The 243,793-nt window shown below is 38.8% G+C and overlaps 2 protein-coding genes across 3 annotated transcripts; both read left to right on the forward strand.

Moving 5' to 3' along the window:
* Positions 1 to 20,210: 20,210 nt before the first annotated feature.
* On the forward strand, positions 20,211 to 144,925 carry PPP1R12A (protein phosphatase 1 regulatory subunit 12A). 2 transcript variants are annotated; one of them, XM_084528040.1, is made up of 25 exons: positions 20,212 to 20,569; positions 64,619 to 64,749; positions 83,180 to 83,298; positions 92,693 to 92,852; positions 94,818 to 94,962; positions 97,932 to 98,006; positions 98,434 to 98,522; positions 98,665 to 98,822; positions 103,076 to 103,203; positions 106,608 to 106,823; positions 107,606 to 107,700; positions 111,074 to 111,196; positions 113,058 to 113,219; positions 113,664 to 113,840; positions 117,635 to 117,725; positions 119,500 to 119,697; positions 119,876 to 120,044; positions 122,043 to 122,161; positions 122,886 to 122,951; positions 129,149 to 129,165; positions 129,784 to 129,925; positions 130,613 to 130,717; positions 131,635 to 131,682; positions 136,064 to 136,114; positions 142,769 to 144,925. In XM_084528040.1, exons 1-25 carry the CDS (start codon positions 20,333 to 20,335, stop codon positions 142,853 to 142,855), a joined length of 3,108 nt encoding a protein of 1,035 aa, XP_084384166.1. In that variant the 5' UTR covers positions 20,212 to 20,332; the 3' UTR covers positions 142,856 to 144,925. The 2 variants fall into 2 exon arrangements, 1 of the variants encoding a protein (XP_084384166.1); XR_014695559.1 differs by lacking the exons at positions 130,613 to 130,717; positions 131,635 to 131,682; positions 136,064 to 136,114; positions 142,769 to 144,925 and adding an exon at positions 106,129 to 106,245 and having other exon boundaries at positions 20,211 to 20,569; positions 122,886 to 129,165; positions 129,784 to 129,904.
* Positions 144,926 to 158,140: 13,215 nt separating this feature from the next.
* Positions 158,141 to 239,733, forward strand: PAWR (pro-apoptotic WT1 regulator). The gene is made up of 7 exons (XM_084528109.1): positions 158,141 to 158,171; positions 158,332 to 158,986; positions 197,231 to 197,359; positions 219,497 to 219,531; positions 229,133 to 229,280; positions 230,636 to 230,740; positions 234,885 to 239,733. The coding sequence occupies exons 2-7, from the start codon at positions 158,489 to 158,491 to the stop codon at positions 234,969 to 234,971; spliced, it is 1,002 nt and encodes a 333-aa protein (XP_084384235.1). The 5' UTR covers positions 158,141 to 158,171; positions 158,332 to 158,488; the 3' UTR covers positions 234,972 to 239,733.
* The last annotated feature ends 4,060 nt before the right edge of the window (positions 239,734 to 243,793 follow it).

A 243,793-nucleotide genomic window follows, 5' to 3' on the forward strand; every position in this document is an offset into this window, starting at 1 on the left:
TGTGTGTCCACATCCCTTCTCCTTCCCTACATCCTATCTATCTTCCTGTTTTTTCTGTTCCATACATTTATCTTATGATACATTTATTTATGTAGGTTGAACAATCTTTTTACTTTCTGTTGATGTCAACTGAAAAAAAAAATCTAAATAGATGGATACCCTTGGAAAACAAAACTTTAGAAATGGATAAGATAGAAGGGATTTTAAATCCTAAATATACAAAGTATCCATAGAGCCTTTATATAATATCAGAAGCAGGTATTTTTTAGGCACCAATACGGAAAAATTGTTATTCCTTTCATTTCTTAGAGTTTGTTGCTGCACTAATCATGTACCAAAACATTGCTCATTCATTCATTCAGGAATGAATTTTGTTTGTGTTTTATGATTTTAAAATAACAAAGACTAATTTATTTTCATCTACATCCACTCTAAATTTGATTCCTCCCCTTTGATTAACTCTGACTTATCTATTCATTTCATCGGTCCTTAACATATGGCTTACAGTGAAGCACTGTCTTTAACCTTTCAAAAAACTCTTCTTGTTTTGATTCAGTATAAGGATGGGCAGACATGGTCCATAAAGAATAGAGCTCAGTAAAATGTCCTGGGGATCACAGGATGGCACTGAGCATGCAGGCAGGACTTCTGGGCAGCCCCAGCAGCCATGGGCTGCTGCCCCTTTGCCCCCTGGCAGAAAGGTGGTGTCCAGATCTAATGGTGCAGCCCGAGCTCACATCTTCTGTTGCTGCAGACAGAAGGCTGAATGATCAGTGGCTTCATCTCTCAAGCAAGACACTGACCTAGGGTTTCAGGGGATATTTTGGAAAGAATAGGGGAATAACCCCAATGCCTCGGCCAACATCCCAGTCTTTAGCAGAAGTAGTATTAAAACAGAGTGTGATTAATGCTAAGTGCATAATGGCTGCCACATTTGCCTCTACAAGCAGAAGGTGTCCTGCAAATGGGCTTTTTCTTTTTTTTTTCTTTTTTTTTTTTTTTGTTAAAAGTCATAAACTTTGCTTAACTGCAGGACAAGCATTGTAAAGTATGTTGGTATTCTAATGTTTTACAAAGATCATCTTGAGTTACGAATGTTTCTGCTGCAATTTTAAATTGATATAATTTAAATGCTTTCAGAAGACTTCAATTCCTCTTAAAGATGGCATTTTGTGGTCTGAGTGTATTCTCTTCAGACTAGCACCACTGCTCTGATATCTCTGTAAAGACAGAATAGTGCTTACTGTTTAAAGACAGGAATTTTGAACTAAATAAAGAGCTCTCCTGTTTTCTGTTTTCTGTTGCTCTTGACATTTGCTGTAGCTAATGCTGTAGGAATATAAGTGACTGACATTAGGTTGACTTAAAGAATTATAATCTCCCTCAAAATATGTGTTTAAAAATCACTGGTTTTGCTACCATGTTCTTAAGCACATTTGAGCTCAGACTGGCTCCATTTCCATTCTGATCACATATGCTTCAGACTCGGCACATACAAAAAAATCTCAAGCCATATAAAAATTAACATTAGGTGGTGAAGCTGGACTGCACCTGCCACTTGGGACAGTCATTGGCAGCTTAAGAAGTCTTTGCCAGGGAGAAGAACACTCCCTGAGCAATGTACCTCTATTGTGGGAATTACCTCTCTAAGAAGTAGGAAATGAATCATTAAAATGGCAGAAACTCACGCTTCTAAAATGTAGGAAGTACAAAGGTGAAACACATCCACTTCAGGAACACAACCTTCGCTCTGCCCTGAGGCCTACCAGGCCAACGCTGCGTGTATGAGCAAGCTGCAGATGCAGATACACTTTGGAGAGAAACCATATGAATACTGCAGGAAAGTACTTGTTTTAACACTTCTCTTCACTATGGCAGAGCACAGGTTCTCAGACACACGGCAGCTACGCATAGTTGGCCTATTTTCAAGTATTCAGGGCCATGTCAGCAGGAGGATGTTTACCTGCTGGTGTCCCTTTTGGCACGCAGCTGGCAGCACAGCAGTTTGGGTGGATGGGGTCAGCACCCGGGGCTTTTGCTGGGGTTGGCCTTCCCAGTGCAACGTGTCCCACAGCCCCTCAGCACACTGCCTGCTGCGGCACCGCCCGGTGAGATGGCTCAGCAGTGTCCTGGGACTCCAGAAACCCTTCTTCAGGGCTGTGGGCCTTGTGGTGGAAAGTTCCTGGCCTATATTCCCTCTAATCTTCTCTTCTTGTGCCTATTGTTTATATCTTCTCTGTAATATATGTAATCTTTTTCCTGCTACAATTCATTCTCTTGCTTAACTTGCATAGAAATACAGATGGTAAACCAGTCAATATATGGTTTTGAATATGAGACACAGAGCATCAATTTGGTTTGCATTTGTTTGTTTGTTTTTGCTGTTTGTTGTTTTTTTGGGTGGGGAAGGGGGAGCATTGTTGTTTTGGTTTGGTTTTGATTTGCAGAATTTCATCAGTTACTAAAATACCTGGTTGTAGAGCAGTGAGAATAACTGGGGTGGACAATAAATTAGATCCTGAATGCTATGAGCATCAAAATAATGTCTACATTTGGTAAAGGAAAGCTACAGAGCTTGTGAAACAAGTAATGAGAGGTGAGGCTAAACTGTTGTACAAGTGTTGATGATCACCTGGAGGAGAGGGGCTATGGAAGACAGCTCTCTTGGAGATTTCAGCTCCAGCCCTCCAACATCCACTGAATGATGAGAGATTTTTTTGAGGAAAAAGAGACAACACTTGCACTGCTGAAGGCTACAGTATGTGTTTTAACAGCTATGTGGAATCTGAAAGATCCAAGGCTGCAAAGCTACTGAGTATGCCTTGCTGCATCTTATCGTGACCATTGGCAATAGAGGGAAAATAACAAAGGAACACAATGCAATTTCCTCCCAGTCTGAGCTTTAGAGAGAAATAATATAAACACTTTGCCACCCACAGCATCTTCTCTACTTTGCCAATGAAAAGAAAGAGCTAACTTGCCACAGTTGAGAAAATGTTACTAGATCATCAGGGACATATCATATTAGTGTGAACACAGCTGGTCAGGGAGGCCTATGTTCAGAGAGGATTTTTTTATAGTCTTTTTGCAAGTTCTAACTCCATCTTCCCAGACTGCCATATTAACATTGGTGTTGCTGCCAGACTAACAGCTTTCTGAGGAAACAACTATTTTCCTGTTCATCATGGATATAAAAAAGAATATGAGCATCACCCGAGCATTTTGCATTGCCACACAAAATGACTGTTTAACACGTATTTAAAGACTGATGCTGGAAATGCCTCAGAATTTGATTGTCTAAGTAAGACAAAAATGTTTTGTTCTGATGTTTGAATGTTGCATTTCAGAGAATATTTGTAAAGTAGGAAGGAAAATGTTACCAGAAAAGGGGGTAGGGACAGAAGTACATTTGCTGATTAAGAACTGCCAGACACAAAGGTAATTATCAGAGCAGACAGTAGAGATGCACACCTGAAGGAGGCCTTAAGGGCATACTTTGACAGTATGTCAGAATCAGAGGAATATCTGCTTTGTGCTAAGTTGCTAAGTTGCTAAGTTGTGTTGTGGTAGTTGGCTTGCATATAGACTTGTAGTGTTGATTTTAAATGAATATGTCAGTTTTGAAAGACAAATTAAATCATGATCCACATAGGAAATAATAATAAATGGAGATGCTTCTATGAAGATTTAAACTATGAGAAAGAGAGTTCAAGGTGCTGACCTTTCTTATATGAATCACATATTAGCGTATAATTCCCCTTAATGCACACTGTGGTCAAGTGAAAGACCTAGTTTGGCCATAATATATTACCGTGAGGCAGAAGATGGCTGTAACCTAGACCACAAAACCATCCATAAAGTACAGTAGTTCCTGCAAGTATGTCTCAGGTTCTTCTGCATCCTAATACATTCTTTTGGTATCTGAAGGGCTGCAAAACATCTTGTCTACTTGCTGAACCGCCTTCTGGATCTCCTGCCTTCTCTTAAAAAGATACTCAGTCCACTCCTTAGTGTCCAATGTGCTAGCCTCCACACTCTTAAATTTAATAAAAAAGAGACCATGTCCTCTTTTTTTCTTTTTTCTTCTGATTAAGTTCCCATACTAGCTGTTCAAGTATAGAACAGAACACTGAGAATTATCTGATGAGAAACATGTAAATGAGAAAAACCTTCCAACTTTTCCATAACAATATTCTTAGAATTATTTAATGTGATTTAGGTTGCTCATTCAGGACAGCTCAACAAATCCCAGTGAAACGAATATGTGAAGGACATGACCAGTGGACTGATGGATGTTGATAGTGATGAGATAACTGATAATACTTGTGATTCTGGCTGATATTTTGCTTGTCAGGATGCCAAAGCCATACTAGAATAAGCTGAAATGGGCTGTGTTTGTTCTGTGGGATATCTCACAGTGATAATTCTGCCAGAGTTTCATCTTTACTCTTGGGGTTGTTCTGCAGCCAATCTCATAACCAATTCTTCTCTACATAGACTGAGAAATTGAGGGCTCCTTCCACAAGAAAGTCAAGGAACTAGGCTTTGAATTGAGTTTTTCTTTTAGATCTGCACCAAGTCATACCTCTGTGCTTTAGAGGTGGAAGTACCAGGGAAGAGATATATATAAACACACTGGGTAATATAATGGAGGGATAGGAGGGCTTTGAGATGTAATTACTGTGACTTCAGGCCACAGAGTTCAAGACTGTAACTGTGGGAACATAGGCATTGCTGGCAGAGGACTGCTTCCACTGAGGATTAATGCAGCATCCAGGGATACACTAATGGAAAAGGATCAAAAGTGAATATACATCAGCTAGTTTTATTTGATAAGCATACATTTGAGATTTTAACAACCAGATTTCACATTGCAATGTGGAAGTAAGTGCCAAAACAGGGGTGGTTCTACTGATAAAATCATGGTGGCTCAACCTTGGCTACCTATATTTAACAGTAATAACTTTGGATTTGCTAAATGTTAATAGTCTTCATCATTATTCTGAAGACATCTTCTAAAATATGCCAATCTTTACTCATCACTGTATCACAGAAACTATCGTTATGCATGCAGACAGGCTGCTGACAATCGTATTGACAAGATCTCTTTCTGCTTCTACTGCTTGCAGTCTACAGCCTACACTCTGGTATATTAATTTCATCTATCAGGAAATCTGTTTTCATATCTTAGGTTCTATAGCCACTGCTCAGGATCTCCTTCCACAGCTCAAGTCAGAGAGAATTTTTTCCTTGCCTTTCTTTAAGTCCCTGAATGCCTGGGAGCCATTCTGGTTTATGAAACAAGAAAAGGCAGAATATAGCTCATGTCCCTGTTTAGCAGAGTGGCCAGGCTGGAAGACTCAGCATCAGAGGGATGAGTCGAAAGAGTGATTATGTCTGGCTTTCAGGGTAAATACAAAGTCCACACTAATTATCAGTGAAGACAAGGCAACTAAAAAGCAGTTCTTGCATTCTTCTCTAATTTGAGTCTCCATCATCCAATAGAACCAGACTGAATACCACAAATCCATCTGGAATAGTTGCTAAAATTTAAATCTGTAGGAGCCAGCTCAAATAATGGCTTTCTTTCTTTCTTTCTTTCTTTCTTTCTTTCTTTCTTTCTTTCTTTCTTTCTTTCTTTCTTTCTTTCTTTCTTTCTTTCTTTCTTTCTTATTATTTTATTTTCCTTAATCTTTGCTTATTGTGAAACAGCAATTGCTGAATCACTTTGAGTCACTATTGCTATAACTCTATGGAACCAACTGAGGCTTCTCTGCACTAATGGCATATACAATACCTCTTCAGTGCTAGTTTCTTTTTAAGTATCTCATTTTTAGCCGATGACTTGATCCTTAACAGACGCCTCTGAAACACGTGTCATCTTTGGAGTGCTGGAAAGGCTTTATTACACCAAGGACAACAAAAATCCTTCAGTAGCTGCCTGTTAAAGAGAAATATCCAAATCTCTGCAGTGAGCAAGCATCCCCATGCAGTACAGCATATTTCAGTCTAAAGCAGGATCTTTCTATTCTACTATGTACTATGCATTTGGATATTTACAGATTTAGGACACTGACTTCCAGCAAAACCAGCATTTCTCCTACCACACCCCCCCAAACACATATTATCTATAGTAAGTGTGGAGTAGAAAACTAGACTGTGATTCATTTTACAACATTCCCAGTACTTCTGAACAGTTCCTAAATTATATTTATCATATGGATGTTGTTTGTAAATACTTTTTGCCAGTCTGAGTTATCTTAGTTCACACTTGATTTTCTAAAACTTCATAAAGTGTATATACGGTATACTACTAACTCAAATTATTTTAAAATTAACCTTTTTGTGTGTCTTCCATTCTTCCATTTTACTTTTGTTACTATTCATTAGAAGTTCTCAGTAAATTGCCTTTTTTTTTTTTTTTTTTTTTTTTAACAGAGCTTTTGAGTTAATATATTATAACCTGAATTTTCAAGTCTCTTCCCAAGAACTTGATAGACATGTTAGCTTCAGCAAAGCAGCTATCAAATATTACAGAGGCTGAACAAAGACCATTTTTATTATTTACATTGAAATGTTAAAGTTACAGGAAAATAACTTTTATTAGTAGCCAAGTTAAATAACATATTTTAAATCATTCATCACTATGGCATTAACGTATACTTTTGCTGCCAGGCCTCTTCATTCTGAGCTGGAAGAATCTATTTAAAGTGAGCTGAAATTAAATGCTCTCATTGTCAGACTGAAAAGTTCATGCCTTGGGACAGCGGCAAATTGTTCTCGAAACACTAAAAATGTAAGAAGACTAAGGGTGATTTATTAGGAGCATATTTAATGAAATACAAGCTTTTAGACTAATATTGTTCACATATGCACAGTAGCTTCTGTAATGTCATCTTGCTTTAAAAAAAAATTAAAAAAAAAATGAAAGCAAGCATCTATCTTCAGTTCTTTATATGAAAAGTAAATTCGTCTTCCTGCATATAAGACCCACAATAGCTGGCTTATATCCACAAAACACAGTCAAATATCACATATCAAAATAAAGTGAAAAATGCAATGTTCCAGTTGTTTTCCACGGTTCTAAATGGAAGTGTTAGCAGTGCTGAAATGGCAGTGATGTCGTTCATCACCCAGACGTGCACTAATGTGATTTGTATTTTAATTAAGGGCAGCAGTACTGATCCTGTGGACAACCTGGCCATTGTTTTGCAGTGCAGCAGGAACAGTCTCAGTAAGCAGTCTTCAGAACTGTATCTACAGCAGTGTTTCTGTTGAGAATAGCAGTGAAGTTTTGAAGTCATCATCCCCACTTACTATAAGCTTGTTTGTTTTGCAGAGTGGTTTTGGTGCATACAAAATATCTTCTCTCTGGGGGAAATGAAAGAGTAATCTTCACTTCAAAAGTGTATCTACTTTGCTCCAAGCCTAATTAGGGCATAAGGACTATGAACCACATCTGTGATAGGGACCAACCACAATACAAACCTAGAAATAGTTCAAACATCACAGTAAATCTGATCTGAGGTATAATGCCCATACATAAAACATACAAATGTAGAACTTGGAGCCAGCCATCTCCAGCTGCTGATCTGCTGCTGTTGCACTGAGTTACTTAGTAATGTAGACGTGATCGTGACACTAACATCTAGCAATGCACAAAGCATACTGAAGCCTACAAATAACATTTAGAATAGAACAGATTAGTTGGAAGGGACCTAGTAGTGTGGAGCTGACTACTGAGTACTGAGCAGGGATTCAGGTTCTGTGTCAACACACATTTCCAAAACAGATCTACAAAGCATGGATCAACAGTGAAAGCTGTGAACAATTGCTTCTTACAGGTTCTGTGGGGTAAGTTTCACTTTGGATTCTGCTTCCTTTGCTCATCTAAGCTGCATACATTCAATGAGAGTCTTTACAGGCTGAGATGGAATTGAAACAGCTCAATTCCCTGTCCAGCCATTTACAGGCATGCAAATAAAATGTAACAGAACTCAATCCTTTCAGTCCACTTTGCACTCACGTTTTGCTCATTTAAATGAGTGCGCAGTGGGGGATCTTAACACTGACAAACTTCAGTTACCCATCTTCGGAGAGCAATCTTCTTTTATTCTGTAGTTACCTGAAAGACAAAGATCCTTCCAGAGGACAACCCTGATCAGCTAACTTAGATAACTGAACTCAGGCAATGGAAACACACCCTAAGGCATAGCAATATAACCTATTGGCAATTGAATTAGGACCTCTAGAACGTAACAATGCATTAAAATAGTGAATAAATGTATTTTAATGCATTAAAAATGATGGGAAAAAAGTGATTATTATATAGCATGGATTTTTTTTAAATGTGGTTATTTCATGAGAAACCCATGTGATTCTTAAATCTGATGCACTTACCTTGTGGAACCAGAGGAAAATAATCCTAAAGCTTTATAAAAATTTACTTTTTAAACTACCTGCTAAACAGCAAACAGAAGAGCGCCTGCTTCAAAAAGTAAAGCTCCCAAACCATTCAGCTAGAGCAAGGATAATACAAAACTGCAGTTTGTTTACCAGAACACAATAAACTCATCCAAAGAACATGGCACTGGAAACCTTATGTTTGAGTTGGATAAGTTGGATACATAGCCTAAACATAATATAAGGGATAATATTGCCTTTTTAATTTCCTATTTAATATCAAAGAATTTTTATTTTATTTTTTTCCCCCGGGATAAACTGTCAACAAATCCAGAAGAAAATTCTGTTTGAGGAAGGTATTTGACAGAAATAAGCAAATGTGGATAGTTCAGCATGCTGGCTAATTTTTTTTACTTTAGCTTTCTCATTTACATTTACAGTTATGTAAGAACATCCCACCCTGAAAATCCTATCTCATTGCTGAGTAATTAGTCTTACTAATAGTTTGCAAGTCTAAGGGTAAGCTGGGAATGAACTGGTGCAGTGCCTAAATGGTAAAGGCCAAAAGCTTTTTGTTTTTGAAGGACCAAAAACTGGCATCATGTCAAATGGCATTTTGGCAGAAGCCCAACTTCTCGCACTTGCATGTAATCTTCACTGTTTTCCAGCTAGAAGCAGATGCACCAAGCAAAAAAGGCTCTTATCCAGTTCTGTTGCACTGCACAAGAGCAATGGGCAACATGGACAGAATTGTTGGTGTATCCCTTTGGTTAGATTAATCTAAATATCATAATTTATATAGCATTAACCTATATAAGCATTCATCTCATTCTATGATTCTGTGATTCCAATATTCATGTTCATGCCAATCATTTCACAGACACTGAAAAGATGTGCATGCCTCTGCATCAAAATACTTTATTGTACTGACTGACACACATGCCAGAAAGCTAACCTATCTTCTTGCACCATCATCAGCCCTACAGGTACTGAAATACCCAGTTCCACTGTTTATTGCAGCCTTTCATTCCCTAGAAAATTAAGGCTCCTGCTTACATTGAAGTAGAGTCCTTAATAATTACATGCTTACCTAGCACATATAGATATAAATATATGCATATCTAGTAGGCCTTATAGGTCGCAGAGGGACTGATTACATGATTGCACCTCATTATATTGATTAATATTGCATGGAAACAAATGCTTCACAAATTTCCTTACAATCCTTCTCTAACTTTGCTAGAATTAATAAATGCAGTCCCTTCTAGGTATGACTATGCAACAGCTAGCTAAGGAAGACTCATCCCTCAAGAGGCCAGTCATTGTGTGCCATGCCCTCAGGAGGTGGACATGGCTTCCAAAACAGCTGTTACAGCCAGCAGACAGATGTCCTTAGATGTCAGTAGATAGGTGTGTGCACAAATGATTTCCCCGGAATAAGCACAGAGGCTTGAACTCTGTTCTCTGCCTTGCCTCTAGGCCTGGTCTATGTTGTTGTCTTTGGTTTCGCAGTTCAGGACCCAGCTCACGCCTGCTGCCTGCATAGTCATAGTTCTGGCCTGAGCTATCTGTCCTTGTTCCTGCTCCATGTGCTCTGTCGCCTGGCGCTCACATTAAGACCTGCACTTCTGCTGCCCTGACTGCATCTGAAGTTTGGCTGTGTTCTTGTCAAAGTGCATACAAACTCCCTGGCTTCTTGCTGCCAAACCCTACCTCTGACCATATTCTTGCCTTGCTCTGTTAGGCTAATGAGTATTATATGTCTCTGGTTCTTGATTTCAGATTGCCTTAATTACATCACCTGGCTCCTGCCTCCACCCAGACTTCAGCCCGGGGCCTCACTATGAGGCGTGCAACACCCTTGTCCCGTCACAACAGTCTACACGGACAGGTGCAGGCAGACAGCAGCTTGTTCCACTACAGCTCCAAGCCGGGCAGAAACAAGCTAACTCTGGTCTGGAAGCTCTATACCCACAGAGCCTGAAAGGAAGAGCATGTTTATTTCCAGACAAGACACACCGCCAGCATGGAGCACAGAAAAAAAAATGAAACCATCTCTGCCTATACTTGTTCAATTATATATATAAACCTATAAAAACCTGTAGTAACTGATACTAACTTTTAGGGCACAGAGTAAATGTAAATGCTGAATAGAGACAGAATGTATAGATGTCTCAGTGTTTGCCCAGATGTTGAGCGGCATCCTTCATGACACATAGGGAGATAGAAATCTTCTGTGTGGGACAGAGGCGAAAGCAGAAAGATCTCTACTAAACTTGTCTCATCTCATCTAAAAGCTGTTCTTAGCTTACCTGAAAACACTGTCTATGTTCACTGTGCAACTCAGCTGAAGCATAGAAATTGTGTTTCAAAACATTTGGGTAAGATGTAGGAGCTACAGGGTAAGGGAAGACAGTTCTCTCGGTGTCCCATTCTTTGGATTGCTTTTTGCTGTTTTGAGCATTTGTTTTCATTTTGAGAATGGGAGAAGCATTTTCAGCCCCAAATCAAATCTTTGACCTGAAGTACTAAAATTTGAAGTTCAGGCCTCCATCCAATACATTCACACTAGCTGTTGGTTTCATCCTGTGTAACTTCCACATCAACAGATGAAACCTCAACAGGGTCAGAGTACACCACAAAAATGTGCTTGAGCTACTTTAAAACTAACCAGTGCAGCTCCTGGTAGCAGCATGCTTGGGTTGCATAAAGCTCAGTGGAAACTAGTGTCGGCTACTGCCTGTTTGATTTAGGCTACCGGACTTCTGCAGCTTAGGCTGAGCTCCATGCTGCTATAGCTTGTACCCATGCCAGGTAACGCAAGCCTAACAAACGTTCCTGTATTCTGGAAGCAATAAAGCAAATGTTGGATCTAAACAGTGCACATTTCAGGGCAGTTTTAAAAGCTATGAAGCATTTATTGACTTCCAAATCATTTCCAATGCCCTAGTGGTTCAATGGGGCTGCTCACAAGGGCTGTACAATGTGAGCAACAGTGGCAGGATCTGACCATAAACACTTTCAGGCATGTGATAGAGACAGACTTTTGTGCCTTTGTTTCTAGGTAACTGCGTGTTTTTGTTTAACTATGTTTTGATTATGGTATGGAGCTCATTTAGCACTGTATGGGCAAATGGCATTCTTTATGTTATATTTAGTTTTATCTCTCTATGTGTGAGGACCATGTAGTGTAATTGTTGCTTTGAGGCCTGATTTTCATCTCCTTATCAAAGCCGAAGTGCAAAGCTGTGGGAATGTTATATAATAAGGGAATGCAACTCCCAATCTGCCATAATATGCCTAATCTGAATAAACAGCCGGGCTGTAAATTGTCTGTGTGGTGTATAACCCCACAATAAGTTAACATATAATTAAATTTCAGATTTTGGAACCTATACTTATACTGGAAATCATTTACTTGTATAAGTAGCTGCAGTGGGTTTCAGTGGGACATTAGTGGCAGCTTGTATAAACTCACTGAAAAGAGCAGAAGTTCCCAAATCTAGCCTTGACCAATTTAAATAGATATAAACTAAGGCATCTGTACTTTCGCTAGCTGGAGCAAGCATCTAACGTGACCTATATATGTATCATCTATGAAATTACTATATTTCTAGAATACATTTATATTAAATCTGCATATATTTTTGGTGTAAAATATTAAGAAATACATTTTTCAGTGTGCTTATGCTGCTGCAGAGAAGTGTGAGTGTAATATGATGGTGATGATATTGCGGGATGTGGTTGCAGGATATTCCCATTTTGTGCAGGGAACTGCCTGATGACTCTTTGAAAGTGAAGATGTTCCTAAATATGTGATACAGAAAAGCAGGGACAGATTATGAATTTTTGATATGGATTAGTTATTTTTTACAGGAAGCAGACATCAGAAAGGTACTTTAAGCTATTATTTTTTACAGTCATTCCTTTTCTATAGTATTTGCCCGTCTTCTCCAATCTTATCTAAATGCAAAATGATGAGAGAGTATGGCAGACCCTTCTCATTTTGCAGTAATTGTTTGACATTTATTTTCCTGGGAGTGACACTGCGGTTTTAGCAAGATCCTAAGATTTAATATTACACCTATTTTTAAAATTATACATAAAAATAAGTTTTTGAAATATGAGAACCCACAAAACTGTAGCACAGACATTTTATCAAAGAAATAAGTGTATTGTTTTCTAAAACATAAAGTATTTGTGGGTTTTCTGAGCACTCCTTGCTCAATCAAAAGCCCCACTGCAAAAGAAGCTGTAGCACTGGGGGCTTTACCTGCAGCTTTTATATCTTTATTAAGGCTTTAACTTAAATGTTTTAAACCTTAAATTGTGAGGACTGGGAGTGGAAAGAATCTAATTACTGTGATCAACATACTTTATTCAGCTCCTGAGGTTTAAATACAAAATGAGGTCAGGAATGGAAAATTAAGAACTTGGAGTTATTTATTCCATGTAAAATCAAGACTGAGATGCAGAGCGAGAAATGTTCTAACTTCTTGTTAGTTATTCTGCCCATTAGGACACAGTCATAAAGAAATAATTAAAATGTTAATAATCAAAAGAGTTAAAACAATTTAACTTTAAAATCATATCAGTAAACTGTAATTAATCACACAATTAGAAAGTTCATTGTATTCCTATTAATCTGGCTTAAATAGTAGCAATTCATAATACATAATTATCTATCTGTCTTAAAATAAGCATAATGCAAAACTTTCAGAGGACCAGCCTTTACTTTCTTGAGTTCCATCAGAAGGAGAGAGCAACAAAATGCACATAAATAAAAACACAAATCAAGGAATACTTAATGCAACCTGGAGCCAGGTGTCTGATCTTAGCAATCTCAGAGCTTTAGATCTGACTTAGTACTTGAAGTAAAAGTACCCTATGACTCTTTCCTAGTTATAAAAAAGTAGCTGCACCAGTAGTGCTCACAGGGAAGTGACCGGGACACAAACACACCTGGGAGGAAGGGGCAGGAGGACATGGGAGATGAACCTCGGAATCGCCTGTCTCTGTCTCTGGGGTGAATCTCGGCTGGGGTCCTGGCTTTCTGTTGCTGTACTCCCACGACTGAGAGTTCAGTTTAAAATGAAGACTGTCAAGAATGAGAACATTAGTTTTATCATTTAATATGAAAATTTTCTAGCCCTCCACTCATCGTGTTTGTACAAAATCCTATTTGGCAGCTCTCAGAAGGAAACAGGAAGCGAAGCCCTCCCACGTACAGCACCTCCACTGAGAAGACATAATGCTGGGTGAAAGAACTGACTCGCCTGTGCTCTCTCGCCTTACTCCAGCTTGCAGATTTACTTTACACAAGACAAAACCTAGGACTAAAGAACACCAAACCAAACCAAACAAAAACAAAAACAAACAAACAAAACCCTTCCCAGGAAAAATAACAAAGTTCACAGCTAGAACTGTGGGTTATATTTCATGTGATGGTCGAGCCTACTGAATGTCTCCCTGCTTCTGAGAAGAGCAGCTCTGTCTTTCCCCAGTCCTGGCCACAAACTCACATCTTTTCTGGAAAGCTTCTGTGACTCTTTTACAAGTCTATTCAATTTTCTAGAGCATCTGGAAACTAACCAAGCCAAAAAGTAAAAAGTCTGCCAGTGTTGACCGCTCACTGTGGTGTCAAATGAACGCCAAAGCCTGTGGAAAGGCTGGAAACAGTGTCTGTGCCTCTGGGAGTAGGGAGAGGGCAATACAAAGGGTGAAGGACTGGCCCTTGTCCTGGCAGTAACTTGCCTGGATGCCTCAGCTAATTGGAGAAACTTAGCCTCAGTCTCTAAAGAAGAGACTGAGAAAATGCTGGGAAGAGATGCTTTCTCTTTCAGCAAATAGAAGTCTGTGTCATAAATCCAGAATGTCTAGGAAAGTAATAAATTTTGGACAAGATCTAGAGGTTATGACTTTTTTCTCTTCTTATACTAAGTGACTAAATAATGTTTTGGTGGGAAGAAGCTGGTTTTGAGTTACTTCAAGCATCTGCTAGAGAAAAATATTGTTATGGGTCCCATCTCAATCAGGCCTTTGAAGTTACCATGATGACTGAATGGGGGAGTTGCAGGCCAGCAATCCATTTTGGAAATAGGTAAGAAAATTAATTTTATCAGATGGGAGTTGAAAATCATAAACCTGTTGAACAGGAAGACATATTAAAAGGTTTGGAAGCACGCTTCTCTGTATTCACAATATTGAAGTTAAAGCTTCTGGAGTACCTTAGTGTTACATTAATGGTTGCCACAGATTAATGTTGTCTCAGATTAATTGTCACAGTTAAGTCACCCTTCTTTTAAACTGACAGGATAAAGCAAGTCAATTTCATTGTAAACTCATGCTAAGGAACAATAGGAGGTCACCACAGGAGTCACTTGATGACTTAGGATGAAGTCTGATTAGTGAAGCTGTAGCCTGAGGAGTTACCTACAGAAGTAACTCTACATAGCAAACACAGGGCTAATAATAAACAAAGGGGGAAAAAACAATAGTGGAAGTGTTTATTAGGACACTGAACTACTAGAAAAAGTGACTTCTGAGAAGAAAACCACTTTTGCTCTCTGTTGTATTTAGAGAAAAAAGTTATTATGAATATTCTTATAGTTATCATGAATATTCTTATAGTTATTATGAATATCCTTGTAAAAAAGCATCACAGTACTATCAGCCACTTCTCTTTTAAAGAAAAGCAATTGATTTTCCTTTTAATGGCTTCCTGAAGAAGCCAAAGGGCGACATTTTTATTTTTGTCACTGATATAGGTGTGTTACTTATGTTACTACATTGCTAAGACTAGTCATGATGTGAGTGCGCAGTTATGTCATATGCTCTGCTGGCTCACAAAAATAGAGCCTGTAGGCACCATGACCAGCAGGGCATACTCATAGATGCCCAAAATCCAAGCCAAGCCAATTTTGCCCAAACTGAGATTTTAGTATTTTTAAACCTACAGTTTGAGAAAGGACACTTTCACATACCAAGACGAGTATCTAAAAAGGAAAGTCACATGCCTTCCAGTAGCACAAAGGCAGAAATCTAAGTGTCGCAACTGTCAATAACCCTTTAGTGTATGTATATTTGCATTGTGAGAAGCTAGACTTGGATGTCTTTCATTTCTCTTTATCCAAAGCGTCCTCCTGCAGCCCTGAAGTACGTTTCTCAGCTGTGATATGTTCAGAATGCAGCTCCCAGGGAACATCTTGCATGCATTTCAGAGTGACAGGTCATTCCCTTCCCCCAAGTATTTAAATTGTGCATTTCAGTGTCACGCTCCTTGACTCAAACCGCACAGAACAGTGGAAAAGAAACATGTTGCCAGCTTACCAGAGATTGGTAAAAGCAGACGTACATGTAAGATTATGTGGCATTTTTTACATTAGAATAAAGCTAAGGTACTTGTTCTCAACAGCACAAGGCCAAAATGGACAATTGTCACAGCACTGTCTAACAAGAGGTCTGCACTTACATATGTGCAGAATTCCCAGGACTGCAGGGACCACAAAGAAATGGAGTGCCTCTATTTCTGTTAAACAAAATACAGTTCAATCTTGATATTTTTCATGCAGTGACAAGGCAAAACTTAAATACAACTGAAAGTAAGAATGGTTTTCTAAAGTCGATTTTATAAATAAGCATATTTCCCCATTTCTAAAGGGCATGGTGTTACTCTTTACTAACCAAAACAACTATTTTTAGCTTAACCCATACACTATTGAAATTGTCAGTAGAGTGCATGCCAGTTTAACAGATGGGTACAAGTAGAAGAATGTCAGAGAATCTGTATGTGAATCAAGTTTAAATGTTAGCTTGCATTGCCATCCAAGAATATTAAGATGGCAATCTGTATAAAGCTTACTGAAGATGCTGGGAGAATACACCATTGCAAATCTGATTCAGAACTGCACAGCCTATAAATACGTGCCTAGGTTGCTATGGTAGTTTTAGTTCTGGTTTTGGTGACTCAGGATTATGCAGCATTAAAAACTAAACCACCTTGAAATATGACATTTCTGGGAAGAACCTTAGTCTGAACTGAAAGAAACCAAAGAATGAGAAGTCTGCCTCTTACATAACTCACTTCAAAACTTTGATAGCACTTTGTGCATACTCTTTCTATCTCTTTTTTTCTGGATAAAGAATGGATGAGAGTTTTCACTGTTACTTGTGTGGGTTTGTCACACAATCAGAGAAGAGAATACAACATATTTATAGAAATGAATACGACTATCAAAAAATATGAAAGAAATATCTTATTCTTATGATAAGTATCTCTATTATGGCCTTTTCATGATGAAAAAGGCTTCTATATTTTCTTATCCCATTTCTCATTTTAAAATCTGTTATTCTTTATAAAATTCTGGAAGAATTATCAGGAAGTTTTATGTCAATATATACAGTATTTGTCACTGTCCCTTCAAATTATTCATTTTTTCCAGAGCTGGAGTTGATGAAATTAACTTTGATATATTAGTTTTCTTCACTGGGGAGAGAAAAACATTAGGACAAAATTTTTAGAAGCCACAATGTGTCTGTTGCTGTTTGAGATGAAAGACAATTCAACAATTATCCTTAGGAGGTCAGAAGAAAAATTCTACATCCCAGAAGCTGACTATTTCGGGCAGTGCAAAAACTTCATCTGTGTACTTCTGTTGTACAGAAGACTGCAGGAATTAGCTTTGAACAATGCCTGTAATTCTTTTAAGAGAAAATGGAAAACCAGAAAACACACTGATAAAAATCCAAGTGTTAAATCACTTTGTTGATCATTTGAAGCCTGTCATTAAACTAACTGCAAATATATACATGCATAGATGCCATCTCTGCAAGTATTTACACAGTTATCTCAAGAGAAAGGTATGCCTAGTGAATTCAGTGTTACTATTCATATGTGGAAAATTATACATTCAATCACTTTTAGTGCTATGTATATACATACAAAGGATTTTACAGAAAATAGTCTGCTAGGGACATATCAAAACAGCTTGGTAAAACTAGGTCTACTTGGTGTACCCTTATGTTGGACACAGATCATGTGCCTAAAATGGTGACTCTTATCAGCACACTGATATTGTCGTAAACACACACACACACTTACACAGTGATCTAATGCCATTTTGTGACATTGTTTTGTAATCAAACCAACCAGTAATGCCTGTTTCAGGGAAAATTTTATACTCAATATTAACATGGTCTTCAAAGTGAGCCTTAATATACAGGGTTTGGGCCCGGACTCTGTACAGATGAATTTCACTAGATTTCTGCAGAAAGTATTTGTCTGTACCTTGTCTATACCTCTATACCTTTGTCTATACAAGTACCTTTCTACAGAATATGTCTATATTCTGTAGAATATAGACATATATGTCTATATGTCTATACAAGTACTTTTCTACAGAAAGGTACTTGTCTATATTTATCTCAATTGTATGTGTTCATCTTAATTAGTACTGAATTAGAAGCTGTAGAGGGTCTCATCTCCTCTCGGGTATTCTGATTTTACACTGATAACAAATGACATCAAACTGGTATGACTGAATATGGCCCAGTATGCCTTTACTATTGGAAATATAAGCTTTTATGAAATTATAAGCTTATATGAAAAAGGAAAAATAAGGAAGAAAAATAAGAACATGCGTTAAGAATTATTATTATTTTTCTTATCATTCTTGGTCTGAAGTGTGGCTAAATTTTGTTGGATACAGAAAATGGGGACAATTGTAGAGATGAATGAATGTACATGAGTGACAGCTATATACTTTTTTATTTAAGAAAGATCATATGCTTTGCTAAATCACATTCAAGGTACAATTAAAATAATTTACTACAGAGCACACAGGTATCTGGGAAAGGCACATATACCCCATATACACAGAATATCTGAATTTAAACCAGCTGCACGGATGAATCATACATTGCTTGTGGGGTGTGTTAAAAGGCTCAAACATGACATAACTCCCAAATAATGAGGTACAACCAAAAAAGAAAAGAAAATGAAAAAGTCAAGAAAAAATGAAGTCAAAAATGTAGAATATCCCAATAGCTGCAGTGTAAGAAAAGATATTTGTCAAAGTTCTCTGTGAAGCTGGACATAAATCCGTGAAAAATGCCCTGGAGAAAGGAATCAAGAGGAAGTTATTAGATATGGTCTTTAAAAGCAGACTGTATGTTACTTAAGAACAGAAAAGGACATCCTTTCTGAGCTGGAAAACCTCTGCATTTCCCTAGCAAGTCAAGGACAGTGAGCTTAAGGAGCTCCTTAGGACCCATGACCAGAAAGAAAAAGCTGAGCTTGAGGAAAAAATTCAAGGAGTGGGCACAGGAGCCCAGATGGAAACCTAAAAAAACGCTCCCTACCAATGAAATTCCTGAGATGGCATTTCAAGTAAATACCTATCAGTTTGCCTAGAATTACTTTGCTGTCAGTAAAGCACTTGATTCTTGAGTTAAATCCTTGCTGAAATCAGTGTACTACATTCTTCAGGTATGTGGTTTCTCTGAAGAGCCAAATTTTCAGACAGCTGATTGAGCTGGTTCAGAGGGAAAGAGTTCTGCAGGGCACTGGGGAGGGTACACCCACAATACTGGAGACACCTGGGGACAGAGGACGTTCATTCGTTTTTGTGGGAAGGTACTTTCCTTACAGAATGTCATTGGATTGAGAGTCTGTCTCCAGGGAAGGATGCCCAAGAGGACAAGACCACAGTATGCAGCTGGATGCCGCACAGATCCTCTCCTTTGCCACAAGTCAGGAGTTGCAGCCAAGCTGCAGGCTGGTAACTGTGCATGTTGGGCACCACTCAATTACCCGTGTGAGTAAAAAACATTACAAAGACAACTTCTGAAGGGGATTATGCACAATCAGGTCCAGGAACCTAAACTGTATGTTTGAGTAGACACATGGGTCATCAATGGGAATGTATTAATTAGATGCCAAGTCATTGTTCATCCACCTATTTAGACTGCAAGACTTTCTTAGGCAAATCTCTTGTCTTGCCTACCAGGTACTGTCTTTCAAACACCCACAATTGTGTTGCTCCTGCAAATTTTCGGTGGGCTGCATGTCACACACCACTGTGGGAGCAATACCACTGAAACAGTTGCAGTTGATAATCTGCTGTGAAGAGCACCAGTGAGAACACACTGCTAAAGGTACGTAACCTGAACCATCACTTCTTGTGCAATGCCACTGACATTCTTATGGATAAAAACGGAAATAAGAAGGCAGAGCGGGCTCTGTGGCCGCCCACCGTAACGAAAGAAGGAGACATTATAATTAAGGAAAGAACAAACCATGCAAAATTCGAAGAGCGTGAGGTTTTGGTGACCCTTTCAAGCTATACTTTGCTTCCTGTAATTACTTGAAATTAAAACTTTATTTTTTTGTTCCCAGTGAGATTAAAACCACGTTTTATCCCCAGAGATGCCTCAATTTAAGCGAAAACGTGTATTGTTTATGGGCAGGAAAACAAACACGCTGTGCACGGGGAAGGGCGCTAACTGCACTGCATGGCTCGCTTCCTGGAAGCTGTGTGTCTTGAGGAAGTACACTTTAGGGTCTGCACCTTCAAATGGGGCGTGTGTGTGTGTTCTAACTCGTGTAACACCACCAGAAGAGGGGGGCTCTAGGCCCGTTCCTCCCCACCCCCGGCCATGACGCCACTGGCCGCGCCCCGCGCGCTCCCCTCCCCTTCTCCTCCTCTCCCCCGCCCTGCCCCGGCGCTGAAATCTCGCGGGATTATGCTAAGGAGGCCGGCGGCGCCGCCCCGCCCCTCCCCTCCGGCTCCCTCCCGCTCCGCGCCCTCCGGCTGGGTGGGTGCGCGAGCGAGCGAGGGCGAGCGCGGGCCGCGGTGCGCTGTGGGATCGTGGCGGTATAAAGCCTATCCGCCGCGCCGCGACCGCCAAGGGGGCCCGGCGGGAGCGGGGCATGAAGATGGCGGACGCCAAGCAGAAGCGGAACGAGCAGCTCAAGCGCTGGATCGGCTCCGAGACCGACCTGGAGCCGCCCGTGGTGAAGCGCAAGAAGACCAAGGTGAAGTTCGACGACGGCGCCGTCTTCCTGGCCGCCTGCTCCAGCGGCGACACGGAGGAGGTGCTGCGGCTGCTGGAGCGCGGCGCCGACATCAACTACGCCAATGTGGACGGGCTCACGGCGCTCCACCAGGTCCGTGCGGGCGGGGGGGGGGGGAGACACGGGGCAGGGGGCAGCGGCCGGGCCCTCCCGAGGCTGGAGAACAGGGGACGGGGCAGGTGCCCCCCCCGGGGGGCCGCAGCGCTGGGGCGGCCTCCCCCGAGGGGGTCTCGCCCCCCTTCCCCTCCCCTTCTTCCTATGGGGCCGGGGTCCCGGGGGCGGCTTCCTGCTGTAACCGTGCCGGGAGGGCTCCTGCCCGTAGCCATGGCTCCTGCCGCAGTGTGGGAGCCGAGCGGGGCTGCGGGGCTGCTCGGGCCGTTCGCTGGGAGCAGCCCGAAGGAATCCGGATGGCTTTGTTCTGCCGTGGGGCTGCGGCGAGGGGAGGGGGGGGAAATAAAAAGGAGGGGGGGTGCGGGGCGTGGGGGGCGCTGCCCGGAGGGAACTCGCGCTCGGGGCAGAGGGGGGGGGGAATGGAAGGGAAACTGGCTGTGAAGTTTCCTCAAAATGGATGCTTTGTGCATGTTGAAGTTCATAGCAGTCTGATTGGAATCTCAAAACGTTAGCCAAATAAGGAAAGGCTGTGGCAATCCGGAGATAATGCGGGTTTGCCTGAATAGTTTTTCTTTCTCTAGAAGGCCAAGAGCTTCGACGCGATATTACGTTCACTGGATGTCCAAAAAGCAAAAAAAACATAGTCTTTGACAGGCTGGCTTCTTGTTCCTGAGTTTAGCAGTTGTTCACTTTTTTCAAGCAAAAGGAGAACGGATGAGATGTAGGTTGATCGAGCAGAAACCTTCCCCAAACGGTTAGGTGAGGACACGGTTATGTCGTGCTTTTCTCAAAAATTAGGTGGCGAATTCAGTGCATCTTATCCACCCCATACTGATTTTTTGAGGATGTGAATTTCTCCAAGCGTTAGCTGCCCCACAGTAATGAAGTAAGAAAGGACAGAGCCAAATTCTGAACATAAGATGTAATTTTCTACTACTTTCTGCCCTGTTTCCTGTATGTAAGTCATCTCTCATTTGGCTGTGGAAAGGGCTGGTTTACTTTCAGTTGTGAACTGAACTGGAAGAATGACTGCATGTTGTGGTTAACTCTGTCACAATGTTACTGCAGCAGGCTTACCTGACTCCAGGCTACTCTGTCGCTTTCAGAGTGTGTTGCTTTTTTTTTTTTGTATTTATTCTTTTTGAATCAAGTTATGATTGCTTTGTGCATGGGGGGAGCTCTGTATTGGAAGTCATTCCTTAACTGGTTAGGTCGATGGGTCTGCGAGTTACTGTGGGCCGGTGATTGGTAGGGAAGGATGACGTTTGGTTTAACTCCCTGAGACGAATGGTGCTGCTTTTCTCCATGGCATTTAGATAGTGTTTTCAAAATGTTTGACGCTGTGGGCTGCAAAGCTTGCAGCAAAATTTCTCGGGAGTTATTCTGCCATTCTTTCTACCTGTAGTCAGTTTGCAGTTGGGAAGGGTGAAGTCTAAGAGAACAGAGGTAAAGATTTACATCGCTGTTAAAACTCTTGCTCACTCTCCTGCTCTTAGTGATACCAAAGAGCCTTTTCTGGTCTTATGATATTAAACACAAATAAGAAGATCAGTTGTGAAACGATAATCCTCTTGAGGCAGTCCAGGCATCTTATGTTTTTTTAAAAAAGGTGTGGAGGGGGGCGGACATAACAACAAATCCTTGCCCGCAACCGTTTTGTTATGGTTTCACTTTATTATCATCAATATGTTTTCTCTAGTATGCCATATAAAAGGTGCAAATCGTACATTATGCAGCCTATAGCATTGATTCATTTAATCAGATTTGGCTGCAGAATGGAACAAAGCTTTATCTGTTCCCAAAGGAAACTCTTCGCAACTACTCAGTCAGAACTGTCAGGAAGAGTGACAAATGTCAATAATGTTGAAGTCTGTTGTGTTTAAGACTGCCATGGCTGCTGTTGCATTGTTGTTAGTTTTTTTTGTTTGTCAGATTCCCTGTAGGTTTTACTGCTTCACAGGAATAAACTTGTCCACAAAGACAAAGTGACTCTACCTTGTTTGGGTAGGTTTTTGTCTTGCGTTTAACTTTTCTTCTGCAATTATTAAGAACAAACGCGTGTCTGACAGTATATGAAATGTTTAATTCTCTTCCTATTTGGCCTTTGTTTTTTCCCCAGTTATATATAACAGTTATAGGAAAAGGCCTAAGCTGTGTAGTTTTTGTTTTTTTTCCCACACCCCGGGTGGTTGGAAATACTGAGGGGGAAGTACTATTAATCCTGAAATTCTGGTGAGCTTCAGATCTTGTCTTTAATGGAGCATCAAGCTTTGCTACTGAGGTAATTAGCTGAACTTCCCATTTCAGTGGGGTAAGATGTCATTACCTTCAGAAAGCTCTGTGTAGAATTATTTTTCTTACTGTGCATGGTGGGGGGAAAAATACAATTGGGTTGGTTTTGCTCAGAGGAGGAAGAGGGAGGGTATATGCAGGCATCTCTCATCAATGTTAGTGAGTGATTTCATTTTATTTCACTGCAGACTTGAGTGCATTATAGCTGAGGGCATATCAATTAAGTTGCTTTGAGTTAAGTCTTGAACTGTGGAAAAATCCTGTTGTTAGATAGTGATTTTTATTCCTGTATATAATGTTGGATTTGGACGTTGTTTTCTTTAAGAACTTGTTTCAGCATACATCCAGCTTAGGCCTTCAGCAAAAAAAAAGACAAAAGTGGATATGCAATTAATCCATCTATGGGAGGATGTACATAGTGTAGCATATTGCAGCAGGATATTTTTATGCATCCTGTTGCAGTATCTTAAGTTATATACATATTATGTGTGTGAGACCAGAAAACCTTTATAAATTTATAAGGTCTAACTTGAAATCAGAGGTCTGTTCGATTAACTTGGAGGCTAAGTTGATGATGTTGTTAAATAGTGCATTCCCAGACAGCTGTCACACAGGCTGAGATGCAGCGTACAGATAGTGCAGCTTGTCTTATCTGCAGTAACAATTGGACTGGAGAAAAACAGGGCCCAGAGGTGAGCTGTGGCCTCCCAGATTAATGGCTGCTGCAGAGAGGGGAAAAGTGGCATATTCTGAAATAAGAAAAGACTTTGTTTTTCAGTGAAACCTTATGGGGCATACTTACCAAAAGGGGGATTCAATTCTGTACTGTTTAAAGCAAAGCACCTATCCTTCCTCGGGGTTTGCATGCTCTTCCCTTGCCCTCCACGCAAGGGGAAGCGTTTGGCTCGCCCCGGCTGGGACTTGCTGCTGAGTGACTGCAAGTGGCTGGCCTAAAAGCTGCACAGAGCTTCGTACAGGAAAGAGGAGCCCACCCTTTCTGGGCAGCAGCGTGGGAAGGCTGCGTGTGCTGGGGAGGGGCTGGGATGTGCCCGGGTTCCTGGAAGGCCGCGCTTCCTGCACGTGCAGCTCCCTGGGGAGCGCAGGCCTGCTCTGCAGAGTGAGTACCTGCGTGCTCCTGATACAGCAGGCAGCTGGGATCAGGCCTTGACAACTCGTGTGGCTTTCTTCTCAGCTGCCTTCTTCCTTTGAGGCTTCACAGATCTAGGAGGTGGTGGCTTGCTGTTTGCACTCCTTCCGTCTGCGTGAGGGAGGCGGGTGCTGCAGTCTCGTGCCACTACAGAGCGTAGAAGATGTCTCTCAGGCCTGGTCGGTGCTCTGCTTGGGGAGCACAAGGACAGGGTTTTGGCTATTGGTGCGTAGGGGGCATTGTGTTCTCCAGGTGTTGTCACTGCTGAAGGCTGAACAGCAAGAGAAGTTCCTAATGCATAATGAAGAGCGTGTGCACCTTTTGTTTCAGGACAAGGAGAGTTTAATTAAGCAAAGTCTCCCAAAGGCTGTTCCCTCTTTCTGTTGCAAAATTTCAGTGTTTTTCTGTAACTCTTCGAGTACTAAGTGTACATATAAAGCAGGTTAAATAGTCAACTTTATAATTTTACAACAGTTTAGAGGCCTGATTAGTATGCAGGGTTGAATAGAAACTCTTATTGATGCCACTGCTATAGTGCTTTGCATTGGTCCATCAGTAGTAGAGGAGATGCTGAGAAACTATTCACAAGTGATCCAAACTATTCACTGTTACCACTGACCTACTATATCCTGTGAGTCCTGTGCTTGGGTTTTATTTTGTGAGTAAGAAGTAGCTTCCTTGAAGGAAGCTTCCTGGTAGTTTATAGGAAAAATTCTGTCAGGATTCCTGGCGGTATCGTCACAGTACCTGACGTGGTAAAGGGTATCATTACAGTAGGCATCAATGTCATCTTTGTTATGACATCCTTTCAAACAGAAGGTGAAAAAGGGACATAAATTTGACCAGCACTGGATCTCTCTGCCTTAGGTCTGGATGGAGGGTATTAAGGCTGCACTGCCGGAATCCTTTTTGACAAATGATAACACAGGTCATGTATTTGAGCTGGGGCCACAGCATGCAGAGCACGTCAAGTCATAAGAGCAAAGAACAGGTTGCTGCAGTCTTAAATCTCCAGGGTGTTTGCATCATAGCAGCAGCACCCATCATCCAAGGATAAGGAAGGTATAGAAATAGCTCAAAGCTATCTTAGTAACCTCCCAGCTATGACTTCTGCACTGCTTCTTTCGGGGAGTGGAAATACTGCTGTGTATGGTAAACCTGTTCATTTTTTTGAGATTATCAAGTAGGAGAACTTCCTTTTGCACAGAAAGGCTTTGTGCATGGTGATGAACCTGATGTCTAAACCTCCCCCTCTCTGGAGGGGGAACAGCTTCCCACCCACGCAGCCCCCAGAAGCTCTTGTAGATGATACACAAGTGAGAATTTTGGAGTCATTTGTTGAGCTTGTATTATGTTATCCTGACTTGTTTAATTCTCGAGCTGTACAACAAAGCATAGCAAAAAATGAGTCCTGAAATAAGTGTAATTTTGACTTCACTTGGTGATTAGACTACAGAGGCATATTTGTTTAAAATCCCCTTTGTAATTGGAGTCGGTTCTTGTGTGGGCCATAGATCTGTCTCTCCATAGTTACAGTAGCTAGGTTCAGATTCTACAATATGTACTTGTTAGCTTTCTAATGATCATGTCATCTAAGTTTTTTTTTTTACCCTTCGAAATGGAGGCAAGAGGAGAGAAAAGATGTAATTCTTCATAATATACTTTATAGTAGTGGAAATTTTAAATGCTGCTTTTGAAGTAATTGTTACTTCTGTAATACCAAGCAGAAAATCAGTGGCAATCTTCCTGCCTTTTTAGGTTTGTTATCTCCAAGTGTCTCTTGGTCTCTTTAAACTCTGTCAAGTCTAAACCCAGGGTTTTCATTTCTGGTTTTGTAACAGTTTTCATCACTATGGGTAATATGCATAAATAGAAAATTCAAATGAACTCTAGCGCATAGTAATGAAGCGTTTAAAGCAGATTTCCTTGTTTGACATTTATTGAGTCATGTACGAAGAGTTCTGCGTTCAGTGTAAGGACACGTTCAGATGATAAGGCTTTAGTGTTTGCTGACACTGATGCTCAGGAACAACTTCTGCTGGTCTCTAGCTGTGAATTTCACTGTGGCATTAATAGTGCCTTTACACTCAAGCTTTATCCATGGTTTTGTGTGCATTCTGGCATATGTTCAGTATCTTAGAACATTCTTTTCATGATAAATCATCAAAAGCAGCTTTTAAGAGTAGATAATAAGTGCAATTATAAGTGTGAATAAAACTGATGTGAGCATGCTTGGTTTGAGGCCTTCTTGATCTTGGCATCATAGTAGCAAGCTTCTCGATTACCATTTGGTTGCTGCTTACCAAATTACTAATTTTCAATTTATTAGCTAGATCTGAGGTTAGCAGACAGAACTAGCCAGTGTAGATCATTAGCAGCTCCTCAGTTGTAAGTCTTAAGTCACATCTCTGTATTCCAGGCTTAAGGGTACATGCTAAACTTAAGATGGAACAGATGGCTTGACAGGCTCTTGGCCAGTCCTGTACTTGTTTATGCCTTTATGCATGCTTGCACTCACTCTCTCTCATCTTACTTGGGCTAGTAAGATAGTCACTGCAATTCTCTCAAAAACCAAGCTTCAATTTATCCCCAAATTCAAATACATTTGATGTACAAGTGTGGTGGTATTTCTGGATGACTATAGCATGAGTACATACTTCTGGGACTTGTTGCAACCAAGAAATTGGGAGCTCTACCTCATTACTGCCATACTACCAATGCATACTATATGCCATGTAGAAAGCGCAGCATATGAGAACACTTACGTAACAACTACTACATCAGTTCTTAACAATTTATCTATCTTTATTGATCTGGATGACCACAGGAGTGTAAACTGGGATGCAGCTGCAAGGCTATTGAGCTGCTGGTGAGCTGGGCAGCTCCTGATGCTGCTGGGTGGGTGGAGACATTCCAAGCTGCTTTACTTTCCTATACGCATTCCTGAAATGACAGTCAATGGAAAGCATGGCATAAGAGTGGCGGCATTCCTCAGCTGTTTCCTTTCTAGTAGCTTCAAGAGGATAAGGATAGAATAAGAAGACAAAAGATGATCAGGGTACTTGTAGGGTGAAGTACTTGAGGATTTTTTTTTTTTTCATGCTTTGGTTTGACAAGACCTGGTACCTGGCTTCTGTTTTCTGCTAGAGCACTAATTCAACCACTGTGCTTATCCTGCAAATGTTGTTTTTGTGAATCAGTAGTCAAAGATTCGATTAACAGTGCGATGAAGTTTTTGAACAAGATTGTTTCCTTTTTTTGCATGAACTGTGTTAGCACTTAGCCCATTGACATCCACTGATCTAGTGGAAGGTGACCCTGCCCATGGCATGGAGTTGGAACTGGGTGATCTTAAATGTCCCTTCCAACCCAAGTTATTCTGTGATACAATTCTATGAATATGTTTCTTAGAGTAATGGCTTCCAAAGGTCTGCTACTCTAAATGAAGAGTGAAGTTGAGTTTAAGATGGTGAAACACCCCCTGGGGGGAAAAAACAAAAAAACTTGACCAGCCAATACAGTCTTATTTTGGGCCCAAGCGTGGAAGTATCAATAGGTTTGTTCTCAAGGTTGCAAGTAAATGATTCTGGTATGAGTGTAACTTCACACAAACATCAGCTTTACGTTTTGTCTAAAACCAGCATAAAACCATCTATTATAATACCAAAATATCTGTAAGCAATGGTTGTTAGAGACAGTTCCAGCTTTAAAACTTTCTGTCAGGGCCAAGTTTCATGGATTATTTTCTTAAAGTCAGTCTGAAATATGCTTCTATTTATTTTTCCTAGGTTATGGTTGTAATGCATGGTCTTGAGTGCAAATTGAGGCAGTTTGCTTTGAAGCAATCAGTTGGCCAGCCAGGAGTGGTTACAACTCAAGTTTTAATTCTGGGGGTGTTTGTTTGCTTTTGCTGTTGTTGTTTTTATTGTCCTGATCGTGATCCTGGAAGAGGAAGCCAAGCATCTTCTATACACACTTGAGTGTTTGATTTTTTTCTACATCAGGAAACTGTATACAAGTCTTAGCCTTGTGTTGTGGCTCTGAAATGCTTGTGTGATTTATTTACCTGTTAGTTTTTTGGATTCTTACACAAAATGGCTAAGATAAACTAGCAACACAAAAACTGTTCATTATCAGATTTTGCTTCAAACTTACAGGAAGGACTTGCCTAACATTTTTTTTCTTAAAACTTCATACTTGAATTGAGTACCTTTCCAAGGCAAAACAAGTGTCTTCATTTGGCAACAAAGGTGAACTCTGACTGTTCATGTACACTGCTGTACGTGTGGTCAGTGCTACCTTCTGAAATACTTAAAAGTGGATGAAGCCTATGCTGACAAGCTGCATTCCTCTGTCAAATTTGGGATCCTTGTGGGCCCCTTTGGAAACCAAAATACCATCTAGGACTTCTGGCTCTGAAATGTTTGGCTTAATGTCCTGAAACTTGCTACAGCATTCTTGGTTTAAAACCTATACTTCCATTGTTGAAGTGAATTGTTATTTTTAGTTACAGTGGATATCAGGCCAACTTTTAACAAAAGCTTTGTTTATAAATATATGCAATTATGCTTGAATGAGTAGGGTTAATTACATGAGTAACCTTAATGAAATCAGGGAGAGTTTTTAAAAGTACCTGCCCGTTCTCTCATCCAAATGCCAGAACTAAAACAACCCAAAGCTATTGGTAGCATCTTCTTGATTGGTCTGCATTTCGACTGCCTTCCCTGTGATGGTTCTATAAACTGTAAGTAACCCTGATTATTGCTGTTACAGGTGTAGCTTTACTTAATCTAGTTAGCAAAGCAAGTTCAAAAGTTGTTTGCTTTTTTAAATCTCAGTACATGTCTTTTTTTTGGAGATGTTTCCAAATCAGTCTGGCGTGGTATTTCAGGTGTCTAATTTGTTGAGAATTGCCTTAGGTTTTACTCAGTAAAGAGTGAGATCAGAATGGTAGTATTGTGCCTCTCATCTAAACTGGGACTCCTGTTGTTAAGTTGCTTCCATCAAACCGTATAAAACAATGTTTTTAGGAAGATTACTAAACTTAACTACTCTACCTTGTTCAGCAACTGGAATTATTTTAGGCCCTAATGATAATTCCTTTTTTTTTGTTCACAAGGACTGTGCTCTTTGTCTGGCACTCTGTGGAAAATAGCTCAATGCTTTCTTTTTGTAAGAACAATCTGTGTGTAACATCAGTTTCTTTGGCTACTTCCTGCTTCTAGAATAAGATATTTTTTTCTTGTTATTATATAAATAATTCCAGGTGTAAATATAACAAATGTAAAACTAGGAGGAAAAACCTAAAATCATTTGTAGGTCATAATAGTTTGTGGAAAGAAAGATCTCCAAGGAGCTGCGGTTGGGATCCAGGAAGAGGCTGTCCTGAGAAATTCGTGCTTTGGCAATGCATACAGGTGCTGGATACAGCTGTAGGTACTGATGTGAAGCATGGAAACACAAGCAACCTCTCACAGTTTTTGTGTAGGAATTCCTGTTAAGAAGAGGTAGTACTTGCTTTTCTGGTTCTGGCTGCTGAAAATCGGATGAGAGATCTGGGGGAATTTTACCCTTTCCCTAATTTGCTCTTGAGCGTTGTTCTTGAATTAGATTATCCTGGTGCTAACCTCAGTATGTAGCTGTCTTTCACTTAAAATTAGTAATTCCTGACTAATTCCTTGCTAATGGGCTAGCTTTGCACTAATGAATAGCAAAGATAATCGCATTTCATAAGGCTGAGTTTGGAGTCAATGTGCTGTTCTGGTGTCTATGTGGTATTAAAGACCTCAGTCTTATGATGAGGTTACATTAAATAAATATGGACCAGAAGTTTTTCCCGTGTCCCCCCATAGGGGGAATTAAGTTTCACATGGTGCTAATTGTAGCTGGTTTGCAACCATTAACTAGGAAAAATATTTAGTGTCAGATACCCTGTTTACAGGGTAGTGCAGTAGATGTTAGGCTATTTCTGTTTCTTTATGTAAGAATTAGCATGTTAAATGTAGCTCGTTCCTTTTTCATGAGGGAGAACATGCAAGATAAGTTATTTATGTCACTGGAAGGGAAACCCCATTTCAATCCAGCTGTCCCTTTGCCTTTTTTGTCACAATTAATCTGTGGCAGCTTGAGATGCTGCCTTTTATACTTGCAAAAACAAAACCACCTTAGATATGTTGAGTGGACTTTAGCAGTTCTTAAACAGATTTTCCCTCTCAGTCCCTGGAGCCAAATTATACTGTATTGATAGCTCTACACATATATGTATAGTACACTCCATATAGGATGGAGATAAAGTTTGGAGAAGGATAGATAGAAAATAAGCACTGTAGGCTTTGCGTGCCAGGTGATTGTGTGGTACTGTCTTAACATGCCTGAGAAGGACTGCTTGATTTATCTTCTTGCTAGTTACAGGTTAGCTAGTATTCAGGTTTAGTTTGTTGGTTTTGGTTTTGTTTAAGGCTAGAGGCTCCCGTGAAGTATTTGAATGTCATATTACCTTCAGTAAGAACTTCATGCTCAAACATGTCATTTCCCTTCTCCCTGCAAGAAAAACTACCACCCTGAACAAGCTTTACTGAAGACTAGTAAAAATATCAGATATAGTTTTGAGTGTAAGGCAGTGCTTTGGTAAAATGGCTACTGGAGTTCTGGCTTCTTAATCAGCATTTTTGGTTCACAATTCATGAAAGTAATGCAAAGTGTGAAACATAATTAGCAGCTACCACACTCATGACCTGGTTATATTTGTTACAATGATTGTAGTACTACAACTGGTCAAGTAATGGGCTTATTTTGTATCTACCAATTGAAGTTTAGTATATATGAAGTCAGGGTCGTGTTGAAGAGGATACAGTGTTTGTCAGTCCCTTATGCAAAGAGCCATTAGATAAAACTGATTTTTCAGAACATTCCGAATTCTGCCTAAGATTATAGGTTTCTCTACTGAAATTCACTAATCCTACTGGTACAGTTACCTACTGGTAACTGAGTGTTTCTTGATGCTAGTACAATTGTCCCTTCTGTCACCAAGGCAGGAATGCTGCAGTAAGCTGGGAAGATGCTCATTTCCTTGGTCAGTGCAACAGAGGAAAGCAATTGCATCTCAAAATGAGGAAGGTGTGCTGGGTGAAGTTCTGTAGTTTATTCATAGTGAATGTAAGAAACCTACTTGTGAGAATTGATGTTACTGTAGCTTTTTGGAGCTTGACTTAGCAGATCCTCTGGCATAAGGAACGTGGAAATGGGCAAGTCCTCCTGGATGCGTGTGGGGCAGTTCCTGAGGGAAAGTCAGGTGCTGGGTGTCAACCTCAGTTTGGGTTTTGGTAAAGTTTTCATAAGTCGAAGAGCCTACTAAAACAAAGTACTAGATTGATGAAGATGGTGGTTTTTAAAAGTTCTTTTGATGCTATTAACTGTTCAGTATTCTTTTAGAGGATGTGATCTGTCATGTCAGGTGTAAATGCTGGATTAAAGCACAAATTGGGAAGTTCTGGTGTGGAAAGGCTTATATGATAGTCTAACCAGACATGTTTTTCTATTTAAGCTTTTTGCAAAATACTGCATATACCTAAATGTGGCTAAATGTAGAGGTGTGCAAGCTATGGGGGATTCCAGTAAAAGTCCTACCAACAGGACTTAAAAGTAACTTTCTAATAAGAAGTTTTGTTGACTTCAGAGTCACAGAGTCATCAGTGACATAGTTTATCATCAACTACACAGATATGACTCAAGTGTTTGCTTAAAAGAGCTGATGTGTAATTTCCCCTCTGTTGGAGTTCCTCCAGGGACTTTGTCTCTGTAGCTGTTAGCTTGTTACTGTACACAAAGGTAAGCATTTACTCATGGCTGCCTTTGGTGTCTTAATTTGTCCCCTCTTGGATTTTGAGGATTTTCAACTCTTCTCTAATTATCTGCAGAAAATAATATTAGATAAGAAAATTCTCTCATTTAACTTTTTTCCCTGTTTTGCCTTGTCATGTTCCACTATTGTTGATAATGTATTAGATAACATGCATGTGCTTTACATTCTGTTAATAAGTGGAAGGTGTTTGTTTATACAGAGTTTAAAAACATAATAGCACGTTTCACTAACTTGGACTGTTGTGTGGCAGCTTCAACTGTAAATACTGTTTGGGTAGTAAAACCCTTTAAACATTAAGCCAGAACCTTCTTTTTTTTTTTTTTTTAAATAAGTGGCCTAAAATTTAGCTTCAAATATTCATTGAAGCTCACACGATAGACTGTAAAACTGCATTTCACTTAATGAGTAGTAAACTGCTATTTTTATATACTCTTGTAACTTACTTGTAGCTACCTGTGATTCATGAGTCCCGTACTACATCCTGCAGTTGCATAAGCTGCTCTTGGAAGAAGTCCTTCAAACTAGACAAAGGTGGGCACAGAGCAAGAGAGGGTAGAGAATATTAATTACCCCGATCATAAGATAAAACAATGTCAGAGATGCAATTTCTTTTTTTTTTAATCCAGATAAACTGCTCCTTTTTCTCTTTTCCTGTCTCCTTGTGTTGTGGAACCTGGATCTTGACACATGAGAAGTTATGAGGCAACAAAAACAGCTAGTGATGTCTACTGAGTATTGGCTGTGCTTTTGAGGTATAAAACCAAACTCAATTCAAGTCTGCATCTGCATAGCATTGGGCAAGGAGCTGGTGCTTATTGAAACACAACATGTGCCCTACTGTGTTTTCTTGCTCCAAGAAAGGTCTGTTGCTGCTTTGTTTACTTCCTTTGGTGATATCAGCAACTGATACATACAACTGAGACTCAGGATATGACTTGACTTCAAGAGGATACCCAAGATCATGACTTAGGCTCTACTTGCTTTCACTGTAAGTTTCTCTAGCGTGTTTTTGACTTAGCTTAATGCACAGAGTGACAAAATGTGAGGAAAGGGATGTGAACCACTTATAAAGTCACATGCATGAACCAAAGAACTTGATGAACTCTTGCTTTTGTCGTTGTCTTTGTGTAGATCATGAAATGCCTCTGATGCTTTCAGGGAGTCTTGATTCACTGAGAATATTGATGACTCTGGTAGGCTGGTTGCTGCCTTAATCTCAAATACTTCTGGGTGAAGGCCAATTTTAGTAAGGCTCTGGCTTTAACGATCACATGTAAATCTCTTTAAATTCTTACAAGATGCAGATAATCTGCCTGCTTTGGTACAGCATGGTGTTTTGGCTTTTCCATGGCTTCTTTGTTTTCTGAATACAAGCCTTGAAGTTCCAGATACTTGTGACTGTTTTATCAGCTGGCAGAGCATGACTCCATGAGAAAACAGTGCTTGGAAAAAAGCTTAGCCACTCTGGTGAACATTGCCAAAAGTGGTCGGTCTCTTGGAAGAAAACAATTTCCCCTCTCTCCTAAAACACTTCAGTCCTACAAAAATAATATTGTGGCCAACTTAGAAGATGTTGAATGAAGGGAACTTCTTGCTTATAAGATCATGCTGACACATGAAAGGTGAGCAGCAGGCTGTTGGTAGCCTGTTGGAATAACTGAGGAAGGACAATTTGTCTGACCCATCTGCTTTAGAGGGGGTGGGAGGGATGAGAACAACCCTTGATTTGTAAAATTGCACCTTTGGGTTGGCATGATGTCAAACTGAGAACTATAATTAGGCAGCAAGTTATTGGCCAAAGAGACTGCTCAATCATGCCAGAAGAATCCTTTCTTGAGCCAGCAAGACATACATTTCTGCAGCTGATCCAGTAGTTCTGGCTACTTTCCTATCTTGTTTTTGAATGTGTATTCTCAGGCATGTTTATCTTGAGGCTTTTGACTAGTTATCAGCTACTGCTGTTCCTTTGGCTCTCACAGCTCATGTCCACAAAAGCAAGAATCAAAGGGGAGTGCTGCATCTTGCTGAATGAGACAGCAAAACGTCAGATTGGACTGATTATGGTGAATGCTATAGAAGTTAAAATACGAAGTGAAGCTCAATGGAAACCTGTTGCAGAAGATGCTGTAGCTAGTAGCAACTACGGAGAACAAAAGTTACATTTGGTGTCCTTTACAAGAAATTAAGAGGTGCTAGATAAGAACAAACTAGTAATGCTTTGGTTACTTACCTAGTTTTAAAGTTGTTTGGAGTATGAGTTTCTAATTGATCTCTTCTGGCTAGAGAATTTTTAATTTCTAAGCCAAAGAATGGTAGCATATATATGGTGGTTATGGTGTGTATGGCTTTTCTTCCCTCCCACTTCAAATGCAAGCTGCATGCATGGCTAGTAATTCTTAACATTCAGAGTGGCTTTTTGTAGCTATTAGGAGGAGACACTTCCACATCGTGTAGTTTTTCAACTGCTGTGGCATTGCAAGTACAGGATTGAATAGGCAGGTGTATGCTAGAGCCTCTGGATTGTGAAGTGGTTGCAATATCTCCATGTTGTTAGTAAACCTTAATACTGTTTTTACTAATATTTTTGGCTGCCTTGATTACCCAACAGTACAGGTGCTTAGCTGGTTGGTAACACTTCTCAGCTGTAAAACAAATAGTTAAAATTCTGGCTTTATGTCTCTGAATCTTGTATCTTTAATGTAATAAATGTTGACAACATTCTTCTTAAGCTTGGGGCTTCAAGTGACCATGTTAACAGTAACTTTTTCTGTTTAGAAGAGCATTCAAATTATCAAGCTTTAACTTTGTCCTAAATTTGTGCTGGGTTCTACCATGACTTTGATATACATGCCACTTAAATGAAAGAATTGTGATTTTTTTTGCATTGTTTTAACTACTGGCATAATATGAAAGAATTATAACACTCTGTACTTCTACTAAAGGTGATAAGCCAGGAATCTTCTGAGTTCTTCTAAACCCAAGAGTTTGGGAAGGGGAGAGAGAGATGTTCTGTGTTTGCTAATCAGCAAACATATGTTGAGTTGTACATCTTATTGAATTTGAAGATAGAGGAGAAGTCTTTGGATGTTGTGAAATCAAGATGTTTATTCACCAGTACTTTTACATGGGATTGTTAGTTTTTTTAACTTCATCCAGCACTACTTCTAAAACTGCCAGAAGCAGATGTGACGTTGTCCAGTAGTAGCAGAATCTCTAGTAAAACTTAGTACTACTGCTTCAGCTGATGAAGATCTAGTACACTTGCTTTGAAGTTTGTTTTTGTGCATGTACCAGTACAAGCAGATCCATCAGGTTGTAACCAACTGTGATGTGTAATCAAGGATAGCTGGATTGCTTTGACCTCCTTCAAGTTGGTCTCCTAAAATGGAAATTATTCATTTTGCAGTTGGAAATCGGAGCCAAGCAGCTGTGAATTCCAGGAGACAAATACTGAGGCAAATTCATAACATTACTCGTGTTCAACAACGGCAGTTGATTCCATCATTTGCTACTGCTTCCTTCTGTATCTTAAAGATCTCTTCCATGAAGCGAGATAGTAGTTGTATGAGGACACTGCCTAATATTTAAAGTTTTGTTTTTTAAAAGTCATTTTTCATAATTCCTTCTCTCCCTAACTATTTTTACTCCTTTTCTTCCCCTAGATACCAAGCCCTCATTATCCGCCCTCACCCTTCACCTCTGTGGCTGCTGTTTCGGGGAACTTTTTTATTTCTTAGCCTTTAATCATCTTTTTCAGACTGACTGGCATGAAACTGGAATAGTTTGACAGCTTTGTGTGCACGTGTTTTCCTATGCATGCAGTGGTGACTGGTGACCTGCAGTCTGAGAGGCTGGTATGGAACTCCTGAACAGAAAGGACTATTATAAAAACATGTGAGAAGCAGCATATTTATGAACGCTGCTTCCATGAGTCTGTGCTCCACTGTAATTCAGTCTAAATGGTCTTGCCTAGATGGAAGACTTACTGCCTTTTTTCTTTAATTTCCAAAGCTGAGACAAAAAAAGAGAACCTGGATGAAATTGTGCTACCACTGTTGGTAGTGGTCTGTGCTGTTCTCAGGGAACTATTGAGTTAAACTTACAAAACCATCTGAGGTTAGTCCTATGGGAAAGCTTGCTGGATGTTTCAGGTTTTGGTGGAGGCTTGCTGCTAGTACTACTTCAGGTTTTGTTTTTTGATGACTCTGACTTCTAAGCAAAAGTAGAGCTGGGAAGATATTCAAGCATACTACCAAATGGGTATGCTTACATGTTCCCAAATGTCCTACGTAAATTAGAAGAAAAATGATGCAACCTGTAACTGCAATCTGTCAAACCTTGTAGCTGTGTTCCGACCTTGCCTTTAAAGATAGAAGGCTCTTGAAGTTGTGCCTTGGGATTGAAAAAAAACAGAACTAATATAATGGCATGTGCAGGATAGCTGGGATCTTTCCCAATAGGCAGGTCAGGCTAGTAACTAATTTTGATAGAAAGTGCTGTTTTGGAGGATTACTGAGAAGCTGAAAGATGAAGCAGAGCTGTGGCTTGCTCAAAATTTCTTTTGAAGGGGGAATGTTTTCTGCTGGGCCTCGTCAACAAGGAGCTGCCCTTGTGTGGGTTTCTCGATTCAGCTCAAGGAGTAGGTACTGTGAATGTGATACTGCCTTCTCTTATGAGGTGGGCTGTTTTTAATGCAAAGCATCTTTAGGACCCCCCCCCCCCCCCCCCACTTTTGAGTACCTAGTGGAAGGCTGTACTCTTCAGTGCTTTTACCATTCAAGTATCTGGAGGGTATTTGCTTACTCTGGGTATTCTTAGGTGCAGTAAAAATGGGAGGAGGGCTGTCTGTTTATCTCAGAAGTTACCTTTTAATCTTTATATATTTTTTTTACTTTAAGGAGGTCCAAGGAGTTCCAGCTTCCGCAGGTCCCTGGCTGTGGGACACAAATATGTGGAGGCTAGGTATTTGCTGCAGTAGGGTACTGGTTGTTCTGTTTCCTGCTGTATTCTGGGTGGCCTCTTGTTTTCTCAAGGTTACAAAAAGCAGTAAGATTGTCTTCTCGTAACTATGTACTTGCAGTAGACAGTTATAGACCGCTAGTTGGTATTTTACTGACCTCTGTAGCTTGTGGTGCAATGTGTCCTGTTCAAGCAAGACCAAGCAAGGGGGCTCTCTCTAGTCTGAGTGCGAGTATGTGGGTGTCACCCCGTTGAGAAGGGCGTGTCTCCACTTAGCCTGTTCACAAGCCCAGGAGTCTGTTTCTTTGGCAGCTAGGTAGGTATCTTCCCACTGGGTAGAACTTGCACTCATTAAGTGGTCATAGTTCCTGAAAAGCATGGTGTAGGAAGTGCAGAATGGAGGAACTAGAAGAAAGGAGGAACAGCAACAGTGTATGGAATGAAAGGTGTCATGTGAGAAGAACAATAAATCTCATTACACCAAAGCATTCTTTGTTCTGCAAAGCAACAGTGTAAAATCCAGTCCTTCACTTCTCAGTTCTGTGTAAGTGAGTATTAAATTCATAAATGGGTTATCCTGCAGCATCGTTCTAGATATTCCAGGAGACTATGCCTTAGATTGTCTTTTTGATTATTCAAGGCTGAGGCTTAATTTTTTCAAAAGAAAGATTGTGGCTTTTGACTTCTGTCTAGAAAATGACAACTGTGTAAATAGGTTTAAAAAATAATCGTAAATAGTTTAAATCAATAAATAAATAAATGAGGTCTCTGACTTGATGAGAAATCAGTTTGAACAGCAGTATCTTTTTAATTAAAACATAGTTTAGCCTGTCTGTGCTGAATAGTCATTCTTAGAAGTGGATGCAGAAATTCAGATGCCCTAGATAGTTTGTCCGCAGTATTGTTTATGGAGTTCAAGACCTTTGGTGTGCTAATAATAATCATCCTCTTTTTTCTGTTCCATTTTGGAGACACTCTTGTTCTTGCTATACTTGAACAGACTTCTGGATTTTGAGGCAGGAAGCCTTTTCCAGAAAACTTGAATAGCCCCATGAATGTGGATATATTTCATCCACATCCTGATCCTGGTCCATGGCTGTAACTCCTTGGTGTTACAGTGATACCGACACCAGGAAGCTATGTTAACTATTAAATCGTTCTTAGCCCGTGATCTGCCTGACATACAGAGTGAGCAGAAGTTCCTAATGACAGTGACTTCACTTCTGCTGGACTCTGTACAGACCTCTGAAGACATGGCTCCTGCTCTACGGTTCTCTATAATAGAAGACATCTGGAGTGGATTAATATAATCAAATATGAAAAAAAATGCAAGCTAGTATAATTTTATGTCAGATTCAAGTTGAAGGAAAACAATTTTTTGACTTATACTATTAAATGTGGGTTGTACTTACTTTGTATCTCTACCTGCAAATTGTGGGGAAGTGTAATAAGCATAAGTTGTCTGCTGTTCAAGTACTGCTGTTTGGTTTTGTTTTTGTTTTTTTTTTGTACTTGATGAATTGAAACTGAGTAGTTGGGTAGGTGTAGCAAGACTGCCTTAAGGAATAATTATAAGTTTAAAATGTATTTTCTGTGAAAACTAGCATAAATTCTCACAACTGTATGAAGTTATCAGATGCTGTAAACTTTTTTTTTGTAATGGTGTTTTCTTATGCTTAATGCAATAGCTATTAAAGAAAAAATACCATTTTGCTGTTCAGAAGTCTTATTTGTAGTACTACGAAGCAGCAGATCATGCAGTCTGTAGTCTTTATTTAGCTTCATTTATGTAAAGCCAAGATCCTAAGTAAGAAATTAAAACTGTTGAGTTGATCACCTTTTAGCCACTGTGATGGTATGATTTTACCTGGTGATGAAACAATGTTGGGTCTCAAACATCCATCCACAAGGTGGTAAAATTGTTACTATGAATTACTTGAAGGAACTGTTTAAATTTGTATTTCAAGTGTTGTACAGAAATCTTTTTTAAAGTACATAGCCATACTGGTTACTTCAGGCTCATTTTAATTGCTAATTTTGGCAAATTTTATCTTGCTTTTAACCATAATTTTGAAGATGTGATGTTCTGAACATGCTTAGACTGAAAGCATCCAATAAAAACAAAGTAGCTTGCAGTAATGGAAAAAATGACTCAGTACGAGTTGGAAACAGAAATTAGCTAAAAGGCAAATACGCAGTAATCCTTACAACAGAAGCGCTTCATAAACTGTTCTCAGACATGTAGGTTGTAGATCAGTTTATTCTCTGTCCAGTTCCCCAACTACTTCAGTAAGGGTTCCTGTATCACTTTTACCAAAACTTCCCAGTTTTGCTGAGAAGGTTTCACACTTTGATATTCTAGAAGTGGTCAATTGCTGCTTTATTTCAAGCAAGTGCCGTCAGCTGAGATTAAAGCACAATTTAACAGAGGAAACTCATGCTGCACACTTCACAACATCACTTGAAGAATAAGGACAGGGTGAGTGTGCTCATCTTCCACTTGCTGTGTCATGAAGCACGTGCTTAGGAGTGATGAGGAGGTTGCTGATGGGATGAGAGCTATCGCCTGTTCAGTTTCTCAGGTTCTGTGCCTATGTGCTAGGGTTTTGAGATGGAGATCAAATAAATCTCAGATGAGAAAATATGCTTTCCTTCAGAGCAAGACAAATCATGTAGTGTAGTTCTGCCTTTAACCTTCCTTTAGACCTCTCAGTTCAAGACCTCAAGTACAGGTTAATTTTAAATCTTAAGCATTAATAGAGAAGATTGCTGTAATTAAGGATTCATTACTTCATAGTTGAGTGAGGTTAGTTCATAGACATTTTTCCCAAAGAACAGCATTAATCAAATCAACAGTAACATGCTTGTTTCCGTGGATTCCTGTCTAACTGTACCTTTGCCTGAACTAAAAGTACCTACTAGAATATTCTGCTTTAACTACATAGAGCATGACACAGCTGAATATTACTATGCTGCTGTGCACGTAGCAGGTATCTGCCAAAGCAATACCTGGAACTTGTGTTGTAACGTGTGTTGCAATTAGGTAGACATTTATTTTATAGACACTTTGTTTGTTATTCCTTAAAGTTACTCCTTAAACACACTTGTAACATGGGAACTTAGAGAAGCAAGCTCCTCTTTTTATGGTATACTCATGAGTTTCAAAAGGAAACTGGTTTGGCTACCTGGTTTCCCGAGAGGAAGTGAAAATTAAGCACAACTTACTCTTAAAGCTTCATAATCACTTTCTTAGTGTGATAATTTTCAGTCTTACACTGCTTTTACCTTCCCACATCCAATCTGTGATGTTGGCTTCTGCTGTGTGAAAGATGTCTATATAATAAAGGTGTCTCAAGGCCCAAGCATGCATAGGCACACTCTGCAGATAGCATTAGCTTTCAGCGTAAGAACAGTGAGGCTCCAGAGCAAGGGCTTTGTGTTAACTTGGCCAGTGCCTACAAAGGTGAAGTCTAGCAGTGTTTTTAGTCTTATTAGAGATAAGTCTACGGTCATGAATGTGATGGCTTAAGCCACCAGGAGAATTATTAGAATTCATCCTCTTTGTCTTGTCCCATGATAAAACTGGTTCAAATTACACTTAGAATCCCAGAATCATTAAGGTTGGAAAAGACCTCCAAGATCATCTGGTCCAACCATCCCCGTACCACCAATGTCACCCACTAAACCGTGTCTCTGAGCATGACACCCAACCTTTCCTTGAACACCCCCAGGGATGGCGACTCCACCACCTCCCTGGACAACCTGTCCCAATGCCTATTTCTGAGAAGAAATGTCTCATAATTTCCAGCCTGAACCTCCCCTGGTGCAACTTAAGGCCATTCCCTGTAGTCCTATCACTAGTTACCTGCGAGAAGAGGCTGATCCCCAGCTCCCCACACCTTCCTTTCAGGTAGTTGTAGAGAGCAGGAAGGTCTTCCCTGAGCCTCCTCTTCTCCAGACTAAACAACCTCAGTTCCCTCAGCTGCTCCTCATAGGACTTGTGTTCCAGGCCCTTCATGTCATTAGTCTAAGAACAATGTTACTCCAAGTGTGACAGCTTCATCCAAAAACCTCAATTATCGGTACTTGTTTGAGACAATGATTAATTTGTTGGGAACTCTTTACAGGCTCCTGCTGCATTCAGGAGGGAACATAGACCCAAAAACTGAATCTTGCATCTGCACCTGGAAGTGCTTTCCGTAGCTTTAAAAAAAATCATCCATAAGGTTTGCTCAGCCAGGGCTAAACTACAGCAATTTCTTGGTAGAATTGGAGCACTCTTTTGTCAATGCTCACATGTAAATTCATACATTCTAGTTTCTTGATTCTTCAAAGCTATAGGTATAATTTTAATGTAGCTCGTGGTAGTAACTTCCCAGTTTGCAAATGCATTATTTTCCCCATCTCTAAATGCAGTAAACAACTCTTATCTAAGCCCACTTTGCATCTGCTTTAACTAAATACATTGCTTAGTGAAGGGAACCATCTATGGTAATACTTAAACCTGTTTTACTGCAGACAGTATCAAAGTGTTGTTTTATCTTTTTTTCTTTTTCTTTCTTTTTTTTTTTTTTTTTTTGGTCTGGTCTGTTCCGTAAGTATGCACACTGCTTAGTGTGGTTAAACTCAAACCTCTAGAACAGGAAGGTGGTAGAGTGCCTTCTGTCTCACCACTCACTGTTTTTGCTTTTGTCCTCTTCGTGTGAGAACTTTGAGTGACCCAACACAGCTCCATTTCTTCATTCACCATCTCATTAATAAGGGTGCCATCACTGGTGTCCCAGGTGACCTGTTGCTTTTCATTAGGGCTGTGAAGAGAGAATTAATTCTTACAACCATCTTAAGTCAGTCTGTTCTTCTGAAACTCTACGCCTACATTGATTTTAGTGCAAATATGTACACATTATTGTATTGATGAATATTCAACAGTGTCATGTTGTACAAAGATACAGGGAATGATCGCGAAGTTACTGAAAGCTTCGTGGTCAGAAGATTGTTGAGTTGGGTTTGGATTCAACTAGCCTGAATCTAAATCCTTCTTCACTGTGACCTCAGAAAGTGGCGGTTGCATTCTGCAACATCATCTTTCACAACCGTCCTCTCCAGTTGTGCGAGATGTGCCTTCGCAAGATCCGTGAGGATGAGGAAGGAGTGCCCCAGCATGTGATCGAGATCGGGTTTTGAAAGAGGAGTGCATATTACTCTTTGTCACCTTACAAGGCCTAAGACATTCTAGATTGTCACTCATTAAACTAACAAGGGTGTATGCTTTTGTTTTGCCCTGACCTGAATTTCCATTCTTTTCCTAAGTGATCATGAAGACTGCTGGCCTAAATTCTGCTGGTAGGCGGTTGCCCTCTTCTCAGTTCCTAGGCAGCGGGAGGGGAAAGGGGTGAGATACTCACCGATTCACTCATTCTGTGATTGTAAAATCTGAAGCCAGTGGCTGCTGGTGACAGGACAAGGAGGTCCAGAGTGCCCGTGCAGCATCAGCTACTGTCTGTGTAGAACCTCCCTCCTTGTACACCAGACTGTAACTTAGGACATTTAAGTACTTAGCTGCTTCATCAACCTGTACGGTCTAAGGCATTCATTGTTCCTATGAGAATGAAGTAGTCTATGGACTAGACTGACTGGGAAAGATAAAATCTCACATGCTATCTCATTTTCCTCTTCCGCTTGCTTGCTACCACATTGCAGGGGACTTTGACCTTCCATGGTCATAGCGTTCAGATGGCTGCAGCACGCTACGGTTGTGCTGTGGTTTTCAGTTAAACCTAATTCAGTGTAACAAGGGTGAGTCCTCAGCTGAACAGGAAGTATTTTCTGTGCCTTTCCTAAGGCCAACAGCATTTGAACGCTATACTACCGCAATGTTAACATGTTACTATATATCAAATATATAGTTAAAATATATTATGTATAAAAAGTGCAGGACTTTTTGAGAATACCTTTGATGGGTTCTGGAAGTGTCTCCATACTGCATGCAGTACTTCCAGACAAGTGTTTGTGATCCCAGCTGCCCCTGAGGATACCCTGTCTGAGGTGCTCACAGAAACTGAATGAGAGCACACTTCCTCAGATGAAACTTGTAAGGAGAGTCCGTGTATCTCGAGCTGCAAGGGTATGTGGATTTTTGAGTCCAAGGCCACATAAAACATGCTTTTAGCAAATTAATATCCTACAGAGCAGGAATGCAGTTGTAGCTACTGTAGTTATCTGAAGTACCTTTTTCTGAACTATGTGCATTTACTTTAGGTAGGTTGGGATGTGGATACACTGAATTTCAGTGCTGTCATTATTATAGACTAAATGCCTAGTTAAGCACAGTACTTTTTGGCAGCCCCTGTAGGTTTCTGCGCTCATTTACTCTACGGAGAGAAGTTTGTCTGCTTGGCAAATCACGTGGTAGACAAGTTAGCAATAGGAATGCAGTAATTCCCAAAACACTGGTATTAAGAACTAATTGAGCAGTCCATGAAATTACTGCTTAGGACAACCCAATGATAAGACATGGAGAAATGGAGTCATAGCTCTCCTCGGTGGATGAAATTGTATAAATCTAAAAACTTTAAACCTCCTTAAGTGATCTTTTTAATTTGGGGGAGCCCTAGCCAAGTGAATTCTAGACTTGCACAGAAAAGGCTCTGATTCCTTGTGTGGCACATAGGTTTCAAAGGTGGTTAGCTTTGTGGCGAAATTTAACAGCAGACTGAAATTTCATCTTACACAGAAATGCAGTTGGCATCTCTCCACTTCATGTCTGTATTTATACCGTGGTCACATACATACTTAAAGTTCCGTAATAAAAGTGATTATGGGTCCTGTTTGGCTACACGCTACTTCTTCTGCTACTTTTTCTAACTGGGGGTATTGCCTATCCTGCTCATTACATAAATCTTAGTGACTATGAGATTTTAGGCTGTCTTTAACATCATACTTACTGTTTTGTGAGGCAAAACTGAGAAATAAAAGTTGGTAGAGATCTGACCCAGAAATTTTTCACTGCGTTCATTTCTCTGTCTTTACTGGTCCAGGATAACCTTAGTTTCTTAGCTGAACTTCAGTACTGAACATAGTAAGTGTGAAATGGTGCGATGTGGTTAGTTACTCTTCACTTATACACAGAAACTCCCAAGTTCATCCAGGAAAAGAAAAGTGGAACATCTGGATTCAACCGATTTTTCAGATTTTTCTTAGTAACTCAGCCCTTCATCTGGAATAGAAAAGGCATCTACAGGAGATATATATGTATATGTTTGTTTAGTTTGATAGGAAAAATATCTAAACAGAAATTTCTGTAGTAGGCATCATTTTATATTTAGTGACTATGAAAAGACACCCCAACAACATCACCCGTCCCTGAAAGGTGTCCCTGTTTTTAAATAAATTTCTTAAGGGAATAGAGACTAGTGGATTTCTGCATCTTGCTACTTTTCTGTTCTATCCCAGATCTTGAGGACTGTTCCTTTAAATTACCTTTTTGTTTTGTCGGCCCATCCCATTTGGAATCTGTTTATTTGCATTGTAGGAAAACAAAACAAAACAAAACAAAAAAAAACAAGAACAAAAAAACAAACTCATGTACTTACAATATTTAGAGGCCTGTCCTTAAAATTCTCAATGAGGAGAGAGTTGTTCACGTTTATAAATTATGGCTGTTGTATTCTGGTTATGGATGCAAGCATAAATCAGCATTGTAGTTAGAATAGGTTTATCCTTCTGTGAGTGCTTTTGCTTTTCCAAATCAGAACCCTGTCTTTTGGCAGTCACCTTAACGAAAAATGCGAGGTACAGATTATTTAAAATTCAGACATTGAGGTAAGCAGTAACATAGTCTTCCTCTTTTCCTCAGAAAATTAGAAAGAAAAATCAGGAGGATCCATGGGGATGTGTAATTTAAAATAAACATTTGAAGTTTACTTTAGTTTTTGGCCCAGGAATTGCTCTATGTAGGGGTGCTGTGGTGCTGTGATAGAGTGGTGAGGCGTTAGAGCAGGTGGTGGTTGTGTGCTGATAGCTAAATTTTCTAGTGTGCATATGGGAAAAACTCAGATAGTTTTGTAGACAATGGAATGAGAATGGTTAAATTGAACCCCCTGTATTTTTATGAAGGATATATGAAGTTGAGTGCACTACCTGACATTTTGCATATTCTTTGATGTGATTGAAATAGTAGCTAAGAGGTTGGTGACATAGTTATTCAGTTTGTAAACAGTTGGATTGTGGCAGAGGGAATCCCCAAACAGCTGTGGATAGCATAAGCTGTATGCAATGGAAGAAACATTTAAATTTGGGGTAATTAATAGAATCGTTGCTGACTGACACTGCTTAGTATTTATGCATGTTGCTTAACTGAACATATCTCATTCCCATGATGGACGGCATGACGATAATCTAAAATTTCCCATCTCCAGTAGGAGAAGGGAGTTTTTAGATGGATAGTACTGTACTGGAAGTACCAACTCCCAACGTCATGCCACGCAAGCCTGTGTCATACAGTCAGTTGGTCACCAGTCCATATAGTAATAAGGAAGCAGGGCTGGTTTCAAAAAGTGCTGAATATTCTTTTTAATAAAACTAGAGAGGTTAGTCTCGATGCTAGGTTATGGAGGATGTTCTGTGAACTGCAAGAAGGCAGCTAGGCTTGTCAGCAGCTGGCATTTATTGGAAGGAATAGTTTTGTTTAGATTGTATTAAACTACAGGCGCATTTTTTGTCCTTATGAGCCAACCGACTTTGTGTTTATTGAAGAATTATTTTCTAGTCCCAGTTATAGCAGATGCAAATGTCCTAGTTAATTTACCAGCGCGGGTTGTCTGCTGTACAGAATACTGTGAGGTTTGGGCATTTGTTCGCCACATTGTACAACATACTGGCAAAATTAAGTTCTCATAAAGCATTCATCCATATTGTGAAATTCTATACCTAAAAAGAAAAAAAATCCCCCAACTTTTAATAAATACAAAAAGTAAGTGAAAATGGGATACAAGAGGAGTGGCAGAGTTTTCTGCTAATTTTGATACCGTGTTAGAAGTGTTGCTTCCCAACATCTGAGTGCTTGATTCCTTCGAAAATAATATATCCTAGACTTCCGAAGACCCAGTTGTCATGCAGGCACACAGCTCTAAGGCTTTTTGTATTCCTGTGTTTGTCTGCCCTAACTCTAAAGTCCTCATGTATTTCTTTACCGTCCCTTCTTTGAGATTCTCAACATTTTCCTTGCATTGACTCAAAAGATTCCCTTCCCTTCCCTTCCCTTCCCTTCCCTTCCCTTCCCTTCCCTTCCCTTCCCTTCCCTTCCCTTCCCTTCCCTTCCCTTCCCTTCCCTTCCCTTCCCTTCCCTTCCCTTCCCTTCCCTTCCCTTCCCTTCCCTTCCCTTCCCTTCCCTTCCCTTCCCTTCCCTTCCCTTCCCTTCCCTTCCCTTCCCTTCCCTTCCCTTCCCTTCCCTTCCCTTCCCTTCCCTTCCCTTCCCTTCCCTTCCCCGCAGCCTGTCTCTCACCCCCCGCCTGTTCAAGAATGGTGCTTTCTCCAGTTCTCCCTGCCCTTTCTCTGTAGACTCTGTATTACCATCTCCTTATAAGCCCTTGCTTGTTAGAGTTATTCTCGTTGGAATCTAGGCTACAAATAATCTTTCCATGCAGCAAGTTGCTGCCTCTGATAAATGCGGGCTGCAGCCAGCGGTTGGCAGGGAGATTCGTTCGCTGTTAGCCCCCTAAATTGTGAATTAGGCTCTTCTGGCACTTCTTGTTTGCACCAAAATCAGCGATGTTGTGCTTATTAATGCTGCCTGCAATTTTGAAATTGATCTGGGCTAATACTGCCAGAAGAAATGCGTTCAGATGAATGTTATGCTGTGGATTCTTCTGGAAGGCTATTTACATAAACTCGGCTAAAGCAGAAGTAACGCTATATACCTACGATTTAATCCTGAAGTATCTTTTAAAAATGTAGGGCAAGCGTTCGCATTAACCATGACATACAGGCTAAAAAGACGGTATGGATCTGATTTGTGTAAGCATTTTCCATGGGAATCCCAGTGCCTTATATGGTCAACTCGCTTTGTAGTGTTTCAGGGAAACGAAGGCAGCCATCCAACAAAAAAAACACAGCCCAGCTGGCTTTGGCTTTGTCCATAATACCCTCTTTCTTGGCCTCCTTCAGTAGCACAGTAGCTAATTATTAAAACTAAAAGTGTGGCAAGAGCCTATGTAGCCAGTGGAAGAAATTCCTTTTGTGGCAGTGGCTGTATACCGAAGATTTAACGCTATTTTAATAAAGACTGGTAATGCATTGATAGTCCCGCTTTGTTGCGTGCTGAACTTTTGCTCTCAGATAAGCTGTTGTGCCTTCACCCCAGCTTGCTGTAAACTGGTGATAGGTAATTTCTTCTAGCTGTTACAAACAAAGGTAGGCGACCCAATTCGGCATCCCTTTTTTCCATGCGTTTGACCTGTTTGTTAGTTGCCTGAATAGATGCTAATGCTTCAAATAAGCGTTTGTGCAGGTTTGCATATGAAGCTATTGCTTCAGAGAGATCTGGTTCAGGTTCCTCTGGAAAAAGCATCCGAGTATGGTGGCACCACTCATTGAAAATGACTGTGTTTGCAGTGAGGTGTGAGCTACCCTGTATTTACTCGCAAGTATTAGGGCGCACGTAGGCTTTGCTGTAATTCTTCTGTGGTAACTTACATACCTATACTTTAGAAAACCCTCCTGAATGAGAGACTGCACATAATCACATCTCTTTCTCCAGATACGCAGAATCCTGTTTTACAAGAAGCGTAATAAATTGAAGATGCAAGAGTGTCAGCACCTCAATTTGGAATATTAATGAAACGACGACGTGTGCTATCACAGAGGGGAAAAACGGGGCACTTTATTACTTACCTCCTGAGATGAGGAGATCGAGCTGTGAAAGTATTACAGTATTCACTTGACTTATAGTGAAGAGTGTTTTTTTTTTTTTATATCCAGGCTGCCTAAGGCCTTTAGGACTCTTTCAGTTAATCACATAGTTCCAGTGCCTGATTTGTGTTAAAAGGAAAGGCCAATCTACTGAGCTCAGTAATAAGTCATCTCTGCTTCTGCTGATACGGGGCATTCCAATCAGCTTTCAAAAAGCAGCTTTTGTTTTTTAATGGCTTTTGGTCCCGGCTCTCACTGGCTTGGTATAATGACTTCTACTCCTTGTCCTAGGAGAAGGGTTGAACAGCTGCTTGCTGCTTGCTGTCTCTGTATAATTCATGATTTGTAGCCATCTATTACATGGTCATTGAAGAAATCTTGTTCGGGGCTGAAGAGGCCTGGCCTATTGAGTTCTTTTCATGGCAGATAGTCCATGCCTTTGATCAACAACATGGGTCTCTGCAAAGGCTGTTCTCTTACTATTTGTTAATTCTTATTAGTAGTTAACTACTAGTAGTTAAGAACTGTAAGGAAGGATGATACTGCCTTTTTTCTTACGCTAGTCAGTGTTGGGTTTGCCACCACAACAAGATGTTCTGGCAGTTGTAGCTGCAGAATGACAGCTGGATGTTTTTATACTTAATGAGGCTGAGAGAAGCAAAGAGAAAGTCTTGCTGGATGGATACATGTTTTTAATATTCCAGCATGATGGAGAGTATTAGTATTTTTTGGAAGATTTTTTTTTTTCCAAATATTTTTAGATCCACCAGAGGAGAACAGTGCTTCAGAGAAAAACTGATATCCAAGAGAATTTACCAAGACCTAAAGAGACTGTAGCACTGTACAGTGATATATTTAAGTTACTTTTGAATATGATAGTTCAGATCACAGAAGCAGTACAGATGTCAGGTTGCTATAGACTTCCAAAATTCTTCTAGAGATACACTGGTACTATCTGTGCTGTGACCACTTTGCCTTCAGTGGCACAGAGGAAGAAGCCATCAGATGGAGACACAGCGTAGGGATGTACAAGTGAGTCACAAGAGTGGAGGCAAAAGGGAGCTGTCAGATGTGGGCTGGCTGTCAACATGAACCAAGAGTTGGGAAAATTAAATGGTGATGTGGAAAAGGAAGCAGGAAAGAACGGATGGTACCTGGAGCACTGAAATAATGGAACTTGGGTGGTGGTGTACTGGATATCAGGTAGTTAAGTTAATGCTACTTGTGAAATATCTGCTTGGACTTAAACACATTAATCTCTTAATGCTCTAATTTATTGTCATCATACCTGGCTTATAGAACCTGTATGGAGGATTTGCTCTTGGGATAATTCAGACCAACTGATTAAAGATGCTGTTGTGTGAGAAACTTCTGCTTTATCAGTGGGGGAAAAAAAAAGAAAATGGTATATGGAGTAGGAGACTGCAGGAAGGCTTGTAGAAACGATGTACTTGTGTGCCTGTGAATATAACAAAAGGAAATGTCTTCAAACATATGAGGTGGTTTATATCCTAAAATCTCTGTTCAGTGCTATTTCAAAGTGTATGGTTGAAGCAGGGGATACTATTTATGATGACCTTTCTGTCTGTTTGCCATCTGTAAAATGGTAACATACTTTTGTGCCAGAGATTTTACAAAAATACTGCTTATGTACCTAAATGGAGATAAGCGCTGGTATGCAGAAGAGCCCATGAGAAAATGACTTCTGTCTGGAACAAGATCTGAGTAGCACAGGCCAAACACTCAACAGTGAAGAAAAATCCAAAGTTTTGAATAGCTTCACATTAAGGAAGCACTGATAATCTCATGGACTGAATGAAGCAAGATCCTTTGGCCACAGGGAAGTAGTGGTCACGTAGGACTGTGCATGGGTCATGCTTGTGGGGCCAGTTGATTGGGCTTAGGCAGCATTAATTAAAGCATTTCCTACTCCTGGAGTATTTGGCTGGTTGGCCTTATTATTGCTTATATATAGGTCTGTGCATAAACGATATTTAATATAAGTCCTTAGAGAAGCATAAAGCTTAAGCACGTTTTGGCTAATTTAATGTTGTAAATTAAGTGGCAGAACAGCTTTCCCCTCCAGGAATTCTTGTGGAGATGTGCACCACGGAGGAGAAAAAGCAAGCTCCAGGCAGCAGAGGTAGTCAGTCCCCTGGCACGTCAGGGGCAAGTTTCAGTTTTCTGATTAACACGGAGGCAGTTTCTTGCTGTGTGCTTTGAGGTATTTGGAGCGTAGGCCTGAGCCAGATGGCTTGATAGCTCCTGAGGCTGAATTGAGGACCCAGCCTAAAAACAGTTTGTGTAGCAGGAGCTGTTGGTTTGCAGCAGGAGTGGTGGATGATGGAATAGCAGAGGAAGCCAGGTGGGCCTTTGTCAGCTTGTCTGGATGGGAGGCTTGCAAGTCGGCCCTGTCTGAGCCTGTCCTGCCCTTGCTGCCGCTCTGTCCCCACTGTCCCCAAGCTCTGCAGCACAGGGGCTTTCCCTGTTCTCAGGCAGCTTTCTCCATATAATCAAATCTGTGTCATTCTTTGCATTTCTCCCCCCTTTTTACTTTAGCTCTTGTTCTCATGTATTTGCAAGAGAAATGCAGTCAGTGAAGTCAGTCCCATTTCTTTGACTAAACTTGAAGCAAATGTGCTTTTAAACCAGGCTTTCATTTTTGTGCTCTTTGATAATTATAATCTTTAACAAGCAGCCTGATGTACAAGAAGCAGACTTCAGAGCGTTTATGATTAATTTTGTGATGATGTGCACGCTGCCAGGGTCAGGTAAACAGTGGACTCGGGGGTCCTAGTTAGGACCTAATCATCTCTCTCAAGCCAACAAAGTGCTGGTAAAGGGAAGGGCGGCGTGTTCTGTGTCCCAAATTTAGAGGTGTCAGTGGTCTCTCAGAAGTCAGCAGTCAGCACAGATGACTTACTACATAATCTGACATGTAGACTTTTAACCTTTTCTCCAAAATTGGTCACGAGAATGAGCAGTCAGAGGTGGCTGCGGCTCCAGGTGCAACTGAGGTCATAGGCTAACTGCCTTGAAAAGGGCGTGCTCTTGCTTCTTCCTCCCACCTTGCTGTTTCCTTTCCTGTTGTTGTGTTTGTTGTGTGTTTTTTTTTAGTGGGTGGGGGAGGAGAAAGGGTTGTTTCTGCCATGTTGGTGAGCTCAATTGGCTAATGGAGAGGCTGACAAATGCTTCTGGGAGTGTGCGGTTGAGAATGAGGAGGGAGCCTGGGACCTCCCTGTTTGTCAACAGTGAGCTCTTGCAGGATCGTGCCCTGGGTGGATAGCATTTGTTAGCTCCAAGAGGTTAGGGTTTGCTAGTTTTATAACACTACCTCCTGCAGAGAACAGAATATTGCTTAAAACTCATCTTGAAACACAGAGAAGAAAAATTTTCAATAGGAATGATATTTTATACGTACTTTGAAACTCTGTCATCTGCTGAAGGGCAGAGATGCTAATGCAGAATTTCCACGTGAGGGCTTAGTTATTATCAGCTGGGATGCCATTTTTGGATAACTACCTAAAACCGAATGTAGCAGGGGAAGAAGATCCTACAAGCTCAATTAGAATAATTTTATGAAGTTCTTGCTTTTGTCAGTATTTCTCTACAATAACTTTTACCAATGTTATCTTTTACTAACTTCTTAATAGTGACATCATGTGTTGTTAAAGGCACAGGAAGAAATACCTGCATGTCCCTGTGACTCAGGTGAAAGCTTCCTGCAAAGTGACATCATTGCTGAAGGAGTGAGTAGAAGTACTGTGCCCGTTTTAAGACGCCCTTTGATTTTCTAGCAATTTTCTTCAGTGCCTTTTCTCCTTGAAACTGATGTCTGTGCTTCCAAAGCCTGGCACGTGGGACTGAGCAGGCAGAGGCAAACCGCCTGACCACGTGTATGGATCTTTGAATTCCTTGTGCTGGTTGGTGAGGACCTAAGGCTCTGCAGATGGGGAAAATAAAGCTGTGTCCTTTCCCTGTTCCTAAGCTCTTCCCCAGGCATTTGGTACTGCACAAATAGAACGTGTTGGTGGGGGGGGAAGAGAGAGTAGTTGTTTGCTACTCCCCTCCCCACATCTCTCTCCTTAAATAGGAAGATCTCTGAAGGAAGTGTGGTGGAGTTGTCAGAGAATTCGGGGATGGCAGGCGCTACTTCTCCAGGCAGTACATGTCACACAAAATAGGCAGTGACAACAGCTGTGACCTGGAGAGTCCTTAAGTCCTGCCACGTGAGGTGCTGCAGACGTACTGCACAAGCAAGCGGTGGCAGCGGTGGCTGTGGAGCAGCACACAAACAGCTGCCCGGCATGAGGTGGTGTCAGCAGTGGGGCACACGCACCAACTGGGAGAAAAAGAAGCTGCTTTCTTAACATACTGACCAAAGGTTGGAATATTCGTAGTATCCTGCCTTTCTTAATACAGTTACCAAAAGTCAGTACGTGGTTTTTCCTCCTGCATCAGAATATGCACGGAGCTGAAGAAGGGTTTGCTTTTCCCACTTGCGCTGTTAGTAGATGCACAATAACACTGGGTGCAGATGCAGTCTAAAGAACTGCTTCTCAGAAACACCCCCTTTCTGCTGGCTTTTCATGCATTGTGTGCCAAAACCATGCAGTTAGGTTCTGCTGCTTGCTGTGGTGAGGGGCTACAATGGCTAAAAAAATTGAGGCATCTGTTTAATTCCAATTTGTGGGACATGCTTAAAGGTGTCCTCTGACAGGGAAGCCTCTTCGGGTTCAGCACCTCAGGTGTCTTTGCTGCATGAACACTAATGAGCTTTCCTGAACATCCATGAACAGAGACAGTTTTCCTGTGTGGGGTCAGCTTTCACCTGGCAAGGCTACAGGTTTAAAAAGCCTCAGTGGACCCAAGCTGGTTCAAAATTATGTCTGCTGGTGCCCCAGGTTTTAGGAATGTCAGTTGGGGTCCTTCAGTGGTGGTCAAGTCCAGCTGTGTGGTGCCAAAAAGCAGTGGTAGCATTGGTGAAGCTAAGCAAGCCTTTGAAGCAGTGTAAGCAATGGCATGGTAATAAGCCTAATGGACGTCAGTTATCTTGAAAAATCATGCTGATTTTTTTGGTTTTGTTTCTAATTCTTCTATCTAGTATGGCTGACAGGCTAACTCGTTTATCCATCCATGTTCCTGCTTTGTGGTGCTGGTGCAGTGTAACAGTCCTTTGCTGTGTCCCAGGTATTTCAAGATCTGTTTAAATAAGTATCAGCAGACTTGAAGCTGCCCTAAGTTCTTGAATAGTGGCTAGAGAGCTGCCTAAGCATGCTTGTGATTCATATTACCAAGGCCTATTGAGGTACACGGTTATTTGTGGGTTTTTAGCATTTATTTTTTTTTTTACTAGTAGAATGGTAGGTATATAATCATCATTATGCAATACAAATTAAACTTTTTGCTTCTTTCAAAACATGAAATAGAGACATTTGTTGACCAATTCTCTCACCCCGTATCATTCACATATATGCCCTACATCACTGGTAGGTTTTCCCCCATTATTAATACACTTACAAAATGGCTCAGTATTTCTGTCCCTGCCAGCTGTTTTTTTGTTGATGTTCATAGCTCTTCTTTCCAAATTTCTGCTGCCAATTGCTTGCAATTTATATTGATTTATACCCTTTTAATTTTTATAGTGATTTTCACATTTTTGTTATTTTTTTATTTTAATTGCTGCCGTTGCTTGGCTGTATTGGCACTAGTGTACTTTCCTCATAAATTGCTCTTTCTTGTAGAATAATGGCTTCTCATCCATGTGATACACATTAAAAACAGAAAAGGAAAAAAAGGAGTCTCTTCTTCCTCTTTTGAGGTGTCATGTATGTATATATCTGGTGGTGTCTCCTTTTGCAGGTGGGTTAATCTTTAAATTTAGATTATTTCACATGTGGACTGTTGTCTTCCTGTCCATTTTTTAGTGTCATTGAGACGTAGGTGGTTTCCTAGGCACTCGTGTTTACCTGCAGTTTGTTCATTAATGTCACAACGAGTTTATAGTGGGGCAAGTGTACCAAGGTACTTCCTCTTCCTCTACACCTGAGGCAGTCAGATGTCAAAGTTGGTGCTTCTGTCGTGCTTTCTTGGGAGAGGGGAGGTTCACAAAGTGGATGTAGTGTTAAGTTTGTGGCAGGAGATGAGTCATTATATATCATCTGCTAAGAAGCACCCCAGGCTGTTTTCCCGTGCCGGTTACGGCTTTGGGCAGATACGGGTTGGAGGAGGACGGCGGATCCTGCCGGGCTGGGGGGAGCACACAGGGGCGAGTGTGGAGCTTCGACCTTGTTGCAGTCAGGGAAGATCTGCGCAGTAGGTTGCATGATGGGGCTGGCCTATTGAAATTAGGGTATTAAGTTACACTGTGGCAAAAATGCCTTTTTTAGAAGTTGCAAACCATATCTGTGTGGATGAACAGCTGCATAACTAGCCTTTGAAAGAAACAGAGATGAGTGTTGAATGCACTTTTTCGTTATTCTTAATAAAGATTATAGTACATTTGATACTCATCTCCTTATTTGCTTATACAAACATTTTTGTTAACTATACTAAAACATTGCGATGTATTTCATGTAAGCTATTTTAGAAGATTGTTTAGCAAATTTAGCTGCGGCACAGCACGAGAACACCCTTATTTAACTTCGAACAGATTCCTGGAGTGCCTAGTCTGACTTGAATTTTGGCTTCAGGTGTAGTTTGAGTTGATCTTATCCATGCAGAGGATTAGAGTCTAGGTGATGTTTGTCTGTTGGAAGTACCTTACCTTTTGGGGATCACAACAATGTTTTTTTCAGCCGATTAATTTAGAAAAAAGGCTTTGGGCAGGCTGTTCAAAATGATGCTGAGTGTCTATATACAATATGGAAAATGAAATTACCTGACCACAAATTTATCAATTTGACAGTTAACGTTGTCTGTGCCTGTGGTGCTCCCAAGTAATACCTTCAGTCTTTCAACAGATGAGAAATGCAGACCAAGTCCCAGTTTACTGAGGTATTACAATGAACATATATATTTCTCAAGTCAGAAATTAATTGGGCTATTCTAAAAATGTAGTTATGTATAAATGAGTGTGTACGACAGCCAGTGTATTCTGTAAGGGAAAACAGAAGAGCTGCTGCTTGTTTTTTCTTATTGTAGTTGAAATGGGTATGCATTACAGATGAGTGTAAAACGTACTGTGCTGTCTTTAGGTATTTAAAATGCTGCCAGAATCTAGAGGTTTATTGGCACGTGGGTGCTGGCATGCTTTGGGGCTAGGGCTGCCCTGAGCAGCTCTTACACCTGACAAAGACTCTTACCTGGTACCTGCTGATGTTGAGGGGACAAGATGTGGAAGGCTTGTCATCGTGTTATTGCCTGAACAAAGTCTCTGTGAAAAACTACAGTTTTCAGAAAGATCAGCTTCTTACTGTAGTAAGTTTGCCAAAAAAACTTTCGGATAACTTCACTAAAACTCCATTTTTTTTTTGTTACTTCAACAGTCCTTGCTTTTCTGCTAGAATTTTAGCAACACTCGGGGTGCTCTGCTTTCATTTGGCACCAGCTGACTTGCAGCCTGAGTCAAATTCAGGACTTAGAAGTGTTTTTGAAGAACAGAAAACTCTAATTTATTCAGCTTATTCAATGCTTTAGAAGTTTGATCATAAATTGAAAAAATTACCGGGATTAATATTGTAGAAAGATAGCTTTTCTTTTGCCAGTCTGGGATTAGAAATTAGGCGTGGCAATATATTCTTTCCCTAAAAATAGGAATGATGAGAAACAATTAGTTACGCTTCCTATTTATATGCAGTGCTAGCTTTGTTTAATGAGTTTTACATGCAAAAGCAGTTTTGATAAACTTTAATATATTTGACACATTTAAGATAATTTTAAGCAATCCAAAATGCCACTTTTACTCACTTCTCATTTAATTCTTGTTTTCATCCAGGTGCAAAGTGATTACTTTATTTCTTTATTTATGCATAAAATATATATAAATCTCACTGGAGAGGGTGCTTGTTTTATATATTATGCTAAATCAGATTATAGAAATTAGTTCTTTATTTACATAGATTTCTCTAAGAGGGGCGGGGCTGAACAATACCAGTTAAGCCAGCTTATTAAAAATATGGTTTTGCTTCTAGTATTTCATATAAAGATGGGGACAAAACCACATGTGGCAGATGTTAACTGGAGGAAGCATGCATAGATGCCAGTTGTATTCTCAAATTTGAGTGTCTTACTGCCTTTTTGTACCTGTAATCATGGTTTCTTCTGTTAAAGGGGCAAGAAAGTGAGCATGAATGTTTACCTTGGTATGCCCAATCAACATCTGAGCATGTTTTTTTTATTTTCCATCGTGAGATGTAGACTTATTGCTTTTATGAAATTTCATGCAGCTTCTATTCTACTCAGTTGTGTCACTTCACTTTGCTAAAAGTAGAAAGCAATGAAAAACCCACTGAGGTCCTGCAGAAGCAAAAGATCTAGATGCCAGGTGGCCTATGGATCATGGCCGTAGCTCCTAAAGGCAGTCAGTTTTGCTTCCTTTCTGTCTTTTCACCACACTGAAGAACTCGGAGCTTTATGGAGGTGATAGTTAGACACAACGGTAACATGGGAAACTTGGCACATGTGGCTTAACTTAGATCCAAGAAACACGAAAGCGAACAAACCTGTTTATTTATAAAAATGGATTCTTCTAGCAAGTTTTCTTGATGCCTTTTTGTTTTGCTAGATGATTAATTTGGTTAAGAAAGTGTATTAGAGGGTATCAGAATGCGAGGCATTTTAAACTGAAAAGCTGCTTTGGCACGTGAGCTCGTTTAGTTGCCAGTATGCTAAAAGAAGATTATCTTTACTGGTGAAAAATTGAAGAATTTGAAATATGATTGGCATATTCTTAAATTTGTCTGGAACATAAATAAATACACTATGTGACTCAGCCTTTTCCTTCTCAAATTTAATGTTTACAGATTGTGTTACCAGATTTCTATCATGAGAGCTAACACTATCTGCCAAGACAATAACAATAAATGCTTAATAAAAACAGAGCTGCACAGTGGCACTGTATTCTTACAGTGTGGGATTTTTGTTAAATTCTAATTCAAGAAACATATTTTAAACCTAATAAAGGCTTCTTCTGTACCTGTCAGGAGGTGGGTGTGGAGTGCTGTGGTGTGTGTGCCACACGGAGCACAGTGCATCAGCCAACATTGTTGAAATGGTCCCAGAAAGCAAACTGCAAAGCCAGGGGTCATAAGAGTGGGAAGGCTACCTGCGTGGTGGCTTTCTGTTCAGGCAGCAATTTCTATTGCCTGAAAGTCACTTCGGGGTTGAACTCCCAGCTTCTGACACTCACAGATTTGGTGCTGCTGAATGAATGCTTTCACCAACGTGTATAACAAATGAGCATCTGTCATACGTAATTTGTACATACAAATACCTAAGCCTTTAGGGTTCAGTCGCACATCACATTAGCTGTAATACCATACTGTCAGTTAGATCTTCATTGCTCCGTTTCTGTCAGTGAACTCATGCTTTTTCACCTGCACTGTGATTATAAAGCTGATAATAAGTCTGAATCTATTTCTAAAAGCAAATGTTGTCCTGCAGAACATACTGGTTTTATTTTTAAATTGAAAGAAATGAGAAGGAACAGTACCATTTGGAACCAAGGGAGAGCCTGATTTGGGTGAAGTTTAGGCAAAGGTTGTTTCATAGTCTCCTTTGTATCCTGTATCGTCACCAGGTTAATTTCAAAATACCGAGCCAGGAGACAAAAGTGCTTTCAGCCAAATATATCTGCTGGAGTATCAGTATCTCCTCTAAAACAATTTTAGAAGCTAGCATTTTTTCCATGACATCTCATTTCCATGTTTGTTCATTTATTTTGTCATGCCTTTTTCTTTTTTTGGTTGTTGTTGTTGGCAAGTTGTCTTGAGGTTTTTCTTTGGGTTGAAATACATGAATGTCAATAAAGCTTAATATGTTTAGAATGGTATTAGCATGGTAGTTTTTACTGATAATCTCTACTGTGAGAATTTCAAGTGTCCTTGAAAACAGATTTGCATGCGGCTGAAACAAGAAAACAAACAGTTATTTGAAAGAAGATTTGCATGTAATATTAGGCGGCCAGTATTTTATTTATTTTTTGAACAAAAATAGGAAAACCCTGATCCATAGCTAGTGGGATTCCTAGCAGGAATGGAAGTAACTCTGGTTATAGCAGATAACAAGTTGCGGCCAACTCTCCCGTTCCCCTTACTTATCTCAGCAGGAGGCTAGAGGACAAGAATAATTGCATCTCTATCTACTTGAAACACACTACCACCACCCGAATATATGTATTCTATTACAGTTCAGATTAAGAACCACGTGTAAGCATCCAATAGGTTTTAAATAGTGGGAAATCCCTATGAAATTAATTTTGTGACATGTAGATTGTGTCAGTCAGCCACAGATTTTAGTGTTTTTCGTGAATTGTACCCTTCATTAAATTATAGGTATATGCTAACTGTAAACTGCAAACTGGCAAACCTGCAGTGCAAGTAATTTGTATAGTAATTCAGAGAAAATGGGGCAAAACTGTAGTCAGTATAGAAATGACAGTATGTTCTTACTGGATATTTGCCCTAAGCAGTGATCAGTTTTACATAGCTCCTGGTATGTGCACCTCTTTGAATGCACGTATAATCTAAGTGAGCGTCTGTTGGGATATGCTCTTGCATATGACAGGGTGTTTACATGAAGTGGAATTAATACCTACAGAAGTTTGCATTCTGGAGTGATTTGTCTGTTTTTGTCAATGCTTGACAGTTATACAGCATTTGATTTAAGTAATGATGCTTAATGGATGCTTTGTTTCAATAGTCTCTGCATGCCTTCCCCATAAGACATGAATGGACACGAAAGATTGCATCAGCCTCAATTAATGTTTTCTCCTTGAGAGAGTGTCTTCTCCACCTGCTTTTGCAGGTGTCTGGAAGGACCCTCATTTTCTACAGTTAGAAGCGAAAGGTTTCCAAGAAATTTCTCCTGAGAATAGTTTGCTGCTCTGCAGTGGGTTAAATGGGTTTGCTAATGAAATTTGTGCCAAAATTGACTCATATTCTGGGGTGAGGAAAATACAAACAATTAATTTCAAACTGCCAAAACTTCAGAAGCAATGCTTTTTAAATGGTTTCTTGGGTTATTTAATATGGCAACTATCATTTTAACAAGTTTGTATGTATCAGCCCTCCAGGATTTAAAGTAGTAGGCCTTTGTTAACTGAAAATAACAGATGCATCATGCACACATGCACAAAAGTTCAACAAAATAAGGCTAGTGTTGCCAAAAAAATATATTATTATTAATCAAGAATACTTGCAGGTAAACTCTTCCGTTTTTACTAGTAAACACAATTAAAAATAAAATACGTAATCGTAAAAACTGTGTTTTGTCAGTATGTGGAGATATCCGGTATTATCCCAGCTTACTGAAAAATATAAGCTATAACTTGTGGGTTGGCTAAGTGAACGCTGGAAAGATTATACTTAATTTCATAATTGAGCAACACTTGTCATCCTTAATAGTAGATTAGTGCCTGAAGTTCTGTTACAACACCAAACCTGCCCTGTTTCTTACCGTACATGTGAACAGCAACAGCAGCCCTTCTACCCTGTGTGTATTGTATTTTGTTAGAAAGAATAGCCAGCAAGTGTAAAATGCCTGCATTTAGAGCGATTCCTTAAATAAGTGCAATAATCAGTAATAATTTATGACCTAATTTGCTGGTCATTCTTATTACCCTTTATGCTGGAAGTATTCCCAAATATTCAGTGAGCGTTAGGACATTGTCATTACTAATATTGGGCTCTTCAGCTGTTATGGTTTGAACAAAAACATTGAATTAATGACCCACAGCTAAATTTCAAGTACAAAAAAAGTATTCCTCCTTTGTTTTTATGGTTATAACTGCCAGGTTACCTCAAAGCACTAGCTGGAGAGTTAGATACAACTTATGATTTCATTTCATGCATCTTAATGCTGCTTCACTTTTTTATGCTGTGTTCTTAATTAACATGAAGCATAAATATGTGACCTGCCAAAGGTGGGAAGTGTTACTCAAGCTTGCTTTGTATCTTTTCACCAAATTTCTTCTTGTACCTTCACAGTTAGTGGCTTATTGAAAGAAAAAAATAAAATTAAGAATTGCAATGTGGAAGCTAATTCTTTTATTTCCCAAGGAGAGCTGAAGACGAATAGAAGATGCTCATAAACAGCGTGACTAGCGAACCTTCATTTCCTCTGTCTACCAAAACCCTTTCCTCACAGTGGCAAAAATCAAAAAACGAGTGGTAGAAATTCTGGTTGAAATTGAGAAGTGTGTTCTTAGAAAAGTGTCGGTTTGAAACAAGCCTTGACACCGGGCTTTTAATGGGTGAAATTTCACAGTAAAGCAAAGTCTTGTTTCTCTGGTAGTGGAATTAGGGCGTGAAGATGAATTTCAGAGTGCGCCTTCTCTGAATATACAAAGTGTTTTAATATAATCAGAACGAATCATGCAGTTTTAATCCAATAAAGATAATAGTTTATTACAGTCCTTTTCTTATTTTATTTAATTTTAAATTCTAATCGCCTTTCTGATACACTCGAGATCCAGTTCAGCAAAGTATGTTAGCCCCATGGTCCAGGTGTGGTGTGCAACCAGCAGCTGAGGGGGAAGATCAGGAGCCTCTTCTGAGCATCTCTACTGCTGGATGTGGATGCTCTCCCCTAATTTAATTCTTGGGTATATTAACAAAGACGTTAACATCCTGCTTAGTTGCAATGGACTCATTGGACTTGGTTCACTAGGTAAATCAAGGGAAGGGATAACTATTCTACAGGCCGTTGCATGAGGTCTTTCTTCTGTTTCCTGCATTTCCACGGGAATTCAAAGTGTTTGGCTTGTTTAGACCTTTATGTCTCTATATTGCTCTGTGTTGACGGTTTCTGAATCCTGTCCATACTAAGGGCAAATGAAGAGGAATGAAGTGTGCTTTGCTGCATGGATGTGAGACAGAGGTGGTCTCTCTAGCTGATTGCTTGTCTCTTTCCCTACAAGATTTCTGTGGGTTTTCTTTTCTTTAAAAGCACACTTGTTTTCTCGTTGCTGTGGGGAAGGAGCCCTGTCTACTGAATCCTTAGAGTGGTTGCTCACTGAGGGGCCGGACACCCCAGATACCTCTTTTAAAGCTATCTATTTTTAAGATTACAGACTAACTTACAGCTACCCTTCACCTCTGTCCTTAACACCTGATAGTAAGGAGAGCCAGCCCGAGCACGTGCCGCTTGCATTGGGATATGAAGTCATGTTGGAAACAGCTAAAATCCAGCGTGTTCAGTGGGCCTCTGGTTATTCCCTATTGAGTGGTCAGGAAGTATTTCTAGGAGAAGTCCAAAACATGGGCACCTTGTTGCAGGGACGAGCCGGACCTACCTGGGTGCGTTTGCCAGAGAGCAGCGAGCTGTTGCTCTTTGCCGGTCCGTGGTCCAGCTCTTGTTCGTCTGGGGGTCCGCTGGCTAATTCCCGTCAGGTTTGGCTTGGGAAACGCCACGTTTCTGCCCGATTTGGGGTGAGGAAGCGAGGCAGCGTGGGGAGCGGGGAGGAGGCGGCAGCGCTCTGGCCCCATTGCATGTCAGCAGAACTCCTCTTAATTGCAAGTGGCCTGTTTGTGGCTTTTTCTGTTTTAATGATATTCAGGTTACGGCCTCCTGAGGTTTAGAAGGGCAGACTTTTCTGAGGCTGTTGCTTTAAGTTTATCGTGCGGCTCTGAAAAGCTTTCCTTTTGGGGTTGAGATGTCAGTCTCTAACAATAGAGGCTCTCCTGGCACTTGATAAATACTGCTTTTAGAAGTGACTGGGAAGATAACACAACGACAATCGGAGTAGAAATGGAAAAACAATGAGATAAAATTTCCTTTATACCATTTGTTTCTCGGCATTCATCAAAGTTGTCTTTCATATGGCAAGTGATGAGGGCTCTTGGGTCCCTCAAACACCTCTGGTGCTATGAAAGGGAAAAAGGGGACAAGGGGAAATAGGGCACACTCTATCCTCGTTCTTCAGCAATGAGATCAATTACAAATTACATTTGCTTTTCTTCACCTTAAAATAGATAATAGCCTTCTTGGATGTCTCAGTGGGTTTCTGATACAGATTTCCAGGTACAAGATTTACTTTCAAGTAATCTTTGTTTAAAGAGTCTCAAAGGCGATGGATTTTTAAATTACACAACCGTCTGCCATTTCATCAACTTCAGCTTCTGTGGCTCCTGTTGTCCACTAACAAAATTGTTCTAACTGTTTCTCAGATTGTATAATCGGGTGTGAGAAACGTGATTTAAACTTCACAGATGTTCACAGATCACCAGCAGTGCCCATTTGCACATACAAGTAAATTCTTTTATTATCTTAATAGCTCTTCTTCTCTCATCCCAACATATATAATCTTGCTGATTGTTTATCTTTGCTTGTCATGGGTGTGCAATCTGTGATAATACATTAGAAGGGGATCTGAGCTCTGCTGGTTCTTGCCATATATGGCACAATAAACTGCCCAAATTTGGTCAAATATTTTTAGCCACTTAGTCATATGTCTTTTAATGTGCTGCATATGTAAGCTTTTGATTCACTTAGCAACAGTATTTTTATGAGTATGTCTTGCCAGTTTTTCTTACGTATAATTGAAAAACGGGCAAGGTTTGTTCTGTGATAGGTTGTGTCACTAACAGATGGCCTGGCTTTTTTTTAATTGTGCTAATCAATTTTAAGATACCCTTTTCATATATTATGCATTTGGAGGGTCGGAACATACATGAGCATGTAGCATACCGGAATGTAGTATTAAAAGTCCTCAGGAAATTCTAAGTTTTTCTGATAAAAGCATATTTTGCATATGATTACCTGGTGGATATTATAATATACGTAGGATATCAGTGGTCAGGCATATGGTATTTTTGCCAGAGAAACTAGGTGTATTGCATGTGTGAAACATGGTTGGGTTACTGCTTCTGTTAAGTGTAAACATCAGTGTTTCTTGAATTTCTTCTCTTCCTGAACTGTTACGACATCTTGCCTTTAGTTCCTTTCCCTCTAAGTAACAAAACGATTTGCAAAGAGAGGCAATTATTTTTTTAAGAGCTTGTTATTACCATGTAAACGTTGTACACTGATGGTAAGTGGGAGAAATGGAAGACAGTATGCTAGAGGAACCGGTAGTCTTTATTGTTGGAGTAGCTTAGTACATCAGTTATTAAAAGAATTGCTGATTATAGGGATGGAAATGGCTAAAAAGATGATTTCTAAAATCCTTTAAGAAGGCACTTTTCTAGAATACCTGGAAAGGTAGGAAGGGGACTCAGGTTTATGTTATGTTTATACACACAAGTGTATTTTTGTTTTTAATTGAAGAACAAATAAAGCAAGCTGTCTACTGCAGTCTAGTTACAGCCCAGCTGAAAGTGCATGGATGAACAAGTCCAGATGAGGCTGGTTGTTAAAACAGTTCTGTGTTGCATTCTAAACAAAGCCTTAAAGTTCATACCCTGCTACAGCAAATGGGGTCAAAGAGGGATAATTCCTTGCTGTTTTTGCTGGGCTGATTAAACAGGCCAGCAATACACTGTAACTGTTTCCTCAGCACTACAGAATGGAGGAAAGCTTCAGGATTCATCTTGGAAAGCACAGATGATTAAATAAGGAACTTTGTGGGTTCTGCAATAGTACAACAATATATAATTTTCAGTATTTGTTTCTGTAGAACTGTTCTAAAAAGTAAAATTTACACCTTAGCTGCATTTTTATTAGAGGAATAATTCTCTAGAAGGATTTAGGAGCCTGGCAATAGCAGTTCCCATTTCAGCCTTCTGGTTTTGTAGTATTGTTGATTTATTAAGCTAAAAAAAATTAATGCCAGTCTTGTGGGGTCTAGCTGTTTTGAGTCCTTGCCGTCCTGAAATGCAGAGGGACTTTTCTCTGTGTTGCTCTGCCCTTTTAAGGGCAGCAGTATGGAAGTTGGCAAGAAAACACACTGAGCACCCTGTGAGAAAAATACTCAAACACAGAGAAGAAAGACAAAATAGCAGCCAGGCGATGGGGATCTGGAGAGCGGCAGTAGGTCTGCATCCGTGCAGCACTGCTGCCTTGGTAATTAGGATATGTGCACAGAAGATGGTAGTATGTGCACAAACGATAGTATTTTTACCATGCGCTGAAGTGATACTCAAGTAAGTTCATAAATACAGTGATTAATAGGCTGTTGCAAGATGTATGGTGGTATAGAGCACGCTGCAGTAGAAAACAGCAGGGTATTGCTGAAGTGCGGCCTCACATCCCCTTGCACGCTCCTTAGTCTCCTCTATGTCGTAATTAAAACCATGTTATGATATTGTTTTCAAAACTGCTCCCCATCTCTTGGTTACAACAATTCTGCTCCATGGCATGGTGATCCTGTTGGCAATTGTAGCATCCAGTTGGTTAGCTGGACTTGGGATGGAGCTAGGGTCTGGGGGCTTTACAAGGGGAACCCCTTTGTGCAGGAGAATAAGGTTGTACTGGTGGCTGTAAATGGGTTTTCAGAAAAATAGAGCAAATTTACCTGAGGAAATCATAATTATTGTTTTTTTTAAACTCTGAATTCTTTTGTTTAAGGATTTTTTGATGAATCTGTGACAACTATTGCTTTTTTCTCAAAATATTCCTGTCTTGCTGTCAAATCCCAACAAATAAACCTCACTCCTGCATCATACCTGAAAATACTTATTTTTATCCTAAGTATGTTACTTAAACATGTGTATTATTGTAGAACAGCTTTAATATGAACTTCTTTCTTTCTTTTTTTTTTTTACAGGCTTGTATAGATGATAACGTAGATATGGTGAAGTTTCTGGTGGAAAATGGAGCAAATATTAATCAACCAGATAATGAAGGCTGGATACCTCTACATGCAGCTGCTTCCTGTGGATATCTTGATATAGCAGAGTAAGGCTTTTTCTTCTATATTTGAAATACCTGTATTTTGGTATTTTGCTAATATATTGTTGGAGGGGTATGAGAAGCAAATAGCATTCATAAATTGTCTTTTTGGTTGCCCCTGGGACATGCAGTCAGAGAGAATGCTTTTATATTGCATTTTATTGTGTTTTGGTTATGAAGTGTACCGTGTGTATAGCTATTTGTGCATTGCATAAGATGTACACATTTAAGACTGTTCACGACTGTCACACGATTTATCAGAAATATTTTTCTTTTTTAGAAATGTTGCTATGGGGAGAAAGTTCAAATTTAGATTATATTTGTAGTCTGAAATATTACCCCAAGATAAGTCTACATACAGGAGATTGATAGTGCAATTATATTTGCAGTCTTGAAATTTCTGTTTTTCAGGTGTGGTGTGAACTGGGGATATCTGCTATGGACATAAACCAAAATCTTACAGTTGAAGTTAGATGCCTGTTATTAGTTAAAGTTTCTTTGATGCTGAATTCTATGAGTGATTTTTGTATTATCTTTTAAGCCTGTGGAGGGCCTTTGAAGATGCACGAAAATCCATTTTTTCGAGAAGTTTTATGTCGTAACCTGTACCAATTGATCTGAGAAAATGGGTGGCATATTTTGTTCAAAACGATGTTCTTGCAGTAAAGAGAGTAGCAGCACCTTTCCAAAGACCCTTCAGAAATACATAGACTTCACTAATTCTGCTAAACATTGTGTGATGTCTGACCCGGTGTAAGACTCAGATGAAATAAGTATAAGGTAGGGTTCTATCAAGCAGTAATGCTAGAGGACTACTTACAGTGGCAAAAGATGGAAATTTTTAGTTTAGGGGCTGGTTGATTGGTGTTCTGTCCTGCAAGTTTGAGAGGCTTGATTGTTTCAAACAAGTTTTGAAGGGAAAGGAGAAGCTTTTTTTGCCGCTTTCACAGGGAAAATTTTATTTTTTAGTTTTCAGAGACCGGAGTGCTTTGTGTATCCTTGTGAATTGGGACAGTGTGACTGCTAACTTGTGTAATCTGCTTTTCTACACTATGCAGATACTGTAATCTCTCTTGCATGCATGTTGGAAGTGTTGACTTGTTGGCCATACTATGACAAGAATTTCCCTACAAACCGAGATAATATACGCCTTTCTTCAGTATAGTAGAGGTAAAACTCTACTATCCTAGGAATATACTATTATTTTTCCATAATAGGAAAATGTTGAGTACATGTTCTTCATTTGGCATTGCAGCCTACAATAGGCAGATGTTCAGGGAAGAAAGATGAATGTATTCCCTTGTCCACAAGAACATTTTTCACTTTTGACCCATGTATCTGAAATCAAGAATAGTTTTGAAGGTTGTCATGCTTTTTATTCTCTCAGTCTGTGACAGGACAGGAAGGTTTGCATACCTTCCCTAGATGTCCTTTAAAGAAGTAAGGTTATTGAAGCATAGTTCTGTGGGATGTAGGACCTCTAAGCTGTTGGAAGTTCAGTGTTTCTAAGATGTGAGGAGTTTTAAGGATAAGCTCTTGAAACTGATTTCCACATAGAGCAGAGGGAGGGGTAACCTGACCTGAATGGAGCATTATTTAGATCTGGTGAGGCCCGTAGAGCTTAGATTTTCTTCTAACTGCTTTTCCAGGAACGAGCTCAGCTTCAAATAAGTCACAAAATTAACAACAGTTTGCAGCTCAGGCAAAACATGAAGAAGGAGGAGAGGCTGATGAAAGAAATTAGCAGACATTAGAAATTTGGTTTTTATTTGGCCCATAGTGCACATTGGGTTCAGCATCAGCATCAGTTTCAATGAGAAAACACCTTTCCTGGAAAGCATAAAGGTGTGGTTTGCGTGGCTGTGGCTGTGGATGAATCTGGTACATAGCAGTTTTAGAACTGAATTTTCTGGTTCATGGAAAGGTGCATTTACTTTTGGATAAATTACATGGATTGTACTTAAAGTTCTGAAAAAATTACAGCATGACATATCTCTGTCCTTCATGATATGGACTGGCATTTTTGTGCAGAATGGCTTCTGTTCACATTTCCTGTTTTCTTCCAAGGTGCAAAAGAGAAGAGTCAGGGAATAGAAGAGTAAGGGAATAACAATGCTTACATTTTTACAACTCATAAGAAAAATGTAGCATAGTACAGCATACTTTCATTTTTTCAGGATTTCATTTCTCAAAGTCTAAAATCATACGTAAACATCAGAGCTAGAAAATGGGGATCTTTTCTGCTATGAAGGGCATTTCTTTGTTCATGAGGTAATTTAGTGACCCTCTAGCTCTATATCTGTCTTCAAAATATGTATACCTTTGCAACCTTAGTATTCTTTGTTTATGTGCGTGCATCACTTCCTAGGCTTAAGGGAGGGAAGAAAATGGAGGAAGGAAAGCAGTTGTTCTCTTAACATTGTGTGTAATCTCTTGCATGATCCCCAGGGCTAGTCTATGAAATAAAACCAAGATTTTGAAGTTTGCAGATCTGTTAATAGGGTGTGAAACCCTCCTGCTTTCAGAACACACACACACACACACACACACACACACGTGAGTCATTAAATGTTAATCGTTTCTCCTGATGTTCACGTGACTTCTGCAGGATTATATTGGGATGAATAATGCACTTATAGAGTGAGAAAGGTTTCTGTTCAGACAGCTCTATAATTGAATCAGTGCCCCCTCACCTTACAGTTCAGATGGTCTTTCTACACGTTCCATCCATTTGCTACTAGCAACCATCTCCTATTATGTACAGTAAATGGGAATGACTGAGAATCACTCTCCGGTTAATAGGGAATTGTGTATGCCTATTTGATCCATGCAGGAGCTTTCCCATCTCTGTGCTTTCACTGAACACCTGATCATCTCTCACTCTCAATGCACACATTCCTCGTAAATATTCCCTGCTGCTGCTCGGGTGTTCCTGAGTGAGTGCACCCGCGTATTGGAGATCTGGGGGAAGTACAGGATATGTGTGTAGGGATATGTATGTACAGGAGATGTGATAGGGAGCTTCTCACTAAAAAACAAACACCTTTATGTCTCAGGGAGCCATCCCTTCAGCCATGCGGCTGAACGGCTCTAGTCCCGTTGCATGGGCTACAGCTAATGGGCTGCATGAATTTGTAGCATGGCCCCAGTGAGTTAGGGATTGCTGTTGCCTTTGCTTTGGGTCACTGCACTCTCGCCAATGGGCAAGAACAGTGGGCAGAACTGTCCCTGGCATCCTTCACCACATCCTCCCATTCTGTGGCACTTTCTCCCAGCAGCATCCCCCGCCCATTTCAGTTGGCAGCTTCTTTGGAACCTTCATCCTGACATCTTCTCTTGTCTGTGCTTCCCATCTCCTTTAAAAAAGGCATTTAGGAAGTGTTAGCTGTGTAGAAACCTGCCTCAGGTGAAATACAGCAAGAAGTTACCCATGTAGAAATACAGCAAGATAATGTAGTTTAGTGTGGGACAAATTATTAACTGGTTGCAGATGGAGGGTTGTGCTGTATAAGCAAATACTCTGCCATGGAAGGCAACTGCTCTTTTCTTTCTGGTGTTTCTGAGATCTCCAAATGCTGGGACTGCTTCAGCTTATCGGGAGTTCTTTGAATAGTTTGATTTTAGAATTTCCCCGTTAAGTTATATGTTCATCTGTTTTATGTTCATACAAATTAGCTTACAAGTAATTGTAGAATGAATGGTTTAAGGTTATTCAACATTGCCAAGACAGGTGGATTTTGTCTAGATGTCTAGAATATTCTCCTTCCATTTGTTTCTGTTTTTTCATAAACAGAAAGCTTTATATGGAGTTTTTTTTTTTAGTGCTTTTTTTTTTTCCTTCAATGCGTTAGTATAAATTAAAATATCAGCATCAAATGCTTTGAAAAATTATAGTTATACGGAAATAAATTTCAGTGCAGAAGCACTTTTAACAGAAATTTTGTGTATGCATTAAGATGGTATTTAACAGTTAGGACCCTTACAGTTAGCTGTTACTGAAACATTAACTCATCTAGTAAAACTGGATGGGTCAATATAAAGAATTGTTTTATGTGATAGATTTCCTCTTCAGTTTAAAAGCCTTTATGTTATTTCAGTGTTGGGGAATAATCAAATTCCTCTTTAGAAAGCAAAAAAATGTAGTGGATTAGCAATAAGCAGTTTAAATTGGCATTTAAGAAACAGAATATTAAATTGCTTGCTCTTTACAATGCTTTGTATTGTACCAGATTAATGTAAAATAAATCTGAAATGGCATAAATTTCTTTGGTTTTGAAAGAGTATGTGTTAAAAATGCATTTTCTTGTGGTTGTGTACCATGCCTGGTTGTGTGTAGCTGATGTGTTTTGAGTTTGCTTGTAAGTACTCAGAGGCAATCGTATAGTTTTACTACTTAAATGCGAATGTCCTTTCATTTTCACCAGCATGGAAGAAAGTGCATCTTTCAGGAAATGTAAGAAATGTGTTTTTCTCAAAAATAACACAAAATTCAGTTCTTCAACTGACAGTTACACTTTTGTGCAGAAAAAGAGGGGGAGGGAGATGTCTCGAGGTAAGAATAGGGTTTTTATAATGAATATTGTTTATCATGATAGATATTAGTACCCAGTAGATAATGTGCTTTCCTGTATTAGAAACTTCACAGATAGCTTATGCTTCTTGAACTGAGGAGTGTCATACAACTTAATGTACAAGGCTGGGATGAACTTGAAATCATCAAATAATGCCCTTATATTTCCTTCCTTGTTGTCAAGTTGTGTGAAAGAAATGTTTGGTTCACAGTAACCTTTTTCCTGTTTGTACTTAATTTTCATCTATATTAGATTTTTCTGAATTCCCTAAAATTTCTTTCTTTAAATGCTAAAACTCAAAACTCATGAGTTTGAAATATGCAAAATTGCCACGATCTTGCTTAAATGTATGATGAAATGTTTTCCCTGTCAATGGCAGCCAGTGGCTACCCATTTCCATGGCCCTCTGGTGTAATTAGCAAATGTGACTCTCTGCCAGCACTTAATGGCCGTGCTTCCTCAATCATTTGTAATCTGTGCTTGCTAATAAGTATTCCCAAAATACTGCAAACTTTCAAAGTCTTCCTAGCACTTTGAAGTTAATGTAAATTGTTTCCAGCACCTTACAGAGATCATCTATTCATTTTCTTCTGGTCTCTGCAGAACGGATGTATGAAATCTAGTTAATAAAGCCGCAGGTGAATCATGCCTTTGTAGTCTAGATGGAGTCCAGTCGAGGAATGACTCTGTAATTGTGTTTGTTTCCAAAGACATTACTGCTATGATGTTTCTAATGCTCTTTCTTCAGAACTAGATCACAGAATTCAAGTGCTGCAAGATCCGCTTCTTGCTTCCCAGATTGCCATTGATGGTTTAAATTCCTGAAAATCTGGTAACGTTGTGCACCTCCTAAGATACTAATTCTTCAGCAAAAATGCTGATCCCTTGTTAAGAAGTATAAGGGCAGAGAGAAGGGGAAAAAAAAAAAAAAAACAGAACATGAAGATAACCTTTTGCTCATATTTTGAGTACTATGTGTGGTTTGGACAGCCTCATTATTTAAAGAATATAAAAGGGCGCAGAGTTTCCTGTGTTGTCTCCCCTCCTTGCCCCAGTATGTCAAGCTCACTTGAAAAAGCTTTTGTGCGGCCACTGCCTTGTTGCTGCCGCCCATCCGTTTCTCTGGGCTCCAGCCACCTGTAAGTGAAGCCAGCCAGACGAGTTTGCTGAAACCTCTGCAAGCCAGTGACCCGAGATCTCTCTATTTTAGTAACAACCCATTAAGACTACGTGAGGGATTGCTGTTGTGCATGCAGCGAGTGAGACAGACCTGCAAACCTGCAGCTGAATACATCAGTGCTCAGTGACAGGTGCTTTACTTGACCTACTAACTGCCCCGTGGGGACTGCCATCTGGGGTGGGTGATAGTGGCTCCTGCCTCTTCCAGCTTGGTCCCAGTGCTCCTCCGGCAGCACCTAGTGAAGGGGATTCAGGGCAGTTTCACAACACACCCAGTGTGATCTAACTTGAGGCTGCTGCAGAAATGGGCAAACATTCCTTTCTCTCCCCGCTTTCCCCCCCTCCACAGGCTCGGGACTCTTACCCCTCCCCTCTTGCAGTACCTAATGATCACCCAACAGCGTGGTAACTATTAGTGTAAGACTAGCCTTGGGGGGTTTGGGAGGACTTACTCTCTTTTGGATCAGTGAGCTGATCTGGCTTGCCAGCAGCAGTTGGCACAAATATGCGGGCAGTAAAAAAAAAAATGTCTGGGCTGCTTTTCAGACATAGCTTGTACCTCTGATCAGAAGCCTGCCTGCGGAGCACTGTCTGTGCTGAGATGGAGTCCTCTCCTTGTTCCCCCACGTCATAAGCCTGAACCAGCTGGTGCTGTTGAATGTTCTTCTGCAATATACAAGAGTGGTGGTGCCACAAAATAGCTTTCAGAGCAGTTGTTTCTAATATATTTCTCTCTAAGGTTTGCTGACTTGATCATCTGGAGCAATCACTTACGGGAAAGTTTTTAATATCAACTCCTTTACTGTAACCCATTGTAATTTTAGAGGAGGAGGATATTATTTAGGCAAAGCAGACTGACAAAAACTTTTGGGAATGGTTCCCTTCTCCATTAGATTTCTTCTCAGTTACAGACTTAATTAACAGAGTATGAAGTGATATTATTAGTGATATGTCCAGAAGTGGATCTTTGGAGGATAATAGGAAGTTTTGATTTGTGTGTGCCAGTGATGTTGGTGGTCTGATGTAAACCACATGCGAACTGTGCAAACTGATTCGGAGTTTGGAGTGATAGAAGTGCTACATGGTGAGTGAACGGTTTCATACGGATACAAGATGCTACTTGGAAGAACACAAGGAAAGGCTAACTGGAAGAGTAGAATTAAAAGTGGTGTTCCTCAGGGCTCTGTGTTGGGACCAGTGCTGTTTGACATCTTTCTCAGTGACACAGTCAATGAGATTGGATGCACCCTCAGCAAGTTTGCCAATGCCACCAAGCTGTGTGGTGTGGTTGACGTGCAGGAGGGCAGGGATGCCATCCAGAGGGACCTGTGCAGGCCTGAGAGGTGGGCCTGTGTGAACCTCGTGAGGTTCAACAAGGCCAAGTGCAAGGTCCTGCAGCTGGGCTGGGGCAATCCCAAGCATAAATACAGGCTGGGTGGGGAATGTATTGAGAGCAGCCCTGAAGAGAAGGCCCTGGGGGTGTTGGTTGATGAAAAGCTCAACATGAGCCAGCAATGTGGGCCTGCAGCTCAGAAAGGCAACCGTGTCCTGGGCTGCACCAAAAGCAGCGTGGGCAGCAGGGTGAGGGAGGGGGCTTTCCTCCTGCTCTGCTTTCCTGAGACCCCACCTGGAGCCCTGCGCTCAGCTCGGGCCTCCAGCACAGGAAGGACATGGACTGACTGGAGCAAGTCCAGAGGAGGCCACAAAGATGATCAAGGGGCTGGAGCACCTCTCTTGTGAAGAAAGGCTGAGAGAGTTGGGGTTGTTCAGCCTGGAGAAGAGAAGGCTCCAGGGAGACCTTGTAGCAGCTTTCCTGTACCTAAAGGGTGCCTACAGGAAAGCTGGGGAGGGACTCTTTGTCAGGGAGGGTAGTGATAGGGCAAGGGGTAGCTGTTTTAAGCTAAAAGGCTTTGATCAGATATTCAGAAGAAACTCTTTACTGTGAGGGTGGTGAGGCCCTGGCACAGGCTGCCCAGAGCAGCTGTGGATGCCCCATCCCTGGAAGTATTTAAGGCCAGGCTGGATGGGGCTTTGGGCAACCTGGTCTGGTGGGAGGTGTCCCTGCCCATGGCTGGGGGTTGGAACTGGGTGGTCTTTAAGGTCCCCTCCAACCCAAACCGATCATTCTGTGATGAAAAGGAAAAGGACCAAAGAAACTTGATACAGCTCACTAAGGAAATGAGAAGAGGACTTCAGAAAGATACATTGTAAAACTCACCATACCACAAAATAAAAGCAGGAAAAGAAAATCTGTTCCCAGCCAAAGAAGAGCAACTTTCTAAAAGAATGACTGACTTCTTACAAGTTGACACTGGTAGACGTTTGTTTTGAGAGCTGTGAAAAGGTCACTGCAGGCTTTGAAAGATTATTTCAGTTAATGCATTTCTATTTGCTGCCTTGTTTCTTTCTGGAAGAAGTGATTGGGGAAAAAAAAAAAAGATTAAAGATATTGTAAGACTGTTTATTGGTCAGAAGAGTAAGACAGGTCTCTGGGAATGTGATAGAAAATATGCTAATGTGGTACTCTCTTGTTCTTTTTCCTAAATCAAAGAATGATGTTCAGTCTTTATCAGGAACTTAAAGGTTGCTCCTCCTCCAAACTTTTATTAGACTTCTGCAAGGATAAAGTTAAATTCCAGTAGGAAAAAAAAATGGAGAAAATTGAAGAAGATAAGAAGATAATTGAGCTAGAATTAATTGGCATTTATTTTGTGAAATGTATCATTGCAGTGTTTGCTATTTTATACATGGTTTTGATGCATGTATGTTCCTCATAGGAATAATGAAACACCAATTGAATTGTTTAGGTTGAAGGTGAAATCTCCTTTCTATAATCATGTCATTATGTGGTAGAGTTTAATCTTTTCTACTGTGTAGACTTGATCTATGTTTGGATAAGAACCAGCTGGCAGAAATACATGCTAAGATATGGTTGATGGGTTGGAAGAAATTATAGGGCCTGATTTGATACCTGGTTGTTCAGTTGAGGGTGTCCAGGAGCACTCATCACTCTAGGATGCACAAAAACAGTGTGTGCTCTGGAGCTGCCTTCTTCAGCTTGGCTCACTGAATGCATCTCCACTTGTGCCCCATAGTATTTGATAATATTGTATGTTGCAGTTCTGTTGTTTCAGAAGTAAATCTAACAGATTTTTAAGTTTGGAAATACCTTCTTCAAGGCTATATGATTTAGTAGAAGGTATCTTTTTTCTTATAATATGCTTTAGCTGTTCATTGGGTCAGATGAAAAGTCAAGGGACTGATGGCCAGTGTAAAGCTCAGAGCACTCTTTTTTTTTTGTCTGAAAAGTAATTTAAAATGGTGGGTGGTGTCTAAAAAAACATCCTGCTTTGAGATGTTGTATGCATAGGAAAGATCTTACTTGTTTATCACACAGCATAGGTTTTATTGGTATCCCAAGAACAATTTGTAATAGATACCTTAACTACGACTTGTGAAGTTAATTAAATATGAGCAGCTGAGTGATAAATATGGAAAGGTGTTGGTTTTGAATGTGGTTTTCTTGGAGAAAACATGGGTGTGGTGTAGGTTGTCACTTCTTGCACCTCATTTTCTTTCAGCTTTTAAATTAATGTTTACTCTGCTGTGAGTTTGACCCTCTTCTGCAACATCCAGTGCACTTTCTAATGACACTAACGCAATTTGTGCACTTACTTACCCTTTCTTACAGCTGTGCCTCTTGTTGGATATCCTAAGCTACGTCATTCGAGTGCAAGTGATGTTAATCTGTGTGTATTTTTCTAGTCTTCTTATCCCTTACTGGGGCAGGATAAAAGCTGCTTGAATTCTTTTGAAATCTGTGTAAATATAGTGTGGTGTCTGTAGAGATACGAGGCTGCTGTGCATTAGTGAGAATGGAGTTTCTTGGATACAGTTCAGATATGAAGATACAGAAATGCAATTTTGTTTATAAACAGTGGGTCTGACAAGATAAAAGTATAAAAAGGGAATTATAATTATCAGCACCTCTTAATTGCAGATGAGGTACTACTCACCAAATCTTTGTATAAAGAATAAGTTTCTTTTGGACACAATTTTTTTCAAGGAATTCAAAGGGCAGGTGCACAGCTGCTATGCATTGCAGATTGATGATACTTAGTGAGGGCTCAGACTGCATATAGTACTTCTGGGTGATGCTAAAAGCTGTACTATGAAGGTAATGTTGCTCCGTATAGAGGTTTGGTCACTATATTATTGCATAAAATAATTATAAACAAGATAAGTTCTATGGTGTAGTGATTATATCCGTGCTAATATCTATTTAAGTGCAGTAAAAGGGGTTTTCAGAATTGGTCTTGGTTTAAATTTCTTTGATGTACATGCCAACACATCACTGTTGGAGGAAAATAAGGTTGTCAGCTTAAGTCTATCCTCATAATTTCTGCTATAATAAAAAGAAGCAGCTAAAAATCAGTATCTGTGGTGCTACTGTAGTCAAATCTAGCAATGCTACTTTTAGCTCAAGGCAGGAGGGATGATGCACGCTAGCTGTGTGATGACCTCTTTCTGGTGAGCAGTTAGTTGAGCAGAGTGGGCAGCAGCAACATTTCCTTCTTCCTCCTCCTCTTCTGCTTCCATGCTGTTGTTGGCTCTTTTCAACCAGTATAACTCAGTCCTAGATACTCACCTTGGTGACACTTCCTTAGAACACCATAAATGCTTGCAAATTTACTACAGGAAAGCATCCTGAGCACAGAGAGCATCATGAGTTAAAGTTACTGTACTCTTTTGAAGGGACAAGATATTTGTCAAACTTAACCTTCATTTTTGCACAATAGAATACAAGAAAAATAATCAAATTTAGATAACAAACAGTATTTCTGGAGAAAAAAATCAGAAAACCAGTTATCTGTGGTTGAAAAACCGCATGTATTTTTGCTGACATATGTTAATATGTTTCATTGTTTCTCGTATCTTTTGAGAATGTTAGACTTCAAAACATGTTGTTCTGATAGCTTAAAACTTGGTTGATTTTTTTTTTTTTTGCTTTGTTTTGTTTAAAAAATCATGCTAATTTTGAAAGTATTTGCTATAAAATTTCATATGCCCAAGCTTGAAAAATCAGCATGCCTCATTAGCTAGCATAAAAGGTGTGGCTTAATTTTCAAAGACTTCAAAATAAAGAGGGGAAACACTTGTTCACAGAGTGCATAATGAAATTAACATTCAATATGCTCTTTAAAAATACTTTTTTGTTTTACTTTCTGTTTGACTAAAGTTTTTGCACTGTATTCATTCTGTCAGTACCAGGCTTCATTTTTTTTTAGGGGGGGGAGGAATATGTTCTAGCATGTTTCCCTATATAGCTTTCTTCATGTTTCCTACTTCCCTCGTCTCAGTTACTGTTTACTTTCACCTAAACACTGCTCTGCCACCCCTCGTATGTCTTTCCTCTATATGGATACAGTAAAATATGCAGGCTTAGTTGCTTTTCTTTTGCTGCGGGTAGGAATTTTTACTGTTCCATCTTTGCGCAGTTAATATTTAGGTAGCCACCTACGTACAAGTATTTCTAGAGCTTATTGCTGGCTTTTTTCATAGGTTACTTGGAACTCAGGACTAAGAATAACCAGTTTCTGTTTAGATATTTACACTGTTTCTTCCATGTTCCTGCATACCGAAAAGGAAAACAGATGTGATTCTAGTTACTGCGCTTCCTTGGGTGTGCCAGCTACAGTGGGGGCTAGGGACAGCCACCTACGTGCAGGGAGAGCTCAATGTTGGTTTGGTACATTTTGGAGTACTGTCTTCATAAATGTATTAGTATGCATATATTACTTAGAATCAATAGAAAGAGCTGTTTGCTGAGTGGATTTTTTTTTTCTCATCTCCGTGACATACTACTTGGTTAGCTTTGGGAGTATTTGGTAATTTTGAAGCAAAGGTGCGTAGCTGTTCAAGACGCTTTCACAACAGCTTCAAGAGGGAGAATCAGAACAAGCTGGATTTGCTGCTGTCTCTTGCATAGTGAAAGATATAAAAATCTTTTCAAATTGGTCCATAATTTAGAAAAAACATACTCTGAAACTTGGATTCGACTAGTGAAAAATGAAAAGAAATTGTCACTTGCTGTTTTCTTAAACAATTTTGGTCATCTGTTTCCCATTTCTTTTTCATTTTCCAATTTCCCATTTCTTACTTATTTAAAAAAAAATGCTTCTACCCACTTGAAATTCTTAATTCTTGTAGTTTGCAAGAAGAAAACATAAATTCACCTGATATCTCTGATTGATATATCTGCTGTCTAAAAATCTTTCACTCATGCATTTCAGGAGAAATAATTATCTAGTTTTGCCAAATAATCCTAATTGTCCTTATTTAACCTGGTGCTTTGTGTAGGTGCTCGCTGATCATAGTGCTCTTAGGGGAACAGTCCTCTTCAGGAAGTGCTCCAGCTTCTTTTCTCCCAAATGAAAAAGATGTGATCGAGAATCTTCTAGAATTTACAAAGAAGCATAACCTTAAAAATTCCTGAGTTTTATTATGGTTAAATAGTAGCTTAAATGGCTTCATTGTGGCCTGTCTCCTTAAGTCTGCTTCAACTTGATCCTGAATGTTCAGAGACAGCAGGTTGAGACACAGCGGTGGCTGACAGCATAAGATGGCAGTTTGCAAAGTTCCTGAGTAAGACTTCCTGTGAACTTGACTTGTTTCTCAGGCCACTTGATTTCTTCTACATCAGTCTTCAAATCATTCAGCACAAAGTATTCTGGGCCCAATGAAATGTGTGTGGTTTTGGTTCCAGTATTTAACACGGAGCCTTCATTTTCTTCTTTAATACATCTGATACATTAAATACATCAGATTAATACATCTCAGGAGAAAAGGCAACTGCAGGAATGTTTCATCTGTATAGAGAGAGGAAAAGGGGAAATTATTTGTAGGTGGTCACTGGAGAGAGTGAAGAGGCCCCGGCTGTGCAGAGCGGCCTGCTGCCTGGCCTGTGTCACCTCAAGGGGCAATGAGAACTTGGCTCTGTAGTGACAGCTGTGAGGCACTTGCCTCATGTTGGGTATTTGCTTCAATTTTGTATGATTTAAGTTGTGTTTTGGTTTTAAATTTTAAAAGGTCTGTCTTTAATCTGTTGTTCTGAGTGATTATGTTGAGCAGTGCACCTGAACGGTGCAAGAATCAGGTAGAGGCTGTGATCCTATCTCTCGATATCTTGTTACCCAGGTTGTGTACAGGTAGTTACTGCTTTGCTGCCTTACGTATTATATATTTTTGCTGTAAATTTAACAAAACAAAAAGCTAAACAAACCAGAAATGGTTTTGAGAAGGGCTAGGCAGCTTGAGGTAGCATTTCCACTTTGGTCTGAGTTAATAACAGTGCTGTCAAGAATTTAAATTTGAAGTGAAACTCTTCTGGTAGGGGTTACATGAAGAAATATTCCCAGACACTCCAACCAATAGAAGGTCTCAAAAGGATCAGGAGTTACAGTTTTAGTGTACTTTAACTTAAAAATAAAGAGCAATATTAAAATTGTATAGTTTCAACTTGTTAGATGTGGCTTGAAAGTCTGATTGTTTGGCCAGATTTTGATGTCTTTTTAGTAGTAATTTGAATGATTTACAAGGACGTGCTTTTAAAAGTTTTTTGAGACGTTATTCAAAAAATACAGCAAAATAAATTGGCAAGCTGTGCTAAAAGAAGGCAATTAAAATATATATTCCAAAGATTTGCAACTTTTTAATTTGTTTTTACCTCCTGTGAACTCAGGGGCAGATGTTTGGTTTGTTTGTGCCTGCAAATGATTGTACAGCTGCTGTGAACACGGTGACACTTTTTCCATCTTTGGCTCCACGGTATCATTCAGTTAAGGCTCTTGTGGAATTAACTTGAACTCCACCACCTTTGGATTTAAAAAAAAAAAAAAAAAAGAAGAAAAAAAAACAAACAGCTGGGCTTATCTGAAATGGGTAATTAGTTAAAAGCTCAGGAGATCAGTTGTGCTGTTGGTTGGTGCCTCACTAGCATTAAATCTTGTTTCCCTGCAAGGCCAACCTAGACTTGCTTATTTCAAATATAAGAGATGTTTTAGGAGGGTCCCTCTCCTCACATTTTTGGGGTTAGAGGATCCTGTCCAGTGGTCTGATGAGGCAGCAGGCAGTGCTCATTTCTGCTGCTGAGCTCCTGGTGAGTCCAGCAAGCAGTTGTAATGAACTGAATCAGTTCAGGAGCCACGTCTCTGCCCTGCCTCTTGCTTGCCATGGTTTTTGTGACCTTCAGGTTCAGCAAGTACTTAAAGTTAATTATATCCCTAATTACTTCACAAACTTGTTTCCAGATATGGTGAACTGGGACAAGGTTTGAATGTAAATGAATGCCCCTTTCTTTTGCCGAAGTAAATAATATTAAAATACTTTCTGAGCATAGCAAGCTGGTTGCAACTGAAGAAGTTCAGAAAATCCAAAGTTTGAGATTCAGAAGGAAATGCTTCCTAAATCCCTGAGTTTGTATGTACTGTCTTCAGAGAGGCATCTTCCTCTCAGCTTACTTTGTGTCTCTATGTGCATTTTGTTAATAAATTTTCAACCTAAAGAATCATCAATTGAAGATGATTATTCCTTTTATTTTTATTCAGACTGTAGGCCAAGTTGCAGGGTAAAATTTTTAACTTGCACTTCCTGAACTTAGTTTCGGTAAGGACTCACTGGCTTTCATACAGTAATCTCAGAGAGTTATTATTTATTGTCTCAGGGATACCGAGATCCCATCTCTTTATAAAAAAAGTTAAAATGTACTTCTCATAATGTGATAGGAGTCTGGGTTACATAATAGTGATTTTAAATAAACACTTCATCTTTTTTTTTTTTTCAAGGTCATTAACTTATTAACTCATTAGCTTATACTTCTCTAGTTATTGAGGAATATGTAGCAACGATTCCTAAAACAGAGATTTCAGGTAGAAGTATTTTCACCTTCCTAAGGCAGTGCTATCACAAAAGCAAACTTGTTCTTCCAGCCTTACCCAGACTGCATAACGCTTATCGTGGAAACTTCAGGGTAAAAGTGTCAGGGACAATTTTGTTTTCCTGCTCTTGTCTTCCCTGGTATTTGTAGGATGCTTGTGCTTCTTTATACTTGGACCACAGCGGTATCTAAAATAGGTGCTGTAGATTGAATATCTACACTCGAAAGCTTTGTCCCCCTAAATAAGCATGATATGGATCAAACTACTGTTCTCTTCTCATTTACTTATATTTTGAATGAGCACCTACCAGAATATTGTATAAATTGCCATATTTTCCTGAATTATTCTTTTATAGCTGTCTGTTGAACATAGCTATAGCACAACAAACAAATTACAAAAGATGCAAATTTAAGTGCCATTCCAAAATGTTTTATAAGTGGGTGACTGTGGGGGTCCTTTTTTTTTTAAACTTTTCTATTGCATCCTACTTTGCATAAAGCACCTCTTTCTGGACTTGGTATCAAAGGCCACAGTTTTAGACTTTTGTTGCACTGTTCCAGTTTCTTTTTCAATGTATACCATGTGGATGTATCGATTACGTATCAGCTGAGGAAATTAAAGTTATATTTTGCTTACTTACTTTAGAAAGGTGAAATTTCAATTTGAAAGTAATAACTATTTGATAATGCTTTTAAAAAGCAATTTTTTGCTTTCATTTTGAAACGTGGATAACTTTTTAAATATGCATACATACCTACACAAAATAATATGCTGTTGCATCTGAAAATTTCAGTTATGTGGTACTGGAATAACTGAAATGTCAAATATGCCCATATTCAAAGTCATAATATTAGTTTTAATTAACATTCAGCTTGAAGTACAGTTCAGTTGGAAAGTGATTTAAAAAATAAATCTTCTGATTTGTAGGGCTGTTTTTGTACTGAGTTTTGCTCAGCTATGCCTTAAAAACATGGAGCATTGTTCTTGATCTCACTTACCAAGTCTGTTTTCTGTACATGATGCAGAGCCAGGCCACCTACACATCTGAAATGATTGTGCTCCCTTCCCGTGGCAGTGCCAGGTTTCCTAATTAAAGCTACCATCCTGTAGGCACCAGGGTAACTTCATGCACCATCTGAACCTTGTCATTGCTTTGCTGAAACTATTATTACTGTAAAGGAAAATAAACAAATGCATAAACTTGTTCAGGTTAGGGACATCTGTTACTGAATGGCGTGAAAAACAGAACAAACATTTGTTTTCATTAGCAGGTTTAGAAGGTTTCTTCAGAAGAGTTGGCATTTGAGTATTTTTTTAGACTGGGTATTCCAATTTCATTATTCATCCCTGCAGTGTGGGTAGCAGGGGGGATCCCTGGATGGAGTGGCCAAGGGAAGGCTGAGAAGGGACCATCACCACAGAGATATTCTCATTTCCCCAGCAAGTCAGCTTTCTCCTACTTCTTCCATCCCTTCAATTCAAATGTGAATTTGGAGCAGGTTTACCAATTCATTTCTTCATCAGATGGTTCTTCCTTTTCTGACCCAGTAAAACCAAAACCCTGTAAGCACATGCAAAGGGGAACTCAGTAGCTCCACTTCTCCAGCCCTACTGATCCTCCAACTTGGCTGGTCTCATTTTGATGTGTAAGGTGCTTTATTTTTGGATTTTACTTTAAAGTAAAAACCATGAAGTTGTTCACATGGCTAAATAACTTTCTGAGGTATTACTATAGCCTTTTGTTCATTCCCTGCACTTTCTTATGCACTGCTTGCTCCTTTTATCAGGAGTAGTCTTATGCCCTGTATCTTACGCACTGTATCCTTTTATCTATATGTCTAGAACTGAATGAACAGGTTGAACAAAATACAACCACTTCAATAAGGTACGTATTTTCCTTGCAAAAGTAGCTTATTTTTTCCCTGCAGGCATTAGGTAGAAACAGGTAAAATCACTTTTTATAAGAACCAATTTTATGTTTATTTTAGAAAAAGGAAATTGAAAAGTACCTGAATGCTGACTTGGGATTTTTTTTTATAAGGATATTATTGTTGGTGGTTGACTTTGTTTTTGAGTCCAAAGTTTTGACATTGCTAGAAAGTTAGGTTTCCCCGTTTTTTTGCCTGTTCAGCAAATACCCTGTATAGCAATTATCTGATATGTAACCTGAAATGCTGTGTAACTCTCAAAACAGTGGAACTAGTATTGTTGAGAAATTTAGTTACTTTGAATTAATTTTTCATTCAAGCAGAAGTTAATTCTTTAAGCTCAAGAGAGGTTAAGAGTCACAGCTATGCTCTTTCAAGAGGAATAGAATAAAAACAGCACAACATACCAGCATCAAAGCTAGTAGTGTCAACTGATGGTATGTGTCCCAGAAGATACAGTTACACTTCTGGGAATTCATTTCCATTTTGTGGCCTGTCAGTCATTACCTTTTCTTGACTTAATTGCAGAGGTTTAATAACAAGTGCTGTTAAAATCATACGTCAGAAAAAAAAGAGAAGGAGGATACTTGAAGCACCAAGCTGTTGAATAAAGATAAGGAAAAAATTATCCTGGATCTGGAATCTGGCATTAATAGCTGGCAGTAGTTAAATAGAAATATTTTCAATTATTTGTATGAGTGGTGGATTAATTTTGTGATTGATTTCTGCATAATTTGACATTCCACCATAGTGAGGCTAAAAAAGCACTTTTGATTTCCGATACCTGTTACCAAGTGGCGAACTAGTTCTTCAGGTCTGAGTATTTCCTTTTATTTTTTTCCCTCAAATATATGGAAGGTGTAAATTAAGCTCTGTAGGACAGAAGGTGTGTTTGTAATGTCGTGCTTTTACTGAGTGTTATTGTGGCTCAAACAGTTTAATTTGTTAGGGAAATAGAAATGTTTTGGCCGGAAAGTGTAAGACTGTTCTGTATTGTTCATTTCTTCTTAGAAGCTGACTACATTTTATGCAGTAGGTTCTCAGTAGTTTCATAGGCTTATGGTTTAAAACTGTGAAATAACTTAATCCTTTCTTGATTTATTGTTGGAATCCATCCATTTGACTTAACATGAAATTCAGAAATCAATTCCACTGAGTCCAGGTTGTTGCATCCTAAGATAGCAGTACTTCCAATAACAAACCAGTTAGACACGTGGGACTTGAATAGAGTGCAAAGTACTGTTGCTTCCTCTCTCTCTCATTTCCCCAACAAAAGCTAACTTTGGGAATACTTTGGACCAGAGGTGATTTTCGTTTTATTAAATTTATGAACCTGGCTTAGAGACTAAGAGTCATCATTCCAAGGAATATATGGGTATAGAAAGAATGATTATAGAAAGATGATGTGCCACTAAATATGGATGCTTTAGGAAGAGTGGCTTAATATGTGGAGCTCATGAGTGTTGGTGTTTCAGCCATTGTTTGTATGTTTGCTTTTGTTTATCACCTAACCATTTTCTTCTTTCAGTTCATGTAAGTGTGTATTTAAATATGATTGGAAATCCTTGCGGCAAACTGAAGTTCTATTCATGTAAATGGGTAGTATGATAAAAAGATGTACAGGTATTCAGGGATTGTAGGGTAGTCATGAGGGTTTTTTTTTGCTTATACCAAATATGGTTGCTTCTATTAATTGTATGTGTATGTATATATATCCATTGCATGTGATATCCTGGTGGCTGCTATTTTTTACATCAGCTTTATTATGTTGAAGTTCATGTTCTCTTCTTGTTTACCAAAAAGTTTGTTTTTCTATTGGCAGGTATTTAATTAGCCAAGGAGCACATGTAGGAGCTGTAAATAGTGAAGGAGACACTCCATTAGATATTGCTGAAGAAGAAGCAATGGAAGAGCTGCTTCAGAATGAAGTAAATAGACAAGGTAATTTTGAATATGAAAAGCTGTTTTTGTCTGTTGAACACTAAATATGCTAAATGTTAAATTAGCAACTTTAAATTCAATTATTTTTTAAAGAGGGTTGTCAATACAATGTACAGTGCTAAAGCTGTGTTCCAGGCATTTTAAGTCATCCCAGCCTTTTGAGAAGAAAGAACTTGGAAGCACTGAACTAAGGTGTTGGATGCATTCTTATATTCACTCACCTCAACAGAATATAACTGGTGTTCAGATAGTATGGGTGGTATACAGTCCATCTGGGATGTAGACTGCTATATCCCAGCTTTAAACTGTGTCTGAAGCAAGACATCTGTACTGAAGTAAATTACCGTGGGAGGGAAATAGGCACTTTTAGGGTGACTCAGATGTCAGTGTTAGCATGAAGTGAATCCAGCCCAAAGGGAACTCCTTTCCATTGAAAGCCTAGAATAACTGAAACAAGAGTAAACAACTATACCGTGTTACATAAACCACCCTTTGCATCTAGTTCTGACCTTTCGAACACCCTCCTACTATGCCAAATGTCTGAAACTACTTGTTAGGATAAGGATTCTTAAACTATTTTAGGTCTGACAACCAGTCAGGAAACTTTAAGCTCTCTGGTAATTTGTGTGCCCTCCTGAGAGCACCATGCAGGTGAGCATTCATGTAACAGTTAATGGAGAAGTATCAAATTTTGATAGTATCATTTTAAAACATATATCCTAAATATGTCCACTTTACTTCTATAAAATGGCTAGGGCAATGCTAGCAGTGACATCTTTGCAAGAGGGACTGGCCTCTAAAGAAGCATATGGATTCATTTTTCTCTGATTCATTTTTCTCTGATCCTTTTTACCTCCTTACATTGCTATTTCCCATTTTGCAATCCTCTAGTGGTTTTTCCAGGGTTTTTGAAAATTTCAGGTTTTCCCATTCCACAGATGGGAGAACATTCAGATGTTGTTGACTCATTGTCCTGAATCTGATAGACATGCATTACTATCCCAAAACTCTTAAATACAAGAAGAGGGATGGTGTAGTCTGAGTTACATCATACGCTGAAGGATGATGTCAGTTTGTGAAGACAGAGCCTTTGTGAGGGGCGTGCTAGGGACCTGCATCTCCATTACTTCTGGCCATCTTACTCTCTCTTAAAAGTCTTCCTCCTACGTTACTTTTTTGTAGCATTGATTTTATATCTCTAAAACAGATTTACATAATGTAATAGTAGACAAGAATTGCTTCAGGCTTTGTCATGATTTAATTTGTACGCTTAAACCTGTTTAATGCCCAAAGGAAATGTTGAAAAGAAAGTGGTGACACGATATACAGGGAATAAGAGATGGGTGCTAATACATAGAAGCAGACTGTAGATTCAACAAAGGCTTTGATTCAATTATTTATTGCTGTTAACTTAATTTTAATTGATAGTTCTTATAGCTAGCACATAAAAGACTCTGGATTAGATAGATATGATTTTTTTTTGTCTATTTTAATTAGTTTGGAAAAAAGCACAGTTCTTTTTCTTTTTTTTTTTTTTTTAAGAATACTGTTAATCCTTGCTGGAGAGTCACTTCTGGCATGTACCTCAGCCTAAATTCTTTGGGTAGTTTTTGATACGTTTGACTATACTGGCATGCTATATTGATTGGCTGTAGTTCTTTGTAAAACTGACATCATTCAGAAAAAGAATTATCTTGCAAAACCTCCCTTTTATGTTAATGATAATATATTGTTATAAGTTTTTATGTACATTTTTATAGTGCAGGTTCAACATTAATTTTTATTCTTTTTTCAAGTTTAATTATTTTGAACAGCCCAATTGTAAAATCAGCATTGGTAACCTAAACTAAATGTCACAATTCGTTGAAAATTTCAGTGTAGTTTACATATTTTATAAAGCTTACAGTAGAATATCTATGGCACTGTTGTTACAAGCCTGAGAAGAAAGGAGATGTTCCTACAGTGTAGCTGTTAGCTTCCAAAGGGATAATTCAGGCTATTTTAAAATATTGAATTTCAGTTGCTAGGGAAAACCTATTTTTCAAGCATTCCTGCTACATGTTTATGCCAGTTACTGGATTGGCTAAAGGTTTTTCAGACGACTGGTCTCTCTATGGTGATTCAAGCAATATATTGGTTGAGGGAGGCACCATGTAAGGTGAGAAACTTCCTAGGACTCCGCTTTGCAGTGGTTTGACTGCCCTCTGGAGAACAGGGGACTTTGTGTTGTCCTGAAGAGTGACCACACTTCGAACATTTGTGACAGCATTTCTGCCTTCCTGGTGCTAACAGTGCTCTAAAGTCTAACCTACATACATAAATATGTATATGTGTGTGTGCATATATATATATATATATGTGTGTGTGTGTGTGTACACACACACATATTTATATATACATATATGTGCATGTATACTTGGAACTGGTATTAATGCTTGCTTATAGACCTGTTACAGAACTTGGAAAGGTCTATATTCTTTGCTGTTAAATCTATCTAGAACTAGTTTTGTAGGGTTTCAACCTAGGTATTTCACGTGTGCTTCGTTTTATATAAATTATTCTTTTCAGTGTTTTATATATACATATTCTTTCATATGTAAGATATGTGTTTATATATGTGTGTGTGTGTATATAGAATATATATATATTCTACCTAGCTTCTTTGACTGCAAGACCACTTAGGAGTTGCAGTTTTGTAGAAACAGGGAAGAAGGCATGTAATGTAAAACTAAGGGTTTTTACCTGCAGGGATAAAATCACAGGAAATATTTAATGATTGTAAATGAGGATGGAATAGAAAGGGTATGAATCTGAATATAAAATTGAAGTGTATATCTTAATAAATCACAAGACACAGGAGCCAGCATAAAATAATAATACATACAAAATAATATAAATACATAAAATAATATTACATACAGAATGACTGTTTAGCCATGATCATGGTCACTTGAAAAGTGCCCAATTGTACATATGTTGTAGCTAGAAAAGTTCAGATTTCTAAAATAATCATTTATGTCAGTGGGGAGTTAACGCTGATGTATTGTGACAGTTTCATCTTTGAATGTACATGTGGTTAAATGCAAATATGCTTCCAACTTTACCATTGCTCCTTGTATAAAATAAAGCAATACTGCAGTTTTGATAAACCAAATTGACTGTGGGGTCTCTGGAACATTAAACCCTATTTCAGTGTTACTGGTAGTGGAAAATAAGCCAATTTATTTTGAAAAGGAACAAATCTGGGTACCAAAAATCTTACCCCTGTGTAGGTATAACATGCAGCATGACAATTATGTAGACATTTTCTGTTTCATTCTTGTCTTTGGCAACTTTTTAATGTGTTCCTACACTTATTATAGTGGGTTTTTTTGTGTGTGTTGCTTAGTTAATGTGATGAATATGGCTTCCTACATATTGGCATCAGCAGTCAGGGCTATTTTGTGGATCACTCTGATCTGATTCATTGTGATTTCAGATATTTTGAAGTGATGATGTTTGACATTGTTTCTGTTAGAGATCTGAGGAGAATCACCATGCTAGCTTATCCTTTTTTTGCTGCTTCTGCAGACCTTGAGTCTATATAGGAAGAGTTTAAATCAGAGTCTTTCAGTTCAGCCTTCATTAGTTTGTTTGTATTTATGACCAATTTTCACAAACATTGACTTATATATCTAACGACAGCACTAAAAATGGGAGCCTCTGGAGATGCTAAATTCACAGACAGAAATGATAGAATAGGATACAATTCAGCTCTATGTGACATTGCAGGCTTAATACAGAGAAGGATCCAAAGTGTTTGCGCATCCTGTTCTAGCATTCAGATTACAAAATCTGAACTGTCTAGAGAGGAGGTGGTCAACTATCCCAATTAAGCTTCCTGTTCTACATGTCCTTTTGGTTGGACACGAAATAACAGAACTTGCCTGTTATTATTGTCCTTCGGTTATTCTCATGTCTGTGTGTAACACTTCTAAACTGCGACCCTTGGTTCATGCTTCTCTCTTTTCTTGTGTCCTCTGATGTGGGCCACAGGTCCCCCAACGCGACCACCTTGTATTCTGCTGAGCATACAGCAGGCCTTCGTTGATATAATGGGCTCTGCAGTCATTCTCAACGAACGGACTTGTTATCCTATAGATGAAGCCACAGCACTCTGATAATAGGGAAAGCATTTTTCTACCTGAACCTTCAAAGGAAAATTAAGATTTTTTGCTGAATTTTGTCTAATTTGGACTAATTTTGAAACATTCTCTAATATTTTTTTATTTGTTTTGTTATATAAATAGAGCTACATTTATTACATTATTTCTAGACTGAACAATTAATGGCTTAATTATTTTTAAGCTTAAAACACAATTTAATTTTATACTTCATGAGAAGGTAAATTACAAATATGCCATAGTAATATATACAGATTTTTTGACACAGATCTGAACAAAACACTTCACTGGTAGCAAAAGTAGTTGGTTTATGGAAGTGACGTAGGTGCAGTGCTGAACAACCAGTCTTTGCACACCATATGTTTTAACTGTTTGGCGTGCTATACAAAAACTTCTCCTAGCACCTTTTTTGATGTTTCCTCCGTATGTCGGATGGCTTTATCATGGACCAGTCCCATGTATATAGATGCCACTGCAATCCACAGCATTTTTAACCTTTACATTAAAAGCACTACTTCCAGTTTCTTGATGTGACCCTTTATATTTCAGCTCTGTGGCGTATCAGCATACCATAGCTATGGAAGCTGTCTTTTGCTAGTAAAGCCTTTTCATATGCACTGGTGAAAGCTGGCAGACTTGAGAGCTGTTTTGCTTGGCCCTGGCCACAATCCTAGCTGCCACTTTAATCACATTTAAAGCCGGTCAGCTCTCAATGCTGCCTCTCCTTCAAGTCTTCAGTAGGCTTAAGCATTGGTCTGAAGCGATTTTTTTAGTGGTGGCAGGCTATTTATCATCAGAAGTCTTTTAAAAAGTGTTTTTAACTGCTCAAGTGGTTATTTTGGATGGTAGGCAACATTCTCGGGAGGTGAGCTGGTGGCGAGAGGTGATGTGAGGTGAATCAGGAGGTGAGGATACAGCGCGGCACTTCCTCTGGGGCGGGAGGCAGGCCGCTTCTCATTTCCAAGCAGAAGCCAGTGTTCCTCATTCTTAATTATAGGTAAATGTAATGAGGCTCTCTCCAATGTATTGCTTAACTCAGCTTTGTTTATGCGGCTGAAATGCGAACTATTACGTTTGTATATAAACATTAACTCGATGAAGTCAAAAAGCGGGCCGCTGTTCCCGGCGGTATCTATGAAACATGCCTTTATATGGCCGAGCCGCGCTCGGGCTCTGATTCAGCGCCTCAGGTCCCGCTCAGCTCCGCCGTCTGCTCCCCGCGCAGCCCAGCGTGTCGGACCTCCTCACAGCTGCTGACTGACACGCCTTGATAGGAGAAATGAGAGCATTTCGCTGTAAATTACTACTGATCGGAGCCGTGCTTGGGCTGCCAGAGGTTAATGCAGAGGAGTTGGAAGCCAGGCTGGAGTCGAGAGGCAGCAGCACATTGCCATCTACGGGCCGGAGGCAGAAAGTGGTGGTGGAAAGGTGCAGCAGCGGGATCCTTCACCCTGGCGTCTCAGGGCAGAGTCTCAAAAGCAAAAGCAAGGAGGAAGGTCCATATAAGGTATAATAAAGGCTGTTCGTGTTCTCTTAGCTGTATTTAATAATGGGAGCTATATTTAGCTTATCTCAGAGCACAGCCCTTTTTATATGACACAAAGTTCGTAGAAATACCCATTTTCGTGCCAGTTAGCACCGTGAGGCGTTTTATTTAGATCGGCAAGATTCTCTTACTTTCATCTGTTGAAACACGATCAGAAATGTACTGTCTTGTAAAATAACGTATTGATGCAGCTGTTGGTCCTGTACAGCCTTTATGTCTTGTTTGGGCTTCACAGATACATTCATTTGTGATACTCACAGGGTATTATATTTAACATTTATTACTTTTTCTGCCAAAGCACTGGTATTTTGACATAATTATTTAGTTCTCTAGGCCTACGTAGAAATTATGGTTAAACATTCGCCATTGGAATTTCAGGATCAGGCTTTTGGAGGAACGTTTTCTCAAAAGTGCTTCAAAACAAACAGACACGTGGGCAATTTTCCGTTGAAAGGAATTTATGTAGGATTGTTCGCCTGCAGAAAGTTACTTGTGCCACGAGCATTTTCACTTAGAACTCTGGCATGCAAGAAGGGGATGGACATAAGTGTGCCTAACGTGATATATAAACCACTTATTGGCATAATTGTGCCTGGCAGGAAACACTAAAATGTAAATGATTTTACTCCAGAGAATTATTTTCCCAAGATCTGCTGATCTGCACTGCTGTGTCATTCTGAAAGAAAATGAAATGTAAAGGCCCCAGAAATTTACAGTTTGCACTAGTTCATACATACAATATGTAGAAGTCTTCTGGAGGAATGAGAATACATGATTATAAACACATTATTGATTCAGAGTTTCTGGGTTTAATTCTTCATTTCGGTCAGAGTTATAAAGATTTTTAGATATGTGAAATTTAATCTCTGTTCAGATTTATTTGTCATGCATTGGGTTAAGATGGACAGTTTTAGAAACATACATTTCTTTAATTTTTACCCCACTTTCTTTCAATATTTTAGCTTCTCCATAGGCTCTGCTTAGTGCTTCAACAATCATATCTTCCTGTATCTTGCAGACTTAACCCAGATTAATGGGTTTTCAGCAGTTTCTATTGTTTTTTATTAAATTGCGGAGGCTGAAATGACTATTTTAGCAGATTAAGTGAATGAGTCTAGAAATTCAGTTGACTGCTTAAAACGCTTAATGTATTACCTGCCTCAGTTATTTTATGATAGTAAAGTTATGTCTTTAAATTCATCCTTGACATAACATTTTACCAGATCTTCTTACTGAACAGAATCTTTTGTCCAACTTTGTGGGTGTTTTTTTTGCAATTAAATTCCTTTTTGCATATTTGTTGCTATGGAATATCTGTTATGGTTTGAATTGACTGAAGAATACAAAAAATAGTCTATTGTAAATTTGCTTGTAGCTAATTTGAATAAAAAGGAAAGCCTCGGGTTTTGAAGTTGCATTATATAATATTGTTTAAAAACAGAAAAAGTTGAAGTTATTTATGAAAAAAAAAAAACCATGACTTTTTCAGGTATGGTGGTCTTTTCTTAGTTTTCCATGAAATGACTATTTAGATCTTAGTATTGCTTGTACGTATATATCAAAAAGGAAGAAATTAGCACCTCAACCTCCTTGTAGCACAGGCATTTTTCATGGGTGAAAAGGGAGTTTAGCAATGTCATATGCTACCCCAAACAAAATGGCAACAAAACAAAACAAACAAATGGCACCTTATGTTTCCAGAAGCATGTAATGCTTCCACTCATTCTGTCTGGATGTCATTGAAATTTTGATTTGGGCATGTCATTGTCAAGTTGTTTCTTCTTTTTTGTTTGTTTGTTTGTTTGTTTAACTTGTATAATGGGTGAATTGCAGTTTTTGTTATGGTCATAGATGTGCTATAATACCCTAATTTAATCAAAGGGTTTCTCAGTGAAAGATATTTTATTATATTTGTGCTATAAAAAAAACAATCAAGGAAAATCTAATTCATATGTAATGTAATACAAGCCTCAGTCTACCATCCACTGCCTGAAGGGTATTTCAGCAGTGCCAGCGTAATTGCTTTTGGTTTGCCAGTTTGTTGTTCCAAGTCTGGCTTTTTAGTTGTTAGTGGATTAGTAAAACTTGAGGAATCTGGTTTATTGTAGTCTGTTTTACCATATATATCTGCTTTACAGTAGAAATGATGCATTACATTACATACGATCATTTACATATCATTCCTGTCTTTTCCTTTTATGATATTCATAATTTCTTTAATGCAGACCTTTTTATCCCTCAGCTCAATTCCTGTTGCATGTCTGAACGGGCAACAGTCGAGTTGGATTTTCTTTGGTTTCCATACTCTAGGCATTCATTTGCTTTGTAAAGGATGAATAGCTCAGTTTCTTTGAAGACATTAGAGCCTGAAATTGCAGTTCATTATGAAGGCTTTGAAAATCAATTAAAATTAATTAATTATGTAGAGTAGGGTTGAAAAGAGATGTTCTAGGTTTCCATAGGCTTGTTTGTGATCGCTTTATATTGTGTTTTGATTAGCTGGGCAGTTAGAAGAGTTACGTGATACAAAAATGACTACTGGAAAAAAACAGTTTGGGGACAGATGAAAGAAGGTACAATTAGTTCAGAGGCCAGGAGTGGGAGAGAGATTTCGTATCTCAGTGTTAAAAAAAAAAATAGTTTAATTTCTGCTTTATAGGCTGTGAAGGTTACTGTTGAGGTTTGTGATAGTATCCAGTAAGTCAGTACCCGTTTCCAGATTTCACTTGTTTTTGTCATGTCAAAATTACATTTTGCTCCAAGAGAAAATAAAAATTCAGAAGAACAGTGTATATTTCTCAAGACCCTGCACAAGGTTGATCCACTGATGAGTTTTCTCTTAGAGGTCAACTCAGTTACATTTTCACTCTTGATAACCACAATTCCTGGGTCCCATTTCCTTGCAAAGTTGTTGGTGTTCAGTTAGCATAGATGGACCAATACTCATGCATTGTTCTCTTCAAGTCCACTTTTCTGTTGCATTGTTTAGGCCTTGAGCTTTTTTTCTACCTGTTGAAACTGCTATGTATAATTGTAAATGTTATATTGTGTTCCTCCCTTTCGTCAGTGTATGAGGTATTTTTTTGTGAGAATCTGCTGTACAAATGGTTTCAGCGTGGTGGTTTTTTTTTGTTTGGTTGATTTTTACCTGAGAATCCAGAGGGAGATCTCAAAAGGTTTGGCTATTTAAGGTTTCTGTTGGACAGTGATAGAAGACAAATCTTTTTAACCAAAATTTCTTTAGAGAGTATGAAAAATATAGCTCTACCTTGTAAGTATTTGACAATGTTCAGAAGCTAGGCTGTTATTCTTCCCACAGATTTCTACTAGTATAAAATATTGTGGCTGTTTTCTGGTTTCTACAGATATGAACAAGATAAATACTTTAATGCTTAATAAGGCTAAACTTTAAATTTTCTCTCTTTTTTGAACACATCTTTTTAGTGATTGTTACTGTGATGGTAGAAATTCTTAAAAGCAGAGGGCCAGTTTTAGTAGATTTTTTTTTTCTTTGGGGAAAACTGTGTAATGCATGCAAAGTGTCATACTGATGCTGTAATGGATGTTTCCGTAAGCTCTTGGGGTTGATATGCATATAAGATTTGTTGTATAATTGCATTTAAGTATTTGAATTAAAACATTGTGTCCTGTCTTTCCCTCTTTGTTTTCTCCCTATCTGTTTTAGGAGTTGATATAGAGGCAGCTCGAAAAGAAGAAGAACGAATAATGCTTCGAGATGCAAGGCAGTGGCTCAACAGTGGCCATATAAATGATGTCAGGCATGCAAAATCTGGTGGTACAGCACTTCATGTTGCTGCAGCTAAGGGCTATACGGAAGTCTTAAAGTAAGTATAGTTTAAGTGGGAATTTTTCCCATTTGATTGTCTTGTTGAGGTAATGTGGCTTGGAATTGTTAGAATTGGGCATATCTGACAGCTGGGGATTGTATGTTGGGAAATTACAATCTGTAAAACTGTATTTTCCTCAGAATTTGATTTTAAGTTTTCAAGTACTCATAATTCATGATGCTGTTGGTTTTCTAGATGTCATTCAAAATGTGAACACAGTGTACATAACGAGCCTTAATGCTCCGAAAGAAAGTTGACCAAAAAGCTTTCCATGTTTCTAAAGTCAATTCTATAAACAAGTTTAATTATTTTTATAATGCCAGTTAGCATTCTGGGTGAAGCATATTTTCACAATACCAGGTTTATTTGCATACATAGAGCAGAGTCTGTGATCCAGAGTAAAGGTTTTCAGACCTAAAGAATAGAGAATTTAGTTTTGTCTTTTGAGATTGTTGTTGAAAATCATGACTCTTGAAAGCTTTCATGGAAGGCTTCAGGCTTTTGGTGTCCCCTAATTCACCCGTAGCATTTCAGTAATACAATACAACACAAAGTATATGCCGTAACAGAGGTTTCATTTGTTTTTCATCAAAGCTCAGCTTTTAGTGAAGTACAGCATACTTAATACATTGTTTTACTGTGATTATAAATGTATTTGACTGCCTTGGCAGGACTAGTAACAGTTATATATTGTATATATTGTAAAATTAATGAAGATGAGCACACACCCATGCTTAAGTATGGCTACCATTAAGGTTTGCAGAGTATTGTTCTGTGTCAACACCAAAGTTGACTGAAAATTGTTTTAATCACATTACATAGAATAGGAGTTCTGCTTCAAAAACAAACAAAACAAAACAAAACAAACAAAAACACACACACAAAAAAAAAAACAAAACTGATGCTTCAACATGATAAAGAGAAATAATTCCGTTTGAAATAATAATTTGTACATTAAAATAGTGTGCATCTATAAGGGATTTATATCTTTAACTGTGAGGTTGGGTTGTAGTTGTTGTTTTTTAACCTTTGGCAGTTAGTGTCTTTTTTGTAGTACAGTTCCTGTACTTTTCCTAGGAGAAGTAAAAATATATGTTGAGGCAATTTTCTTGATGGTTTCAAAATAGCAAAAAACCTGCTCTGTGTAGGAGGTAAGACTGCAAGACTTTGTGTGAAAGTTGACTCATTAGAGGATATTAGTATAAGTATATTGGCTCTTAAGAAACTGAGAGATTTTTATTAAAGAATACTTCACAATTATTTGATTTTTTTTAATAATTATTAAATAATTGTTTAAATAATTATTTTAATTAATAATTAATTTTTCAGCTCAGAGGGTCGAAAACCATTTACACAAAACAGTTTGTTGGGCTGAGTATGTTCAACAGGCACGACAGAGCCATACTGAATTTGCATGCTGCAGAGCAGGTCCTCCATTTAAGGAGCTCAGCCACCACTAAGAGACCAGTTGAAATATGTAAACACTAGGCTGTTACAGCATCAAATGTTAGTGACAGGAGGAGATGCAAGCTTCAAGCAACTAATATTAAAATAGAAGGTAGTTTTAATAAGTTAACAGATTAGAACTGTGTATCTGACTTTTTTTGGCATTTTACAGCCTTTTTCTTAAAAAGACTTTTCACTATCACTGCACATAGAGAGAAAAATGCCTAGGAAGAAATGAAAAAGGGTAAATGAAAAAAAAAAAAAAGAGAAATTAACAAATCAAATAGAAAAGGATATTTTTCCTGACTTTTCCTTAAAAGTAAAAATGCCCATTGAACAATGAGAAGGCAAATATTTCTGCGGGGAAATAAAATTAATGGCAGTAACCCAAATAAATACGTTTAGTTGACATTAATGAGAAAGGAGAAGAGTATCATTGTAGAATAATTAAATGATTTTATGACAGTTCAGCTATATGTCAGTAGTGTCGAGATCTAATTGTGTGTATTTCTTTAGGCTTTTAATACAGGCTCGCTATGATGTAAATATTAAAGATTATGATGGCTGGACACCACTTCACGCTGCTGCTCACTGGGGTAAAGAAGAAGCATGTCGCATTTTAGTGGAAAACCTTTGTGATATGGAGGCTGTCAACAAAGTGGTAGGATTTTTATGTAATCCTTGTCAAGATACAAAGTTCTGGTCTCTAAAGTGACTTTAGAAGCCAGGGTAAGAAAAGTGATGATAAACTGCTGTTTACTGTACATGGAGCTTTATATAATGCATGTTTTGTCAAAACAGCATGTTTGTGTTCAAAACTAAATTTCCTGATTGTCTAAATTAGTTTCTAGGCCAAGTTTATACTTACTTCTATATTAAATGATCCAAGTGATCATTTACAACAAAATTCAAAATAGAACAGTTTTACTGATATTTCAGAGGTACAAAATTAGTGACTAGATGGACTGCATAGAGGCAGTGTATTCAGTCAACATTTGTTTGCTGAATACGATGATGCCTTTGAGTAGTGTTGGGCATTAGCTTCTGCTTTTAACTCTTAAAAACAGCTTGTGTTGGAATACTAAAAAGTTACCACTAAGCTGCTTTGGGTGCACTCTAAGAAACTTCTAGGCATCTGTGGACTCCCTGGACATAACTTGGATGCTACCTAAGCTGTATTTCCTCGACCTCTACACAAAAGCTTTTGTAGTTTGTTGGCTTTGAAAGTTCTTGCTCCCAACAGAAAAAAAATATATTAATGACTCACAAAAATATATTAATGACTCACAAAGGTGTCACAAGGAGCTGAGACTCTTTGATGAACGGTGTAAGTGATGAAGCTCTCTTTCTTCTCTTTGCACCATGTTGTTCAGCTAGATTCTTAACTGCTCCCAATTTCTGTCAATATTGTATATCAACCAACTTTTAACATTGATTTTTTTTATAACTTTTTTAAGTTAATCATGGAAATAGGTAGAGATAGGCTCTTAATTAGGTCATGAATTTGCTAGTATCTATATAAAGGCAAAACTACTGCAGCTTAACATTTTTATTCTTTGTTGACTTCTTTTAGAAGTTCAGGTTGCTTATAGTAAAATGAAAGAAATCTGGAATTTCATTTCACACAGTCTCAACTCTGTTTCCTTATAATACTTACAGAGCTTCTTAAGATCAGGTATATAAATGTGTTTTGTGTCAGGTAATCAAAAGCTGCTGCAATTGAAGCCAGTTTAGCAGGCTATCTGTTAGACTTTCACAGGGATTTTGAAAATGTGGAGGGTGGTATTCCTGAAAGCACTGTCATAAACCTGTGTTCAGCTCACCTAGGACAAGATTAAGAAAAAAGGAGGTACAAAGAGATACGAGCTGTTTTATTTGTTGTATAGGCTTGTCCATGTAAGGTAGGAAAATTTTACCTGTTATGTTTTTAAGTAAGCCAGTACAGGTTTTTGCTTTAAGAGATGATGAAAATTAAGAATTCCACTGCATTTAGTTTCAGTTGTTAGGTGCTTAGCATCACAGAGATCTCAGCAATTATTGTTTAGGCACTTCACATATTGACTTGAGGTAACTTCGTGTATTGACATCTACGGATTGAGTTTAGATAAAACCTTCCAACTACAACAGGGAAAAAAAAAAGTTATTTTTTGTAAAGTGATGGCCATGATAGGCCTGATTTGATGTTTTTTGGAAATAAACCCACTTAATAGCTACCTAAAAATAGAAAGCTAGATTAAAAGCTGTAATCACAATGCAAGTATAAACTTGAGATAATTTTGTTTAGTTTCCAAGTTAGTGCTGTGTTACACTATGTGGAATAGTTTGTGTCAGAGGACCTCAAGCTGTTTTGGGTAGTACTTGTTGAAAGGAGTGTGTGCTTCTGGTGTATGGTCAGAAGCTTTATAGATGAGAAAATTAGTGGTTTAAAGGTTTGTCCTTTCTAACCACTTAAGACAGACTTTGCAAAGTAATTGGGAGCATGTTTGTCCCTAGTTAACATTTTGACAGACTAAAATAGACAATGAGATAAATATGAACACATTTCATTATCTTTATAAGCTGCTGTGACCACTTTAAAATGACAGCTCTGTCTTTATTGCTGTTCTTTTGTACAGAAGTATTTACTTGACTAGTGTTGTCATCTCACCATATTTCAACATGTCCACCCAGCATGTTGATGCAGCTGCATTTGTACCAGTGGATGTATGACTTAACCTAGATCCCAACCTCACTTCGTTTAAATGCAGACTTACAAATACAAAACATTCTATTGCAGTCTTGAAGCAAGTAAGCTAGTCTTTCTTTGTAAAACTGTGAGATTCAGACTTTCTTGTCTTCACGTGGAGGTGAAGAAAAGGAGTTTTTGAAACCTTTACTAATTCTGACCTTAAAGATAGAATCTCTTGTCTTGTGGGCATCTGGCCTACTCAAGAATTGTAATGACTATGTAGATGTGAGGTACGGCAAGCCAAAGAAAATTCCAACTAATGGCATTACTCTCTGTTAATGAATCACAGTGGGACATTTATTCAAGTACATCCCATGAAAATCACACACTAAGGGGGATAGGAGCAAACAATTGTAGAAGATCTTTTCTAAACAGAGTGGAAAATGTAAATACAGCTTTACTGCAAAAAATGTGGAAGTATGACTTTTTTATGTTTTCTTAAATAATTTAAATTTCAAAAAATCAACTGTATATGGTAGTCTGAAGATGGATAGTGTACTAACTAGCTAGTGGCCATCCATACAATTTCTATTGGAATAATTGTTCGGAACTAATGTTGTGAGCATTACATTCTTTCAGCCTGTTTTATTTTCCTTTATAGTATTTATTTTCCTTCAAAGGACAATAAAATTTTATTGAGTCATGTTTTTCTGTCTTAAAAGAAGTGTTTACTCATGAGGTATAGATGCTTCTGTTTCAATTAAAAAAAAAAAAAGTAATATTGCAAAATTGTTTTCAGTCACTGACAGATTAACAGTTTGCAATAGAGCTTGGCTTATGTGTTCTAATTTCTCTGTATAATTCTGTTTCTTACCTACATCATCAATGTGATAAGGCATCAAAATCTGTTATATTTAATTTCTACTGTACAAAACTGTGTTTTTTTTTCTCCCTTTCTCCAGGGCCAGACAGCATTTGATGTGGCAGATGAAGATATTCTAGGATATTTAGAAGAATTACAGAAGAAGCAGAATCTGGTAGGATTTTTGCATATGTATATGTTATACTTTATTATACATGTGATGATGGTGCACAGTTAGCTCAGAGTAGCATATAGATTAAAATCAAAGTTATGATTTGGGCCTTCAATTCAGGTAATGCCAGTCATCTCAGCTCTTCTTTCAGGCCATTATTTGGTCAGTTACAGTCATCGGAAGGCTCTGGAAGATAGAAGGTGCTCTCCTACTTGCTTTCTCCAGTAGCATTTTATGATCTATTGCTTCTGCAATCAGCAACTCAATGGAAATAACAGTTTCTGAGATTTTAGAACGTTGAGATTTGACATTTTGAAAGTGTATGAACGTACTAGCATTTTTTGTAGTTAAAGAAGAGTTCTCTCCACCAGTAATTTTGTCACATTGCTACCATTCTACCAATTTAACTGCATTATTCTATGTTTTGAAGCTTCATAGTGAAAAACGGGAAAAGAAATCTCCCCTAATTGAATCCACAGCCAACATGGATAATAATCAGACACAGAAAACATTCAAAAAGTAAGTAAACTAGGAAAAATTATGAGCTCTTAATGAAACACATAACTTCACAAGCTGTCACAAGGTCCTACTTGACATGTTTTAATAAGTTTTTCAGGACTTAGTAAGTTTGGTGTTTTGTTTTGTTTTGTTTCAAATTCAGTAAGGAGACATTGATTATGGAACAAGAAAAGAATGCATCTAGTATAGAGTCTCTGGAGCATGAGAAAGCAGATGAAGAGGAAGAGGGAAAGAAGGATGAATCCAGTTGTTCTAGTGAAGAGGAGGAAGATGATGACTCAGAATCTGAAGCAGAGACAGGTATGTTGAGTATTGTCTAAGTTTTTGCTTTATTAATTTACTTATTTAATGTCATATGATGCATAGATAAGTGTATTAAGTTTCACTTCTGCATTTCACTAAGCTTCCAATCATTTTAAAGCACATTTATGTACGTCTGAAGTCAAGTCATGACAGAGATATCATAAGAGTGATTTTATTGATGGCTACTGAGGTTAAAGCAGATAATGCTTTAGACTTAGTTAACTGTCTATTTAACAGTTTATTTTCATTAAATTTTTGGAATATATAAGCCTTAAGCAGCATGTAAAAAAAACATTGACAAAGTTAGAAGGTCAAAGCAGAAATGAGAAATGAAGACTTTATTAGTAGTGTTTGCTTATGGATCTGGTACAGAGACTGGAACAGCAGGTGCACAAACATTCTTATTTGTTCTTGCCATCCTGAAGTAAAAACCAGTATAAGTATGACAATCTTAGATATTAGTAAAGTAATGGTGTTCAGACTTACTCTCGATTATGTACTGGGGAAAGAAAAAAAAAAAAACAACAAAAAAACTTAAAAACCTTCAAAAGGTGTTATTTTAACATATGCTTCATATAAAACTTCATTTCCAGAGGAACGTTCTTGGAAAAGTTTGGAATTATATACAAAGAAACACATTACTCAGTACTTCTGAGAATAAGCTGAGTATTGATGTTTAAATTTATTCATGCAGCCTAGATGAGGGGAGACATTAAATGCTTTGCGTGTTTATGCATAGGTCTCTGGAAGTATTTAAAGGTGCCTGAGTCTCAAAGTACTAGGTGGGAAAAAATGAAGAAAAAGAGAGAATGAAGCAGGGAGGTGAATAGAATTATAATCAAACAATGTAACCATGTGTTCTTATTTCACCATTAATAACTTTCCAGATTTATAAATCTTTCGTATACTTATCGTTAAATATAGAAAAGTACCCTTGTGTTTGAAATTAAAAAAAAAAATAAATCCTGCATTTATTCACATATTATTATTCCTTCTTATTTGTCCTTCTATATTTTTCCTTCCGTTGCTTGTATAGGTTTTCAGTTCTTGACTGCTGTTGTGACTGATTAAATTTCAAAAATAACAGTTATTTTCCTTCTTTTCATTATGGGATGTGCATATTCTAGTGCAGCGTGAGACTTGCACTCAGGATCTTTGAAAGGCAAGCTACTTATGCTGTTACAGCTGGTAGGAGCGTACATTGAATTTACCATGAAGTTACAGGCACATTCAACACTGCTTTATTTGTAAAAATTTGTGGGTATTGCTATACTGTAGTTATTGTTTCCATATAGGAAAAAATCTGTTGTAGAAGAAGAGATGGAAACTCTTGCAGATTTTTACCAGTCCTATCCAATTTTCAGATTTTTTTCCTGGTACCTGGAAGGTCTGGTACTGATCTGAAATCCAAGAAAGTAAAATACATTGCCTTCTGAGGATAATGAGGCTTGCCTTTGCTCTTTCTTTAACTTTTGTCTAGGTTTCCTTGATAACCTTCAGGGAAGCTGAATCTTTCCTCTAGAGCATTTTAAATAATTCCCTTGGTCAACAGCTTGCTCTTCAGTGGAATTTAGCTTTTTTTCTTCCTGAAAGATTATCAGAGACTTAAAGCAAATAATGATGTAAGAACAGCATAGCTTTTGAATTAGAATTTAGAATTGCGGTGCAGTAACATAATAGACAGGTGCAGATGGCATTACAAATGTCTTGTTAATATTTCATAGTTATGCTTGTTAAAATGCGTAAACCTATTTTCATCATGTTAGTTCTCATTTTAAAGCATTTTTTCTAATTTATTCACCTGAAATAGTAAGGTTAGAGAGTGATTTTAGAGCTAATCAGTATATCATAAATACTTGATGTAGGCAGAAACAAAAATGAATTGTGAAACCAAACATTCTGTTTGCTTTAATTATTTTTGTATTTTGAAAGAAACCAACATCTGAGTAATAAGCAGGAACAAAAGTCTGTCACGCTTTGTAATTATTCTGTCACCTTAGTGTACTTGCATCCCTTGCTTGCAGAGACTGAACTTGGATAAACTCAGAACACTTACGATACATAACATGTAGTACTTTCTCAGTAACTGGACTAACTGTAATGTCTCCTGAACTTTATGACTCTGGTAACTGTGTTCTCTTCGTTACCAGTAGATAGTTTGTGCCAGGAAAATTTGACTGTGACACAAGAATTAATTTATGTAAACTTTGGTTTTTTAATATCAACAAAGCTTTATCATACTTTATTTGGCAAGCCAGACTTTAAGCTTTTCCCTGTAGAACTGCATCTCTAAATTCCAAGCTTGTGCTTTCCTTTTTTTCCCATTATTCAGCTTAAGGTAGTTAAAATCTTAAGCTTAGGAAGAGCATTCTAGCTGTAAAATATTTTAATGTCATTCAATATTCTGAGGTATTGGAAACTGTATGGTTTCTAATCTGTTGGGTTATTTGAAATGTTTCCCTAAAAATTCTGTTCTGATTCATTGATTATGTGGGTATACAGCTTCACAACAAATACATTACTCCGTAAGACCAAGCAGGAAAATATGAATTCAAAACTAGCATCTCCTAAAGGACAAGAAAACACGGTTAAAATAAACAAAACTTTCAGCAATTCAGTTTTTAAACATACTTCCTTTGAGTTCTGTTCTGTTTCTTGAAAATTAGCTCAGCCATGCATGGTACTGCATTCTGCCCGTCCTTGAAATAATTTCAGAATGCTGTTGTGAAAAATGCATTTTCTTCTTTGTGCTTTCACTCCTGTTTTTTTTTTTTTTTACTGTGTATCTTAAAGCTGTATTACTTGTTTACAAACTTCCAGCAGATCTGCTTGTACATCTTTTTCAGTTCATACTGTCAGCCCACATTGCCCCATTGAACATTTTATCACCATGACCCAGAAGTTTAAAACCATTTAATTCCCCTTGTGTTTAAAAGAGCTTTCTATTAAGTTTAGTTAGTCGTGCAAGCTGTTTTTTTTATGTATTTTTGTTTTCTGCGTAACTAATTCTTCAAAATATCTGTTAAACTATATCCATAAGCAAGTGTGTAACAGTAATAGGTTTAAGTGTGTGATTTCAAATCATACCATTGATAGTTCTCTGAATGTGAATGGTAGATATGAGAACGCTATAAAAATGTTGCACACTCTTAAAATGGGTCATGTAGTGACAGGACTAGAGGCTATGATTTTAAACTGAAAGAGGGTAGTTTTTAGATTAGATATAAGGAAGACATTCTTTGCTCAGAGGACAGTGAGGCACTGGCTCAGGTTGCCCAGAGCAGCTATGGATGCCCCATCCCTGCAGGTGCTCAAGGCCAGGCTGGATGGGGCTTTGGGCAACCTGGGCTGGTGGGAGGTGTCCCTGCCCGTGGCAGGGGGTTGGAACTGGGTGGTCTTTAAGGTCCCTTCCAACACAAACAATGCTGGGATTCTGTGGCTACGAAGCTCAAGCAAGTGAATGACAACAGTTGGATGACAACCAGGATATTATATGTGTTTGTATAAGAGGAATTAAGCTACACAGCAGAAGGCATGGGCAGGGAAAGACAGTGCAGAAGAGGTCAGAGAAGGTAGGCGGTGAAACTTACATAAGAAAAACAAGGGAGGAAGAAGGAAGGAAGCAAATGGACTCTGATTGTTTCTCCAAGGAAGAGCAAGTTCCTGCCTCAGCTAAATTCTTCTGGTCAGAGTCCCTGGCTAGATTCTCTATGCAGTTAATTATTTCTTTATCCTCAACATACACATTTATTCAAGAATAAATGTTTTACTTTGAATTAGTATCTTCTGTAGTTCAAATTAACTATTACGTGCCAATGTACCTCCCGCTGATTAACCAACTGCTAAAGTATAGTTTGCCTAGAGAGGTTGTGGCACCTCTGAAGGTTTTCAAGACCTGGCTCATCAAAGCCCTGAGCAGCCTGGTCTGTATGTAATGCTGACCCTGCTATGAGCAGGAGGTTGAATTAGGTCACTTTCACTCTGAAAGAGTGTGGTTCTGTCTCTGCATCTCTGAGTGTTTTAATAATTCCTGAAGAATGAAAATAAGTAAAAAAATATATGTATGAGCATTATGGAAAGAAGATGAACCTAAGATACAGTGGGAGGGAAAGGGAAAATACTGAGGGATAAATAATATTGTTGGGAAAGCTGACTGACAAACTTGCTCAAAAGAAATTCAACTCTGTGTTGTAGAAGTGAGGGAGTTATGAGTGAAAAATGAAAATGAGAATCTTGTAAATATTTTTCAGATAAGACCAAAACCTTGGCAGGTGTAACTAATAATGCAAATACCACAAGTACACAAGCATCATCAGTGGCTGTGACAGCACCTTCGGTAGCTGGTGGTCAAGGGACGCCCACATCACCTATTAAGAAGGTAAAATAAAATACTTTTCTTGTTGTGATTTTAGATTTCTGTTCTTTGTAAGCATACATTTTTTGATATTTGTATAAAATTGAATTGTGTTATCCAGTGATGAAAATATGAATAGATTCCTAACATATTTTGTTTTTCTGCAGAAACTGTGTTCAATTTTTGTAAATTTTTAAATTTGAGTGAACAGTTTTGATTCTAAACAGGAATCTAAAATATATAGCTACAATGTAGCTGAACACGAGATCCATTTAAAAAAGCAAAAACCTATTGCACAGTGACTGTAATTCTTGTGTTTGTTGTTTTTTTTTCTGAAGCTAAACTTCATTGTTCAAAAGTATTTTTTTTAATGCCAAATGCCTCCTAAAGTTTTAGAATCTACTGTCACTCCTAAGGCAAGAAGCCTTAGCAAGAAGTATGACTAAGGTACTTTTGAGAGTCCTTAGAAACATTCAGCTAGTGCTAGAAGTTGAAAATGATAGGCACAGAAATTGAAAATGATATTTGGACTAAGAAAATGCTGTAGGTTCTAGCCCTGATTTCAGTGTGGTTAGGATTTAATGGAAGAACCAGAGGATTGGAGCACATAATTTGTGATTAGTGCAAATAATTTGTCTCAAAAACATAGCCATCAAAGCCATATTGCTTATAGGAAGCTTGATTTGAAAAGTTAGTTGGAATGAATCTTGGGTTTGCTTGTCAAAAGGGAGATATGTATGCCTGGAGAAAAAAAAAATTACAATAGATACTATACAGTCAAGAGGTTGTATGCAAGTCAATCATTCAGAATATATAAACAAACTGGATAGCAAGCCAGTAGGGCTTCCTTTGTCATCCCTTACAAGTTTTCTTCACATGTCATAATCAAAGCTTAACCCTCTACAGATGTTTCTGAAAAAATTTGACTATGATACACTGAATCCACATCAGAGAGGGAAGACGTACTATAGGGGGAATATTATGTATTGCATTTAGCTTCCTGGCACTTACTGGAGTTGTGCTTTCATATACACGATGGAACCTAATAATAATTAATCTTAAAAAGCATAGGTTAGAACCTAATGGTTAGCACCTTTTCATATAAAAGATAAAGGGAATATATTTTAAATCTCCCAACAGCATCATATTATGCTATACTGTGCAAAAGGGTTGGGCCAGCTTTCCTGATCCTAAAAGCTGCTTTATAAAAATCATCATGACTAATGTTCACAAGATTTCTCTTAAAAAAAAGCATTAAGAGCAAAAGGTAGTTGTGGGCATGGCTCACTGGCAGGAATGACTACTGTTTCCCCTCTCTGAGCCCTTGTGGCTGGGCAAACAACTAGATTCCAGGGTGATCTTGTGATGTTAATCTAAACAGTTTGCACTGGCTGAGTTAGGAGTTACGGTTCTCTGTTATGGGAGAACAAGAGTTGCTCAAGAGCTGCAGAGAACTCAAGAGCTGCAAGTTTTCCATGCAAACCGTAGCAAATGGGGCTCTCAAACCATAGCAAATGAGGCGCTGGGGGAAGGGAAGACATTGTGAGGAATTTCTGGTTTGCCAACTGTACTTAACTGTAGAGAACACAAACATACAGTGTGAAGTTAACTTCAGGGAAACAGGCCTACTGTATAGTTTATCTTTTTGAAGTCAGTTTTTCAGTTCAACCAATATTCTCTCCACCCAGTTTTTGCACTGGAATTAGTTATGTTTGCATGCTTCATATTCTAAGGTATCTAATACTTCAAGTATTTCATTTTTCTTGAAATTGTGCAGTGAAAGTTTCCAGCTTGTGCTTTTCAATCCATTTATTTCATACTATGCAGAAGTCTTCTGAGCTATATGACCTTCAGTGGCAGGATGTTATCAAATCATTGCATGCTTGGGGTATGGCTTGGTATTCCAGAGTTGAATGTTCAGTTATACAGAATTTTTTCTTGGTACATGATTAAATTATGATGTATGAAAAAGTTCTGATAAGAAGAAGTAAGTATGATTTTAAGCTAATTGAAAAACTTTTGCAAATCAGCAACATATTGGCATTTAGTTTGTTCTAATTTTATTGTGCAGTAACTAATAGTTTATCTTATTTTTCCGTCTTTGAGGCAAAAAGTGCAGGTTAAAAGTACACTGCAGTTATCTTTCTACAATTAAATATAAAGACTCTGGGTCTTCTGTATTTACAAAATAAATGCCTGTTTATATTGAGGCTGATCATTTTGTAAAATGGTATGCACGTATGACTTGGAGAAGCAGTTGCAGCTCATGTCAATGAACAAACAGGATTTAAACTGTTTTTACTAAAAAAGGTAGAACAGAGCTGGTACATGTACAAGTTGCCTTGAACCTACTCTTGCACCTGCTTCTTCAGGCTTGCAACATCTGTGCTACTTCAGTTACTCTTCTGATTTTACACCATAGGTGTCTGAACCATATGTTGCTCACAGCAGTGTGCTAAGCTTGAACTTGGGTTTTCCTCAATCGTTGTCACATTCAGTAATGTTACTTTCTGTCTGAGGACACTAAACTTGGGCAAGTGTGTGAGTAAAGGTGTGGGTTTGATAGCTAAGCTAGCATGTGATCATATTAAGAGATCTGAATGTAATATGAAAGAAGATCAGAAAGGTAATGAATATGTTAGTGTGAATCTTGTAATATTCTCCAGCATATGATGATTTAGGCACGGACCTGTTAGATCTACAGGCTTTGCTGTCCTATTCTATGCAAACTGTAGTTCTGTCACTGAGCTAGCTAAACATGTTGTGCTGTGTTTAATAAGAATCTGTTACTAAAGTTGTAATTGTCTTTCTGCTTTTTGGTATTATGTGGTGTAATGAAGAGCTACATGACATAAGCGTGGGAACAAACTATGTGCTTTTGAAACAACCTTCTGTTTCTATTTTCTGTTCTTTCAATCTTCATCTTTGTCTTGTCTTAATTGGCTTTAGTATGATTTCATTCCTCCTATCATGCCTGTCGTGGAGTCAGTAGATCCTGCATCATGGAGGCAGGGCTTGCGCAAAACTGGCATTGTTCTTGTGCCCAATAAGGGTGAAAAATCCATGGTGAGGTTCTGGTGTGCACAGGTTTGTGTATAGGTTGCAAAATAACATATTTAATCAAAGTGTTGATACCAGATCTGCATGGTTTTAAGTTTGCATCTCCTGACCACGGTGTTTATTACAAAGTGTGAGTTTTTATAATCTAACTTCTAGAGGACTAGTATTCCTTGACCAGTTTTATGTTTCTTATCTCATTAACTAATTCAAGAGAAGAGCGTGTAGGTTTTCTTTCACCTTAACTCCCCTAAGAATTCAGTATTTCCATGATTATTAAAAGTAATTGTGTTCTCAAATCTCTGCAAAGATCATGTATTACCACTGATAATGCAAATTAATAGCCTTTAATTTGCTGCTGTGTTTTACAGTTTCCATCATCTACAAGCAAGGTTTCTCCCAAAGAAGAAGAGAGGAAAGATGAATCTCCTGCTTCATGGAGGTTAGGTCTTAGAAAAACTGGTAGTTATGGTGCACTTGCAGAGATTACTGCTTCCAAAGAAGCTCAGAAAGAAAAGGACGCTGCAGGTGTTATGCGTTCTGCTTCAAGTCCTAGACTTTCCTCTTCGTTGGACAACAAAGAGAAGGTAATCTTTTTCAGTGTGAAACAGCATTTTGAGGAACTTTGCTTAGCGTAGGTGTTTGTTGTAAAAGGAAGACATTCTCTTTAGAGTTTACTGCTCATTTATTCTTTACTAAAATTCTGAACTGTTAAATTATATATGCTTCTGTGTAGTACTTTAGAAGTACAATACGCACCTTCACTGTCTGGTGACCTGGTACATGGGTCTGGGGCTTTTCCCTTTCTGGGACTTTCACTGGCAGTAGTAGTATTTTTTACTGTTAAGGGAGACCAGAGGGTTGACAGTTTTGACATCATTTGGAGAGCAGTGTTGATAGAATCGTCTGAAAAAGGAAGCTGTTTTTGTATTCTGTAGTCTTTTTTTATTTACAAAACTTTAATTGCATAATTAAACACAAATGTACTGCAGTCCTTAGCAAAGGACTAATTTGGAACAGGTATGCATATAACATATGGTTCTTTTTCAAGTACGAATGTTCAAATCTGTGTTGGGGATAGGGAATAATACTGAACTATACCATGTAAAAATACTGAAATAGTTGTTTTCAGTAAGCAGTTTTCTTTTTCTTGCAGTTTAAACAGAAATCAAATCATTTGCATAACTAGCATGAAAACATAAACAGTTCCCTTTACCTGTTTTAGTCTTTATGATATTTAACTAAAGCTTAAAACTCATTTTTATAATTGGGTCACAACAAATACAGATGAAATTTTCATGATGATGATTTTCCAGCTTATAGTTCTATAATCAATGATAGTAGCACTTAGTAAAAATATGTCTTTCAGGAGAAAGATGGAAAAGGAACTAGACTTGCATATGTTGCACCTACAATACCAAGACGACTGGCCAGTACCTCTGACATTGATGAAAAAGAAAACAGGTGACTCTAAATTTATAATTACTTTTAAATATAAAATTATGTGACTTTAGAGTGGCTGACAAACTTGCAGATATGAAGATAATGCTGGTTTATAGCATTATACTTTTCCATAGATTATGCTAATCTGTAGAGTAGTCCCAAAGGTTTTTGATTTTGTAAATCATAAATTATTTTGTTACAGGAGCTGATCTGGTCATTGAGTGTTGTCATTTTAGGGGAGAAAATAAATGCAAAATTAAAAAAAAATTAAACTTTAAACTATTGAAGGGTACTGAAAGAATTTTACTGATTTGTCTTGAGCCATCTGGTGCGGATATTGGGATTCATTATTCTGCTGAAAAAAATATTTTTCTTATAGTGCTTGGTAAAACTATATCATGCGTCAGCAGCTGTTTGCAGAAATCATAGTGGTTCTTTTGTAGCTTTCACTTCTATTTTTCTTGTTTGCATGTTGGCCTTTTATCTTCTTTTGGGAATACTCTCTTTACTGATATTTTTTATTCAGCTTTCAGTATAAAGTGGAATAAAAAGTTCAGGTGCATAGGCCTGTCACCTGTTAGTATTTGGAGTACTTTCATGACATATTTACGTTGTCAGAACCTTCCAATTTTTCACTTCTCTCTTTTATTGCGGTTCTACTTGGCTGCTTTCTTGAGTTTCAATATATTATACATAGTACAAAATGTTAAGTGTTGTTTCTGTCAGATTGTGTCTAGATAGCTGAATTTTGGATGACCTGAAATGAAAATACTTCTCATTGCTCCACAATAATCATTATCTATAAGACTGACAAATCTCCGTATGTCTGAAGAGGAGTTTTTTTGTTGCTACTGTTGAGAACGTTTCAGTTCGGAGAAAACACGAGATAAATGCTGTTTTCTCTTAAGCTTGCAGAATGCTGTTGCTTAAGTTCAGTGTCTGGGTGACAAATTCTGTTTTGAAACAGGAATATTCCAGATCTCATACTCCCCTGAAGTTCAACTTAGTTTGTTGGCATCTGTTTTGGTACATCCTGGTTGAGTCTGTGATCTTAAGGAACACGGACCTGGCAAATGGCAAAGTCAGGACCTTGAACGTGCACAGAGCAAACTTCCAACTGTTTGTTCCAGTGGATGAGATCCCCTGGAAGACCGTCATAAGGGACAAAGGATTTGAATAGAGGTGGCAACTCGTTAAGGATGCCTTAGAGACCAAGAACTCTTCCATCCACATGTGTAAGAAAGCGAGCAGGGAGGCCAAGAAGCCTGGATGGCTGAGCAAGGACCTGTTGCTCAGACTGAGGTGTAAGAAGGAGATGCACAGGCAGTGGAAGTAGGGACATGTGGCCTGGGTACAGGGAGTACAGAGTACAGGGATGCCCCATCCCTAGAGGTGTTCAAGATCAGGGTGGATGAGGCCTTGGGCAACCTGATCTAGTGGGTGGCATCTCTGCCTGTGCAGGGTGGTTGGAACCAGATGGTCTTTAAGTTCTTTTTCAACCCAAGCCATTCTATCATTCTACTATATTCTTATTTGAAGTTGAGTTCATTAATCAGTTTTGGTTTGTTTATAACAGATTGTTCTTATTTCATGTTTTATTCTTTTAAGAGCTTCTCAAATGACTTTCTGAAACTGTCTTGACCAGGTGATAACTTAAGATTGGGATAAATACTTAATTGTAATTTTATTTCTTCAATTTTTTTATTGTTTGTAACAAAGGGATTAAATGTTGGTGCAGTGTTGAGGTTTATTTAGTCTCTTTGGCATACCGTCATGACGTACTCACAGACACAGTTCCAAAAGTGGGTACCAGCAATATTATGTTTTTCCTCATATGTATTGGGTGACCTGAGATCAGTGTCATTAGTCCTGACTGTTGTCTGAGCAGTTGACCTGAGAATATTCTTCATTCCTTGGTGTATGAAAGGTGAAGAGTGCTTTTAGGCCAGCCTTTCTAGGCACCAGTACTTTGCCTAGTGTATGACTTGGCAGACAACCCAGCTTATTTATTTAAAACCATCAGAGATTTTTGACTTTTAGTCTGACCTTTTTTATGGTGACTAATTTAACTCTCTGCCTTACAGATCCATTAATTAATTAATAAGGGTTCTGTCCTTGTCCCAGATCCCTATCCTTGTTGCTTAGCTTAATGCAGTGTTCTTGTTCCACCTGTCTGAACACCTGCTTGTCTAGATAATAGATGATGTCGTGTAATCCATCTAACTTCCTACTGTGAGTAATGGAAAGGACTTCCAGATGAATCCTAGTTGGGCCTTTAGATAAACAAATCTTAGACATCCAGCCTCAGAAGTTTAGCCAATGCTACAAGAAGAGTGCTGAAGTCTGTAGAGTCTTGGCAAAGCTAAACCTTCAGCAATTATTAAAATTTGTCATGCAGCGGGACTTACTTAGGATGTATGGTAGGCAGTATCTCAGAATTAGTGTTTCTCTTTGTTTGTAAGACGTAGCATTGCATCGGCCTGCGTTTGATCCTTTTCTGAGGTTGTTTGCAACCACAGAAATACCGCCATACATTTTTGTGCAAAAGGATATATTGGGAGTAAATTCTGAAGTTCACAAGTATCTTGAACATGAAACACCTCTTTACAAGGTTTTATTTTCCCTCACATATACAGTAGCCTTTTATATATAGTTTTGTGCAAGACATTTCTTTCTTCCTTCTATGTGAACTTTACTTCAGATCTTGAGCTTATGTTAGACACTGAGTTTTTTGTATTAGTATCAGTTTTCAGAGCCATTTTTCTAAGCAGATTTTTGCAAGGTTGTTTCTTGCTGCTATAAACTGCAACAACAGAATGGAAATTCCTCATGACTAAAGTAATGTCAGCTAGTGATATGTGGCAGGCCACTCAGGAATGGCTACTGCGGACCTGTTTACACTAGCCTACAATATCATGAGTTCTAAAGAGAAGTCAGCTTTTGAACTTCTTATTATAACATCCACAAATGAATAATCCTAAGAAACCAACTTCTAAAATCACAAGGTAGTTTTCCCTTGATTGCACTGGATTATCGCAGGAGCAAACGAAGAAGCCTCTTGATCCTTTTTGGAGGGAAACAAAGCCAACAATGATCACAGATAAAAGCTGATGTTTGACTTCCTATTGATTAAATCCCCTTTAACAGTATTTTTCTGAAACTTCTTTTCTATTATACTTCAAGCAATGTTAATATGAATCTGATATTTTTCTACAGGAGCTTGAAAATTACTGTATGTATCAGGTCACTTTATTCCTGTTCTGCATTGTTACGTTTATTTTAAATGCATTATCCACACACAAGTTTTTCATCTTTAATTTGAAACTCATTTTCAGCTTGCATCAAAATCAAACTGCTTTAATATGAGTGTGCTAAATTAAAATCTTATTTACAGGGACTCGTCTGCTAGCTCAATACGTGGTGGTAGTTCCTATGCAAGGAGAAAATGGGAGGAAGATGTCAAGAAAAACAGTTTGAATGAAGGTCCTACATCATTAAACACAAGTTATCAAAGAAGGTGTGGGATTTTCTCTTGTTTTAAAATCAAAATAATTTTACAAATCAAAAGAAAAAAAAATAATTCCTGAATCCTTAACTTCGTAAGGACAGTTGAAAATTGAATGGTGACATGTTAAAATGGCGTTCATAGTAATCACAAAGTATGTACTTAAGCTGAGGTACAAGCTCATGTGCTTGTTTTAAAGCTACGCCATTTTACCAGCTTAGAGTGTTACAGCAACTGCTATATAAAGTTATATGCTTTTTTATTCCTATTGTTTATTTCAGTTTGAGATTATTTTGACTCCTTCCAGATTTGATCAGGAACCAAAGATAACTATTTTAACTGTTGGAATAGTAGTTCTGCCTGATATCTGAAAAGACGAGGGAAAAAATGCTGAATTCTGCTAGTGATAGTATCAGAGGTCTTGGTCTGCTGTCCACAGTGGTAGGCCATGCCTGCCTTGAGTATCTCCATCATAGAATGCAAACGTAAAACTAAAACTCACTTGAAGGTAAACTAAATTATGATGAATATGAACATAATTTTCAGGTCTACATGGTTCTCATCTTGCAGGATTTTCTCAGAATGGATCATATCCAGGAATTAATACATGACTCATTTTACTGTGTAGTTTCAGTGAAGCTAATTGAGTGAAGTTTTTCATTGATATTAATGAAGTGGGCAATAAATATCTTAAATGAATAGATCAAAAGTTTGACATTCAGGTAGCTAAGCTGTATACTGATACATGCTGATGACATACATGGTGATGGATGCTATCTTTTTCAGTCCTGACATTGATGTGTTTTCAGTAGCATGTAGTCAGGCTGTTTCATACAGTACAGTACATCTTAGATCTTTGCTAACCTCTTGCCTTAAAAAGAAAACTAAGTTTTCTTAACATTGAGTGTAGGAGAAATACTGCACAGATTTCACATTCTGGGTGGAAAATATTAACAGTTTGATTTACGAAAACTATTGTTGCATGATAGCTTTTATCAGTATTGTGCTCCAGACTTCAAACACCATGTACATATCCCTTTAATGTGGTACATGGTGTTTTAATTGTGCATTTCCTTAGTTGTTCTTGTACAAATGTTTTTTTCTTGGCCGTTTTAGAATTGATAGCAAAAGAAAGAAAGATCAGTAGCAGAATGACAAACAGCCATTTTTCCTTACATCTTTTCTAGTTAGCGATGTGATGTTCTGTTGCTCCTAACTGTGGGTTCTAATGTTTACACACGAAAACATCCTGTCTTGGTAATGTAAAATATGTTCAGCCAGAACCAGTGGGATAAAAATGTGGAAACGTGTGGATCATCGTTACAACTAGAAGAGCAAGGGAAAAGCATGGGTGGGAGGGTTAATCTTTCTGGGAGTGATGTGAGGTTTTTGTTTGTTTGTTTGTTTGCTTGTTTCTTTAAAAAGGACGTCTGTTGAAAATTGTTACAGGAGTGATATTAATGACATTTTCTTTTCTGACAAGCTGTGGAGTAAAGTTCTGTATTTTCAGAGGTCTTCAGTGTGGGTGAAAGAGCAGCTTAAAAATGGAATGTTGAGGGCTCTGTGTGAGTATTTTGGTAGATGCAATCAAGACAAGTATCAACCAGTGAGATGCTACTTTATCTCCCATTACTGTGGAGGAATGGTCAGGTCTGTTGCTTTCAGAAGTTGAAGTTATAAGTCCTTCTCGATGAAATAATGAAGAAAATGGCGTTTGGAAAAGCTTCTTTTGCCCAAAAAGTTTCCAGAACTCAACTGAAACATAGAATAGACAGGCAGAAGTTCAATGGATCATTCACAGCTTTGTGATATTTTAATGAACAAAGAAAGATAAGTCATACAAATGTATTCACTGTAAATGTCTCTCCTTCAGTGGCTCCTTTGGTAGAAGACAAGATGATTTGATTAGTTCTAATGTTCCAAGTACTGCATCAACAGTTACCTCGTCCGCTGGTCTTCAGAAAACACTGCCCGCCAGCGCAAACACTACTACAAAGAGTACAACGGGTTCTACTTCAGCAGGTGTACCAAGCAGGTAATGCCACCAGTATACTCTTTGTTGTTCTTTTTTTGTCAGGTCTACTATGTGCTTATGTACGTGCATGCGTTCTTGTTTAGTAGATCATGGGGCTCTGGATTTTTTCACTTTCCTGTTCAATTTCTTTTAATTTTACACGATTTGGCTCAAATTATGCATGGCTTTCTACTGTAAAGTGACAGCCATGTTGTTATAAATAAATAAATCCAATATTCGAATCAAAGGGTGAAGAATAAGAATCCAATTACTGTGAACCATTCAATTCCTAATTCATTCAATTAAATAGCTCAAGTTGAGCTTTCACTGTAGAGACATTTCTCAGTTTGCTTTTAAAAAAAATCCGTCCCTCAAGTTACATGTTATTAGTTGTTTGGTAAAGTGCTTTCATTGTTTAGCTGTTTCCTTTTCTCTTTTTTTGTGTTGCTGCTTGTTATGCTGTAGTACCTCAAATCGTTTGTGGGCTGAGGATAGTACTGAGAAAGAAAAGGAAAATGTTCCTACAGCAGTGACGGTTCCTGTTGCACCATCTGTTGTAAATGCTGCGGCCACTACCACAGCCATGACTACAGCTACTTCTGGCACTGTGTCCTCAACATCAGAGGTCAGGGAGAGACGGAGGTGTGTAAAGGTCCTAAGAGTAATGTTGCTCTTGTACAAAAATAATCTTTTTTTTTCTTATTTAAAGGAACGTGTTGGTTACCACAAATTTGGATAGTACAGTATGTAAAGCAGTGGTATTTGCTTGCTGTTTATTGAAACAACTACCAAGATGCCTCAATTTATCCATTGATAAATCTCATCCATGAAACTTAAGCTTTGATATTGTGTATTTTGGCTGTCCTTGGGTTCTCATTTGGTATGCTGTATTTTTATATTTGTTTTTCTGTTAATACATGAGTCCTCTGAAAAATATCCATAATGGAACTACGTAAAAAACACTGAGTTAAAAATAAGAAAATCAATAATTACTTATTGCAAATGCATTGCTGCTGTCTACTGTGGCACATCTGTTGTGCCAAAGGCAGTACGCTGACAAGTTACCACGTACTATTTTTTCCAGTCACTTTGTATGTCTGCCATTACAAAGACAAGAGTGTTGAACCAAACACATTTTGTTCATTTCATTGCAATCATTTAGGGTCTCTTCCATTTGAAACACTATATACAGTTGTAAGTGCAATGGTTTAGGAGCTATTCAATATGAAGAAGTAGTAAGAAGCTGATGTAAATTTTAAGAATACAGCGTTTTTTTTCTGTTACACCTACATGGAGGATGAGTTACAATTGATGCATATTTATGTTTCCATAAACAGGTGATACCTACTATTTGTGAAAGCAAAATAATAAGATTTCACAAGGTTGTTAATTCCTGTTAGTTTTCCATGGGTTCTGATTATTTTTGATATTTATAAAAGTTTATCCCTTCTGCTGAAATGCACATTCAGATTTCTGTGTTGCTGCTGTATTAGTTTTGAAATGCAGCTACTATGTCAGTGGTGGACGTGTATCCCTCTGTATGTTTACAGAGGGAACAAAGCTATTTGTTGTTAGAGAAGAAAGGCAGCAAAAACATTCATAGATTCCACAGACCTTTAACTGTGTTTAGGATATTCGTAGTCCATTTTCCTTTCATATCCGAAACTGCGATGAACAACCTTCTTTTAAATGGGGATTTTTCTGTCTCTTCCATGATCAGGGAGATGCCCACAGGTGCTTGCCACCATTGTCATAACAACCATAGCCAGAACCTGCATTTTCCGTAGTGCAATTTGACAAAACAAAAGCAAGAAAATGTATCATTTTTCCAAAAACAGTTTCAACTTTAAAATGCAAATCCTATTTCAGTCTCATATGAGCTAGAAAAACGAGGAGATCTAGAATTAAGGCTTTTGCTGTCTCGTTTGCTCTCACTAACATGTGTATACTAATATACGTATACTACATATGTTTTAGATACCTGCAATTGGCCTGAAATTCTTTCCTTTTAATCTGACTCAGGGCCAATTGTATAATATACTGTTGTAGATGTATTCGTGATGGCGTGTTAAAATATCCATTAAGTGTTAACAGTCAGCAAAGTCTGAATAATTCCTGTGTGCATGTGAGAAGGTAGTACCCTCAATATGGGCACATGCATATCTATCTGTATATATACAGATACATATCTCTGTGTGTGTGTATGTGTATCCATGTATGTTTATATGCACATAAAGAAATTTTGTCTGTTCATGAAATATGTTAAATATTTTCTTAAGAAATGAAGTTGATTAATCCATATAGACTGGAAGTATGTTAATTGGAAAATATGTTTAAGTAGTATTTCAAATAGTATATGAAAAGTAAGCATGTTATGAACTACTTTGAGTAATGCAATATGTAATGGTGAATCCTTTCAGAACGTACCGAAGAAGCTATATTCTTTATCTAATTTTTAGGATTGCTTTAGAGAAACACGGAAGAGAGTGACAAACTTGAATCTTTAAAATCTTTGTATCATGAATACACAGTTGACCCGTGAGGCATACACAGAGGATGCTGGGGCAGTTTCCAGTCTGACAGTAGCTATAGAGTTGTCATTTTCTTTCAGCAAGGTTTAAAGCTTTTCACATTTTTGGAGGGTAGGAATCCTACAGAGCAATTTGCAGCAGTTTTCAAACTGTAAAGGTTACACCTGCTCTGCAATCAAAGCTGTCTTAGGTAGGTTAAAGCTTGTGTCTACCTATGTGGCTGAGGAATACATTGGCTGACTCTAAAGTGGAGTCAGATTTATGTGATGAATTGTATTTCAGGCTAGCTAAAGCAGCTAGTAGGCACCCTTTTCCTAATATAGATAGGGCCTAAGGGTCTAGGAAAACAGAAAATCTTATCAAAAATATTATTTGCAGGAGAACAAGATAGAGGAATGAAATTAATATAGTTCTTGAGAGGGGATATTTCTGCATTTGTAAATATAACAGCTAATTATATTTTTTCTCTATTTTGGAGATAATTCAGTTAGTAGAGATAGAACATGGGTGGTAAAACATAGGCATAATAATCCGTGTAAATGAAGTTTATTTTAAAAACTTAGAACCATTTCAGAACTGTTTTAGTATGCTTTAACCCGAGAAATACATAATTAGGTGACCAAAAAGATTCTTTTTCCATAGATAAATGCTTTAAGTGTTAATAGGTGATAGCTTCCCAAACAAAGTATTTAAATCTGAGGAATTTCAGGAAGAACTTCTTTACAGTTCGGGTGACAGAGCACTGGAACAGGCTGCCCAGAGAGGTTGTGGAGTCTCCTTTGGAGATATTCAAAACCCACTTGGATGCCATCCTCTGTAACATGCTCTAGGTGACTCTGCTTCAGCAGGGGGGTTGGACTAGATGATCTCTGGAGTCCCTTCCAACCTCAACCATTCTGTGATTCTGTGAAATCGTTAGCCAATTATTAACGAATGAACTATAGAAATAATATAGTCAGAAAATATCATAGAATTCTGCTTTTAATGTAGCTAATTTTATCTAAAGGATCTCAGAAGGGCTTTATGTCGTAAGCAACCCTTTAGCAACCTTCAGTTTCTACTTTTTCAACTTTCTCCAATCTGTTTAATCTAAGGATTAATAAACATGATGGTAAATTATAACAGCATTCTCAGAATGTTCTGTAATAGAAAACCAACAAATGCATTAAAAACTTCAAGGTCTTTAACAATGGTTTTACATATACACATATATTACATGCATACATATATATATTTATGTATGTGTACGTATTGATTTTTTTACCCAAATTGCCTGGGTTGGAAAGTCTCTTTAAAGAGTCCTGACCTTGCATGGTTACTGTAGTAGCCCTTTGGCTTTGATTACAATTACTTGCTTACTCTGCAGGATTGTTGTGGGATTCCTGAGGATTTATTTTTAAGGTCTGTTGTTTTTAAAGGGCGTTGGATTACCCAAATCGTGGATGATTCATGTGAAAATATGGTAACTACCTCCTTAAAGATTTTTAATCTCCGGTGCAATAGATGGTATAATTAGGATTTCTGTGTTAGCAGTACATACGGATTTTTCTGAAAGCCTAAAAGTTATGTTAAGGGTTTACTTGCATGGGCACTCACATCACACACACACATTTTGTTTGTAATTTTTTATGTTTTATTTAGAGAAAAGCAAATCTAAATTAAATAGGAAACACTATGTATTTTAAGTGAGTTGTAAGGCCACTAGCATGATGAACAGGTCATTACGATATAGACGATATAGTATGTATGATGTATATAGTATATATGATACAGTAATTCATTTCATATCTTTAAAGGTTTTCTTCTAACTGCTTTGGTTTTCATACGTTGTGAGTTTTTTTCTGACATTTAATGCATTTGTACAAAAATTACTGTTTGCTGACTTACTTGTAATTAACTCTTTAGATCATACCTCACTCCAGTACGGGATGAAGAGTCAGAGTCCCAAAGAAAAGCTAGATCCAGGCAAGCAAGACAGTCTAGAAGATCTACACAGGTATGGTTTTATTACAGCTTCTACATTTATGGGAACATATATAACTCCCTGAGTACAGTGAAGTTTTAATTTCCCATTAAAACTCCAAGTGATCAGTTGATCTTCCTGGTATAAACAACTTGTTACCAGATGAAGTAAATGCCTCTTAGTTCCTTTATTTCCGTGAAAGCTTGAGGAGCCCTCATTATGTCCTGGAAAGTGCTTTTTCTGATCACCACAGAGTAATTTAACAGAAATTTGAAAGCAGAGATGCTTCCACTGAAGTTTTTGTTTGTGTTATGTGAAAGTGGCTTACTCGAGTAATTGTATTGCTTTTATGTAGGTATCGGCTTTCAATTCACCAAGAACTAACAGCTTCTCTGTCAAGATTTTACTTGAGAATTAGGCATGGCATACAATATGTAGATTTACATACATTTTTAAGTCTTTTCTGTGTATGGACTATTGAAGAAAATGTGATTGAGTTGACCAACATATAGATATACGATGTGATCTGTGACACAGAAAATACGCATTCAGCCTAGTTTCCATGGACACGTAAGAGTACTGGGGAAGAGGTTTTTGATATTTGATATTTTGATATATTTGGAAGTTTTTCCCAGTTTCTGTGAGAGCTACCTCATACTGAATTGCAGCCATTGCAGTCCTTGCATAGAAAAATATGTGATAGTAGCAAAATAGATGATGTCTAAACAGGACTTGAATGCTTTGTGGGCCCTGGAGCAATTACCAGCTACTATCTTCTGTAAAGTGTGTCTACCCTTCTCTCTTTGTCTGCTGACAAACTGAGAATAATCAGCAAAATTGTCCTTAGATAAAACAGAACAAAGAAATACTTCAGCCAGTATCCTTATCTGCATTAAGGTCAGATCTATAACTAAATTATTTACTGACATTACTTTCAAACCTTTGTAATTCTAAACCCCTCAAATGTTTCTGGTTACCTTTCCTATTGATAGATCACATTGTTTGACATGGGTTTATCGTAGTGGAGTTCTTTTCTACTTCTTGGTAGTAAGCCAGATCCTGGAAGATTGTTAAACCACAGAGCAATTCTTTTTGAATCTTTACAGTGGAAAAGCATAACAATCAATTAAATAACTAATGAGCTGGGAATTTGGCTTTGGAATAGGTCACAAATAATTTTGAGCAGTATCTCCATAAGATAGATAAGCTGAAAATTGCAGTATAGAAAAGTTCTCTTTATATAAGAAGTTGTTTGCATCCTGGCTTAATTTGAAAATTAGCATTTAGCTAGATACAGCAAGGAGATAAGATATTAGTTACAACTTTCTGTAGTGCTCTCAGTGTATTTATTTGATGTGTCATTTACCTAAAAATCCAGTTCCAGTGGGTGAATTTGTAGGTACCAATATTTCCGATTTTTTTAAGTATTGTATTTTCAGGTTCTTTCAAAAATGTTTATGATGGTTATGATGATATTTGAGGGAGCTAGTGTATTCTTTAATGATTTCTACATGATTTTCTACATGATCTGTATGTACTAGTTCACCTAAAATGGTGTTACTAGAGAACCTGTGGTAGATCACATTAGAGCAAACACTTGCTGCTAATCAGAGAGGAATATTTGGTTCCAGGATTCAAGAGAAAAGTTTATAGGTAGAATATGTAGGTAGAATGCATTTTTTTTTAATAGAGAGAATTAATTTTCTTAAGCTGATTTTTATATTTAACAATAAATAATGTGATCATCTACATTAATACAAGCTGAATGATACGTTGTACCATTGTTTGCTGACTGCTATTTTCACAGGGTGTAACACTGACAGATCTTCAAGAAGCAGAAAAAACTATAGGAAGAAATCGTCCCACACGAACCAGAGAACAAGAAAATGAAGAAAAGGAAAAGGAAGAGAAAGAAAAGCAAGACAAAGAAAAACAAGAAGAAAAGAAAGAATCTGAAACTAAAGATGATGATTATAGACAAAGATATTCCCGAACTGTTGAAGAGGTATTTTCATGATGGGTCTCTTTAGGTAGAGAAATTATATGAATCTTAACTCCAACTATAACACTGTAATTTTTGTATTACTGTAAACAATCATTTACATATTTAAATGTTTTAATATCCTGTGGTTTATGTTTGTTTAATCTTTGTAAATTAATTTTGACATTTTTCTGCTGAATAGCCATATCATCGCTATAGACCAACTTCAACTTCAACTTCTTCATCATCCACCTCCTCGCTCTCCACCTCCACTAGCTCTCTTTCAACTTCAAGTCAACTAAACAGACCAAACAGCCTTATAGGTATAACTTCTGCCTATTCTCGGAGTGGAACAAAGGAAAGTGAGAGAGGTAGGACTACTGTCTGTGAAGTTGTGTTTTTATTTTTCTTTTAATTGCCAAAGGGCAATTTGTGTTTGTAAAGACTGTTCAAAATGGGGTGTGATGTGTAAGACCTCTCGTAGATATACATCACTCCAGATCTTGTAACAAATTCCAAAACTTGCATGTAGAGAGGAAAAAAGACTTCGAGGACTTGATGGTGTTTTTCAGTCTTACGGTGTGTGAGTTCATTTCTGCTTTCACACAGCAGCTGTAACAGAATATCACGCTTCAGAGTTTAAACGTGCAGATATCGAGGAGGAATTTTACTTGATTAAATAATTGCTAACTAATTGGAGAGGAGGGTTAGTCTTACAGTGAGGGAATGAAACGATGCTTTCATGGTTTCATGAGCATCTGAAAACAGGAGAGAAAGAGATACTTCTGGTGGTAGTGTGGTGTTAGTTCATAATATGTATTATATGTGCATATGTGCAACCACACTAATATCTAACCAGTTTATATAATTTTACACTGAAGATGAAATGCTCGATTCAGGGATCAGAAAGGTGCTTTTCCTTGATGTCACAGATTTTTTGCCTAGAGTTTTATTCAAATATGAATCATCTGCTATAATTCTTTAAAAATACTGTACCTGATCAGTTGCCTGTCAAAGGATGAAGCTGTTGACATACATTGTGATCCCTGTTCTCTCTCAGAGGTGCGGCACTGTTAAGCTGGGAGAAATATATTAATTCAAATTATTGATTAGATATAGGATTACTGATTGAAATTGATAATTTTGTTATACAGAGGCTCAGATTAGATGATCCATTGATCAAATCTCCATGAACTATGCATCAGTATCACCTTGTTCTCTATATTGGTATTTTCTGAACAAGTTGTTAGTACTAAGCTTCAGTGATAAGATTTCTGATTTTGTTCCCCTCTGTCCTAACATGAACTGAAATTTGTAATAAAAATTTTCAGTACTACATGCTTACTTTAGGAAACTCTTTCTAGACTGTTCTATGGAAAAAAAAAAAAAAAAAAAAAGGTAAATATTAGCTACAGCATTTTTTTTTTTTCAAATTATGATTTTAGGAGGAGAAATACATTACTGTCTGAAAGCTCAAAGGTAAATCATCAATTACTAGGAAAGGTCGGTGTTCAGCATGAATACTTATATTTCTTTCTTCTTTGTTTAATTCTTGCTTCATGCTGAAAAATTCATTTACCTCTGAAAAGCAGTGATGATACAGTTAAGTTAGTAGGGATGCTGTGATTTGAACTCAACTCTGTGGTTTCTTTCTCATAAAGGAATAGCAAACTGAACAAACTACCTAACAGGTAAATAACTTCTGTTTGGGCAGGTTTGTTTAATTCTCTTTTTTGTGCAAGTTACTTGTGGGACACCAAACACAATTCTGAGGTATTAGGTCAGTTTTGAGCTGCAATTGCATTTCTTTTAAAGAAAAAGGAAATCTGTATTACAGAGTTATAGGTCTTTGAGGTCTGATTTTATTATTCCTTAGATGGGAAAATGAAGAAGACTAACGAGAAAGGGGACACTAAGGAGGACTTAACAAACGTTTAAAACATATTTTTAATAAGGAATTTTTGATGTAAGCAAAAAAATCTTGTTTGAAGGATGATAAGGAACTATCTTATCCTTTGTACTTTTATATAACTACTGACACAAATGTTAATGAATTATTATGTGAAAGTTTTGAAAATCGAATTTTATGTGCAATTTATGGTGTGTTACTGTTACACTGAAGCATTTTGTTTACGTAACTGTTTAGGTGGAATTAGTATTTTGCGATTGTTGTTCAACAATTGGAATGGTATTTATTTTAGAGCTATGTTCTGAGGAATGCATATTACAGCAAACCCTGTGGTGAGGTTTGTAGCGAATTTATTTCAGGTAAAAATATTAATTTTAAGCATTTTAGAGACTGAGAAAATTTCAGTAGATTTTCAGAAAATCAGATTGTCTCAAATGAACAAGAAAGTTGTCATTAACAGAAGGGGGCAAAAAAGAGGAAGAAAAGGAAGAAGATAAGTCACAACCTAAATCTATACGGGAAAGGCGGCGACCAAGAGAAAAACGACGATCTACAGGAGTTTCTTTTTGGACTCAAGATGTAAGTAAAAGACAAACTACCATCAATCAGCTACTGCTGATTTATAGCCATAGTTTGTAGCAATATGGAATGCTTATAGTGCATTCTTAACCTGGAGAACCATTTAGAATAATAGAGTATTTCACTAACTTGTTCTGGAGAAAATGGTACTCGTTCATTCTGTTTCTCCATTGTGAAGCTTTCAGGAGCAAATTCAAAATCAAGTCTAAGTTATGCTGATAATGGTTAAAAAAAAATCTAGAATACTGTAATAACCTTAATGTAATAGGAATTAATCATAATCTTAAAAAAAATAAAAATAAAAAAAATTGAACAATTCTTTCCTATTGCATGCATACCAAAGCTGTAAGAATGAGGCTCATTATCTGGCATGTTACAAGTAGCTATGTACTTAAAGCTGAAAGAACTGTTGTCAAATTAGAAGGAATATCGCCAGTGTTTCAGCAGATTACCTTTCCCTTTTCTTTGTCATAGGAACAGCATATAATTTTGTAAAAGATTTTTCTGTGCAAATGCAAAATGCAAAGCTGTGTTTCCTCTGCTGGTACTGAAAGCAAGTGCTTGTTTGAGAATTTTCATTTTACATCCCAGATATGCTCTGTATATTTTGGATAGGTAGAATTCTACTACTCCTAGCTTTTGATATTAAAAATACAGAACACATTAAATTCTCAGAAAGCTTTCAACAGCTTAACTGTTTTCCTTATCCCTCCTCTTTCACCAGAGTGATGAAAATGATCAGGAACACCAGTCTGATTCAGAAGAAGGAACAAATAAGAAAGAAACTCAGGTAATTACAAAAAAAATGCTAACTTAATAACATATATCCTAATTGTAAAACTTTCAGTGCAGTTGGATTCAAATAAAGTAGTGTATATGATGAAGTCCTTATGAGTGCTTTCTTAGTCATAATTTGATTCTGTGTTTCAGTGCCATTTCCTTTGCAGATTTATAGTGAAAATCTTGTCTTCTAGTATACATATGAACTGCAGAATTTTATAACAATTTTAATATGTTAACAACAGGTAAAACTGTCTTTTTCTCTTCCATTCTGATTATGTAGAGTACGTTTCTGGGTACTAAACCCAGAAGGTCTCGGTGAAATTTCTGACATATAGGTCAGGGACATGTTGCAGCAAGTAACTGGAGTGAGTTTTCAGATTCTACCATGCAAATATCTTTGTTTCATCTGCTCTGTTATTTTCAGTGGAATGATGTCCTCTGACAAATACACAATAGAACCTTTTTAAATTAAAAAGTGGTGTTGATAATGTAATTAACATCTAATGTGAGAAAATGTTAATATGAGAAAGCTTAGAAAGTTAAAGAGCACAATGCACCTTATTTCTGTGTTGAAGAAAAAAGATTTCTGAACATCCTAATTCAGTATGGTTAGTTTTGTTAAAAAGTCAGTGGCAAACAGTATGGCTTTATTTGATGCAAAAAATCCTTATAAAATGATGCATGAGAGTGGGATAAAGTGGGCTTAAAAAGTAAGTAGCAACTTAAGCTATACTATAAAATGGTGTAGCAGAATGTATTTCTTTTGACCTAATGCCTGGAGTAACACACTAGGGAATCAGGGTCATTATTGAGTAATAAAACTCGAGTGATGTAAAAGCTTCCATTACATTTCCTTAACTGGTTTAGATGTTGATTCGTTCTGTTCCCTTTTGTTTTGCTCTATTTTTGATTCCACTGTCATGTTAACATAAATACTTAGTCCTGTTTCCTCTCCTCCCACCAGTAGCTGTTGTCAGATCTCTAATTATTAGATCTGTAGTTATTTCATATTCTATTCTCTAGAAACTTGTTCTGGTAGAATGCAGTCATTGTAATAGAATTAGACTTAGATAAAACTGCAGTGAAATAATGGTAAATCAGGCACAAAACAGCTTATCAGAGCTTTAAAACATTATGTAGATTTCAAGTAGTTTCCTCTCTTTGATGAACAGCTATTTAGAGTTTTTCAATTATAACCAAAGAACTAAATAACTAACTTTTTACGGTACAGTATTTTGCTGCCTCTAGAAAAAAAGAAGTGGAATAGACTTCAAGCATTCTAATGGCAATCTGTTCCCAATTCTATGACAAAAAAAAATGTATTTTTTGATTCTACATCAATTCCACTTTTCTTTTTGCAGTCGCTAAATCCACTTACAATTGACACAAATCTTGCATGTTTTATTGTAGAAAATGCGTGATTATTTGGCTATAAATCCTTTTCATTTTTGAGAGAAGGAAAGAGATGGAATAAATTAGAATTATAAATGGAGGCTAACATTTAGAAAATATTTATGCTTTTTAAATTGTACTGAATATTTGATGCACTACTCAGAAAACAGAAGTCTTTGGAAAGACTGAAATTCTCTGTTACTCCCTTATGTGGTGCTGCTGTTGGTTTTTTTACTTGTTGAAGCTACAAGCCAGAAGTAGAAGATGGCAACTATAAACTTTGAAGAGCTTTGGCGGTAACTCAGGAATTTCAAGGAGGTCAAAAACAAGCCTTGCACATGCTACAACAAAAACTAAAGGGCCTTAGACAAAATAATTTCTAGCCTGAAATCTTTAAGGAACTTGACAAATGCTTATGCTTTTCATTTCTGAGGTCTTTGAAAGAACTGTCTTACAAGATTTCAGTTTGTGCTTTCTTGTTCCCTATACAGAACTACCTTTTGACATTTTAGTTGATCATTAAAGGAGAACAAAAAGGAGAACTATTAAAATGAAGTCAGATTTTGCTAGCACTATGACAGTTGGAGGCTGCTGTAATGAAATTTTGTTTAGGCTAAGAGATGAAAAATTCTTTGCAAAACAAATGACATGTTACTTACAGGAAATTGTTGTTCCTCTAAGAAGGATAATCTTACGTTGTAGGAAGGCAGTTCAAATATAAGCAAGTCTGCAGATCATTTTGGCAGCTGAGGGATTTTATATAACAAACTGTTCCAGTGAAGCCTCTTTTTCAGTTACATTTTTGATTTTATAGTCCAACACTCATCTCATGGATTTCATTCTGAAATTGAGACTGTGAAAAAATAACTTGTTTTTGTAGACAGATACGTTTTACCAGTGTAGCATTCTTGGGAAATGGAGAACGTTACTTGCACCAACTTGTTCTAACTTTTGGTTTCTAGGAACAGTTATGTGTGAACTCTGGGGACAGAAAGAGATAGGAATTAGGAACCATGCTGTTGGTAGCCAGTGTGCCAGAAATAGGTATAGACCTTTTACGTGTGGGTAAATCTGGCCTGAATTTAGTGAATAGGGAACAACAGAAAGTAAAGGATTGCTCAGTCTTAACCAATGTAGGCATTTGTTATGTCACTGAAGAAGAACTATTTTTGAAAAGCACAACAAATTTCCAGGAAGGTGAAAAAACAATTTTACCAGAACATAGTTCAGTAATAAATTTCCATAAAGCACAGCTTTGAACGTACATACCAAAGTGATCTGTGGAACAGCTCACATTATTGTCAAACATGCCTGAACAGCTCTCTTTCTTGGCTGGCTGAAGGGGAAGATGTGTTTAGATAACTGATTTAAGTTCTGTTGATGTAGTCTTCAGGAATTAGTATGATCTCTTCCTTTTTGATAATTAGATTTTACTTTGAGTTGAACTTCATCTGTGGATTAAGATTCGCAAGATTTCTTTGCTTTTTGAAGTTATTTGGGCTAGCTATTTGTCCTGAAGCAAAAATAGCTCAAATATGAATATTGAAATCTGATTTATTATTAGTGGAATGCTGACCAGACAGTCAAAAAGACTTAAGGTATAACAGAGTTGCCAAGTCTTGTGATGATGTGGAAAGTGGTGTTTGCTGTGCTTTTTAAAATTTTATTCCCCTTATTGCTGCTTTTTTCTCAGTGAGCCACCTTGCCATTCCTTTCCATTCTAGCCATCTTTTGTTCATGGAAGTATGTCTTCTGTTACTGGAAATGGTGCCCCCGTGGCACAGTAAGAGATAATGAATGAAAAAGAAGCCAGTAACTTCTAGGATATGAGGAAATTTGGAGTGGAATTCAAGCACATGAAATCAAGGGTATTTGACAGTTAAGCTTTTTGTGGTATGAATATTTGCAGGGGAAAGAATATGGAATATGTGTGATGAAGGAGAAATAGCTTGTACTTGGGCAGGAGATGAGAATGGGAACATGATCTGTTAGAGAAATGATCTGCTTAGAAGTGGGCAAAAGACAGATATCAATTGACAGTGATACAAATTGTATAACTTCTGTTATCAGTTTGTCCTGTTTTCATTAGCATTGAAGCTTGGAGTGCACTTGAACTACACTCAGAAAGATACCTATAGAAGTGTGGGGGCAGCATAACAAAAAAACACATTAAAACAGCAAAACTAAAATCTACCCTGAGATGATGTATTTAAAAATAATTACAAATTTAAATAGTCACTACAACAGTGGTTAGTTTATAATTAAATTAACTTAAATTTTATTTAATATGGGATCAGATATGTGACTTCTGAAGGTTGAAAGATAGCAATATTAGAATAATGAATGTCATTAGCTCTGCTGCGGGAATAAACATGAGAAACTGGCATTACTAGCACTGGTTATACATTGTACTCAGACCTTGTTTCTTAGTTTCATGGCTGTGGCAGTTTTATACAAGTACTGATTCACCCAGTGTAGACAATTCGTAAAATTAATATTTTATTTCCATTACTAGAAATTATCCTAACCTCACCAAAATGTGACATATGTCTGGAAGCCCAGTGTACATTTTCAAATACGGTGTGTTTGAGGGGAAGGACCCTCTTATGGTCTGTATAAACTGATAGCCTACGGTTAGTGTCAAGTCAGCTGGTGTAGATGAGGATACATACACACTTTCATTTTTCCTTACTCCTTGGGTGCTGCTTTATGTAACTTCAGCTGTCACAGTCTGCTCAGTTCTGTGAATGTGTTAAGAGCACCCATCTCATGTAATTTGGATGTGCAGAGATATATAGCAGCGGTGGTCTCATTTGTCTTCAAACCAACTTTATGCAAAATCCATAGACTTAGAGTTCCAATTAAAAGAACAAAAAAAGTAAAAAAATTAAACTGTGAAAAATTGTGAATGAACTAAGAGAAATCAAAGGGGGAAAAAAAAAAAAAAAGATAAAACACCACTCCTCAAAAAAACATATTTTGTGACAAGTGAGGGAAAGAACAGGCATGTGCTTGAGAAACGTGCTCCTCTCCTCATGAGCTCTGGGGGCTGGATGCTGCTTGAAGCCCAGCAGCAGGGCTTCACAGCTTTCAGGAAATGCAAACTGCTGACGTACACTTTCCTGATGGTCACGGAGTCCTGGCCCTGCTGCTCAGTTTCCAGATCTCAGCCGGGAGAATGGGAACGGGCTGGGTCGTTGCTTCCCTGTCTCCAGGACTGTCTTATGTCACTAGCTTCTGTGGTCTTCCTCTGCAGAGCTGGAAAGTTCTGTTTGCAAAATGTTCCGTGTATGACTTAATAACTTGCCTTTCCATTTGGGAAGCTGTACAGCAGCAGGTTAATGGAGATCCATGAGGCTTTCACATTCCCATGACATCATGGGGAGCCCACTAGAAGCAAGGAAAAACAGCTTTTAGAACCCTCTTTGTTAAGAAATAATGCAGGAGTGGTGTCATCACATTAGCTAAAGGGTAAAAGGCTTAGTGTTTTTGTTCGTATGGTGTCCCTTCAAGGTAAAAAGAGAAAACATAAAGTATTTGTGGACAAAGGATCCTCTGTTTTGTTAAGGTGAGAAGGAAGGAGTAAGCAGTGGGAAAAAGGTTTCTGTAGGTCATCAATTATGGAGTGATATTCGGTAATCTCATATGGATCTTAATCTTTAGATATGCAACATATGATTCATACTTAGGTGGAAGTTAAAAATGTTGTGGCCAGTAGCTTAAAAACTAACCAGGCATAGCTATGTGACACCTAACTGCAATGTTTTCTACAAAAATATCCTAAGTTTTCAGAATTATTCATGCCCTTACAGAAAATAACAATATTTTGATAGGAGTTGTTTGTCTGTTGCACATACTTTTGATAAACCATGTGTAGTAAATCCACTTCAAGGTGTCAAAGGGGAAATTGAGTGTGTTATGGAGAATGTGACTATTTTCCTCAATGTAGGATAAAAAAAAAAAAACAAAACCTCCACTCTACTACCCCCAAAAAACAAGCACAGGAGAAAGCTCCAGCCACTGCCAGGTGAACATCATTGGAGGATATCCAGGGGAATATGCGGTGGAGTTTCTTGAGTGAAATGTCTTCACTCAAGATTATTATAAAGATCAGAATAAATGATGAATATGTATTGACCACCCAGAGGGGAAAAAGGCTTATATGAGTGATGTAATGCTTCGAGGACACTCCCTCAGTCTTAAGTCATCACTTTTAATTAAATTTCACTCATCAAGTAAAGTGAATATACTATCTGCCTGTGGATGCACCTGTAATAAATTAATTAATTAATATAAAAAATGAAATTACATAATTTAGATCTAGGCTAGTAAGTGCTTCCTTATGTAGTTGGTATAGCAGCTAGTTTTCCATTGACGTATGTTGACGCAATGATCTTGTAGCTTATTTTACATTATTATTGTAAGCTGAAGTCATTATTATGTTGACCTTTCAAAAACATTATTGCTACTGTTACAGAAGAAGAAGAGGAATAGGGAATTCAGAGAACAGGGTCCCCCAGCTGGGGGTCAAGTTGCAGAATGCACCAACTGCTGAACTGTTTGTTACATTAAGGACAGTCCAAAATTTTAAAGTGTAATGCTAATGTCCTTGTAAACCACATTTTGGCAAACCCATTTCTAGCACATGCTTCTCTTCTGTTCCAGACAACAACATTGCAACTTGACAATACTACTGTGCGCTGTAACATAATTGTTGAGTTATGCTTGTTTACAGATTGTTATATATTTTATTTAAATAAATCACTAATTTGATCTATTCTTTTTCTCTCTTTTTACCCTTCCCAACCTCAGAGCGATAGCCTTTCAAGGTATGTGTGATTTAAGTAAATTAATTTAAATTTTTTACACTTTTCAGTCAAATATTCTCATTTAAACTTGTTTATGTACAAATTCAGCTTTACCTCAGTATTGAGTTGGGTTGAACTTCAAATGGCATTAGTGGCACTTAAAATTTACATTTAAAGTAGTACTGCAATTAAAGTAATCCTTGCCAGAAGTTGGACTCAGTCGTCCCTGTGGGTCCCTTCCTCAGTATTCTATGATACATTTTTAAGAATAGGTCTTCAAAAATAAAGAAGTAAAATATCTAAACCAGCATAAAATCCTTTAAAACTTTTAAATATTTACTTGAATTAAATATTTTAATTTAATTTTTAAAATTTCTCAGCATAAAAGGTAGGTATTTACTTGGCATGGTGGGCAGTTTTAAAACATTTTCACTCAGAGAATCTTGAAGTATACTGAAGAATATGGAGGGAATGTCAAAGTTTAATTTGCATTAAATTAGTATGCAGCAGCTTACCTAAAATATGTTATTGCAAGTGGTTGTGTTCAGTTGGGTAATGGTGCACTCGCAATGTCTGATACAGTGAGTAGTCTCAGTTTGAGTACAAAAGCAAAGAAAAATAAGAACTTTTCTTTTACAGATATGATACAGGATCACTCAGCGTGTCTTCCGGTGATCGTTATGATTCAGCACAGGGGCGATCTGGGTCACAAAGTTACCTTGAAGATCGAAAACCTTACTGCAGTAGACTAGAAAAAGAAGATAGCACTGATTTTAAGAAGGTATCTGGTCCAGTGATTTTGGTGTGAAAGTAATGTTTGATTAATGTTTTTCATATTTTTTTCATAAATTGGAAATAATCTCACGTTATTTCACAAATGCTGCTTAGAGCAACTCAGTTTAATGGAGGAGCAGAGGAACCATTGCAGTGGGGGAATACATACATTACAGAACAGTTTATGGCTTTTGCACTGAAAAAAAGTTCTAAGGAGTTCGAAGTGCAAAAGTTCAAATGCAACGGAGAAAACCTAAGGAGCCAAAATGTGTATTTTTATGACAAATGCTATCAGATTGTTTTTGTAGTTGTTTGTATTATTAAAACTGCTTTATACGTGCATGAAATCCTATATTTGATCTTAGGTAGCTTATAAACATATAGTACAGAAATTTATTTAGATCTTGTTTCAAAATAGAGGAGGAGTTTGTTAATAAAAAAAAGGTTTACCATAGTGTCTAATCTGTGATATATAGAAGGTAAGTTGTATGCTCCCTGTGCAAAGTTGCTTTTCTCTATAAATGTCTGGTAGCAGTTCTTTATAGTTGCTAATTCTAAATATTTTTAAACTCTGTAACTGATCTTTACTTCTCAGACTATTAATGTATTTCTTCATTTTACATGCAGCTCAGACACAGGTTTTAAAATGTTCAGCTAATGTCACGATTCTTATTAAATAAATATTTTTTCTTAGCTTTATGAACAGATTCTAGCTGAAAACGAAAAGCTGAAAGCACAGTTACATGATACCAACATGGAACTTACAGATCTTAAACTACAGTTGGAGAAGACCACTCAGGTTTGTATAAAACAAAAGGCCCGTACTTTGCTGACAAGTAGATAGCAAATTAGAAGCACCCCAGTATATGGGTTGCTATTTACTAGGCATCAGCTTTGTTTCTTATTCAAAGATGGGAGTGAAGAAGAGTATCTCTCTGTTTCTAAAGAAAAAAGAGCACAGGATTCTGGTCCTCAGCTGTGAACAAAATGTGTGAGACCATCTCCTGCTTATTTAAGTACTGGTGGTTCTTGCCAACATGTATGTGGAACTTCTTTGCAGGGTAGGGATAAACGCTTTCTACACTGTTAAGCCTATTTTCAAACTGTCAGTCTGATTTGATTAATTAATTCATAAACCTGCTGGCAGATTGGCATAACCTGCCAGTTCTTCCTGACTGGTTAGATAGCCTTATCTTAGAACTGAAGAGCAAATAGTGCACTTCACTTACAGGTAACTGCTCTCAGATAACAGTGCTGCATACAGTAATATTATATATGTACACAAAAGTGAAATTCTTCTTAAATTGCTGTAGAAAGAATGTTCCCCTTTCTCAGATCACATTTGCCACAATTTACCTGTGTATGTACTTCACTGTCTTCCATATGCAACCTGTAAATATCAGTACAGTGCATTTAAAAAGATATTTGTTTTGTAAAGCTTTTAGATAGATATACTATATTGCTCCTATTTGCCAAAGGCTACGTAAGATTAAATTACTTAGGGATGGTCACAGAGGAAGTCCGTGATAACTCCAGCTCATTCTTTTTTATTTCAGTGTTACTTCCCCGAACATATTTTAAAGTGCTTTTGAAGACATATTTTGGACAGTATACAGTAGTAGTTGCCCTTAGCTGAAATGCCTTTTGTATTACTTTTCTTCAGTTTTACATTGTTTGAGGACAAGTACCAATGTCTCTATTAATTCTGTGTTTCAGAGACAAGAAAGATTTGCTGACAGATCACTCTTGGAAATGGAGAAAAGGGTGAGTTTCTGCCAAATACCTATTGAGTAGTCCAATACAGGCTTTGTTTTAGTTTGTTTTGCAACCCCTGGCTTCGATGTATTTTAGTGGGATAGCCTTTCTTACAACTTTCATTTTTTAGAAGATTTGGGGATTTTAGGTGTCAAAGTGGCAATGAATGTGAGATACTGTGAGATGGAATTACTCTTAAGAAATGCCTTCAGGTTGTCTGTTGGTTAGTGATAACCAAGTTCTAAACCTCACTGCCCTCCAGGATTCTGCTGCTTGTTCCATCTCATCCAAAACAATGTTGGCTCTCCAGAGAGTTAAGCAGATTCAGAACGTCTCATCTTTTAATGCATTTCCAACGTTCAGAGACTTTAATTTCCTCAGAGCTTTCCGGAGGCATGTGTGTCGTGTTACCAATTATTATTGGTAATGAAGTAGCTGTTTCTACCCCACAGACATCAGACCTCAAACCTGCTAATGATGTAAAATTAAGCATAGTCTGTCTCTTTCCTTGTACTGTAACTTTTCCAGAGGGAAAATGACACTGTATTGGGGCGGAGTGGAGGCAAATGAATGAGCAGCGTGGGAAAAAGGGCATTAGGGTGAGAGACAGCCCTAAATTGACAGGGAAAGGAGATGTGTAATAAATCCACATGTGAGATAGACTGCAGGAATTATTTCAGAAGTTGTGCCCATGATAATTTTAAGCTGTAGTTTCATGTTAGCTTAAAGCCCATCCCAAGTTTTGCAGAAACTTAAAGAAAACTCAGTTTCTTCTGTTGTGGTCCTGGCTTCTTTTATGTCCCTGGTTACATGTACCTTTCTCCTCCCCTAACCCTGGAGTGACGCATTGGATACTTCAGTGGGAAGAAAACTAAATGGAATTTGACAGTAATATGTGATATGGTATATATTTATTTATCCCTAGTAAACTTCACATTTATTAGCCTTATATGTTTATTTTCCAGTATTTGTGGTTTAGAAAACACATTTCAGTTCTGCAAACCTATCTGGTAAATAAACAAACCTTTGCTTGATTTTACAAGAGGACATGGAGATGCAGAAATGCTCTCAGGCACTTCCTGAAGTTCTATTATTTTTATCTTAATAATCTCGCCAGATAATTGCAGTGGCCTTTTAGTGCCTATTTCTTCTTGTTTTTGTGACATCCTGCTGTAGGCAGTGATTTCATCAGCAGAAAAGTTTCATTAGCAACTTTAATTGGTTTCTTGCTTGCTATCATGGCCACACAAGTGGACATTTAATTATTTCATAGATTTAGCTGTATGCATTACTATACAGGTTTTATACTGCAGAATATTCTGTAGTGTACATCTTGACATTATTTCAGTTCTAAATTACTGTGCTACTTTTTCTCCAAAATAGGCCGTTGCATCAATTGGCTATCATTAGGAATTCTTGCACCTTTTTCTTGTAAAGACACTTATTACAATAGCAGAAATGTCTTTCTGAAATGTTATTCATTCTGAAGTTATTAATACCGAAGCTAGCAGGTAAAAAGATAAAATAGTGACGATGCTGCCTGGCTGAAACATGGTTTACACAAATTTTAAGATATGTTCCTTGTATTCTTATTATTTTTAATTTACCTCTTTTCAGACAAGAATTTAAAATGGGAATTTAATTGTGGGTATATTTTCCTTGTTAGAATCTGGAGCTGGTTTCACTTTGAAAGTGACTGAAGTGAGATTCTCAGCTGCTACTTACCAGTAGCTGATCTCTAGAAATAAGCTGACTAAATTCAGTTCAGATGGTGGGTCTTTAAGAATAATTGTAAAAACATCTATCTATGTGTGAAGTAACCACATAAATGTAAAAGGTAAAAACAAACTATAGAGCTTTTCTACATACACTTTTCCAAGTATAAGACTACAGTAAAATGAAATACCAAATTAAAGATGTTCATATAAGTACACAGAGAAAAAGGGAGGACAAAAATAAAAATAATTAAAAAAAAAAAATGAAGACATCTTTGAACTATGATATCTTTCAGTTGAAGCATACCTGTTCAGTAAGGAAGATAGGAACATTTATTAAACCTAGAATTTCACTGTGACAAAATTTAGAAAATACAGATTTTTAATTTTATTTGAACTTAGCCTTTATTGGTTTCCATGATGTGATTTGATGATGCTTTGTCAGCACTTTTAATTTGAGGACTAGAAATAAGTACATAGGCAAAAATACAGTTTTTGTCACTCTGAAAACTATGTTAAAAGCTCTTTGCAGAATTTCATGACATGGTCATATGCAACTCACACTGCAAGATTTCAGTATGGATCTGAATTGGAGATATGTTTAACCCATTTCTCCTAAATCTGGAATTCATCACCTGGGAATTTGTTTTGGGGAGAGCTTATTTTTTTTATATTACTGAATAAACAAATATCTGGGTTTACTTAATTTTAAAACTCTGGGGTCAGTTTTTCACCTGCGTATATCCATGTTCCTCAGTCTCACTGCACCAAGACTGTGGTTTCTGGTTGCTTCAAAACATACAAATGAGCTGTTGTCTTTTATAAAATGAGAAACTGGCTTGAGCTTTTTTTTCATATTGAGAACTACAAATGCTCTTGGTGTACATTAAAGAAATGGTGACGTATATCACAAGATTTTACACTGTATAGGCATTTGAAAGCCTTAATCTTTGAGTCCAGGGACTAACCAGATAATACTGGCAAATTTTCCTACTGAAACTCTGATGTGTTCTTTTGTTGGCATTTCTTTAGCCACTTCCTAGCAGAGTAAAAAGGAAAAACAGGAAACATAGCTTCATCTAATTAGAACTATATATTTTTGCAACAAATCTTATATCTAGGCCAGTCCATTTAAATGTTTCCTTTGTATTATGTGAAGTATGCAAAGTTGATGAAATAAGGATTTTACTTAACTGTTTTTTATTGCTAATAGTTATTCTTAAACAACCTCAACACGTTAGGTAAGCAAATACATCAAAAGGACGAATGGTTTTTAGTCCTACAAAAACAGTAGGTAACTAATAATGTTCTAAGTCATGTAAGATGGTGTGGGTTTTTTGTTAGTCACTTGCTTACTGCAGTTAACTCACTGGTACTTACTATGCCATTACTATCAGTTCTTATCCTTATAGGAAAATTAGTAACTTGAAGTAGTTAAGTACAGTAAGTACTAACAACTGCAGTAATCTGTTACTTTGGTAAACTTTTAAAGTTGTATTCTAAAATGGGAAAATGTTGGGGAATAACTGCACTATGATTAAACTAAATTAAATGATTTGTATCTGAAAGGTGACCGGCAAGAGTCAGTATCTACTGGGCGGTATGATCTAACCAAAGTTTTACACACCTCAGTCAATGCTGCTTGCTGTTTGCATAACACCATTGTATGCAGATGCATATGTACACTTTGCAATAATCTGTTGCTTTTGCCTTTCACACTTTGGAAAGATCTGAATGTAGAATAGTGAATAACCGCAGCTGCTTTTACATGAGACACACCGCATTGTCTGACACAGGAAAGCAAGCAAGCAAGCTATAAACCCCTGAAGTCTACTGCATTAGCTGTTGATCTGTCAGATGCGTTGAAAACGAGGTTTAAACAAAACAATATCAACTAGAAATATGGTAGTGTGTCTGCACTGCAGACTGCAGCATAGTATAGAAAACCCTAAGCTAACTTTCAAGTAGCTTGGGTACTCCGATCAGTGATATCAAAACAACCTGAAGTTCTTGACAAAGGCTAATTCCTCCTGCTTCTCAGGTAAAAAGGAAAAAAAATAAAAAATAAATAAATCCTACCAACTATACTATACTAGAAACGCAGAAAATATTCAGGAAACATTTACTCAGGAAGCAGGTAGTCTTACGTGGCTAGATTTCTTGGTACTCAGCTGAACTCACATAACGTAAGTTTGGGTTGCATCTACACTACGTTGCAGTTTATAGTGTGGACAGATCCCACTGAGCTGAGGCAGATTTTTCAGCTACGTTTGCTTGTCTATGAAAGCTTATGCTTTTGTGCTTGTTTCTTTTAATATTCTTTTTTGTTTCTGATCATTTTCTGCATTTCTTGTATATTAAGCTTTTATGGAAACCCAGCTTATGAAAAATAATTCCAAACGGTGCTTACAAACTGTCTAAGTTTTTGTAAAGGAAGGGGTATATTACAAAATAGGACTTGATGTAAATTTTTATATCTCTTCCTCCTAAGTTATTGAAATTCAATATTGAAATATTTTCTATATATCACTGCCATCACAAGTTTCCTGTCTACACTATGCTTCTGGTTGTATGATCTTTGAAACTTGAAGTATTTCACAGTTTTCACAATATTTACAATCATTAATTAAAAAAGAATGTTATTGCTCAGTATTAACAGACATTTTGTGATTTAGGAAAGAAGAGCTCTAGAAAGAAGGATATCTGAAATGGAAGAGGAACTGAAAGTAAGTATCGTTAAACTTGTTAACACATTGTATGATTATGTCATTGGCATTAAACAACACTTAGTCTAGCAATATTACTGCTCTCTATAATTTCATTAGAAAATAAACTATACCCACATCTCAAAGTCATTTGTTTCATTTAGTTTGTAGTGAAGCTGTTTTCCTGGCATAAGCAGTCATACATGTACGACTTACTTTCTAGGAAGGTGCTGAGGCTTACAGTTCTATAACATATTGGCTGACAAGAAGCATTCAGAGATGTTTGCAGTGAAACATGTTTTGATATAATCAAGACAGAATTGCCATCTATGTTTTTGATACAAAACTCTCATATTTTAATAATTTAAAAACAATGTTATTGTATAATTCCATAGATTAAGCATAGATAATTCCATAGGTAAAGTATTAAATGTTGCTTTGCTCAAAAAACTTTATCTCATTAATTTATGTATTAGGCAGCACGTTATCAATATCAAAAGAAAAACTTCCATTTGTATAGAATGAGTAATGATTTTTTAGTTAACAAAAAGCAGCAGATTTTAGATTTCAGATGTTGACAGCTAAGTCCCATTTACCACATACATCGAATAATAAAAGTTGTGGTATGATTTTTCTCATTCCCTGGTTTATCAACATTAAGTTCTTTGATATAATTAAGAAGACAGAGAAATCCTGCAGGTTCACTTTGGATATAATATTGTACAGACGCAACCAAACTGATAAAATTAAACTGTAACTAGACAACCAGTGGACCATGATGAAATAGAAAACATTTTTGTACCCCATAATTTTAAAGCAGTACCACTGTTTTGACATCTGATAGCTGTCAGTGATTAATAAGTTTCCTTTAAAGCTCATTTTTGAGCTCCCTCTGGTGCTTGAAAACTGCATTAACTTCCAAATCCTTTTCATTAAAATACTTGCAGTAAGGTTTGTTGATACAGTTGAGACTGACCAGCAGCAGTAAACAGAAGGCAACCACAATGTCTGTAGCTCCCTTGGATTCAAGCCAAGGTAGTTTCCTGTAAGGAGGGGAACACAGTGTTCCTTGAGGGGAGAGGTCTTTAGAAGTGAAATATGTAGAAAGCTAATTGTGGCATAGGAAAATAATTATTTCTAAAAGTGGAAGACAGGATATGAGTTTCTGTCACCAACCTGTAAATTTCTGTTAGGGATGGTTGGCCTTTTTCAAAAGCTTACATCTTGCCTTTGTCAAAAGCTTACTTTCAATATGCAATATGTGAAGGTTTTGAATTAAAGATTAATACTCTTCCTGACATTTGCTGCACTCTCATGCACAAGTATATGTTAAACGTATCATTATTTACTGACTTTTGAATAGGAGATTTAGTTTGTGCAATTGGGATGTTAAGTAAAGAATTCCAGGAATAACTCTCATTGTTAATGTATTCTGAACTGTTTTGGAAAGCTGTGGCTAATCACTGCTGGTTCTTAGATTGCTTTTCAGGAATGTGCCACTTGCTTGATACTTTATTTTCAAAACAATTTATCTACTTTAAACAAGACTGTCTCTTCTAAGTTTTCTTTCAATTCCGTTCATCTCTAGTTCTTTTCAACATAATATATGTGTTGGTTTGTTGTTGTTTTTTTTTTTTTCCATTTTCACTCCTATTTCTTTGATTCCTGCAGAACCTGCAACAAATAAAGCAGATTCAGTCTTTGAAACACATAAATGAGCGACTGGTGACTGAGAATAGGGCCTTGACCCGTGTGATTGCCAAACTGTCAGGGTCCTGTAGGCAACTGCGTTCTGTGGACTTGTAATTCCTTCCTTCTTTGTGTAGCCAGGCAGGTGTTGACAATAAGTTTGTGCTTGAGCAGAGTTTTACTATTAACACTTGTGTGTTCAAAACTGACTTACTGCTCGGTTATGGAAGTGTGGCTAAAGCATGGTGTCTAGTGTATCGAATAGAGATGTCATGGATATGTTGTTATGGTGTGGTATTGCCAATACTAGCACTGAAGCTTGTCGTTTTTCACTTGAAGCTAAGTTGGCAAGGATTTTGAGAGACCTTTCACATGTTAAAACCCTGGCAACAATTTGAAAGGAGTTGAGTTCACACTAGGATAAACCGAAGTCACTCCCCTGTTTTGATGTTTGAGTAAATGCTCAAATTGATAGATTTGTCTTTGGTTTTCCAATAAATTGAAATTAAGAAGTGACCTTTTCTTATTGCAGTAAAATTAAAATGCATAGAACTGATACAAATCTGGTCAGAACTAAAGAAAGTTTGAGAAACGGTTGCAGTACTGTGCATTTCTGAACAGTTGCATTAACAACTTAGTTTCTTAAATTTGTCTGATGTAGTGTTTAGAGGGGACCAAAGGTGTCGTCTGTTAGAACATATCAGACTTTCAAGTCAGTTGATATTTTCTATACTAACTTGCTGTGAAGTTCTGGACAATCCGTATTTTTATCCAGACTAAGCTTAAAATACCCAATTTTAGCACTAAGTCAAAGGTTACTGAGTTATGTTGCTGTGTATGTAGGCATTCCAGTCGTGGACCAAAATCTTATCATGCAAGGACGACACAAACACAGACACAAAAATACCCTGCCTAGACTGACAGACTGACCAAATCTATTGGCCTTTCTTCCGCCTCTTACATAACAACTACATGGGGTGGACGTTTCGGTGAGCTTCAGTGAGATCTGTAGATGAAAATAAAATATTTTTTTATTCTGCACAGTGGCTCATGCTAACCTGCTTCCCTTTGCTTACCCCCCTTCTCTCTTAGAAGCAAGGAGATGAGCATACACTTTTTTTCATTCTGCTCAGAGTCAGATCTCAGGTTTTCCCCACTAAGAGGTATGAAATAAATAGCAAGTTTATCCTTTGGCTTTATGTCTTCCTGAAGTTCACCTAACAATAGGATGCAGATAGAAAGGTTGTTCTTGGTCCAGGCCCTGCATTCCCGAGCGTTCCCTTGTGTTAACCCTTGCTGAGTGAATCAAGTCCGCTCAATGACCTGGCTGAAAAGAAATCCCTTTATCAGTTTTATGACTTGATCCATCTCACCCCAGCGTGGCTGTGTTGCTCAAGCTAACACACAGAAAGCAGCAGGAGCATATTGCTGCAGGAGAAGGGAGAGCTGTTCCTTTGGGTCAGCTTGTCTTACAGCAGCTTCAGCTAAGCATGGGTTTCCAACACAACCGAGCTTAACCTAGTGACTGCTGTCCACAGCCACACGTCCATACCATCTTCTTTTTTTTCGTACTGGCATTCCTTTAACTATGTTAAGCCATTTCAGGATGTTAAACTATTTGGCATTCCTTTTTGTAGGGGAATTTTTCAAAGGCAGATCATTGTGGAGCTTGAGGATCTGGGCTAGCAAAAGACAAGCAATGGAAATACAGCAGCGAGGCTTGACATTACAATTGTAGCTTAACCACAGCAGTGTGCCTGATTAATCTGAACAGGTACCTTAACAGCTCGTGAGCTTTCTCTAATATTAATTTACAAAGCTGTTTTATAGGTACAGACTTAAATCCTCCAGCAAACACAGTCATTACTACTGAGTTGGCTCCATAGATCAGGTGATTATTGAAAAATTATTTGATCAGCTACAGTACTGCGAAGTTAGTATCTAGTTATATAATAAAGATAGGCAAAAGTAATATAATAATTAGTATTATAAAGTAGTATTATAATTAAAAAATATAATTATTTTGAGTATTATTATGTATAATACTTATAAGTAATATAATACAATACAGATAGTGCACTTGTAATCTTATTCAAGAATCTCATCAAGGCAAGCTACTCAATTTAGTGAAAAGCAAATTTGAATTACAAAGTATGTAATTGTAATTTTAGTGAATTTCATGAAAAGCTTTTTCTTCTGCCTCTGCATATGAAAGGCATGTGGTACAACCTCACAAGAAGTCTGAGTACCATAGGAATGCACTGCTCCAAGAAAATTGCATAATGTCTTTGGCTGGGCTTAGTATGTGGATTTATATGTCAGGATTAGTATAGATGGGAAGTATAAGTATTTTATGTTACTTGAACTTATACTTTCTGATAAGTCTCCTATTACTTACAAATCCTTTTGTCTCCTGCCAGACTTCCCCTATTCTTTAGCAGACTCATAACAAAGGAGAAAATATTTTCTTAATATTTATTCTACCTATCAGTTTAATCAGGATTAAAATCTACAGAGATTTGCAGGCATGTAATGGTACTGGATTATGTTAAAGCTCTAAATTTGAACAGTGTTTTTTTTTTGTTAAAATCATTTACCAGAAAATATATCAATTTCTGTGTCTGCCTGTTTGTATTACTTAATATTGACTGTAGCTCCCTAGTCACTAAGCTGAAAGAGGACTGTGAAATAACTGGAGTTGCTTTGAGATTTCACTGGAAGGCATACAAGGTGACGCTTGTAGAAATACACAATTAACAAGAACAAAGTCAGACTCCTTTGCTTTCTTGTGCATAGCTAGATGAATGCTTTGTGGTTCCACCCAGGATCTTTGGTATGAAGTCTGTAACAGAATGAAAAGTAGGAAAGAAAGGTGTTGGTTGCTTTTACCAAACAAACGGTTATTTCATTGTTTGCATATACACATCAGAACAACCGTAGGCTTATCCTAATATTACAGGTGCATGCACAAATGCATGGCACACCTGCCTGTTACCTGCATATGACCAATAGCATACGTATCTCAACCCACAGTATGGTGGTTAGACGGAGTCTCCAGTTTTTGCCCTCCTTTTCCTAATAGACCCTCTCCACTGTCAAGATAAGACACTGACCTGAGATCACAAAATCAAGGCGTCAGAATGAAGAATGTGCAAATCATTTGATCCCTCTATATATTAGAATTGCCTTGGATAATAGAACAGCTTTTTGCTTTTTTCCTCCTGAAGGCACTATTTCACTGAGTCGATAGCAGCATTAATTTAACTGTCCAAACTCATAGAACACAAAATCATTTCCTCTTACTCTCAGGGTTTTTGCGTGTGTGTGTGATTTTTCACATTGCACTGTGAGTTTTTCAAAAAGTAAATTAATGTCTCTTCATAGCATATACGTGATAAGAAGTGGTGATAATGGGCTATTTAACAGTGTAGAAAGCACAGATAACGTTTGAAAAATGGCAAATGATTACTTGTGTTGCTCAAGTTCAAACATGTTGACGTGGTTTTTGAAAGTAATCAGTGTTTTACAGCACTTTATGTTCAAAGCACAGCTTTCTCTTGACTGTAATGGAAGCTGTAGAATTAAAGTGCTTTGATTCCTTGTGAAGAGCTCGGTTTAGGTGATTTGCCCTAAGCCACTCCAGTGAGTAGATAGAGTAGGAATCCAGGTTAGCAGAATTATTCTGTGGAGACCATCGTTTTTCCTCTTATGTTATCCTGTAATCTTCATTTCACATACTCTGGTATTTGCAGTTAAAGAAACTAGAGATCCTATAGCCTCAATTATCCCTAGTGCACCATCATGTTCCACTCTGTGAGGATCTGAGGAATCCTTTGGAGACGTGTAAAGGAAGCCTCTAGCGTAACACATGGTTAATTAACCCCACATTTTAAAACTTCACAGTTCCTTCTATTCCATAATAATGTCCTGAGTATCATGGAGTCAAAGGTGTAATTTTGTTTGGATAAAGCAAAAACAAAACTAGTGACAAGGAAATTTCATCATGAACAATTCTGTAGCCGTTGTTACATAGGTCATCAGTTGGACTTAGACCTCTTGTATGCTCTTGGACCTGCGGTTACTGAATAACCACACTGCAAGAATAGGCTGATAGCTCCTGTGTGAATGTGCTGCTCGAAACCATACACATAATGCATCTATGAGTTTTATAGGTGGTTTGTTATCAGTGTGTGAACACAGATACTGAGAATTTCTGAAATTACCTCTAGCTTCTCTGACAAGTTATGTTCTACCAGTACAAGCCTCTGTGCACTGACTTGTCCTCCTTTCCTGTCTGATCCTGTCCAACTCTCACCTCACTTGGCTTCTGCCTTCCAGCTTTTGTGCTTGTGTGTCACCCATCTCCTGTGGCAAACTTAACTTGCCATCTTCTAACTTGTGTGCCCGAGTATGCAGCCTGGTGTTTCAATATCTGATCTTGTGTGAGCCATGCTATTCAGGGATGTGATCTCAAATTATAGGATGTGCGCTTGAACACAAGTTTGGCAGTGATTGGAAGATAAAGGCAATGCGTTAATAAGCTGAATCACGCGGTATCTGATCAGGATGAAATCATCCAAGAGCACAGTGGTAGATTTAATTAGCCACAGCATGTTGTTTTGAAACCGTGCAAGTGCAGTATAGACAAGCCTCTTTAAATTGTCAGTAATTAACATTTTTTGTTCTGCACTGAAATCTGGAGCATTTAATTGCTTTCCTTATGCTACTGTAAATGCTTTTGTGGAGAGGCTGCTCATCTGCACCACTTGGTTTTAATGTATCTAGACCAAGCAAATGAAAATCCTAATCTAGAGCTCCTAACTGTATTGTGCTAAAAGGTGAGAAATTTCTGAACTGCTGATACAAAGGGGGACAGTAACTGCCAAAATACCTCAACTAAGTATTTTTGTCCCTAGTGCTTGTCTAGTCTTGTTGCTTTTACTTAGTGTATAATTGCAAATAACCATTGTGTTTCGTTTTTGATAGATGCTACCAGACCTGAAGGCAGACAACCAGAGGCTAAAAGATGAAAATGGGGCCTTGATCAGAGTTATAAGCAAACTTTCGAAATAAAGGGTTTACTACAGCAGCAAATAACGGTATTGCACATCACTAGTAACTCCAGTGGACCATAGTATGGCAGTCACTGGAAGTGTGGGAAGATCCCTTGGAGACTGTCATTTTCAGATATCCTGCCAAAACGCCCTCTTACCTGTGTGTTTTTTGTATCAAGATCATTGTTTCTGTTAAAATGCAGCTGCTGAGAAGATAAAATGACTGAGAAATCCTGTTTACAGCTACAGCATAATAAGGAAAGTGTTCAAGGCCAGATACGCCTCAGATATTTAACCAGTAAGCCTTAGTTGTACATAAACACTTTTACATCAACAAAAGCTTTCAGCTCTCACAGAAGACAGTTACTCAATAATGTTTTTGTTGTGCCACAATTCCCAGGTTTTTTTCTATACTCAGTTTTTCTTTAAATCTTAAGTTTGGATTTTTTTCCCTTCTAATTATTCATGTACCAGATTTTCTTGTACAGTGTTTTCACAGCTTTACCATTTGCAGAGACCACACACCCTTTTAAATTACATAACTGTGTAGCTACCTAGAGTTGTATTGTCCAACCACCTGGAACAGAGATGCTTGGTGGAACATTTGCTTTCACTGTTTGTGCAATATGCATTTATTTCCTATACAAAATGCTTTAAAAGTCAGTTGAAACTAGAATTATTTTAAGAGTCCTGTTTTCTGCCTTTATTGGTCACTTTAAAAAAAAAAAAAAGTTTGTAGTGAAAGATGTTAGATCCTGTAATCGTCACATTCATTTGAGCAGGTACTGAGTGATGCTGTATATATAAATGTGTACTGGTTTGATTTTTCAGACCACCACGTGGCATGCTTGAATATATTTCCCTATTGCAAATGTCTGTTAATGCAAATTAGGCTACTCCAGAATAGTGTGTTTAACAAAGTTCATTAATTTTTATGGTATAAAGAATTTAGACATTGTACATTGTATGGAGCCCTATCTTTACAAAAGGTCTAAACTATATAAAATACTTTATTATCTTTTCTTCCCATTTTTTTTTTCATTTGATAGTGTTCACCATAATAAAAATTGCATAAATATAACTGCTTCACTACATTTCACATACCTGTATTTATCTGAGTGCTGTCCAAAACTGTTGTGCTAGCCAAAGTAATGTTACTAAATCATTTGAAAAACATAACCCATTACACTCACATTAATGTTTATATGCACTGTTGTTGCCATGTGAGAAGGCATCTAATTTGATAACACCATCATGTCAGACCATTTTATACATTTCAGTGGCCTTTAAAAACAAAAAAAAAGTACTTAAGTGAAGATCGCTTTTGTTAGAAACAGCTTTTATATTTTCACTAAACCATTCAAAATACAACATCCTATTGGCACATAGTTTATTGCCTAAAACCACTGAACAGATCAGCCATTAAAACAAATTGTACATTGTAAAGCTTGTAGTAGCTATTGTATTATTGATTATATTGTATACTATATTAAATGTGAATTTGTACCCCTTCATTTAAAAAGGTCATTGTGTTCTACTGCCTACTTGGGGGGGAGGGTAGTTTTATGGGGGTGGGATATGTTTTGGTAAGGAAGACATGATGTCCTCTCTCTGTTGATTGGTTTTTTGAAGATGTAAGGTTATGCTCTTACTACCAAGCTCAGGATTCTTGATTTTAAAGGTACACAGATAGTTTGAGATATCTTATTGTAATTGATCTGTATGAGAGGTGGGTCTGAACCATAGGGAACTTCCATTGTCGTATGCTAACGTAAAATAAGCAAAGAATTGAACAGTTTGAATGGCTGCAACGTATTGAGTTCTGTTACAAGACAGTTAGGCATATTCTGGGTTATATTTGGTAAAGTTTGGGTGCCTGTGAATGATTAAATAAGTGTTTCTAATATTTTAGTGTTTTATATTTAGGTTATTTATTCTTTATATCTAAAAAATGAATGGCTACTGTGCTATATTGATTTTATTGGTAGTACTGAGCAGACCTTGTATCTGCATGAAACTAGTTGCAAAACCCACTATTTTGGAAAAAAAAATGTATTTTGACATATACAAATAAAATGAATACAAACTATTTTAAATGTGTGAAAGTTTTACTGAGAAGTCATTGAAATTTGTTATGAATTTAAACCATGTTATAAGTTTGCTATTTAAATTCTTCGGTGGGCATTTTTCATTCATTGCGCTACTTGGATGCCAAGTTCAAGTACGTTTCAAAGATTGTAATCGAATTGTGATTATTTGCACATCGTTGTACATGCACATCTGTAAATGCAACAGTAAAAATGCCATATTTATGCAATCTGTAACAACTTGGACAAATGTTTCTATGTTTTACATAAACCTGTATGTGTGCAGAATCTGAGAACCATTTTTTACGTAATACTATCTCAATCTCGCAAAGCAATTGCTAAACTTGTGTCACCATCATACTGTACTGACTGTGTTGCAAACCAAACACACCCCCAAAAAATCAAGCTACCACAGAAGCAAAATGGTAGCAGGGGACTACTTTATTATTTAGGCAATGGTTTGCGTATAAGAAACTGGCTGCTGACTGGCAAGCTTGCTTAAATAACTAATGGCTTAAATGGTAATTCCAAACAGCAGCTTACATTTTCAGGGGACTTGTCCCAGTGTGGGAAGGGATCTTTATGTGCCACAGTTTACACCAAGAACAGATGGCAGCATGTAAGTAGCTGGTGCTGAAGAGGAAGAGAAAATGGGAATGTACAGAACCACCCCCAGCTGGTAGCAAAGCTGTCACCCCGAGAGGAGGGGTTGAGCACACGTGGGGAAGCAGCGCTGGGTGCAGAGAGGATGGAAGGAGTGTGTCTGTAGGGCTGCAGGACTTACTGGGTCCAAATGCTAGCAGTTGCCTAGAATAAGAGGCTCTGGAGATGGAACTGTGTTTTTACCCACCGCATCTCCCTCATCGTGAACAATTTCCTCTGGACCTTCCCAGTTCCTACCATACACCACTTCAAGACTTATGCTAAATGTGTCTGAGAAGCTCTTTCTGTGTAGATTGGCGCATTTGTTCGTTGAGCACCAAATACAAAACATGAGAGTCTTGGTGTTACTCTCCCTGCTAAACTTTGTTTTGTGCTTAGATAAGCATTAAAACAATGGATATTTGTCTTCCCTCTTCAATAGTTGTAAGCCACTGTTTGTTTGGTGGTCTTGTCTTAGAGCAAGTGTTCTCTCCTTTCTAGAAAATGTAAATACATACAGGTGATCTTGTAGAAGAGAGAAAAATATGCTCCTGAGGAGCTGAAGATACCTGTGTCAGGAGATGTGCTTTGAGGGAGAAATTTTAATTATTCCCTTCATCTTTATCATACAGAAATGGGCTCCACGTGAGATGACTTGTATCTCTGCTGTCGGACTTAACAGTGAGGTTTATATTCAAGAGCAAAGGCACCAAAAAGATGAGTAAGATGGTAGACGGGAGATCTCTAGTGCTAAAGAGGAGCAGGTAGCAAGGAGGAAGTACAGCACAATGCCAGGTGCTGTAAGGCATCACCACCTCAGAAGTTGAGCGGTGCATATGGAAGGTGAGGGCAGCTCCACTTTCAGTGACACTGAGAGAAATTTTCCCCTTTTAGTGGTAGCTTCAACTTCACATGATGCAGTGTGGTCAGTAGATAACTTTGACACTTCAACTGTGCAGCTGATAGGTTAATATTTTATAGATAAAATTTAATTTCCAGCTACAATCCTGAAGACTGTCACAGCAAAATGCCAGACAAAATCACTGGGTAACATACAGTTTGAAAAACTACACAACTGTATGAACTTTATGTAAGTTGTGGAACCTAATTTTAAAGAAGGTAAAGAAAGAATTGTAGTTGCCTTGTAGAGGGTTGCTTTCCCATGTTTTTTTGTTGGTGTTTTTTTTTTTTTTTAATTTTATTTTTTAATTTCTTCTTTTCCTTACATTTTGCAATTGTTTATTATTTCAGTGGCTTATGAAGTACCTTAATCCTCCATTTCTACTGCAGCATCTTCTGTAGGATTTCCAGCACAGGCTGCCCATGAGTTCTTAAATAGAAAACTCCAGAAGCTTATGGAATTGTTGCCACAGGATTGTTCTAACTCTACAAAACAAAACAAAGAACAACAGCAAACCTATACAGGGTTTTAAATCTTAGGACAGTATTCTTGCAGTCCTGATAATCATCTCTGTGAAATTACATTTTTTCCCCATGTAGGAATAGCCAGTCTGTCTGCCGGGGATAGAGGAGACAATTTGCTGAAGTTTTTCAGAAGTTGTTACTCTGCATGATTATGTACACATTGTTAACATTTAGCTATGGTGATTCAGCTTCCTCGGGTTCTTAGGTCGAAGCCACTAATAACAAGGGAAAAAAAAAATGTTGGTGACTGGAGGTATTTGCTTTACATTTGTTTTGAGTGCAAGAGCAGCAGTTGGGGTTTGTTAGACAGTAACAGCAAGTACCCTGCTCCAGTGACAGTGCTCTGCCTCAGCATAGACTTATTAAAGAATGTACCAGTCCCAAAGGTGACTGCAGATTCCTGCATGAAAGACAGAATTAATACCCCCTCCCCCAAAAAAAAAAAAAAAAAAAAAAAAAAAAAAAAAAAAAAAGCTTCAAAAACCCACAATGAATTGCTGACGCTTTAAAGGGAGAGCTGCTGCCACACCGATGAAGTCATCAGCTATTCTTACTTTTGTCAGCACCTCCCTGGTCTGTATTACTGATTAGATAGCAAAAGTATGTAGCCTTTAGAGAAAGGAGGAACTGTTCGTTTTTTCGTCTGAAAACATCACCTGTTGGATGTCTAATGTTTCTGATCTGGCCCAGGGATAATGATGGCAGGGACAAAAGCCCCGCATTCCAACCCTAATTATTTCACCCTCCTTGGTTGGGTTCTACCCATCTGTTTCGCAAGCCTATTAAAGCTTAGCAGAAGTAGTTAGCCAGGGCTGCACAATTCATCTTCCAGTGTGGTCCTTCCAGCCTTTATAACAAAGGGGAAAAAACATTAAAAAAAAAAAGGGGGGGGGGGGGGATGTGGGTGGAGAAGAACCCTTGGTACCGTCTTTGGGAGCTCCACCTGTTGCAGTACATGGTGTCCTTTGAGCAGGGAGATGAGCTGGGCAGAATGGCCCCTAGAGCAAACCACACAGCGAGAAGTGGTTGCAGACCTCTGGCCTCGAGCTGAAGCATCTCTGGACCCCAGAGCCCCCAGCCCCGAGGGTGGCTATGCCAGCCCCAGCTCTCCCCTACCAAAGCGGACAGGGGAGCCAGCCCCATTGCCTGTGTTAGTGTCTACATCAGCCACTTGTTTTCAGGCTGCATCTCAGCCTCAAGAAAGGACAGGCCTGACTCGGAGTTGATACATTGCAGCTAAAATCAAGCTGCTGCTTTCTGGGGGGCTCACCCAGCCCTGCACCCTGAGGCTTCCAAGGGAAAGGAGCTTCATCCTGCCAGCTGGCACTAAACACACGTCTAGGGAAAAGGTACACAAAATACATGTGTGGGGACACAGCATACTCGCTGCCCAGATACAAGATTTAATGTAAAAGTGAAATGGTTTAAAAAAAATAAAATAAAATAAAAAAAATCCACATTTGCACGAACTGCTCTTATCGCGGTTCTCCAGCTGTCGTCAGCTCACCCCTCAGGTTTTTATGGCAAGCAACAGGATACGAAACTCCTTCCTCCCACCAAACCTGCAGCCACGGGTGCTGCTTCACGCCGTGCGGGCTGCCCGCTAACTCAGCCGCAGCCACCCCTTCCTACAGCTGCCGGAGCTCCGTGCCAGCCTGCTTCTGCCGCTTGTTTTTCCCCCCTGCACCGACGAGGAGCGATCCGCTCCCGTTTTATATCCCCGGGCCGGGCCTTGCCGGCAGCCAGCAGGCGGCACCCGGGGGCCGCGGCAGCCGGGCCCCGCTGCCCTGTCAGGGGCGACCCGGGCCCGGCCCAGGCCCTCGGGCGCCCTGGAGGCGTTTGGCAGGGGGGTTTCCAGGACTGCCCGCTCTTGTTGTTGCTTGGGGGCAGCCCCTCCAGGTCCTTCTGCCTCTGTGCGAGCCGAGGCAGAGCTGGGCTGAGGCAGGGAGCGGGGCGAGGAGCAGAAATCTCGCAGAGTTAATTGAGGCGTGAAGTGAGGCTGAGCACAGCAAGGCCCCCGAGCACCGCGTACCAAAAAACTGACCGGTGCAGAGAGCTCTCAGCCAGCCTGCTGGGCTGAAACTGTCCCCTCAGGGCAGGCCAGTGAGCCTGGGAGAACAGATTTGGCTAGCATGGTCCTGCTGGAGCCTCTCGACATTGGTGTTGGCATTGGCACAGGCATTGGCACTGGCACCGGTGCCCTGCGCTGTGCCAGCAGCCCTGTGGCCAGGGAGCCAGCACGTGCAAAGCACCCCAGGAAGGCTCAGCTAGAGCCCAGTGACGAGGGGGGGAAGGCAAATTTTTAAAAAGGAAAAAAAAATCCTTTGTATCAGGTGTTGGCAAGCCTGTGTTTTATAGCAGCACTGAACTTGGCTGAAATGCCAAATGCAGATTAACTCCTTGCCCAACCCCATTGCAGTGTGACCACCATGCAAGTGTGTTGCTTACAGGCTTTGCTTTGTAACCAGAGCACTGTGTACACTGCAATATCTCTCTAGTCTCCTTTTCTTTTGCCTCAGTCAGTCTCTCCTCCCCGATCATTGCTTTGCAAACACGTATACTATATCACAAGCACTGCTCACTTTCCTTTTAACATTATTCTCCAGTCTCCTCCACATTTTCTCCTCAGCCCTGCGTTGGCAGGGTTCTGCCCCTATTTCCAAGCCACCATTTATACCTGTTCTGTGTGCTGGGGAGAGCTTTGAGCTACATTATTTGTAGTTCAGGGTGATAGCCGCAATAACCGAAAGATCCAAGAAGCCACTGCCCTGAAGACCTTAAGCACTCTGAATTTCCACAGTTTCTGGGGAGTGGCACTCAGCATTGCTACACACAGACATCCAGTGTAAGAACTCCCTTCATGTTTTACTAACAAGTCCCTACAAGCTTACTGACATGCCACAGCTTCTGGAGAAAACTGACTCCATCTTCTTCTCATCTCGGCTGTCAGCCTCCTCAGCCGCTCCTGTACGCCACCCAGATCTCCAGGACCCTCCTGGGGCATTCAGCTCCCAGCACTCCTCAGTCAGTTCTCGTAGTCACTGCCAATTTCTGCCTAGATAGGCTGTCTCCCACCCTTCTGCTTGGTCCTTGCATTTTCTACTCATTTGCTGCTTCCCTGTTGTTTCACTCACTCTTCAGAGCTGACCATGGGTTACTTCTTCTCTTGCTGATAGTTGCACCATGGTATCTTCCATCAACTTCTCTGCTGACCACAACTTCTGCAGCCTCAACACTTGGTGTCCTCTCCCTCCACCCCTGCTACCTGCCGCCCCTTCCCCCTTTTCTTGCACCTCCTTATCCCGAGCCTCTCACAAGCACACATCCCTAATGGTTTCAGAGATGCCATTAATCTTTCCTGACCACAGGATCTTTTTTCCCCTGATAATCTAATCTTTACTCAGGAGGAATGAGGAATGCCTCTACCAAGCCATTTAGTTCCCACCTACTCCAGTTTCTCTCTGACCCAAGGGAGTGCTCCTACCATAAACCAAGCACCATACAAGTCACCTGTTCCTGTTTAATCCAGTTACTGCCCTCCTCAGGAGTCAGCACTATTTTTCATAGGCTTTGTTCCTATTCTTTGTACCTCTAAACAGATTCAGGTTGAAAGCAGTTAAAAGTCTTACACTTTTTCCATTGAAATGTGGCTACTTTGGGGAAAATTTACAAATAGCATTGGCTGTGGACTTGCTTGCAGGCAGGACAAAGTATGCAGCTTGTCTTCTTCCAAGTAATTTTTTAACTTAAAACTTCTTTTCAATACATATTTGAAACTTGCTTAAATGACTTAGCAATTTTCACCTTGAAATAGCAAAGAATGTATATTATGAACAAAACTCAAAGCTCACTTTTAAGCATTGCCCACGCTGGTTTATATAAAATGGTTATGATATAGGCACATAAGTTTTGATGTTCAGCCCCAAGCTTTCATGCTAGCTGTTTATAGCACAGACAGGTATCACTGAACAAAGTTTGGTAAAATACCATCATAATTTTAACAATAGAAAGCAAATTTCATTTTTATCTTGTTTAAGCTGTTCTCTCCCTTTGTATTTCGTTTGCTTTCTTAGCAAGACTCTGAACTCTTTTCACCGCTCCCCCTCCTCTGCTTACACTCACTGATATGTCAGGGCCATTGATTGATTGCTGTTTGTGTTTGTTTTGGACACTTCCAGATGATTGCTACTAATAACCAGTACTGAATTCCTGAAATATCTGCCTGATTTCTTCTACAAGGCAACTTCTTTATGGCCCGTTGTATGAAAAACCCCGGGTCCTAGAAATACTGTGGTGTAAGAGAAAAGAAATCACCAGACAAACAGCTAGCTCAAACAAAGCACTGTAAAAAGCCATGGCACTAAATTCTGCATGCACCCCAGTGAACACCCAGTTTCCCAGTGGTCCCCCAGAGGTTGGTCAGTCTGTCCTAACCGCATGCCTTGGGGGGACACGGCTCTGAGCCCCCCACATGACTGAGCCCTGCCCCGCACGGGGTGGATCAGGATGAAGCTGTGGAACAGGTTTGCCAGAGGGACACGGGACAGCCTGGAGACCTACTTCATTTTTACTGGCTTTGTATTGGCCCTTCAAAGGATCAAAACAATTCATAAGAGCTAGAGGGCTGTTTATTGAAAAAAAGGAAAAAGAAAAATCCCCAGAGGGTTTTGAAGTGTAACTAGCAGACACGGACAGACAGCAGCCCAGTCACCACTGGATTTGGTTTCTAATTATTCATTTGCATGCTTACATCTGGGGAAACAGAAAGACAGGAACTGAATTATCTTTGTCAGGGACCAGAATCTGTTGGCCAATGCTTTAAACCTACCCTGAGCATCAGCTGTATAGAGGCAAGTCTGTTCACAGCTTGCTGTCTTTAAGAGGAGGAAATGGGCTCTGCTGGTGCTGATAGTCCTTCAGCACAGGTAAAAGCTTCTTGGTGTACAAAGAGTTTTACATTAAGCACTAATGGAGGTCATCAGATGTTGACATCCAGTCTGGAAACGTATCAAACGTAACACAAAAAGCAACAAAGGTGGTGTTATTCAGATAACTTAAGGTTATCTTAACTGTAATGTAAACCCATGATATTATTTTGGTCATACAGCTAAGTAAGCCAGCACTGAATTGCCAGGGTGACAGATATTATCTGAGGTGGCACAACAGCTTTGTGACCAGGCGGCCCCTCTGTGCGGGTGGCAGCCCAGCTGGCTCCCTGAGCAGTGCGGAGCACAACGTGCACAGGTACACACTGCAGAAAGCAGCTAAGGGTAGCTCATGTCCAGAAGACTGCATGGTCTCTCCTGCAGAGGACTGCAAGGATACTTCAGCACCTCTGTTTGTTCCCTGAAGCACAAGTGTAGAGGCTGGACTAATAAGCCAGCATGCAGCCAAACCCACTGCCTCCCTTACATTCACACTGTGAGGGAACACGGGCACTCTGGGGGACCATTTTGGTTTGACAGACTCAGTGCTGCTCAGGTATGTCTAGATCATAGAATCATTAAGGTTGGAAAAGACCTCCAAAATCATCAGGTCCAACCATCACCCTACCACCAATGTCACCCACTAGACCATGTCCCTGAGCACCAAGATGGTACGTGCTCAGACGGCACCTTAGAACATTCTTCCCAACCTAAGTCACTTCAGGTTTGTCTACACTGAATTCCATGTACTGCGTTGTCACCACCCCTCAGCTTGGCAATTTGTGATTTTTCACTTTATCAAATTGTGTTATTTCTTTTCAGTACTTTAATTTTGACGGATCCTCCATAACGAAGCGTTCTGTGAGAACCTCCCTAGGTTCCTTCACAGGGAACATGAAAGTGGAGCCAGAATGGAAAGACCGTCTCCTCTATGTGCTTCTTTTGTATCATGCTCATATCCTATATCCTGGCCCTACTGGTTTGCTGCCAGGATTTTGGAGTTTTTCCATGCCTTTTGCAAACTGGTCCCAAAGCATATTCCTAGCCTGCCTAACGGCATTCACCCTTTCCCCCCTTCTTCCCCATACTCTGTAAGATTTGTCAGCTTTGGTTTTCCTCCACCTTATACCTCACCACGTAACATTCTGACTCCATGTCTGTTTTCCATCCCACTCCTCAGCAAGTTGCTCTAGGGCATATGCACTCGGTTCACCATTCAGATCTGGCCCTAGAGAGTACCTATTTCGACAGTGAAAAAGAGGTAGTGTGGTTGCTCAATAAACTATTTCAAAGCTATGCTGACTGAACTTCATCACAAATAGAAAGGAGCAGCAGGATAAACAGAGCCATAGGTCTTTTTTTCCTGTAAGGCAGGAAAAGCATACAGAGCAGAACGCGAGAAGCAGTGATTGTGAACTGTGGCAGAAAATGTTCTTATCAAGCCTTTGAAGTCGTCTCTACCCTCGTTCCTATCCAACAACTGCAAACTGGAGACAGATGGCAATCTCTGCATGAGTTTCTCATACTGTAAAATGAAATACTTCAAAAATCACATTAACTTCCTTCTGTAAGTTTTTATTTTTCTTTCCACACTGCATGCCTCCACCAGTTCAATGAATGAACTTTGCTGCAAGAGCTGATACTACATGGTTTGAAGAAACTATTCAGGTATTTATGGTCAAATGATAGCAGAGTTCAAGAATGGTAAAGCCACGTACAGAAACCAGACTAGAAGGTATGGCCCCTAGGACTGATCCTGAATGCTAATAGCTGCTGATAAATCCAGCATTTTACATATCCAAATATTATCCAAATATTTTACAAAGCTTTGTTATAATTGAATGCAAGATTTCAAATTGGGACCTATTATTTAAAAAAATATATGTTTTAGGCGTCTAATTCAGTAACACGGCAAATAGTACACAGTTGATATTTCAGTGAAAGAGGGAATGTCAGATTTGTATGAGTTTCCAGACAAAAGCCAGAACAAAGTAATACAGCTAAACCATTGACCACAGGGACTAGAACATCACTAACTGTCAGAACCTAACAGCAGAAAACCTCGCCAGAAGTTTAGCACTGCAGCAGTAAGCTCCAGTGAAGGGGGGGAGGATGAAGGAGGGGAAGAATAATTTAATTAAAACCTGGAAGAAAAGTTTAGGAAATAAAAATCCATGCTGATAGGCTAAGCCTCTCAGATTTAGATAGCGTGTACAGCTCAGAAGTAGCAGAAAGTTGTATTACATTGCAAGGGATAGCAGCTTATCCACATTTAGACAAAAATGCAAAACCAACCAAGACCAAGTGATAAGAGAAGCTGGTAGGTAAGATGAGAATAACCAAAGGTTAAGAGAGAATTTGAAAAGCAAACAGTACAGATGTAAACAGAAATAAACCTCTCTCTACATGCCTAAAAAAGAAAATTTGCTAGAGACAAAATATGTAATCGCTTTGCTGTCCTGAAGTAAAATGGAAAGCGTCTCCATGTTATCCTTCACAGCTTCGCTTCTTCACCACCACAAATTAATCCTCTGAAGCAGGGGGAAGAGACCAGCAGTCAAGGCTGTGGAACACCACCAAAGTTTTTAAACTCTTTTGACTGTTTCTGACAGAGATACAATCCTCTATTAGAGACATAACTGGGAATAGCAGGAGAGTGCAAGGAGGGAGACACATCCTGGTAAAGTGTACTTCACCAGATCTTGCCTCATCCTAGGGACGTGGTCTGTGGCAGCATGAGTGACCTGAGGCAGGAAAGCAGGCATTGCCACTGGAGAGCAGGGCATTGGCTGGGAAAGCATTAGCAAGGAAAGGTTAAAAGAAGAGTCAAGAAGGACAGCAGTGCTATGTCATAGGATCATTTTACTTTTACATGAAGATTTGACTTTAGAAATTTCATGCAGCACAGGTGGGGATTTTTACAGAAAGATAGAGAGGAGTTACAGTAAGTCATTTAATGGGAAAGGTTTAAAGAGTAGGCTTTTGAAATTCTATGGATAAAAAAAGAAGCAGGTATTTCTGTGAACAGATAGCAGTAAGATTTCACTGAAATAGATAGGTTATCTGGGGTACAAAGTGGTGTGGGTGAGGATTATCCAGAAGGTGAAACGCAAAGCAGCAGAGAGGGGAGGTTTAATGGGACTGTGCTGGAGAGAGCTGAATAAATTTTGCAAGAGTGATGGAGCAGGCAGAGCAAGCAGGGGACTGACAATGTTTGTGCTGGGAGAAGCAGCATGAAAACTGTTGGCTGAATGAGCTTCAGAGGGAGGAGAGGAGGGCACACCAGGCAGGAGCACCAAGCAGCAGCTTCGGGGATGCTCAGGTAAGACAGATGCAGCTGGGGTAAAGTCAGGAATGGAAGGAAAAGTATGTTTTCAAAAGACAGGCAGGGAAATGCAGCAGTCTCCGCAAAGATTTTAGGGAGAGCTTCCAAAGATGCTGAAGAAGGAGGGAATGTTTCTGTGGAGAGCATATGGGCATCAGCGGGTACAACAAACACTAACCCAGAGCCTGGGGACAGCAGGCAAACAGACATTGGCCAGGAGTTGGGATGTTTTCCTTAATTTGCTCATCTGGTAATACATTAATGTGTTCTGTGTTTTATTTTCCAGCCCTTGAAAAATGCCACTTCATAAAAGATTATGGCTCAGATAAGTTTGTACACAGAACCTCATTAAGGTTGGATAGTTGTTTGGATTTCTAGCAGAAGTCACAAAAATCTGAAACAACTCGCAACCTTATAAAAAGGAATCAGTTTTAATGTGCCCAATCCCACAAGGCACTTCATTTCCTCAAGATTTTAGGAATAAATGCCTTAAAAAAAAAAAAAATCTGAATATTAAAGACAAAGTGTTTGGTTTTTGCCTGGCAAAGGAGATCAAGATCATCCTACCAAATCCTGGTGGTAATTTTACCTCTAGGGGAAAATCTCATTCCATAATAATGAATATACAAAAAACAATATTTTAAGGCTTAGGGACCCTTGTCATCATGCCAGTTTAAAACGTAGCTAATAAAATGAATTGTATTTCTAGGCCTTAAGAATATCCTCGAGATTTTTTTTTTTTTTTTTTTTATAAGAAAAGAGAAAAGTGCTGTTTGAAACCTACTCAGCTGTTCTCAGTTGTGGCTGAGGAAAACATGCAGCGTGATACTTAAACTATTTGGGACTTTATCCCTGAAAGCTCTCCAGCACAGACAACCTTATTGAGATGCAAACGTCTGACAGTCAGCATTTTTGTTTTGGGCACTCAAGCCCAACCTCACTCACCACAACATAACTCCTGTTAATATATAACAGACCATAGGGAACACAAAGCCTTTTTTGGCCCTGAAAAAAAACAAAACAACAACAAAAAAAAGTGCCAATGTTTTTTATAGAAGATAGAAGCAATAAATCTAACAGCAATGGCAGATGCAGCTAAAGCCCAGCTGCAGTGCTCAACCCACGGGAGAGGTGGGCAGGTAAGATGCTGCCCAAGCCTCGCAGGAAGACCTGGGTGATGGGGAGCCGAGGGAACCCTCAAACTGAAATACATCACAGTGTTTCTCCATATACACGAAGTATTACAAACAATTACTTTGTTACATGATTTTTACACATTTTTAGCCAGATGGGCTGCTCATGGGAGGCAATGTCAAGGAGCGAAACACTGGTGTTTGTCTCAAGGACAGCTCTTCTTCATGTAAGAGGAAGTGTCTGTAAGAGGAAGAGTCTGACAGAATGGGAAAAGTACTTTGCAGGCAAGAATTCACACTAAGGGTCATTTTTCTAAATTGTGTTTTCTAAAACACAGCTCAATAGCTTTCTAACAAAACTCTTTAGATGAACGTGAAGGTAAGAATGTGTTTTTTTGAGGCGAGAGCTAATTGAGTCAACATTAAGTCAACGCTTCATTAAATGCTTGATTGGCAAATAGAAATATAATCAACGTCAATAATTTTTTACTGCTGAGCATTAAGGAGTAGAGCTAGTATAGACCTGTATTTTCAACATCTACTCTTCTGCCTATTGACAGCTTTCCAGCGTAACACGGAACCATTAACCTGTTTTGTTTTGGGCTTTACTGTTAGCCTGAAAGACGAGAGGTTTCATCTGCGCTGGGGATGCAGGTATCTGAACTTCTACCTACACAGACAAATAAACTCCTTCAAAACCAACTGCCTCCCCACTAAAAGCTCTAAGCCCAAACCAGAGCAAAAATCTGATAGAGCTAAGTGAAATGTCTGAGTAGATGAATGATCACCAGCCGGGCACTGATGGTAGGAGGGGTGAGACACAGGAGCTTCCCTCTGAACACCAGGCAGCACGTCTTTTCTGTGTGGGTGACGGAGCAGTAGCACAGGCTGCCCTGAGAGGCTGCGGAGTCTCCTCCTTGGAGATCTTCCAAAGCTGCCTGGACGTGGCCCTGGGCAGCCTGCTCTGGGTGGCCCTGCTTGGGCAGGGCTTGGGCTTGGTGGGCTCCCGAGGCCCTGCCAGCCTCAGCCACTGGGGGAGTGAGTGAGTGAGTGAGTGAGTGAGTGAGTGAGTGAGTGAGTGAGTGAGTGAGTGAGTGAGTGAGTGAGTGAGTGAGTGAGTGAGTGAGTGTCAGGGTGAGTGATTCCCCGAGGCAGTGCCCACCACTGCAGCGCTGCAAGGCTCAAGCAGGACGGAGCAGCCTGCTCTATGCATGCAGTGGGGCACAGGCAGCCTCCCGCAGCCATTTGGAGCCCCGTTTCGCCGGGAATTTTTAACCGGCATTCATAGCATCCGTACCGTTGCTGCAAAAAAGAAACCAAAACCGTTTCAAAAAGTTCACGCTCCAAACTCGTGAGGGCTTTTATTAACCGCACGGCCGGGCTCAGAATTACACATCAGCCACAAAAAAAAAAAGAAATAAAAAGAGCCGTGTTGCCGGCTCTGCACCTTGCTGCGTGCGGACCTGCGGGGAGGGAAGCGCCGGCCGCGTCCTTCCCTGCCCGGCACACGAGGCTGGGCGACAGCGGCGCCTCCCAGGCACAGCCCCGGCCCGACGGCTGCGGCCCCGGGGGAGCCCCGGGCAGGTGCCGGCGCCCCGCGGGTGCCGTAGCGGCAGCTCCCGGCCCTGCCCTGCGCTGCCCGGGCTGTGGCCGAGGGGAGGGGAAGGGGGAGCCGGGGCCGCCCCGGGGCCGCGCCTTCCGGGCCGGCGGGAGGCGGTGCCGCTCACCTGGGGCCGGCAGCGAGCGAGGCACCGAGCGAGGCACGGAGCCGCGGCCCCGCCGGGCGGCAGGGAGGGAGGTGAGCGCCGGGCGGCTCCGCTCCCGGCAGGGTGGGACGGAGGCAGGGAGGGCGTCGGGGCCGGCGGAGGGCGAGGAGGGTCCGGGGGGGCGGGGGGCAGGGCGAGGACGGGCTGGGCTGGCAGCGGGACGCCTGACGGCCCCCCTTTTGTTCCCCGCAGGGTGTTCGCCGTCCGCCGAGCCTCCCTCCCCGCCCCCGTCTCGCCCGCCCCGCCGGGCCCCTCTCGTCGGCGGGCGGCGGCGGAGGTGCTGCTGCCGGGGCGCTGCCGCCGCCACCACCGCGGAGCCGAGCCGAGCCCAGCCGACCCCGCCGGGAACATGGCGACCGGCGGCTACCGGGGCGCCGGGGGCAGCACCACGGACTTTCTGGAGGAGTGGAAAGCCAAGCGCGAGAAGATGCGGGCCAAGCAGGCGCCGCCGCCGCCACCGGGGGCGGCCGCCGTGAGCGAGCCCAGACCCACGGGGGTCGCCGCCGCCCCGGCAGAGCCCAGCGGCGGTGGCGGCAGCTGCCTGCCCCCCGCCGCCCCGCCGGACCGCCCGGCGCCCCCCGCCGGCGGGGCCCTCAACTGCCTGAGCCTCGGCCGGGCCCCCCCCGCCAAGGAGCCGCCGCCGGGCCTCGCCGGGGGCCGGGGCTCTGAGCCCGCCGCCGCCTCCAGCCCCGTGCCGGGCTCCCCCGAGGGCGAGGAGAAGCCGGCGGGCAAGGGCAAGGGCTCGGGCTCGGGGCCCAGCGCCAGGAAGGGGAAGGGGCAGATCGAGAAGAGGAAGCTGCGGGAGAAGCGCAGGTCGACAGGTGTGGTGAACATCCCGGCCGCCGAGGTGAGCGCGGGGCCCGCCGAGCACACGCGGCCGGCCCCGGTCCCGGTCCCGGTCCCGATCCCGGTCCCGGTCCCGGTCCCGGTCCCGTCCCCTCGTCCCTGCCCCGCGGCTCTTCCGTGAGCCGCTGCCGGGGCCGCTGCAGGTCCGGAGGGAGCCGGGTGCCCTCTGACAGCGCCGTCAGAGCGGGGGAAGGCGGGTTTGCGGGCGCTGAGTTAGATGTTCAGGTGTAAACAGCGCTCGGTTTGGAGCCCGAAAGAATTTCCTGCGCTGGAAAAAATGTGGTGGTTGAAAGAGCATTCTTTTTTTTTTTTTTTTCTTGAAGGCAAAGGAAGATATTTTTATCAGCCAACACCACTGTCCTCTGTGGTTTGCTACTAGTATAAAAATCTGGCATTGATTTATAATACTCCTAGAGGAATTCAGAAGAATGATAACTAAGTCTTTAGCTTTTTCTTTTTTTTTTTTTTTTTTTTTTTTCAGTTAATAAGAAAGGCCACAGGAAACTTTAAACAAAGCTGTGTTTTACTCTCCAATTTTGCATTAATGCTTTCTCTCCGTAGAAAACATTTCTATTATCTGTTCTTCTGGTTAAAGTTATAGATAGTTAAAATGACAATAAAATCTCTTTCTAGAGCAGCAGGAGAGGAAGGAATCCTGTTTGCCATACCTGCAGTCATTAACACTTTCTTTTTGATACCGTAAACACGTTCAGGGCAGATACTTTCACACAGGACGGTATCAGAAGGTGAGGAATGCCTTTTTGGAGCAGTGCAGGTCTTTCAGAATTGCGTTTTTTAGGGGCTGGTCCTGCACTTGGTCAGACTCTTTACTTGCATAGTCTCTGCTCTGAGATAAAATGTTTTGGTGTGGGTCTTGAATATTCCTGCTTTGGAAAGGAAGGGGCACAAGCAAGTTCTTTCATCCTCTGGTTTTAGAGCCTGCACCCCTCCTGGCCTGCCTTTGGTTGGCTCTGTATGTTCCTCCCTCACTCTGCCCCCATGCTCCTGTATGAACTCTTAAAAAATGCTGTACCTTTATTTCCCCAGGTGAGGTGGTGCCAGTTCAGTACTGGCTTTGTACATTGCAGTAAGTGTTCATCGTAAAACATCTTATTTGAGGGCCCTCTGCTGTACCCCCTACCCACAGTCTTCTCCTCCCCTCGAGGCTGGTGTCCTGCCTCTTTGAACTGGTTTTCTGAACTTGTGTTCTTGTGGCTTTTGGGTGGTGTGGTTTGGGGTTTGCTGGTGGTTGGATTTCTTGTTTGTTTGTTGTTTTTTTTTTTTTTTTTTTCTTTGTTTCAAATATTGCTCAAAATATTCTTTGCTTTCCAGGAACACACACTCCTTGCTCAGCAAGTGTTAGCCTCTTCTGTGTCAATTTGCAAGTGTAACCTGCTACGCTGCTAAGGGTGGCTTATTTATTACAGTTGAGGTATTTAGGTGTTGAGAAGCAAGCTCTCACCCATTCACATCCTTTTGAGGGCCTCCTCATTATGTTGAGTGTCACCATGTGCTGGCATTTCTTGCAAACCTCTCATCTTTGTACTGCTTACTTCTAAAAGTATCGATTAGCATCCCATCACCTTTCTAGGGTCAGATTTTAATAGATACAGATACCTGTTGTATGAGGTGTTACTGGGGAGACTTGTAAAGCATTGCATTCTGGCTGGCGTGTATTTATACAAAAGTACTTCTTTCCAGCATTTCACATTTCTTAAATGTGTTTTAATCATTACCACTTGCATTCCAAAGCATTATTTAACTAGGGAACACTAGATCATTCCTGATGGTGGACAGCTTCAAAAACTGTGTCCAGTGTCAAATGTGAGTAACTACTTACTAATGAATGTTTTACAGAGTATTTACTTGTGCTGTCCTTCTGTTTATTCATGAGGAAATGCCTTAAAGCACTGATTCAATATGCTCAGCTTAAGTTCTCTTGACTCTGTGACTATGAAGCTGAACTCAGACCAAAGAAGGCTGCTGCTGTGTAGATGATGGCTTGTAGACTGAACTGGCTTGCTCTTACAACACTCTGGTTTCTTGTTGTCTTCCTCCTTTAGATGCTAGGCTTAGCTTCAGTGTGCTGTGTAGTGATTTGGTGGCAGTACACACTGAATTTAATCACTCACATTGTGCAGAGCTTCAAGAGCTCTGCTTTAGTATTCCTTTTTGGAAGATATTCTTGTAGAGATCTATTGGCTGTAGTGTCGTCTTAGCTTTCAAGAGAAGTCTCCCTCTAGAACAGCATTGTTGTTGTATGATCAGCATGGCTCTGCAATGGGGAATGGCGATAAAGAGGAGTTTCTGATACTTTGAAATGAAACCAGGTAACTGGCTACAAAATGCACTTGCAGAAGCCCAGGAGCTTCTTGGCCCAAAAGAGATTATGAAAACAGTTTTCACCACCAAAGAAACATGATGTAATTCCAGTTCTAATGGTGTTGGAAAATTTAAATTATGAAGTGGTGGAATAAGGAAAATAAATGTTCAGGTTGTCTCGTTTATGTTGAAGTGGTCATGAAAACTGTTAGCAGATCGTTACTCGTTAATGATTAATTCCTCTTCTGTTCAATAGGAAGGGAATGGAGCTAGGTCTTAAAAGTACTGTCTTAAAAGTATTTTGTATTTAAGTGGTTGGAGGCCAGAAACCGAAGGGGAGGCTGTGGAAACTAATGGTGACAGGTTGGGAGCAGTGGTGAGGCTTTGTGCTTAGAGGCCATTGTGGTGGAATTAAAGGTTGGTTTTTCTCTTTGCAGCACTAGTGCTTATCAGGGTACAGATGCCTTTTGAAAATGGCTGCTGAAATGCTTGCAGCTTTGTTACTTTTCAGTGTTTTTGAAGTAGTTTCTTGATAGTGTGTTGAATCTTAGTAATTTAATTTCACTCTGAGTAGTGTTAAGCGCTGTGGGATTTGCGCTTTGTTGCCTTGCAACAGGTTGTGAAAGGTAACTAAGTTGTATCTAATTATCATCACTCCTTAAGTTTATTTTTTTTAAGTATTAGGCTTTCCAGCCCACTGCGCAGCAATCTGTTAGAAAGCATTTTTTTGGTCTGTAGATACTGACTTGATGCAGGTGTTAAGTTTACTTGTACTGTTTCCCCACTTGGAGCTGTGCTCACATCTGTCCAAGAAACACAGAGTTCCTTTCGTGCTACGCTGACAGTGCTCTGTGAAGACCCACAAGGATGATGAGAGCCGTGTTTCGTGGTGTTAAAGCAGTTCTCCTGTCCTGCTCCAAGCAAAACAAGCCGCACTGGTGAAAGTGCAGCTTTACTTTTGTAACTGTTTACACTGGAGGATTCTGCTGGCAAAGCTGCGCCCGTAAGCTTTTTCTGAACCCCAACCAGCAGAATAACAGCAGTTGTTGTGGTTACCTTTTTTAAGAGGTATATGTAGAGTCAAAGTCTTGGTTGAGCCAGGAGGGAGAGTTAGATGGCTGGTTTTGCTGTAACGTGCTTATGGACAGAGTTTACATTTCACCTGACCAGCTGGAAGTCCTCTAAATTCAAAAGTGTTCTTCTGCTACTAACAGGGTGATGAATGATTTAAAAAGGTGTAAAGAACTCAGATCTGTGTATTTTGCCCACGAAGCTGCCATATGCCAGACACAACAGTCTCCTGACCTTTCTGCAGAAAATCCTAATAACCTAAAGGTAGCGTAACAGGTAAAAACATGGGCTCTGCATAGGATGTGCAGCCGGTCTGTCCATCCGTTGTCATCTTACCAGCAGCCCGAAGGGTTTGACTTCTTGCAACCTCACCAGTGGCCTGCTGCCTTTCTCCCTGGAAAGTACTGTGTGCATGGTGCTCGGTGGGTGTTGTGCTGAACGGCAGCATTGCCAGCAGAGGGATGAGCTCTGTCTGTGGGGAAAGAAAGGGTTCCTGCTACCAGAAGCCAGCGTGCTGTGCTGTGTAGCTGACAGAAGGCTGCTGCGTTCCAGTTGGAAAAACCTAAGGAAACTTCAAATGCCAAATATGTCAAGCGTAGCAATTACCGTGTAAGTTGTGAAGCAACTGAAAACTTCTCCGAATGGCTGGAAACTCGAGAGAAGAGTGGAGCCCAGTGTTGGTGATTGGATTCTCCTGGGCAGAAGTCTCCCTTCAGCAGTCTTTCCCAGCAATTCCCTACCTGAGGACTAAGGTAACTGGAAGAGCAGTTCTACCCATCTCTTCCTGTTAATGGGAAAGCAGCTTTGTATTGTCCAGCATCTCTGAGCATTTTCGTGTAAAACAACTTCTTTCTCTTCGCTTATGTTGGAAGACAAATGTCTCAATAAGACATGTTGAAGAAAATCCTGGGAGGTTAAACAAAACCTATTCCTGGCCACTGATACCCTTGCCATTGGTGCAGAGGTGTTAGTATTATGACAGAAGTTTAAGATATATTTATTTGACCTGGATGACCTTTGACAGCATGTTAGGCCATCCTCCTGCTTGCTTTGTCAGTGAGCACATGCTTTTTACTACTTTCTATTTATGGTTCCTCCTTCAAGTGTGTCGGGGTAAAAGAAGTGAAAGAAGCATTCTCAGGTTCTGATAAGGGATTTTATCACAATTACTTGCATTCAGTCTGCTTCATTGTTGATACCTTTGTGAATTCTCATTTTGATAGCGGGAGCATATGCAAGGGGCGTTTTCTTTTTCCACCTCTTTCAAGTACTTAAGCTTCTATGACTGCTTTTATTTTTTCTGCTTTTGTTGTTGGTTGTTTGTATATGTTTAAAGACATGTTTTAAAGCCCTGACACTTACATAGGTAAACTTGTGTGCTCAAGTAAGTCACATCATACATGTAGATGTAGAAATCCGGAAGGTTTTTACTTCCAGAGCCCTTGTAGCAGCTTCCAAGTCACTGCATGCACACCTTTCAAATCTGTGGTCTCTAGGCACTCTAGCAGCTCTCTTTTGGCACAAGGCTGGGCACTGCAGTAGTTTTCCAGCTGAAAATATACATGCAAATAGTGTAATTTCTCTTCAAGAGGTGATAGGGATAATTTTATCCTTGCTGTTTTCGTAGACAGTCAGATTGCAGTCCAGTATCTACAGCTGGAACTCACAGCACTCAACCAGCAAGTACTGACTCTTTTATGCATGTATCTCTACCCAGTGCTAGTTCCTGCTGGAATAGGAAAGAGTGGTGGAAAGGAATCAGAACCCACCAATTTCCCCTCTGATTCCTTTGACTTTGCATTTATCTCGTAAGTGCAATTTTGGGAAAGTTGGTTTTTAAAATGATCTTTTAATAATAAGGTGCGTTTGGAAAACATTATTGTAGTTAGCTTTTTCACTCTCCTGTTTTTGGGATGAATCATGTGAAATGATACCGTTATTAGGTGGAAAATAAACGCAGAGTAAGTAAAGTATTTCCTCCTCTATTGAGTACTGAATTGTATAGAAAGTAAGAAAAGTATTTAGCTTAGGTTGTAATTGGTGGTTGAAGGCTTCTTAATACTCTGCCTTTCCAGTTACTGCCTTTTCTTGCCAGTCTGTCATGTAGTCAGTAACCCTAAATAAGTGTAGATGTTGGTTGGCTGAAGATAAATGTTCCTTTGTGTTGCTTTTAGGTAATTTATCTAGTACTTAAGGGTGAAATGTCTGTCCCATCATTGTTTGTTCCTAAAGCCTAATTGTAAGACAAGATACATCTGGAGCAACAAAAAAATAATCGTAGGGTAAAGAGAGGATACAGCCTCTCAGCTGTGCATTTGTCCACTTCTGCCCTGAAATAAACATAGGAAGCATCTTGCTCTGCACTGTAGATGGGGTGACTTCAGCCTCACTGAAAATCACAGGCAGGGAAGCATTGATGTAATCAATTACTGCACTGAAGTGAGCATGCTGCTAAGTATTACTAAAAATGACATACCTGACAAACTTACAAATGCTTTAGGTATCTTTTCTGTAATAAGTAATTGTTCTGAAAACACGTAACTGTTGTTTTGTAAAAAAAAAATAAAAGAAAAGAAAATAAAAATCTTGATCTAACCTTGAATTGGAGATGCCTTGCATAAATGATAGGTTGATGGTCTCCTACAAAGCAAAAAGAAGTTGTCAAAAGTCAAGGAAAAAGCAGCTAGTGGCTCGGACGTAAATGCAAAACTAACAACTTCAAGTTCATTTCAAGAGATTTAGACTTCATCCTAAATGTGAATAATGACGTAATGAGGTTAGACTATAGCTGAAACTTATCACAAGAGACAGGTATGGACAACCTGTCCTGAGTCTGATCGTTAGATTTAATGGTGAGGTCTGTGTGAACAGCAGGTGTGCCTTCCGGCCTCTCCACCCCTCCACCCCAGTTTGATATTGGCCGCAAACCTGCTTGCAGTACTTTCCATCCCGTTGTTGAGGTTAACAGCCACTTTGTATGCTGTTGGCCCTGATACCAACCCCTGAGCTGGCTGCCAGCTCAAGTTCATAGTACTGCGCCCAGCCTTCTCAGCCTGAAGATGCAGCCAGCTTTCCACCACCTACAGTACACTTAGGGGGCCCACGTTAAACCAGTTTGGCTTTAAGGATACTATTGGGAGTCAAAGGACTTTCTTCACCTTATGTATTAGAAGGAAACTTTGAAGGTTTCTGGAACTGGTGGTGCAGAAAACCATTATATGAGAGCTGCTGACACTAATACAGCTGAATTGCTACAATCATCTGTGTGAGAGAAATTCCTGAGAGAAATTCCTTAGGGTTTTCTCGTTTCTTATTGGTAGTGGAAGTGCTGCACAATTTTTACTTTTCTTCTAGGGAGCAGGCGCCCCCCCCCCCCAAAAAAAAAAGCAATTTGAAAGATGGCAAGAGGTCAGTCTATCCTGTTCCTTTATTTATTGTATTGTCTCAGGTATCTGAAATGACTAATACTTAGGAAAAGTAATATTTAAAAAAGATTTTATTCGAAAAAATTATGATATTTTGATATTTAATTGTTCAAAGAACAGTGTTTTAATCCCCTAAAATTGAGAGTAGCCTAATGCGGCTATCCTGAATGATGAAAAATGAGTTGGTGTTTGGCTTCATTCCCAAGGAGGATCACCTTTGCTATCTCATCTCTCTTAAATATCTCAGTATTTAACAGGGTATTCCAATGGTAATGGGATTAAATAGCAATCTCGAGTATTTGCATAGTGTTTTCTAAAGTAAGTTATAATATTCATATAGCTGTGGAGGAAATAGTAGCTTAGTATTATAAGTAAATCATGAAGACTGCAACAATGAAAGGCTAAAAGAGCACTCCAGAGTTCTGAAACCTCATTGTTTGCATTTGTCGTGTTTTCAAAATCCCTTTGTGACTTTGGGAACCATGGTTCATCCCACATCTGAATATTCGGAGCTAATTGCTGAGAGGATTATTTATTTAACACATTTAGAAGACAATATCTGGAATAAATTAACTTAAAATATCTTTTGTATTTCATAAACTTAGAATTTTGAGTTCCTTTTATACTAGAAGGAACGAATTATAGATGATGCACATTTAAGATTTGTATGCTTTGATTTGACTATTTCTAGTGAAACTATGCTGATTCTAGTTTTTAATTTACAAAGCTATAAGTAAGTTAGTCTAAATGTATTTTTCTACTGTAGGTTCAGGTGACTGAAAAATGTTGTGCCCCTCCCCCCCCCCCCCCAAAAAAAAAGGTGGTTGGTGGTATTTTTAATAGAGTGAGAGACTTCTGTCTGAACTGAGAAGTGTGCTTTGTGGCTTCATAACTATATATAAATTTATATTTATATATATTTGTAAGAACTATTTACGAGACTTTATTCAGTACTTTTCATTAATTAAAAAAAAATACAACCCTTTGTCGACTGTGTTTCACAGATGTGACTTATGTGAGGATACAGAAGAGCGAAAACAATGAATGGATTTCAGCTGTCATTTATAAACCACCATCAGTCTTGTGAATTATTTTGTTACTTCTCCAGTTATTATTTTCCCTTCCAGCAGCCTTTTCATGCTTTGAATGTACTACATCCCGGATGTGTTACTTTGAAAAGAAGCAAGCTAAAAAAAAACAAACTAAGAAACAACTTCCAAAACAAATAATCCTCCACCTCCCATGCCAGACAAACAAAAAAAAGCCCACTGTAGCCCCCCACCCTGAAAGAAAATCCACCTCTTGACTACTATGCTCAGCAGACTGTGTCTCACCCTGTTCCAGTTTTGCTTTATGGAACTTGGATATTCATTCTTCTTCAAACTGAGTTTGAGCAGATCTTTTTTGTGTCCCTTTATATTCTGACAAGGTTTTTTTTTTTTGATTATTTTTGTTTACTTTCTGTATACCCAGTAAGAGCTGGTGGGAAATAACCTCTGCTTGTCAAAAGAAATCTAAAACAATTTCACCCCTATCTCTAAGTAAAATATAATCATATGAATTGATGCAAAGTATTTATTTGCACAAATGTAACATTTCTTACTTCATTGCTCTTTAAAACCTACATGTTTTCTAAATCCTCTTGTAGCTCTAAGCATACAGGGACTTATGGAAAGGTCACTGTTAAATGCTCAGTTCCACACAGATTTGTGCTGATTCCTTAATATTATCTTCACAATATGTGGTTTGTATCCATTACATATATGTGAACTTCTTATTGTGAAAGTTTTTCTCTGCTATATTTTTTTTTAAGTTGGAGTTCTATATTTAAAGACTTTTCAAGTGAAAGACCGTAGGTGGATGACTACTTCCCATGCTTTACAAGGTCATGGGAAATTAAAATAAAAACCACAACCCCAATGTTTTGTTTTGGGATTTTAATGTGTTTGATCTGCTTGCATGTTGCTTGGAAGGGCTGGATGGAATATTTAGATCTCTCAATCCAGGCCTGCAAATGCCATACACAACTCCATCGTGTAGTCTTAACTGTACAATCGTCATGTCATCTTAAAAGTAACCTTTATTTTGCCTTACATAAGAACATAATCCTGGTTGAAGGTACACTTCAGAAAGAAAAACACAAACCACACCAAATAAAAATGCCTCAGTGAAACACAATAACTTGTCAGCAGCACGCTTTGCCTGTCTCCATGCTCCTCTGTCTTCAAACACAAACGTGGAGTGGGTATATGCTAGGCACAGGCTTTGCACAGTAGCTGTTATACAGTCCTTCATTAGCATTGATTTTCTTGATCTGAAGCCTCTGTACATGACATTTTGAACCTCTCTAGGTCAGAGTCTGTAACAGATGCTTGGAGGAGCATGGTTTGGGGCAGCACTGAGTGCTCTGTGTTTAGGCCTTGGGTCTAAGCGTCACTGAGGTGGGAAGGAACCTTAGGAGGGCTTTAGTCTGAGCTGGTTGCACAAGGCTTAATCCAGTCAGGTCTTGAAAACCTCCAGGGATGAAACCAGCATAGCCTCTTTGGGCAGCCCTTCTAATACATGACTGTCCTTAGGTTTTCTGTTCTGTTTGGTGAGGAACTCACTTGTTTCGATTTATATCCGTTGCCTCTCATTCTCCTGCCGTGCCTTGAGCCTGGCTCTCTCCTTGCTGGCTGCCTGAGATGGCTGGAAAAAAAGCTGCTTTTTTATTTTTTTCTTTGTCAGAGCAACAAACTAGGCCTGCTTTACTCAGCAGAAGTAACAGGTGCTAATAGGATTTGAGGCACAGAGGCAGGATAGCCAGGCAGAATGATGGCAGTATTCAGATATGGAAAAGGTATTGTGGAATAATGGTTGTTCATCTCATTTAATCACTTTGCAAAGCTCTAGCTTGATTCTTTCTCTCAGTACTCTGTAAGAAAATAAGTCTAAATATAGTTGGACTGGCCAAGGAGCCACCCAGCTCAATGTTCTGCTTCTACAATGGCCATAAACAGACATGTAGTAAGGAAAAATGACGTGCAAATCTTATCGGGAATTTCCTGTGAATTAATTTTCTAGCTTCTTGACAGTTTTCAGCTTGAATACTTTCAGCATTGGTTGAAGGTTACTAAATAGACAGAAATCCTCTTCCAAGTACTTTTCAGTCTGAACTTGAATGTATGTTAAATGTTAGCATACAGTTAAATCATTGGGTAAGGAGGTGCACGTTTCTAGCAACTCTTACTTATGATGAACCAACCACCTTTTTCTGATTATTATTTTGCTCAACTGGCCCACAAAACCCAGCCTGGTACCTGTTAGCCTCATGTCATGATCCCTGCTCACCAGTTATTTCTGTGGCATAGCTGTTGTAATGCTTAAGAGGCTTTCTGTTTTTTAGTCCCTCAATGAGGGAGGCAATCCATGTCACGCTCTGCCAAAATTTTAGATTGATATAAGTCACTAAGGAACTGTACCTAACAACCTTCTTTAACAAGGAAAGAAGGTCTTTAGATCTGTTAAAGACCTTCTTTAGAAAGGAAAGCTAATTACCTTGCTGGCTGAATCAGCTTGTGGTGGTTCAGTACAAAACTGTAATGTTCTCGTCGGTTACCAAAAAACAACCTCTTACTGATTTAGTAATTTGGATAAGAAGTCTGTGTACTAAAACATTTGGAAGTATTCAGGTTCTACCAGATAAACAGATTGACTTTTAAAATGTTGACACCTGTTTTTATTGTATATTTTACCTTTTCATTTCTATGTTCTGTTCTGGGGAGAGCAAGGGAAAATTGACCAGAGTGTTGCAGATTGCTGTTGGACTTTATTGTTTTGCATGTATGTAAAAACAACAACAACAACAACAACAGCAAAACAAAACTGCGGAGTGTAGAAGCTGAGGCTCCTGTGTTTACAATTTGCGTGTGTATAAATGCAACATAAGAATCTGGTTACTAATGATTGACGTTGTAGCAAAATAAACAAATTAAATATTCATTCTTGAATGGGTCATTAATTTAAAATAGCCTCTTAATTGTTTACATAGTGCTTCTTGTCTTGTTTTACTGCCTTCTTCAAGCCAACTGCACCAACAGAAACTAAGCTGACCTACATCTTTTATAGTTGGAAAGGGTGGAGAAGTTGTTGATATTGGATGCTATGGTAGGTGGTAGCCAATAAGAAATTTGATATTTGCAGTTTTTTCCTCCTTCTCTACAGTGTTTGGGTATGTATTTGCCTGTCTAGGTAGGTCCTTTTTTTCAGATTAACAACCAGAAAGCTGTTATGCCGAAGCTGAATTAATATTTTTCTTAACAAAGTAGCTTTTTCTTCCCCTTTTTTAGAACATCTGTTTTTCTGCCCAGAAATACGAAACTTTTTGATTTGATATGCTTTTCCTGTGTTTAAGAAGTAAATATGTCCAATACATTATTTTCAGCTCATGAAAAAATGACCTTTATTACACAGTTCAGGAGCTAATTGATGTTCTGGTAGCCCAAAGCAGGTTATTAAACAGGCCTAACTTGAAGAAGCTCTTAAAACATCAGTATGCTGTGAGTAGTCGTTTAGAAAGAGCTCTAAGGACACTAATTTAGTCTGATGAATTCTTCCAAGGTACAATTTACAGTTCAGTTGATAATGTGAAGTATAATCTCTCTTACATAAAAACACTTCCTTGTCTTTGCAGGTTAAATTAGGAATTACTTATTATCGATCGATTAAGTGTGCTTTACCAAGCCAGAACTGTGCTAGTGCCTTATTAATCTTAGTTTTAAAAATGTTTTTAAGATAGTCATTTTAAGTTTGGCTACATGTCTGCTTGTAGTCTGTGTCCCAGGGTGTTACTAAGAAGTTGGGACACAGGATGTGTATTTTTTTTCACTTGTGCTGACATGGCTTATCAAATTTTGTATAATAAATCCAGTCTGAAATAATGCCATGACCTCAATCTTCAGGCTGTTCATGAAGCTGACAGCTACCAGAGTTGTCTCTAGCACAGAAAGTCAAAAACTTGTCTTCCTATTATTTTCTTAGGTGTTGTAGGCTTTTATGTAAACAGTCATGTAATTTCTTACGTACTTATGTTACAAGTTTCTTGTGAAGTCTGCTTTGAATGAAGATCTGTATATTTTGGAATGTGAGAGGTGGTATTGAACCTGGGAGTGCTTGGTCCTGCTGCGGATCATGTTCTAGACTAAGCACTAAGCAGGTTGCTTAGCCTCTGTGGTTAGATCATCTGCTATGCAGTCAGGTTTAGAGTTACCTTTTTCTTCTCTACTAAAAAAGTTCTTAGATGTATAGTTCTATATATGGAAAGGTGCTGTGTAAGTTGAACTACTAACTCCAAGATGAAAGATTTAGTTTTTTATGTGTGTATGACATTGTAATTTAAATTAGACAAAAGCTACAAACATCTGTAAAGTACTGTGACATGGTGAATGATTAAAAAACTTAAAGAATGTGCACAGAGATTTTGCAGAGATGTCCTTTGGGTCCATCCTTTAAGAACACAATGGTGAAGCTGTTGAATTGAGATGTTCTACATTAGCATTTGATGCCAAAAACCTTCTTTAAAAAAAACAACAAACCAAACAAAAAACATCAATTTCTGATACAGAATACTGTGTTGAGGTTAATGGGTGTTTGGCATTTAAGTTTGAGCATACCAAATGGTTTCTGGTCTGGGGGAAAATGAGACAGGAACATCATACTATCAGACTCAAATAATGTGACTCAAATAAGGTGTTAAATGACTGGGTGTTGGGGAGGCTTGGGAAAAGCATTGCTGAAAGTCTGACTGTAAGCTGTAACATGAATGAGGCGTAGTCACGTTTCTTTTACTAAGTTATTAAATGCTCTTAGTAAATGCAGAAATGTGATAAATTGTCAGGTTTGGGAATCTACAGCTGGATGTTTAAGTAGCATGTATTTGATGTGCTAAGTACTCTAACAAAGGGTTCCAGTGAAGTGTACTGAGATTGGGCGTTTTGAGCATGCTTGACAATTAAATCATATATAGGGGCCTGCATTCAGACATTTCTGGATAATGGCATAGCTAGAGTCCTAACATATCTGTGAAAGAATTTACTATTCAGCCTATTTCTCTACTCTTTTCATTTGTTACTAATCAAAAGAATTGAGAAAAAAAAAAAAGAGTCCTTAATCTCACTTAATGAACTCCTGTGGCTAGAAAGACAGAAACCCTCAAGGTAATTCTTTGTCAAAAGGGAGGTAAACTAAAAATGAAGAAAACTTATACAGTAAGTACACATAAACTTGTAATCTGATGAAGATGATGTGCAATGTAATTATCTTTCATGAAATACTGGCACCTCAGGCAGCTAACTTTTATAGCAAAATGTAGCACTTACTTTTAGCCAGAGGCAGAAACCCATTATCTGACAGTTTTCAGCCATTGTGTATAGTCTAAAACATAAATGGGTGTTTTAATATAATCCCACTTTGTGGGTTTGCTTCTTTCAATTAAAAAAAATTAGGCTCGTCAGATGTCAGATCAGTTTTTGTCAAACTTACCCAGAGGCTATTTGAACGCAGGTGTTGCTAAGCAGCTCAACACTAGAAACCACTTCTCATAGCACGTTACATTTTTTATAAGATGCAAGAATGTTTGCAAATCAAAGTAGAAGAAATTAGAAATGGGTATGTTAATGTATTTTTGCATGCATGAAATGTTCCTTGCTAGCACTCCGCTACCCATTTGCTTCTTCATAAATTTCTTTGTGTTCTGTTTATTTAGAAAGATTTGGAGGTTTGTTTGTGTGTTTATATGTTGTAAAGCTTTCAGCACTCGCTGTAAGCTGGCTCACAGAGACTGGAAACTGAGATCTGAAGCCTGAATTCTCAATGTGGTAAGCTTTCAGTTAATTGTTCCACTATGATAAGGGTAGACATCCCTATTGCTTTTTATAAGCTGGTACAGTTTATTAGTTTAGGTTGAGGATTGTTGCTCTGCTTTGAGATTCCACTAGGGTTGTCGATCTGGAATCACTGTGATGGTTTGTGTGCGCTGCTGAACTTGGGGCTGCCAAATCTCACCAATCTAACCTGGCTCCATCTAGAAGCCCTGGAAAAAGGGGATGTGGAAATGTGATGCAGTGGTGTTCAAGCAAACTCTCAGACCTTGGGATGCTTTGCTTCCCACTTCCAAGAGTGTTTAGTGGGCTTGCCATTATGTTGCATAAATATAACTAAGGTCTTATATCAAGGCAGATTTTTCATTGATTCATGTGGCTGAGGAAATAAGCCCTTCCACAAACTTCATTTTGGAAGAAATGGTATTAAGAAGAACTGTTTTTGTACCACTTTGGCAGAATGAAATGGTAAAGGTTTATCTGCAAATGTGATTCTGTCCATTTGAAATATGCCAGTAAAAATCTTTTTTTAACTTTAAATTTTAAAAATATAAATTTAAAAACAGATGTACTGAAGTTGTAGCAAATAACAAGGCTAAACTGAAGAACAAATTCAAGATGTAGTTCTCTCTTAATATGTTACAGAACTTCAGCAGAGATCACAGCAGCATCTTTAAGAATGTTAGCAAAAGCGGATGATGAGGAACGATAGGTAACTGTAATGTGAAAAATAAATGAAAATTATATTGGCAAGATCGGAGCTATACAGTATTAAAATTACAACATTAGGACATTAACACTGCAAATACATTCTTAAAAAGCAGGTAGTTTTTAGTCATCAACACAGAAGTAGACTAACGAAAGCACTAATGAAATCTGAGAGGAGTATCTGACAGGGGAATCATGAAATGCATTTGCTAATTAGCCTTGCATTCATAGGAAAGACTGAAGTTTCTCCTCTTTAAATTAGACTCAGTTCTCAGGTGTCTCAAATGTCATACTGGGATCTTCTAGTTAATGAAAGCTCAACGTATGTGTTGCTTATTTGACGTCCCGTGGATAACGCCAAAGGAAAGGCTGATTCTTCACCTAGACACAGTTACAGAAATTGCACAGGAGTAGCTCGTGTACCACCTTAAAGAGATTGCCAACAAAGATGCAGCTTTATATCTAAAACTTAACCTGGCCCGTGCTTTTCAGCCTCTCCTGATGTGCGTAAACAATTTTTAAGACATCACACTGGCTCATCTTAATAGATGCCTGGCTGTAAGAAGTGAGCTGAGAGGAAAGGGTACTGGTGGAGGAACCCAGTGGGCTGAATGTGGCCTGGTGGGGTGTGAAGCGGCCTATTCGGGCTCAAAAACCCAAGGGACTTAGTGGTATGCCACAGGTGTCTGTGCACCGACACAGGGACCTGCCTCTGAAATCTGCTCTGCACCTAGGCTGGGACCGAAATAAGTGCAGGTGGTTTGCTTGGGAAGGGCCTTGGCTTTGAGTTGCCTGCAGGTGCAAGGAAGGGCATGTTTTCTCTGCTATAGGCAATTCTTCCGAAAGAAGGATGTAAATAATACATTGTCTGTTCCTTGATACAGGGGGAACTTGTTCTAAGAGTTTTTGCAGTTTACGTTGTAGTTACGGAAATCTGTACCTTAAAACAAATTGCTTTGAGAAAATTATACATTTTATATCCAGTGTTTATGTGAGTTGGCAGCTGTTGGTAGAGATTGATTTGAAAAGTGCAATTGTAAGTGGAAGTTTCTTGAAAACAAAATTATTTATCTTATTTTTCACTTTTTACTTCTTAATGCTTAATTCAAATTGTAGGTGTCACTCATCATGTCTGTAAGAGGACATTCTCTTAATCAGTTGTAACTGCAGGCTTTATTTAACAAGAAAAATCGCAAAATGGCATGTTCAGTCATGTTGTAACTGCATGACAAACAAAATGCCTGAAGCCGCTAGAGATAACAGCAAACAGGGACTGCCTCTTAGCAAAGAGACCCTGGCTCATTAAACAATCATGTTCATCCCTTGTCTTCCAGCCCTTTCTTTTCTTTCTTTCCTCCAAATTCTGGCACTGCAGTGCATCAGCACTAGCATGCACTAGTAATTAAGAGGAGAAAGGATGTGAAGCCTATATGCCCAAACAAGTTCACTTGAGGTAAAAATATGTAGAACTTCTCTCACTGATAGTTGAGAAGATTTAATTTGTAGTGAATCTTTCCCCCCCCCCAAAAAAAAAAAAAGGAAAAAAGGGGGAGGAGGGGATAGAGAAAAACTTGTTTAAATTGCAGCTAACGAGCTTCTAATATCCATGCTGTTTGTGTGTATATGTGTATAGTGAAGAGAGAGTGAGGGTGGATAAAAAGCAAAAATAATCTTAAAGATTCTGTTTTAAAACTTAATTCTTAAAGGGGGACGAAAAAGATTTTTGTATGTCTTTGCTCACCTTCATTTAGAGCAAATAGATTTTCTTTTTGCAAAACTGTTTTTTTTTATTAAATATTATTATTTCTGATTAATCTTGTAACCTGTTTGTCCATTTCTGTAAGTAATTTGTTTCTGACTAAATTTTTAATAGCCTCTTAATGACCATGTCTATTTCTGTAATCCATGTATGATTTACTGGTGTTCATTCTCTACCCACAGTATCTAGTTTAATTAAATGAGGCTGATTGTTTCATTAGTATGGTAGCCATTTAATTCCTAAATTCATCATGACTTTTAAATGTATACTTCTTGGAATTTGTTCCTTATTTATTGCTTTAGGCCCTCATTCTTAGCGTGAGTTTGTAATGTTTATGCAAAACTATGCTTGTTAGGGGAATTTAATAAAAATTACCTTTTGAAGTTTTAATGGGCTGGGTTTTTTTTAAAGACTGTGAGCTGGAAACTTTAAAATAAAACATCCTTTCAGACTGTGAATGCATATTGCATGCCTTGGACTTTTTTTGTCTCCAGGTATGTCTGAGGTAGAGCAAAGGTCAAATGTTAACCATCTCCTCAAGTTACGTTTCAGATTAAGAAGACATGAATGTCAGGAATTTGCAGGATTGAGTTTAGTGAGGCCAGTAATGTCAAGGTATTAGCTGAAAATGCGAAGGGGGGGGAGAAGGGAATGTGGCAAGAGGGAGGGGGATATTTTGGAGGTATTTAAATGTTTTTCACTCAGAACAGGCAATGTGTAACAAGGGATCACAGACCTAGAAGTGTGTATGTGGTGAAATTGTGTGTGTGCGTAGATTTTTTTCTTCTAAAACTATTATTGGTTGGGGAAATGTTTTGATTTTGTACAAAAACATTTGCTGTTGTTTGGTTTTTGTTGCTCTTATTTTTGCTCAAATGTTTCAACACCTTTGAAAGTCTGCAAAATACATAGGTGGAGCTGTAATCAAGAATGTTTAGTAATTTTTTTTTTAATTGGGAAGCTTCTCAAGAATGTGCTTGTTTTCTGCTCAAATGCATTTGCTGCTTATAATTTTAATGAGTTTATAGATGAGTGCATTACTTTCAAGACCAATCCTCTTCAAAAGATGGAACCGTCCTTGAAAGGTGGATTTATTTCTAAGAGCTTTGTAAAAAGCCATTTATCTCCAAAGGCTCTTTTTATTGTTCAGATGATAATCCTCTCCTTTAAATATTTCATCTATCAGTCAGAATGTTTTATACACAGCAGTTGGATTGCATCCCTTGATTTTTAGGGAACATTAGACTAGAAGATAGCACTGTGGCTGAGTCAGTTTTTGCTGCAGCATGGCTAGACGTCTGCTGCTGCCATCAGCTGAAGTCCAAAACGAACTTGTCAGGAATTCAGTCGCCGTGGTTAAGTTATATTTAAACTTGCTTATGTCATCGGTATGTCATCAGCAACAAAACCTGGACAAAGGATAACTGAGGAAGGAATGATTCCCACTCACCTGTTGTGAAGCATTTAGCAGGAGAACTGCATAGCCTTTTGATATTAGTGAAGGGGAAGGTGCTGTGAAGCTTACAGATCAGTTAGTTGCTGTGCTGCACCTGCTGCTAGCGTACTGTAACAAATTGGCGTGCCACTTCCAGTTGTTAATTTTGCTAGGATGTTTAAGTGCAGCTTGTTTTGAGGACCAGATAAAATGAAAATACACTGAGCTGTGTACCTTTTTTTCCTTGAGCTTGATTTGAAGGCAGCACCTATTCCCAAGACAGGCTTTTACCAGTTTTATGCTGCTATGGTTTGCCCAAAAACTTTTGTTATTTTTGTCTTTAGTTCTTAACTCTGATAGAAGTATTCAATATCTGTTAATTTCTGGTATAGATCTCACTTCGTTAATCCCACTGCTCACTCTAGTTATTAACTGCAGGTGTATTTGCTTTAAACAAACAGTCCTTTCCTATCTAAGTGGGCTTTTGGGGAAATCATCTTGAGAATAACCTTGAGAAGTTACTTTTTAATGAAAATAAAGTTTGCTTCATATGCCTTTTCACCACTGTGAAAAATAACTTACTTTACTGGCGATAGGTATGTTTGGACTTCAATAACCAATGTGTTTTGTGGACAAATATCAGTCCATTTTATTACATTCAGTAGAATTCATATTTGTATTGCCGTTATTTGTCTCATATCTCATCACAAGTTCTTGCTCAGTGACCTCCAAAAGCATGCCTTTCAAAATCAGGGAAAAATGAGTTTGAAATCATGATGGCTGTGTGTTGTTCAGTTCTGGCAGTTAGACTCCATTATACATACTGTATGTCTCTTCAAATGGTCTTCATTGGTGTTATTTCAGTGACGTGAAACAAATTGTTAAAAGCTTCACCCATATGTCCCTTGGCTTCTTGCTAAGACCAAGGTGTGGGAGGGAAGTAGTGGTAGAAGTAATCTGCTATGGTCATTTTTCCTCTAGAGCTTTTAACTCATGTTTTCATTTCTTGTTTTCCATAGATTGGGGAAGTTGTGACTTGTCTGTGTGTGTGCTTATATGTATATATACGCATATAGCCAGAAGAGTGTAGGAGTTGGAATAGTCAAAGCATTAAAAAAAGAAAAAAAAAAAAAAGGAAAGCACTCAAATAGGGCAGCTCACTCTTCAAAGGATAATTTATAAAGCAGATTTTACAGGAAGAAGCACACATCTATTTGGGTTAAGTGTGTTAATTGTCAACAATCCATCTTTTTCCTTCTCCTGATGAATGATAGCCTATCAACTTGCTGTGTCCAATCCAGAAACTTTGGCTTTTAAAAGCTTTTCCTTTGAGTATTTTAGAACTTTTCTGCTTGTTCTTCTTCAAAAATGTATCTGATTGTTTACTTTGATTTTTTTCCATTTTTTTTTTTCTTTTCTGCATATTTTGGATACATTTTTGGATTTGTGCCTGAATCCTTCTTTGCACAGAGATTTGATTCACAAAAGATTTTGCCTGTGTCTTAAGAAGGAAGTATTAATGTATAATGTTGCCCAAATGTGAGAAAAATAAAAGCCAATCCAACCATGAGATTTCCAGGTTGGGGTGGGGAGGGAATGGCAGGAAATAAATCAAGAAAATCCCACTGATGCAGTAAATGCATAGAAATGTTGGTTGAAAGGGGCTTTTGGAAGTCTCAGAATATTACTTTCACCAGTGCTAGATCAGGTCAGCCATGGATTTGTCTTGGTGAGGCTTGAAAACTTCTAAAGGTAGAGGTTCCACCATCTCTCTGAGTAGCTTGGCCCAGTGCTGTACTACTACCCTCCCACTGAACTGTTGATCCTAGTGCCCAGCTGATGTATTTTGTGGCCATTGTCTGTCTACTTCTTCCATCAGCCTGGCTCTATTGTCTTTGTAACTAACCTTCATGCAGTTCTCTAGGTTGCTATTAAATTGCTCCTTGGCTTCCTCTTCAACAACTAAACCAACTTATTTTCCTCAACCTCTCCTCCCAGGACATGTGCTCTTGCTCTGTATACCCTCTCTAGTTTCTTCTCCTGTTCACTTGGGTCTCTCATTTCAGAAATGGCTCTGATTTTGTACGTTAGTCATCTCTTAATATGAGTAAGGGGAGTATAAATTACCTCATTTTTGTTGTTTCTCCTCACCCTTGTTATCAGTGAGCAGAAGGACATCCCAGAGAAGTCTGATTTTGTTGGTTCTCTTTGCTAGAGTAACCAGTAATCGGATGCATAACAGAAAATGTTTTGTTAAGAAAGACGAAACAAAGAAAATTGCACTGAAACAAGGAAAATTGCACTGAAACAAAGGTGATTCTTTATAAGTTGTTAAAGTTTGGATTTTTCTCAGTACATTTTTTTTTTTCCTCCAGATCTTTCTGGTTCCTAGGGAACTTTAGCTGTTCTTCCAATGATGGAATCAAAATGGATCAAGAAAGGATATGTACAACACAGTAATTCTAAGTAGGAAATATTTTGTAGGTTGTTCTTCATTTTTTTAACTGAAGCATTTTTATTGCTAACAGAACCAAAATTATTTCTAGTAACAAAAATAGTTGATGTTTATTTGGATAGATATGTATTCACATATTTCTGGTATTTTAAAGAGTTCTGCTATTGCTTGCGGCAGCCAAATAGGAGACTCCTAATCTTAGTGAATTATGGAATGAAAATACAAATATATCTATTCTCTAGTTATAGATAGCTGATATTTAAATTTGAATGTGAAATATCACAAAATCTTTCCTCTGACCAGTAAAAAAATTTGTTAATTTTTCGTGTCTGTCCTAGCATCTTAATCATTCTGATTGTGCTTGTCGTGGTAGAAGTTATTTGCCTTCTTTGTGCTAATAAGGGAAAAACAAAACAAAACAAAAAGACATGCTCCAGAATTTTGGGAAGAACATTTTCTTTCTTGAAAATTTTAAGAACACTTTAGAGATAATATGGACTACATATTGTTATTTTTAGAGGGCGGTTCTGAAAGTCAAATGGCGCTGCTGTTTGTGAAGCATCACTTAGCCTGGTGTTTCCAAGAATGGTTTTATTTCTTTGGTTTCCTCTCAGAAAGCCGAATTTTAAGTAATGTGTCCAAAGAAATTATTTTTTCTTCTTTTTAGCTTCCTGTAATGGACAACATGAATCCTCAAGTATGTGCTTCCTGGTGGTGAAGTTCTCCTTTGCTCAGAAATTGAAAAAACCCTCCATCTTTTGATTCTGATTTGACTCTTTAGTCATGCTGATATTAAACTTTTACTTGGGCAGTGCAAAAAGGAGATCTGTTCATGCTTCGTTAATAGCAATGATGTGGAATGGCGTGTTCCTATATGAAGAGCTTGATATTTGATCCAATTAGTGGTGGAGCCGAAAAGCAATGTGGGGATAGTTCACACAGCCGTTTTGTCATCCTAGGACTTGCCAATATTATATTTTTATTTATCACTAAAGTATGTGCTAGGGAACGAGAGCTGGCTATTGAGGTGCCTAAAAGTCATTTTTCTTTGGCAATTTGGGAGTTTCTCCCTCAAGTTGGTACTAGTCTTCCACTAGTGAATATCTGAATTATTGGTCTGTGCATAACTGTGATTCAACATTTGTGGAAGGGATTAGCCTTGATAGTAGTGTTCAATAATAATGGTAGGGTAGCCATAAAATCCATATGATATGGTCTCATTTGTATGTAATGCTAAATGAGTTGTTATCCCCTCCCCTGCCCCCACCTCCTTTTCTTTCTTTATGACTTGTATGTAAGAAGAGTTGTTTGATTTTTAACTACTTTGCTATTAAACTAAAGGTCATGTGAGAATCCACAGGAATCGGCCAGTTTCCAAGAATGTGACTCCTGAAAGATGGTCTGCGCTAACACGCTGCTCCCGTAGCCATGGTGTGCTGCGTGCCCGGGTAAATTAGAGCGCAGCTTATTCATCCTCCTGCTCCATCGCGGGAGCTGCATTTTGCATACCCACTACTCTTTATTCTTCAGACTTCATTAATAGTTTCGGTGCACGAGTAAAGTTCTAGGTCACTGGCCCTTTCCCTGTTAGTGTTAATGGAGCCCTCTTTAAGTCTCCTGGAATGCTAAGAATGAGGTTTTACTTCCTTTTTTGGGAACTCCTAATTTTTGCCAGTTGTATGATTACTTCAAGCTTCTGCATTGCTTTAAGCAATACAACAGAATCACTAATTTATTTACTACGAATAATTAGAATTTACAACACAAAGAAATGACATTTAAGCCTTAGCCTTTCAGGAAACTAATTATCATGTATATGAAGATTCCCTGGAAGATGGGAGCTGAATGCTGAGAAGATTTAATGAGGCTGTTTTCAGTTTCTTTTTTATGTTAAGGCCTGTTTTTACTCTGATGCCCTACTGATAGGCTGAGGGGAAAAATCAGATTGGAATGAACAAGTAAGAAATTACTTTAAGACAAGCATGTCTCAGATCCTGGAAGAAGATGCAGGAATTGTAGTTGGAAGTCAAGACGTACAGTTCCATTCCTTAATGTAAAATTGCCTTTTTACTTGTCAGTTTAAAACTAGCAGCTTCAGCTTTAAATGGTGTGGGTTAAATAGTGTAAGGTTAGATCCTGTAGTAGCTTTGAGAACTACAAACATGTTTAATTTATTTTAGAAACAGCATCGCAATAAGCATTTTCCTCTTAGCAAAATAACCCCTCACATTATCATATTAAAACGGACTTTGCATGTTGATGACTGTGTTTTTCAAAGAAAAAGATCAGGAGGAATGCGAATGCTGTCTATTTTGCGCGTGTGTGACTGTATCCAAGTTACTATCCGTAACCCAGGTTTTGTTCTGCTGCAAACTAATTTAAATCCCCCAAGGAATGCATAATATCCTTGCCAAAGGGTTTCACAGAGCAGTTGAAAGCTGTGTTTCAAAATAGGCATTCTTTACAAATTCTTCAATTAAAATGTTGTCTTTCAGAATATAATATAATAATAATGCATACACTTTGTAGCGAATAGAGGTAAATGTTTAGTCTGCATGGCTGAATAACTCAGAGCTCAGCACGGCTGGCTTTGCCAGTAGTGCGGCTCAGTAGAGGGTGGCGTTTGAAGAAAACCACAAATTAAATCACTATAGGAGCGTAATAAATAAATGAACAAGCAAACAACTATTGGGTAGATTAAAAAAGTTTCAATTCTTGTGTCACCTCTCTTATTTTTAAAAGGTTGTAAATAAGTAATATATCAAAGCCAGCATAGTCAAATAAATCCTCCAATTTTCCCCCATTTGTCTCAATGCACAGGTGATGCAGTGGCTTTCAGGTCTTCACTCTGGAAGGGCGCAGCCAGCATCCCATACTGAGAGCTGTGAGTCCTGTGACTTGGGTTGAACTTGCAGCACTTGCAGTAGAGGCTGCGTTCATCTGAGTCTGAGCCAGACTTGAGGTTGTGGTGAGCCATTATCTGTGATGGTGATGGTACCTCCTTTAACTCACCTTTCTTACTGAAGGTTTGGTTACTGGCAGTGGGCGTGCTGTTATCCAATTACAATGCAAAATGAAGGGCTTACTTCAGTCGGTTTGGATACTATAACAGAATCTCATCAGTTCACAGGTCTGGTAACCCTTCTTTTGTTTGTTTGCTTGTTTGTTTTTTCCTCAACCAATTATTCAGTCGTAATCTTAAGTCATGTTGGTTTTTCATTCTGGTTAAATGAGTATTAGGATATATTATCAGGTGTTTGCCATTAGCAGTACAAGAAACATTTCTGCCAGGAGGAAACAGGATTATGTATTCATGTCAAAAGAGGATTTTCCAAGGAGTTTTTTGCTCTATAATAAGGATAAACGTTTGGAACTGAGTATGTCCAGATAACTTGACCTCAAAGTAGATGACCAGAATAGTCTCTGGCCCATAAATATTAACTTGTCAGAAACCTTGAAACAGTGGAAAAGCTTTCAGAGAATTTGAATATAAATTTAGGGTTATAATTAGAAAAAAGCAAATCCAGGAGTATAAATCTAGATGAACAGATGTCATCTGGGTAGATGTCAGTCTAGGTAAAATAGTGGGAGATCTATTTTGTTTAATTCTCTTGGCTAAAGGACAAGCACTGTAATTTAGCAGGTCTTTTTTTTTCCTAGGATTTTATCTGGATGCTTGAGTGCTAAATTGCAGAAGTCGGTTATAGTCTGCTTGTGAATAGCTTGTGTTAATAGGAAGGCAGAGGTTGTAAGAAGGGTACTAATTTTGACTGAAAAAAGCAGGGAAACATGGATCACAGTGCCTTCAGTAGATAGGACAGACTAGTACTAATTGAAGTTAATAGTATGGTGCAGACAATTGAGTAAGGTCAAGGGGGAGAATGTAATTTAAGAACTCATTTTCTGTGCTTCTCTCTTGAAAAAACAATCTGAACACTGAAATGACAGAAGAGCAATCGTCCTCATTCAGGGAGACCTACCATCCGACCATCCTTTCTTGGCAGGGATGAGTACGGAAGTGTTTAGGGTAAAGTAGGTACAAGGCAAACTTTTTTATTTCTGTTACCTTCCCAGATTAGAGCAAGAATCTGCACAAAGAATTCTTCATGCATACATTCATGTCTTCTCATGAAAAGCAAGTGCTGTGGTTGTGTAGTGTGATGGTGCTATAGCAGAATTACCTGGCTTCCATTCTTGCTTCTTCCAGTCCCCTGCCTGACTGCAGTTGGTCTATGTGGGATGTATACATAGACAACTCCATGGGTTGGTGGGGAGAAAGGTCTTCTTTGTGAAATTCACTGTCTGTATTTGTTATATTTGTTGGCACTGAAACTTTTCATGCAAAGAGTTTACTATGGTATAATTTTAGATAATAAAGCTGCAGGGGACCTTGACAGATTATCTAGCTCATCATCTTGTCCCAAAAGGATTGTTGTATCTGTGTCACCCCTGACATGGTTCATCTGATGTGGGTGTGGTTGATACATTCTTGAAGATCTCTGGTGACAAAGGTTGCTTTTCTAGACAGACTGCTCTATGCCTTTTTGTGTGTGTGTGTGTGTGTTCATTTTTTGTGTGCAATGCATTTGTTGTTTTTGCAACAAAACTTTATTAGGTGCGATGAGATGCATAAGTGAATCAGTCTTCATCCTGTTTGCAATTATTCTGCTATTGATGACTCAATAAGGTGTTCATAATGTTAGCTGGATTATTTGGCACAAATTCTTTCTTACAGTATTTCATATCAGTGAAGAATGACTCTGAGGTCTTCATGGGTGTTTGGTGTGACACTGCATAGATGCGCTTAAGTTTTCCTTCCCTCTGTACACATTTTAAGAACAGTCTTCAAACACAAACCATAAATTAAAAAACAGCCAGTGAAGAGAGTCAGAGCTTCTATTAGTATTCTAGAATCCAGTAAAGAAGACACTCTGTTATCTATAAATAAATATGGCAAAAGTTTCACGCTTTCAGATTCACTGCCAGAAAAGATCCTAGTCCAGATTTATATTTCAGGCATAAACTGCTACAGCTTAATTTTAAAATACTTTCTGTTTATTTTATTGCAGCTCTGTGTCAGAAGTACAATAAAATATCATAGAAGTGTGAATGGAGCTCTAATTGTTTTAGGAAATGGGAGTTCCACTTAACACTGGAAAATGTTGCTTAAAGCAGTAATAAGAGAATGCCAAAGCCATAATACGTAGGGCATAGTGTAATAGCTGTGTTACGATCTCTGTGGTCTTGATTTCATTAGATATTTCTTTCCTACAATTGCCTGCGTATGTTAGCAGGGGAAATTACTCATGTGAGGAACACTATTATAAAGTATATCATAGAATCATAGAAGGCTTGGGTTGGAAGGGACTTTAAAGGTCATCTAGCTTCCAACCTCCCTGCAGGGATGTCACCCACTAGATCAGGTTGCCCAAAGCCCCATCCATCCTGGCCTCGAACACCTCCAGAGATGGGGCATCCACAGCTTTGCTGGGCAACCTGTTCCTGTGTCTAACTACCCTTACAGTGAAGAATTTCCTCCTAATATCTATTCTAAATCTATCCTCTTAGCTTAAGACCATTCTCCCTTGTCCTATTATTTTCTGTCCGAGTAAAGAGTCCTTCTCCATCTTTTTTATAAGACCCTGTTAAGTATTGAAAGGTCGCAATGAGGTCTCCACGGAGCCTTCTCTTCTCCAGGCTGAACAGCCCCAGCTCTCTCAGCCTTTCTTCGTAGGAGAGGTGCTCCAGCCCTCTGACCATCCTTGTGGCCCTCTTCTGGACTTGCTCTAACAGCTCCACAGTGGTTCTTGTCATTGTGCTGTGTCTTGTGTTGTGCTTGGACACCTTTCTTATAGTAAGGTAAGTATCAGGTCTGAAAACAACTTCTTTTGCTGTTTCTGATACGTTAGTTTTCAGCAGGATCAGCTTCTGTCCATTCAAACAGTTGTGCCAGCACAAAAGAATTGGCAGTGCCAATATGAACAGAGGATGAGGCTAGGTTATTTGGCCACGGTCTGTGGATATTTCCAAGTTCATGCTGTTCGTGGTGGGAAAGCTAGGTAAAGAAGCCCATCCTGTCCTGGTTTTTTTTTAATCCTGTTCATTTATATTTGTGTTGCAGCTTACTTTTCTTTCAGCTGTAATGGCCCCACTGCTAAGGGGCCAAGCTGTAAGACAATGTACATTAATCCCCTCCCAGTGACTCATTTGGCATTTTTACCTTTAGGAATCCTAATACGGGGCTGTGCCTTTATGTGAAAACTTCCAAGAGTTGAGTGAGCTCTGCAGTAGGCCCCTTGATGCTACTTCCAGTGGTAGCAGCCATGCAGGTTACAGGGGGCGAAGTGTTCTGTAGTCCACTCAACCTGTAGGTTGAAGAAGTCACCGTGACCATGTGTCAGAGCTCTGAACTCGAGTCAATAGTTTTTTTTCACCTTAAAAATAGTGTTTACCATTATCAAGGGTACTACTTAAATCCCAAAGTAGTTGATTTGAGTAATGTTCCACATTAGTACAGGCTTTAGATGAATACTTCGGCATTTCTCTGGTTTGATTTGCTGAGGCCTCAGTTCTGTGAGAGTTCAGAAGTTTCCAGGTCAGGGCTACTGTGGATCCTTGCTTGCTTTTTGCCTGCCTCACCCATGCTGACTCCAGCACTCTTTGATCCTGTAGCTTGCTAGATTGAGGCATACAAAATACTTTTATAGGGTTAGCTTTTTTCTGGTGAATTACCCTGACGTGGCTTGCCTGGCTTGGTGGTGCAGAGGACTGGCAGAATTGGAAAAGGCGAAGACTAGGACAGTGGCTCAGCCCTTGTCCCTCACGTTTGTTGGGAACTGTTGGGGAGGGAAGGCAGTCTTGTTTTCTTGGCTGGAAAAAAGCAGTTACATGGGTTCACCTATTTTATGTGGGGGAAAAAAAAAAAAGGAAGTAAAAATAAAATCAAAGTAATGCAGAATTATTTCAATGTCCAAATAAAGTTTGGCTCAACTTTTGGGTGAAGGTTCAGTTCTGATTTCAGCTGGAGCAGTTTCCTTTCTTTAAGTTGCCTAGCGTCCTAATACAGTCGGTCATAGATAGGCAGGGAGACTTTTTAATTCTACGTTGTTTTTTTTAAAACCGTGTTTGAGAGACTTTGGGATTCCTTACTCTTCCAAATCTACAGATGAAAATCATGTGGCATGGAGGGGAAGGGTTTTAAGTTGTTAAACAAAAAATAATGTTGTGTATGCGAAGCCTTCTACTAATTTTAGTATCTTTTAGTGCAGGTGCTGAAAGGTCAATTGCTAGCCTATCACTTGTGTTGGACCAAGAGGCTTTTTTCTACCCTAAAGCAATGTTAATGTCCATTTAAGGAAGAATGTCTGCAGGAGCCGGTGGTATTTACTAACTGCGCCTGTGAAAACATTCCTCCTCACCCTCAGATGCTCACTCAGCCTTCTGTTCTCCAAGTGACATTATTACAGGCTTTAGCATGTGGTCTGAGAAATTAAAAGCACGTTTTAATAACGGGAATAGCAGGGTCCGGACCCTGCTGACACTTCCTCTCTTGCCTTCCCCTAGGTTTCAGTGCAAGTGGCTGGGAAATTTGGGATGTTTTTTATTTTTTTATTTTATTATTATTATTTTTGTTTTCCTTGCTTACAACACAAACACCCCTACTGGAGCATTGTTTTATCCATGAAAGTTTCCTGTCCCTGGGATTCTTGCAAACAGATTTTTCACTGATTTAAGGCACTGTTTGCCCTTGTGGCAGTGGCTTGAGGTGGGAGCTTGCCTGTGGTGCTGCGGGCCCATGCCAGCCCCGTTCCCTGTGCCCCGTAGGCTGGCCTGAGGCAGCCTGAGTGCTCCTGGGAGAGGTAAAACTGCCCACCTTTCCTCTTCTGGGGATGGTGAGGCCTGAATTACCTCATGTTTGCCCCAGATTGGCCTAGAGAAAACAATGTGTGTGAGCAGTTACCATGGAGAAGATGGTGCACGTTAATTGGTGTGTCAGTCTTAACCTTCACCTCATGCACTCTTCGAGCTCAAAGCAACACGGGGAAGGCTGTCAGGGCCCTTTTGTTCTGCGCCTCAGCGACCCAGACCCTTGCCAGTGATGTGCTGCACAGAGCAGATTCATGGATTCCTGTCAGGATATAACAGATTTTATCAAGCATCTGTAATTGATGGGTCTCTGAGTGCTTCAGAAAAGAGGACTTCACCTTTTATGCCTGTTAAACAGCTAAGAAGTGCGTGTACAGTTGGTGTTTTGAATCAAGATAACAAATGCCTTATAAGCTGAAATCTTAATGATTTGCTTGAGTTGTCTGGCCTGAAACGCTATGTCTGTTGACATGCAAAGAACCTCTCATTTGCTGAAGATCTGACAAAGACTTCTGCTGTGTTTTGTACAAGTAAAGGTATATCTAAAAACCAAAAACCTTGTCAGGCACTCAGCAAATCTGGAAAAACAAACAAACAAAACCCTCAACCCTAATGGAAAATTTGGAAAATTGCTTTTTTTTTTTTTTTTTTGTACACATTTTTCTGCACTCAAATAAGTTTTGATTTATCTATCTAGCCTTTTCCCTGCTGTATTTATTCCTGCCTTACTCTGGTTCGATTTGCTGCAGAATCCCACAGCTCTCCCAATGTAACGAGGAATGGTAGCGCAGGGCTTCAGGGAGTGCGGTTGTTTTGAACCAGCTCTGTGATGTGACTCATTCCTCCCATCGCTACCCCACACCACATTTCCTCACATCTAGATTGAGCTGTTTTGTGTCTCTGCATGTTCTACTCTCTTCTGAGGTCACCATATGCAAATGCTGCTGTAGCAAAGCACTTGAACCTGCTTGTACTGTTTTGTTGGCTTAAACTGTGCGCAGGAAATGCTCTTGAGTGGCAAAGTCTTGTCTGGCTCCATGCTCCCATCCTGAAGTCCTAGTTTTCCTTATCTGCTGGGGGAAGAGCTGTCTTGGCCATGGTAATCAAAAGGTAAAGATTTGAGGTGAGTGCTGCAGGGAAAATAAAGCAGATCACTCTGACACTCATGGAAAGATCAAGAAAAAGTAAAAGATGTAGATTTGCTTCTCCAAACAAGTGACACAGAAGTGTCCTTTGCTTGCTTGCTTATTTTTGCTGCTGCAATCTCTGCTTGCTTGCATAGTTCCCTCTCACCAGGCATTGGCTACACGTTCTTTCTATGATCGTTTCCCACAGCTCTCTGTCGTCCCACGCTTTCTCCTCCTCACCCCAGCCCTCCCTAAGTCAATAAACCACTGGCTCCCTCAGTTGCCCGTGTGGCCTTTGAATGGGAAGAGCCAAGCACCTGCTGGGCTGTGTGCGTGCTGTCTGCTCAGGTGGGAGTCTGACAAACTGTCTCGTCTGTCTGTTGAATTACGGAAGCAGCTGAGCTGCATCTTGCACTTGAAGCAAACTGGATTTTCAAAATACCTTGTGTGAGTTTCATATCTTTAAGATATTGACCTGTTATTATACTATTATTATTATGCGTGTCCCCCTTCCCCCAACTGTTGACTTAATCAAAATACGGGTACAAAGGAACTCGATTTCTGAGCAGAGCCCAGAGCCTTTGTAATCCCCCCCCCTTTTATTTTTTTTAATCCATATCCAAATTTCCCCACGCTTTCCCTTTTTTTTTTTCTGTTTTGTTGTTGTTGTTGTTGTTGTTGTTGTTGTTTTTTCTGTAACAAAGTGGAGCACAGATGCTGGTGACTGAAGACTTTCATACTGCTAGGACATGGGATTGCACCATGAGAACCTGGACTGGATTTCCACCAGGAGCCTTGGCCAGTCATTGAAGCATTTATACAAAACCAAAACTGTTGGCAAAGCCCCCAAGGAAGAGATCTTCACTCCAAACTGCATAGTTGTAGGGTCATCTCAGAAATCTGATTTGGGAACCAGTTTCACAGTATTGTTGCTAGGATTAAGTTGTGGATATAAGGTCATTTCTTTTGAAATAGTTCCAATATTAACTGCAGCAGCAACTTTAAATTGTTTCTGCCTTAGCTGGGTATTGCCAACCTGGCAAATTTCAGCAACTGGGGATGTGCTTTGTCTGCCTGCATGGCTTCTATCAATATTTTCTGTCTATTCCCGACGCCAGTGATGGAGGCTTCAAAAGTGCTTATTTATTGCACCGAACATCAAATTTAACAGTTATTATCCAGCTATGTGTCTGTTCTGTCCAGTGTGATTTTTCAGTACTTTCTTTCCTTTTCTGCATCACAGTGGTGTAGCATCCTCATCTGTCTCTGGTAAAACATTTGGTTATTTTAGGAGTCAAAAGGCAACAATGTTGGAGAGATGAAAAACTAGTAGATATTTTTATCAGTTTTTCTAGGGATTCACAAGACACCACTGCCAAATTAGAAATGCAGTACAAGTCTCAAAAAAAAAGCATTGTGCCAAAGTTTTCTTTTTCCCTTGGAATTGGTTCTGGTTCTAAGTCTATTGTTCTGACTTGTCGTGCTCACTTGCTTGTCAGCAGCCTCTCTCCCTTTGTTTAGTTTGACCAATCCCACAGCCACTGTCTGTAAACACTGAATGAGATTCACTTGGGTAGAAAAAGCAAAATGACAATTAGCCTGTTAAGCAGGAGAGCAGAAACCTATGAAAGCACTGTATTACATTTTTAAAAAGCCATTTTAAATGCAACTTGATACTCAGACAATATAAATTGCTACAAAGTGCATGGTTAAGAGGACAGGATAGTTAGAAATACGGTACACATTAACCTGTTTGATCTCCTTTTAGAACATTCCTCAAATACCGATCTCATCTTTATTTCTTTTTAGAAATACCATCTTTAATTAAGGGAAGAAAACAGGAATTAGCTGCCTTCCATATTACCTTGTCACATGAAAAGAAAAACTTCTGTTTTGAAAATAGCATGCTAATCTCCAGGATTTGCTTCTCTCCCTGTTCTTCTGGCTTTAAACAAAGGGTGCTTGATCTGTTTGGTCTTCATCGACATGAAGATGCATCTTACTCTCTTTTGGAGCATTGTTTCTGTTTGTTTAGTTTTGGCATGGCATTTGAAGGCAAAACAGTGGTGGTTACAGGCATTCTAACTCCATTATCCATGTGTTCCCTGAGTGGCTTTTGTTTAGCCATTGTTCCAGTGGGTAAACTGCTCCTATTTCAGACAGTTTACATTGCCTCCAGTAGCAAATATCTCTTAAGAATTGTATCTAATAGGGGAGGACGTTCTATAGGAAAAATAGTATAGGCAGGCACTGAGCCTATAGACACTTATTTTCTGTATACCCATGCAAAGATCTCGCTTCAAGTTTTGCAACCTGTAACTATTGTTTTTTAACATACAGGACATGACACAAACATGTGTCATGTGAAACAGTCCTTCCATGCATGGTACAAATATCTTCAGTGTTTCTCTGTTCCTTCTGTCTGTAACAGGCAAACCTTGTCTGGCAAGGATTTTTTTGGCTCATCCTCTGGTTTGTGATCTTTGTATTAGGTTGGATGTATCACTTTAAGATGTTGTTCAGGAGGCTAAGGTGGTGGGTTTGGTGGTCGACTCAACTTTGAAAAAAAGTTATGGATTTTTCTTCTGGTTTCTGGTGTTTCTTGGGAATGTTGCTATAACTTTGAGATTTGGATGTTCAATGCTATTTGTGATAGCTCTTTAATAGGCATAACCAACAGCAAAACAGGGAAAAATATGTTTTTTTTCTTCTAATCAGCAAAATCTGATTAGAGCAGATAAGAAGAGGAGTGTGCAAAATTTTAGAAGTGGGGGATGTTTTGTTTTCACTCTCCTAGTATATAGGGCTGTGCTGTATTTGAAGTTTGGACTCTTAGTTCTGAAGTGAGACAGAATGGATCATATCCGTCAACAAGAGGAGGATTTGGCTGTTTTTCTCCTAGCTTCTTTATTTTCTGTTGAGATTAGTTCTGTTTTCTTTTTAAGAGCAGGGCATGAATGCTTTATCATTTAGTTGAGTGATTATTATATTCATATAATAATTTCCCCATGGAGCGGGTGTCCGCAATTTGACTTCCTCACATAGTGGTTTTCCATTAGTTCTGCTGTTTGAGCTTGGTGTTTAATTCTGAAAGCTTGCCAATCCATATTTTCTATTCTGTTTTTGTCTATTCTAGAAGGATTTAAATAATGCTAGATTGACACCCTCCCCATCCCCCCAGTTTCTCTTCTATCCTCTGGTATGCTGGTATTTCACTGAGTGACCTTAATATTAATATCACGTACTAAGTAGTTAAATTGAGCATTTCCACCAATCATTCATGACAAGCCTTGTGATAAAGGATTCTTTGGCGATTAGTTTAAGTTAAACATTTGACTTTTGAACTCATTTTTGTGGTATGTTTGAAGACAGTGGTGGCCAAACAGTGTATTTTGCTGAGTAACAAACGGCAAACATAGCTGCTTTTTGTTATTATAATAGAGGGATAATTGGCATTCTGGTGTTGATGTAGTTGATGTTTTACTTAGCTTTAAAAGAATTCAAAATACTTTGTTATTTTGCTCTAATACAGACAAATAAGGTCATGGCTCACGTCCCCTTCATTTTTAAGTGGATTTTCAAATGTATCCTATGGAAACAAAGAACACAAATTGCATTTGCTTGGAAATACAATGGAGCATATAAAGCGTGTACTTCAAAGGTCCCATTTTGGGTGAGAAAAGGATTGACTTGAAGCAAAATGTAGGTGGGACATATCACAAATAGGATGAGCTCTGTAGAGCAAGACGTGCATCTCATTGTCCTCCAAGTGATGGCTGTCTCTTGGCTGCGCTTTGTAGGCAGCGTGGTCAGGGTGAGCACATCCTAGGGCTGCGGTCAGCTGTGCTCTGGCCCACCTGCTGTTCGCTGACCCATTGCTGCATTCGGGTCTCTTTTGATCTTAGATACCAAAGATTCCTGTCTTTATTCCCTTTCTGGGTTAAAAATCCATGCTTGTGATCACACTAATTGTTGGTATTGGAGTGCTCCATTTGGATACGGAGACTGTTAGAAGTGCACAAAGATCATTCAGATAAGGTACCCAAGTTCCATATCCTTTTTTGGATTCCTTTAATGTGAGAACTAAGGCTAAGTGATTTTTTTTTTTTTTAATTTGCTGGGTGATCTGTATTCATAACACTGTATGTTTTACATAATTCCTATGAATAACATTAGCTCTTTTCACCCCCATGGAGATGTTTTTCAGCTTGCCAAAGTGCTTTTCTTTACATGTTAGACCTGATAAAAGGCTTGTGTAGTGAAAAAGACATATTTTTTTCCAATTTTACTGCTGTTCCGCTGTAGGATTATATTACTGTAAACCTATTTTACTTAAATATTTTGGGTACTGTCTGGACACTTTAGAAGAAGTGTGTTAAAATGTGCGGTTAAAAACAGTGTTTCTGAAGGGGAAAGGTAATGTAGTCTCAAATCGTTGAGGTTTGGGATTTTTGCTTGTTTTGTGGTGTGCATTCAGAATGGGTGATGACAGAAAGGTTGGATGTGTGCAGAGGTAGGAAGCTGGAATTTAGCAGATACCAGGGCTCTGTGTGATAAAGACAGAAAGCCTTTGATTCCCCATGCGGCATGAAGAAAAGTGATTATCAAGAAATGATGTGTAAAATAGTCTCGTACTTGCAGATAGCTTTTCCAGGCTTTTCTGAAGGGTTAGCTGGGTTGATTCCCAGAACGCACTTGATTATAGTTGATTGCCTAGTCACATTTTAATGCAGAGTGAAAAGGAGTACTTCATCTCATCTTATATTTCTGTTGTGGAAGTTTTTAGGAAGTAGTTAAAATTAACATAAACCTTTGTGCTTTTCCAGCATCTTGGTAAGAACTTGTGATACCATACTTTAAACCTTTACTAATCAGAGAAAATGACCTCACTGTCCTTTTTAAAATTGTTTAAAGTTGTTTTGGGGCAATGAGAAGAAACCTAGATTTACTTCCTCTCCTAAATTGTTCACTTGTTTAAGAAGCTAAAGAAATGTCAGGATAACTGATAGTGCTTGTGTTGTGAAGATTCAATTTATTGCCCAAACGTGAAGTTGAAAACAGAATTTTACTGACTATACATAGACATCTGCTCACACGTCTTGCTGGACTCTTTAAATATGTTACTGTCTCAAGTGCTCATCATTTTCAAAAAGCTGATGTAGCACAGCCTTCCCTGGAGCTGTGTGAAAGAAAGAGCTTGAACCTGCTGGCATCTGGTTGAGGCAAAATACGTGGGCTAATTAAAACTGCTGAAATCAACCTGACTGATTTTTCATGAAACGAACTGGGAAGCTCTCAGATATGTGCTCCGGCAGCAGAACTGCAAGGCGAAAAAGCAAGTTGGTGCAGGAAGGGGGATGGGGACGGGGACATTTTGCATCAGCACAGTTGCGGCCAGAGTCACTTGTGTGCGTTTCGAAACCGCTCCTTTTGCATTTAGAAATGCTGCTTGGTCTTTTGGAGAAGACGGCCCCTCCCCGGTTTTTGTTTGTAGGATGCCCAAGTGTTTATCGGAAGCGACCCCAGTGAATCACGCGGGAGGTTCTGTGCAGCGCCTGCTTGAACTGCAGGCCGGCGGTGTGCTGGAATGTAGGGCTATCTTTGGGGCCGCTTCCTTCATCCTTCTGATTCTTTCGAAAGCATCTCATTCTGCTTGTATTTTCCATACTAGAGGTTTACAGAAAAATGTTTATTGCTACAGCTTCAAACATTTACTGAAATGCTAGAAAACCTAAAGAATTTCTGTGGATTCCTTATATTAAGATCAGATGTGGGAATGCCACATTGAATGTCTGCTTTACAAAACTCAGATGATTTTAATGGAAAATAAGCATCTGAAATGGTATGTGCCTAGCAGCAAAATAAAAAAGCAGGGGGAAGGGAATGGACAGGGGAACGATATAATGGGTCGGGATTACACCTCAGTGGTTCCCAGTCTGATCCTGGGCTGCCGCTGACAGAAAGCGATTGCCTTTCAGGGGCGTGGAGCTGGTTTCTGAAGCGAAGTGCAGCATTACAGGGGAGCAGGTGATGCAAGCAAAGCACTAATCTGCCTGGCTGAAACGGCCTTTGGGTTCAGGCAGTTTCAGCTGTAGGGCAGTTTGAACAAAAAAGTTCAAGAGTGTTATTAATTTTTCAGTAAAAATTAAAATCTGTCAGGTTTACTTTCGTTGATTTTTATTAATCTAAAGGCTAGCCTAGAACATAAATAGCACTAAGATTACTGAGGTAACTGAAATTTCTGGATAATTGCATGAGCAGGCTATTGAATGTATTCTTTTGGATACAGAAAGCTAATTTTGTCATGAGTTTTAAAGTCCCTTCCAACCCAAACCATTTGGTGAGGCTTAAGCAATGGATTTCCTCACTAAGGCTAATGGTTAGTGATTAAAAAATCTTAGTAACTAATAAAAAGTATTCAAATGTTAAAATTCCATAATTGTCGGGGTGTAAACTGGTGCTCAGCAAGCATTTCATATGAGGGCACTGTTTAAGTTGGCTGTGGCTTCGGGCTTGAAAGAGGAATGTGACTTTTGGGTTTGGGAAGCTGCTGGTGGCACCCAGCAGCCTGTAGGGGAGGCCCTGCCAGCCCCAGCCTGGAGTTGCAGCGCCCGCAGCTCCTGAAGGATGTCCCAGCCTGGCCTCGTCTGCCTTCCTTGTAACCCCAATGTCAACCCACTGCTGCTGTGGGTCCCACCACTCATAAACATGCTTGCCCCGGCTGGTCCTTGGCCCGCTCCCTCCCTGTTCACTTCCCCAGAGCTGGCCGTCAGTGCAGAGGCTGTGTTCTCCAAGTGAAGTTTACAGCAACTGCTTGGCTAACTGTTCTGTGCTTGGGAAGGGAGCCTTTAATTGTGGGAGCATGAGCTTTTTGGGGTTCGTAATACCTTGCAGTGACATCGATTTTCAGTCTGCTCTGATCCTCGCCCTTCCTGAGAACGAAGGTGGGTGGGAGTACGTGCCTCTAGCAGGCCCCAACTGCAAAATTTGGTGGCTGGAAATTTCCTGACAAATGATGACATTTTGTCTGTGCCCAAAACTACCAAGAGGGTAGCTAGTGGCAGGTGATCTTATATGAAAAGAGAGGAAAACATTTTTCCTTGCAGAAGTAATTGTATTCAGGGACAATAGTTCTGTGAAATGTGTACGGTCTCTAGAAAAACTTAGAAGTACACATCTGGAGGAGAGAACTTGTGAGGAAAGGAGCACTTGTCTGCTTGGTTGTTGCAAAAGCAATTTTATTGTTCCTACAGCATTATAAGCTGAGCTTCACACGTCCCTTTAAAGAATGTTGACCCTTGAAAATGCAAAGCTTTTTTTGAGGTCTGTTCTGATAACTGAAAAGTTTTGATAACTGTTCTCTTCTTTGTCCTCTTGGTTTTCTCCTCAGTTTATTAAAGGCTGCTCTTCCAAATTCTAGTCAGATGGTCTCTTGCCTTTGTGTTTATCTGGGTTCTTAATTCTCTACCTGAACAACCTGGAGGCTAGCAGAACAAAGTTTTTCTGGTTTTCTAATAGCATGTCATTCTTCACCTGCATGACGTTAATCTGAATTTATGTGAGATCCTCCTTGAGCCTCTGAGGTCTTTCTGAGCAGGGCTGGCTTCACATGAGCTGAAGATGATTTCGTTTCTTGTTGCAGTGAAGGCGTAGATTTATTTCTTATTTTGTCACTTCAGAATGGACTATTAGGATAGTGAGATAAAATAGGATACAGACTTAAGTTTATATTACCAAAATTTGTGACTGTTACAGTTTATAAAAGGTAGAGGATGTTGATTTAAAGATCAGCTCCTAGAATGTGCTGTGACAGTGTTTTTTAAACTCTCCATTAGTAATGGACCCGAGAGAACCAAGTGAAATATTTTTGATTTATAATTACTTAATTTGAAAAGATCACTTCTTGAAAACATTTTTTGCGTGTATCATGATTTAGATGTGATCATTTTTCAAGTATGTCTTTCCTTTGTGATAAAAGTAGGCAGGTCTACGTTAACGTTGATTAAAAGTATACTGGTGAAATTGCGTTAGGATTCTGGCATGGGTGGGACTGTAAAGAATTTGAATGGCCTTTATTTGGGTTCACTTATGTTCAGTTTTGGAAGCATATGCCCTTTTAGTTTGTCAGTTTTCCAGCACTTGTCACAGTGGAGTTTGCTTTGCAGCAGCCAAAATTATTACTTTTTTTTTTTTTAATGCTGTGATTTTCAATTAGCAAATAAGTGTTTTTTCTTTTCAAAAATACTGCATTCCACCATTCTCATTGTATGCTTTTTTTCCTACTTTTATGTCCTCTGGAAAAGATGATGTCAAAGATTGTCAGTATCTAAGCCTTGGAATGGTGATTTTTTTGTGTGCATTAGAAACTGGCGTTCAAGTCATTTGACACGTGCCTCCGTACTCTTGTAGCCCAGCTCTCTGCTTCTCAAGTTGTTACCCACTCATCTAGAAGCTTTTTTGAATGCCTTAGAATAGTTCATTCTCTGTGTTGTTGTAGTGCAACGTGCTAGCTTGTGATGTTATTTTTTGGGGGCTTCATATCTACTTCAAGATAGTCTTCCAAATAACTAGACTGTAGTTTTTCTTTCTGTAAGGTTGTTTACGTTAAGCTAGTATAGACCAATCTAGACACAGCTGACTTAATCCAAAGGTGGTTGAGCTCTAAATGTCTCTGCTGTGTATTTCAGAAGTCAGAAGTGTCTCTGAATTCTATTTTGTACTTTTTGGGTCTCACCTATCAGCAGTTAGTACTTTAGAAATGTGATCTTTTGAACCAAGTGTTTCAGTAAATCTAGTATGAAACATTAGTGGCGTTCTGTACCTCTTTCAAATCAGTCATGTAGAGGTAAAATTATTGCTCATGACAAATGGGATTGTAAAATCATAGAATCAGTCAAATGGAAGGGACCTCAGGCACAGTCCAAGCTCCTGCTCAAAAAGCAGGATTAGCACTGAACTCGGACAATGTTCCCTAGGGCTTTGTCAAGCTGGATCTTAGTTGGATTATTTCTTTTTCGTGATTAAGTAAAAGCAGCTAGTTGTCAAACTTTATTCTTGTACTGGAGATATTAACATCCATTTAAAATAAATTAAACTTTTCTGAAATGTAAAATTAATCTTTGAAAATATTAAGTCACTGATGCATGAATTTTATGAAATGTGGGAAATACATGAAGCAACATAAAAAGACAATTGTGTAACTGTATATTTTTGTTTTTAGAGCCTTGATGAATATGAAGATGATGAAGCAGGACAGAAGGAGAGAAAGAAGGAAGATGCTATTACTCAGCAGAACACGATACAAAATGAGAGTTCCAGTGCAGATACCACTGGCTCATACTTACTACAGGTGAGATCTTAACACTTTCTCCTTTTGGTATTTTATTCAGTTCTTAAACTGATGTTGCCTTCTTTTTTTGTACTCCTACTTAACAGTAGATTATATGATATATGAAAACAAACATGAAATTCAGAAGCTGTAACATATCTAGAAATAGAGCATATAAGGTTCCTTTCCCCAAACTCAGCACTGCTGAGACTCAGCTCTAACAACAGGATTGTTAAGATAAAGGTATAAATGTCCACCAAACACTCATTTGGTATGAGATAGAAAAATGTGAAGATAAGAGAAAATTACTTGTGGGTTTAGAATATTCAATTAATTGGAGGTAAGCTTTGCAGATCAAGACCCTTAAAATATGAAATAGTAAACTATTGGCTGTCTGCATATGTGATTATTGGTGCTTTCCATGCATCCAGTATGGATTTGGTAGGGAGGAGCAGAGGTAAAATTACCTTCTTCCATGCAGTATTCTGCTTCTTTTTGTTGTCCTTCGTTGTCAGTATCACTTGTCTCATCCATTGTGCATCTTCCTTTGCACAGTCCTGACTTGTCCACTCTGTCACAGCCCAAAAGTCTACTGATGGTGGGGGGTGGGGAAATCGAATCGTTACAATTTATAGTCAATTAACAAACTTCTAATTACTGATTCTGGTACTGAAGCAAACACACACAGAAAACACCTTGCCTCTACAAAATCACTTCCCCCCCCTTTTTTATTCTCCAGTCCCTTTGCAGTAGGTGATACTTTGTCCCTTCAGAGGCACAGGTGATTGGGATCAGTTGCCATCTATTTCCATGTGATTTCTCCAAGGTGTCCCAGTGAAAGACATGGGGAACACAACTGCTTCTTTTTTCATGTGACTGAATGCTGCAGAGAAAGCACAGCCTATAATACCTTGCACAGCCCCTCTCAGCAGCCTCTTCTCCAAGCTAAGGAATTCTGTTTTATTTAGCTCTTCCATGTACAGAAGACATTCAATAACATTCTGTACTTTTTTCTGCTTTGACTCCACTTTATTTGGGATCAGGAAACAGAAATGAAGAGCATGTTCAAGATTAAAATTCAGATAAACCACTCTACAACCATGTGCTCTAATTTTTTTTCTGCTTCTTTCCTGATAATTCCTGCTAGTCTTCCTTCTTAGTGTTGCTGAGCACTGAGTTTACTTTGTTTGTTTGTGTGTCTATTACACAAGTTCAACATTTTGGGTTTATCCCTGAGTCATCGTAGCCAGCTCATATTCATGCACATGTAAGTTGAGATGCATTATTATCTTTTTGCCTCACTTGGTGCTTATGTACACAGTATTTCACCTACTGTTTTGCCTCCCAGCCACTCCTAATAGAGAAGTCCTACATATTTCAACAGTTGACTCTGTTCTGAATAACATCTGTGGACATGACCTCCCCAAATGTATTGAAAAGCACAGGTCCCAGAATGAGTTCCCACGGAACTCTTTCAGGTACTCCATTCACTGCAATAGCTGGCTGTCAGATCCTACCATCCTTTCATGGATTTTCACTGCTAATTTATTCATGGAAAGACATCAGCTCTTATTCCAGTGTAGTTTAATTTTGTAAAAAAAAAAAAAAAAAAAAAAAAAAAAAGAGGGGGATGGGGGAAATACCAAAATTCAGTAGACTGTCAACCAAATTTCTCTTCTGGACATCTTTTGAATGAGTTACACTTAAGAAATTGTGTACAGCTTTCTATTTTACAGGTGCCCTGGTGACTCTTCCAGACTATATCATACTTATTTATTTACTTCCTAATTCCATTAGACTCATTAGCACCACTTTATTAAGAATAAATATCAAGCTTGGTGGTCTGTAGCTCTTTGGTCTACTCTAGAAACTTCTTAAAGATGGTGACTGTGTTAACCACTGCTACAAGGGCAGTTTAAAGTGAGAGATTAAGTGACAAGAAAATCAGGAGGAAGTCCAAATGGATTTACCAAGGGGAAGTAATGCATGACCAACCTGATGGGGTTCTATAATGGAATGCGCAACCTGATGGATGATGGCAAAGCAGGGGATATAGTGTCTTCCTAGACTTCTGTAAGGCCTTTGACACTGTTCCCCCTGAGATCCTCCTAAAGAAGTTGCTGAAGTAGGGTCTGGATGAGCAGACAGTGAGGTGGATCAAAAAAATGACTGAACAACCAGACCGAGAAGTGGCTGTGGTGCAATCTGTACATGGAGATCACAGGGGTCAGTACCGGGTCTAGTCCTCTTTAACATCTTCATTAACAATCTGGATAACAACTGAGGGTAGAGTTCACCCCCAGTAAATTTGGAGATGACACAAAACTGGGGGGAGTGGCTGACTCACCAGAGGGCTGTGCTGCCATCCAGAGGGACTTTGACAGGCTGGAGAGGTGGCCTGACAAGAGTCTCATGAAGTTCAACAAGGAGAAGTGCAGAGTCCTGCACTTGGGGAGGAACAGCTCCAGGCACCAGTACATGCTAGGGACCACCCACTTGAAAAGGAGCTTTACAGAAAAGGACCTAGGAGTCCTGGTAGACACCAAGTTGAACAAGAGCCAGCAGTGTGCCCTTGCTGAAAGGAGTCTTGTGGTGGCCTGGGCTGCATTAGGCTAAGTATTGCCAGCAGGTCGAGGGAGCTGATTCTTGTTGTCTGTTTGGCACTGGTGAGGCCACACCTGGAGTGCTCTGCCCAGTTCTGGACTCCCAAGTACAAGAGAGACTTGGACACAATGGAGAGAATCCTACACAGGGCCGCCAAGATGATGAAGGGACTGGAGCAGCTCAATTATGAGGAAAGGCTGAGAGAGCCTTTCAAAAGCTGGGCCTCTTGAGCATGGAGAAAAGAAGGCCTGGAGATGTCTCATCAATGTCTGAATGGAGGGTGCAGAGGGGACAGAGCCAGGCTCTTCTCAGTGGTGCCCAGTGCCAGGCCAAGAGGCAATGGGCACAAACTGGAACACAGGATGAACTCTTCCTAAACACCAGGCAGCACGTCTTTTCTGTGTGGGTGATGGAGCAGTGGCAGAAGCTGCCCAGAGAGGCTGCGGAGTCTCCTCCTTGGAGATCTTCCAAAGCTGCCTGAACGTGACCCTGGTCAGACTGCTCTGGGTGGCCCTACTTGGGCAGAGCTTGGGCCTGGTGGGCTCCAGAGGTCCTTTTCAGGATTCCTCATTCTGAAATGTTTTTATACAGTTTAGAAGTTGCTTGTCAAGCTTTTTTTTTTTTTTTTTTTTTTTTTTTTTTTTTTTTTTGTGCTCTGCTTTCACTCTTTCAAGAAGCATTCCAGAAGTTGTCACTTCGTTTCCCTGGTGTTATTGTTATATAATATTTTGACTGTATTCTCATTTTCCTTTTATTTTTTTCTTCCATATATTCTATTCCTTTTGACCAGCAGTCTCAGTTTCTCTTTAGCAGACTGCCTGCATTAATTTTACCCTGCACAGTTCCAAGTTTGTCACCTCCAAATTCAAACAGGCACTACTTCTTCTTTGCTGACAGAGCACAGCAGGGGTGTCTTGTCACTGACAATACAGTGTCCCAGTCCTCGGATCTGGCAAAAACCCAGGCTGCTTCATGCACAGAACAGATGGAACCTTAGCAAGTTGAAGCTGCTAAGACTTAATCAGTTTATTACTGACTGTCAACTCGCTTTTAATAGAATACTTTTATAAGTGGCCCAAACTTGAACAGAATTTGACAGTGTTATTTCAGCTTTGATGAATTAGTTTCATTTTGATGGTACACTGTGTAACAGTGGAGCCTCATTCTGTTCTTAAAATTGAGGTTATGTTGTAAATCTAAGAACTCAGTCAACTCTAGTTGGCTTTAACCAACATTTATTATAATTCTACCTATAAAGCAAAGTAACTGCATTTCTTCAGTTACAGAGTTTTCCACTGATTTGTCCATTCTATGAACATTTTATGAAGCTTGTAAATAATTACTGTGACATTTATATGGGAATCACAGATAGTAATGACTCTGTGTCTGATAGACAAATAAATTGCTGAATTATATTCTCTTGTTTCCAGTCCTTAACCTGATCTTTCAATTTATTTTAGTTTTATTTTAGCATTGTGGTCAAAATGCAGTTTTTGAAAACAGCTTTGAGGGCTTAGCTCTGGCTGAATTTCACAGAATCACAGAATTGTCTAGGTTGGAAGAGACGTCAAGATCATCGAGTCCAACCTCTGACCTAACGCTAACAAGTCCTCCACTAAACCATATCACTAAGTTCAACATCTAAATGTCTTTTAAAGACCTCCAGGGATGGTGACTCCACCATTTCCCTGGGCATCCCATTCCAATGCCTCACAAACCTCTCAGTAAAGAAGTTCTTTCTAAGAAGAATTTGAAGTCCTTGACCCAAAGCACAGAGATGTGAGACTTATTTAAGAACAGATAGGAGAGTATTTTTCCTGAAACAGAACTTATTTTAGCTGAAATCAACTTACCTTTTTTTTATTATTGGAAATGTGGATGTGGCAACTGGCAACTTTATCTAAACATTGAAAATACAGTGCAATCAGAACTCTCATTTAACTTCAGCAAAAGATAGTGTGGAAACCTTCACCTCACCAGCTGAATCAAAACTGTATCAACTCCCAAACAGAGAACAAGTGTGCTGACTATCTTGCTTAATTTTTCTACTGTATTTAATTGTGCAGCTCTCAGCTTGTGGGTCAAAATATTTGTTGCCAAATACTGACTGAAGTGTATGGGGATGCAGGCTGAGAGTGGTAATGTTAAGGACAAGCAGTAACTACAGCTAGGATTTGACAGAGTCTGGCAATTATACAGGTCCATCTCTTGCTTAGCAGAGAGGGTAAAATTAAAAATAGTGCAAAAATATTTGATAGCAATGTCTTTCTTGCAGTTGGACAGAAGTGTTGTTATATTTAGGGTAATGTCTCAGTTGAGGAAGGGGATGATATCTACTCAAAATAAAGATAACTTGCATCAAAAAACCCTACGAGAGTTGGCTGAAAAAGATGATCAGTCCAATGAAGATATTTTTAAAAGCCACTTAGAACACTTGATGAGTTCCAGAAGGTGGAAAGATGCAACTACTGTGTTAACAGTCAAAACATATATATATATATATATATATATATATAAAAACCTTGTGGGTGTATATATAAAAGTATATATATATACATGCGTATCTATATGCAAGGCCTTATCTTTTTGTATCAAAGAATTCAGGTTGTGCTGATACCATGGACAACTGCCTCCTGGAATTCAGTGGCTCAGGGAATATTTTAGGAAACTAGATGCACAAATATGTGCCCTTCTTGGTGTAATCCTGTTCAGGAAGTGCTAATACTGCTTTTGTGTCATGTTAGAACTGATACCTGAGTGTGACACCACATTGCGTCTGTATTACTTTGTACTGTTCGTGGAAAACCAGAGAGCCAATTGGGAAAAAACTGAGAAGGTTAACCCAAAGCCTATATATATATATATATATATATACGTATATATGTATATATATACGTATATATATATATATATACACACACACATATATATATATGTATGTGTATATATATATATACATATATATATTATATATATATAAAATAAATTTATTAAGAAAGGAGAGTGAGAGTTGGCATTACAGTGGTTGTAGTAAACTACAGAGGGATGATGTACTGATATATAGTAGACTTTTCTCTAGGGAGAAAAATGGGGTAAAAAAGCATTCCTAAGGCAAATCAAGCTCATGGTAAAAGTAAAGCTTGCTTTTTTCACATTGTGGGTAGTCTTATCAGTATGAGAAACTAGGTGTATAAATGCATAGATTCTCCATCCCTTAAAACCTTCCAATAACTTGTGGCTGTTTCTTTTTTTATTCTTTTTTTTTTTTTTTTTTTCTGGAAACGATGCCATAATCATACAGACTGTCATTTTCAGTACACTATAGTAGTTTGAAATCCTGTATTTCGTGTTAGCTTCCTTTCTGCTCACGTTTTATTTCAGATGTTGTAGTATCTGTGAGTGCTGGTTGTTATGCTAGGCATTGTGCGAACACACACAAAAATGTCATCTTCTCTGAACAGTTTGACATTTAAGTATAAGATGTGGGAATAGTTGAGTAAATATGTATTGGCAAGAGCACCAAGAAACAATAAGGTATGTGAGATCTGCAGAGTTATTTTTGACTTTGGCATTGGGGTAGGGTTTATTGTGTTCTAGATGTGTGTTTTTCTCTCCGGTGATGACAAAAGGAGTCTGACTAGATCAGATGTAGACATCTAAAATCAGATGGGCTGAATCCTTTCCTCTCTCTAGCAGACTTGGGCCAAGCGTGTCAGAATGTTTTGGTTCTAAAGGAGTTGGAAGCAGGTATCACATTAGCGATAGCGTGAGATACCAATTTTCGTGTATTCAAGCATGAAAAAGGGATACTCCAAGTCAGTTAGCTAACGAGGTTCAACCTTTGTGAAATAAATACTCTGAATCCTTCAAGTGAAAGGTAATGATCTACAAAAATCAGAATGTTTTAGAACATCCTGCCGTAAAATGGGACTGTTGCTCTTCATTACTGTCACACAGTAGCACAAGTTGTCCGGTTAATTTCTTAATACCTAGTTAAGGAGCCGCAGCTGATAACTGGCACAGGCACCAGTACCTCTGTGTCAGGAGCGACTGACAGGAGTCTCCACAGTCATCTGCTAGACACCTGCTTTTGGATTTGTATTCCTGGCATGCAGCTGGTAGGGGAATTCTGCTTCTCAGAAGTTCTGAAGTCTGGGACTCCAGTGGGAGATGTGACTCATGCTTTTTGTTAAGCGCCACACCTGCTCTTTTGCTGTACCTGATCACATATTGCACACTGCTGCGGAGCCCAGGAACTTTCTCAAGGCCCTTGGGCTCTACTTAGAGATTACAGTCGTCTTGTTCCAACCATAAGTTTGTTTTTGTGTGTGCTATTGTAATGGGCATTTCTTGGAGTTCCCGTATTGCTCTTACATTGTGTAGCAACAAGAAACTCAAGAAATTTCAGGATGTTCACTCTTAAGAAATGATTTTATGGAAGATTCAACTTCCGTAAGACATATTTGAGACAGTTAAACATCCACAGGAGCACAGTCAACAACACTAAAGAGATTTGCTAGGCAAAAGGTTTCATTTAATTTATAGGACTGAACCCTGTGGTTATTGATACACTGTATCTTGAATCAGATTCCTAAAATAAATTCAATTTCTGTGCAATGTTAGACAGGCTAAAGCTTGACCCTAGTGCTGTGTTCCTTCAGAGCTGTTAATCCAAGACAACACAGGGAGAAGTTGCAAAGTTGCTTTAGTTTTCAACCCATAATGCAGACCCGCATACAGTGCAGTATTGCCACATCTTGGGTTGCTGTCACTCCTCTCAGTAACTCAGACTTTTGTTCTTTGCAAGTGATTAGCTTGTGTTTGGGTTTTAATTCTGTTTTGTATAGAAACTACCTGATACCTCGAGAAGAATCTTTCTGATTGGAGATGAGGATAGGATGAAATTTTTGTTCTCTACAAGAAATTGGTTCTACATAAGAATGCAATTTGTACTTAGCATTCACCTAATGATAAAACTGCAAAATTATGCCACGGCTGATTGGGTTCATCATAGTCAACTTCAGCAGCAGATAGGTCAGAGGGCTGGTGAAATCCCCTAAACATGATTTATTAGTGAGACCACACAGTTATGACTGGCCCATTTAGTCATAAGTCATACATGAACATGTAAATTGAAGGAAAAACATGTATGATATTTTTTAACTTTTTGTTCCAAGTAGTCTTAACATTTCTCTAAAGCATTGCAGGTGATTCCTAAAAGAAACGCAACCCAAGGGGGTTCCCACAGAAGCACTCTGTGGCAGTTGTATTTGCTTAAATACTGTCTTTTGCCTCAGATGTGGCCCAGCATGTTGAAATTCTCAGAAGCAGCTGTGCACGCCAGTGTTACAAAGCTGTAAATGTTTCGTAGAGGCACCTTACAAGCTATGCTGAAAGCAATAAATAAAATCAAGTTAGGGAATGAAAGTCTCTGGTGGCTTCCAAGCTGTGTGAAAAGCCACGAGGAATGCAGCGAACTGAAGTATTACGTGCATCTCCATTAGGAAACAGCTGAAAACCTGCTTGGCACAAGCATCCCTAGAGTTTTCTGCTTGAATCCTATGCCAAGGATATGCTGCCAAATAAGCCTCTTAACTTACATTATTGCAGTTTATACCTGTCTATTTTGCGTTTACTGGCTTTTTATTTTGCACAACAGTGTAATGACATACAGCATCGCTTTGCAATAGCTATTATCTGATGTAGTAATGATGTTCATATCTATTCATACCTGACCACAGCTTTTCAGTGCTTTCTATCTAGGTTTCACATAGTTCTTGCAAAGTAGAACTGGGTGCCTGCATTTAAGAGTAATAATTACCTTTTATATGTATATTTTTATGGTGTTACTTTCTGTTCACTGAGGCTGTTCAGTTATGCTACAGGGAGTGCCCCAATTTATTAAGACATGCTTTTATTTTTTATGCTATATTTGTTCAGATGTTAGGCCAAGTGTTATTTTACATAATAACATGATCATAATACTGGTATACTTAAAAAAAATAAATTAAATAATATGTGTTTAAAATACAAAAATATGTAAATTAGGAGAGGCTGTATTTGAGTGTATGAAGTTGCGTGTAATTCTGCAAAAACAGATTGTAGGACTGATATTTGACAGTTAAATTACCAGATAATGTTGGGTTTTCTCTTTGCAGATTAACGACATAATCTGTCTGACAGGGATGGTGAAAAAACAATTAGTATTCACAGAGCACTTAGACAATAACAGTGAATGCAATAGAAAGACTCATGAGGAAATTTTATTGTATGTCCAAAGTATTCCCATAGGATGGATTAAAAAGTACTGAAATCCAGTGTTTAAACATCGAAGCATCACTTGTTTATTTAATGTACTTACATCTAAAGTAGGTTTTCCATGTGCAGTGATTTTAAAGTGACACTGGACACAGGGGATTTGCTGCTCTGCATGGTTCTGGACACGAACCAGGTACTTTCCATGTTTAACTGAGTTTCTTGACATGACTTGGGACACCCAAATTATTCCTTTGATCTCTCTAAGGAATATGAACCCAGGAATTCCATCTTTCCACGATCCTGTATGATTGATCCATCACGCAAGCAGTCTACAGTAATACAGGCACGTACCGGAGCAGTTTAAGTACACCAACTGCAGTAAATACAGCATGGTGGCTGCTGCTTGAAAATGCAACAAATGCAGACCCTGGGCAGTACTCACAGAGTACAGTGCTTTGTGTGGTGTGTCAGAGGTCTTGTGCAAAAATGTGTCATCGGATGACACCGTGAGAGTCAGCATCAAGCATGTAGCTGTAAGGATTTGAATAAAAGATGCCTAAATTATTGACATTCTGGTGCTTTCTGAACTGGTTGACTTTGCACTCTTAATACTTGTTTTGTAATGCATTTTGTCTGTAGTGTTGGAGACTGTGGAATGGGACAAAAAAACTAACATAGTAACTTCATTAAGCCACCAGCTCACCTCTCTGGGTTTAGGAGTGATAATGTTGCATGGTGGTCTTGTCTGGTATAATTAACTAATTTAATTAAATTGTGTGCGTGTTGTTATTGTCGCTTTTGTAGAAAGGCAGTTTCAAAACAGTGGAATTCATTGCTGAATGGGCTGCATAATCCTCATGGCTGCTGCAGCACAGGTTTATTTGCCAAAATCTTCCTCCTGTCCTCTCATGTGAGCAGCCTGTGTGTGTGTGGTGCTGAGCCATGTGCGTTTGGTAAATTTTGTATTCCCCAAAGGATCTGCACAAGCTCAGCAAGTCTGGTTCAACTCTATCACACGTGTGCTACCAGACACTGCTGCTGGTGAGGAATGCTTTACACAGCCACATCAGGAGCATTTAATTTAGTGAAGGAGTCATTCCAACTTCAAATCTCATTTCAGGAACGCATTTCACTCCTGGTAAATTAAGTCAAACGTACCCATGAAGTCTTTTCTATTTGAGTATTAGTTCCTGTGTGCACACCCACAGCGGTTCGTCGCAGGACCTGCATGAACACCAAAGCTGAACCAAGCCTGAGCGGGGGCTCCTGGCTGCTGCTTCAGGTTCTCAATGGTGCCTGGCAGTGGCAGGGGTTTCAGGAACTTCCTAAATCCTTGTGCAGAGTGTGTACGTTATGATTTCTTTCTTGTAGCTTCTGTTAGGTTGTGCTGTGATCTCTCCGTTAAGATTTTTTTGCTTTGTTTGCTTTTCCTTTCCTATTTTCTTATCTCCAGATGTTGCTGCCATATACTCAGCCTGTTTTGAGCAGGTTTTTGTTCTGTGGTTGCTCTGTTTGTTTCTTTCACTGTTGACTTCATGAAGTTATACTCCAAAATTGCATAAGCTTGCACATTAGCCTTTATACGGCCAGAAGGAATAGGAAGCAGTTTCTCAATTTCTCAGCTAATGTTTTTGAGCAGTCAGCAGGGGCCTCATGTCAAGGAATTCATTTTCCCACATGCGTGCTTTTTTGGACTGGCACCACTTTTAACTCAGATAATTGAACGCTGTTTTGGAAAGCTTCATTTATTCCCAGAGGAGTCAATGTAGAAATTCTGCTCAGCTGTCAGAGATGATGATGTCTAAGTGGGTATCTCATCCCAGTCTTAAGAGTCCTTGAATAAAAAAAGGTGACCCCATGTAGCTGAAGTCCCTGTGAGAAGAAGAGCCCTCTGGTAGATACAAGTTTGTTGGACTTCTGCCATATCTGCTTATGCAAATAAATGACCAGTGTGACTGATGGCAAAAGCTTCTGTAAGATAAAGTAATACATCACTGCTTGGGGTGTGGGCACAGGGGGGAGGACACTTCTGTAAGACCCTATGTGGACCAAAGGGATCCTGCTGAATGCCCTTGTGCACAGGGGAGGGGAAAAAAGTTACTTAGTTTTGCAGAAGGATGAGCAAAAATGTACACAGCTCTACAGAAATAAGCATAGCAATACTAGTCAAACATCTTTGTGAGGTGGATCACAACTGCAGGTATTCATAGTAAGTTACAGAGGATGGCAGTGGTAGTTGCTCATCTGGGCTTGTGTGTTCAGATTCTACCTAGTCCAGTTCCCCGGAGGGCTGAGGATGGGGTAGAGGTCCCCTTCTCACAGTGACCGTCGTCCAGGGTAAATAACGTGACAGCCTGGGAGGGAGGAGGACTCCAGGATCCAGAGTTGTTTGGTGGAGCCAGTCTGGCTACGTTTATGCTGCTAGAAAGCACAAGGCCTGGGCGTCAGCTCAGCTCCTGCACTGCTGATAGTGGCTTAATGATTAGCAAGACTTTCTGGCATGGTTCTGGTTTTTGCTGTCCTGTGTTGTACCCAGGGACTGTTTGAGGACTAATGCACCAGGAACCAGCCCTTGCAGCCAGTATGAACGTTGCAGCATGGGGTTTGGTTGCCTGTGTAGTGCTACTAGAACCTTACTCGCCTCTGCATTCCCAAAAAAAGCTGTGTGCCCTTCATCCACACATCGGGGGTGTGCAACGCAGACCTTGGTTTCATGCTGTGAAAACACCCCTGTGGGCTGCCACTCAGCCCTTGCATTATTTTCAGCTGCTTTTAACTGCAAGGGTTAAAAACTGCCACCGCCAATAAACAGCACAGATGGGTATGGCTCCACTGGAGAAGCTGGGTTTGTGACAAGTTACGTTTCTAGTACATGGTGTGCAAGCCACTGCATAGACAAGTCAACCCATAACTCAACACCCACAGATAGGTGGAAGAAGTTATAATGCTTGTTAAGTGTGAGATGAATCCCATCAAAGAGAACGTCGGGAACTTGTATTTTGTGTTTTTGTGCCTCTGGACAGAGACTAATACATGGTAAAGTGGAGATGCACCTAGTTCCATGCAGGATTTTATAGCTGCTGTAAACCACCCCAGCAAATTATGCTTCTATTTTCACTGTTGTCATCTCTACTGTGGGTTTCATTGCACAATTCAGCTCTTCTGTGACTTGAGGTCCTGACACTACTTTCTTAATTTCTCTGAGCTGTAAAGGTTTATGCCTATTTGAATTCTCTCTTTTAAAAAATGTTCTCATTTCAGTGATGAGTAATGTGTGTGATACCTGTGCCTTTTCCTTATGTGCTGGAGGTCTTCAGGTATTTGGCAGCAGTATTGCTCCTCTCTCTCTCTCTCTCTCTTTTTTTTTTTTAAATGAATGGCCGATGTGCTGCATTTGGGAGCTTTGTTCTAGTATTTCCAAGCTCCCATTTTGTTTTGAAACCCGCATCTTCAGTTTACTGCTGTGCAGTGCTGATCCATGAAGGTTGTACACTGCTTGTAATCACTATCTTTCTGATAACGTTTCCAGCCCTGCTCCATCAGTGAGTCACTTCAGGTGCTGTCGGCCTGCTTTAAGCATTTCTCCTTGTCATGTTCTCTGTTGGAGTGCCTAACTGCATGTCATGTGCTCTTCTGTCTCTTTGAGGTTGAACATGGCTTGGGTAGAGAAATGAAGAAAAACGATTAAAGAAAAAACTCTGCTCATGCATTCAAGTGTTTATGGCTTCCTTATTTGTTAAGCTGTTTTCTGCTTGATTGTACTTGACATCCCCAGGAGTTGCTTGATTACCTGCAGGTGTCTTTAATTTTTTCCCCTCACTTAGTGCCCTCAATACATTGCTTCTTGGGTAGGAGTTGAGGGTCCTTACTGCCTTGTTAGACATCTGATTGGATTCACTAGACTTTCTTCCAGAGTTTCTCAGAGGCTTTCTGGCTGTGTATAAGCAGGGAGATGACTCATAATTCTTCCAGCTTCAGGACGGTAATCCCTATCACTTGCACCCAGGTGTTGTAGCATGTCTGTGTTACTTCTTGTTTGAAGTCCCTGTTAATTATATATTAATTAAAGGCTGTAGTTAAGGCTGTAAAAAGTAATTTTAAAGCTCGCTTGTATCCAGAACTATGGAAAATTAACTTTTCCCTTACTGAAATCTGTTTTTTACAATCTGTTTTTTCCCTTTGCTCCTTTGGGGGTTACTTGACTGTACAGGCTGATCATTTGCCGTAAATAAAATTTCACTGTATTTCTTTCATTTTCTCTTCCCCCAGTGTCTCCTTTGTCTCAGCAAATCTGTAATTAACAATTTTGTTTATTCTACTTTACAAATTATGTGTAATAATTTTGAAACTTCCCGGACATAGTGAAGACATCACATAGTGTTACTTAAATCACATAACTGCCAATCAACACAAAAGCAATATGCTGAAACTGCACAGAAAAAGGTGCCACAAAAAAACACTTACATGTAAGTGTATGCAATATAAACACAACGTGCCTTCCAACTGTAACCTCTCTGTGAGTCTGTGAAATTAACATCTGGTTTAAAGCTGATGAAGAGATACGGGTGAACTGTAAGAACTAATAAACTTTAAAATCCTCCATTTGTTTGTATAAAAATGCAACTATGTTTGTAAATCTTATCTACCGAGAAGCAGCCCAGAAAGTTAGGCATGAAATTTAGTTCATGTTTTCCAGGCACAGAACCACCATGACCCATGTGTTACAGTGAGTTTAATAGAAGACGTTTGTACCTTCACAACTGTGGAGCTATGTAAGATTAAAAATAATAATAAAAAAAAATAAAATTCTAGTAGTGCGATGTGATAGTCTGACCTCCATGTTGTGCCACAGTTGAATAATTGGTATACCAATATACTGGATTTTTTTTTTTTCCTTCACAGTTGGACAGCTGACTGTTAGTTGGATTAGCCACGTTTGACCCAGCAAAGTGATTTGGGACAGGCAATGCGTGTGCTCCAAACTGTTCTGGGGAGCATGGTGCACAAGCATTTTGGTAGCTGGGACAGAGTAAGTGTGCATGCAGCAGCTGTGAGCGTTGCTGCCCACGCTGCAGTCTGGCTGGCTCTTCACCAAGGCGCTTGAATATCCTTGAACCGCGCTTCCCAAGCCGGGTGTGCGGGAATGTTTGAGTCACCTGGCGGGAGCCAGAGCCCGAGGGTGCCCCTGGATCTGGGCAGGTCTTGGGAAGAGGCATGCTTTGCACATTGCTCCCGAGTTCTGGAAAAGCAAAACCTACGTTAGCAAGAATTGGGTGCAGGCGTGTTGGATGTGCAGTACTTAATTGTGGCTCTGCTTTGTTGGGCAAAGTGAGCTGCAGCGTGTTCACCTAGCACGTTGCTCATCTGCAGCCCAGAACCACACACACATTACAGGGAACTGCATGTTTGCAGAAGATGTCTGTTTTTAAAAAATAATAAATTGAATAGCTTTTCTCTCCAATGTGTTGTATAGTCAAGAAGTACAAGACCTGAAACATGTCGGAGATGCAAGGGTTTTATATGGGCTGCAGAGAAAGGGTCTGGGAAATTGCAGGTGTCTAGGGAACTGCTAGCTCACGATGCTAGCCTAATTTATTGTTATGGTACAATACCATACTACCTCTGAAGTGGTGTCTTCTCTTTGGGTCTTGTTTGATACTATTTCATATGTATATCAACATATCTTGTTGTTTAGATGTATTTGTATATCTAAACATGTAATGTAGATATATGCACATGGATACATATATAAAAGAAATTACATACACATATAAAAGAACTGAATGCAGATAAAGATGTTTGAAGGCAGTTGCTTTAATAGATCAATTTACTTATAAAACTTAGCCTTGTATTTTCTATCATTCCTAAAGAAAGCATTATGCTTATGTAGATCTGTAATGCCATTGCCTTTCCACTTCTATGAATGCCTACCTGAATCCATCAGACAGTATTTCAGAAATAGGTGACTAGAGGATACATTAACCTTAAATTTCCCCTCTTTAGCATAGATAAAGAAATTGTATTCCTCTTCTCCCCTCTGACATTTTTGTTAGGTCTCAGTTGTCTACACCAGCTGCCTCACAGGGAAGAGATTGTTCTTTATTGCTGACCTGGGTTTAAATCTCTGGGTGCTTCATTATCAAAACAGTTCTGACAATTGCATCTGAATTTCCAGAATACTGGAATGTCTTTTTCCTGCTCAAAGATTTATTAATTCTAGTACCATTCTATTCACTATGGCATGTTTTAAAAAGATCGGTTGGATGTAAATTAAACAAAGCTCTTTTAAAATGTGTTGGTTCCTGCTTGACAGAGTACAAATCAAAGGAAGATTAAAATACGATGCCAGGCTATTTCAGAACAGTAGGTCAGCTTTTATTTTTGTTTGATCTTACCAGGTTCCTGTTTCAGTTTATTTTGTAACTGATTAATAGGTGGTGATAACTTCATGCTTTCTTAACAGTTTTAGAAATAAAAGCTCATTTTTACAGTGGCTGCTTATAAAAGAGATTTACTGGGTGTGTAAAGTGTTTAAGGTCAGCTCTAGGAAATCCACGCCAGAAAAAAATAAAATGTAATGAATCTGAGCAGTAGATGTAAAATCTTGGCAGCTAGGAGACTAACGGGAGGGGAGGAAGCCTGGGATGGTTTTGTATGTACAAGGCTTCTGCCCAAGTAGAGATCTAGAAATTGCACAGCTACAGGGGGTGCAAGTAGTTCAGTAATATAACTTGAGCCTCTAAAAAGTAGCTTGGAGTGCTACTAAAAGGAATGGTTTCAGTGGAAATGAGCTTTACCATTTGGGGTGAAATTGGTGTTACATTCTAGGGAAAACTTCTCTAGAAATTTTCAAGTGGTTTAGAATCAGGAATGGAAAGTAAGTGGTACCCTCATGGCTCTTTTACTCCTGTGAGGTGCTTTTTCGTGGGGAGTTTGGATGGGAGGGAAAAGTGGCATACCTCATTTTCCTTCCTCCTGCTGTTCGCATCTGTAGTTATTTCTGGCTTGTATTAGCATCGGGTTGCCTTTTAGTTAGCCAGCATTCAGAAGTAATCTTACTTCTAATAACTGAATTAGACTTAGGCTGCATTGCAGAAAGTATGTAACTGCTGTTTCCAAGGAAATGGCAATAAAAAATTGTACTGAACCTGAGAAGAAAGCAATTAGAGTCGATCAAGATGTGATTCATGACAGAGATTTGAGTTAACTTGATTGCCTGGGTGGAAGTAGAATCCACCTGATCCTTTTTTTTAATATAAAAACAAACAAACAAAACCTTCCTCTGGGCAGTGAAGTTGTATCTGCTCCCATCTTGAGGGATATTTAGGAAACTTCATAAGGAAACCTGTATTAGGATTGCATATGAAAACTGAAATTGTTTTGATGGCCCATTTTCAGTCAAAATTTTACCTTGCATGTTGCAGCAATATTGTTATGTAGTCAAAATGTGAGTTTACACCGGTATTGTCAAATTCTAAGACACTGCCCCTATTATACATACCAGTATTTACACCAGCATGCCCCAGCAGCCTGTTTTGATACAGACAATTAGCTTTAATTGTTTGTGAAACTTTTAAGTAGTCTTCAGGGGATCCCAGTGAAATACTTTCATAGTTTGGCTGACTTCTAGGGTTTGTAGATGTTTTAAAACAATGTTTGTTAATACATTTTAACTAACGGATTTGTAATGGTAGCGTTGGCTTAACATCTGGAAATCTTTGTCAGACACTTATAAACATGGACAACTCTATTTAAAGCCCGATGACCAGCCTGTTCATCTAATCTGTGCATCAGCCGGATGAAATACCAATGAGCCAGGAGGAGAAAAGGGAATTAGCAAAGTTGCTTACGTCCTCGTTTGCCAGAAGTTAAATTGGCAGTAAGTGGTTTCGTTAATGGAGTGGTCTCAGCTGCCATTTGTGCCCTTGCACCCCTTCTTCCTCTTGTGCAGGTGTGTGTTAGGCTGCGTGGTGAGCCAGATGGAGCTCGTCTGCAGTGAGACAAATCTGTGCTTTTTTCTCTGTGATTTCACGCCCCTGGTGCATTAACTTGTGGCAGTGCAGACACGACTGTAGACACCAGGAAAACGGAGCATGATCAGGGGGTTTGTAGGCATGGGGCAAAGGGAGCGTGGCCGGTTTCTGGAGCAGTGCTGGCTTCTGTCTGCCTGCAGTGACTTTGCAATCCCACTTGAGATGGAGCGAGAGCAAGGTTACTTGACTGTAGAAACTATTAGTGGTAGCATGGTGTTACAAGATAATACAAGATGCCAGATACCATGTGCAAGAAAAGTAATTTTTTTTTTTTTTAATGAGACTTAAATAAATTGATCTCTTTATTGCTCATAAGGAATTATTTTGAGAAATCATTCATTTCTGTAGTAATTATTGTAGATTTTTAAACACTAGTGAAAACTCAATTTAAAACAAAAACAAGATTTGCAAATTACTATATTTATGCATGCCTAATGGTCTGCTTTTATTTTTTTTGTGGAACAGAAATATTCTTCCTTTCCCATCTCTTATTTCCTGCCAGCCTGTTCTTGCTCCTTACACCATTTTTGGAGAAGGTCACAAGTTGTAACAGATGTTTGCGTCATTTTAAGAGTTTTTAAATAGTTTGAAACCTTAAACTAATTTTTGTTTAACAGACACATATGTTGATTTTAATATAGCTACATATATACTTGTTTTTGTAGCAACGTTTGGGCAAATAAGACACAAAAATAAATTTCATAATGTGAGAACAGAGACCAAAAATGGATTTCCCTGGTGCTTGCATTGCTGCCTTAAAGAATGGTTAGTTTGTATTTACACGGGAGATTCCAAAATAACAAGTCACAATTTACAAAGTCTGCAACATTAGCTTGGTTATCAAAGTATCGGTGATAGGAAATTGTTTTTACACATAATTTGCTGTATATTTTTAACTTTTTGTTGATAGTATTTGTAAAAACAAAACAAACCAAAAAAACCTACCATAGAAACATCTGTTACAAAGGACTAGTTAGTATTCTGTTGTGTGTTTTTTTTTTTTTTTTTAAGTTTTACCAGCTGTCGTTTGTAGCAAATGAGAATATTTGCTGTGAACTTTGTTCCCGAGCATTTGTTTGCTTTCCCAGCTTTCTCTTTCTGAATAACTGGCATATCTGAAGAGTACAGGCAAACTTCTAGAAGCCCTCTGTTGAGGTGCATACGCAAGTCTGTGTGTTTAAATTGCTTGCCAGCCAGTATTTGCACTTACTGGATGAAAAAGTCTCATAAATTTGTGGTTATAAGATGTATATGTTGCATCCTTTTGGTGTCTAGAGTAGGGAACAGGCACCAAGGCCGAGGGATTTCTTTGTACAAGGAAACATGTGCTTTGCTGGACTGCAGTGTCTCCCCTTTTTGCAAATTCTCCCTTTTTTTAAGTTTTTGCTTTTCCTGGTATGTTCACCAGTGAGCACAGCCATACTGTTGAGGCTTCAGCATTTTCCTTAAAAAGAAGCTGTTTAAAAAATGAAAGTTGAGGAAGCTTAGAGCCTGAAGTTCCCATTTGGTCCAAAAGGCTGAGTCACTGCTTTGAGGAAGTATAGCATAATCTGGGGTGACGATTTTTAGTGGCAATATTAGAGGACTGCTTTAAGCATCTTGAATGAGCAGTGCAGGACATTTTAAATGATTAACAAGAACTTTTCCACAACATAGCTGCAAAAAAGGTAATTTTATGAATATGTTTGTTATCTTTTGACCAGTAAGTTGAGTGACAAGGTTCACCGAGTACAGGGGTAAAAAGATCATAGACTTCATCTGTAGTAGGAAGTTAGTGAAGTATTGTAGAAGAAAATCTGCAGTGAAACTTCCAGTGCTGAGGTGTTCAGTCTGCTTGATTTTTATTTTTTCTCTGACAGTGTTTCTGCCCTTGTGGCCTGAATACCTGTGAGCGTTTGTAAGACTTTTACAACACATTTCGTGCTTTACTTTCATCCAAAGGGAATCCAGTTTGCACATTCTGAGAAAGCTTCATGATAAGATCTGGAGCACAGGAGTAGGAGGCAGTTAGGAGGCTGATTTTGAGAGAACACTTGCGATCTGTGCTAAAAGACCAATAGAGATGTAGCACGGGCTATAGGAGCACAGAATCACTAAGGCTGGAAGGGATGTCAGGAGGTCTGTAAGTCCAGCCCCTGTGCACAAAACAGGGTCAGCTAGAGCAAATTGCTTGGGGCTGTGTCCAGTTGGGTTTTGATTAACTGCACGGGTAGAAACTGCGTAGCCTGTCTAGACATCCTGCTCCAGTGCTTGACCTGACAGTAGAAAGAGATTTTCTTAGGCTTGAGCTTTCTGTATTTCAGTTTGTGTTCACTGTGCCCTTTTGCTGGCACAACTTAGTCTGCCTCCACCTTCTCTTCTTTACCCATTAGCTACTTATACACATGGACAAGATTCCTCCTGGGCCTGTTCTCTGAGCTGGATGTTCACTTTCAGCCTCTCCTCATATGTTGGATGCTCCAAACCCTAATCTTCATGGAGATAGACTCACTCCATTACATCTTTGTTGTGCTGGGGAGCACAAAACCGGACTCAGCATTCCTGCTGGGGTCTCTTCAGGGCTGAGCAGGGGCAAAGGATCACCTCCATTGACCTGCTGGCAACACTCGTCCTGGTACAGCCCTAGATCCTGTTGGACTTCTTTGGGCAGACTGCTGGCTTGCGTGTCCAGCAGGACCCCTGGGTCCTCTTCTGCAAAGCCCACCAGTCCCACAGCACATACTGATGCTTGGGATTATTCCTTCCCAAGGTGCAGGACTTTGCATTTCTCTTTTTTGGACTTCATGAGGTCTTTGTACCTCTATTTCCCCACCCTGCCAGTGTCCCTCTGCATGGCAGCAGAGCTATCTGATGTATTAACCACTCCCTCCATCTTAGTGCAGTCTGTGAACATGCTGAGGAGGCACTTTGTCCCATCACCCAGGCCATTATTGAAGGTGTTGAATGGCCCTGGCCTTGCATCAATTCTGGGGCATGCTGCCTGTGGCTGGTGTCCAGCTTGATGTCATGCTGCTGCTCTTCACAACCCCTTGAGCCCAGTTCAGTCACTTTTCAGTGCACCTTACCGTCCATATTCCATCAGTTTGCCTGTACGTTTGTTATGGGGGAAGGTGTTGAAAGCCTTGCTAAAAATCAAGATACACAACATCTGCTTTCCCCTTATCTGCAGAGCTTCTCCCTTGTCATCATAGAAGACTGTCAGGTCGGTCAGTTTTATTTCCACTTCGTCTATCCATGCTGAGTGCTTCAAATCACCTTCTTTCCTTAACAGATGGGTTTGTTTCATTGCCTTCCTAGGGACAGAGGAGAGGCAGCCTGGCCTGTAGTTCCCTGGATCTTACCTCCTGCCCTTGAAGATAGAAATGCCATTTGCTTTCTTTCAGTCCTCACAGACCTCACCCTACTGCCATGTCCTTTAAAGATAATGTACCTTTCCTAAACTTTAAAGATAACATTGGTATGGTTTAAAATTATTTCCTTGCCATTTTAGAGGTGGAATGAGGTTGCTGTTTCACAGCTGTAAGTTGCTACTTTTCAGATGCTGTTATAGATAAATCATCTGTGTTAAAACAGCAATTTTGCACTACTCTGTGTGTTTCTTTAAATACTTAATTCTCATGACTTAAACAACTTTGTTCAATATTGTTTTTCTGCTTATAGTAGGAAGAGTGTGGCATATATTGCAGAAGTTGAAAATGTTTCATAAATTAAAATACACCTTAAGATCAATTTTTTTTTTCCTGTAATACAAATTATTTACCACTTTATTTTCTATCATAAAATATTGTTATCTTCATTTTAGCTAGTTTATTGTTACTTACAGAGACATCAATAAACTGATCATTGAAGCCAGTGTAATGTTTCATAGGATTTTCAGTGGGTGGAAACGTTTTTTGCATCTTGTTTTAAAAATTCATTTCTTCCTTTCTGTGTAATTAGTATCATAAATAGACAGAATTTGATGCTTTGCTGTTACATTTTTTTTTTTTTTAACCAGTAAAGGCAATTATTCAGTTCATTAACTCCTTAAATATTCTTTTCTGACTTTTTACCTAGTACTTGCTGATGCTGGGGGGGGAGTTTTGTCTATGACTAATAAAATAATTGGTTCACGTTCTTACAACATCCTAAAAAATGTTTGTGGATTTACTGTCTAATCTGAGCCATCTTTTATCCAAGTGAAACAAGTCTTAACTTTTCTGTGTGATCAGGCTGTTACTGAAACTACAAGCATAGTGTTATCAATGCAAATGTATTTTTTCAGGGTTTTTTTCTTAGTTGTCATAATGCATCGGTGGTTTTTTTTTTAGGCATTGTGTAAAAGAATAAATGAGCACTTTCTCCCACTGCATTTTTATTTCCATTTCCGTCTTTACAGAGCAAGAATAAAAGCATAATGGGTTATTTTATTATTGTTGTTACTACAATTGTGGGACTTGCCTTCACACTAGAAAAATAATGAAAATACTTAAAATTTGCAAATAACCCATGTATGTATCTTTGAAGGGCCAGATGCAGAGTTCTTGCACTGTTGAACTCTTGTTTAAAATGTGCTCTGTTTCTATTTCAGTTAAGATCTTTTCCAAATAGCATTCAAAGGAGAGGAAGAGTATTAGAGTTTGTAGTCAGAATGCCTTAAGCCTCTGCAGGTACTTAGAAAGCAATGATCTAAAAATTAACTTCTCATAGCTTGACAAATTACTGCCTGCTATTTGAGTGCACAAAAGAGCCACATACAGTCTTCTAGCCTACTTGCTTACCAGCCTGACAGAATCTGAGGTGAGCCAGGTTGCAAAATAGAGTGGTGAAGGGCTTACCCATGGACAGGTACAATGGCCTAGCTGATATGCAGTAACTTGATTTGAGTCTCAACCCTGTACTGCTTGCCAGCTTCCAAAAAAATATCAAAATGCGGAAGTATTAGTAGTCATAGTGAAGGCGTATTTGTGATAGGGTGCATACTGTTTTAGTAAACTGCATGTTGTGAACATGTGAGTGCATCACGTTTTAAGAATAAATGAGAAATTGTCATTAAGGGTTCTGAGCTTGTGTTCAGAAGCAGTAGCTTGATGGCAGTAATCCTGGTATTCTGTCTATTCCTGACAGCCGAAAGGTGCAAAACTGAGTTGTTCAGTAGCTGTTTGAAACATGGACCTCCTGCTCTTATCTGCAGGATTCATTTTTTATGATGTAGTAAAGTATTATGGAAATGCAAATAAAATAAAAATATTAATAATGATGTTTTGCTTTCTATTTCTTTCAGGACTCCTCCAGGGTGGTTTCAAGCAGATATAAAAGGTATGAGATCTTTGTACTTAACACATTTATTCATATACATAGTTCTGCCAGATATAAACTTCGGACACCAAGTTGAACAAGAGCCAGCAGTGTGCCCTTGCTGAAAGAAGTCTTGTGGTGGCCTGGGCTGCATTAGGCTAAGTATTGCCAGCAGGTTGAGGGAGCTGATTCTTGTCTGTTTGGCACTGGTGAGGCCACACCTGGAGTGCTCTGCCCGGTTCTGGACTCCCAAGTACAAGAGAGACTTGGACACAATGGAGAGAATCCTACACAGGGCCACCAAGATGGTGAAGGGACTGGAGCAGCTCAATTATGAGGAAAGGCTGAGAGAGCTGGGCCTCTTCAGCATGGAGAAAAGAAGGCCTGGAGATGTCTCATCAATGTCTGTATGCACCCTGAAGGGAGGGTGCAGAGAGGGCAGAGCCAGGCTCTTCTCAGTGGTGCCCAGTGCCATGCCAAGAGGCAATGGGCACAAACTGGAACATAGGTTCCCTCTTCCTGAACACCAGGCAGCACGTCTTTTCTGTGTGGGTGACGGAGCAGTGGCACAGGCTGCCCTGAGAGGCCTTGGAGTCTCCTCCTTCGAGATCCTCAAAAGCTGCCTGAAAGTGACCCTGGTCAGCCTGCTCTGGGTGGCCCTACTTGGGCAGGGTCTGGGCCTGGGCCTGGGCCTGGGCCTGGTGGGCTCCAGAGGGCCCTGCCAGCCTCAGCCCTTCTGTAAAAGCTAATTTAAATAGGATGAGTGTTTGATGTGTAGGCCATTATACTACTGCTACAAATATACAGCCTGATTTGGGGATAAGGACCAAAGTGATGCACCCCAAACCCTTCTGTTATGTTACTATTTTAAAATAATCTTAGCTAGCATTTTGCTGGGTCTTATTAGTGGGTTGTGAAGCACCAACTTCTTAAGATTGATAGGTAGATAATTTTGTTGCTCTCCACAGTAGTATTGAAAGCAATTTCTATGAATTTATCATACTAACGTCTCTGTTTTAAGGGATGCTGCTCACTTAACATGTCCTGTTTTGTTATTTGCCTGCCTTTGAGACAAGTACTACTCTTGTCATTTCTCAAGTTCATCAATCAGAAACATGTCAGACACTGCTGATGCACCTGACAAGTGCATGAAAATTTCGTCCACGTGGAACATACTGACTCAGCTATCGCAATTATTAGGAAAATGTAACATTAACATGAAGTTTAAAATATGTCAACTGAAGCAAGGCATTTTTGGAAATACATTTTTATTTCACACATGAATTTATTCTCTTTTACATATTTCCTTTATTCAGGTAATATATGTTTTATTCACCTGTATTATATGTCATGTCTGCAGAAGTAACTGCAAAGAGCACCTTCAGTTACCTAGTATTCACTAGTGTATTTTCTACTCCTCAGACTTGTACACATACTCTTTTATGCTTCACATTTCTTAGTGTGATACTTCCTTTTATATTTTGGTTACTGGGTTCCCATAAACGTGGCCAAGTGATACTTTTTATTGCTGTGGAGTTTTTTGAATCACTTTGTTAAAGCAGAATGTGCGGATTTACTTTCACAGCCTTAATATCTGTGTTCTGTATCTGAAGTTCAACAAGGCCAAGTGCCGGGTCCTCCACCTGGGGCACAATAACCCCAAGCAGAGCTACAGGCTGGGAGAGGAATGGTTGGAAAGCTGCCAGGCAGAGAAGGACCTGGGAGTGATGGTGGATAGTCGGCTGAATATGAGCCAGCAGTGTGCTCAGGTGGCCAAGAAGGCCAACGGCATCCTGGCTTGTATCAGGAACAGCGTGACCAGCAGGGCTAGGGTGGTGATCGTCCCCCTGTACTCAGCTCTGGTGAGGCCGCACCTCGAGTACTGTGTTCAGTTTTGGGCCCCTCGCTACAAGAAGGACATCGAGGTGCTTGAGCGGGTCCAGAGAAGGGCGACAAAGCTGGTGAGGGGCCTGGAGAACAAGTCCTACGAGGAGCGGCTGAGGGAGCTGGGCTTGTTCAGCCTGGAGAAGAGGAGGCTCAGGGGTGACCTTATCGCTCTTTTTAGGTACCTCAAGGGAGGCTGTAGCGAGGTGGGGGTTGGCCTGTTCTCCCACGTGCCTGGTGACAGGACGAGGGGGAATGGGCTTAAGTTGAGCCAGGGGAGTTTTAGGTTAGATGTTAGGAAGAACTTCTTCACTGAAAGGGTTGTGAGGCACTGGAACAGGCTGCCCAGGGAAGTGGTGGAGTCACCATCCCTGGAAGTCTTCAAAAGACGTTTAGATGTAGAGCTTAGGGATATGGTTTAGTGGAGGGCTGTTAGCGTTAGGATGGAGGTTGGACTCGATGACCTTGAGGTCTCTTCCAACCTAGAAAATTCTGTGATTCTGTGATTCTGTAATTCCATTATTTCTTTTCTTATTAGTCAAGCACATTTTAGTTGAGTCTCCACTTCCTCTTGAGTACCTGTGAGGAATTTTGTTGCTATTAGTGTCTGCCAAATACTTAATCGTGTGTGTCATAAGTACCTGGTGGGTTTTCCTGAAACTTTATATTTACCCTGTACTCACTTGCAAAAACTTGGTTGTGTCTGGCGTGGTAATAAAGAGAAGTTTGAGTAATCACACACATTTGTAACTTAGTTGAAAATAAACTAATTCTTCTGATAACATTGCAAAAAATTGGAAACTCTTAAGTTAGGAAATACTAAAATAAGACTTGTTTGTGTGGTCTTCATTCAGTCAGCTTTAGTTATATGAAGGATGTACATTTTTTGTTCACGAACTTTCCCCCTCAGGACTTGCATCACTTTCAGGAGGAATCTGACTTGCTGTGAGCTGCAGTTCAATATTTTGTTATGTATGTTGCCATATATCTCACTCATTGCATAGTCCTCAAACCTCATTTTGAGAACAAAGCATTATTTTCCTGTGAGGTCATCACACTACCCAGTACCCAAATATTAATTGGATTTTATTCTAACAAAACCTCGGTAGGTGTACAAGAGCCAGTACTTCACAAATAGAGACTTAACACCTACTGTGATTGGAGATAGAAGTATCTACCGATTTTTCTCTATATTTAAAAATTTCTACCCTCCCCCAAGTAATTTTTCAGTTAAGAGCACTTGAACAAGATATATCTCCCAGTGGCTGCACTTTCTGGTGTAAATCCTAAAGGAATCAAGACCAGACTCCTCTCCTCTTCTGACAAAGCTTGGCTTTTTCACCTCTTCCTTCATCTGCAATACAGGAAAGTCCTGGAGAAAACACCCTATTCTACAGTAAGCATTATTATTAAGGCCCAAATGTATTCAACATAATGGTCTTTTAACAGCTTTATGCGTACTTCCTTAGGTTTTCAGGAGAAGTGAGAAGCAAATTCCAACCTAGGGCTAACCTGTTTGAGATCCCATTTGAAGCTGTTACTTGCACTGCTCTAACAACAGGCAGTCAGTACTTCTGGGGTGGGGAAGAGAGAGGCTGTTAGTAGACTATACAGCAAATGACAGCAAAAATGGAAAGAATATTTTCATAAAACCTTTGGCTCTGTTGTAGACCCCCATGGGAAGAATGTATTATTTGTCAGAAAATTTCCAGTCATTTTCCCTCATTTTTACTGCTTCTAACCTACTCATTTGTTTTCTCCCTCTTTCCTAGTTGTTCCTCACCAAAAGTGACATCTCAACAGTTTTCTTCACTTCCCTGGTTTCCATTTCCTGAACCAGTCAGACACCTTTTCCTCTCTCTTCCCCTTTCTCATACATCCTCATGTTTAACTACGGAGGTACTAGTCTTTGGCATTTTTCTGATCTCTTCTGTTCTGTCTCCATCTTCTGACTTTCAGTCCTCAGTTACTGATGCCATTCCAGGCTTCCAGTGCCTTCCCTCTCCCTTCCCATATAGCTGTTTTCACGTCTACACTGAGACACCCATCCTCCTGGGCCCAAGAAGATGGGAGATTAATCAAGAGCAGAGAAAGGCTTGTGCTGTGTGTTGTGATGGAATTTCTACTCTCGCAATATATCTCAGGGCTCCAGGAATTGCAGATTTTACTACCTATTTAATCAGACATACTGACTACTTTGCCTTGTATGGATGCAGGAATCCATAGTTAAACATTTATATGACATTGCTGAGAAACCCGTTTCACTGAGTGCCCTTTGACGGGAAGATGTGTTTACAAATGAAATCTGCTGGCTGCGATGTTGTTCGGCTGACTTGGACAAACTGAGCCTGTCTCCTTATACAATAAAGTAAATAAAAGTTTGGAATGAGGCTCTTATAATTGTAGTCTGTCTTCTGATTCTTTTTTTTTTTAATTCCATATTTATACCCTAGAATTTTGTATTGGGGTTCATTTGTAGTTGCATGAGTTAACCACATAAAACGTTTTCAAAAGAAAGTGATGGTTCTGTTGTGATCTGGAGTGGCACAGTAGGATGCTTTAAAACCATGACCAGTATCTTCAGGGTCATGCTTACATGAAGGCTGAGGGACATGCTCATGAGTTTATTTGAGAGTTGTGACCAGACATCTGTGCTGACTATGAGCTACAAAGAATGACTCGGGGGACCTTAATCATACGGCTCCTAGGATTAGGGGATCTAACTGTCCCATCTAATTCATAGGATTAGAACGTGCGGGTATCCTTCTGGGGTAATAGCCCCTATCTGTTTTCTCATCTTTAGTTTTTCCCTAAGCTTTTCTTAATACAATGTGCTGCAGCTTGGCTGTTCCAACTGCTATAGCTGGGACTAGCATTTTTAGCACTGCTTTGTGTGTAGTTCTTTTAAACCAAGAGGCACCTTGCCATTGGTAAGGGTGGTTTTCTGAGTCAGTTCTGATGCTGTCACCAGAGTTGGTGTCATCACTGATTTCTCAAACAAGTCAGTGACAAAGTGTATTGTTTCTTGAAATACTTGAGTGTAATCTACATGTAAATGTGAATTATGTTTCTCTTGCATTCTGTGAACTAGAAGTTTGCAAGTTATAAGTTTGCAAAGCAGGATATGCATGTGGGCATAGGAATATTTGGGTTTATTTTAAAAAGCCATTTAGCTTCTTTTCTAGAAATGCCTTAAATTAAAACTAAAACCTTGCAAATTGGGGTTTAAAATAATTCAGAAGATTTCACATGGTTCATGGATCAGACAGATCAGGCTGAATCAGTTTACAGAAAGAGTCAGATTAAAATCTCTTAATGGTTCAAGGGTGTGTTCCCCTTATAAGTTTGTTTATTAGTGGAAATGAATACGATATGGTGTGGCTTTATGGCTTCCAGGCAAACGGCAGAGGGCTTTTTCCCTTTTTCAGGATAGCACTGCATGCTCACACCGAACCCAGCAGGTAGGGACCCTGCCCACTAATTCTGAAAGACCACGTTGTACTCTGGTTTCACATTTGTGCAAGAGTAGAAAAGTAAATGAGGTGTAAGAGATCACCAGCTCCTAGTTGGAAGTGCTGTGAAGGAGATGTTAAAGCCCATCTGAAATTCTCTCATTCGGTGTTTTTTTTGATTACCGAAAGTCTTAAAGCGTAAGGAAAAAGCTTAAAGTCTACCAATTTACATGCAACCTACTAACCTTGGTCTCACTGCTTCAGAAGGGATGCAGCTGCAAAATACCATTTTGTAACACTGTGCCCAGACTTGCCTACTCGCCCCGGTCTGGGAGTTGTGCAGCGAGGCCCTGACGGCTTGGGTTGTGTGCTGAGCGCTGTCTCATCACGCCTGCCACAGCAAGACCTCAGCTGTGCCAAAATGAGCACTTAAGTAGTCAGGGATCACCCAAAGGGCTTTTCTTGACTGTCATATCCCCTTTTCCACTAATTGTTGATGTTACAAAGTGGTGGAAAAGGTTAGGGTATTCCTACAGAAGCTTATTATGGCATAGGTTGGGCCCACTGCAGTTCCTCGTTGTTGGCTGCGCCAAAGCAGCTGGGCCTGGTGGTGTCTGAGGGAGCTGCTGTGGCTGGCAGTCGGAGGTGTCCTACTTAGTCACTTTACAGCCAGAGCCAGGACAAGGGGCTGTGAGTTGCAGGGACGACAGGGCTGCCTTTCTTAGCTCAGCACCAATAGCCTCCAGCACGGCTTAACCAGTCCGAAGCAACAGAAGTCCGAAGTAGGCTGTTTAGAAACACTGCCTTCTGCTCGTTCTTCTAAAGAAGCTGCTAGCAGCTGGCTGGATTTCAGGGTGACACAATTAACTATGAGTTTCCAAATCAAGTATAATTACACGATTCTGGAAATGAACATAAATGCATTATAATTGAAATCATTGATGTTTGCTTTTGACGATAGGTGACTTTAATTGGATGAAATTGTCATTTGGGCAGTGCCTCTTGAAAACATTGAAAGAGACATTGAAAAGAGCAAGATTTTTTCCACCCTCCTGTAATACTGCTATTAATGCTGACCCTTTGCAAATAGCAGGTTTTATTTTATTTTATTTTAAAGGAAGTGACTAGAATGTCATTCTAATACAAAACTTTTTGTGTAAGAATAGTCAGAAACTGCAATGTGGGTTCATTTCTTTGCTAGTTTGTTACAACAGGTGAAATAATGAATTTTGTTTCTGTCACTTTCCTTGTATTAAGAACTAATGACTTAATTTTATTATTTTTTTAAATCCCATTTCCTAGAAATCTTCATGATGTGTCCTTTATACTTATGATACTGATAGGGAATGAGTTCAGTAGGGTCTTCTCCCCATAAAAATAGGTGGGGAAATTTTTAAGCATCAGTTTCAGGGAAAATACAGAAAAGTGTCTTAAGATTCAGTATTAATGAAATTCTTCCTATCTAGTTATTTTTTCTTTTAACTTTCCTTTAGGAACATCTGCCAAGGTCATTCACTGGAGTTGAGATATTCCACTATTGGCAAAAGGGATCACTTCTGAGTGATGAAAAACTGAGTCTTTTTTTGGTGTGGTCTCTCCTTGTGACATGAACAGCATGAAACAACACATCTTTCAAAAAGCTAAATAATCTAGAATTTATAGAGTTAAGCTAAAATATTTCTCTTATGTTATGTTGCAACATGCGTATCCGGTCCCTAGAAATGTTTTTAAAAAAATCTTCTAGATGGAGAATAAACAGTGCTAAATATGGTAATAACATTAAGCTACAAAATTCCTTACAATTGTGTCAGTGTGCCTTGGAAACTTCACACATACTGGAGCAAAGCAACATTTATATCCATGAAAAGGCATTCTTTTGCCAGATATGCCTGCTTTTGATTTGCACCGAATCCATCTAGATTTGCACATTGTCAGCAGGGGTTTTCTAGAGTTATGAAATGCAAAACTGTTAAATGAAAATGTTAATCATATACTCTCCTGCATTTTAAAGGAATTGTTGTAGGGATACTCATGGTGCTTTTTATTCTTCCCCCGAGTGCTCTCAAAAGCCTTTTTATGCATGTTAGAGTGGTGTGGTTTCACAGAATCCCACAAGGGCTGAGGCTGGCAGGGCCCTCTGGATCCCAGCTGGTCCGACCCCTGCTCACACAGGGCCACCCAGAGCCACTAGCCCAGGACAATATCTGGATGACTTTCAAATATCTCTATCCAAGTTCTGGTTAATGCTGAACAAGTTTTATTTTGGTCATATAGATGTATATTTTCAAAGTTTTGGTGGATCAGAGAGTGCAAAATCTCTCTCTGCCTGGTCCTTAAGGTCTTCTGTTCTGCTGCTCTTAATTACTCCTGTTACAACTGTGGAAAGAACACCATTAAATCTGTGACTTCGAAAATGCTTGACTTCTAATATTTATATTTCTAAATGAGCACTGGTTTTGTACATAATCACAATACAGAGGCCATAAGCTTTTTATAAACCAGCTCATGCACATCTGCAATTATTATCTGTTAAGATTCCATTGCAGTGTGTTTTAAGGTTACATGATCTAATGCAAAAAAAACCTTATCACCAGCCTGATGTGATAAATAGGTAACACATATATATAATATACATATCTAATCAGAGGAGTGCCTCTCCAAATATTTTGTGCTGGTTTTTTTTTTTTGTTGTTGTTGTTGTTTGTTTGTTTGTTTGTTTTTCCCATGGTGCTTGTAACCTGTTGTGTTTTGTCTGGCTGGGATGGAGCTGACTTTCTTCATAGCAGTCAGCATGGTGTTGTGTTTATCCTTTGAAGCAAGGTTGGGAGAGGTTGGGGTTGTTCAGGAAAGAAGGCTCCAGGGAGACCTTAATGCAGCCTTTCAATATATAAAGGGAGCTTATAAGAAAGACAGAAGAGGACTTTTTGCCAGTGCCTGTATTGACAGGGTAAGGGACAATCATCTTAAACTGAACGAGGGGATATTTAGATCGGATATTAGGAAGGAATTCTTCACTATGAGCATGGTAAGGCACTGGAACAGGTTGCCCAGAGAAGCTGTGGATGCCCCATCCCCGGAAGTGTTCAAAGTCGGGTTAGATGGGGCTTTGGGCAACCTGTTCCAGTGTTGACAACTCACTAGTGGTTTGGCTGTTGCTGAACAGGAATTGCACAATGTCAAAGCCTTTTCACCTCTACCTTCAGCTCCTCTGCAGTGAGCAAGATATTGGGAGTGGGCACAGCTGGGACAGCTTCCCTGGGCTGGCCAAAGGGATGTCCCATACCATATAACTCAGGAGTAACACTGGGGTAGCAGAAAAAGAAGTGTGTGGGGGGTTGTAGAGTAGCTTCCAGAGTAGCTATTGCTCAGAGACCAGTCTAACAGACTTCATCTCTCCCCATGAGTTTTCTCTATTTTGTCCTTTCCATTCTCTCCCCAGTGCTGCTGTGTGGAAGAGAGGAGGGAGCGAGCAAGCAACTGTGTGAGTGCTTGCTTGGCTGCTGGTTGGGCTCAGCCCACCACACCCAGCTTTGCTCAAGTTCTGTTGGCCAGTTTCATATTCTAGGTCAATTTCTCGCAATACAGAGATACAACTGTTTCAAGGTGACCTTCAGGTAGCCTCTGCAAAATTCTGTGAGAAAGCAGGGATCGAGATTTTCCTTTTTCAAAGACTTAATGAAAATTTCATAATCACCTTTCAAAAAAAAGCAGATTAGTACCTTTTTCTGAAGACTTGAAAACAAAACAAAAAAGCACACAAAAATCAACTATTTGCTGTAATGATGAGAAATTTCCAAACATTTTGCTTTGTGACATCAGACAGGCTGTATGTGTCCTGAATTTTTTACTGAATTTAGATAACTTTCAGGCAAACAAAATGGGATACATTTCTTAGGGATACAGCAGTAGAGAAGATCAAAAACTTATCTATAGTGAATTCATGTCTGCTGCTTAAATAACCCTGGCCAGAAAAGAAGAGATTCCATAAGGATCAAAACAGGTAGGCTACTATAAAAAACTAGGTAAGTTGTGAATTACAACATTTTATCATAAGGAAATACACTCTAGATTCTTGGTGCAGGTTGTATCTTGAGGCAGTATTGTGCATGATTCCTTGAGGCAGTGAATTCAGTAAGTTCTCAAAAACACAAAGCTGTGAAATAGCTGCTTTGCAGTTTATTAGACTGACCTCTTGAGTGCTTTGGAAAACACTCTATTGTTACTTCTTCCTTTTCCATTTTGTTAAATCTCTAAATAGGTGTCTGCTTTGTTCTATGCCTTTGTAGCACAGCTAATGCTCCAGAAGACGATGCTCTCAATAGATATTCCCGAACAGAGAGGACAACTTATAGCAGATACAGCAGGGATACAAACTCTTCTGGGAGCTCTGTACCAAGTACTGCTTTGGAAAAGAGAATTGAGGAACTTGAAAGGGTGAGTACTAACTAACATCTGCATGGTATAAATCTGAAATAAAGTACCTTTGAAACTCCACGGGGATATTACAAGTAAAAATACATAGAAATGATGCTCAATGCTTGAAGTGCAGATACTTATGTCTATAAACATGTATGATGAAACAAGCAGACTGAAAGAATGTGAACTTTCTAATCATTATAAATGTTTAGTTTTCATTTGGTGTAGAAGTGCGAAATAATAAGGTAAATATAATACACTCAGAGAGCCAGCTGTTCTCTATGTATTTGTCATATGTACCTTGTGACGCACCAACACAGGGCAGATAAGTTATGGGGAGGAGGGGCTCACTGGCTGTTCAGAAAATAACCAAGTCTGTTTCTGATCTACTTCTAATTTGATTTTTTTTTATGTTCTAAGTGTTATGAAATGTAATTGTTATCTAGTTGTTCACTGAAGTTTTAAGCACCTAAAATACATTTAAAATAATGTTTTCATTATTTCAGACATTTTTCATGCAAACATATTTGGGAAAGTGTAATAATGTTAAAGCTGTATTTTTCACTTAAAATATTATTTTGGCTAAATATGTCATGTGTGTAATACGGGCTTCTGTTTCTTCCTCTGAAGTGTATTTTTGTGGGTAACTTGCCAAATTTTCTTGAATTCATATGGATGAAAGTTACTAAGTAAATGCAATTTGAATAGACTTTTTTTTTTTAAGGAGAAAATAGGGCGTGTTCTGTAGAAATTATGTTTTTTTTTTTTTTTTAAGATTTAAGCCAGATTTGAATGAAATGTGTTATAATCCTCCAAATCAACTTTCTTCTGAAATAAGTAATAACAAATAACTGAACTACCAATAACACAGAAAATAGGAGATTTAAGGCCTTCTTTTTGCTGTACTGAACACCGATTTACTGAATGGACGTTTTAATTTTCTCTTGCATTTGAGCCCACAGATATCATGAGTCTTCATTTCCTTTGTTAGCTGAAGTGTGAAACAAAAATAAAAGGAAAAAAACTATAAAAATTTGGAATCAGAGACTTTACATTTACTTGTTTGTCTTTTGGGCCCCCTATCCAGTTCTGGGCTCACTCATGCTTAAGGTAGATATTAAATAAACATCTCTGGAAACAGAGATAGCACACAGGTTTGATGTGGGTAAAATTCCTTATTAGATGTGATTCATTAGCTCCTTGAAATATAAAGGCTTGAAGACATATGGGTTTGGCTCATAGAAAAGAAATTACAGGTAAGTGCTTGTGGTGTGTGTGTGGAGGGTTGCTTTGATTAATTTTAATGTTAGTAAATTAAAAATGTCTTTAAAATGCACGATTACATTTGACACCAATGCATATTCTGTTTTTAGGAACTTGCAAAGGAGAGACAGGAAAATCTGAGATTAATGAAGATGACACAGGACAAAGAGGAACTAATTGGGAAACTGAAGGAAGAAATTGATTTATTAAACAGAGTAAGCACGTTTTCTTATATGGTGCTATATAAATAGGGGAAAAAAGCCTCTGCATTCTCAGTGCTTTGTTTCAGGCACTTATAACCACCAGGCAAGGTCTGAATAGAATTAAGTGTTATTGGGAGTTTTTGTTTGTTTGTATCTATGTAACTTTTCTACAGGCATGTAAATAAGTTCTGTTTCCCAGGTGGCTTCTGTTCATCATCATTAACATCATTAATCTCTAGTGGGACTTGACTCTTGACTGATGTGCAGAGCCAGGATGTGCTAGGGAAATATGCTTCTAGTAGTCCAGTGCAGGCTTTCCTATAAAAATTTGACAAAAAATTTCAAAACTGGACTTGGTTGATCCAACAGTGAAGGGAAACTATAAGTTTATGTGCATAGTGCTAAACTTTCATTTGCAACAATGGAGGACAACATACTCAAAAATTCTCAAACTAATGTACAGTACTGAAGGAGCTGAGAATATTCTGAAACATGTCATTTCTTTTTATAAAGAAAGTTGGAATTTATAGGGTAAGTGAAGTATGGTCTGTATTTTGGAGAGATGTCTACTTTAATGGGGAATTGATCTTTATGCCACTTCTATATTCAGCAAGGGATCTCTCACATCTAAGCTGATGACCTGAGTATTAGTCAATGAAACTGCTCACTCCTACATAGTGGGCAGCAAAGCTACGTAAAATGCTGGTCACATCTGATTTCCAGTCTCAGAGGTCAGAAAACAAACAAACAAACATAAAAAACAACACAACCCAATTCACTCAAAGCTTGTGTTTTAGGACCATGATAGTTTCTAAAGTTTGCTTTTCCAGAGGAGTTCTAGAAACAATGTTAATTTTTTCTGCTGTATTTGAAGGATTATGTCCTAAATTAAATCCATTGAGTATCTGACTAGATATCAAGTATCTTATAACATGTAAAGACAAGCAGACCGTGGGCATTACATGCACTAAAGTATGATGGCAATTTCTGCTTCTTGTGTGGAAAGAAATCATAAAATGTAGTCCTTCCACAAATCTCTTCACTACAAAATGACTCAAGCTGTACCATTCAGTGAGATACATGTGGTGGTCCCTAGGTAGCCTCTGTTAAATGGAGAAGAGAATGCTTTCTTATTTTTGTTATCCATCAAGTCAGCATTTATCGTATCTATAACATTATCTATTAGCTTTATTGCAGAGCAAGTATTTATGTTTGAATCCCACAGACTTTTCTTAATGAAATAGGTGGCTTTTGAATTTCTGGCCACTTTACTAATTTATCTTGCCACAATTTGAAGCCAGCATGTCTCAAGAGATACTTACATTAAAACAGGTAGTTTTACGTTCTTTTTAAATAGTTGTTGGATTTATGACTGTTTTTGTATTGGCTATCCATGTGGATTTAGAAAGAGGAAAGCTTTAGAATGCTAAAAAGAGCTACAGAAGTATTACATCATTCCCATAAAGGAAAGGAATGAAAGGTAATATGTGATCATATTTGCCTAAGGTTTGTCTTTGCAACTGCAGTCACGAGAGCCAGCACTTAAACATCCATCTGCTCTTCATAGAACATTGCTCTGTAGACCTGGCACCAGGATCGGGTGCTTTACATGGAGGAACAGTTGTGATCTTCAACCTTCTGTTTGGATAAGCTGATGACGTCCTGATGACCTAGTGAGCTTACGCAGAGATTTTTTTAAAGTTTTGCTAGTAGGGAACCTAAATAGGGGTCTTGAAATTCAACCATCTATGCATTCATGATATTTCTTCATTCATCAAAAAATGCTCTCATTGCATGTTAGGTTGTACAGACTTGGAAAGAATTTCAAGTCAGAGAGCCTAGATGCCATTTTATTGCATAGCTTTGTGAGTGCTCAGCCCTCATATTTAGAGAAGGGCTCTTTCTAGAAGTTTTGGTCAGTTCATGACCACAGATGCATCCTTCATTGCCAGAGATTGTGTGTTATAATTGAAAAGCTGTTTTTCCAAGAATCCTGAAAACTTGTTGGCAGACTTTTTCTTATTTTAAGTAAAGATATTTATTTAATGTAAAAATAAGATTTTACTGAGTACAGTCAGTGCAAAGATACTTAAAGAACATCAGCTGCATTTATATTGAGAACCAGAAAAAACCTTTTGTCATAAGTGGCATTTTTTCATTCCAGTAGACTAGCCTCTAAAAGTATGTCTGACGCTTTTTTTTTTTTTTTAATAAGATAAAGGCAATTGCTTAATACAAGCCTCAAATAAAGGAAAGGCATCTCAAGATATTTGTAGGCTATGTTCAGCTATCAACTAGTTTGTACTCAATCATTTCTGATCTTACTGTCCCTATAGTTAAATGCACATTTGGACTGAGAATTCACAATCTACTTTGTGTCAATGGTGTAGCTATTGGTTCATTTGGAAGTCCAAACTTACCAGCTATTGTATTTTATTTACTAATAAGAGTAAGTTAGCATTGCAGTTTTTAATTTTGATAAGAAGCTTTAAATTCCAGAGCAGCAAAAAAACCATCTGCATCTCTCAGTCCATTATTTCCCTAGATATTTAAACTGAATTAGTTATTTTTCTTGGATCATATTCAAGAACTTCTTTGGAATGTTATTTTGTCAGCATGAACTTTCACAAACTATTTACATTTTATTTTGAGTAAATAACAGGTATTTTTATACAGAAGGCTTTTAGGTAAGTTTTAATTGAGCTATCTAATGTCTCTGTTAACAGCAAGATCAAATACACTATTACATATGCCGAACTAAAAAAAATCATTTTATTGAAAAAGTATTTTGTTTTCCATCTGATTATTGATCTGCTAAAGAGATAAAGTGGTGTGTTTTTTAAAATTGTATAGCTTTTCATCAAAACTTTTACATATTTAGATTTTTAAGTCACTTGTATCTGTTACTTTCAGAGCAATCAAGTGATTTTCCTGGAAGTCATTTCTTCTGTGACACAGTATTACCTCTGTTAGGTAAAAAGCAATTTCTGCTAGCGATTTCTTGATTCCACATTACAAAAACAGTACATGACTTGCAAAGGCATAGGTATAGCAGTATGGATTTGGTTTGGCAAACTGAAGAGGCTTTTAAAAGTCAGAGTACCCATTAACACACAGTCTCTAGAATGCACTTCTGGAATGGCCCCACTGAAAAGAAACAAGAAAATAGGCCCCTTATGTCAAACAGTGCTTAACGACTTCAAGGAAGAAGAGAGAAAAATCTTTTCACTATTACTGTTTTATATTTAATCAAGCATGACAACAGTAGGAATTTGCAGACAGATCAAAAGGCATCTAAAATCTCTGATCAGACTCCTGGTTCTTCCTTCTTTGGCCTGCCTTTCATTTTCCTCGTCAGAGTGCTGTCCCTGAGGTCACATTCCTATTTCCTCATTTTTTTGTTCTCATTCTGTTTCTTCCATGTTGTTTGTACAGTAAAATTATTTTTACTGAACTAATGCTTACAGCAACTGCCAATTTCATCATTTTAAAATCATCAGTTTAAAATCTTGGAAAGACTTGGTAAGAAGTCAAGCACTGAATTGAGAACTAATTAGATACAGTAGTTAGTGGAAGAGAGACAGACCTTTGAGGTAGGATCATTCTATTTTAAACACAATTTTTTAGTATTTGTTCTTTCAGTAGCCGTTTAGATAGAATTTACAATATGCCTTTTACTCTTTTTCAGAGAAAATGAAAAAGATGGGCATGTAGTTCTTTTCCTGAAAAATTTTATGCTTAATTTAAAATACAAAGCAGACTTTATTGCAGTAATAACCAGTGATGTGTTCATCAACACAAGTGGGATAGTTGCAGACAAGTGCAGTCCAGGGAGCAGAGACAGTAGCCAAATAAACGCCATGCTAGTAATCACACCTATCCAGTTTTGATTTCTTGTTTAATTCCTACTGCAGCTTCAGTTTTGCTTATATATGTTTCCACTTCAAGGTTCTTATATGTGGGAGTATAATACTAATGTTTTTTACTTCTGATAACACTTGGATAAAACGCCAGATTTAGCAGATTTAGGGATGCTGTGACACAAATTCTTCCCAACCCTAATTTCTTGATTTCAGAGCTAAATTCCTGCTGCTACTAATCGAGAGTTTGTATTTTATGTCCTGAGAAATGTGTATTTTTCTTTTTCCTTTCACAGGACCTAGATGATATAGAAGATGAAAATGAACAATTGAAGCAAGAAAATAAAACCCTCTTAAAAGTTGTTGGACAGCTGACAAGGTAGAAGATTCAAGCCTCAATGAGGAAAGATTTAAAAACTACTGATTGAACATTAAGGTCAATATAGTAATACTTCCTGTGTTGCATTATGTTATAATAACTGTCTTTATATTTATTGTTAGGAAACCAGATGAATGTTTATTTTCATAGTACTTCCTTCTTCATTCAATGAAATGGCATCAAAATTGGGGTGTGTTTTCATTTTCATTTCTCATAAGAAAAAGTTTTGACATATTTCAAAATACTAAATTCAAAAAAATGAGGTTTTGTACTTTCAGATTACATCTGCATATATCACAATAATTTAAAATTCAGAGCACCAAGATCACTTTCAGTCCATGTGGATGTATATTTTTGAAATGAATGGAAGCAATACATACATATGAGCTTTGTTTACACAGATCCAAAATATATATTTTGTGAAATATTTACTTTTTTGTTTCAACTTCTGTAAAGTGGATGCCTTTTAACTGTTGTATAACATTTTGCAGATTGATTTCTTGCTCTAAAAACTCTTGTATGTTGACTTTTTTTTTTTTTTTTTTACTTTATCTCAAAGACTGACAGAGTAGAGTAGCAGCATTTTTTTTTTTTTTTTGTATAGCAGTATTGTGGCAGGAGGGGGAGGTTTTATTAAAAAAAAAAATAAATCACCTGTGGTATCAGCATTAATGAATTCTTAGAATCACATTGAAGTTGTGCACTGCAGTTTATTTTAAAGCTTTTGCTTTAGCAATGAAATGCAATTTTACTATCAAACAGTTTTGTTTGCTGTGTTGAGAATACAGAGCCTGGAGCTTTCATTTTTGCAAATACATCTTTGCAATACACTTTTATTTAAAGGTGTTGTCTTAAGATGATCATAACCAATGTGAGTTTTTTGATGTTTCATTTTTTAAGCTGGGTCAAAAATTTTGTATATAGCAAAGTAGACAGGAATAAAAGAGATTCATGAACTTTGGAAACATCAAATGCTAAAAAACCACTTTTATCCTTGATTTTAAACTAACAAAGTGTTTAGGAAGTGCCTGTTTAGATGTTACAGTCCACTTACGAGCGCATACTGATACTTCTATAACGTGACAGTAGACAAAATTCTCATTTTACATAAACCACAGCCTTAATTGACAATTCCATTCCTAAAATTCTTATTAGGCAGAAATTCAATGTACTTTATTTCATATTAATACAACATATATTTCATTCATTTCAATCAAAAAAAGATATATAGGTCACTTGAGTGAGGAGACTTGAAAACATGTCCAGGCTTTTTTTTTTTGATGATTTTGAAATTCGTTGTCAGAACATTGTATACATATAATTTGTGTTACCTTAAAACTTAAAGGCAACTTCAATATGTAGTAGCAATCATCTTTTCAGATTTGCCAATTGTTTCCATAACACGTATTTAATGACTGTAAGAGATTCTTAAACTTCAAATTCAGGAATTATTGTTATACCTTGGATTATTATAAATATAGGATATGTTATTTTACATATGTGTATTCTAATGAGGAATTTTTCAGAGCTTTAAAGTATTTTTCAAGAAGTATTTTTCAAAATATGCCAAGATGCCTTGGAGTTTTCCTTCGTAATGGAAAAGATATCCCATAGGACACTGTTTAAAACCTTATCTCAGGGTTTTAAGTGGTATGTGGGGTTTGTATTGGCCCTCTAAACTATGGTATTCACCAGTGAATATTTGTCTTAACATTAGTCAAACAGTAAGAAGTCCCTTCATTTATCACTTCCATAAAGTTAAAAATTGAAAGTCATAAAAAAAAAAAGAATAATTTGAGATGTACACCTTCTGAATAAATACAAAACTTTATGTGGAACAACATCTGATTTCCTTCTGTGTATGCTGTGTAGGAAATATACATACAGACTTAAGCATGGGATGTCAAACATACGGAAACATCTTTAAGGACTTAATGCAGAAACATGAATACTAATACAAAGTTGTAAATGAGGTATTTCACAGTCTGTACTTCATATACATTTTAAACCAAAGAATAATGACAGCAAAGTATATAAACAAGAATTGCTTGTGATCGTATTTACCTCTTCTTGGTTTGCATGTGTATTGAGTAAAGTTTAGCAGCAGAAACCCCAAAATTAGAATTTCTTTTTTTTAACATGGATACCCAGTTGATGGGAATTTGGCAGAAGCGCTTATTATATCCTACCTTGAGGAGGTACTGGCAAAAGGAAGTTTCCAAATATTTGAAAGCTGTAATCCTTCAGGCAGAAAGCATGAACAGTGGAACTGTTGGGAACTCACACAGGAAGTACCTAAACATTATTGTTTGTTTTGTATACAGATGTTCTGTATAGAAATATAAAATGTTTCATAGTCCTAAAAATACCCACAAATTGTATCTTTAAGCATCACATTTTTTCTGACATTTTTGAAGATTTAGATGTTTTTTTGTAAAGAAATATTTCAATAATAATTCGTTACTGCTTATGTTATCAGTTTCTTGGGAGAAGTTTACTAGACTCTAGGAATAATGGTGTATGACATAAAATGTTAATGATCATCTAGTCTTGCCATTAAAATTTGATTTCAATGGGATGTCCTTATAATCAAGCTCAACCATGGAATAAGTTTTTATTCTAGTTGATGTGGTGTTAAATTATCCACCTTGCCAGCAATTTACTAACTTGAGCCAATGTGCTCTCCCATCCAACACCTCAGTTGTTTTCAATTGTCCGTTTTGAAATCAAATAAATACACTGCTGCAAATGGAAACCCACCTCACTTGGTAAAGCTGTATGCTTCGTGTATGATTCCTGGATAAATCTGTATAGTAACATACCTAGGCTAAATTAGAGCTTTTTTTGAAAGAGGGCATTATTATGCAATATTAGTTGACTCATGAAGATTTCTTAACTTTCCTATCTTTAAATTTGTACCCAACTGCCTAGATCTAGCATCTGTGTTTCTGGGTAACTTGAGTCATCTAAGGATATCTAAACAGAAAAGTACCCCAGTTGACTAAAAGAAACAAGAGAAAACGCTTAGTTAATGAACAGCATATAATACTCGCTTTAAGACTGCAAAATGATGCTCCTGTTGTGGTTGCATATCGTATAGAAAAGAGGTGCATCCAGAGCTGAAAGTTAAAATTGCGCAGAAATATTTCTATTGTTGATTACATGCACTAATGTTTGTGGGATTTATTCTCTAAATTAGAAGATTTGCCATATATAAATGTTGCTGATTTTTACAAGGAAATTCAAAATTAAGCATTTTTCATTTCAAAATAATTAAGTGGCCATGTGTAAATGCATCGTTACTTGATATATATATTAACCAAAAGTCTGTATTTGCAAAGGAGTGTTTTCTTCTATCTTTAAAGAAAAACATTTCTTTGTTAATTAGCAGACTTTTAAAATAATATAAATTACCATTTATATTGACACATTTAGATATTAATTATTTTTCTGCTATTTCTCTTGTCTCTGAATTTCAGAGGTAGAGTGAGGAAAGAGGGTAAAAAGAAATAAATGAATTAATTCCAAACTAGGAAGTATAACCTAATGATTTTTGTTCAGTTGTACTGAGAGTTAGCTGTTGAAAAACTTGCAATTGACACAAGCATTACAAGAGATACAGGGGTTTCTATACATGGGAAGCAACCGATTAATCTGCATCAAAACTTTTTAAAATTTACCTGCTATTATTACAACTTGGAAACTTTCTACCCTAGGACCAGAAGGAATACTGGAGATCAAATTTTAACTCTTTCCTAGGAAGGCAGAGGAACATTGATTCCAGCTATTCCATAGTTTTCTGCACTTGTTTTCTATTTCCAGCTTGAATTGAAACAAATCAGTATTAGTAGCCAACAGGAAAGGTAATTATTGGGAAACAAACACACTAAAGGTACTATCAATCTATGGCTTGTCAGTATTTATTAAGTTCAAACCCTTTTTGAAGATGTCAGTTGAGTTCGGTCCATTTTCATCAGTGTTAATGACCATAAACATCTGACACTTTTAGCAAGAAACAACCATTTTCGTTGGAGAAACTGCCATTGCAAGCCGTAACTTAAATATGTACAATAAAATAAATTTGTGCTGGAACCTGTATCTGCTGAGACTGAGGAGCAAAGGATTATATTTAAAAGTTCTGTTAAAAAAAATAAATCTGGATCTTGTCACTCAATTTGATATGGATGATCTCTACTAAAAGTTCATTTCAGAAAGTCATTCCAGTGTCAATACCTGTGTAAGGAACATTTCTACTCCTGTTATTAAGCATTTCTTTAGGACTACTTAAATATGTCCAGGACATAGATATGTGTTTTATGTACCATTCATGGTATTACAGGTATGGTGACTTACTATAGTAAATCTCCATTCCTGCTTGTACTGCAGCAGATGTACATTACATTTTTAATTTTATCCTTTTGTTTTTGTTTCCAGATTTCTGGTGTAACTGTTCTTGTTCAAGGTTACAGCTAGTTGTGGTTTTTCTGTTTTGCAAAAGTTGTGATATTTGAGTTTACCTCTGAAAATAATCTCATGAGGAGTCATTTTTTAAAATATCAATTTTATGCATTAAAAAAGATGAAGCATCATTAAACTACAAATAACTAAATACCCATTTTAGTTTTGAACACCGCCTAGTTGTAGTATTATCTGTGGTATCAGATTAAATTTGATGTTGAGATTTACTATTGCAGGTAAAAGAAACACGTTTAATCTAACGATAAAGACTGTGTGCCTTTGTCCAAATAAAACAAAATTCTTTTTAATCCAGGCTGAGTATTTATTGTGTTCACAGGAGAATTAACGTTGTCTGACTAAAATTCTAACTGGATTTGTCACCAGATATGGAAGGCATTTGGGCAGGAATTGACAAGAGGGATATTCTTGTGTATACATAGTAGTCTGAAATAGTGACAGTTCTGTATGGAGGTCTAGTGGTTTTTTCACCTGCACTGACACATTTGAAGCTGAGAGCTTCCACTCTAGCAGCCGACAGCCTTTGAAATATGGAAACTGATGCTTACATTTTACTTAGCATTACTAGAGCAGGAAGGTATGCATAGTCTCTTGGTAATATCTCAACAGGCTTTTCTATATAAGCATAATTGACTGAAAGTTTCTAGATTCACTAGAAGTTTGAAATAACATTAATCAGCAGGCACAGTTAGGAAATGGGTAGACTTATACCATGTAAAAGTATAGCACTTAATTTTTTTAGGCAATGTCAAGTCTTCTAGGCCTTTTTTTTTTTTTTTTTTTTTTTTTAAGCAAAAGTTGCTGCCTTCAGAGAAGACTCTTAAATCTTAACACTTTTAAACACAACTCATTTTATAGTCTTATGAGGGTGTTTGCCTTGAGAAAAACGAAAACTCCAGTCCTTCTTTTCACAAGCACTAGAAGTTTAATTGGAAAAGTTCTTGGAGCAGAATTGAGGGTTAAGTATCAAAGGAATTCTGTAAGTATTTTTTCCTTCGTAGAAGAAAATTTTGCTGAAGATCAAAATCAGCAGTGTTTCTGAGTGGCTATGTTGGTGGGCATTGATGTTGTCTCTGCACAGCATAATCCTGCAAGTACCTTGATACATTGAGAAATTACTGCTGAGTGCTAGAAATGACTGACTGCATTTTCTGCTAGTTCAGCCCCCTTTGTGCAAAACATGGTTAGTGACTTGTAACTGAATTGTAGTTGATGTTGCTGATGGCATAGGAAAAGTGAGATTCTCTTGCTTTTTCCATTTTATTTTAGACTTTCTTCAGAAACATTTCTTTAACATTAATCCTTGAGTGATTAAAAGGTAAACTTTGGTAATAGTTAGTAGTTAGGTTAGTAATAGTTTGGTAAGACAGAATCTTTGAATTAAAAGTTTCCTTAGAAGTCTTTAACATCTTTGACTTTTAGGTATTTGTTACATGATAAAGCTCTATTACAGATTATAACCTATAGTTACAGCTTTCATCTTTTACTAATATGAGTATCAATCTGTTTTGAGAACTGGAATTAAAAGGGAAGTAATGAAAAAGTACATATATTGGAGGTAATTATGTGCCTTTTTTCCCAGTAAACAGAAGATGAACAGGTTGAAGATGAAGAGGTTCTATAATTGATCTGCTCATTGTTAACTTCATGTTATGATTCAAAAATGTCCATGCTTTCTGAAATAGTAAAAGGCCACATTTATAATGTAGTGACAGCAGAAATGAAAAGTTAATCTCTGCTTAGTCTCTTATGATGGGAACTCGAACAATTTTATCAGTTTCCTTTAATGAAATAACCTGAAGATATTTAGATATTACAGGCACATTCAACAACCTATTGCACAATCTCATGCAACAAAGCGGTATCAACTCTTCTTTGTACCAAGGTATCTTTTAAAATCCCTAAGCATAATTTTAAAGAAAAACAGTTTATTTTTTTTTATTATTTTTTTTCTTTCTCTTGCACAAGATTATATTTGAGAAAAGTCCAGCTTGATAATTGGCATCTTGACACAAGCTCCATTAGTATTTATCTCTGGAAATCAGGTTTTGTAGAGCAAGAGCCTGTGGAATGAAATCTTTTTTTCTCTCTCCCTTAGAAATGTTAATCTCTGCATTTGCCTGAAGGCTCGTTATAACAATGATGCATTTTAGAGAGTTTAAAATTTTGATTGCAACAGTGTAAGTGTAGTTACAGCCAGCTACCAAATATATTTAATGGGTGGGGACAATAAAACCACTGAGGCTTTGCAAGTTGAGACTGTCTAGAAATAACTCTCATATTTCTCTGTGAAGCAATTATTTAGAAAATGCTAATTGTTCCCAACTGAATCACTCCTTCTACCCATTTAACTGCTTCTTTTCATTATAGTTTGTAATAAAATACCACTTACAAAACCCTGTTATAGTGGCACTCTGGCTTTGTATAAAGCAGTAACATTTTAAAAAAGACTGACCATTTTCAATTCTCATTCTCCAGATTATAGGATTTACAAAGATAGTTAAAAGAAGGAAGAAAATTAGGAGAAAAAGTAAGACTATGCTGGACTGAATACTAGGGAGATGAACAGGTATGTGAAAATGAAGACCTAGGTTTTCTCCAACATTTTTTCATATACTTTTCAATATTGAACGGATGACAAACCGATCTTCGTAAAGATCTACAAATGTTATTGCTACAGTCCAGTATCGTTAAGAGAAAACATGATTTCCAGCCATTCATGTTCTTGTCTGTACACAAATGCTTCAAAGTGAAATGAATAAAACTCTCAGTCCTTCAAGAAATACAAATTACTATTTAAAATCGCAGCTTTGATCATGTCTTTCCTAGACCATCCTAGGCTGTAGATGAGCAGGCAGCAATTTTGGGCATTGCTTTCCAAGTAATGTGGTACTACAGTATTATCAGTTAGTGTGTCTGATGTTTTTAGGGATGTGTAGGGCAGGTATTTAGATTTCTAGCAAAACCATGGTACAGCTAATTCTTAGGATATGGTGGGAGCCCCTTGCTAAAGCACCAGGGCCTCATGGAGAACTTCTGATTTGCTTGTATCTGAAAGCCCTTTTCGCTGCATCCTGCAAATTTAAATAGAACAAAGTCTTGTCCTGTAACTGCTGAGAGATTTGTGAAAAACAAAAGACAGCTGCCTTTGCATTATACCAGCTACTAGTGCTTGTTACAGAACAAAATAATAATTAAAAAAAAACTTTTAAAAAGCACTCAGTATAATTCAGTCATTTAGTACATTTTAATATAATTCACTATGCCTCTTCTAACGTTGTTCTGCTTATAGGATTTTTAAAAACAAATGGCATAATTGAAAATATATGGATTGTAGTTCTGTGTTTACAGAGTTAAAATCACATTTTATGTAACAGAAAAACTGTATTTAGGTGCTTCCTGAAGTACATCCATTTAAACAGCTGTACCTATTTGAAAAGTTTTCTTAGAGGAAATGCTCAATAGAATTAGCAGATAACTGCTGGTGTGATGGTTAATCATTTTTTAGTACTAAATGTTTCAATGCAAAAATTGATGGCTTGAAATCAAGTTCCTGTAAGAACTGCAATGATTATTAACTGTATTGTAAGTAAAATCTAAGACTACTTAAAAACAAGGTAAAGAAACCTTATTTCCCTTTTCTGACTTTATTTAATATTTAGGAAGTTCAATAAACTATTTGGCTTGTTCATCCATTTTACTGAGTTTTTATATGTATATTTTTGTCTGATCTACATAGCAGCAGGAGAAAGACATGGGGTGCTGTTGACTGTAGAAGCCCAGAACTGGTAAGGACCTCGAGAAGGATATTTCTTCTTTTGAATAAAGAGTCTGGTACAGCTCTGTAAGCGTGTTCTTTATTCAGATTCCTTTTAAGCAGCTGTAAGCAGTCTACTCTGAGAAGCTGTCTACTTAGTACTCACGTCCGTTTTATTTTATAACCTGCCCATTGAGTTTATGAGGCTTCCTGAAAGCTGCTAATACTTCAGCTGAGACAGTCGAGAGCAGATGGAAGTGCACCAGATGTCTTCTGTGGGAGTGTGTTCCACACCAGGCCCCAGAGAGCAGAGCTCAGTGCCTGCCCCTCCATTCCCCTCATGAGGGAGCTGCAGGCCACCACGAGGCCTCCCCTCAGCCTGCCCAGCTCTGGGCTGAACAAACCAAGGGACCTCAGCCATTCCTTGTACATCTTCCCCTCTAGACCCATCACTGTCTTTGTTGGCCTCATGTCTTTGGTCTTTCTGTTCTGTAGGTAAACAAAGATGCAGACTTCTCACGTGTTCTGCTTTGGAGCTTTCATCTGTTCTGTAGGTAAATAAAGACACAAGCCTTTTAGGTGTTACACTTCCG

Source organism: Aythya ferina (genome assembly GCF_964211825.1).
Source record: "Aythya ferina genome assembly, chromosome: 1".
Lineage (NCBI taxonomy): Eukaryota > Metazoa > Chordata > Aves > Anseriformes > Anatidae > Aythya > Aythya ferina.

What these genes read in the sequence shown, in the direction of transcription:
- PPP1R12A (XM_084528040.1), top strand. Translation starts at nt 20,333, where the DNA reads ATGAAGATGGCGGACGCCAAGCAGAAGCGGAACGAGCAGCTCAAGCGC. An exon ending in GGCTATACGGAAGTCTTAAA is followed by an intron (nt 92,853 to 94,817) that starts GTAAGTATAGTT and finishes GTATTTCTTTAG; the next exon opens with GCTTTTAATACAGGCTCGCT. An exon ending in ATTCCCGAACTGTTGAAGAG is followed by an intron (nt 119,698 to 119,875) that starts GTATTTTCATGA and finishes TCTGCTGAATAG; the next exon opens with CCATATCATCGCTATAGACC.
- PAWR (XM_084528109.1), top strand. Translation starts at nt 158,489, where the DNA reads ATGGCGACCGGCGGCTACCGGGGCGCCGGGGGCAGCACCACGGACTTT. An exon ending in TGAACATCCCGGCCGCCGAG is followed by an intron (nt 158,987 to 197,230) that starts GTGAGCGCGGGG and finishes TTTTGTTTTTAG; the next exon opens with AGCCTTGATGAATATGAAGA. An exon ending in CTGGCTCATACTTACTACAG is followed by an intron (nt 197,360 to 219,496) that starts GTGAGATCTTAA and finishes TATTTCTTTCAG; the next exon opens with GACTCCTCCAGGGTGGTTTC.